At 47.0% G+C, this 275,894-nt stretch overlaps 2 protein-coding genes across 5 annotated transcripts; one reads left to right on the top strand and one right to left on the bottom strand.

Annotated features, from left to right (window-relative positions):
* Nucleotides 1-41,212: 41,212 nt before the first annotated feature.
* Nucleotides 41,213-184,227, bottom strand: LRRC4B (leucine rich repeat containing 4B). 3 transcript variants are annotated; one of them, XM_053361312.1, is made up of 2 exons: nucleotides 183,808-184,227; nucleotides 41,213-44,223 (listed from the first exon to the last, which is right to left on the bottom strand). In XM_053361312.1, the coding sequence occupies exon 2, from the start codon at nucleotides 44,167-44,169 to the stop codon at nucleotides 42,226-42,228; it is 1,944 nt and encodes a 647-aa protein (XP_053217287.1). In that variant the 5' UTR covers nucleotides 44,170-44,223; nucleotides 183,808-184,227; the 3' UTR covers nucleotides 41,213-42,225. The 3 variants fall into 3 exon arrangements, with proteins under 3 accessions (XP_053217287.1, XP_053217289.1, XP_053217288.1); XM_053361314.1 differs by lacking the exon at nucleotides 183,808-184,227 and adding an exon at nucleotides 180,385-180,539; XM_053361313.1 differs by lacking the exon at nucleotides 183,808-184,227 and adding an exon at nucleotides 107,601-107,831.
* A 71,047-nt stretch (nucleotides 184,228-255,274) lies between these two features.
* On the top strand, nucleotides 255,275-273,428 carry LOC128400516 (E3 SUMO-protein ligase ZBED1-like). Of its 2 annotated transcripts, none has more exons than XM_053362759.1 (6): nucleotides 255,275-255,538; nucleotides 256,490-256,559; nucleotides 257,965-258,227; nucleotides 268,277-268,341; nucleotides 268,687-268,844; nucleotides 270,873-273,428. In XM_053362759.1, the coding sequence occupies exons 1-6, from the start codon at nucleotides 255,290-255,292 to the stop codon at nucleotides 272,897-272,899; spliced, it is 2,832 nt and encodes a 943-aa protein (XP_053218734.1). In that variant the 5' UTR covers nucleotides 255,275-255,289; the 3' UTR covers nucleotides 272,900-273,428. The 2 variants fall into 2 exon arrangements, with proteins under 2 accessions (XP_053218734.1, XP_053218735.1); XM_053362760.1 differs by having other exon boundaries at nucleotides 255,275-255,487.
* The last annotated feature ends 2,466 nt before the right edge of the window (nucleotides 273,429-275,894 follow it).

Genomic DNA, 275,894 nt, shown 5'->3' on the forward strand with positions numbered 1-275,894 from the left:
ACGCATACAAGCGCTGGCAATTTCAATTTCAATCTCACCACCTCACATTCTTGGGCAACCTCCAGGGCTCCAGCACTACCCATTGCTGATATCTGCCCTGGGCTATCCCTTTGTTTTATTTTGCAGGGGGCTGGCACACCAAATACCACCAGACAACTAGGGTCAGGCCACCATTTTGACTTCCTATTGGGCCCTGATGTAACGCTTCTCTGGGGCATTATGGGAAATTAAAATGCTGGCTATACCTCGCCACATGGTAGTGCACAGAGGACTGCTGCTGCTGTCTCCATCACTGCCAGGTAAATCTTCCAGGGCTCACTGGTGGGGGGCACATTGCTCAGGGCTTCTTCTAACAGAGAACCAGCCCTCAATGACAATGTTCACCTATTTCCATCAACTTTTTAATTTTACTTTTTTGCTTAGCTCTGTCCATGCTTATAACCAGAGAATCTAAAATGCAGTGCCTTAAAGAGTACCATCTGTGACCAGAAATGACACATTCTGGGCTTAATACGCCTCTATATTGCTTTTTAAAGATTTGCCCCACCTGCCATCCCCTCCATGGAGAACTTGTGGCCCTATGCTGGTCCCGGGGGCTAACCGAGAGGCGAGGTCCGAGTCCAGTCCGAGGTCGAGGGTGCAATATGAAGGCAGTCTGTAGAAGTCAAAGCTAGGTGCAGGGCAGGGCGTTGGGTGAGGTCAAGAGCTCTGGCAGGGAAGCAGGTCAGGGATCAGGCTGGAACCAACAATGTTGCTCCCGCAACTTGGGACTGGGGCTGGCTGGCTTTTATCTGCCCCAAGGCATAGGGCGGACCCAATCCTCAGGTGACTTGCCTCTCCTGGCCTAGAGACGAGCACTCCTCCTGCACTAACTTAGTTCCCTCCGCCTCTCTGCCCTGAGCCTCTGAAGCTCAGGAGAGGCTGGAGGGTTACTAGACCCAGAGGCAACCTCCGCTTCCTCTGACGGGGCTGAGAGTGGAGCACCTGCAGGCAATGGGTCCTCCATCCCCTCAGGAGCCAGAGCAGACTCAGCTGGTGCCTGCACCTGAGGATCCAGCACAGGTGAGGACCCTTCAGGCTGAAGCCCCAGCCCCGGCTCAGCTGGTTCTGGAGGCGGGGAATCCTGTGCAGGCTGGGATTCCTCATGTTCAGCCTCCGAATCCGATTCCCAGGCCATCACAGGCCCAGTCAAAATGTTGTTTGATTCTAGCTCCCATCAGCCCAAGACAGCATGGCCCAATGGTAAGTTAAAATCTGCCCCAGAGGATCTCCCATCCCACCAGAGCAGATTGGAGGCAGGGGATGGCATAGGGAGCTGATGCAGAACAAAGAGGAAATCTGCCCTGCTGGAGGGCAAAGTACCATTCCGTGTCACCCACTGTGTTTTAAAGTTGACATTCAAATTTGATTGTTCTATTTTCGTAAGCCACCTTGAGAATTTTTAAATTATTCAAGCAGGATATGATTCTAAATAAATAACTGAGTCGCCTAGAATTTGCTCATTAAAGCAAAAGAGGGGGAAACAGACTTGGTTCCGTAAAAGTACTAGATTATGCAATCTGTGCAATGATGGCCGTATAGGGTGTGTGGTGTATGGGGGCCCACAGGATTTAGAGGCCCCACCCTATCCAGAAGTCTTCATCGGCGATAATTTCATTGTATGTGGCACTTACACAGTCATTTTGTTGCTTTTATTGTTTCCATTCTCATCCAGACTAGCCTTCACTATTTTGGCAAGATCTTTTATAGCAGCAGCAAGATTCCCCACTCCATCTTTTTTTTTAAAGGGGGGGGGGGGAATCGTTACGGTTTTCTAGCACTATTACACCCTTTCCCAGAAATGCTACTTTGCTACCTCTTAAATGACCTGTAGAGGCCTGTCAGTCTCCCACCTTATCAACATCTCACTGTTTTTTGAAGACACATCCGTTTACACGGGCATTTGGCACATGATGGCTGTTGCTATGTTTCTGTTTCTTTCCTTGCCTGCTGTTATTATTAGTTGATTTGGTGATATTTTATTGTGAAACTGTTTGCATTTTTTATGGGTTGTATACTTGCATTTTGGTGTATGCTGCCCTGGGCTGCTTTGGGAGGAAGAGTTGGGTGAAAATATTGTTAAAGGTAAAGGGTAAAGGGACACCTGACCATTAGGTCCAGCCGTGGCCGACTCTGGGGTTGCGGAGCTCATCTCGCTTTATTGGCCGAGGGAGCTGGCGTACAGCTTCCGGGTCATGCGGCCACCATGACTAAGCCGCTTCTGGCGAACCAGAGCAGCGCACGGAAACGCCGTTTACCTTCCCACCGGAGCGGTACCTATTTATCTACTTGCACTTTGAAGTGCTTTCAAACTGCTAGGTTGGCAGGAGCAGGGACCGAGCAACGGGAGCTCAGCCCGTCGCGGGGATTCGAACCGCCAACCTTCTGATCAGCAAGTCCTAGGCTCTGTGGTTTAACCCACAGCGCCACCCACGTCCCAAAAAATATTGTTATCATCATTATAATAATAATAATCAGTTAGTGCTAAAATGGTTCTCTCTCTCTCTCTCTCTCTCTCTCTCTCTCTCTCTCAACTCTTGTGTGTGTGTGTGTGTGTGTGTGTGTGTACTAAGACTGATGTAAAAAACCCCCACAGGAGTATAAAACAGCATAATTGCAAGAAGCAATAGTTAATGTGTGCAGCACTTCAAACAGCCACTTAGCTGAGCAGGACCTTTTTTGTTTCCACTTCAACCATGTCTCTTAGTGCAGACGGGCAAAGAGAAAACATGCGCTAACCCCCATAGTGTGGAAAAAAAACAGTTGTAGTTCTGCCTGCAGCTTACAGCAAAGTAATGATTGTTCCAGCAATCCTATGCATGGGGAGGTGCTATAAAGCAGGTCGGTGTAAGTTAACAGACCCTCCAAGTGTCCCTGTTTTCCACGGACGGTACCAGATTTACAGAAGCCGCTCCCATTCCTGATTTGCTCCCACAATGTCCCACTTTTCCTTAGGATGCCTCTATAAAATAAAATAACTATACAACCTTTAGAAGACATCTGAAGGCCACTTTGTATAGGGAAGTTTTTTAAAGTTTTATTATGTTTTTATATATGTTGAAAGCTGCCCAGAGTGGCTGGGGCAACCCATTCAGATGGGTGGGGTATTATTATTATTATTGAATTTGTTGTTGTTGTTTAGTCATGTCCGACTCTTCGTGACCCCATGGACCAGAGCACGCCAGGCACTCCTGTCTTCCACTGCCTCCCGCAGTTTGGTCAGACTCATGTTTGTAGCTTCGAGAACACTGTCCAACCATCTCGTCCGCTGTCGTCCCCTTCTCCTTGTCCCCTGCATCTTTCCCAACATCAGGGTCTTTTCCAGGGAGTCTTCTCTTCTCATGAGGTGGCCAAAGTATTGGAGCCTCAGCTTCAGGATCTGTCCTTCCAGTGAGCACTCAGGGCTGATTTCCTTCAGAATGGATTGGTTTGATCTTCTTGCAGTCCAGCACCATAGTTCAAAAGCATCAATTCTTCAGCAATCAGCCTTCTTTATGGTCCAGCTCTCACTTCCATACATCACTACTGGGAAAACCCATAGCTTTAACTATACAGACCTTTGTTGGCAAGGTGATGTCTCTGCTTTTTAAGATGCTGTCTAGGTTTGTCATTGCTTTTCTCCCAATAAGCAGGCGTCTTTTAATTTAGTGACTGCTGTCGCCATCTGCAGTGATCATGGAGCCCAAGAAAGTAAAATCTCTTACTGCCTCCATTTCTTCCCCTTCTATTTGCCAGGAGGTGATGGGACCAGTGGCCATGATCTTAGTTTTTTTGATGTTGAGCTTCACACCATATTTTGCGCTCTCCTCTTTCACCCTCATTAAAAGGTTCTTTAATTCCTCTATTATTGAATAGGGCATCCCTATATTCATCAGAGAAATGTTTGAGGGTATGAGTTCAGCTGGCGTAAAGTTACATCACATCCAAACTCCATTCAGCTGAGGTCTGTTGCTGCTCTGCCTAAGCCTAGCAGAGGGGAAACAAGCCTTTCAAATAATACTATTCACTGGGTTGCCAGGTCATGTGACCAAGTGGAATGGGCTTAGGATCCAACACCTAAGTCTACCACCCACCCTGGTCCTGCCTCCTCCACACCCCCAGAATGCCCCTTTTTGGGGACTTACCTGGTCTTTGGCTCAACTGGATGAACGCCAGGTGAACCAGGATGTGCAGATTCCACTGAGCTGGGGATGGAGACTTAACACAAGTTGAGCCAGGAATTAGCCAACAGAGCCAGAGATCCACTTAGTCTTAATCTGCCCATCCTGGTAGATCTTGCCATAGGCTTTCCCCTTATGGAACTGGAACGGGCTCCCCTAGAGCGCAGGGGTTGAGTTAGACTCAGAGATTGAACTAAGTGAATGAGGGACTAACTCTGCAGATGAGAACTGGCTGACAGAATTGAGAAAGGGCACCTTGACACCCCCCCTCCCAGAGAAGACTCTATTAGCTCTAAGAAGAGGAAGAGTTGGAAGGTGGCCAGAGCATTGCTAGGCAATCAGCAGATAAGCAGAGGTCTGAGTCTGTGTCAAGACGGGGGGGAGGTCAGTATCTCAGTCCCCGTTCTAGGCATTAGGATAAAATCAGAAGGCAACGGAAGGGCAAGAGGTGAAAGGCGGGAATCTGGCATCCTTCCTGCTGTGGAAGGGGCAAAACTTCAGACTGACCAACAAACATAAATGTGAGTAGGCGGGAAGCCATGCTCTGGATGTGTCTTTTTGTAAATAAATATACATAAAATTGCCGGAGAGTCATTACTTCTTATCGGGCCTTGCTTGCCTGCCAGAGATCATTACATTATGAATACTATCAGAACATTAACTACAGGAGACCCCTTGTTTTAGAGTTTGCTAACTCACTCCCCAGGCAGGTCAAATCCACACAGCGCTATTTCTGGTGGGATCAGAGGATGAGAGACCTTCTGAGCAGATGATTCCAGGACTCCTAGTCAGCATGAGAGAGGCTCCAGGGGCTGTGTCTCAAATGCACAGAGCTGGCCACAAGACAGTGATTCTCCCTTCTCTGGGGTTTGGCAAACCCCAGGCACAGTTCCTCCCCTGCCCTCACTCCTCCGAAGTTTCAAACAATTTGAAAATGTGAACATTTCCAGCAGGCAGAGGGAAATCCCATGCTCTGCAACATTTCACAAACAGAAACAGGGAGACGCTTGTGTACCTGTCACACCTCTGCTCCCACACTGAGGATCCCTGCCTTGGTAAACACACCCCTTACATACTGATGAAGCTTTCTCTCTCACTGCTGCATGATGTATTTGTTGACTCTGCAACAGCCTACCTTTGCAGTGGCTTCTGGAGCAGGGCGTGTAAACTTCAGAAGGTTTTTTAACGGAAGGTTTAATTAGCTCAGGGTGGATCTGGCAGTGACTATTCTAGAATTGTAGCAGCTCCAAAACAGAGCCTTCCAGGGCCAGACTAGGACGGGGGAGATACAGGTACAAATTATCCACAGTAGGGAATCGAGGAGAAATTTGATGCATCCAAAACAATACGCCTATCAAAGAACACCCGTGAAATCCACACTTCTCTGAGTTTTGCAGTGTCTACGTTGCCTTGGTCATGCCCACAGATTGGAAGATGACATGCTCTACGGGGAGCTGGCTTCGGGCACCAAGCCCATTTGCAGACCAACGCTGCACTACAAAGAAGTCTGCAAACACGACATGAAGGCTGGGAACATCAACCTTGCCATGTGGGAATCCCTTGCAGAAGACTGCAGTGCCTGGAGACAGACAGTCAAGTCATGTATCTATAGCGGTGACTAGGGGAGGAATGACTGCTGGGAGGAGCACAGGGAGAAGAAATGCCACGGTGCATCTGATGCCTGCATCTGCCCCAGCTGCAACGAAACATTTCTCTCCCGTATCGGTTTCTACAGCCACAGCAGGCGCTGCAACCTTCCAACAGTTTAACTTCGTCCTCAAAGGCACATTCCTCCATTGTCTCCCGAGACAAACGGATGCCAACAAAAAGAACTCCAGACGATTAATATCTACAATAATGCAAACACTGGCTTGCCTAAAAATGGATATGTTAGTGAGAATAACAAACAAAAATGCATTATATTAATCGGAAAGGGTTGTAAAATTGCATACAGAAATTGTGTTTATTGGAGAATTTTGCACTAAAATGCTGATGAATCTCCATGGGAATTTAAATACACAAATTCGCATACTGAATTTAGGATTGGAAAAGGGATTGGAGAGAAGCCAAAATTGACAGATTCTCCCATTCCTATTCATGGGTGACCTTGGACCAGTCACTTTCCCCCAACTTAATCTACCTGACAGGGTGAGGAAAAGATAGGAAGGAGAGAGAAATATATATGTTGCCTTAAGTTCCTTGGGGGAAAAACTGGAACAGAAACATAATAACAATAGCATTTCCCCGAAACGCAGACCTACACAAATAAATTTCTGTATTACATTGCCAATCAGACTTTCCAGTCCACCATATTGTCATTGATGAACGTTCTCAGTTTGGGGGCTGCGGCCGTGAATCTTGCAACTTTTTCTGTCACAAACTTATCGGAGCCAGACGGCAGATATGTGATCTTCACTTGATCATCCACATCAGGCATCTTACACAATAGTTCACAAATGTACTTAACTCTCAGTTCAGAATACATAGACGGAGCTTCAAATTTCCATTATACACTTGGCCTGCCTCTTACTCGGCATGTCTTCTGACTGTTTCCTCCGCCTTGCTTTCTTCACATTCCCCAAGGGATGCAAAAAGTGTCTTTCCATCAAAGTCTCCTTCTCTCCCTCTGGCTCTGGGGATCCTGGACTCCAAGAAAGCCCAGGGCCTCCTCATCCCCACCTCTCTCCTCCAGATGCTGAGGCCTGATCTAGCACAAGGCTGGGAGCCGGGAGGCTGCAGTAGGCCGAGCCGGTGCCTGAGGCTAAGAGGCAGGTGTCTCACATCACCTCTCTGCAGAGACAGCCTGGGTTTGTGCTGACATCTGCACCAGCAGGCGCTTGAGGCAAAAGAAAACATTGGAGCACAGTTCGCAGACAAGGAGTGAGGAGGCGAGTCAACGGGCAGCTTGAATTTTATAACACGTCTTGGACTCGGTGCTCCAGTTTTGAGGGGGGCAAAGAGAGCTGGTGGGAGGGAGGATCCTATAGAGGGGACCGACCTTCTTCAGCCCAAGCGCTGCATTCCCTTCTTCTAGAAGGGACCACATGCTATTGGTGGTTGTGGAGGGGCTGGCAGAGCAATGAAAGCGAATTTTGCCTTTCTGCAGTAGGCTAGTTTCCACACACACTCACGCATACCCAGGGATAGCTTGGTTGGTAGAGCATGAGACTCTTAATCTCAGGGGTCTAGGATTGAGCCCCACATTGGGCAAAAACTGTTAAATTGTGGGTGAACACATCAGACGACACAGCGATTCTTCAAACAGCTCTTGTTTATTCACAGGCCAGGACAGAACAGAACTGAAGGGTTCAGTCCGCCTGCTTATATAGAGCTCCAGTACAACGTTACTGTAACAACTTTCTAAAACTATCCAATCACTGAACGTCACTTTCGATCCCTTATTTGCATAACTATCTACAGTATCCCCCTGCTGGCCCAGGGTGAGAACTTCAGTACGTAACAAAAACATTCCTGCTTTGGGGGTTGGGCTAGATGACACTTGCGGTCCCTTCCAATTCTGGTTCTGATCCCTCTGTAGCCTTCATGCAAGCACACAAGCAAGAAGCATTTGCAGAGCTCAAGGACATATTCCAGCCAGGCAAAAACTCTTGAGGTAGGTGCAAAGCAGGGTTGGTGTCATGGACTGGCTGGATGCCAAGGAATAGTGGGAAGCACCTGCTGGGGGATCCCCAAGGGAAGAAGGCTCAGAGCCTGGGGATTGGTGGTGGGACGATGAGGAGTGGTCAGAGGGAGAAGAGGGAGCAGACTGGAAGGAGGAGGTGTCGGAAGCTGAAGAAGCAACAGGGTTTAGTGAGCAGGAAGAGGCTGGGGCAGAGAGCAGTTCAGAATCAGAAGCTGAGGCTGGAGAAGAGGGGGCCCAAGAGGCAACAGCAGAAGCCTGACTGGAAAGCTTAAAGCCTGCTACCGTTGCACGGGAGACAGATTGAAGAAAAGGAAATACAAATAGGCCCTGCCCCATAGCTTCACCAATCGTGGCTAGGAGCAGCTAGGAGCTCGGTGGAGTCAGAGATCTTTTTAAAAAGGGGGTAGACTCACACGCGCTGGCCAGCTTCACTTGAAATGTTTGTTTGGGGCTTCTCATGGGACGTGGGTGGTGCTGTGGGTTAAACCACAGAGCCTAGGACTTGCCGATCAGAAGGTCGGTGGTTCGAATCCCCGCAACGGGGTGAGCTCCCGTTGCTCGATCCCTGCTCCTGCCAACCTAGCAGTTCGAAAGCACAAAGTGCAAGTAGATAAATAGGTACCGCTCCGGTAGGAAGGTAAACGGTGTTTCCGTGTGCTGCTCTGGTTCGCCAGAAGTGGCTTAGTCATGCTGGCCACATGACCTGGAAGCTGTACGCCGGCTCCCTTGGCCAATAAAGCAAGATGAGCACCGCAACCCCAGAGTCGGTTATGACTGGACCTAGTGGTCAGGGGTCCCTTTACCTTTACCTTGGGGCTTCTCAGAAGTAAGCAAAGGCAAGAAACAAGCGGGGGGGGCGGCTCACAATGGCACCCACCTGAGAGGTGCCGGAACTGCACTCCAGCACTAAGCACAACCATTAATACCACTTCAGATTCCTCAAAGCAACACGGTGGATTTCCATAGCCTTTAGGCTGTTTCCAGTCTAGGTTGCCTCACAGCTCTCCTGCAATTTGTCTGTATTCAGATTGAGGCTGCCTCCAGCTATTTCTCTAGTCTACCTCCAAATCCCATTGAGTGTCACACTGCCAAGGCTGGAGAGAGTGATTCCAGACAATTAAGGACCGTTACAGCTCTTTGCTGATGTCCTAAGCATCCGTCAAACCGCTGAGGCCCATTCATATGCTGACTGAGACAGCCCCACCTGCACTGCAACCTCCTGTAAGCATTGCAAACTTCAGACAGGAGATGGCTGACAGAGAACTCTATTTCATATGGTACACAACATATCCATTTGCCTTGAAACCTCAAGATAAGGTGGGATGCAGACCTGCTTGGCTATTCATCCTTTCTTTGCAGATTTATAGGCAATATGATTCTCAGGATCCATGGTAGGCTACGTTAAACACTGTAACTAGAAACCGCACTGTATCCGCACAGCAGTATTGAGAACCAATGGGTGAGAAACAGCTTTCTTGAAGATGTTATTGGTTCCAAACTCTTCATATATACAGTGGTACCTCGGGTTACAAACACTTCAGGTTACAGACTCCGCTAACCCAGAAATATTACCTTGGGTTAAGAATTTTGCTTCAGGATGAGAACAGAAATCGTGCTCCAGCGGCGTGGCAGCAGCGGGAGGCCCATTAGCTAAAGTGGTACCTCAGGTTAAGAACGGTTTCAGGTTAAGAACAGACCTCCAGAACGAATTAAGTCCTTAACCCGAGGTACCACTGTATTGCATACAATATCATGGTGGAGTCGCTGCGGATACAGTTGTGTGTAGACCAGGGATAGAGATCTGGTGACACTGTTAGGACTACATCCCCCATTATCTCTGAACATTGGCTATGCAATCTGGGGCTGATGGGAGTTGGAGCCCAACCACATGAGGAGGATGCATCCCTGAGGCAAGTCACGCTCAGCTATGAAATTCTCAAGAAGGACAAAGCCATCCATATTCACCTTGGTTCTGAGGCACGCACAGGCCTCTCAGGAAGCCATGGCTGAGTGTTTGCTGCCTACTGGGAAAGGTCTGTGAGGTAGCGTCTGGGTCAGTAGCTTTGTCTGGCCTTGGTACAGCTGAATTATTTTGACCTTAAAACCGCCTCGGGGCCTCTCCTGTTCTTTTGCTCAGTCCAGAAGAAGAGAAAATGCAGCCAGAGTTTGAGGTATGGGTGAGGAAGAGAAGGGAAGGGGGAGAGTCGGAGAGAGCGAGAGCAGGGAGGGATGGGAGGTTGTGGCTGCTATTCTTTCAGAAGAACTGAGTGGTATTAGCAGACTCGAGGGAAATAAGGCAGGGGTGGAAGAATGGGGAAAGTGGTGGGCTGAGATTTTGGGACATCCACCAGCATAATTAAGAATAATAATTTTATCATTTATATCCCACCCATTTGAATGGGTTGCCCCAGCCACTCTGCGCAGCTTCCAACATACAGTGGTACCTTGGGTTAAGTACTTAATTCGTTCGGGAGGTCCGTTCTTAACCTGAAACTGTTCTTAACCTGAAGTACCACTTTAACTAATGGGGCCTCCCACTGCCCCTGCACTGCCGCTGTGCGATTTCTGTTCTCATCCTGAAGCAAAGTTCTTAACCCGAGGTACTATTTCTGGGTTAGTGGAGTCTGTAACCTGAAGCATCTGTAACCCGAAGCATCTGTAACCCAAGGTACCACTGTATATAAAAACATAATAAAAAGTTTCACATTAAAAGGCTTCCCTATACAGGGCTGCCGTCAGATGTCTTCTGAATGATGAGGAATGAAGTGAATCACTAACAATTGGGGAGCCAGGAGTCAGGAGGCACTTTGCCCCTGGCCCGGAAGGTTCCTTCTTAATCCTTTAAGGAGACAGGGTGTGAATACAGAGGCTGCTTCCAGACCAGTGGCGTAGCAAGGGGCGGGTGACCACAGGAGCGCAGAATTGTTAGGGGTGCAATATTTTGACATCCAGTGCTGCCTCAATACTGTTGTGTCTGGGCTCCACAGAAAACAGCTTCTCCATGTGAACCAGGAAGGGACCTCTCCAGACAACGGTACGGCTTTTCTTATCTCTGTGGCTGTGATTTCCGAGGTGATGCCGACACTGTAATGCAGTTGAATGTGCATGCCTACTCTGTCCATTTCCCTCCCCCCCACACCCTCTGTGTGGCCCCGGGTGCTAGTAACCCACGCTAGGCCACTGTTCCCGTCAACTTGTTCCTCGAACGTGCATCCCGACTTGTTTGCGGAAAGTTTGCAGGGCGGCTAGAGGACGGCACATCGAGAAAAATGTCGCCCCACACTTTCTGCGGCATTTTCCTTGTTGCAAGGTGTGTGGGGGGGAGTGGGGAAGTAGGTTTGTTGTAGAAAAGCTCCAAATCTGTGATTGGCGTGATTGGATCTCACCTGAAAATAGGGTGCGTACTTACCAGACATTTGAAGCATCTCACCTCCACCTAAGAATCCTGGGAGCTGTAGTTTGTTAAGGGTGCTGGGAACGGTAGCTTTGTGAGGGGTAAACTACGGTTTCTCGGGATTCTTTGGAGATGTGTGCTTTAAATAAGCAGCGTTGGTCCAGACGTACCCTTAGTAGAATAAAAGAACTAATTAAAGACTAACATTCCATAAGAGGGCGGCGCGGGTGGCACTGTGGGTTAAACCACAGAGCCTAGGACTTGCTGATCAAAAGGTCGGCGGTTCGAATCCCCGTGACGGGGTGAGCTCCCGTTGCTTGGTCCCTGCTCCTGCCAACCTAGCAGTTCGAAAGCACGTCAAAGTGCAAGTAGGTAAATAGGTAAATAGTTTACCTCCAGCAGGAAGGTAAACGGCATTTCCGTGCGCTGCTCTGGTTTGCCAGAAGCGGCTTAGTCATGCTGGCCACATGACCCGGAAGCTGTACACCGGCTCCCTCGGCCAATAAAGCGAGATAAGCGCCGCAACCCCAGAGTCGGTCACAACTGGACCTAATGGTCAGGGGTACATTTACCTTTTTACCTATTCCATAAGAGGAATTGAGTGGTATTAGCAAACTCATGGAAATAAGGCAGGGAAGAGTGGGGAGAGTGATGGGCTGGGATTAGCGGAATAAAGGAACTCCTTACATCAGGACTGAGGAATGGAGCCCTCTGACCCTCTCTCCTCTCTCTGGGCCAGGGGTAGGCAACCTAAGGCCTGGGGGCTGGATGTGGCCCAATCGCCTTCTCAATCCGGCCCGCAGACGGTCCAGGAATCAGCATGTTTTTGCAAGAGTAGAATGTGTCCTTTTATTTAAAATGCATCTCTGGGTTATTTGTGGGGCCTGCCTGGTGTTTTTACATGAGTAGAATGTGTGCTTTTATTTAAAATGCATCTCTGGGTTATTTGTGGGGCATAGGAATTTGTTCATTTATCCCCCCCAAAATATAGTCCGGCCCACCACATGGTGTGAGGGATGGTAGACCGGCCCACGGCTGAAAAAGGTTGCTGACCCCTGCTCTGGGCCATGCTCCATGCCCTCCTCGAGTCTCAAGCGCTTTTGTCGGGCTGGAATGCATCCTTGAACTGTGGCCATGCCTTTTGTTTGTGTAGCTGGAGGATGGAAAAGTGTCATGTGCCATGCACAAAGGTGAGAGTCGCATCTAGATCTCAGCGCCTGGGCTGACCGATGTGGGTGGAGATGCTCCTTCAGGCTCCCTGTATACCTAAATGAGCATCTCCTCTCCATCGTCTAGCCCAGACACTGAGGTCCAGCTCCAAGGGCCTTCTAGCGGTTCCCTCACTGTGAGAAATGAAGTTACAGAGGACCAGGCAGAGGGCCTTCTCCCGTCTGATGTCAAGGAAATAAACATTATAATGTTGTGGTTATGATTTGATAGATAGAAGATAGGGTGCAGCGGAAGGGGATAAACAACAACTCCATGGAAAAGTGGGTGGGAAGTCAGGAAAAATATAAGAGAAAAGACGAAGTTGTGTTTTGACTGTGAGTGTTAAAAATGTTGAAACTTAATGAAATATATTTTTTTAAAAAATAAATAGATGCCAAGGAAATAAACAATTATCTGATTTTTATCTGAAGGCAGCCATGTATAGGGAAGTTTTTAATGTTTGTTGTTTTACTGCAGTTTATAATTTGTTGGAAGCTGTCCAGAGTAGCTGGGGCAACCCAGTCAGATGGACGGAATAATAATAATACTACTACTACTACTACTAATAATAATAATATAATAATAATAATAATAATAATAATAATAATAATAATAATAATGGGGAATGTTGTCATCAGGCGGGAAAAAACGGTGCTGCATCTGTGCTATTGTGTCCCATATTTTAAGATCTGGTGATGAAAAATATGCTGAGTTCGAGGCTGGAATCCTAAACACAGTTTATTTACATGTACTTTGCTCTGCTCTTTCTAAGCACATCTCTGGGCTTACCAAGTCTGTGTCCAAATGGGGTGTTGTTTTTTCCCTGGTGCATTCCCTGAGGAAACCTGAATTTTATAGCTGAATCTGAGCAAACAGCAATCCATGCAAAACCCGACTGCAGGTTGCTCCGATTCAGTAGACAAAAACACACACACATCTGCTCAGACCTGGAAAGCCCAGACCTGTGCCTAGAAATTTGGTACTAAAGGAGGTTTGGGTGAGTTGCTTCTAGATAAACACGCATAGGGGTTTCATCCTTGGTTATGGCGAGCTATGGTAAGCCTCTTTGGCATGGAACAGAGGACAGTGGGAAGCATGACCTGAAACTGGGACTACAGGGGTACCTCGGGTTAAGAACTTTATTCGTTCTGAAGGTCAGTTCTTAACCTGAAACTGTTCTTAACCTGAGGTACCACTTTAAGCTAATTGGGCCTCCTGCTGCTGCTGCTGCCGCTGCCGCCACCACCGCACAATTTCTGTCCTCATCCTGAGGTAAAGTTCTTAACCTGAGGTACTACTTCTGGATTAGCAGAGTCTGTAACCTGAAGCGTCTGTAACCTGAAGCGTCTGTAAAGATGTTCCCTTCATGCTCATTTGGTTAGAGCAAGGTGCTGAAAACGCCAAGGTTGCAGGTTTCATCCCCGTATGGGACAGCTTCATACAGTCATACCTCATGTTACATCCACTTCATGTTATGTTCTTTCAGGTTATGTCCTGCGGCAACCCGGAAGTACCGGAAAGGGTTACTTGCGGGTTTCGCCGCATGCACAGAAGTGCAAAATGACGTCACAGGCATGCGCAGAAGTGGCAAATCGCAACCCACGCATGCGCACACGCGCTACTGCGGGTTGTGTTCTTTTCATGTTGCAAACGGGCCTCCGGAACGGATCCCATTTGCAATCAGAGGTACCACTGTATTCCTGCATTGCAGGGGGCTGGACTTGATTGATCCTCAGGGTCCCATCCAACTCTACAATTCTAGGATTCTATGTATTATTGTCACAGGTGCCCGAGCCCAGGCCTAAAGCAAATGAATTTCAAGACTATATAGCCAGATGAGTCCTCCCTCAATTTAAGGCTTACAGAGGTGGGGAGGCACTAAGTGCACCCCCAGAATTAGCTCTCTGGGAACCAGCTATTCTCTCTCTCTCTCCCTCTCTCTCTCTCTCTGTCTCTCTCTCTCTGTCTCTCTCTTACACACACACTTTTCTTCCTTACACTGCTCTGGCAGAGGCCTCTTTATGAATCCAACCCCCCCCCCCCTTCTCCCATCTCCTCCTCACTCACTCCCCCCCTCCCACCACCGCTGCACTGTTGCTGCCACCTGGAGCCTGCGGAGTTGCTATGGCAACTGGGAATCCGCAGCACTGGCGGAGCCGCCATGGCAACAAGGGATCCACAGTGCGGCTGCAAAGTTTCCATAGCGACCAGGTTTCAAGAGAGCCAACTGGGACTGGCACCAGGCTGGGGGGGGGCGGGTTGGAGAGAGAGAAGCGAGAATCAGTCAAGGTATTTCCATAATCTCAGGGTTACCCCTGCTTCCGCCAACACCCCCACCCCCACCGAACCTCAAGGGTCAGTCCAGAGTTCTCCATTTCAGAAGAGGCAGGAGCAGTTTGGATGCACCAAGCCTGACTCAAGTGAATATGGAGTCGAAGACCGATGCACCCCCGCCAAAAAACAAACAAACCACCAACGGTGGCCACATACAGTTCCCATAGGAAGGTTTACAATGGAACAGGTGCCTGGAACTCTCATTTTGTTTCATATTTTTTTAAAAAAGAATCAAGTATCTAGGCCTCATGGTGCAAAGTTTGGAAACCTGAGTGTTATGGTCAGCAAACACTCTGAGGCTTCCCCTTTCTGGCCCTGCTGCTGTTTTCCTGCCCCACTACCTTACCTGCTCAATATCCACCTTGCTTCCTATATATTTGGTACTGTCATGCTGGGAGAAGAGGAGGAGGAGGAGGAGGAGGAGGAGTTTGGACTTGATATCCCGCCTTTTACTCCCCTTAAGGAGTCTCAAAGCGGCTAACAATCTCCTTTTCCCTTCCTCCCCCACAACAAACACTCTGTGAGGTGAGCGAGGCTGAGAGACTTCAGAGAAGTGTGACTGGCCCAAGGTCACCCAGCAGCTGAATGTGGAGGAGCAGGGAATCAAACCCGGTTCACCAGATTATGAGTCTACCTCTCTTAACCACTACACCACGCTGGAGGACCTGGCTGGTTCTTCTGACACAGATCCCCTTCACCCGCACCCTTCCCCTGGTGAAAACCAGCAAGTGTACAGAGAAATCCATTTCACGGATGTGCTGGTTTCTTTCACTTTGCTCTCATCTGAAATCACAGGAAAGCCTTTCCCACTTCATGGATGCTCATTTCATTCACCGTCTCCCCTCTCCTGCGACCACTACAAGGCTGGAGGAAACTTCACTGACCTCTGCTTTCCTCTGCCTCCACCACTGCTTCTGCTCAGAAGAAGGGGGGCCAGTTCGAGATTTTTGTTTGCTCTTCCTTTACAAAGGATCTCCTACGATTTACAGATAGCTCAGTCGGTAGAGCACAAGACTCTAAATGTGAGGGTTGTGAGTTCAAGCCCCATGTTGGGCAAAAGATTCCTGCATTGCAGGGAGTTGATGACCCGTGTCTCATCCAACTCTATGATTCCATGAATGTTGGCTATCAGTACCGTACAACGCTAAATGCTACTGTCCTTCAGCTATCCGATACTGTCAAATTTGTTGTTGTTGTTTAGTCATTTAGTCGTGTCCGACTCTTCGTGACCCCATGGACCAGAGCACACCAGGCACTCCTGTCTTCCACTGCCTCCCGCAGTTTGGTCAAACTCATGCTAATAGCTTCGAGAACACTGTCCAACCATCTCGTCCTCTGTCGTCCCCTTCTCCTTGTGCCCTCCATCTTTCCCAACATCAGGGTCTTTTCCAGGGAGTCTTCTCTTCTCATGAGGTGGCCAAAGTATTGGAGTCTCAGCTTCACGATCTGTCCTTCCAGTGAGCACTCAGGGCTGATTTCCTTCAGAATGGATAGGTTTGATCTTCTTGCAGTCCATGGGACTCTCAAGAGTCTCCCCCAGCACTATAATTCAAAAGCATCAATTCTTCGGCGATCAGCCTTCTTTATGGTCCAGCTCTCACTTCCATACATCACTACTGGGAAAACCATAGCTTTAACTATACAGACCTTTGTTGGCAAGATGATGGATACTGTCAAATACCAATGGTCAAATAAGAAATAATGAAGTCAAAGGTTGTTGTGTGCCAAAGGCAGACATTCAGCCCAGCCATCTAAGGAGCTATGAGGCCCTCCTGAAGGTTGTGCCCCTCCATTTCTCTGATGACTTTCTTTGAAGAACTTTCTTATTTTGTGTCATGGGCTTTGAAGGTGCTTAAACTCAGGATGCAAGGGAGAAACGTGCTAAGAGGAAGGCACACTTGGCAAATCCACACCGTGATCAACTCCTGCCCGGAAACCTATGTTTCCACTGCGGAAGGACGTGTGGATCCAGAATTGGCCTCCACAATCACTTACGAACCCACTGTTAAAACCGTATTTATGGAAGACAATCTTACTCGGCTACAAGTGATCGCCAAAGAAGAAGAAGAAGGCAGTTGCTCCATTTTATGTCTTGCTGTTTTGACCCAGGGCTGGCCCAAGATATATTGCTGCCTGAGGCAAAGGACAAGATGGGCGCTCTCCACCTTCCCACACTTCTGTTTACAAAAGCCTATCAGACTGGCAGCTGAATCTTAGGCCACGTTTGCATTTAAAGAAATCTCATGCTGCTTTAAAGTCATGGCTTCCCTCAAAGTATCCTGGGAAGTGTCATTTGTTAAGGGGTGCTGAGAGAGAGACAGAGAGAGAAAGAGAGATTCTTAAGATGTCCAAATAAGGATATAAGATGAACAAACCACCATGGAATAACTCTAACAGAAAAAAAGGGTTATGGTGAAAATGAGAAAATGTAGATGCCCTTTTTTACGACTGCTCTGCAGATAAACCACATGCAGGAATCTAGGGTCATAAAAACACCAGACAAACATTGTTCATGCTTTGCAATGGACAGATGAAAAACAAAGTTTTACAGCGGGTGTTAGCAGGAGCAAAGAACGCACAGCTACTTGTGGAAGCAGAGGCCGTATGAGTGAAAATTTTCCAACAAGCCAAATAGCACAACAGCAAACACGAGTCAAGATTCATCTGGCAGCACATGCACACACAAAAACAATGCTTTCAGTTGGCTCATTAATTGTGTGTGGTACTGAATTCATTGTTTTGGCATTTAGCATTTTAAAAATCTTTGTCTTTGTGCTGTGTGTTTATAGTGCCCCTGACAAAAGATAACTGTCGAAACGCATTTGGGCTCGTCACATATTATAGTAATTTTTTATTCCTGAGCATTAGCCCTAGGCTTTGTCTTCCCTTTTTGTTTTGTTTTTGTGTTGCAGGAAGGGCACTCAAATGAAACGGATTGACGGTAAGTTCTTTCAGGACCACTAAATTACAATGTGCAGGATAAAGCTCACAGGCAGGAGCCAGGTGGGTGGGTGGCACAGATACCTCCATGGCTGCTGCTGGTGGGACAGGTTTAGTCCTTTGTTAGGGATTTTGTGGAGTTTCTATGTCTTGTTACGGAAAAATCTAGGTGTGAGGCTGCTCAGTCACCCAGCTCATCGGGCAGAGCCTGTGGGTCCCTGCAGAATAAAAGAAGGAGTCCAGCCACCAACCGGAGCAAATAGCTGTGGACCAAAGTTTATTGCTCAACAGGTTCAAAGAGGAATTTTGAACCCTGAGGATGGGGTGACAAGGACTTTTTAAAGTTTCTATCTTATCCCAGCACACAGTTCATTAAGCATCATCACTACATCATTGCTACATCAGAAAAGGGGAGGGTTATACATGATTAACAAAAGAGGAATGTGTTAGGGCAACAGGCATCAGATATGGGATATGTATTGGGAAGTACATTCTAAGCACCTACAGTGGTACCTCGGGTTAAGTACTTAATTCGTTCCGGAGGTCCGTTCTTAACCTGAAACTGTTCTTTTTTAAAAAAATAATAATATTTATTAAAGATTTTTTAAAAAAAATATAAAGAAGAAAAAACAGAAAAAAAGACAAAACAGAAAAATAGAAAGAAAAAATACATCCATCATTCTCAAACTTTTAACTTTCATTACCTTCTTTCTTTGACCTCCTCCTCCTCCCCTTTCTTGTATCCTGGTTAATAGTTATCACAGCAAATCCTTTCCATAGTTCATAATATTTTGTCCTTACATTATCTTAATCTATTTTCATCTTGTCTTATAGCAAACCTTAAAACTTAAAACTTAAATCTTATTTTTACCAGCTTCTCATAACCATATCATTAACCTAATTCTTTAAACATTTTTACTAGAACCAAGTAGTTCCATTTCAACATTTTTCTAACATTCATCAATTATTTTAAAACAGTCCTAATGATAAAAGAAAAAAAAGTAAAACAATCCAATCTTCATCCAGCGTCCCTTCCTCCTGGTCCCGGATTTTGTCAGTCCTTTTTGTCCCATTAATCTAGCGCATTAACCTGGTATCCCTATATCCGAGGCCCTCAAGTCTCTTCCATGTCCCTTCAGCGACTCTTCTTCATATTTTCCTTTGACTCGTGGGAACTCCAGCTTAGTAATGTTTTTGACCCTTTTCAGCAGATCAGCCCCATTTCCATAGTCCAGACTAAACTCCATGTGATATTTAAACACCTGTTTCAGATTCCCTCCAAAATTAAGAGCCCCCACAGCTCCAAACATCTGACGGCCCATTACCAGACTCAGAAAGTCCAAACATCCCTGCATGGGAGGGTCAGTCCAACCCCCCATTTCCAAACCAAACCAAACTTTATCTTTCCAAATCTAGTTTTTTCCAATTTCATTTATCAAATCCAAAGGCTCATGATCCTGCAGGGCCGCAACTCCCTCCATTTCTGGCACCCAGGATTCAGCAGTATCCTCTTCTCTCATCTGTGCTGTCATAGCACACTCCTGTTTTAGTTCCTGGGTAGGCTCCTTGTAGTTTCCTACTGCCTGTTCAAAATTTCTGGCCGCATTAGTCATCAAATCCGTCTTCTGGCTTAACTGATCCAATAGGGCATTTATTTTACAGAAAGCACCCAACAGAGCTTCTGAAAACATTGTCCTACAAGGTCACAAGTCCTTTCCCACGATTGTAATCTGTAACAGCTGCAAGCTCCTGAAGTTGGTTACAATTTCACAGTCTCCCTCTAGGGGGAAAACTTCTGTTTATTCTTTCTTTTAAAAACAATAGCAACAAAGTTTCTTTTTTAAGATATTCAGTCAATATTTGTTCCTTGGAAATGCGAAAGGAAACAATGGAGTCACTATGTTACTTTTCTTTTAGCTGTCTGTCAAAAACATTTGTCTCTGGTCAATGAGCTTCAAACGTCAGTCCTGACACTCCGCTCCAGGATCAGGACGGTGGAAAGTTACTTTACTTTAAACTCACTTCTGCAGGTTTAAACAGTCCAAAAAGAGATCCCCCTTCTTCTCCTGCTACCGAAGGGGGGTTCCACGATTTTAAATGATGAAAGCCAATCCTTTAAAAGTAATTTTCTAAGCTCTAGTTTACGTTGTCTTTGCTTTATTCTGACTACAAAGAAACGGAAGGCTGACTTCCTGTTTAGACCTTCCCGTTTCAGTACCAAATTGAAGTAAATTTTAAGTCCAATTCCTCTCTACTGGCCAGTCCTTATTTAAAGTCCAATTGTTCAAGTTTTAAGTACTCACGGGTGATTCTTTAGATGCCAAATTGTCCCAGGAAAAAAGGCAGCACTCTCCGGCAACGGCTATGCGGCTTCGCTCCATGGAAAAAGCAGTAGACTCACAGCACCGCGCCACTTCCCCCTCTTCGCTTCGGAGCCCGTTAATGGGTTCCTTTGCGGGTTGGGGGGGCGCTAAAGGTGCCCGCCGAGTCCCATGGTCACAGGCTTCATCCGCCTGTGATTTTTTAAAGGGTCCCCGCTTCACCGTAGCGGAAACGACCCGTTTCGCGCGGAGCTGGTCCCTCCAGTTCAGAGGGAGTCCGCCATTGCCGATGGCGCCACCCCGGAAGTTCCTTAACCTGAAACTGTTCTTAACCTGAAGCTAATGGGGCCTCCTGCTGCCACCGTGCCACCAGAGCCCGATTTCTGTTCTTATCATCCGTGAGACGTGGCCATCCAACCTCTGCTTGAAAACCTCCAAGGAAGGAGAGCCCACCACCTCCTGAGGGAGACCATTCCACTGCCAAACAGATCTTGCTGTCAGAAAGTTCTTCCTGATGTTGAGTTGGAATCTCCTTTCTAGTAACATGAATCCATTGGTTTGGGTCCTACCCACCGGAGCAGGAGGAAACAAGCTGGCTCCATCTTCCATGTGACAGCCCTTTAGATGTTTGGAGATGGCTATCAAATCTCCTCTTAGCCTCTTCTTTACCAGGTGAAACATACCCAACTCCCTCAACCGTTCCTCATAAGGCTTGGTTACCAGACCCTTTATCATCTTGGTCGCCCTCCTCTGCATGCGTTCCAGCTTGTCAATAACCTTCTTAAATTGTGGCACCCAGAACTGGACACGGGGCTCCAGGAGTGGTCTGATCAAGGCAGAATAGAGTGGAACTATTACTTTCCTTGATCGAGACACTATATTTTTGTTGATGCAGCCTAGAAAAGCATTAGCTTTTCTTTTCTTTTTCTTTCTTTTTTACTGCTGCATCACCCTGTTGACATGTTAAGTTTGTGGTCTACTAAAACCCCTAGATTCTTTTCACATGTACCACTGGCAATACAGGTGTCTCTCATCTTTTTCAGCTGGTTCTTCTTGCCTAAGTGAAATTCATTTTGTTAGTTTGGGCCCAGTTTTCCAATCTGTTAAGGTCATCTTGAATCCTGATTCCATCTTCAGTGGCATTGGCTACCTCTCTTCTTTTCACCCACATCCATGTTCTGAATTTTCTTTTCCACACCCCCAACACATGGCCTGGTCTAGGTGGAGGAACCAACAATGTGCCTGTCACACAATAACCAATGAACTTCACTGCCAGAAGGTGTGGTTAATTTTTTTGGTGTTTTTTTAAAGGAACAGACAGATCTGTGGAATGTTGGTGTTTGTTGCTGTAAAGTGGTACCTCAGGTTACATATGCTTCAGATTACATACACTTCATGTTATAAACTCCGCTAACCCAGAAATATTACCTCGGGTTAAGAACTTTGCTTCAGGATGAGAACAGAAATCGTGCAGTGGCGGTGCAGCGGCAGCAGGAGGCCCTATTAGCTAAAGTGGTGCTTCAGGTTAAGAACAATTTCAGGTTAAGAACAGACCTCCAGAACGAGTTAAGTTTTTAACCCAAGGTACCACTGTACTACTGCTGCTGTACTAATGAAGAACTGTAACAGAAAAGCAAATAAAAATAACAGTATAACATAAAAAAAGAAAGTTGGTGTTTGTTGCCAATTATGAGCTTTAAGTAACAAATCAAGCCTCCATATGCAGGGACAGTATACCTTGGATTATCAGGTGATGCTGGAGGCAAACAGCAGGTGTAGATTGTCGTCTTCCTCTCCTGTGATTAAACTTCCAAAGGAATGAGGCTGACAACAGCTGGAGCTTAATATACAGTATATGCCTGTTTCCACCTTTGATCTACTCCATTTTTATGTACAGTGGTGCCTCGCAAGCAAAAAGAATCCGTTCTGCGAGTCTCTTCATCTAGCGGTTTTTTCGTCTTGCGAAGCAAGCCCATTGACGGATTAGCGGATTAGCGCTATTAGCGGCTTTTAGCGGCTTTTAGCGGCTTATCGGATAAGCGGATAAGCGGATTAGCGGATTAGAAAAAGGGGGGAGGGGAAAAAACCCGCAGGAACTTGCAAGACATTTTCGTCTTGCAAAGCAAGCCCATAGGAGATTCGTTTTGCGAAGCACCTCCAAAACAGAAAACTCTTTCGTCTAGCGAGTTTTCCGTCTTGCGAGGCATTCGTCTTGTGGGGCACCACTGTACACTGCTTAGAAGCTTTTGTTAGACGTATATAAATCTTCTTAAAGATATAAAATAAGCTGCAGGCTGAGGACCAAACCAGACATGATGCAAAGTGTGTCACTCTGAAGTGGGTCACATTTTAAAAACTAATAATAATAATAGCTGTTGGGTAAAGGGGGCAATTTTCACTGGGATCCTTGCATGGTAGTGTCAGGGACTGGGCAAAGGAGGAATGGTAGAGGCTGCCTCCCCAGTCTGACCCTTCCAGAGAAGAAGAAGACTGTTCAGAATTCCAACAGGGATTTGAGGGAGGCCACAGCTCAGAGGCAGATGAGGGGGAAAGCTGGGAAATAATGGGAGAGGAGGAGGAAGAAGCACAGGGGGATGGACGGACGGCAGTTGACGGACACAGTGTCTTTAGAAAGCGTTCCAGACCAACCCCTCTCTCCTAGAACCCGGCAAGCATTGAAAGTCGGAGAGCAGAGAGCTCAGAGGCAGAGGGCACATCCCAGCACCCGTAGTGATGACACATGAGAGGGAGAGGGTGGAGACTCACTCGGGGCAACGCCATTATTCCAAGAGGCTGCATTTCCAAGCCTCTCTCTGTGAATATTGAATAAAAAGCAGTTGGTAAGAACTTTCCCTTGCCTTATCTGTTCCTGGCAACCTGCCGCGGGGGTTGGATCCACTGCCGTCTGACAGGCAGGGATGATCTCAGTGAAAAGTCAGCCTCCTGGTACTAAAAGTGACAATGGAAGCTTTTTTGAGGGGTGAGTAACTGATAGCAGAACAGGGATGACTTTCAGAAGGGCAACTGATAAGTTGCTCTCACCTCCATGCCTGTTCTATTTTTTTTTAAAAAAATCTTCTTCTTCTTCTTCTTCTTCTTCTTCTTCTTCTTCTTCTTCTTCTTCTTCTTCCTGTGCCTCCGAGTGGTGTTTTTAACATCTCACTAGCTTGGTTCTTCTGAGCCTGGTTGCTTCTAGGCTAGAGCCCTTTAGCACTGCTAGGGCTCCGCATCCCCATAATAATTAGCTGGAATTAAAGCTGGGGTTTTTTAATAGTGCTATCTCATCCAGCAGTGATTTTCCCCGGGGCCAAGAACCTTCTGTAAGGTTTGCTCACACTTAAGTCCTGTTCAGCAAAGGTACTTTTCAACGTTAATGAAAACTTTGCTCTTTGTAGGTGCTGCCCTTTGATCATGGCTTGGCAGGTCGATATTCGTTAATGGTTGCCCCTCTTGGATAACAACCTCTGACACTACACTCCTATACATGTCTACTCAGAAGTAGACCCCAGTGGGTTCAGCAGCACTTCCTCCCAGAGATAGGATTTCGGCCTTCATTGCCCCAGGATTCATTTCAGTTCACGTAATAAGATTTACTTAGGGGGAGGGAGAGAAGGGCAGGATGCAAGTTTGTCCTCTTGATGGTGCAACCATAAAATTGCTAGCACATTTGCAAAGCTCAACAGGGTCTGACCCTGTTATCTGAAGGAGCATCTCCCCCCTCCACATCGTTCAGCCTGGACACTGAGATCCAGCTCCAAGGGCCTTCAGGCAGTTCCCTCATTGCAAGAAGTAAAGTTACAGGGAACCAGGAAGAGGGCCTTCTCGGTGGTGGCGCCTGCCCTGTGGAACACCCTCCCATCAGATGTCAAGGACATAAACATCTCTCTGACTTTCAGGAGACATCTGAAGGCAGCCCTGAATAGGGAAGCTTCTAATGTTTGATGGTTGACTGTGTTTGATGTTTTAATTTGTTGGAAGCCGCCCAGAGTGGCTGGGGAAACCAAGTCAGATGGGCAGCATATACATTTATGATGGTGGTGTCTCAAACTGTATGGGGATGTTGTGCTGAGATTCCTGCATTGCGGGGGTTGGACTTGATGATCCTCAGGATCCCTTCCAACTCCACAATTCTATGGTTCTGTGAAAATCAACCAATAAATAAAAACAAAGAATTGTTCTCATCAGTCTCTCAGTGTCTGCCAGTCTTCATGAACTCTCTCCAAGCCTCCAGACACACCATGACCTCCCACTCCTGACCCTTCCTGCCACATGTTGCTGTGATCTTCTATCACCACCTGCCACTCCTCTATGCAGAAAAGGGGATGCAGAGGTGAGGTGCTGGAGGCAGATGCAGGGAGAGGATTCTCCATAGCAACCGAGCTCACCATAGTAATGGTGCATTGCTGCTTCCTGGTGACAATATACATATTATAGTGGAGGCAAGAGCATCGCTAAAGGGGATCAGCAGCAGCAGCAGCAGCAAACAGCAGCATTTGCACCCTGGAAGGAGGGATCCAAGACATAACAATAGCGGGCGTTGGGGGCGAGTGCCAGAGATGGAGACAGATTGACGGATCAGATGATACATCTGCGGAGTGTTTACCTGCGTGAAATGGAACAGTCCCAGTGCATTTGTTTCTGTGGGTTGGGTATATTGGAAGAGTCTCGTCCTCTGTTTGCAGCCTCTCCTTCTGTCGAGTTCACCTTTCTCCAGCGTGAGAAAAGGCAATGCACACCCACTTAGCCGGGATGCCGGCGCATGCAGCATTACGACAGTGATGTTCTTCAAGACAAGCACATCCGCTCACAGGTGGCATGGAAGGTTACAATGCGGACATAAAAACCCCTGCCTTCGGGGCCTTCGGCTGAATGGAAAGCTGTGTCCTCCTTTGAGCTGCCTGTCCATTTTGCATTTATATATATGGTATTTTTCGCTCCATAAGACACACTTTTTTCTTCCTAAAAAGTATGGGGAAATGTCTGTGCATCTTATGGAGCGAATGCGTGGTCCCTGGAGCCGAATTGCCCAGGGGTGAAAAGCAGATCATGCTTTTTTTTTTTTTTTTTTTTTGAAAGAGGGAAGTGGGTGTTGAAACAAAGCCACTGATTGCAAGCGATCGGAAGCAAGATAAGGGATGCTAGCAATAAAGGAGGCTGCCTGGGAGTGGGGAGGTAAAGACAGCAAACTTGCAAGGAGAGGAAACAGGAAGACTAAATCAACGAGGAGAGAAATTAGAAGAAAAGGAGGAGCAAAAAACTGCTCCAGCTAAGGAAAAGACACTAAGGCAAACAAGAGGGAAGGGAGTGTTGAAAGGAAGCAGCGGATCGGTGGGATCGGGAGAGTGATAAGGGACGCTATCGATAAAGGAGGCTGCCTGGGAGCGGGGAGGTAAAAGCCCATGGATCCTCAGGATTTTTACATTGGGTCACCCCAAATTCACCATCAGATCGCATAGCATGTCCGTGGCTACAGCCTGCACACAAAAAATTATGCACCCACTGTTGCGTGGGGCCACAATGGTGCAAAAACATGGTTACAAAGCAGGGATCCACATGGATTTTTGCATTGGGTCACCCCAAATTCACCGTCAAATCACATGTCTGTGGCCACAGCATGAACCATACATCCACCAAAAATCATACATCTACTGTTTTGTTCAGAATATTTTTTTTTCTTGTTTTCCTCCTCTAAAAACTAGGTGTGTCTTATGGTCAGGTGCATCTTATGGAAATAAACCACACACACACACACATATATACACAAACAGTCCTGCCACCATGGACAGCATCCCCACTGCAAAAAAAATAAAAAATAAAGCAGGAATGGGTGGCATTTGTGTGCATGTGAAGCCCAGCTAGTGACTTCCCTGCCAAGGTCTTTTTGAAATGCAGGCCACAATCTCCAATCTGTCAGCGGTGTTGCTGCCTGTTCCTTGCTCCGCTTTCCCCTGTCTGCGGATGTTGGTACCAGCTGTGGCTCATCCAAGTCCCTGCTGACTTTCAGTGTCGGGAGGCGTCAGTTTGATAGGATTGTCCCTAATCGCTTTAATGTTGCCCTCAGGGAGCCACCAAGCCCAGAAATGGAAGACATGCGTGTCGGGAGGGGTGGGAGAAGGAGAGAAGGAAGTGGGGAAGGAGGGACAAGACGGGGGAGGTACGTATCTCTGTGGTGGCGTGGGGAGTCACTGATGCCAACCTCCCCTGCAGAGACGACTTTCTCTCACATGCGCCTTCTGCAAACAGGAAGACCCGCCTCTTATGAAGCGAGGGCCTGCAAACCGTGCATTTGTTCCAAAGGACAGGAGTCAAGAGTTGGTCCCTCCACTGTCACCATTGCCACAAGAGCAATGATTATTTACTTTTTGGTTGCTACAGTATTTTGTTAATTCTGTTTCATAGATTATAAGTGCTGTATTGATTTGTTAATCATATAAGAGGGCTTTTGCTTTCATTGTAACGCTGAGCTTATTCTTTAGTTGTTGCTTTGTCAACTGTGCTTTATAGATTTCTAATTGAATCGCAGAGGATTTGTTAATTATTCTGTGTGTTTTGAGCCGTATTGGTGATGCTCTGTTCTGTTCTATCATGTTATTGTTAGTTATTGTTTGTAAGCCACTTTAGGATTCATTTGGATGAAAAGTGGCATAGAAATATAATACTGCTAATCAAATAAATTGAATCAAATACCAGACATTTAAAGCACATGTCTTCTCCCCCACCCCCTCAAAACAAAGAATATTGGGAACTGTAATTTATCCCCTCACAAAGCTACCATTCTCAGTCACCTTAAGACAGGGGTCAGCAAACTTTTCAGCAGGGGGCCGGTCCACTGTCCCTCAGACCTTGTGGGGCCAGACTATATTTTGGAAGAGGAAAAAAAACAAATTCCTATGCCCCACAAATAACCCAGAGATGCATTTTAAATAAAAGCACACATTCTACTCATGTAAAAACACCAGGCAGGCCCCACAAATAACCCAGAGATGCATTTTAAATAAAAGGACACATTCTACTCATGTAAAAACACGCTGATTCCCGGACCGTCTGTGGGTCAGATTTAGAAGGCGATTGAGCCGGATCCAGCCCCGGGCCTTCGTTTGCCTACCCATGCCTTAAGACATGCCAGTTCCTAGAGTGCTTTGTAGGGAAGGTATGTGCTTTACATGTGCTTTAAATGTACTGGTGTGCATTTGACCTTCGTTTAGAACAAAGTTACACATCTCAAATAACACTCAGGGCCACTTCTATGTTTTTAGTCATTCAAGAAGGCCGCATCACCGCACAAACAGCACTTGCTATTGTTATTAATGTGCTTTCGTCTTAGCCCATTCCTCAGAGCTACCCTGAGGTAATTTTAGTTGCGATTCTGGTCTTAGTGGGCTCCCGGGGCCTCTTCCGATAGCCATGTGTACGACTTCAATTACTTCCAAATGTGGCGAGCCAGAGTCCTGTTTCACCGAGGGCAAAGTTTGGCTTCCTGAACTTCTGCAAGAGTTTCTTTGCCCTAAAGTCCTACCCTGATGGCGGCGCTTTCTCTGACAGCCCTCATTTCTTCACTGCACCCCGCCTGTCATTTTGCAGCGCTACAAATCTGCACCCCCATAAGCGCACAAACGCACACACCTTTTTATCAGGCTCCACACAGAAGTATCTTCCTCCAGTGGGTGTTAATTTCTCTGCCGCACAGCATGCTCCGCTTTTAATATCAATTGTGATTAATTACGTTTTAAAACCACCCTTCCTCCAAGAAGCGCAAGGGAGTATGTAAGCCATATTCCACACTCCCTTGTTCCCCCATAACGCTGAGGAGGAAGCTGAAGAAATGACAGGCCGAAGGTCAGTCCTGGTTCTGCTGGGTCTCAGCTGGTGCATCTGTCCATTTTGATTTCTCTCAGGTACCTAGTATTATATTCAGCCCTCTACATTTCTGCATCAGCTGCTATATGTTGGATTTTCAAAGCCCTCCCCAAAACTGATTAGGGATTTTAGTACGAATTTCTCTCTCTACCCACCCGCCAAACCTCTCATTTTTTGGTATGCAATTTTGCCACATTTTTGCAAATCACTTCCCATAGCATAATGTTTATTGCTTTCCTTTTATGGATCAGTAGTCTTGTTAGATAGAAAAATTCATGTTAAATTGCTGTTTTAGGGGTTGTTTTTAAAAGTCTGGAACGGATTAATCCATTTTACATTACTTTCTATGGGAAAATGCGCCTTGGTTTTGGAACGCTTCGGTTTTGGAACGGACTTCCAGAACAGATTAAGTTTGAGAACCAAGGTACCACTGTATCCATTTAAACATTTTATAGTACCTTCTTAAAAAGTCAGTCTAAGGGGTTGGTTCTTTGTTTTGCTTTTAAAGACTTAAAACGTTGTTCCCTGACCAATGGAGTGGGAAGTAGTTTTGTGATTGCCATGAAAGCCAGACAATAATAATAATATAATAATAATAATAATAATTTATTATTTATACCCCGCCCATCTGGCTGGGCCTCCCCAGCCACTCTGGGCGGCTTCCATAAAAACCAAAAATACAGTAAAATATCACACGTTAAAAACTTCCCTGAACAGGGCTGCCTTAAGATGTCTTCTGAATGTCAGGTAGTTGTTTATCTCTTTGACATCAGCTGGAAGGGCGTTCCACAGGGCGGGCGCCACTACCGAGAAAGCCCTCTGCCTGGTTCCCTGTAGCTTTGCTTCTCGCAATGAGGGAACCGCCAGAAGGCCCTCGGCGCTGGACCTCAGCGTCCGGGCAGAATGATGGGGGTGGAGACGCTCCTTCAGGTATACTGGACCGAGGCCGTTTAGGGCTTTAAAGGTCAGCACCAACACTTTGAATTGTGCTCGGAAACGTACTGGGAGCCAATGTAGGTCTTTCAAGACCGGTGTTATATGGTCTCGGCGGCCGCCCCCAGTCACCAGTCTAGCTGCTGCATTCTGGATTAGTTGTAGTTTCCGAGTCACCTTCAAAGGTAGCCCCACGTAGAGCGCATTGCAGTAATCCAAGCGGGAGATAACCAGAGCATGCACCACTCTGGCGAGACAGTCCGCAGGCAGATAGGGTCTCAGCCTACGTACCAGATGGAGCTGGTAAACAGCTGCCCTGGACACAGATTTGACCTGTGCCTCCATGGACAGCTGTGAGTCCAAAATAACTCCCAGGCTGCGCACCTGGTCCTTCAGGGGCACAGTTACCCCATTCAGGACCAGGGAATCCTCCACACCTGCCCGCCTCCTGTCCCCCAAAAACAGTACTTCTGTCTTGTCAGGATTCAACCTCAATCTGTTAGCCGCCATCCATCCTCCAACCGCCTCCAGACACTCACACAGGACCTTCACCGCCCTCACTGGTTCTGATTTAAAAGAGAGGTAGAGCTGGGTATCATCCGCATACTGATGAACACCCAGCCCAAACCTCCTGATGATCTCTCCCAGCGGCTGCATGTAAATGTTGAAAAGCATGGGGGAGAGGACAGATCAACACTCTGCACAGCCAGATCCTCCAACCACACTAAAGGGTGCAATAGCACTGTGTGGATGGGGTATGAACAATTCACCCAGGCATGTCATTGTAACCATTTTATCCCTCTCTGCTTTTTTTTCCAAGTCATGTTTTGGAAAATGTGTACTTAACCTTTGACAATTTCACCACTATTATTTGAGTGCTTCAAATAATGTTAAAAGGTAGAAGCAAAAGTAATAAGCCCTTCCAAATACCGTATTTTTCGCCTCATAGGACGCACTTTTTCCCCTCCAAAAATGAAGGGGAAATGTGTGTGCATCCTATGGAGCGAATGGAGGCTTCAGGAAGCTATCCGCAAGCCTGTGGAGCCCGGCAGGAACTTCCTCTGGGCTCCACAGGCTTGCGGACAGCTGCCTGCAGCCCGAAGCCTGGGGAGCGCTGCATTGCACACCCCCCGGGTTTCGGGCAGCTCTCTGCAAGCCTGCCGAGCCCAGCGGCAGTTCCCGCCGGGCTCCGCAAGCTTGCGAACAGCTGCCTGCAGCCCGAAGCCCGGGGAGCAGCAATGAAATGCAGCAATGAAATATGCAAGTCACAAAGGCACCATGTATTTTTTTTAATGTTTTTCTGTTGTGAAGTGCCCTGGGATCTCTGGGTCAAAAGTGGTATACAAATTTTATTATTATTATTATTATTATTATTATTATTATTATTATTAAGCACAAAAATGCTTTTCCAGTTAGGCGCTATATTTTAATTTAGAAAAATATCATTGGGGGAAAAACATTTTTAAAAATTCTTTAAAACATATCTAAAATTACACTCATAGGATATAGATATGAAGATGATGTCCCATGCATCACCACACATGTCGAGAGCATGCCTCTTTAAAAAGATGGAAGAAATAAAGCGGTCTATGCTTTTGGAGAGTGTCGTATTGTTCTGTTCCTTCCAGCCCCCGCTTGCAAGAGAGAGAAAGAGATTCTGCAATCTGAAAAGATGGAAGAACCATAAAGAACAAACAGGGGGCTTGTGATTTGAGGATGACATCCTGCTGATTGCCTATAAAAGGGGAGTGAACCTAGGACGGCAATTCCACAGTAAATAGCCAGTTAGGGCGTCTCGATGTCCTATTTCATCAAACAGCTCCTGCTATTTCCAGCACTGCCTGAGATGGTGACCTCTTTCCTTATTCATCTTTTAAAATTCCAGGGAACCGGATATTCAGCAAAATGGGCTCCAAGGTAGCTGCTGGAAGGTGCGAATCCTCCGTTTTATTATTATTTTATTTATTTATTTCCTCCCTTCCCTTACTTGGAGCAGCTGCCTTGCAGTCAAAAATGACACAAAACGAAGCCTCAAATCTTGCAACTGGTAAAGGATTGGACATGTTCGCATCCTCCTGTTTCTGTTTGCAGACACATTGCATGGGGAGAGAATGGCTGCCCACATGGTGTTACTCGTAATGGCAGGCAGCGCCTTTTTAATTTCCCATACAGCATCCCTGGGGGGGGGGGGAGAAATGGCAAAACATCGTTTCTCACATCCCTTCAATTCCGGTGAAGGATCCATGGCTTCCCTTTGTGGCAGCAAGTCAGGAGTTTGCCCATTTATTGAGCTAAAACGTCAAATAAAACGGCCATCGCCCTCCAATCCAATCACCATCACATCTCAAAGTAAGTCCTCCCTACCTCAATGGAAATTGTGTGCCCCCCATTTATATTGAATTGTATTAGAAGGGGCGACAATGATTGAAGAACAGGAGTAATTATTAAAGGAAGGGAAATAGATTTGGAGCCGGGTTCATCTCAATGGGAAATTAACCGGAGACAAATTAATGTAAGATCAACCAACTGATTTGGGGATAGGATGCAAATAAACTGGAAGCAAATATTTGGAATGATTTGGATGGGAAACGAACTGGCTAGCCTGGGAAATTTAAATTCTGGCAATTGTTTTTACATCTGCACCTGCATGCATAAATTAGCACATGCAAATTTGTCTCCTTCTCAGTGGTGCAGTCCTTCATCTTGGCAACACGCAGCCAGCCTTCATCTTCTAGTGCAGAAGCACCGCAAATTCTCCATGCATTCACAACCAGCAGGAGAAGAACAGTAGCCGGGCCGACTGAAAAGCAGGTAAAACTTTTGTTGCCATCTTCCTGCTTTTCTTTGGTACTGCTCTCCCCTGAAGGGAGAGGAGAGATGCTGGACCATTCCTGGAGGACAATGGACTCACCTATCTCTGATTTGTAACAGCTGGCCTTGAGACTTCTCAGTGGGGAGGTTAAATAGGGAAAATTATGAGTTCAGTGTGAACGATTTTTGGATTAGAGGGAGGTTGAGGTTCTGTCAATTTGCTAATTAATGGGTTAGAGCAGGGGTCAGCAAACTTTTTCAGCAGGGGGCCAGTCCACTGTCCCTCAGACCTTGTGGGGGGGGACTATATTTTTTGGAGGGAAATGAACGAATTCCTATGCCCCACAAATAACCCAGAGATGCATTTTGAATAAAAGCACACATTCTACTCATGTAAAAACACACTGATTCCTGGACTGTCCTTGGGCTGGATTTAGGAGGTGATTGGGCCGGATCCGGCCCCTGGGCCTTAGTTTGCCTACCCATGGGTTAGAGTATTGATTTGTTTATTATCTGAGAATTGTTAATATTGTTTACAGTGGTACCTCGGGTTAAGAACTTAATTTGTTCTGGAGGTCCGTTCTTAATCTGAAAGTGTTCTTAACCTGAGGTACCACTTTAGCTAATGGGGCCTCCCGCTGCCACCGTGCCGCTGGCGCACGATTTCTGTTCTCATCCTGTAGCAAAGTTCTTAACCCGAGGTACTATTTCTGGGTTAGCGGAGTCTGTAACCTGAAGCGCCTGTAACCTGAAGCATCTGTAACCTGAGGTACCACTATACGGCTGGCATGGAGTTTTTCGGTTTTTCCATGGATTTTATGTTGTACGGAATATTAATGTATTACTTATTACCTGGAAGACTGGCAAGAACCAATATTCACAGATTGGACTTCAGCAAACTCTGGAAGGTAAACTCGAACCAATGCCTTCAAGCTCAAAGAAAGGACATTCCGACAAAACACCAGGAAAAAGCTTTCTGACAGTAAGAGATGTTCAACAGTATCCCTCAGGAGGTTGTGGACTCTCCTGCCTTGGAGGTTTTTAAGCAGAGATTGGGTGGCCATCTGTCATAGATGCTTTAGCCGAGATTCCTACACTGCAGAGGGTTGGACTAGATGACCCTTGGGGTCCCTTCCGACTCTAAAAATTCTATGACACTTAACTAGATTGGTCTGTCATTGAGTGGGGAGGGAGGCGAGCTGAGATTTTGTCTTTATCTTTTTTTTCCTTTTTTGCAATTGCTATATATAGGAAATTAATAAAACTATACTATTACGTATCATATATTTTTCTTTGCTGTAAGTCGCTTGGAGACCTTTGGGTGGCAGGCGGCTAATAAATTTAAACAATAATAATCAAAAACGTCACCATTCCCAGAAGTCTGCCATGAAAGGCTGTAAGAACCCCACCCTAATGGTAAGTGCAACAGGTCAGTCAAAGGCTGTTTTAGGGGCAGGTGAATTTAGGGGCACATCAAATGATCTTTCGAACAAACCAAAAACAAAAATATGTGTCTCACACGCTGTGTACACTGCCCTTTCCCCCATTTACTCAGCATCCAGTGTGCTCCCACTGCTGAATTCAGAAACAGTTTGTGCACATTAACCAAAATTCCTAACTATCCTGGTGTTTCTGAGGAAATAAAGTGGTACCTCGGGTTAAGAACTAAATTCGTTCCGCAGGTCCGTTCTTAACCTGAAACTGTTCTCAACCTGAGGTACCATTTTAGCTAATGGGGTCTCCTGATGCCGCCGTGCCGCCGCGCCACAATTTCTGTTCTCATCCTGAAGCAAAGTTCTTAACCTGAGGTACTATTTCTGGGTTAGTGGAGTCTGTAACCTGAAGCATCTGTAACCTGAAGCGTCTGTAACCTGAGGTACCACTGTACGGCGTTTTGATGCATTCCCCCTGCAAACCAGTAATGTCTACACAACCTTACTGTGCTGGGGGGGGGGGGGAGAGAATCACTAAGCAGCATTGTGCATTGATGTTAATCTGCTAAATTCATGGTTGCTGTTTTCCTCCTCGCCTTGCAACAACCTCTGTTTTTCAGGCAGAGAGGTTGGCTGCTCAATAACTTGCCTTCCGAAAGAAGCAACGGTTGCTTCGGCTTTCCTGTCAACACAACCAGCAGAAGCCGGAGAGGGATCCACCCCAAATGCCTGCGCTCAAGGTCAGGCGACGAGCCACATGCCAATGAAGCAAATAAGAGTGGAAAGGTCTCTCTGTGCACGCCGACTTCTGGAACCAAGTAGGAAAACAGCACCGCTGCACGCACACACACACACACACACACACACACACACACACAAGAGCCTGCCAACCCCTGACAATACAGAAGAGGAGCATTTTCCTCTTAGTTCTCACAGCTATGCCTGGGCTTTACCGCTTCAGGCTGCAGGTTGCAGGAGGGGCTCACATTATTGAATACTTTCCCAGACCCTCCAAGTGTCCCTATTTTCCAGGGACAGTCACAGTTTCTGATTACATCCCAGAATTCCTTGCTTTTCCTGAAAGGTAAAGGTACCCCTGACCAATAGGTCCAGTTGCGGACGACTCTGGGGTTGCGGCGCTCATCTCGCTTTACTGGCCGAGGGAGCCAACGATTGTCTCCAGACAGTTTTTCCGGGTCATGTAGCCAGCACGACTAAGCCACTTTCTGGTGAACCAGAGCAGTGCACGGAAACGCCGTTTACCTTCCCGCCGGAGCGTTTACGTCCCTTTGCTTTTCCTTAGAATGACCCTATTTTCACTGGAGAAATGTTGGAGGTTATGGTGTTATGCGACCTCCGAGCCAAGAATTAACTATACAACCTTTAGAAGACATCTGAAGGCAGCCCTGGATAGGGAAGTTTTTTTAACGTTTAAAATTTAATTTAATATTATGTTTCTATATCTATTGGAAGCCACCCAGAGTGGCTGCGGCAACCCAGTCAGATGGGTGAGGTATTGTTGTTGTTGAATAGGACATCCCTATTTTCATCGGAGAAATGTTGGAGGGTATGTTTTTCCATAAACAGGATTATGTACAGAAAACATGGGGAAATGCTTCTAGCTTAGCTATTTCCTTGCTAAGCTGGTTTTCTTTGTGCAGGGTATGTTCCACTTGACGTGATCAGAAGAAATGCCTGTCATATAATCAGAGGAAATCCAGACAATATATTTTAAAATATTGGGGTATTATAAAGTATTCTTGGGGATTACAGGCCTAACAAAAAAGCGGTGATAAAATTGTTGGCACCCATCTGTCTTGAGAGACAACGGAAGGCACCTCCGAGGGGGGGAGCCAAACTCTTACATTAGCAGCATCAAATTGACCCCACCCCCCGGGTACAAGCCTGGACACTGTATATGGGGGTCCTGGGCTGCCGAGACAACAAGACCCTCCCCCTCTCGACCTCGCTGACGTGGTCCCAAGGAAAGCAGAGCAATATGTTTGGCACCAGCTTCGTGGCAGGAGTTGCCGGAAGGAGGCGTATATGGCACCATCCAACTGCCTTATGGACTCTAATCTGGATTTGTGTAGGGCAGGGGTCAGCAAACTTTTTCAGCAGGGGGCTGGGCCTCTGTCCCTCAGACCTTGTGAGGGGCTAGACTATATTTTGGAAAGAAAAAAAATGAACGAATTTCCATGCCCCACAAATAACCCAGAGATGCATTTTAAATAAAAGCACACATTCTACTCATGTAAAAACACGCTGATTCCCGGACCATCCACGGGCTGCATTTAGAAGGCGATTGGGCCAGATCCAGTCCCCAGGCCTTAGTTTGCCTACCCATAGTGTAGGGTTTACTCCTCAGTCTTTTCTTCTCCCAAAGATATCCCGCAAGGCAGCGGAGGTTTAGGATCTGAGTTTTCCTTCTCCCAGATGGGCTACTTTCCCAACCTGACGAGCCCAATACTATTAACTTTCAGCTATGTAAATACACAGGTCCAATGAGGACTGAGCATGTTTGGTAGCTATAGAACGCTGAGAGTTAGCTGGGAAAGGAAAACAGACAAGTGAGCGGGGGAATGGCTGGTTGGAACTCTAAACAAGAACTTTATCGATGTGGGGAGGATCTACTGCAACGTTTTGTTGCAGATTCCACTGATAACGTTTCTACTGTCAAATCTTTCTGGAATGTTGGTGGCACCCATAACGGAACACAGTGTGCCAAGTGAGGTCTTAAGCTCTGTGATTTCCCAGGGCTTGGAAACAGAGCTGCAGTTGATGCGACCTGAAATTCCACTGGCTCATAGGGTCACATTGTTAACTCATATTCAGTTCATGGCAACTTTTGGCTCCCATGTTGCCCCTAAGCAAGTTATTTCCCATCTTGTATTCATATCTGGCTCTCTGTCTTTTTCCCCCTTCTTTTTTTTTAAACTCATACAAAAGAGTCTACACATGAAGAACAATTGAAATAGCAACATACACATTTTGAATAGCCTTTTTCTGTTTGGCTAGTCTACTCCGCACATCCTGGATTGACCAACATCTATAGAAAGCAGATCAAAAAAAGCAGGCCCAAATTGTGCAAAAGGTATGCAATCGTTCCACCACCACTTGATCACTTGTGATCTCCAATGAGCACAGCCGGGATTTCCATTTGGGAGATGTGGTGAATCCCAAATGTGCTGAGAGCCAATGTGGTGTAGTGGTTAAGAGCGGTTGTCTCGTAATCTGGGGAACTTGGTTGGCGTCTCTGCTCCTCCACCTGCAGCTGCTGGGTGACCTTGGGCCAGTCACACTTCTCTGAAGTCTCTCAGCCTCACTCACCTCACAGAGTGTTTGTTGTGGGGGAGGAAGGGAAAGGAGAATGTTAGCCGCTTTGAGACTCCTGAAGGGGAGTGAAAGGCGGGGTATCAAATCCAAACTCTTCTGTGGTTCTTAGCACTGGAGGCTGTGGAAAGTAGACCGGTGCAAATGATATCATACACTGGTGTCACTTCAAGGCAAATCGCTCATCACATGGGAGATCCACGATCAAATTGCCCTACATCAGCCTTCTCCAACCTGGTTCCATCCAGATGTTGTTGGACTACAACTCCCATCAACCCCAGCCACCAAGGTTAATGGTTGGGGATGATGGGAATTTTCTAATGCTTAAGAGCAGCCACAACTGGGCTTGGAATGACTTAGAGCAACAGTGTTGTCAGAAGGATGTCTTACCTTATGTACCATTTTCCTGACTGGAATCACCCTCCCTATAACTCTATAGGAAAAGGGGGAACAAACAGAAATGGGGAGATTTTGACTGGGGGAAAGGGGGCTGATGGACCGGCCCCACTGCCTTCTGAACTCAGCTATACAGCTGTAAATATAACGTTTTAAGTGTGTTTTAAGTGCATTATATAAATGTGACACTAGATGGCCGTGGTGAGCTTATGACAAATTCAATATATTTTTAAACCTTTTTAAAAAAAGCATTTTCACAGCATTTTTTTATATTTGTCTAGATTCCACCTTGTACAGTGGTACCTCGGGTTAAGTACTTAATTCGTTCCGGAGGTCGATTCTTAACCTGAAACTGTTCTTAACCTGAAGCACCACTTTAGCTAATGGGGCCTCCTGCTGCCGCTGCACCGCCGCTGCACGATTTCTGTTCTCATCCTGAAGCAAAGTTCTTAACCTTGAGGTACTATTTCTGGGTTAGCAGAGTCTGTTACCTGAAGCATTTGTAACCTGAAGCGTATGTAACCCGAGGTAAAGGTAAAGGGGACCCCTGACCATTAGGTCCAGTCGTGGCCGACTCTGGGGTTGCGGCGCTCATCTCGCTTTATTGGCCAAGGGAGCTTCTGGGTACAGCTTCTGGGTCATGTGGCCAGCATGACTAGGACGCTTCTGGCAAACTAGAGCAGTGCACGGAAAAGCCATTTACCTTCCCGCCGGAGTGGTACCTATTTATTTACTTGCACTTTGACGTGCTTTCGAACTGCTAGGTGGGCAGGAGCAGGGACCGAGCAATGGGAGCTCACCCCGTCGCGGGGATTCGAACCACCGACCTTCTAATTGGCAAGTCCTAGGCTCTGTGGTTTAACCCACAGCGCCACCCATGTCCCTTGTAACCCAAGGTACCACTGTACTAATTTGGGGGCCTCTGTGGGCTGCAGCTGCTTTTAAGATTATTATTTCTATAAACGATACCAGGATGTCCAATCATGTATCTTAAGTGTCATATCTGTTTTGGCCCTTAAAATTTAGGTGCACCTTGTCACCCACAAAAACTGTATTCCCTGGAACCATCCCCTATCTCAGGGTTATGGAACCTGTGCTTCTTTTGATCATGCTGGCTGATGGGAGATGGGAGTCCTAGAACATTTGAAGGCCATAGGTTCCCCACCCTTGAAATACCCCCACCACAAATCTCTGGAGTGCGTTCTGGTACTTCAGTATCAGCAGGAACCATACAGAGCAGCTGAAAAATAAAAGCGACCCTGAAAAGGTGGTGGGGCTGGAAGAGGCGAATTCTTTTCCATCTAGTGGGTGTGCAAAACCATTTCCAGTGGAGATTTCTGCTTTCCTGCATTCAAGTCCGTGCAGGTCCAAATCCTCATTGCACATGTGTGTTTTGAAAGAAAAGCAGGTTGCAGGTGCATGCGCCCATAGGATCAAAGCTGCATCAAGTCCCCCTTTGGGGAACATACTTCAAAGCAATATAAATCCCACTGGGGAATAACGATGCATTTATGCCCTCAAATGTAATGCTGAGAGGCCATGGGAAATACTTTGCACCTTTCATTTTCCAGCTAATGCATTTCAGCTGATGTACCCACTTGCATTTTACTCCCAGCCTCCCCAATAAAGTCACTTATAATATTCATAGGAGAGTCTCAGTGGATCGCCCACTGAATAGGAAACAGCTTGGATCCACTAGTTATAATAGTCACGTCATCTTCTAGCCAATAGCTCAATTGGATATTCCAGGCGTTTTTTTGGTGAAAGGGACTAGTATGCTGGGAGCAGAATCTGAGAATGTCTGAAAGCTCTTTTCAAGTTACAGGTAGGTAGCCGTGTTGGTCTGCCATAGTCGAAACAAAACAAAAAAAATTCCTTCCAGTAGCACCTTAGAGACCAACTAAGTTTGTTATTGGTATGAGCTTTCGTGTACATGCACACTTCTTCAGTGAGCCAGTGTGATGTGTGAGCCAGTGTGGTGTAGTTAAGAGCGGTAGTCTCATAATCTTGTGAACCGGGTTCGCTTCCCCACTCCTCCACATGCAGCTGCTGGGTGACTTTGGGCCAGTCACACTTCTCTGAAGTCTCTCAGCCTCACTCACCTCACAGAGTGTTTGTTGTGGGGGAGGAAGGGAAAGGAGAATGTTAGCTGCTTTGAGACTCCTTAGGGTAGTGATAAAGTGGGATATCAAATCCAAACTCCTCCTCCTCCTCTTCTTCTTCTTCTTCTTCAGATAGTTATCTGATGAAGGGTGCATGCACACAAAAGCTCATACCAATAACAAACTTAGTTGGCCTCTAAGGTGCTACTGAAAGCTCTTTTCAAGAATCTCTCAGGTTGCAGGAAATTAAATCTCCATTTGTTTCCGACAAACCAAGGTCGTAAACTGCAGCATTTTCCTGTGTATGTGCTCAGCCTGATGCATTAGACCCATCCCTTCAAGAAATGCTTGTATCTCACATACAAAAGTGTGCACATGGTCAAATCATGGCGCACATCCTCCACACTCCTCAGCCCTCGCCGCTGGTGGGCAGTCCTGCGCTAGATCTCTGGGGGGGGGGGGGCTAGCCTGGCTTGGTTGGGGATAAGGCATTGGGTAGGGGGTTTTAAGCCTCTTTGTTCCCTTTGCATTTTCATGCAGCCCTACCCAATTTGCCCTTCCTGAACCAACAGATGAGCTGAAACACAGCTGCCCTTCAAAATATTGTGATGCATGCCAAAACGGGCACGATGAGAACTATACTTCTCCAGCCTGCCTTTCAAAAGCCTTTCCCGCCAGCTATTTTGCACTATTCTAAATCATTGTTATCATTCATTATTAAATCCAATTTTGTTTTTAAGTATATATAGAGGGAGGGGGCAGAATTGTGGGGTCGGAAAAACCTTTTGGCATCACTCGAAGGAACTTGCAGGAGCAGTTGTTTTGAGGCGGGTGGAGGTGTGTCTCGCTCCAGTGAAGTAACAACTGGGAACCCGCTTCCAGCTCCCGATTTTCCCTTTGACGTTCTGCCGTTACCCACCCCACACCCGACGTCATGTGTATATGATGTCAAGTATAGGGCATCTGGTCACGGCTTCCCCCAAGCAACCAAGATTGGCCCATGAGCTGGAAATTCCCCACTCCAGGTATAGATGAAACTGAATTAGATGAACTAATAGCTCTGACTCAGTCTAAGTCTGTGGACCTTGTACAGCAAAAAGTAAAGGACCCCTGGACAGTTAAGTCCAGTCAAAGGCGACTATGGGGTGTGGCGCTCATCTTGTTTTCAGGCCAAGGGAGCCGGCGTTTGTCCACAGACAGCTTTCCGGGTCATGTGGCCAGCAGGACTAAACCGCTTCTGACACAATGAAACACTATGATGGAAACCAGAGAGCACAGAAACGCTGTTTACCTTCCCGCCACAGCGGTACCTGTTTATCTACTTGCAATGGTGTCTGCTAGGTTGGCAGGAGCTGGGACAGAGCAACGGGAGCTCACCCCATTGCAGGGATTCGAACTGCCGACCTTCCGATTGACAAGCCCAAGAGGCTCAGTGATTTAGACCACAGCGCCACCTGCGTCTCTGTACATTTAGAAGTAGAGAACTTCCCCACTAGCTTTCACCTCCAGCACAAATCCATGGCAGGGCCACACAGAGAAACAAATAATTTAGCAGGAATGAGGAACTTGGGCCCTTCCCAATGTTGTCAGACTCCCGTCAGCCCCAGCTAGGATAGTCAATGGTCAGGGATGGGTGAAAGGATCCATCAGGTCTCTCAGTTTCTCAGCCACTCTTTACCTTCCCGCCGCAGCGGTACCTATTTATCTACTTGCACCGGTGTGCTTTTGAACTGCTAGGTTGGCGGGAGCTGGGACCAAGCAACGGGAGCTCACCCCATTGCGGGGATTCAAACTGCCGACCTTCCAATCGGCAAGCCCAAGAGGCTCAGTGGTTTAGACCACAGCACCACCCGCGTCCCCACAAATAATAACAGCACCATACTCATCAATGGTGCTATATAAATTAGCAAACAACAGAACCACATGCTAGGGTTTTTTTTTAAATAAAAATAAAAAATAGCAGGCTCCGTTCTTGGGATTCCATGTAAAAAAAGGAGATACACCAGCAGAGGCCACATTTCTCTCCCTATGGAGCAACGATATCAGTGCCAACTCCTAGACTGCCCTCCCTGTCCAAGGTATGAGGTCCAGCCATGTATACAGTGTATGGTATAGCCACAGGGGTGTTCTTTGCGAGATAATGCATGTTGCAGCCTGCGTGCACATACCTCGCTGACGTCATCGCCATGGCGATCCCTCAAGAAACCTGGCGCACGTGAGACTCGGTTGGCCCTGAGCCACAGCGGCCTCACGACGCAAGCGGCACACTCATTTGCCCCCATCCCAAAAGAAGCACCCTAGGGAGGGTTGGAAACATCTTTATGGATTTTATTAAAATAGGAAACTCAGACCAGACCCCAAAATGCCAAGGGAATCGACAGGCCTTGTTTTTTTGTGTGTGTGGCCGGAAGTGCAGCCCCCCACCAAACCCCTCATTCCCACCCCCAGATTATTACAAATTAAAAAATACCTCCACGCCCCTGTGTCTCTGGGGGGCACACCGGCCATGCCTGCCATCCCATAGTAATAATACTAGTCATAAAAAATTCCCCCCAAACCCTGTGCGCCTGGCATCCCCGCGTGCTCCAAAGGTGGGGGGGGGGACCCTGGCACCACCATGACCTTTCGTCTCTTTACTTAATTTATTTAGTTTGTATATCCCATTTGGATGAAAATAGAATTTTGACGGAAAGCGGATCAAAATAAGATTTCTTTCTTCTTTCTTATCATCATCTTCTTCTTCTTCCCTCTCCCGTTTCCCTTGGGTTTTATTTTCCTTTCCTAAAGTTTATTCCCATGACGTCAAAAAGGAAAACAAATCGGATAGCGATCTTTCCTTATTTTGTTGTTGTTTGTTTTCTTCCTTCCTCTTTTTTTTTAAAAAAAAATTATTAAAGTAATACAGCAGGTAGTTGGATACAGAAACAGCCCCATCTGTATAAAAAGAAAGAAAAAGAAGAAGTCTCCAATGCAGAGGGAGATCGGTAGAAAAAAGAAGAAAAGTGAGGTGGGGGGTGGAGAAAGGAAAGGGGGGGAAATGGTCAGGCCGAGGGCGAGCGTAGTACCTTGTTCTGCAAAAGGAAAATAAGAGAACTGAAAAGGCTAAAGTGGTGAGAATCAAAGGTGTCCACTCGGGTGAGGGCTCAGCATCCAAGATCTGCCACGGGGGTGGAAAGATCTGCTGATGTTTGTTTGTTTGTTTGTTTGTGGTGGGGAGGGCATGGAGGAGCCGTTCCTCAACTCCCCCCCCACCGCATGTACGAATCCACTTGCACCCTCCCACCACACAAGAATTCCCCGCTGCCTGGGTCTGTTGGCTGTCATATCTGTGTCTCTTGGACATTCTCTTTCGAGCTGCTCTTGAACAAGAGAGGTTCGTGGATGGAATTGAGCATGGGGTTCTTGGAGCCGCAGGTGAGGGGTCCGCCGCCGCTGTTGTTGTTGTAGTGGGCCTTGAAAGCGGCGTAGTGGTTGAGGTGGTCGTGCTCGATGGCGGGCAGAGCCAGGTGGCTGTCGCCGGGCGCCCCGGCCGAGGCGGGCAGCTCGTCCTCGACGTTGATGATCTCGATGGTGCGCGTGGGGCCATGGTGCTTGTGAAGCTGGTGCTGCTTGCGGAGCTTGTAGAAGACGATGAGCATCACGGCAGCCATGAAGGTGATGGCCACGAAGCAGCCGATGATGATCTTGGTGGTCTTCATGACGTCGTCTAGGTCCTTCATGCCGCTCTCGGTGACGTCGGTGATGGGGATGGTGAATGGCTTCTCCGTGCTGCGGGTGCTGCGAGGGGTCAGCGAGGTGGTGGAATAAGTCATGCCCCAGCCCTGAGATGGCGTTGGCCCAGGTTCCTTCTTCGTGGGAACAGATTCTTCTTGGCCCGAGTCCATGGTCTCCACGGTCACCGTTGTGAAGTAGGTGTAACCTGTGGTGGCTGGGTCCACCGCTGAGACGTTGAGTGTGGCCGAAGCCGTGGTGTTGCCCGCCGAATTAGTCACCATGCAGGTGTACTGCCCTGTATCCTGGACGGTCACATTGGTGAAGTTGAGCGTGCCATCATGGAGGACTGAGATGCGCACCCGGTAGGAACCATGCGTCATCAGCGTGCCGTTGGGCGTCAGCCAGTTGACCGACGTCATGGAGGTCCCCGTCCGGCATTTCAGCTCAGCTGCCATCCCCTCAGTCACATTAAGGTCAGTGGGAGGCTCCACTATAACTGGGGCGTAGCAGGTGAAATGGCTTTGATCCAGCTCTCCGATGTAGCGCCCTTTGAGGTTGGGTGGGGCGTGGCACCGGGCGCAGCAGGTGGTGTTGTTGGGCACCGTCTCCTTGAGCCACCAGCTGAGCCACAACACGTCGCAGTTGCAGTGCCAAGGGTTGTGGTTGAGGTGGACGCGCTCCAGGCGGTGCAAGGGGGTGAAGAGATCGTGCGGCAACGACATCAAGTTATTGTGGGAGAGGTTGAGCTCCTCCAAGGACTTGAGGTCATCGAAGGCGTTGCGTTCGATGGTAGCTACCTGGGCGTGCATCAACCACAATTTGCGGAGGCTGGTCAGCCCCTGGAAGGAGCCTGGCCGGATCATGTCCAAGCGATTCCCAGAGAGTTCCAGTTCCTCCAGCCGCACTAAGGCTGTCAAGTTAGGGATGTCCTTGAGATTGCACATGCCCAGGTTCAGGTAGCGCAGGTTGACCAAGCCTTCGAAAGCTGCCTCTGAGATGTACTCCAGCTTCTTGAGCTCTCCGAGGTCCAGTCGGCGCAAGGAAGGGACTCGGTTGAAGGCATAGGAAGGGATGCTTTCGATGGGGTTGTTCCTCAGCCACAGCTCCCGCAACTTGGAGAGGTACTCAAAGGCTTGTGTGGGGACAGTGGTCAGCCGGTTGTCAAAAAGCTCCAGCGTGTTGAGGTTGGGCAAGCCATTGAAGGCTCCCACCTCAATCTTGCGGATGAGGTTCTTGCTGAGCTGCAAAATCTCGAGGTGACGGAGGTGCTTGAAAGTGTCCGTCTTTATGACCTGGATGTTGTTCTCCTGCAGGTTGAGGTACCGCGTGTTGATGGAGATGCTCTCGGGCACCTCCACCAGCTCCCGGCGCGTACAGATGACCCGGCTGGCCTGGTTGCTGCAAGAACAAGCGGCCGGGCAGGAGGTGGGGGAGGCTCCGCCCCAAACGAGCGATGGCAGCCAGAGGAAGAAGAGGACCAGGTGCTTCCAAACCATCCTAGAGACTCCAGGCACCAGCGAAGGCTTCCGAGTGCAGCGGCGGGTGGCCATGTCCAATGTTCATGCTTCAGTGAAGAGCAGGGTGGGTGCTCAGGTCTTTAGAAACTGGAGGTGAGAAACAAGAGAAAGAGAAATCAGCCAGGAATCTGATTACTGGGGTTTTGGGAGCACGATAGCAATCAGAAGAAACACTAATACTGGCCCCAGTAAAATGCATTTGCTGTTGGTTTAAGATAGGCGTAGGGAAGTTCTCCTTTGCACAATGTATTGTGGACACATGTAAATCACTAGCACAAGGACTGGTGACGGCTGCATACTTGTCATCATCATCATCATCATCAATTAATTATACCCCACCCATCTGGCTGGGTTTCCCCAGCCACTCTGGGCAGCTCCCAACATAATAATAATAATAATAATAATAATAATAATAATAATGGGATAGAACATCAAACATTAAAAACTTCCCTAAACAGGGCTGCCTTCAGATGTCTTCTAAAAGACAGAGAGTTGTTTATTTCCTTGACATCTGATAGGAGGGAGTTCATACTCCTTCTGCTCTGTCTCTACATTCTCTCTCAGGGAGAACTATTTCGGGTGAGAGAGAGGCATGGAAATATCTGCTCAAGTGAATCTAGTCAAAACAGAGGCATTCCAGAATTTGAGCTGCCAGAGGTTAAAGAGCGGTGTCTGTAAGTGATGGTATTGGTTGTTGGGTTTCAGAAAAAGTTGCCTTGGCTTCCATGCTATCAGTAATGGTCAAGTCTCTCTCTCTGGTCAAGTTGTTAGAGGCCTGAGATTTTACCACCCACGCCTATTATTATTATTATTATTATTATTATTATTATCATCATCGTCGTCGTCGTCGTCGTCATCACCACCACCACCACCATCATCTATGCTACCATTCATCTGAGAATCACAAGACTGTACTGCTTCAGAATACAGAGGGAGGGTTGTACAAAGCCACTTCCGACCTTGGGAGGAGGTGGTGTTGCGGGCATCACGCCCCAACATGCGCACGGAGGCTGGCTTCCAGCCCGGCACGATCTGGGAAATCCTCGGCCGCGTCATCCCCGGGCCAGCCAATCGGCTGGCCCAGGGGGTGTGGCTTGCCTCATTTAAGGCAAGCGCGGCCGGGAATCTCCCTCTTTGGCCGCTCAGCTCAACCCACCCACCCTTCAAGGTTCCTCTTTTGACCTTGCTATGGCCACTTGGCAAATTGGCACCAGCCATTTGGTTTTTCGCCTACCTTGTAGCAAATCGTCACAACTTTCTCGGCTTTGGCAGTTAGGCATTGGTATGGGTATTGTTATGTAGATGTATGGGGGGGGAGGAGTGCCATCACCTCCCCCAAATATTGAAGGGTAGTCCGGTAAAGGATTCCGGGGGGCATGGACTCGTCCGAAGCCTATGGAGGTCAGGGCCTAAAGCATGCCCCCGAGCGGTGACCCCGGGGGAGTCCCTAGTTGATGTGCAACCCTGCTGGTGTTAACCCTTCCCGGTCTTCAAGCAATCAGGCTGAAGCCGGATAGTCGATAGGACCAATGCCTAAGCCAATACCGCTCATCACCTGTAACCAATAAAGTTGTGGCCTAATTTTAGCCCATTCACCTAAATTACTGTGTCCTGTGTCTTTATTTCTACTGGTGGGAGGCGGGATCTGGCCACGCAAATGAATAGTTGTATGACTCCCTGCAGAATAAAAGCTAGCATGTTAGATGTCAAAGCTAATTTTCATGCTAGTTTTCTATGTTGAAGGATCTGGACACATGTGTTTGTGTGTTTCATATAATGGAAAAGTAAGGTCGCAGTCCCTCCTCTTCAGTTCTAAAGCACCACCATCCCAAGAATGCTGTGCCATGTGATTTATTTCTGGTGTTTTACACAAAAGCTGGTGCATGGCACAGAATTTGTGTTCATCTTTTTATCTTAGTACGGTTTTGAAAGCTTTCTCCTGTGATACTTTGCAAAAGCTTCATTCCTAAGGCTTAGTTTTCAAGATGTAAGTCCCATTGAACTCAGCGGAGCTTATTTCTAAGTAAACATGTTTCATATCAGGAAGAAAAACAGGGTAACATCACCTTCTGAAATGCAGCGTACTTTATAATTCCTTGCACACTGCAGGAGAGCATTGACTCCCCAAACACAACCACATTTGGATTGACATTGCCCTCAAGCAGTGAAAAAAAATGGATGCTCATATTCTTATTTCATTTAACACCAACAACTTGGCTAGTTGTCAGCTGTGGAAGAAAAATAATAACAGGCATCTATGTTTATGTCAATTTATTTCTACTCACTCTAGCGAAAGAGTGGCATTAGTAGATTATCTGTACTCTACTGGCTATGCCCAGGTACCAAGAGAATAGCCAGCCACATTGGCAAAGCTGTAAAGTGGACATTATGGCATCAGATACTGCAGCCCCAGACATAATTTCTTTCTCCGTTAACTCTGCAAGCTGCAATTTTTATTGGCTACGACTGATGCATTAAAGCAATGTTGTGTCATTCCGCAGCCTGGTTTCTGTGGGAGTTGTGGCCATATTTTCAACCTGAGTGAGAGTTAGGCTGTTTAGAGCATCTTAAACCACCACTTGGAGCAGTGGCTTAAATGGTCAGGGAACCCTCAGACACCTCCTCTATAAAGCCTAATAATAATAATAATAATAATAATAATAATAATAATAATAATAATTTATTTATACCCCGCCCATCTGGCTGGGCTTCCCCAGCCACTCTGGGCGGCTTCCAAGCAAATATTAAAATATATTCCTGCTTTTCCTTAGGACATCCCTATTTTCATCGGAAAAATGTCGGAGGGTATGGAGTCTCGTGACTCCCGAGCCAAGGAGATAAGTAACTAGACAACCTTTAGGAGACATCTGAAGGCAGACCTGTATTGGAAAGTTTTTTTTAATGTTTGATATTTTATTATGTTTTTACATCTGTTGGAAGCCGCCCAGAAAGGCTGGAGCAACCCAGACAGATGGGCGGGGTATAAATAATTAACTTTTTGTTATTATGGAGTAGGGCGTCCGTATTTTCATCGGAGAAATGTTGGAGAGTACGGTCCCTGCTTCCAAAAGTGCAGGTAAAAGCTCAAATCAAAGACTTCAGCCTAGCATTGCTTTAGACACCAAATAAAACCCCCATGATTTCACTAGGTTTTAAAAGGGTTTTAATGTGATTTGTGCTATTTTAATCTGCTGGCTGCTTTGGCTATATTTTATTGGTGATTGCTTTGTTTTATGGCAATGGATCCCACTATGTCATACTCCGAGTAGACTCAGTGAAATCAATAGACTTATGTTAGTCATGCCCATTAATTTACTGGATACAAACCTGTGTTACTCGCACTCAGTTCCCACTGTAATCAAGTCACTGCTAACTTGATTTTCAATGGGACCTTAGCTCAATCAACTTAACCGTCTGTATCCAGCCTGTTGCTCACCTTGTGGAGAGGCTGGATATAAATATTTTTAAACCGTTGAAAAACAAAGCTGACCGCCTGCCTTTTGATTGATTAATCAAGTAAATGTAAACACATGTGTATTAACAAAAACCCAGAATGGACATGATTCTGAAACACCGAAAGAAGTGTGAGATAAATGAAATGAGATGAAAATTATTTCAGTAATTTACAGCCCCCTTCCCCCATTTTCGATGAAAATGTGCAAACTGGCGTGCAGTTAAAAAGAAAGAAAGACTAAAACGTCAAATTAAAACGTGACAGCTCAATGCAGAGCAAAATTTAAAAGCAAACAGCTGCAGCAAAAATATTAAAATACTTAGAACGGCTAGCAGCCCATCCTATATATAAGATGTACTTAGAAGATTACATCAAAATCACACATGCACAGACAATAAATGAAGATATTGACCTTGTACTTAGAACTTAGCAAACAGGATGCCACACAGACCCCTTGCCACACCCCAGAAAGAGTGCTCCATCGATGGAACTGCACCTCTGACAATCCTCTCTCCCTAGTTACTTCTTCCCCCACCTCACTTCCTGCATTGCAGATGACCAACTCCACCCCCATCGTTCTGCCCGGACACTGAGGTCCAGCGTCGAGGGCCTTCTAGCGGTTCCCTTACTGCAAGAAGCCAAGTTACAGGGAACCAGGCAGAGGGCCTCCTCGGTGGTGGTGCCCGCCCTGCAGAATGCCCTCCCATCAGATGTCAAGGAAATAAACAACTATCTGACTTTTAGAAGACATCTGAAGGCAGCCCTGTTTAGGGAAGTTTTTAGTGACTGGGGTTTTAATGTATTTTTTATACTTTGTTGGAAGCCGCCCAGAGTGGCTGGGGAAACCCAGCTAGATGAGAGGGGTATAAATAATAAATTATTATTATTATTATTATTATTATTATTATTATTATTATTATTATTCTACAATCGTATGATTCTACCTCTGAAGGGGACTCTTAGGAAAAGGCCTCTGAAGAAGATGTTAGCGTTTGGGCATATTCTCATAGAAGCATCATACCCTCCAAATGTCCCCGATTTCCCAGGGACAGCCCCAGAATTAACAAAATCCATCCCGGCTTCTGATTTGATCCTGGAACGTCCTTATTTCCCCTGCCAGAAGAGGCCCGGCAGGGCTGAGGTTGGTGGAGCCCAGGACGGTGAAACAAGGCTAATATTCCGGAAATCCTTGTCTTAGACTCTGAGAAAGGATTCTGTGGAACTGTAACAACCTTTCGTGTGGATTGTTGGACTCTCTGAACTGACAGGTGGAATAGACATTTTCACATAATATGGACCTTATGCATAAACTCATTAGAGAATGAACTGATCCACTGGGTCTTCTACTTTTTTCGTTGAACTTTATAAGCTACTTCTGTTGAAATCTACAATTCTATACAATGAATAGTATATATTATTTTTTCAAACGTACAGCTGGTTACGTCTTGTGTGTTTGTTGAATATGTTTCATGTAACCAGAGGTTTGTTGTTGTTTTGTGCATCAGTTAGCAAGCATAAGTCGCCACTTGGAATAATTGTAGGTGTGCGGAATATGTCAAAAAAGAAAGAAGCCAAATTAGGTAATAAAACTAGTGGTAGCAGTACAACCTGCCTCCCCACTGCCCAATAAAGCTATGCCCTATCTTGAAAGGGTAAAAGGTTATCTTAAATTTTCAGTGTTAGAATGTAAGACACCTTTTCTATTTTTTGCTACCCGCTGGAACCGTGATATCCTGAAACACATTTTTTTTAATGTGTTCCTTTCACTTTCAGCCCCATACTTTAAAAAAATGACCTCCCACCAGTTAATCAACTCAGCTTCAGTTGATTAATCTACTGTCCAAAGCTTGCAGCTTTAGTTAACAGGGCTCTTGAGCAACAATTGCAATGAATAGCCATTCATCCATTAGATGTCGCCTGGAAAGGACATTAAAACTGGCTGGAGTGCGAGAAGAATTGGAGGGGCGGTGGGTCGAGTGGGGTGAAAATGAGGTTGTGCTGTCAACCTCAATAAGGCTACTCTGCAGTCCAGCAGTCCGGACAAGCAATTACATTCCTGGACACTGCTGGGCATTGGAGAAAAGGAAGGAGAGGGCAAAGTTGAAACATTCAAGAGCAGAGAATACATCTTTTGTTAATGAGACCTGGAGCAAGTACAGGAAGCCGAGGTTAGGTCAGGATCTGCAGAAAAAGCAAGAGGGGGGTGTTTTTGGATGAATAAACAAGGAGGGAGGGAACGAGGGAGGGAGGGTGGCAAGCAATTATGCTCCTTGGGACGGATGACTGGAATACTGGTGACCACTTTCTGTAAAGGCCATTGGAATGCAAGAGAAGGGATTATACCAGAGTGTTTAAGTAAGCCTCAGAGTTCACTGAGGCCCCTGACAAAGTATAATTAGCTAAAAATAGTGCTGAACCTAACTTGCTCCCAAACGTTTCTCCTCTATGGGTTTTGATGCAGCAGATCCTCCAGATCTTCTCCTGTCAACTAAGAGCTGACCTTGCTCTGATACCCAACCAGTATTTGATTCCAATCTTTGATATTTGATACATCAGAGTTCAAGACGGGATGCCTTGATGGCTGATATTTGACAGTAGTTGGCCACCGGCACGAAACAGCATTTAGCGATTCGCGGCACTCTATAATGAACGTTCGGCGACGCTCAGCACTTTATCTTTGACACACAATGGTAATTCTGCATTTGACTGCTGGAAGCTTTCCCCGATTTCAAATTTGCCATCTGTGCAAACCAAGGATGCCAGCAAGTCGAAAGGCTTCAACCCAACATGCACATACCTGGGAGTAACCCCACTGAACTCAGAGGGGTTAACTCCTGGGTAGACACACACACAAAGAACTGCACTGTTAAAACACTTAAATTTGAGAGGAAACCTCGCAGTCGAGTTTGGAACTCTGAATTTCAATTTTGAAACGGCTCTTGCAGAACTGGCCTGACCTACGAAGAAGACAGGTTTATTTATTTATTTGACTTGCAAATGATTGCAAGAAGGTCACGCTAAAGGTCACAACCATCGCTTAAGCACTGGCTAAAATGCAATTAAACCATGTTAACACCCATGCGCTTGATTATCATTTGGCTCAACGGGGATCTGACAACTCTCTTTTTTTTTATGAAACCTTGATCTGTGTTGATGGCAGATTATCTTTTTTAAGATTATGGCAGTGCCCTGTTTATGCTGGTCATTATCGATATTGCACCATCAATGTGCATTGCTCCTTAACAAACAGCACAGCATCCTGCCTTAAGGAACGTGCTATCTCAAATGAATTCATCGCAGGGGAGACGAAAGAGAAAAGAGGTGGAGGCTGAAGAAAACAGGAGGAAAATAAGCATTTTAGCATGGGTGGGGAACTGTGACCAACTGGAAGCTTTTTAACTCCCGTCTGCCCCAGCTAGCATGTAGTTCAGCAACAACTACAAGACCATAGGTTCACTGTCCCTGAATTTCAGCCTATGGCTGGAAAGAAAGGAATTCTGATGATGATGGTGATGATGATGACAAGAACAGGAGAAAAGCCTGCTGGACCAAAGGCACATCTAGTCCAGGTTCCAGAGCAGCATAATGATGATAAACCAACCGGAAACGTACTGGGAGCCAGGGTTCAAATCCCCACTCAGCCCTGAAGCCCACGGGGTGACCACCTCTCAGGGCTGTTGTGGGGGTTAAACGGGGAGGGGGAGAACAATGTACCCCACCTTAAGCCCCTTGTGGGAAAAGGCAGGGTATGAATGCAATAAATAACAAGTAACTTCAAGAAGTAACGATTCAGGGCCTGTCCACAATGTCACTCTGTCGATGCTCACCTGGTAACTTCACTCCTGCAGGGCTGACTACAACAGCTCAGTCAGGGTTTATCAATGCGAGCTCTTTAGCACTCTATCAGAACATTTGGGTTTTCTCTGGATTGCTGTTTGCTCTGATTTAAAGTCAAAGAGCGGGCTTTCCCTGGAATGGAGCAAGGGAGAAACCGTTCACACCCTTGCTTGACTTTTAATAGTTTTAAAAGTTGTGCATCCTTGTTTCTCAATTTGATCCTTTTACATGGTTTTGCATGTTTCGTGGTATTTTATGCATTGCGATTTTTCATTATTTTATAGATTGGTAATTCTTTATTGCGGTTGATAAGTGTAAATTGTTTAATTATTATTTGCTGATCTTTAATTTACTGTTGACTATGCTGATCTTTAATTTACTGTTGACTATGCTGATCTTTAATTTACTGTTGGTGGATTGTTGAACGTTGCTTTCTTTGATATAAGTTGTTTATTTTATAAAGTCACTGTGATTCTTTATATTGGGTCAGATTGCTACTATTAATGTCTGGTGTTTTTATGTGTTGGAAGCCGCCCAGAGTGGCTGGGGCAACCCAGCCAGATGGGCAGGGTATAAAAAAATATCATTATCATTGCCTAGAAAGCGTGGGTCAAACAGAAAACCACTCGGACCCATGGTTTCCAGGCATGACACAAATGGAAATATGGAAGAGCGCTCAGTTGCATCCCAGAACCTGACCTGCAGCTCAGCCTTAAGCCAGTGAGAAATGAGCGGTCCTCCTTTCAGAGATGCCAGAAGTTGAGCCAGGAACCTCATCACAGGTTGCAAATGGAATTCCAGCCTAGAGAGGCAGAAAGGGGAATAAGCAGCCACAACATTGGTCCCTATAACTGGCCAGCAGTATGATGTCCCTGGATTGACCAGGCCTAACTACTGAGACTCAGAACAGGACCTTTTAGCTTTAGCTTGTCAACAGAAGTTGTGTTCGTCTACATTGTGTGCTGGGGGCTGCAAAGAAGCAGGTTGCATTTTAAAGGAAAGGAATAGCAACACATTGTTGTACGCATTGTGGCACATCATAACAGCCCAAAAACAAAACACAAAAAAACCTCATACTAAAAGACATCCTGAACAAGAAAACAAATGATTGCATTTGAAAGATGCTGAAGTTCCGACCTCGGCAGATGACTAGGAGGAGAATGTTCCATAGCTCATAAGAACTATCTTTTATATGCCTATACAAAACTCCTCAATGTGTGAGCTTGTTAAGGGGAAGATTAAAACATACAACAGTGGACAGTGAAACCTTGGTTCCCAAACAGCTTAGCTGTCAAACAAATCGGCTCCTGAACACCGCAAACCTGGAAGTGAGTGTTCCAGTTTGCGAACGTTTTTCGGAAGCTGAACATCCCATGCGGTTTCTGATTGAGTGCAGTAAGCTCCTGCAGCCAATTGGAAGCTGTGCCTTGGATTTCGAACCATTCCAGGAGCACAATTCAAAGTGTTGGTGCTGACCTTTAAAGCCCTAAATGGCCTTGGTCCAGTATACCTGAAGGAGCATCTCCAACCGCATCATTCTGCCCGGATACTGAGGTCCAGCTCCGAGGGCCTTCTGACGGTTCCCTTACTGCAAGAAGCCAAGTTACAGGGAACCAGGCAGAGGGCCTTCTCGGTAGTGGCACCTGCCCTGTGGAACGCTCTCCCACCAGATGTCAAAGAGAAAAACAACTACCAGACTTTTAGAAGACATCTGAAGGCAGCCCTGTTTAGGATAGCTTTTAATGTTTAATAGATTACTGTATTTTAATATTCTGTTGGAAGCTGCTCAGAGTGGCTGGGGAAACCCAGCCAGATGGGTGGGGTATAAATAAATTATTATTATTATTATTATTATTATTATTATTATTATTATTATTATTATTATTATGAGAACCAAGGTAGCACTGTACTTGGATGGAGTGGGTACTTAAGCAGAAACGTACCATCCTTTTTTTTCCTTTCGAGGAGGGGGGAGTTCCCCCACAATACCGAGTTCTAGAAACTTGATCTTTTTAAAAAACAGAAACAAAACAAAAACCTGAATGGGAAGGTCCTAAGAAGGGGGGGGGCACATTTTTCACAGATCACATTCACGAAAATACCCAGCCCCTGGATTCTGAGCAACATAACAATCACAGTCCTTGCATGAGATGGGATACAACTGGATGCAGATCTGGGAAGCCTAGAGTGTGGCCAGGGGAAGGAGAGGGTAAAGAATGGAAGATGATTTCCCTCTGCAGGACTGATAGGATTAGGATGATCAAAATAGGATTAAAAAATATATATATCTGTTGAGTGTCCAGGCACTTAACGGGGATGAGCCAGGCAACTGAGATTATGGATTAGTGGTAAAAGGAGGGGGGGAGGGAGAGGGAGAGAGACAGAAATGCAATAGAGTGGACTTCACTTATAACTGTGTTTCATGAGTATTTGCACTTTATATTTGTATCAGTATATGTCTGGCCACTGGTCCCATCACCTCCTGGCAAATAGAAGGGGAAGGAATGGAGGCAGTGAGAGATTTTATTTTCTTGGGCTCCATGATCACTGCAGATGGTGACAGCAGCCACGAAATTAAAAGACACCTGCTTCTTGGGAGAAAAGCAATGACAAACCTAGACAGCATCTTAAAAAGCAGAGACATCACTTTGCCAACAAAGGTCCGTATAGTTAAAGCTATGATTTTCCCAGTAGTGATGTATGGAAGTGAGAGCTGGACCATAAAGAAAGCTGATTGCCGAAGAATTGATGCTTTTGAATTATGGTGCTGGAGGAGACTCTTGAGAGTCCCATGGACTGCAAGAAGATCAAACCTCTCCATTCTTAAGGAAATCAGCCCTGAGTGCTCACTGGAAGGACAGTTCCTGAAGCTGAGACTCCAATACTTTGGCCTCCTCATGAGAAGAGAAGATTCCCTGGAAAAGACCCTGATGTTGGGAAAGATGCAGGGGACAAGGAGAAGGGGAGGACAGAGGACGAGATAGTTGGACAGTGTTCTCGAAGCTACAAGCCTGAGTTTGACCAAACTGCGGGAGGCAGTGGAAGACAGGAGTGCCTGGCGTGCTCTGGTCCAGGGGGTCACGAAGAGTCAGATACGACTAAACAACAACAAAATGTCTGGCTGCTAGTGAAATGCGCACACACACAGCTGCTGAAAAGCAGAGATAATCAAGGACTGGGCTAGCAGACAGCTGCAGGGTCAAGCATGGAGGCAGATAAGGGCGCTAGGTCCAAATCACACAGCTCAGATGAAAGGGGGTAGATGGGAGAGGAATGATGAGACAGGCATTTGTGTGTCGGAGCAGAGTGTCCATGTGTCCTGTTTTACAGAGGGCAGCCCTCTTTTGAACAGCTGTCAGGGGACAGTCTCCCATTTGGAGAAGTCCTCTGTGTGAGGTGCTGTCAAGTCCAAATAGCATAAATAAAACCTGGGAGAAGAGAAAGCAGAGGCCACAAAGTTGTCCATCAGCAGTTAAAACTTGGGGGAGTAGGCTGAGCATCCATAGAAGTCACCTGTTCGCACAGAACTCCCTACTCATGTAAGATGCATTGTATTCCTTTTTAAATTACGGTGATACTTTGGTTCCCAAACACTTTGGTACTCAAACAACTTGGAACCTGAACATTGCAAACCCGGAAATAAGTGTTCCGGTTTGCGAACATTTTTCAGAAGCCGAACATGCTCTGGTTTGAGTGTTACGCTTCCGTTTTGAATGCCACTCTTCCGTTTTGAGTGTTACGCTGAGGTCTGTCTGTTTTTGCTGTTTATTTTGCATTTTTGTGGCTCTTTTCTTTTGTTTTTGTGTGGAACCCAGTTCAGCTACTGATCGATTGATTGTGTGACTGTGGTACATTGTTTATTGCTTTCATCTTATGGATCAATGGTCTCGTTAGATAGTAAAATTCATGTTACATTGCTGTTTTAGGGGTTGTTTTTAAAAGCCTGGAACAGATTAATCCATTTTGCATTGCTTTCTATGGCAAAGCGTGCCGTGGTTTTGGAACGGTCTTCTGGAACGGAGTAAGTTTGAGAACCAAGGTACCACTCTATAGCAATTTTGCATTGTTTTGCATCTATACATATGAATCAGCATGTGCACATTGGCAGTCTTTTTCTGTCTTTCGGTGCTCTGTGAGCACCCACCCTGCAGCGGAGACAGGGAAAAAGGGAAAGCAGGAGATGGAAAACAGGAAACGTAAGGAAAGAAAAAGCAAGATGGAGGCAGGCTTTCAGCTTTCCAGCCAGGCCCCTACCTTTGCACACACACGTTTGTGTCCAAGGACCCTTCTAAGCTGCCTTGCCATCTGCCTGAATCCAAGAGAACAAGGGAGGCAGGGGCGCATATGCAGTGGTACCTCAGGTCAAGTACTTAATTCGTTCTGGAGGTCCGTTCTTAACCTGAAACTGTTCTTAACCTGAAGCACCACTTTAGTTATGGGGCCTCCTGCTGCCGCCGCGCCACCAGAGCACGATTTCTGTTCTTATCCTGAAGCAAAGTTCTTAACCTGAAGCACTATTTCTGGGTTAGCGGAGTCTGTAACCTGAAGCGTATGTAACCTGAGGTACCACTGTATTTGATCTGCACCAGGACCAGGGGCAACCCCAAAACCAACTAGGGAGACAGATTGCCATAGTTTTTAGCACCTCCACAGGCAGCGAATGCAGCTGTTGTCAAACTGGCATCTGTTCTGGGCTGCCCCAGGTCGCCTGGTGACTTACTGTGATGACTTCATGGGGAGTTCTGGCACCACTTTTTCCTTGGAAAAAAAAACACGGAGGGCAACTAACGGCAATTTGGGTTTCCTTGGGGGGGGGGGAGGAACCCTGTCCATAGCCCAACAGGTACTTGTTCTGTTCTCGTGTACATTCTAAGAAGCTGTTACAGAAATTACTGGGGGGGGCACATCTTTAAAGTTGTTAAATGTTACAAATATTATGCATAAATGTATCCTTTCGACTTGACAGCTCAGGGAAGTTAAAAAGGTAAAGGGACCCCTGACCATTAGGTCCAGTCCTGGCCGACTCTGGGGTTGCGGCGCTCATCTTGCTTTATTGGCCGAGGGAGCCGGCGTACAGATTCTGGGTCATGTGGCCAGCATGACTAAGCCGCTTCTGGCAAACCAGAGCAGTGCACGGAAACGCCGTTTACCTTCCCGCCGGAGAGGTACCTATTTATCTACTTGCACTTTGATGTGCTTTTGAACTGCTAGGTTGGCAGGAGCAGGGACCGAGCAATGGGAGCTCAACCCATCGCGGGGATTCGAACCGCCGACCTTCTGATCGGCAAGTCCCAGGCTCTGTGGTTTAACCCACAACTTTAAAAATCATATAAAATCAACTCCTTTGCCAGTTTCCTTCATTCCAGCACCAATTTGCTTTATTGGCCAAGGACTTGGAAACCACTTGGTCTCAAGCGGGAGATCATGTATTCACAGGAACGTACTCATAGGTGTCAATCACTGGGCAAAGGCACTCCTCTGGACTTGCCCAGGTGCCAGACTATGCAAACCAAAGTTCTATTGTCCTCTTGTACTAGGTGCTTAGAATGTACTTCCCAACACACATCCTGTATCCACATTCCTCCTATGTTAATCATGTATAACCCTCCCCTTTTCTGATGTAGCAATGACGTAGCAATGATGTAGTGATGATGCTTAATGAATTGTATGCTGGGATAAGATAGAAACTTTAAAAAGTCCTTGTCACCCCATCCTCAAAATTCCTCTTTGAACCTGTTGCACAATAAACTTTGGTCTACAGCTATTTGCTCCGGTTGGGGACTTCACTCCTTCCTTTATTCCACAGGGACCCACGAGAAGATGGGTGACTGAGCAGCTTCACACCTAGCGAAGAAGGGAAGGTCAGTCGTGGAATGTGGAAAATAATGCGAAGAAAGGAAGGTCAGTCGTGGAATGTGGAAAATGATGGAAGATGTTGTGAGTGAAAAGGAAAGTTATCCTTCCTAGCAGAAAAAATATAAAACCGTTGCACTACACGCATAAGAGAGATAGGAAGATCTGCATGCTGCAAAGGAACCCAGAGGGTCAAAGGCCAATCAGACAAGGCTTGGGAGGGGTTGTTGGCTCAATGGGGGTGCCATACTGAGAGGTGAGGAGGGATAAATTTCAAATATAGCTGCAAACTACCCAGACAGATCATGGGCTTCATTTTTATTTATTGCCCTGCATATTACCAAGCCTTCAGAGAAGGTTAACAGCACTGTACATAAAAAAGAGAGACAATGTCCCCATCAGGAATCTAAATTAGACACCAGGCTGTTAGAATTGTGTAGGGAGAGAAGGAAAGGGGGTGGGGGTTGGAAAAACACAAGTTAATTCTCTTTTAAAATTCGTCAACAGTCCTCTGGTACTTTGCTTCTCTCTTGGGAAGACGTGCTTATTCCTTTCTCATACAAACCATCTTCACAGCATGGTTCATAATTAATCGTTAGTCAGTTTGATAGTATATTTAGAATGGTAATGTTAAGAAGAAAATGAAGAAGAGAAATAATATAGAGCTTCGCATTCATGATCTAACAACAGCCCTGCGAGGTCAGTCGGTCAGCTTTGTTATCTTTATATTGCAGATGGAAGGGGGAGGTTGTGTTATAATGGCTTAACTTAGGACATTCGGTGATTTCACGGCAAATCAGAGAGTCTAACCTTGAAAAGGAAGAGAAGCTTTCACAGAGAGCAGTGCAACCCCATACATGTCTACTCAGAAGTAAGCCTCCCAATGAGGTCAATGGGGCTTACGGGAAAGCAAGCAAGGGGTTTTTGCGGGCGCAAAACATACTCGTAAGAGTTGGAAGGGACCTCGAGGATCATCTAGTCCAACCCCCTGCAATGCAGGAATCTTTTGCCCAATGTGGGGCTCGAACTCACAACCTTGAGATTAAGAGTCTCACGCTCTACCCACTGAGCGGCACAGCCTTGTTCTTTTGACCACTATATAAGAGCGTAAGAAGAAATACAGAGATTAGGCCAGTGGAGCATCTAGACCACCATTCTGTTCTCATAGTGGCCAACCAGATGCCTATGAAAAGCCGCAAACCAGGATCTGAACACAGCACCCCTCTCTCCTCCTGTGATTCCCAGCGACTGGTGTTCAACACTGGAGGGAAAACACAGCCATTGGGGCTTATAGCCTGCCAAGTTGGTGGCCACCACTAGTTTAACTATGACCTGTGCAAAGTACTTTGTCTGTCCTGAAGCATTTAACTACGCTCCATTCCATTCCACTACACTGACTCTTATATTCTCCTAACAGCCCATATGCTAGGCTAGTAATAGTCTGATCTCACAGGTAAGGGGTTGAGGCTGGGGGTAATGGTTTATAAGGAAGGCACCATCACCCCACGCCTCTGATTACGATGGCAACACTTCTTAGCCCAGAAGCAATGCTTGTTTGAGCCTAGATTTGGTGCTTTTCATAGCTCTCTGCAGAAGTGTCCTTCACCTGTTCAGTGAATGCAGGGAGGAGGTATGGAGGCTGAGACTGCTGACACACACACACACACCCCTCCACAAAATTCAGTATCCTCACTGGTTCAAGCCCCTGAACTCTGCACATCCAGTAGAAAGTTGTGGATCTTTAGATTTCATTAGACTGTCCCCAACTAATTAAAAAGCTATCTAGTCTGTTGGAATGAAATAGTCTAGCTTCCTGCAGCCAATCAGAAGGCGCACTTTGGTTTCCGAATGCTTCGGAAGTAGAACGGATTTCCAGAACGGATTCCGTTCGACTACAAAGGTACGACTGTACGCAACTTTTACAAAACATCTGAAGGGGAGTTTTTAATGTTTGACGGTTTACTGTGGTTTTATAAATTGTTGGAAGCCACACAGAGTGGCTGGGCAACCAAGCCAGAGAGGCAGAATATAAATAATAAAATTATTATTATTATTATTATTATTATTATTATTATTATTATTATTCCCTGGGAGATGATGATGATGATGATAATGATGATGGTGATGATGATGATGATGATAATAATAATAATAATAATAATAATAATAATAACAATAATATATTATTATTTATACCCCACCCATCTGGCTGGGCTTCCCCAGCCACTCTGGGCTGCTTCCAACAAAATATTAAAATACAGTAATGCACCAAACATTAAAAGCTTCCCTAAACAGGGCTGTCTTCAGATGTCTTCTAAAAGTTGCCAGGGGCTGAACCTTCAATCTTTTGCATGCAAACCACACACTCTATCATTGAGCTGTGACTGAGCTGTAGACAGTCAGCTTTTGGCTAAAGTCTTACTAAACATTTTTTGTGGGGTTTTTTAGTCCTACTAAAACAAAAAACATACCATAATTACCATACAATAGATTACCAGCAGTTCAAACTACACCTTAGCAGTTGCAGTGTGTGAAATGGCCGGCAGTGCAACGCACGTGGTGTCTTAAGTGTTCGTTTCTGCGCATTTATAGGCACCTGAGACATTCGTTTCCTGCTCAGAGATTTTAAGTTCTAGAGAACCTGGGGAGGGAGCTAAACCCTAAAGAACGACAGCAGCTCCAGCAAGTGAGACACACAGAGAAGAAACACACACACACACACACCCAGGGAAAAACAGGGATAGCAATGCACCACAGCAGGTACCAGAAAATAAGGAAGTATACGGGAACAGTTGAAGCATACGCAATTCAAGAAAGAATAGTCAATATGAAAGCAAGTGTCTATCTTGTTGGTGCACAATGCAAGTGAAACAAGAAAAGTCTAGCAGGTGCAACAGAGCACAGGAGTTTGCAGCATCACTCAATTGAAGCTCAGGAAGAGAGAATGGGTTTCATTTGTTATCTCTAGGAAACCTGGGAAACTTCAGTTCCGGGGGCCACACAAAGCCTTCTAGGCCTCTCTGTCCTTCGACGGTGACAATGGCTCTTGTGTGCCTGGATGAATGATGGAGGGGTTTGTGCGTGTCACGTCAATCTCTTGAGTGACATGCGCGACTGGAATGTGGTCTACTGTACAGAGGTGAAAGACTCACCCATTCCTCCATCCACTTTTGGATCCATCGCTGGCCCCTGCCAAATTCCCCCATGAGTCTGGGGAATAAGTCTGGGGAAGGTGCTTCACCTTTGAGGTGCCACCAGAGACAAGGCCCCACCCACCGTTACTACCTGCTCTCCAACACATGGGGTCAGGGTTGGGGAAGCTGTGTCAGCCGCAGTCAGCATGGCCAATGGGCTGGGGTGATGGGAGGCGCAGTCCACCAACACTTGCAGGACCATAGGTCCCCTGCCCCTGTGCTAGAGCAGGGCCATGTCTACACACACAGCTCATTGAGGTTGCAGCAAACTGAGCAGGTAGAATGGACTTTACCACTCCAGGTTGTTAGTAGGAAAGAGCTTTAAAAATAATAATTAAAAAACACTACTTTGCTATCATACTCCTTCTCCGATGAAAATTGGGATGTCGTATTCCATCAGCAACATCATCATCATAGAGTTGGGGGGAAGAAGAACCATATGGAGTGTAGGGTGTCGTAGCGTGGCATTATGGATTTCTTTATGTTTGACTGGTGGCACTCTTGCCAAAAAGGCTGGCCACAAATGCCTTAATAGCATAAACCCAGTGGCGTAGCGTGGGGGGTGCAGGGGGGGCCGGCCGCATCGGGCGCAACATCTGGGGGTTAGGGGGCGCAAATCCACGGGTTAGGGGTGCAAATTACTTGCCTTGCCCCGGGTTCTGACAACCCACGCTACGCCACTGCATAAACCAGCTGTTCTCAAACATTTTCTTCCGCACACCACTTGACAAATGCGCCGACGTCGTCATCAAAACAATGCCATATTATGGAAATCGCAGGCCCTAGGCCAGGCCACCGCAAAGGACCCTTTTAAGTAGTAAGGGAAAACTAGTAAACTGAAGTTTTGTTAAGCCTTAGCCAAAACACCTTTAGCTTCCACTGTCAGGAAAAAAATAATCAGATGCAAGGTCAACTACAAATATTCGTCTTTATTGTTCTGCTGCATACCACATGAATGCAGTTTGTGTAACACAAATGTTTGACAAACCATAGTTTGGCACAAACATTGGTTTTTACTTTATTTTTTTCATCTTGCTCCCCAATAACCCCTACAAGGTAGATTAGTTTGATGCTGACTTGCCTAGCGAGCTTTGTAGCTAAGCAGGGTTCTGAACCTCAATTCCCCACCTCTAAACACCAGCTGCTATGTCACGCTGGCTGGCTGTTCTTAAGAGACTGGCAATGTCTTTTCCCTGAGGAGGTGCTATCTGTTAGTGATTTTTTAAATCAAGGAACTTAACAGTTGCATTCATAATGGGTTCACAGCATGCATTCTGCTGTGATGTCCCGTCCCCCTGCCACACACACACACACACACACAATAATAGCGACACAAGCGCTTGCCACTTGAGACGACTGCACCCCTCTGAGGGCTTTCCAGCCCTGCAGGCCGCCATGAGAGATGTTGTACAGCGTTTATAGTATTATTTCTCTGAACACGCTGGGGAAGTGAAAGAGCTCTTCCTCAGATGCAACCTAAATAATCCTTTCTGTTAAAATGAAATTTAAAAAAAACAACAACCCGTGTTTGCTTCTTCCTTTATCCTAAGTGGTTATACGCTGAATATCTTGCTCGATGGTTGTTATCACACCAACCCTCCCCGAGCGAGCCTTTCTTCAGGCTAAACCTGCCCGGGTCTTTCAACCTCTCTGCCGATTTTGCTCCCTAATCTTATTGTTCATCCTAAATTAATTCCCTTTCATTTCCTTTCTCGGCTCTCCACGCTGCACAAGGGGGCTCTCAAACTTCGTCAGTCATCTGAGGAGAGAAGGAGGAACAAGGTCTGAGCCTCTCCAAGCATCACAAGCGGAGTATCCATACCCAACATGGGGGTTTTAATCAGTTTTTAGCACTAACTGACACAACTTCTCCTGAGGGGGCCTGGGAGCTGCAGCTTTGGGAGCGCATGAATTCTGTTATCGTCAACCGCCGCTTCTAGATTCCTGAATGCGGGTTGCTAGTTGGAACCTAGGAAAATAGGGAGCTCCTTTATACAAGGGAAGATCGTTTGCCCATCTAACACAATACAGTGGTACCTCGGGTTAAGTACCGTATTTTTTGCTCTATAAGACTCACTTTTTCCCTCCTAAAAAGTAAGGGGAAATGTGTGTGTGTCTTATGGAGCAAATGCAGGCTGCGCAGCTATCCCAGAAGCCAGAACAGCAAGAGGGATCGCTGCTTTCGCTGCACAGTGATCCCTCTTGTTGTTCTGGCTTCTGAGATTCAGAATATATTTTTTCTTGTTTTCCTCCTCCAAAAACTAGGTGTGTCTTATGGTCTGGTGCATCTTATAAAGCGAAAAATACAGTACTTAATTCGTTCTGGAGGTCCGTTCTTAACCTGAAACTGTTCTTAACCTGAAGCACCACTTTAGCTAATGGGGTCTTCTGCTGTTGCTGCACCACCGGAGCACAATTTCTGTTCTCATCCTGAAGCAAAGTTCTTAATCCGAGGTAATATTTCTGGGTTAGCAGAGTCTGTAACCTGAAGCGTATGTACCCAGAGGTACCACTGTATTGTCTACTCCACAGACGAGGGACTTGTGATCCTACAGATGTTGCTAGAATACAATTCCCATTATCCCAGCCATGCTGTCAGGGACTGGTGAGAACGAGTCCCACAACGTCCGGTAGCCCACAGGTTCCCCATCCCTGGTTGTCATGGGCTGGCTGGATGCAAGGGAGTGGGGGGCAGGAACCAGCTGGGGAACCCCCCCCCCAGGGAACCCCCAGAGGAAGAAAGCTCAGAGTCAGAGGACTGGTGGTGGGACGACGGTGAGTGGTCAGATCGAGAAGACTGGGAAACGGAGGTGTTGGAAACTGAAGAGGCAGCAAAGTTTAGTGAGCAGGAAGAGGCTGGGACAGAGAGCAGTCCAGAATCAGAGGCAGGAGAGGAGTGGGGCCAGGAGGCAGAGGTGGGGCAGGCTGCTGAAGAAGCCAGGAAGTCTCGCCCTCCTGATGTGACCAGCTGCCTTCCTTGCTGGCACCCCAGAACCAGAAGAGGAATGAAGAGGGAGGAGCCAAGAGAGACAAGACGACCGAGCCTTGGGCTGCTGGGGAAAGAACCAGGTGAACAGCCCTAGGCTGGATCTAGACGCATCAAAGTAGCATTCCAGGAAAACGCATTGTAAACTACATATGGGAACTCGCGTTGGCAAAAATGGAACTCCACAGCGCCACCTGGTGTCACAGTGTTATAATGCATATACAACGCATATAAAACACCTTTTCTTTACCAATCTGGCTGGGTCTGTAGAGAGCGATGGAATGGCAGGGACCTTCATTCCTCGCAACTGCCTCATTGGGGCAAGACCTACTGGGACTGGGATGGTATGCATAGGCCTTAACTTTGCTTTCTCAAAGAGGTGGCAACAGACCTGTTTAAGAAAGGATAAAAGCGATGATTCAGAAGGCAGACCCTCCAAGTGTCCCTTTTTTCCAGGGACAGTCCCGGATTTACAGAAGCCATTCCAGTTTCTGATTTGATCCTGGAATGTCCCACTTCTCCTCAGGATGTCCCTATTTTCATCAGAGAAATGTATGGTAGGACATCCCTATTTTCATCAGACAAATGTGGAGGGTCCGATGGACAGGGTATAAATAGTAAAATTGTTGTTGTTGTCGTTGTTGGCTATTGAATAAAGGTAAAGGTAAAGGTACCCCTGCCCGTACGGGCCAGTCTTGACAGACTCTAGGGTTGTGCGCTCATCTCACTCTATAGGCCGGGAGCCAGCGCTGTCCGCAGACACTTCCGGGTCATGTGGCCAGTGTGACAAGCTGCATCTGGCGAGCCAGCGCAGCACACGGAACGCCGTTTACCTTCCCGCTGGTAAGCGGTCCCTATTTATCTACTTGCACCCGGGGGTGCTTTCGAACTGCTAGGTTGGCGGGCGTTGGGACCGAACGACGGGAGCGCACCCCGCCACGGGGATTCGAACCGCCGACCATGCGATCAGCAAGTCCTAGGCGCTGAGGATAACCCTATTTTCACCAGAGAAATGTTGGAGGGTATGAGAAGGCATTCTCATCCCCGTTCTATAAAGGGTTATTGGTTTTGCTTTTTGAGCTTACAAAGTAGGGACAGACAGGTGAGAAAATGATAGATATACCTCTAAATTCTCATTGGCATCTCTTGTTAAATGCCATTTCCCTGACATTGAGAAGTGTTGACAGGCGTAAGCCATGGCTCAGACCAAGCCCAGAGTAACTGCAGTTCTTTAAAACTACAAGTCTGGGCAAATTCCACACAGAGATAGCAGTAAAGGCAGGCATGTCTTGCCCCTGCCCTCTACAGATTCACACATTCACACAGAGGCACACGTTAACACAAAGGCAGAAGTGCATCACTGCTGAGAATGTGTGTGTGTGTGTGTGTGTGTGTGTGTGTGTGTCCATTAAGCAATGCCAGCAACAAGGTTGTGGTGGGAATATTCCTTGGCGATACACGATCCCTCTACAGCAGTTTTTAATACACTAGAGCATTTCAGTTCTTAGAGCTAACATGCTATTAGCTAACTTTAGCACATTAATTCTAATCGCCAAATTAAATGCCAGAGCACTGGATTGCTGTAACACTTTTTTACCTCTTGACTCATTCTCGGAGAAAGAGCTTTCCTCCCTCTCCGGCCCCTGAGAAGAACAAAACATGAACTGAATGTATTTTGGAACCTAAAGACAGACAGACAGACAGACAGACAGACAGACAGACAGACAGAGACACAGTTGCCGCAAGCAGGGGCAGGGAGGAGAATCTCCTTCTTCATGTGGCAGAAACTAGAGTTGCCATATTGCTGCCCAAGGTGAGGGACAAGATGGCGCCTCACCCCATTTTTTGTTCGAAAGCTTGGCAGTTGAATCTTACGTTGACACAGACAGCATCCTCCACTGTCTCTGAGGGCAGAAGACAAACTTTGAGGGAACAGGGCAAGCCGCGTGGCACACACAGCTCTGTTCATTCCCTGGCCTAAGGTGGCTGCCTCACCGCACCTCATGGTTGGGCCGTTCCTAGGTCACATATCTCAAAGGCTGATAGGGATCTTCCTGAGAAAGGTCCCAAGAAAGGCCTTCGTGTTGCCACCTCTACATACCCTCCCACATTTCTTTGATAAAAATAGGGACATGTTGTTGTTGTTGTTGTCGTCGTCGTCGTACCCCGTCCATCTGACTGGGTTGCTCCAGCCACTCTGGGAAGCTTCCAACATATATAAAAACATATATAAAACATTAAACTTTTTTTTAAACTTCCCTATACAAGATTGACTTCAGAAGTCTTCTAAGATTGGTACAGTTATCTATCTCCTTGGCTCAAAGGCTGCATAACTCCATACCCTCCAATATGTCTCTGATGAAAATAGGGATGTTCTACCATATTCTCCAGGGGACGCGGGTGGCACTGTGGGTAAAAGCCTCAGCGCCTAGGGCTTGCCAATCGAAAGGTCGGCGGTTCGAATCCCCGCGGCAGGGTGCGCTCCCGTTGTTCGGTCCCAGCGCCTGCCAACCTAGCAGTTCGAAAGCACTCCCGGGTGCAAGTAGATAAATAGGGACCGCTTACTAGCGGGAAGGTAAACGGCGTTTCCGTGTGCGGCTCTGGCTCGCCAGAGCAGCGATGTCACGCTGGCCACGTGACACGGAAGTGTCTCCGGACAGCGCTGGCCCCCGGCCTCTTGAGTGAGATGGGCGCACAACCCTAGAGTCTGTCAAGACTGGCCCGTACGGGCAGGGGTACCTTTACCTTCACCTTTACCATATTCTCCAACACTTCTCCAATGAAAATAGAGACGTTCTAAGAAAAAGCGGGGCATTCCAGGATCAAATCAGAAACCGGGACGGCTTCTGTAAATCTGTAAATTCTGGAAAATAGGGACACTTGGAGGGTCTGCAGGCTTCTAAATGCCATGCGCTTCTATATACCATGTGTATGCCTCGCTTAAATCCTGTTCAAAAATACTATGTCTGTATACAGATTGGTGCATAAATGTGTTCTTTATCAGTGATGTGGTTATTATTCTGCTTTCCGTTGCAAAGTTGGAAAAGTAGAGTTAGGCCACAAGTGGATCCCAAAGGGTTGTGATGCTGCACACAATAACCTAAGAGTAAGACCCGCTGAGGTAAATAAGATTTACATCTAAGATGACATGTATAGAATTGCAGAAGTAAGGCCCTACCTGGGACATACTCCTAGGTAGGCCTATAGGATCAGCAAACCAATCCTACACATGTTTACTCAGTAGCAAATCCCACTGTATTCTAAGGGCTTCCTCCATAGTGAGTGAGTGCAGGATCGCAGCCCAACTGTTGCAGTCCTGGATTTTATAAATACATATATAAATATATATAAATACATATATACTGTATTGGCCTGAATATAAGCCTCACTTTCTTTCCAAGTTCCGACTGCAAAAGTGCGTCTTAAATTCGCAACCTTACAGAAATTGGCTTTTAAGATATCACTGCTGAAACAAATGTACGGTAAAATGGAATGGGTGTGAGTGCCTGTGGAATTTTAAGGGGGTGGCTTATATTTGGGTATTGTCTTTTTTTCTTTTCCCCCCTTGAATTTTAAAGGTGTGGCTTATATTCGGGTGCGGCTTATATTCGGGCCAATACGGTGTGTGTGTGTGTGTGTGTGTGTGTGTGTGTGTGTGTGTGTGTGATGGTTTTCTAATGTCCTAGCTTGAGTATCCTCCAGAAACCATTGCAAGATCTTTTTGCTTTGGCCTGGCAATTGTTGACGGATGGTAGCAATTCATTATTTAAATGAATGCATTTTATATCTCCATAGTTTAAGCACATAATCCATCAGGAAGGGTTTCCTTCTTGTGCCCTCGCGGTGCTCCCATTCATCTCAAAGGGTCTCACAGGCAGAGAAAGGCCTTCCCGCCGCACGGCACTCAATATCTTTTATTTTAAATGATTCGAGCCTCAGAACAGGCTGTCTTCAAGACCCAAATGAAGTGTTCAACCCCTGTCAGGCAATTAAGTGGTTCTAGGAAAACATATTCAAGCCCCATTCCTGGCACTGCACAATGCCAGGTTCCCAGAGAAAGAAAGAAAGAAAGGAAGGAAAAAACTCCTCATATGTTTACTTAATGCCCCAGTAAAGAATTAATATTTCAAACACCATGAAAAATTAATTCCCTTTTTATTATTGGCAGGGAGATGAAGGAGGCTGCACTCCCAGGCACACTTATTTGCAAGCAGGTCCCAGTGATCACGCTTCTGGCAGAAGATGTATAAGCCAGGGTTCCAAATGTTGCTGCCTTAGCAGTTTGAGAGGCTGATAAAATGTGGAATGTTACGGCCATGGAAAAAATAGTTCCCCCAAATGCCCATTTCGGAGCAACCTTCCCTGCCCTGAAATGGAAGCCCTCCAGCAAAGGAACCCAAGTTCTTGTCTATAGAGTTTTTGAATATTAATACAGCTTTTGCATTCAACTGGCCCTAGGCGAGTAAGGCGAGTGGCTGGGGCGTCAGAGGCGTGCCAGACCATAAACACATATGAGGCCTGCTGGATCAGACCCAATGCCCATCTAGTCCAGCACTTATTGCGCACAGTGGCTAACCAGATGCCTTATGGGAAACCTGAGTCCTGCAGTTCCCAAAAACAGGTACAGTGGTACCTCTGGTTGCAAACGGGATCCATTCCGGAGCCCCATTCACAACATGAGCAGAACGCAACCCGCGTCTGCGCATGTGTGGGTCATGATTCACCACTTCTGAGCATGCACGTGACGTCATTTTGAGCGGCGAAACCCAGAAATAACCCTTTTCGGTACTTCCGGGTCACTGTGGGACGCAACCTGAAAACGCTCAACCTGAAGCAAACATAACATGAGGTATGACTGTATTCCCCAAGGGGCAACTGTGGATACAGTTCTAATACATTTCAATATGGTTTAAAGAGGTAAAGCAGACCCACCCACTGTCCCTATTTTCCAGGAACAGTCTCAGATTTACAGCAGCTGTCCCGGTTTCTGATTTGATCCCGGAATGTCCTGTTTTTTCTTAGGACGTCCCCATTTTCATTGGAGAAATGTTGGAGGGTATGGAGTTATGCGACCCCCGAGCCAAGGAGATAAGTAACTATACAGTCGTACCTTGGAAGTTGAATGGAATCCATTCCGGAAGTCCGTTTGACTTCCAAAACATTCAAAACCCCAAGCGCGGCTTCCAATTGGCTTCAGGAAGCTCCTGCAGCCAATCGGAAGCCGCAGAAGCCCCATCAGATGTTTGGCTTCCAAAAATAGTTCGCAAACCGGAACAGTTTGCAACGTTCAGGAGCCAAAATGTTCGTGAACTAAGCTGTTTGACTTCCAAGGGACGATTGTACAATCTTTAGAAGACATTTGAAGGCAGCTCCGTATAGGGAAGTTTTTCAATGTTTTATTGTGCTTTTAATATCATTATGGAATAGGACATGCCTGTTTTTATCGGAGAAAAATGGGAGGGAATGGAAAGCTCTTGGCTCCTACTCCTTCCAGTCCTCCTCTCTTGGTTCATTGCCTCCTTCACCCACTGCTGTCAACTAACAGTTGGGTCTCATTCAACATCAAGCGAGCCTTAGTTTATTGGGAAATAATTTCCTGGCATATTAAAAACAACAACAACAACAGCTTTTCTTTTCTTTTCTTTTCTGAGCTCCTCCTGAACTGTTAGAATTTGAGTCAATTCCCAGAGAATATCCTGCGAAATGTTCCCTCCTCCCCATTTTGCCACCTGCAAGTACCACCGAGAATTTTAGGAGTCCTTTTTTCACTCAGTCCTACTCACCACAATCCTGTGAGGCAGGTGAGCCTGAGAGATAATGCCGCCCACTGAGGCTGACTGGGGAGCTGAACATGGATCTACATAGTCCATTAGAAGATTCTACACAGATGATATGAAATGTTGGAGCTTCGGTGTGAGCTAATGTTCCTCGCCAAAGACCTTTTGTAAAATATACCGTATTTTTTGCTCTATAAGACTCACTTTTCCCCTCCTAAAAAGTAAGGGGAAACGTGTGTGCATCTTATGGAGCGAATGCAGGCTGCGCAGCTATTCCAGAAGCCAGAACAGCAAGAGGGATTGCTGCTTTCGCTGCGCGGTGATCCCTCTTGTTGTTCTGGCTTCTGAGTTTCAGAATATTTTTTTTCATGTTTTCCTCCTCCAAAAACTAGGTGCGTCTTATGGTCTGGTGCGTCATAGAGCGGAAAATACGGTAAATGCTCAACATGCAAGCAACGTGCCACAAATCTTCTATATTTGCCTCCTCTACTGCATTTCACCCATGAGGTTTCTATCCCTTAGGAATGATGATGATATGAAAAAAGGCGCTTCTTCCATTAAATTGGGCTGCATTTAATTTAGGGAGCATCCAGAGAGGTGAAGAATGAAGCTCACTGATGAGAGAAATGAATGCATGACCTCTCCAGCCCCACCCTGTGCAAGTTGAATGCAGGCAACGTATGGTAGGGCTGGCATATGTTCGAAATTCCCCAGGATTTGTCCATTCAAAATAGCATCCAGGCAGAATTTTCAAAAATTGGTAAAAATGTCTGGGGAAACCCGGACGTATGGCAACCCATCAGAAGTGTTGGGGGGTTTTTTGGCAGATTTCCTAAGAAATAGCTCTAAAACTTCCATCCCCACCTCCCGCAACTTTTGTATCCAGATTTTCACTTTTTGAAATATGGCAACCCTAACATAGGGTGGCCCACAAAAGGTTTAGTAGCCAACCTGGGTTTGCTACCCATCTGTGGCTACAACAGGAATAAAAGCAGAGGGTCAAGGACCTTGCAGGCCGCAGTACACAGCTCTGGGGCCGCCTTGCGGCTTGGCAGGCCACATGTTGCAAAGGTCCACGTTAATCAAAATGGGTTCAGAGGACGGCAGTGCAAAGAAGATGGTCAGGAGTAGAGAAAACAAGACCTACAAAGAAAGGTTGAAGGAACTCTGCATGCTTAGCCTGGAAAAGAGAAGACAAAGTGGTGGGGTGTGGCGAGACATGATGGGGCTCAGCATACCTAAGGACTTGCCCCATACAAGGGAACAAAGGCTTGCTCTCTTGCTGCCCCAGAGGGCTGGGCTAGAACAACTAGAACTAGATCTTCAGCATGACTGAAGATCTTGGATGAACAGTGTTTCCCATGCTTGGGCCTCCAGTTGTTTTTGGACTACAGTTCCCATCATCCCTGACCACTGGTCCTGCTAGCTGGGGATGATGGGAGTGGTAGTCCAAAAACAGCTGGCGATCAAAGTTTCAGAAACATTGAGCTAAAGGGATGGGTGGTGCTGGAGGTCTTCAAGCAGAGACTGAACAGCCATCTTTAGAGGATGTTCCAGCTATGGCTTACTTAGATAGAGCAGAGCGTTGGGAAAGGCCCAAATCAGCAAATGACCAAGGGGGTGGAGAAACTCCCCTATGAAGAATGAGTGCAACATCTGGGGCCTTTAGATTTAAAGAAAAGGCAAGTAGGAGGTGATATGGTACAAGTTCATACCATTTTGAATGGCATGGAGAACATGGCCTAGGACCCTCATGGTCTAGGACCTTGTACCTATGGGACCGCCTCTCCTGGTATGCCCCACGGAGGACCTTAAGGTCCATAAATAGCAACACCCTAGAGGTCCCGGGCCCTAAGGAAGTTAGATTAGCCTCAACCAGAGCCAGGGCCTTTTCAACGCCTGGTGGAACGCTCTGTCTCATGAGACCAGGGCCCTGAAGGATCTGATTTCTTTCCACAGGGCCTGTAAGACAGAGTTGTTCTGCCTGGCCTTTGGCTTGGAATCAATTTGATTCCCTCCCCCTCTTTCTTTTTTCCTTTCTCCTCCTGTGAAGAGGCTGCATTTTATTGTTTTAATGTATTTAATCTTGTTTTTTAAGTTGTATTTTAATCAACTTGTTTTTATTATTGGTGGTTAGCTGCCCTGAGCCCAGTCTTGGCTGGGGAGGGCAGGGTATAAATAAAATTTTTTATTATTATTATTATTATTATTATTATTATTATTATTATGAGAGAGAAATTCTCCTTTTCTCATAACACTAGAACTTGCAGACATCTAATGAAGTTGAATGTTGGAGGGTTCAGGACAGATAAAAGAAAGTTCTTCACAGAGAACATAGTTCAGCTATGGAACCTGGTCTCATGGGGACAGTGATGGCCACAGCTTTCAGAAGTCTATCACTAGCTGGCAGACATGATGGCTCGGCCCTGCCTCTATGGTTGGAGGCAGTAATCTTCTAAATATGGATGCTGGAAACCACGAGCATCTGCTTGGTCACTGTGAGAGTAGGATGCAGAACTAGATGGGCCATCGGCCTTATCCAACAGGCTCTTCTTATGTCCATAAGGCCTACTCCAATGCTGTGGTTCTATGAAAAAGTAAAGGTAAAGGTACCCCTGACCATTAGGTCCAGTCGTGACCAACTCTGGGGTTGTGGCGCTCATCTCACTTTATTGGCCAAGGAAGCCGGCGTACAGCTCAAGTGGCCAGCATGACTAAGCCACTTCTGGCACACCAGAGCAGCGCACGGAAACGCCTTTTACCTTCCCGCCGGAGCGGTACCTATTTATCTACTTGCACTTTGAGGTGCTTTCGAACTGCTAGGTGGGCAGGAGTAGGGACCGAGCAACGGGAGCTCAACCTCGTCACGGGGATTCGAACCACCGACCTTCTGATCGGCAAGTCCTAAGCTCTGTGGTTTAAGCCACAGCACCACCCGCGTCCCCTATGAAAAAGGACTGCTCCCTAAAAAGGAACAACTGAGCCCCCTCAGTGTACCACTTACAAACAAGTTTTCAGTATATCGTGGGTGGAGAAGCTGTTGCCTTTCCAATGTTGTTGGACTCCAACTCCCATCAGTGCTGCCTGGGGCTTGTTGGAGCTGAGAGGGCCATGGGTTCTCCATCACTGGTCAAGGTTCACCATGAAGGGAGCCCCCATTCACGCTCCTTAGATCCTACAGAAACTTTAACTCTCCCCTCCCACCCACCCCCTTCCTCTCACATCCTCACATTTTTGCAATTTCCTGCACATTTTTTAAGCGTGTCAGAAATCTGGGATGGAGAAGGAGGTTGACAAGTTGAGCAGTATTCAGCAGAGAGCCACAAAATATGAGAGCCTAAAAGACAAATCCTGTGAGGAAAGGCTAAAGCAATTGGATATGTAGAGGAAAGAAGATTAAGTGGGGATATCCTGACAGTTTTCAAATATTTAAAAGAATCTCAGAGAGGAGAGGAGGAGGGGCAGGAACAATTAATCATCCTATCCACCGCGGAGAGGGCAAGAGGAAATGGCTGAGAATTATACAGAGGCAGATCCGTGTTGAACATTATGAAGTTGACCAATGGAGCAAGTTTGTTGGGAAAGTTACATGAGCACTGTCTTTGGGGGCCTTCCAGAGAATGTTCGACAAGCATCTGAAGTTGGGCTTGCAGCCTGAGTCGTTCCTGTGGCTTAGTTTATTTCCTGTCTTACAGTATGCCATTAACGAATGATTAATTACACAGGGGTGTGTGAGGTGTTAGGGGAGGAGGAGTACCTCTGGTGGGGGGCACACCATGCTCCTTCTGGGGTGGAGTGTCCACTTTTTGGCTCCCACCCTGCACTCAGCTCTCACCTGTGGCTCCCAAGGTTGTCAGCATGAGACAGCGGTCACACCTTTGGAAGGGCTTCAACTAACCAGCTAAATTAGGTGAGGGTAGACGCGGGTGGCGCTGTGGTCTAAACCACTAAGCCACTTGGGCTTGCTGATCAGAACGTCAGCAGTTCGAATCCCTGCGATGGGGTGAGCTCCCGTTGCTTGGTCCCAGCTCCTGCCCACCTAGCAGTTCGAAAGCACACCGGTGCAGGTAGATAAATAGGTACCGCTCCGGTGGGAAGGTAAACGGTGTTTCCGTGCGCTGCTCTGGTTCACCAGAAGCGGCTTAGTCATGCTGGCCACATGACCCGGAAGCTGTCTGCGGACAAACGCTGGCTCCCTCGGCCATTAAAGCGAGATGAGCTCACAGCCCCTGAGTCGTCCACGACTGGACCTAACGGTCAGGGATACCTTTACCTTTAGCCGTTTGGTCTCAAAAGCTCAGTGAGTTAAGGACTTCCCCTGCATACGAAGACAGGCTCTGGCAGACTGAGTAGACAAGACCAAGAGTGGGTCCAATGGTCCAGAGGGCAGTTTCTGCATGTGCTGTAGAGGGAAGTGAGGGGCAAGTGTGGCTCATCGACCATGCTGGGCCCGGGGGGTAACCCGTGAAACGCGGTTCAGGACCGGTCCAGAACCTGAAGGTTCCGCTAGGAGTCAGTACGACAGGGCCGAGGCAGGACACAAGGCAGGAAACCAGGCAAGGCCAGGTACAGGATCTGGCATACAGCAATGTTGCTCCCGCAATCTGGGGCAGGGTCCGACAGCCTTTTATCTTTGTCAGGGTAATGGCTGGTCCTGATCTCCTGGCGACTCACCTCCCTGTTTCGCCTAAAGGCAAGCACTCCTCCTGCGAGTACTCAGGCCTCTCCTTCTCTCAGACCTTAGTCTCTGCAGCTCGGGAGACGTTGGTGGGTTACTAGACCCAGGGGCCGCCTCAGTGGAGCAGCTGTAATTGATGGCCCAGCTGGAGGCAACGAGGTAATCCCCGCATCTGGAGCCAGGGCAGGCTCAGACCCCTGACTCGGCCCAGCTGGTGTTTGTTGCAGGGGAACCTGTGCAGACTGGGACTCTTCAGGATCAGGCCCCAGACTTGGTTCAGATGATGCCTGAGGCAAAGGATCCAGTGCTGACTGGGATGACTCTGGTTCTGAGTCCGAGCCCAATTCCCTGGCCATCACATCGACCTGGGAAGGCAGCCCATCTAGGAAAAAGGAAAACTCTGGTCCTAAACCTCCGCTGCCTTGCGCGATACCTTCAAGAGAAGAAAAGGCTACGGAGGAAACCCTACACAAATCAAGAGTGGAGTCGCAAAGATGGTTGGAAGGTGTCTTGTATGCCTCCTTCCAGGAACTCCTACAGCCAAGCTGGTGATAAACATCTTGCTCTGCTTCCTGTTGGACCACGCCAGTGAGGTCGAGAGGGGGGTCTTGTCATCTGAGCAGCCCAGCACCTCCATACATACTGCCCAGGCTTGCACTGCCCTGGGGAGGTCACTTTGGTGTTGCTAACGCAGCAGTTTGACTTCACCCCGAGAGGCGCACTCCATTGTTCCTCAAGACAGATGGATGAACTCTGACATGGAAGTAGGGTATCCAGGGTCTCAGGCGGGGGGGTCCTTCCCTTCACCTCCTACCTGATTCTTTTAAATGGAGACGCACAGGACTGAAATTGGGCCTTTCTGCATGGCAAACCATAGGCTTGACCACCGAGTAGCGTTTCTTCCCTTAATTCCACTTTACCAGCCACTATCCAAGAGTGCCCTTCCGTAGTATTGTATTGGGAGATGGAGGACACCACAGAAAGAATGCTAAAACCTGGTGGTTTTATTTTGTGAGTAGACACATGAGGACATTGTGTCCGTTTTTGGCTTGTTAAACTAAGACAGTTTAGAGGCTCTGTTGGTAGCTAGCCAGAAGCCCGCAATCTCTGGGGTTTAGCTCCATGTGTACCCCTTTGATTTGAACAGACTGGGCAACAGACTGCACAAACACTGAACATGTGTTTACAGGTGAGTTGGAGCCTGATGAGAGGCAAGTATGGGTTCCAATATGCACCCAAGCTCCAAAGTGAATTCCTCCTGTGTGCATCTTTTGTCTGTCCTGGCATGTTCACACAACAACAAGAAGTCAAAACAAAACAAAACTGTTTTTGTTTCCCGTAGCAGTGAAATTGATTGAACCAGAAGCTGACTGCCGTCTGGTGTAGTGAATTCCAACAATCCGTCTGGAAGCAGCTGCAATTTGGAGGTTGAGGAATAGGAAAACAGAGCAAGGAGGTTTTCCTTCCAGACCCTACTATGTCCATGCAGCTTTGAAGCTACTGTATCAAAGGTAGGGTCACATGGCCAAAAAGCCATGGGGATCCTACAGCCCTCTAGATGTTGTTGGACTCCAGGACCCATCAGCCGCAGACAGCATGGGATGATGGGAGCTAGAGTCCAAAGCTAACCAAATAAATATCAATAGGGACAAATTTAAGGTTCTGAACTTAGGCAGGAAGAACCAGCGGCACAAATATAAAATTGGGGGCACCTGGCTTGCTAGCAGTACGTGTGAAAAGGATCTAGGGGTTTAACCAGTTTAACATGATTCAACAATGTGATGCGGCAGCAAAAAAAAGCAAATGCTATTCTAGGCTGCATCAAGAGAAATATAGTGTCCTGATCAAGTAATAGTCCCACTCTATCCTGCCTTGGTCACATCTCACCTGTGTCCAGTTCTGGCACCATAATTTAAGGAAGATCTTGAGAAGATGGAACGTGTGCAGATGAGGGCAACCAAGATGATCAAGGGTCTGGAAACCAAGCCTTATGAGGAACAATTGAGGGAGTTGGGTATGCTTAGCCTATGCAAGAGAAGACTGAGAGGAGATATGGTAGCCAACTTCAAATATCTAAAAGACTGTCCTTTAGATATCTGAGGAAGCTTGTTTCCTCCTGCCCTGGAGGGTAGGACCCAGACCAAGGGATTCAAGTGACAAGAAAAGTGATTCAGACTAAACATCACGAAGGACTTTCTGAAGGTAAGAGCTGTTTGACAGTGGAATGGATTCCCTCAGGAGATTGTAGACTCTCCTTCCTTGGAGGTTTTTAAGCAGATGTTGGATGGCCACCCGCCATGGATGCCTTAGCTGAGATTCCAGCAATTCCAGGGGGTTGGAGTAGATGACTCTTGGGGTCCCTTCCAACTCTACAATTCAATAATAATAATAATAATAATAATTATTATTATTATTATTATTATTATTATTATTATTATTATTTATATCCCACCCATCTGGCTGGGTTTCCCCAGCCACTCTGGGCAGCTTCCAACCAAATAAAGTGGTACCTCGGGTTAAGTACTTAATTCATTCCAGAGGTACGTTCTTAACCTGAAACTGTTCTTAACCTGAAGCACCACTTTAGCTAATGGGGCCTCCTGCTGCCACCGCACCGCCGGAGCACGATTTCTGTTCTCATCCTGAAGCAAAGTTCTTAACCTGAAGCACTATTTCTGGGTTAGCGGAGTCTGTAACCTGAAGCGTATGTAACCTGAAGCGTATGTAACCAGAGGTACCACTGTATTAAAAACAATACAGCATCAGACATCTGAAGGGCCATAGCTCCCCACCCTGGCTGAAAATCTAAGGGGATAAATCATTCCCCCAGCAACCCAGAAGTAATAATCATCCGTAATCTGGCCATGAAGGCAGGGAGCTGTTGTGCAGAGAGAAACTAACTTACCCTTCACACTGTAATATGATGTCATGGTGCACAAAAATAAAGCCCTCGCCCCATCTTCGGATGGTACTTTGTGGCCTAAACTACCGCAAGCCCAATTTAAATGGGGCCGGGAGAATTTTGGAGCCGACAGCCGCAAAGATGCACAAACTGGAAATGGGACAGAAACGGATTTCCTTCTCTTCACCCCCCTGCTGGCAAACCTTAAATCCTTCCCAGAGATCTTGCTTGCCAGGTTAAAGTACCTCTCTAATCTGATGTGGCCCGAATCATTTCTTTTCTTCTCTGGATTTCTCCACTGGGTAAACGTGATAAGAAAGAAGAACGGAACACAGACAAGAGAACAGAAAGGAAAAATGGGCGGCGGGGGGCGGGGGGGGGGAGAGAAAAATGAAGAAGCTGGCAACTTGCAAGCTGCAATTCCAGAGAGAGTTAAGTGTATTTACACCCACTGATTGTGGCATGAGATGGTTTTAGATAAGCCGCCACTCTCTCGGCTCTCCATCTTTAGCATTTCTGGATTATAATATTGGACTTCCTTATAGTAAAGGTAAATGGTCCCCTGAACATTAGGTCCAGTCGTGACCGACTCTGGGGTTGCGGCGCTCATCTCGCTTTATTGGCCGAGGGAGCTGGCGTACAGCTTTCGGGTCATGTGGCCAGCATGACTAAGCCGCTTCTGGCAAACCAGAGCAGTGCACAGAAATGCAGTTTACCTTCCCGCCGGAGCGGTACCTATTTATCTACTTGCACTTTGACGTGCTTTTGAACTGCTAGGTTGGCAGGGCAGGGACCAAGCAACAGAAGCTCACCCCGTCGCAGGGATTCGAACTGCCGACCTTCTGATCGGCAAGTCCTAGGCTCTGTGATTTAACCCTCAGCGCCACGTGCGTTCCTTATAGGACTGTTGTAATAATTACTCAAGGTGCTTTAAGCACTTAGGGCTGATAACACGCTATATGTCTAAAGCACATTTCCCATCTACCCCAAAGAATCGTGGGAGCTGTAGTTTATTAAGAGTGCTGGGAACTGTAGCTCTGTGAGAGGTAAACTACATCTCCCAGGATTCTGAAGTGCTTTAAATATACGTTGTATAGAAAACAGGTTATAAAAGAGGAGCGAGAGATCTAGGGGGAAATAAAGGAGCAGGGGGTGGGAAACATAATACAGGAGAGGAAGAGAAAATTATAAAAAGTAGTTGAAAATAATGCAGGCGTAATAGCTATACCCAAAAAAAATTGGAGAGAAATAATGTGGAAAAGGAGAAAAAAATAAAGGAGAAAATGGGGGTGAAAGCTGAAAAGGTACAAAATGATTAAAAAAGAGAGAAAACTACCAAAGTTTGAAAATCTAGATAAAATATTAATGCAAAGTCTGTTTGGTTTTTAAAAGAGAAATGACTATTTAAAAAAGCAATGGAAATAAGAAGGAAGGGGAGAGCGCAGCGTATCTTGCCTTGATTGTTAAACAGCGTAATTCCAGAAAGACACGCAGAAATCTTCTGAATGCACAATAACGTTGGCAAATGTCGCAGGCTGGTGGGAAACATGCCAGCCAACTGACACTGGGTGGACACGCCAGGGAGGGCAATCTGGCGGACACTGTATGGACAGAAGCAGATCCTTATAGAGTGTGGGAATGATTTGGGAGGGAGAGGAATAGGCAAGGACAAAGGGACATCTGTAGAGCCATTTCCACAAGCTCTCTGATTTGTGGCCGAGGATACAGGGCTGACACAGAGAGCCTGGATGGAGCCAATGCAGACTCTGCCTAGGGTTGCCTGGATGAAAAGAGACATTGACTCGCATAGCACCCAACATGGTGAGGCATTCCTGAGTCTACAAGAGCTAAAGCGTTTGTTGCTCTCTTCGCCAGCAGAGTGCAAGACTCGGGGGGCTTGCGAGATCTACTTTGCTTTTTACTAGAACGCCAAGATCAGGTGCAAAAGGCACCCAGTTAGAATGAAAGAAGAGCATATTCTGAGCTTTTTTTTCAGCCGCAGAAGCAAACAGAGCTCATAGCCCTTTCACACAAAAAAAGCCCAGTCCTGCTTGGCTTTATAATAATTTATTATTTATACCCCACCCATCTGGCTGGGTTTCCCCAGCTACTCTGGGCGACTCTCAACAGAAATTTCAGGCTAATTTCAGACCCTGCCAGTGTGGGGCAGTTCCAGATTTACAGAAGCCGTCCCAGTTTCTGATCTGATCCCAGAAGGTCCCACTTTTCCTTAGGATGTCCCTGTTTGCATTGGAGAAATATTGGAGGGTATGGTAGGACGTCCCTATTTCCATCAAAGAAATGTTGGAGGGTATGGAGTTATCTGACCACCAAACTGTCTGAAGACATTTTGATTTTATATATTTTGAAAGCTGCCCAGAATGGCTGGGGCAAACCAGGCAGATGGGCAGGATATTAATAATAATAATAATAATAATAATAATAATAATAATAATAATAATAATCACCATCATCATTGAATAGGATGTCCATATTTTCATTGGGGGAATGTTGTAGGGTATATTAGGTCAGTCATTTTGTTCATGTTACTATTAAAACAATACAGAGTCAGAAACACTTGTTGATCTCAGACCCTCCAAGTGTTCCTGTTTTCCAGGGACAGTCTTGGATTTACAGAAGCTGCCCTGGTTTCTGATTTGATCCTGGAATGTCCCACCTTTCCTTGTTGTTGTTTAGTCGTTTAGTCGTGTCCGACTCTTCGTGACCCCATGGACCAGAGCCCACCAGGCACTCCTGTCTTCCACTGCCTCCCGCACTTTGGTCAAACTCATGTTGGTAGCTTAGAGAACACTGTCCAACCATCTCGTCCTCTGTCGTCCCCTTCTCTTTGTGCCCTCCATCTTTCCCAACATCAGGGTCTTTTCCAGGGAATCTTCTCTTCTTATGAGGTGGCCAAAGTACTGGAGCCTCAGCTTCACGATCTGTCCTTCCAGTGAGCACTCAGGGCTGATTTCCTTAAGAATGGATAGGTTTGATCTTCTTGCAGTCCATGGGACTCTCAAGAGTCTCCTCCAGCACCATATTTCAAAAGCATCAATTCTTCAGCGATCAGCCTTCTTTATGGTCCAGCTTTCACTTCCATACATCACCTTTCCTCAAGACACCTCTATTTTCATTGGAGAAATGTTGGAGAACATGGAGTTATGCGACCCCCGAGCCAAAGAGATAAGTAACTATACAACTTTTAGAAGACAACTGGAGACAGCCTTGTATATGGAAGTTTTTTAAAATGTTCAATGTTTTATTATGTTTTTCTATATGTTGGTGGCTGCCCAGTATGGCTGGGGCAACCCAGTCAGATGGGCCGGGAATAAATAAATAAAATGTTGTTGTTATGGAATAGGAGATCCCTATTTTCATCACAGAAATGTTGGAGGGTATGTGATCTATTGCAGATCACCCAGAGATCTATCAGCAATTCCCAAATTGCCTTCCGCCCACTTCTACTCTACATCCACAAACTTTAGATGGGTCTTGTAGCAACATGAGGGCTATGGTTTGGTCCAAGAAATCTCTGGGGTTATAACTTGCTGTGGGGTTGAGAATTCTGTTAGAATTCCTGATTTATTTAGTTAAGTAACAAATATTATATACTGCTCAATTGTAATGACCATATAACACCGGTCTTGAAAGACCTACATTGGCTCCCAGTACGTTTCTGAGCACAATTCAAAGTGTTGGTGCTGACCTTTAAAGCCCTAAACGGCCTCGGTCCAGTATATCTGAAGGAGCGTCTCCTCCCCCATCGTTCTGCCCAGACACTGAGGTCCAGCTCCGAGGGCCTTCTGGCGGTTCCCTCACTGCGAGAGGCCAAGTTACAGGGAACCAGGCAGAGGGCCTTTTCGGTAGTGGCGCCCGCCCTGTGGAACACCCTCCCATCAGATGTCAAAGCGATAAACATCTACCTGACATTCAGAAGACATCTGAAGACAGCCCTGTTCAGGGAAGTTTTTAATATGTGACATTTTAGTGTATTTTTCATCTTTGTTGGAAGCCGCCCAGAGTGGCTGGGGAAACCCAGCCAGATGGGCGGGGTACAAATAATAAATTATTATTATTATTATTATTATTATTATTATTATTATTATTATTATGAAACCTCTGAGCGGGTTACGAGAAATAGTAAAATTATCAATAAAAACAGTTACAAACCAGTAATTAAAGACATTTAAAAGATAATTAAAATAAATGGTAAAATAGTAAAACAAATCCCTAGCGCCCCCACCCTGAATCCTTATGGGATGAGCCAGCCCTAGGATACTCTTAGAGAATCATCATAAAACCAGTTTAAAGTTTGCAGTGTGGATGTGCCCTCAGAGGAATCATTCCAGCCCATATCAGTGGGCAATTCACAATAAAAATGGGGTATTACATGTGGGACAAAAGGATGTGGTTTGTCTTCACCCACCAACCCTGTTCCAACCAGCAACACCCTCCTACAGAATATTACATATGATATATGAGGCTCAGACAAGCCAATCTACTCCACCTCCAGTTATGTTTTCCAATGGTCACTCAACATTCGCTGGCTTCTGGAAGCCACTGAACATGCTTAGTCCTCACTGGGCAGTTTTTAGGGCAGGGGTGTTTTTAAAATAACATTTTGTACTTTTGTATCCCTTGAGATTTATCTGAAGCTGTTGCTAGAACCTCCCTCCGGTCAATGGCGGAGCTTCATGCTCCAGCACCGGAGGGGAGGAGAGCAAGCGGGGGTGGGGCTGACACGCATCCTGGGGGTGTGGCAGTGCTGCCTGCGGGGGCGTGGCACCCAGCACGGGAGGGGGGGCAGCCACAATGGCACCCCACCAGGATCGCACCGCCGGAGGCAGTGCGCTCCCCCCGCACTCCTCTTTCTCCGTCAGTGCCTCTGGTTTCTCAGTGGTTCCATCTTTTGCTTTGATCCTGCCAAGCCTCTGATCATACTCCCCAAGATTTCTCCAATGAAAATAGGGATGTCCTAATTATTATTATTATTATTATTATTATTATTATTATTATTATACCCCACCCATCTAACTCTTGGCAGCTTCCAACATAATAAAACATTAAACATTAAAAAACTTCCCTGTGCAGGGCTACCTTCAGATGTCTTCTAAAAATTGTATAGCTACAGTACAGTCATATCTCGGGTTACAGGTTGCATTTTTTCGGGTTACGGACTGCTGAAACCCGGAAGGAACGGACCGGGTTACTTCCGGGTTTTGGCGGTCGCACATGCACAGAAGCACTAAACTGCACTTTGCGCATGCGCAGAAGCACCGTATCACAACCTGCACGTAAGCAGATGCGCCGCTGCGGGTTACGAACGTGCATCCTGCACAGATCATGTTCGCAACCCAAGCGTCCACTGTACTTATCTCCTTGGCTTGGGGGTCACATCACTTCATACCCTCCGATAAAAATAGGGACATCCTACCATACCCTCCATCATTTAACAAGAGATGCCGTTTAACAAGAGATGCCAATGAGAATTCAGAGATATATCTATCATTTTCTCACCTGTCTGTCCCTACTCCATAAGCTCAAAAAGCAAAACCAATAACCATTTATAGAGCGGGATGAGAATGCCTTCTCATGCCCACCAACATTTCTCTGGTGAAAATAAGGTTATCCTATTCAATAGCCAACAACGACAACAAAAACAATTTTACTATTTGTACCCTGTCCGTCTGACCCTCCACATTTGTCCGATGAAAATAGGGATGTCCTACCATACATTTCTCTGGTGAAAATAGGGACATCCTAAGGAGAAGCGGGACATTCCAGGATCAAATCAGAAACTGGGATGGCTTCTGTGAACGCGGGACTGTCCCCGGAAAATAGGGATTCTTGGGAGAGTCTGAAACCCATCTTTCCTCTGTGAAGCTTGGGATGTCAAGTGTGGAATTGCCAAGCACTGACCAGACCTAGATCTGTTTAGCTTCAGCAAAGTTGGTCATCTTGTACCTTTAGGTCATCTTGTATTATCCCATTACTCTCCACAGAGTGGAAGAATTATAAAGAGCTACCTCAGTCGGTGACTCGTACTTTTAAACTTTTAAACCCTGCAAACCGCAAAACCGCAGAAAACCCGAATTGCTGCCTGTTTCACTTCAGCGTTAAAGAGCGAAATTTCGCAAGGAAATCTCTGGAGCAACAACAAAAGTGATTGGAACATGGAGCTTCAAAGTGTGGGCTGTACCTGGAAAGCACAGACCAGAAGCTAAGGGTGGATAAGCCCTGAGTAAACTTGGAACAGGGCTGCGTCAGCAATAGAGGCGAAATTCAGGGCTGCACCTTTTAGCCAAGTAGTGGGTTAAAGGAATCCATAGAACATGTTGATGGGCTACAAAAAGGTGCCCCCAATTAACTGGCTGTCAAGTTCTAATTATTTTTCTTAAAAAAAATAGATTTAATGTAAGTACGTACTTATAAAAACCATTGATGTCAAGCACCATCTTAGAGGAAAACGTTTTTTTAAGGATGTGTCTTAAGAAAAATGTTTCCCTCCTCGTATGCACATTAATACACAATTAATTGGTTGTTAAATCAAGTAAAATATGATTAATCAGCTAATATTAAGTCAGGAGGCAGCCCTGTTAAACAAGAAACGATGCAACACACAAAGTGTATGATGGATACAGAGGTAAGCACTTTTTTCTCAGCCTGGTCCTAACCGTGAATGCGATTCAACCCTCCCAGTGTAGGGAAACAGAAGACTTCTCTTTGCGTTTGAGTGGTTCAAGGAGATACAGTGCCAAGTGTCCAGTCATTATCTGCAGTGGGAGACTTGTATGAATCACCCTGTCATATATGGACAGGAAATTCCCTCCCTATATTTCCTTCACCCTGGAATTTTCTGAATGCTACCTGACTCCACAAGATGCCTGTTCCCATACAATATTTCTATTTTTCTAGTTCAAAACAAGTCTGTTTCGCTATTGGCTAGAAATTTCACTCAAAGCATTAGGAAGCACTTCACCAACAATGTAGGGTGGTTCCAGGGTTAGGCATTGCTGCAAATGTACACAAGATTAATGTCCCAGTGATTAATGTCCCAGGGTTACAAGCAGCCGCGTGCAAACTACAATGGTACCTCAGGTTACAAACACCTCGGGTTAGAAAGACTTCGGGTTACAAACACTTCGGGTTTCAGACTCCGCTAACCTGGAAGTGTTGCCTCAGGTTAAGAACTTTGCCCCAGGATGAGAACAGAAATCGCACAACAGCGGCACGGCAGCAGCGGGAGGCTCCCTTAGTTAAAGTGGTACCTCAGGTTAAGAACGGTCCTCTGCAACGAATTAAGTTCGTAACCAGAGGTACCACTGTAATGTCTTTGAGAAAGTACTAGGCCAGAACTTGTTAGATCTTCAGATACCTTACATGTGACCCCACGAGCGTAGTCCCTGATGGACGGATGTAAGAGAGCACACATTTTGCCCTGGAGTACCACCGTACAAGGGACGCAAGTGGCGCTGTGGGTTAAACCACAGAGCCTAGGACTTGCCGATCAGAAGGTTGGCGGTTCGAATCCCCGCCACGGGGTGAGCTCCCGTTGCTCGGTCCCAGCTCCTGCCCACCTAGCAGTTCGAAAGCACGTCAAAGTGCAAGTAGATAAATAGGTACCATTCCAGTGGGAAGGTAAACGGCGTTTCCGTGCGCTGCTCTGGTTCGCCAGAAGCGGCTTAGTCATGCTGGCCACATGACCCATAAGCTGTATGCCGGCGCCCTCGGCCAATAAATAATAATAATAATAATAATAATAATAATAATAATATCTTTATTGTCATTGCCCCCTCTCAGGGACAACGAAATTACTTGACTGCTCCATAAAAACATGAGATGAGCAAGCGAGAAACAAGCGAGATGAGCGCCGCAACCTCAGAGTCGGTCACGACTGAACCTAATGGTCAGGGGTCCCTTTACCTTTACCTTACCACCGTACAATTGCTGCCTTCTGAACAGACTAATTTATACAAGCTGAAGGACCTCACCTAGCAGATGCATCCGAAGTGGCCAGAGATCAACACGCCACATTTAAGATCACTAACAAAGAAGTGCGAAGTTACGACAAGAAATCGAAATAGGATGCCAATGAGCCTAAGTTCAGTTCGTGTGATTGTTTAAGCATCATTTAAATCTAATTGAATGATCATGATTGTGAAACACTGGGCAGTTATCTAGCTAAATAGACTTGCTAGTGCAAGGATTACAGGAACAGGCCCTCCCTAAATCTGTTCTGGGTTCCCTACTCCAGACCAGATTTGGGGAGGGCATGCTGACACACAGGGAGATGAGATGTTCCACTGTGCAGCCTTAAGTCCCTGCACTAGCAGATGTATTTAGTTAGATCAGAGGTCAGTAAAGTTTTTGTGGCTTGGGCTGTGGTGAGGCAGAGTGCGCGCACACACACGTGCAAATGCTATTTCCGGCGCTCCTTCCAGCGCAGAGGAGGCGTGTGCAGCTTCCCATTGGCTGCAGGAGCTTCCTGCAGCCAATGGGAAGCCGGCCAGCATTGCAGAAAGTGGTCCCCACTCTGCTCCACGCTGGTTTAGCACAGCGCATGGGAGCAGACCGAGCAGGTGGCAGGGGTCCCTGAGCGGGCAGTGGGGGTCCATGGGCCTTAGGTTACCGACCCCTGAGTTAGATACTGCCTATTATTATTATTATTATTAGATGATGATGATGATGATGCCCTACATTCTCCCCCTTAGCCTTCACAGATATTGAAAACACACACAGGACAAACACTGCGATAGGTCCATCAGCCCTGTTCCTCCCTGGGCTGTGTACATCTGTTATCCCTGCTCAGATACCCTGTGCTGACTCAGGACTGCAAATAGCTTGGTAAACCTTATCCAGCAAACAAAGTTTGGAATGAAGCATCAATTCAAATTGGATCTGAAACTTAGCCGGAGAAATCTCATCTTGGTAATAATTCGGACTTGAGTAATGCATTACAAATTCCAATACAGCCTGGAACCGATTGTCACAGCACTGGGTAGCACATTGACAAGAACAAAACAGGCCAAGCCTTCCTTGATTCAATCTGGATATATTATCCAGTATTGTCAAGGCCTCCGATGAGTCAGTATCTCTGTTCCTGAATCCCATGCAAATGTGCCTGAGCCATTTCAAACGTGACTTATTCTGCCATGATAAACCCCCCTCCCAGGTGTCCCTATATTGCAGGGAGGGTATGGAGTTATCTGACCCCCAAACCATCTGAAGGCAGCCCTGTATAGGGAAGTTTTTTAATGTTTAATGTTTTGTTATGTTTTTATAACTGTTGGGAGCTGCCCAGAGTGGCTGGGGGAACCCAATCAGGTGGGTGGGTATAAATAATAAAGGTGTTGTTGTTGTTGTTTATGATGGAGGAATATGACGCCCCTATTTTCACCGGAGACACATTGGAGAGTGTGTGATCTATTGCAAATCACCCAGAGATCCACTAGCAGTTCCCAAACTGCCTTCTGCCCAGTTCAGGGCAAATGTTGCCTGCTCATTTCGCTACTTGCATACGAATTCTGAAGTTAGGGTTTCCATATTCCAAAATGTGAAAATCCGGACAGAAAAGTTGTTGAACTTTTTGTGGGGGCAAAGTAGTTGAGCTTTTTTAAAATTATTTTTGGTCAAATTTGAAACAGATGTTTAAAATAACGTTTGTAAAAACAAACAAACCTCAGAATCTTTCCTTTTGGGAATTATAGGGACAGAACTACCCAAACGGTACAGAAATTTATCCAGTACAGCAGACTACAGACTACAGCAGCAAGAATGTTACTTGCCCAAAAATGGAAAGAAGAAGAAGTAGTCCATGCAAAGGAAGAATGGATACAAAAAGTTATGGAATATTCAGAAATGGCGAAACTTACTGGAAAAATAAGAAATCAAGATAATAAACTTTTTATAAAAGAATGGAAACAGTTTATTGAATATTTACAAACTAATTGTAAGCAGATAAGAACACTGGCAGGATTGTTGTGATAACCTGCCGTTTCATAAGAATATATATTTAAAGTAGATGAATAAATTAACAAATTAATTTGGATATGTAGAAAATATTAAAAATAAATTTAAGGAACTGCAGAAAGAGGGGGAAGGAAGTCAAGTTTTGAAATGTTAAAGTGACTGTAAAATTCTTGAAATGTATAAACCTGAAAATCATAAATAAAATATTTTTAACAAGGTTGTTAAGCTTTTTTGCAAAACCTCATTTTTTTATATATACATAGTTTTTAGCTATTTTTAATCCGCACTTCCGACATGGGTTGCCATACGACCAAATTTTCCCAGACGTTTAAGCGATTTCTGCCCAGAAAGAAATCTGGGTCAAATCCTGGCTATGTCTGTGAAATTCCAGGCATATGGCAACCTTAGCACCTGAGGCTGGGAGCAGGAGCCCAGGGCTCTCTGAGGGCCACAAGTTCCCTATCCCTTCCCTCTAAGGGGTGGTCAGGGGGAAAAGAACACAGCTCTTGCCTAGGAATAATGCAGAATGCTTGGAGCTGCCAGCAATATGACATCACATTTGGCTGCTGAGCGCTAAGAAGAAAGGTGAGCAACTGCCACCTGCAGAAAACAAGCAGCACAGGGAACAGGTTTGCCAAGCGACTTTCAACCCAGCCTCACCCTTTGAAGTGACAGATCTGCTATTAACCACATTCAGGGGTCAAGGCTCTGCAAGATTTAAATGGGGAAGTGATGCAAACTTCCCCTTGTATCCTCATTTTGCAACTTTTAAATCTCAGCTTCCCTCTAAGACAGAGGTCAGCAAACTTTTTCAGCAGGAGGCCGGACCACTGTCCCTTAGATCTTGTGGGGGGCCAGACCATATTTTTTTGGGGGGGGGATGAACGAATTTCTATGCCCCACAAATAACCCAGAGATGCATTTTAAATAAAAGCAAACATTCTACTCATGTAAAAACACGCTGATTCCTGGTCTGTCTGCAGGCCGGATTTAGAAGGCGATTGGGCCGGATCCGGCCCCCAGGCCTTACTTTGCCTACCCATGTTCTAAGAAGCTCAGGCCAGCACTCAGGGACACATCTCCTGTTTCTTCCTCACAACAGTGAGTTAGATTAGGCTGGGAGGGAGGAATTGGCCCACAAACACCAGTGAGCTTCATGGTTGGTTTCAGGATCTGAACTTGGGACCCTCTCGCCTTAGTTCTGCACTTGAACCCAGCTATCCCCATCCTACTGCCCTAGTGATGTTGGCAGACAACGACTCCCATCATGGCTGCCCTGTGGTCCCAGTCCAGATTGAGAACCAGCAACCGCAACTGACATTTTGAAAAAGCCATTTTCACCACTGATAACTCTGGGAGAGGCTGCCAAGACCATATAACACCCGTCTTGAAAGACCTACATTGGCTCCCAGTACGTTTCCAAGCACAGTTCAAAGTGTTGGTGCTGACCTTTAAAGCCCTAAACAGCCTCGGCCCAGTATACCTGAAGGAGCGTCTCCACCCCCATTGTTCAGCTCGGACACTGAGGTCCAGCTCTGAGGGCCTTCTGGCGGTTCCCTCCCTGCGAGAAGTGAGGTCACAAGGAACCAGGCAGAGGGGCCTTCTCGGTAGTGGCTCCCACCCTGTAGAACGCCCTCCCATCAGATGTCAAGGAAACAAAGAACTGTCTGACTTTTGGAAGGCATCTGAAGGCAGCCCTGAATAGGGAAGCTTCTAATATTTGAAGTTTTATTTTGTTTTTAGTGTTCTATTGGGAGCCGTCCAGAGTGGCTGGGGAAACCCAGCCAGATGGGCGGGGTATAAATAATAAAATGATGATGATGATGAATGCCATCTCGTCCAGTTTGGCTGTCAGGTAAGAGAAGCAAGAAAATGCTACATACAAACCCTTCAAAATTTCTCTAATGAAAATAGGAACATCATATTCAATTATTATTATTATTATTTTACTATTTATACCGCACCCTCTGAGTTGCCCCAGCCACTCTGGGTAGCTTCCAACATACATGAAAACATAATAAAACATTAAATATTAAATTTAAAAAAACACCTTTTCCTATAGAGGGCTGCCTTCAGATGGCTCTGGGGTCGGATAACTCCACCCTCCAACATTTCTCTGATGATGATGATGATAATTTATTATTTATACCCCACCCATCTGTCTGGGTTTCCCCAGCCACTCTGGGTGGCTTCTAACAGAACACCAAAATACAATAAAATAGAGACGTCCTAAGGAAAAGCGGGACATTCTGGGATCAAATCAGAAACTGGGATGGCTTATGTAAATCTTCTGGCAAAGGGGGATACTTGGAGGGTCTGCACGTATATGGGGGAAAGGATTTGCAGAGGTATGTGATCATAGAATGAGGTGTGTGCACAAGCAGCGAAAGTGAGAGCAGCATGGTTTGAGAGGGAGACTGGAGAGAGGAGCTTGTGTGAGAGAGATATGAACTGCGTGTCTGAATTTGTAAGTGGGGTGACGGCTCAGGGAGATTCTAATGGGCTGGCATTTATGCAGAACCTCATTCACGGGCTCGTGAAGAGCTGATGAAAATTCCTTGGCATGGACGTACCCAGAGGTGTTCGTGCTGGGCAGATGAGCTGGGGAGGTCAAATGTGCAATTTGCCAGCAGCCTTTGCAGTGACAAGATACTGACGGTGAGAACAGGCCGCTCATTCAACACCGCAAGCTGTATGATATTTGGGAGGGAACGGTTGAACCGAATGTCTTAAGTCGCACATCATTAATCGGCCTTCCGTTTTCATTTCTGTGAGAATATGCCAGACAATCAGCACCGGTGTCGGCAGAAGGCATCCTTGCCTGGAACCCATATATATGACACACTAAGCAGCGCCTTGGCTACCATGAGTTTCCCATAATGCATCACTCTGTAGCATTGTGGGAAATTTAAAGGATGGTCCCCACAACCTGCTGCTGCTCAGGAGACTGTTACCTACTGCTGCTTCCCACTGCCAAGACACACTGGTTGTCATGGACTGGCTGGATAATAATAATATAATAATAATTTTTTATTTATACCCCGGCCTTCCCGGTTCAAAAACTGGGCTTAGGGCAGCTAGCAACAAATTTAAAACACTTAATTGATGCAACAAAAAACAGCATAAAATACAGTATAAAACGTGAATAATGATAAATTCAGAATTCAAAAATCAATTTAGAGGGGAAATCCATCCAATAAACATTAGATGATCACCAGGGATAGCTGGCTAAATTAGTCCTATTTGGGCCAGCGAGGAGACCAGGGGAGAATTAGCTGTGGGATCCCAGAGCGGGCAATCTTCATAAAAAGGGGAGGGGGAGGGGAGGAAGGGGAATAAAAGATCAGGCTAAGTTCAAGTTGAAAGCCAGGTGGAATAGCTCTGTCTTAAAGGCCCTGCAGAAGGAAGTTAAATCCTGCAGGGCCCTGGTCTCATGGGACAGAGCATTCCACCAGGTCGGGGCCATCACTGAGAAGGCCCTGGCCCTGATGGAGGATAAGCTTAACTTCCTTAGGATGAGGAAGAGTGGTGGACACTGCCTGCCCTAGAGGCCCCAAGGGAGGACACAGAAGATGACTTAGACCCTGGATCATGGTGGTGGGACACTGGACAGCAGGAAGGGACCAGCTGGGAGGTGCTAGAAGTAGGAAGTTTGAGAGATCAAGCGGGGATTGGAAGGAGCCCTTCCAGGACATAGTCTCAGTGTCAGCACAGAATCAGATGGAGAGGATTCAGAGAGTGCACCTGCTACCCAGCAATTGATTAATCCCAGTCCTGATGGCTCCCTTCCTCCTCTGACTCCCCGCTCGGGGAGAGTCCTGCACCCACCCCTATCGATGAAACCTTCTCCCGAGTGAGAGGCTAGAGGGGGGAAGTGGGGCCGGTGATCAGTTTCAGCAATGTGTCCGGCTAGATGATGATGATGATGATTTATTTATTTATACCCCTACAGGACCCCCTCTCCTGGTATGTCCCATGGAGGACCTTACGGTCTTCAAATAAAAACATCTTGGAGATCCCGGGCCACAGGGAGGTTAGGCTGGCCTCAACCAGAGCCAGGGCTTTTTCAGCCGTGGCCCCGATCTGGTGGAACGCTCTGTCACAAGAGACTAGGGCCCTGCGGGACTTGACATCTTTCCGCTGGGCCTGCAAGACAGAGCTGTTCCACCAGGCCTTTGGTCAGGGCGCAGCCTGACTCCCTCCTTCTGTAATCCTCATAGAACTCTAGCCCAATGGTTGCCATTAATTTGACTCTGAATTGTTTTCAGAATGAATTGATTTTGGAATGTATTTCAATTAATTGATTGTGATTTTGTGTAAACTGTGTTATTTTTACTGTTGTTAGCCGCTCTGAGCCCCGTCTGAGCCCCTCCTCCTCCTCCTCCCCCCCCCCCCGCTGAGTTCCACAAGGACAACACTGGGACCGAGGAAGAGGAAACAGACAGCGTCATGCCGTGGGCTGGCTTTAAGAAAGGAAGCCAACCAGATGCTCTCCAGGTGCCCAACTCTCAAGAGATTCAGGCAGCATGGCCAGGGGTATGGAAAGATGGGAGTTTAAAACATCTAGAAAAATTCCCCTTGAACTATAGACATTAAGAGAACCAGTGTATTGGGTCCATCCTAGGGAAACAGGTTCAGATCTCAGGTTCAGCCACAAAACTTTACTAGGTGACCTTGGTCCAGACACTCTCTCCTCCTTCCCTCTCGAACCTACTTCACAGGCTTGTTTTAAGGATAAATGGCAGGAACCCCACATGTCACTCCTTGATGGAAAGGCAGGATAAAAATGAGAGAGGTCAATGTAAAGGTGACGACGTTTAGCTCCATGCCACAAAAAGCTCCACCCAACTGAATACTGTTGTTCCGTTTGCTGATCTCCACATATTGCTGCCTCCGCGCACACAGACTTATGCATGTACAGCATATAAACACAAGCTCTGCATGTGTGATCTGAGCTCTTACATGCTGATAAGTTTTGCACACAGGTGGCTTAATGATATTAAAAATGTTAAATGGTTGTATATTCCCATTATACTGGCCATTTGAATATGAAAGATCAATTCTTGGCAAATTTGTCCATCAATCGTCTTCCTTCTTCACATCTTGCAGAGCTTCTGAGCTTCACAGCTGAAACTGTACCCAGCGTCCTCTTAAACCAATATAGCGTGACAATTTCCGAACGGCAATAATAATACTAATAATGTCAACCATCGAAATCAGATTAACCACGTATTTGAAAGCCGCCATGTCTCCTGCGCTATGCTGGTTTAAGAGCGCACCTTCTCAGCCTGCTTGGCAGTGAGGGAAAGCACGGCTGCAGCATCTGCTAAAGACCATTTCTTATAAATGATGTTTTTGATACAATTATGTTACGGTGGAACAGTGGGCTTCCTAAAGGCCTAATTTAGAGACTGAAGAGGTGAGATGATACCTCAGGAGCACTAAGGTCTCTGAACATTTTCTAGCACTGAGAAATGGCTGCTGTCGGAAATTATGTGGAAGCATGTGAAATGTAACCGATATGCCTTTGTGCCTAATTGAACCATTACGTGTAGTGCTGTATATAACGAAACCATTACGATTGTAACTAACGCCTTATCTCGGTGGGGAGGGGTGTTATGTACTGAAGTTCTCACCCTGAGCCAGCAGGGGGATACTGTAGATAGTTATGCAAATAAGGGATCAAAAGTGACGTTCAGTGATTGGATAGTTTTAGAAAGTTGTTACAGTAACGTTGTACTGGAGCTCTATATAAGCAGGCTGACTGAGCTCTTCAGTTCAGTTCTGTTCTGGCCTGTGAATAAACAAGAGCGGTTTGAAGAATCGCTGTGTCGTCTGATATGTTCACCCACAACTTAACACTTATAATAACAATTTACTAATATTAATATGCTGCCCATCTGACTGGGTTGCCTCAGCTATTCTGGGAAGCTTCCAACAAATTATAAAACCACAGTAAAACATCAAACATTTAAAACTTCCCTATACTGCCTTCAGATGTCTTCTAAAAGTCAGATAGTCACTTCTTTCCTTGATAACTGATGGGAGGGTGTTCCACAGGGGGGCGACTGACTGCAAACTAGACTCTCAATTAAGCCGGATGTGAAAAAATAATTACTTTTCCTTTAAAAATTGTGTGCATGCACACAAAGATTGCCTGAGCACTGCCCTGTGCCTCTGCTATCTGCTTATCCACATATTGGTGCATTTCAGACATAATAACCACGGTTTATCATGACAGAAATGAGAATGTCTTCCCTGCATGCTACGACCACAAGCAGGTATTTTGAAAACATTTACTTTTTCCCCAAACCGCAGGTCCAAAAACAACAAATTATGGGTAATCTTGTTCCAAGCAAGGTAACTGCAAACCATAGGTTATAAAGCTGGCTTGTTTAAACAAACCATGGTTTGTTTTTACATTTATAGCCCACCTTTTCTCCAAGAAGCGTACATGCGGTTCTGACTCGTCCCATTCTATCCTCACAACACTCTATCCTGAGAGGTAGGCTGAGAGGCGGTGACTGGCCCAAGGTCACCCAATGAGTTTCATGGCTTAATGGGGATCTGAACCTAGGTTTCCCAAGTCCTAGTCCGACGCTCTAACCACTACACAACAGTGACACTCGAGAAATTAGGCACAATTAAGATGAAGCACAGTTTAGGGTTTGGACATTGCACTAAAATGTGCCTACCATGTGCTGATTTTGCTGTGGGATGCGGGGAAGACTAAGGAGTCACAGTCATTTTATTCAAGTGCCTCTCTTATCTTTTGAGATTTCAGACTATCTTACACTCAAGCATATACCGTATTTTTCGCTCTATAAGACGCACCAGACCACAAGACGCACCTAGTTTTTGGAGGAGGAAAACAAGGAAAAAAATATTCTGAATCTCAGAAGCCAGAACAGCAAGAGGGATCGCTGCGCAGCCTGCATTCGCTCCATAAGACGCACACACATTTCCCCTTACTTTTTAGGAGGGAAAAAGTGAGTCTTCTAGAGCAAAAAATACGGTATTTGCAAATCATGAGGTCCAGAAATGTCCGAAACAATTAAAATCAAGCTCCTCAGAATCCTAAAATTGTGTATCCAGGGCCATAATATTTTGCCCCTTGTCTGCATTTTCACAAGAGCGCTGAACAGCTCTGAGGAATCAGAATTCTGCATGCACAAGCTCTCAAGATTCACGGGTCTGAATCCCTGGAAAACTTCTGTCAGTCAGTGCAGACAGCAACAAGCTTGATGGGCAAATGTCAGTGTGGCATGACGTACTTATACCACAGGGGACAAAGGTCTCTCGGGGCAAATCCTCCAAACAAAATGTGCATGCTGAGCCCTGTGGTCTGTGCATGTTAACCAAGGAGCCTTTTGCTCATGGCCCACATTGTGTCCATGTTCCGTATGGTGCCAAGCACACACGTGCAAACTGCAGCCTATATATGCATAACCCTTCAACATTTTTCTGATGAAAATAATTAAAACAGAGATAGAGGATATGCAGCATAATGAGGAGGAATTCGAAAGCCATGGAAAGGTGGGGTGGGAAGTCTAGGGGTGTTAAGACAGATAAAGGTAATTAAAATATGTATGTATTAAAATTTTGGAAAACTCCTAAAGAAAAAAGAAGAAAAGAAAATATGGATGTCCTATTATTATTATTATTATTATTATCATCATCATCATCATCATCATCATCATCATCTCACCCATCTGCCTGGGTGGCTACTCTGAGTGGCTTCCAACATTTATAAAAACATAAGAAAACATTAAACATTTTAAATAAAGACCTTCCTTATACAGGGCTGCCTTCAGATGTCTGCTAAAGTAGTAGTAGTAGTAGTAGTAGTAGTAATAATAATAATAATAATAATAATAATAAAAATTATGCCTTCCCCCAGCCACTCTGGATGGCTCCCAACGGAACTCCAAAAACACGATAAAACATCAGACATTACAAACTTCCCTAAGCAGGGCTGTCTGTATAGTTACTGGTACTTATCTCCTTGGCTCGGAGGTCACCTAACTCCATACCCTTCGACTTTCTCCAATGGAAATAAGGGTGTCCTACCATACCCTCCAACATTTCTCTGGTGAAAATAGGGACATCCTAAGGGAAAGTGTGACATTCTGGGACCACATCAGAAACCAGGGCGGCTTCTGTAAATCCGGGACTGTCCCTGGAAAAGAGGGACACTTGGAGTGTCTGTATATTGTTCAGCTCATAAACTCATTGCATTGCTCCGTCGACTTGCCTGCAAGCGGAAAGTTGACGAGCTGAAGAGCTTTCAAAAGAAAAAGAGGCCTTCCAGCCAGGCGTATCCGGCCCGAGCGTGCCGTAATCGGATTTATAACCTTGTTGCAGTATCAGTTTTTAATCTCAACCAATGCTGGCAAAAGCGACGCGAGTCCCCTCCCTGCTACTAAAGGGATTGTGCCGGCACACACAGCTTTCTGACGGTTTAACTAAATCAGATTAAAGTTAAACCAAGGTAGTTGTGGGTGTCCGCGAGGCGTCATCTGCTTCTAATGCTGCTCATTCAAAGTCTAGCCGTCCGTCTGCCTCCCTCCCCACCACCCTGCTCTGCTTTCGCGAGTGCTGTTCCAGCGCCGAGATGGGGAGCCACACTGAGCTGGAAGCCAAACAGACAAAGAGCAGGGGCCTCGTCACAAGGAGCAATTCAGAGGCAAGCAGTACGTTTCTGAGCACAATTCAAAGTGTTGGTGCTGACCTTTAAAGCCCTAAATGGCCTCGGTCCAGTATACCTGAAGGAGCGGCCCCACCCCATCGTTCAGCCTGGACACTGAGGTCCAGTGCCAAGGGCCTTCTGGCGGTTCCCTCACTGCGAGAAGTGAAGCTACAGGGAACCAGGCAGAGGGCCTTCTCGGTAGTGGCGCCCTCTCTGTGGAACGCCCTCCCACCAGATGTCAAAGAGAACAACAACTACCAGACCTTTCAGAAGACATCTGAAGGCAGCCCTGTTTAGGGAAGCTTTTAATGTTTGATGTATTACAGTATTTTAATATTTTGTTGGAAGCCGCCCAGAGTGACTGGGGAAGCCCAGCCAGATGGGCAGGTATAAATAATATATTATTATTATTATTATTATTATTATTATTATTATTATTATTAGCAGCAGCAGCAGCTGAGTGTGAGATGGGCCAGTCGCTGCCTAGAAGGCCTTCGTGAGAGTGGGAATTCTTCTTATACAAGGGATATATAGCTCAGCACGTGCAGAAGATTCGTCTGCTTAAAAAAAGACCTCTAACAGAGTCGTAGAATTGTAGAGTTGGACTGGGACCCCTAAGAGTCATTTAGCGCAACCCCCTGTCACGCAAGAATCGCAACTAAAGCAACCCCGACAGATGGCCCTCCGAAATGGGGAGCCACTGCAGAAAAGGCCTGTTCTCATGTTGCCACTCCCTCCCGACCTTTCATGGACACACAAAGAAGGGCCTTTGATGATGTTCACAGGGTCTGGGTCGGTTCCTATGAGAGGCGGTCCTTGAGCTATGGCGGTCCGGAGCTGTTTATGGCTTTATAGGTCAAAACCAACACTTTGAATCGGGCCCAGAAACTAATCGGCAGCCAGTGAAGTCAGGCCAGGATCAGGGTACAGTGGAACCTTGGTTTTTGAACGTAATCTGTTCCGGAAGACCGTACGACTTCCGAAACGTTCGAAAACCTGAATACTGAAAGCAGAAGCCTCAATACAATAGGGAAACTCAAAACGGAAGCTGCGTGGCATGTTTGGCTTCCGAAAAGCGTTCGGAAACCGAAGCAGTTACTTCCAGGTTTTTGGCATTTGATAGCCGAAACATTTGTCAACGTAGACGTTCAAAAAGCGAGGTACCACTGTAATAAGTTCAAACCGTCTGGCCCCAGTGAGTAACCAAGCTGCCAAATTCTGTACCACTTGACATTTCTTAACCATCTTCAGAGGTAGCCCTATGTTTAACAGGTTGCAGTAATTGAACCTTAAAAAGGTAAAGGTAAAGGACCCCTGACAGTTAAGTCCAGTTCTGAACGACTCTGGGGTTGAGGCGCTCATCTTGCTTTACTGGCCAAGGGAGCCGAAATTTGTCCGCAGTTTTTCCAGGTTATGTGGCCAGCATGACTAAGCCGCTTCTGGCGAAACCAGAGCAGCGCATGGAAACGCCATTTACCTTCCCGCTGGAGCGGTACCTATTTATCTACTTGCACTTTGACGTGCTTTCAAACTGCTAGGTTGACAGGAGCTGGGCCCGAGCAACGGGAACTCACCCCGTCGCGGGGATTCGAACCGCCGACCTTCTGATCAGCAAGCCCAAGGCTCAGTGGTTTACACCACAGTGCCACCCACGTCACTAGAGATTACCAAAGCATAGGCAAAAGAAGAACAGGCTTTCCCTATTCAGATAGCGGAACAGTTGGGCTACCAGCCAAAGCTGATGGAAGGCACTCAACACCACTGAGGTCACCTGAGCCTCAAGCAACAGCAATGGCTCTACAAGGAAACCCAAGCTGCATTCCTACTCCTTCAAAGAAGCATGACCCCATTCAGAACAGGCAACCTCCCATCCATCCCGCCTAGGGAACCACCCCCGAAAAGGCCCCGCCCACTGAGAGTACCAATAAACGTACACCGAGAGCTGCCCATTTCTAATTCCTGCTCCAGCCACGATCCTTGGGCCGGATGCCCAATCTTAGCCTAACCTCCTTAGCCTTAACTTCCTTTGTTGTGGAAGATAAAATGGTGGAAACTCAATGAGCTCCTTGGGAGGCAGAGAAAAGATGTCAAAGTCACAATGCTGCCTTATGGATAGAAGGGTTGCCTATAATTCTTTCCTCTTTGGATACTCTATAACAACCACAATCACATCATCAACACAGGTCAATGGTAAATGGATTTGTAACTCTGGCCAGTGCTGAGAATAAACAGTTCCTTGGTATCTACTACCAATAAACTGGTAAGAGATCTATGGGCGCTCCTGAGGAATAATCACCTATGATCTATCTCAGTGGTTCCCCAAACTTTTTCTCCTCCTGGACCACTTGAAAATTGCTGAGGGTCTTGGTGAACTACTTAATGACCTCTCTCCTAGCTTCTTCCCCCTCTTTCTTGCGGCTTCCTTCATTCCCAAAAGGAGAGATTGAAACTGCACTCGTATACATGCATCACACGCACTAAATGGCATCCCTGCTTTGCCCATGTGTGAAAGCCCCCTGTGGCATTCAAAACCTTGGCGGAATAATAATAATAATATTAATTAAATAATAATAATAATAATAATAATAATAATAATAATAATAATAATATATTTATATTTATTGGCGGTTTCCAACAAAACACTAAAATACAATAATCTATTAAACATTAAAAGCTTCCCTCAACAGGGCTGCCTTTAGATGTCTTCTAAAAGTTTGGTAGTTATTTTTCTCTTTGACATCTGGTGGGAAGACGTTCTACAGGGCGGGTGCCACTACTGAGAAGGCCCTCTGCCTGGTTCCCTGTAACTTGGCTTCTCGCAGCGAGGGAACCGCCAGAAGGCCCTCGGCGCTGGACCTCAGTGTCCAGGCAGAACGATGGAGGTGGAGATGCTCCTTCAGGTATACTGGACCAAGGCCGTTTAGGGCTTTAAAGGTCAGCACCAACCCTTTGAATTGTGTTCAGAAACGTACTGGGAGCCAGTGTAGGTCTTTCAAGACCAGTGTTATATGGTCTCGGCAGCCGCTCCCAGTCATCAGTCTAGCTGCCGCATTTTGGATTAGTTGTAGTTTCCGGGTCACCTTCAAAGGTAGCCCCACACAGAGCGCATTGCAGTAGTCCAAGCGAGAGATAACCAGAGCATGTACCACTCTGGCAAGACAGTCCGCGGGCAGGTAGGGTCTCAGCCTGCATACCAGATGGAGCTGATAAACAGCTGCCCTGGACACAGAATTGACCTGTGCCTCCATGGACAGCTGCGAGTCCGAAATTTTCTAATGGCAAGATGGGTTCTCATTTGTGGGAGGGTTTAAGCAAAGGCTGTGTGGCTGTGTGTGGCGTATACTACAGTCCCATCCCACATTGCAGTTCATGCACTGAGCAGGGGGTGCAATGGATGACCCACAAACCCCTTCAAACTCTACGATGCTACAAAACAAGAGAGTCCGGTGGGAGATTGGCAAGATCACATTTGCTCCCAGATGCATAAAATGCAGGAAATGACAAAACAACGACCCCAAGAGTTCCCTGGGGAGAGGGGCTGATTGTTAAACCAGCCTGGGAATTGTAGATCTTGTGAGGGGAACAGGGGTCTGCTAGTAACCCCCAGCACCCTTTGTTGTTGTTGTTTAGTCGTTTAGTCGTATCCGACTCTTTGTGACCCCATGGACCAGAGCACGCCAGGCCCTCCTGTCTTCCACTGCCTCCCACAGTTTGGTCAAACTCATGTTGGTAGCTTCGAGAACACTGTCCAACCATCTCGTCCTCCGTCGTCCCCTTCTCCTTGTGCCCTCCATCTTTCCCAACATCAGGGTCTTTTCCAGGGAGTCTTCTCTTCTCATGAGGTGGCCAAAGTATTGGAGCCTCAGCTTCACGATCTGTCCTTCCAGTGAGCACTCAGGGGTGATTTCCTTAAGAATGGATGCGTTTGATCTTCTTGCAGTCCATGGGACTCTCAAGAGTCTCCTCCAGCACCATAATTCAGCGCCCTTAACGAACTACAGCTCCCAGGATTCTTTGGTAGGAGGAAAGCAATACACGTTTGAAGTGGTACGATACTGATTTTCATGTATGGTGAGGCTATGTATGGCCTGTGTGTGCTTTCCTGCCCTACACACTTTTGGGGAGTGCTTTAATCATTTGCTTGCTAGCTCAGTTGGTTAGAACATGGTGTTGATAACGCCAAGGTTGCAGGTTCGATCCCCGTCTGAGACAGCTGCATATTCCTGCATTGCAGGGGCGATGGTCCTCAGGGCACCTTTCGACTCTTAAAATTCTACGATTCCCATAAGGACTTGCACAGCAGAAGGTGCTCAGAATAATTCTGAGAATTGTCCAAGAGAAACAGAAGGCAAAGGATGATCCTTTTCCTATGAAGACCCCCCCCCCCACAGTACAAAATGAAGTATCAGTTCCTTCGCCTTGGGGCTGCCTAGAAAAATGCTAAATCATTTATGCTGCAAAAATGAGGGAAATGCCCATTTTTTCCTCTCTTTCTCTCAAATATCCCAAGATCGTGAAATGCTTTCATTATTTTTTTCCAAAGTCCTTTCAACCCTCCCACAGGTATTTATATAGATATATAAAGTAGGTTTAATTATATTCTTCATACAGAGCAGACACGCTCCCTCCCTCCGCCAAGCCAACTGGATTCTTAATATTGTATTTTAGGCTCCACGCGGCTCCAGGGCTTACCTAGACTACAAGAGTGTATCTATTTATTAGCAAACTCAAATAACGCTTTCACCAAGTCAATGGATGGCTTTTGGGAAAACGTGACAACATTTAACCTCTAATACTCGTACAAGTGATTGTAGACTAGGACTGCGTAATGATTGTCGGCTGACCTGCGTGATGATTGTTCACTGTCTCTGATGCCTTAATTGGTGCTAATGTTTTTAAGGGTTGTTGTTTTTATGTGCAATGAAGGATCTAAATGTTGCTCAGTTTCTTAAGGTTAGGGCCCACAGCCAATACAAAATAAACTGTTGAGTTGAATTAAAACTGTTTTATACCACTATAATATACACTCCAAAGAATCCTGAGATTTCTGATCAGGTATTATCACAGGCTCATAGCTTAGGACTCTCCAAGGTTAGCCTTCCCCAACCTGATGACCTCTTGGACTGCAAATCCCATCTTCCTAGCCCATGGGAATACAGGCTGAGGCTGATGGGACTCAGAATCCATCATAATCTGGAGGAATTCAGGTTGGGGACCGTGTTAAAAACTCAGATATATAAGCTAATCACCAAATGGTACCTTAAATCTAGGTTGCAGTCACCACAACAGAATGTCTAGACGCCTTTTTTACAGTGGAGTATGATTGCTGTTGCTGTTGTTAATTTCATTTCTATACCTCTTTATATTTTAAAGGGGGGAAATCTCAAAGTAGTTTACTACGAATTAAAACATCCAGTCAAATAATCCAGAATAAAACAAATTCAAGCTTCAGATCCTTCTCTAAGTGACATTTTGCTTTCACCATATTTTTCGCTCTATAAGACGCACCAGACGATAAGACGCACCTAGTTTTTGGAGGAGGAAAACAAGGGAAAAAATATTCTGAATCTCAGAAGCCAGAACAGCAAGAGGGATCGCTGCGCAGTGAAAGCAGCGATCCCTCTTGCTGTTCTGGCTTCTGGGATAGCTGCGCAGCCTGCATTCGCTCCATAAGACGCACACACATTTCCCCTTACTTTTTAGGAGGGGAAAAGTGAGTCTTATAGAGCAAAAAATACGGTATTTACCTACTTAATTTATAGAGCTGCCCCACAGCAGAAGTACTCTAGGAAGGCAGTGTGGTGTATTGGTTAGAGTGGCAGACTAGGACCTGGGAGGTCAGGGTTCAAATCCCTACTGAGCCATGAAGCTCACAGGGTGGCCTTGGAGTCAGTCACAGCCTCTTAGCCTACCTCACAGGGTCATTGTAGGGCTTAGCAGGGTTAGGGGGGGAGCTGTGAACCATGTACGTATTCCTTGGAGAAAAAGATGGGCTGTAAATGCAACAATAAGCCCTTCTGCTTACCTGTTTAAGAAAGCCGGAGGGGCCAGCCAGATGGAGATGTCAGGCACCAATCTGGGATCCAGAGATCCCCATGTGGTCACAACTGGACCCGTGCTAGTCACAAAATGCGCCTAGCGCCTGGCTAATTTCTAACACTAGTTGGGGAAGTATCAATGCAGCACTTCCCATTCAGAAGAGGCAATATGCTGGGTCAGGCCAAAAGCTCAAGAAGCGGCCTTCTCCTGAGTCAGATGACTGGTCCATCTCGCTCAGTGTTGTCTACACTGACTGATGGTGGCTCTCCAGGGTTTCCGGCAGAAGTCTCCTTTAGCCCTATCTCAGGATGCCGGGAATCAAACGTGGGATCTTCTCCATGCAAAGTAGATGCTCTAGCACTGAGCTATGGCCTTCCTCTATCTAGGCCACCATCCTGCCTCCCACAGTATCAAAGCAGATGTTTGCCACTGCTGCTTTTCCCAAGCAGCTACAGTGAAGGGGGAAAGTATTTGATCCCTGCTAAATTTGCCCGTTTGCCCTCTGACGAAGAAACACACGGCCAAGGCAACCATGGAGTGGTTCAAGAAGAAGCACATTAAGGTCCTGGAGTGGCCTAGCCAGTCTCCAGACCTTAATCCCATCGAAAAATCTGTGGAGGGAGCTGAAGGTTCGAGTAGCTACACATCAGCCTCGAAATCTTACTGACTTGGAGAGGATCTGCAAAGAGGAGTGGGACAAAATACCTCCCGAGATGTGTGCAATCCTGGTGGCCACCTACAAGAAAGTCTGACCGCTCTAATTGCCAACAAGGGTTTTGCCACCAAGTACTAAGTCATCTTTTGCAAAGGGATCAAATACTTATTTCGCTCATTATAATGCACATCAATCTCTGACTTTTGTCTTCTGGGTTTCTGGGGGTTTTCCTGTTGTTATTCTGTCTCTCACAGCTACAGTAAACCTACCATTAAAATTATGGACTGGTCATTTCTTCGTCAGAGGGCAAACGGGCAGATTTAGCAAGGGATCAAATACTTTCCCCCCGCACTGTAGTATTGAGAGCTATTATTGACCTTAGAAGAGGGATGGGGAATGTGTGGCCCTCCAGGTGTTGCCAAACTACAACTCCCATCATCCTTTGGCCGTCTCAGGCTGTAGCTCTCAACCAAAGGTGTAGCAGCAGTGTTCAAAAGCAGCCAGGTGCCAGGCACATTTTGCACCTGGCTATCAGCCACTTGCGACCAAGTGAAGATGCCTGGGCGCCAAGATGGTGCCCAACATCTCCATCATCTGGAGATGCATGCCTGGGGATCATCAGATCTGTACTGTTTTCACACGCCAATACCCCATCCTATAGAATTCCATCAGTTATATTTTATCTGCACAATCAGAATGAATCTCAAGAGCCAACATGCTTTTTCTGTGCAGCCTGAGCAGGAGCAGTGAACAACGTTACAGCTAATTCTTGTTGCTTGTCTTCACTTACCCCACCCCACTGCCAGGCTCACAGCTGTGAAGAATAGCCCTACATAATGAGTGGTCTGTGTCACCATTAAGAAAAAGAGATAGGAATAGGCCAATATATATGTGGATTGCCCCTGGGTCAAGTGACTTTTCTTCTTTAACTTCTCAGAGTTCTTAACCTAGCTCAGGGTTGTCGTCTAAACTAGCCAGATCTTTAACTGACAATCCAGTAGCAGTCAGTCCATCATTTGAAAAACAGGACTTTAGAGCTGTCTTGCCCCAAAATGGCAACTAGACATTCCATTTTGGCAGCTGTAGCCTTGGTTTAAGGAGCCATTTGGCGCCTAGCTTATATACCTGAGTTTCTAGCACTGTGTTTCTAGCTGGGTACCTGAGAAGCGACTTTTCACCCCTGAGGGCATCAGAATGCAAGACCTCTTGGGATCTTCCTTGAAGACCTCTTTGGCTCTTCCTGCTACATTGATAAGGAACTTGTGGCCCTACAAATGTTGACGGAACGCAGCATCCATCAACCCCAGCCGGCAAGTCCAATGGGGAGAGATGATAAGAGCCATAGCCCAACACCATCTGCAGGGAAACAGATTTATCATCCTTTTGGGTTATGACTGGGCTCCATTCTTTCGAGGCGAGCTTTTGCAGGACTCTACTTTCCCGGAAAGCATGGAGTAAGGTGTTGGGAGTCCCTTTATTTTGCAGCCGCTATATACTTTTCTATATACTGCTAACATGCTGAAAGAGCTTCTAAGCAGTTCAAAAGTTTGAAATCAATTATAAAATCCATACATAATTAAAACACACAATAAAACAATTCCATCAAGTCATTAAAAGCATCCACAATTAAAACATTTTAAGTATTCCTATTTTTCAGGGGGGGGAATGATTTACATGGATTACTTGCTCCCCCTGAACCCTTAAATAATTAGAATGAGTGGGTGGTGAAAGCACCTTAACTCTTCAAAGTTATGTAAGCTTTTTTAAAAAAAAAATAATGCTCATTGTTCAATTTCCCAGCCCCTAAGTGTGGGGGGTGGAGGGTTGGTAGGTGCATCTAATCTTCCAGCTTGTGGAGTCTTTCTGTTAGCCGTCCTGGGTTGCTGACATTCATCGTTTTGTTTACTGTTGCATTTTATCGCCTATTCTTGTTTTAATATGTTGTTCATACTTTGGGAGCTTTGACCATTGGTCATGCTGGCTAGGGCTGATGGGAGCTGGAGCTCAACAACATCTGCAGGGGCCACAGGTTCCCCATCTCTTGACCTACATATTTCAAACAGCCAACGCGACTAGTAGCCTGACCCTCCCGGTAACTTGCCTTATTGTATTTAAAATCCATCTAAGCTAGCGGCTATCGCTACATCTTCTGGCAACCAATTCTATAAATCAATTACGAGTTGTGTGAAGAAGCGCTTCCTTTTGTCTGCTCTCTGCATCTCCTGCCAATCAATTTCGTTGGATGACCCCTGGATGGCTCAGTTGGTTAGAGCGTGGAGCAGCTTTGATCCCCGTTTGGGACATCTGCATATTCCTATAATTCTATGACCCCAAATTCTAGTATTATTATGAGAGGTAGGGCTGAGGGCACTTATCTCTATGCTCTTTTTTCCACGTGGAGACTTATTTTACAAACTTCATCCCTCGCCTGTGAACTACGGTCACAGCTGCAAATTCAAATGGTTGTTGAGGAGGACAATCCCAGGGAATGGGGTCTAGGACAGAGCGCATCATGCTCACACATTGCTATGGTAAAGCAGGTCACAGTCCAGACAGGATACGACCGGGTAGCCTCTTGTTCCACCACTCTGCGCAGGAAATATGTCTGATAAATAAACCAGTTCTGCTCCAGCTCAGGAGTTACTCTGGCCTGGCGTTCATGCCCGAATACACCCCTTGTCGCTTTATCAAGGACTGGGTGTTGTAACCTGAGTTCCATTCCTTGACCACTGATACCTCCATCCAAGGGTGACCACAGAGGAGTTTCCTCCAGCTCTTTTCAACATAGGAAGTTCCGACTATTTGTCCACCTGAGCTAGTGTTATCCACTCTGGCTGGCAGCAGAACTCTCCAGCTGAACTGTTCCCCAGCACGTGACCTTTTGTAGCTGGAGTCTGAGCCCAGGAACTTCTCTACTGGATTACACTTCAAAGACAGGTATGGGACCCAATGTTGAAGATGTGTGTGTGTGTGTGATGGCCTGGAACTCGGAACCAGAGGAGTCTCAGTTTGCATCATTTGCCTCAGGCATCATCTGAACCAAGTCTGGGGCCTGATCCTGAAGAGTCCCAGTCTGCACAGGTTCCCCTGCAACAAACACCAGCTGGGCCGAGTCAGGGGCCTGAGCCTGCCCTGGCTCCAGATGCAGGAATTACCTCGTTGCCTTACAGCTGGGCCACCACTTACAGCTGATTCACTACTGGTTGGGTCAGGGGAGGCTGAGGTGGCCCCTGGGTCTAGTAACCCACCGACGTCTCCCAAGCTGTAGAGACTAAGGTCTGAGAGAAGGAGAGACCTGAGTACTCGCAGGAGGAGTGCTCGCCTTCGGGCGAAACAGGGAGGTGAGTCGCCAGGGGATCAGGACCGGCCATTACCCCAGCAAAGATAAAAGGCTGTTGGACCCCACCCCAGGTTGCGGGAGCATGGTGTATGCTAGATCCTGCCTGAGATCCTGTACCTGTCCTTGCCTGGTTTCCTGCCTTGTGTCCTGTCTTGGCCCTGTTGGACTGACTCCTAGCGGAACCTCCGGATTCTGGTCCGGTCCTGGACTGCGTTTCATGGGTTACCCCTGGGCCCAGCACAGTGTGTGTATACAAGAGAGGTCAAAAACTGAAGGCATGGCAAAGGGCCCCAAAGGCAGAATAAGCTGAGAGTATCATAGAATCAGAGTTGGAAGAGACTCTGAGAATCATCTAATCCAACCCCCTGAAATGCAGGACTATGCAGATGTCCCAGATGGGGATCGAACCTGCAGCCTTGGCGTTATCAGCACAACACTCTAACCAGCTGAGCTATCCAGGCGAATAGCTTTGTAAAAGTTACTTGCCCTGTGTCAGTCACCAGTCTGCTGCAGGCTGGCAGAAGAAGGGCAGAGAGCGCCATCCTTATTACAGCAGCCTGATGTGTTTCTATGGTGGGTGCAGATTCTCTTCTCTTGAAGCTGGCTTTTGGCTTCCAGGCCGAGGTGGGACACAGCAATCTGCCCCTCCTCCACCAGTCTGCTTGCTTGCTGACTCGCCTGCATGCAAGTCCTTGTCCTCTACAGAGACCAGGCGAGTGCTTATTTACAAGGCTGAGATCAGAGACTGGGAAAGAGGGAGAACTGGGGGGTGTGCTGCAAAGATGGTCTGGGGAGATGGACAGGGAAATTGGGCTAGTCCCTCATATCCCTTGTTACTGTTGCTACTAATCATAGAATTGTAGAATCAGAAGGCACAATTCCCCACTCTATTTTCACACAGCAAGTTTCATGGCCAAGGAGGGATTCGAACTCAGGACTCCCAGGCACTAGGCCGGCGCTCTAGCCACTACACCACTGGCTCCCCATAGAGTCAGGAGAGGCCCAAAGGCCACTTAGAGCAACTTCCACCCACCAGGCAACAGAACCATCCATTCCCCAGGCAAAACCAGACCACAATGGACAAACAGAAAGGGTTTGCACTGCAGAGGATGGGGAGCAGGAGACACAGAATCATGGAATTGCAGAGTTGGAAGGGACCTCAAGAGGCATCTAGTCCAATCCCCCACAATGCAGGAATCCCTGGGTGGGCTCGAACCACCAAACTTCTGGTTAACAGCAAGATACACTGGCCCATTGTGCCACTGGGCTATACATCTCATCAAGGTAACTCATGCCACACTACATTTTCTTAGTGCTCAGTTTGCCACGCCATCTGATCATTTCGATGCATGCAATATATCACTCTAGTAAGCAAGCCAAGCCATATTCACAATGCCTTCCCCTCCATCCTGTGTCACAAGTCAGTGGGATGGGAAATCGAGTGGGGGGCAGGCAGGGAGAGGCAGGATTCCTTTTAAAGCCCATAGGTCTCCATTCTGCCAGGACCAGAATAGCAACCCAACTGAACCACTGAATTTCACTGATGGAAATGTTTCCTAGGAGCGGGTTGGTGAGATGCAAAAGAGGGCAGGAGGCGGAGGAGGACTTTAAGGATTTGGAGGAAGCAGGGTGAAGGAAGCAGAGGGGACTGAGAGGCAACTAGGCCCAATGTGTGTGGAGGGAAGAGGGGCTTGGCCGACGACAGAAGAGGCTGGGGAGAGGGCATAATAAGGTGGGACGTGAAAGGGTTGGAGGGGAGGGGAGGGGGAGCTGCAGATATCCACCAGTGTAGGGTTGGGAGTTCAAGGGGGTACGCTGGGGAAGGGATGCATGAGGAAGAAGCAAGTAATATACCCTGAACCGTGGGGTGTGTGTGTGTGTGTGTGTGTGTGTGTGTGCAATGCTTGGATGGCGATGGAGGAGGCAAGGGGCGAAGAAGGAGGTGAGCCGAGAAGCGAGCCTCGCTGGTTCTGCTGCATCCTCTCCATCCCTGGTCCATCCATTCCTGCATCCCTGGTACCCAACTCTCTCTTCTCTCCCCCCCCCCGCCTCTTCCACCCGCGCCGCATCCCCATGGCAACCGCTCACCATCTCCTCCCTTCGCCTTTCCTCCTTCGCCACGGCTGTCGCGCGCTCTCCACCGCCACCCCCCCGCTCCGTCTCTTTCGCCGCGGCAGTGCAAAGGGGGAGGCGGGCGGGGGGAGGAATCCGCCTTCGCCCCCTCGACGAGCGGAGCCGAGAGAAAGGGGAAGGGACTCGGCATGCAGGAGCTGCCGCGGATGGATGGATGGATGGAGGCGGGGAGGGAAGGAAGAAGGGAGGGAGGGGGGCAGAGGCGGAAGCACGGCGCATCCTCCCAGCGGCAGCGCGGCCAGGGGAGGGGAGATGGGGATGAAGGGAGGGTGGGCTTCTCTACCCTTCTTCCCCCAAGCCTTTCCGCCGCCTCCCTTTCTCTCCTCCAATTCTCCTTCCGCCTTCCCTCCTTCCTCTCCCCCTTGTATGACTCGCTTCAGCTTTTCATCCCTCCCCACCCCACCCCCCACTCGCCACCTCTATCCTTTCCTTCCTGCCCCTTCTCCAGTTCTTCTTTCTCCTCGCCCACCCCCTCCATCCGTAAAAAATCTGCAAGCCCTACAACCGCCACCACCCACCCCGCACTCCTTCCGAAAATGGGCATCCTTATCTCCCTCTCTCCCCAACCCCACGAATATCCCAGACGGGAAAAACCCTGCAGAAAGCAATTTGCATGTGCGATAATATTCTGGATGCAGGTTTCAGAATTGCCGGGTGCTTACTTGGCAGAGGGATTGAGCTAGGGCCCATCGACCCTCTCCTCCAGCTTCCTGCCTTAAAACCACCCAGGTAACTTCTGGGCCTTCATATTTTACATCTCTTCTATGCACATATGTACATTGCTATGTGCACCTCCCATTCTGCCTGCCAACCAAAAACCTGCCCCTTCCACAGGGATGCACCTCAATCAGGGGCGTACCTGGGGCTTGGATAGGTTGGCCCTTGGCAAGGGTGCAAGCCCAGGGTGGGGCACAAAAATCTCGCCTCTCCACTCTGTCTTGAGTGACCAGGAGCCCGCCCACCTGCTCTCCTGGCTAAGGGCTCAAAGGATCCTTGGTACACCTCTGAACCTCACCTGCCCTACCAGTAGTGATGTCCACATTCACTTCAAATACAGTGGTACCTTCAGGTTACAGATGCTTCAGGTTACAGACTCCGCTAACCCAAAAACAGTACCTCGGGTTAAGAACTTTGCTTCCGGATGAGAACACAAATCGCGCGGCGGCAGCGGGAGGCCCCATTAGCTAAAGTGGTACCTCAGGTTAAGAACAGTTTTGGGTTAAGAATGGACCTCCAGAACGAATAAAGTTCTTAACCCGAGATACCACTGTAATAATATTATAATTATTATTATTTATACCCCGCCCATCTGGCTGGGTTTCCCCAGCCACTTTGGGCAGCTCCCAAAAGGATATTAAAAGCACAATAAAACACCAAACGTTGCAAACTTCCCAATACAGAGCTGGACCTCAGTGTCTGGGCTGAATGATGGAGATGGAGACGCTCCTTCAGGTATACTGCCCTACCCTCCTATTCCCCCCACCCCCATACAGGAGTGGCACAGAGGTCAGGCCTATTGCCCCTTGAGCCACCTCCTTATTCCCAGATGATCTCTCACGCCCCACCATCGTCCTCCTTCACTGCTCTTCTCCCCAGTCATCCTTTCTACCCCCCCTCCTCCCCATTTGTCGCACCCACTTTCCCCTTCATTCTCTGGTCACCTGCCAGAAGAGCAGCTGTTTTAGTCTGTTTTAGCAAATATAACAAAGAGTTCTGGCTGCGAAAGCTAAGAAACCGATACATCTATTGCAGCTTGAGTTTCTGAAGGCAAAAGTCTAGTCTGTCAGATGCACAACGTACTGACTATGTATCTGGCCACCTGATGTCACAAAATGTCTTATCCTCCACCCAAGCAGTTAAAGAATACCAGCTCACTCTTTAACCAACATCCAAAAATTAATTCATATTTGATATCTGTTGAATTTGTATTTAACTGGCTTGTATTATGATGCATTTTTTCTAAGTTTGTAAGATCTTTCAGCGAAGGTAACAAAATAATTTGAGTTAATTTGGGCACTCAAGATCACACTCTTAGCCCACATGAATTAATCCAGAATAATCGCCACCCCGTGTGGTTCTCTTCTTGCAAAAATTACATCCACTCAGTCACATGAAACGAGTTAACACGCAGGGGAAGAGCGTCACCCCATGTTTCTTTAACCACAAATTATGTTGACAAAGGGGTGGTTTAAATCCACATTTGGAGACGGGGGAAATTACAGTGAGTGTCTGGAAATCATACCACATTCACATTCACATACACACACACAGCCTTGCTGTTCTTGGTGAAACGTTTCTCTTAGAACCTAGCAAAAAAAACCTTTAAAAAAAATGTCCCCAGAAATGAAAATTTAAAAATCCAGTGCTCTATCTCTCCAATATATTTCTACAGATGCAGGGTCATTCAGATCCCACTTTAGGGTTCTCGCTCTCACTTCAGGGCAAATTGATCTTACAAACTTACACTGGTCTCCAACACATTTAACTGGCTTTCCCTCAAAGGTTCCTGGAAACCGGAATTTAGTGGAGAAATTGATAACTCAATAATCAGAGGAGAGGGGATAGAATGGCTGTCAAGTCACCTGTAGAATAGATTTGCAGAAGGGGGACTTGCTACAAAACATTGCAGCCTGGAATGCTCATGCTGAGAGTGCCAGCCAGCCACGCTCCCCCCCCCGCCCCATTCTATTCCCCCTCACCACCAATTTTTTCTTCCATCCCTCCCAACACTCAGTCAGCATTCTGTGCCCACTGAGCACACTCAGTCCCTCACTGGGATGCTCTGGGGTTATGTGGAGCGTAGTGGTGAATCAAGAAAACTGCTACCATATTTGCAAAGCTAAGCAGGGTCTGGTGTGGTTTCTAATTGGATGGGAGACCACTGCATTGCAGGGGGTTGGACTAGATGACCCTTGGGAAGCTGTCCTACAATTCTGTGATTCTATTCTATGAAATGGGGGGTTCCCCCACCAAGCCTGCTGATACCTCCCCTTCGGTGCATAGGTGGCACCATTTTGGTAGCAGTAGGCCTGCCGTATGTCAGGAAAATTCCCGATACGCCCTGGCTTTCGGGTGTAAAAATGGTGCCAGGGTCACGATGGAGTCACAATGCCCCTGTGACTCTGGACAAATAGAAGCAACAGAGCATGTGCTTCTCCAATGTCTTTATTAGAGAGACATTCGAACTGGCCTCATCTTACCATGAATGTAGAATGTATTTCAATTAATTATGATTTTACGTAAACTGTGTTATTTTTACCGTTGTTAGCCGCTCTGAGCCAGGCTTAGGCTGGGGAGGGTGGGATATAAATAAAAATTTATTATTATTATTATTACTGTGTATGTACCCAGGGCACACAGGACAATTCTATACCTCCCTGCTGCTTTCAGATACCAACCCTGCTACAACATGCAACGTTGCCAGATTCTGCATAGCAGTGCTCAAAATCCGTCGGATGATGACCTGTGCCACAAACTAGATACAATGAGCACTCGTATTGGAGTGCTCTGTAGGCTGATAGCTACAGTCTTATATATATATTAACTTTTTGTGAACTTTCACTCTTGTCTAATGTTCCTAACCCTTCTTTTAGACTCACTTAGCTTCTTTTATATAGATAGATGATGACAGATAAGATAGATAGATAGATAGATAGATAGATAGAGGTAGAGAGATTTTCCATTTTTAACATTCACATAACATCTTATTCCTTTTTACATAACTTTTAGCTCCGCAGAGCCACTCGACTTCCCTCCGTCTTGTCATCTGGTTTTCACATGCTTACGTCGTATTTCTGCACATTTATATCATCACAATTCTACATTTATTCCAATATATTTTAAAACTTTAATCAAATGTAACAAAATTCTTCTAATAAACGTTGCAAGATTTATTGCAGTCCTGCTAGTGTTTTTATATGTTTACAATAATTGTCTATATATTGAATGAATTTACTCCAATCTCTCTGGAACGTTTGGCCGCTCTGGTTTCAGATTTCCCCCATCAGCTTTGCTAATTCTGCATAGTCCATCATCTTCGTTTGCCATTCTTCTAGACTCACTTAGCTTCTTTAGGATTCTTATAAACTTTTACATATACTTTCTGTTTTAACTCCTTTTAGGATTCTTATAGACTTTTGCATATACTTTCTGTTTTAACTCCTTTTAGTTTTTAGAACTTTTTTAAAAAAAGATTTTAAATAATTGTACCCCTCCTTCCTTATGCTGATCTACGACCATAATAAAGATTTGGTGGTGGTGCCCACGGAGGGATTTTGCAGAAGCGGCAAAATGTCAGGGGAAAACCCGGATGTATGGCAACACAATGGAAAAAGCAGCAGAAACAGCTCCAAAGGCTTAAAATTACTATTTTGGGGGAGGTTTCCCAAACATCTTGGGTTTGTTCCCAAAGAAAGCTCAACAATATTGGTGAGTTTCTTTTTTAAAAAATTACTTTTTGAAATATGGCAACTCTAGGCAGCAGTGTGGAAGCCATTTTGGTATGTCTGCTCTTGAGCAGTTGCAAATAACATCTGAAGGAAGCAAAACAAACCAAGCAACCCCCCCCCCCCAAGAAAAAAAAAACCATGGAAGGAAATGAACCACATTAATTTATTCTTTCTCCCACCCATCCACATAATTTGCTTCCTTCAGATATGTGTGGCGGGGGCGAGGAGAGAGATGGTTGTGTGTTGCTCCAGGTGGAAAGTGGGACAGGAAATATTTCTTCTGAGTCCCTAAACTGCATGATTTGGGGAGGGTCTGGCCAGCTGCCTCTCCTGTACAAAGTGAGCAGGTTGGGATTTTGGATGGGCGCATGAACACAGGTACAGTGGTACCTCGGGTTAAGTACTTAATTCGTTCCGGAGGTCTGTTCTTAACCTGAAACTGTTCTTAACCTGAAGCACCACTTTAGCTAATAGGGCCTTCCGCTGCTGCCGCAAAGCCGGAGCACAATTTCTGTTCTCATCCTGAAGCAAAGTTCTTAACCTGAAGCACTATGTCTGGGTTAACAGAGTCTGTAACCTGAACCGTATGTAACCCGAGGTACCACTGTATTTAGTATACTGTTAATTTAATATGGCTTTTGAAATGTTTCATATTAATGTCACTGTATTGATTCCTATTTGGCGCATGGTTCTGAGATGCTTTGGAATGCAAAGCAATGAGGGGGCACTTTCTAAATAAATAAATGTCAGTGGCCCCCAGCCAAAGTTTCCTCCATCGGTGAGGCATGGCAGGCTTACCTGGCTGGTGAGGCAATGCTTCAACTTTGCACTGGGCACCTGCATCCCAGCCACCTTTTCAGTTTTCCACAATGCCTTGGAGAAATGTTATGCAAGGGGCATTGTGTGATACAACAATAATAGAAAAAGTAGCTAGAGGTGGCTGCCTGGTGCTGCTCAGAGTGCTGGGTCAGGAAAATGGGGGGGGGGCGCCTGCCAGGTGGTTGGGGCTGTGGCAATTCATTGACCAAGGCTGCTAGGTGCTGGCACCAGGGTCTGGGAGCTGCCATGCTGCTACTGACAAGGTGTGAATATATACACCCACGGTTTAAAGATCTATTGACCCCAAACACAGCTGGTGATTTGGTCTGCCCAACCAATGCTTACCAGCGTGCATCTATCTTATTAACACTGAATGAGTGCTGTCCTCTCGCTTTCAGGTTGGATTTCACAACCCATCAGAACTTTCCGGAGCCAAACCTATCTCTACCCTGGTAACAGCTCTAAACTACGTTGATTGGCTGAAGGACAGTCCATGGCTCTGGGGCCATGTGACTTTGCTGTGAGGGGAAGAAAAACCATTATCAGCTGCCTGAATTACGTGGTTAATACCTCTTTGCAGACAGAGCAGAACCGTAGCTGTCAACGTTTCCCTTTTTTTAAGGGAAATTCCCTTATTCCGAATAGGATTCCTCGCAAGAAAAGGGAAAAGTTGACAGCTATGAGCAGAACAAGAGCCAAACACAGGAAGAAGCGAGGCCACCAGCCGTTGCCAAGGTGGTGCCCTTGAGATGTTTTGGACCACAGCTAAGGCTAGTCCTCCAGTGGCGGAGGCTGCTCTAGCAACACTCGCCAATTTTCACGACAGCCGACCTCATGGTGTCGGCGGGAGAGGAATGTTCAACACCCAGAAAAATGACACAGGAGATAATGATGCAAAGATGTCTAGCTAGCGACTCTCCGCTGGGAACTGATGATGGACAGCAAAGAGGAGAGGGCTGGAAAGAGGTTAATCATCTGAGGTTAAAACCTTCCACTAATTTGTCTATCACTTCCCGTTCCCAAGCCATATAATTTCCTTCTTTGCTAGGATTAAACAAAATATGAGGAAGGGGGAGAGGATAAGGGACGGGAAGCATTTCTATGATAAATAAAAGCACCCACATAGTTCATTTCTACCCTGTGGGTATTTAGGTCCTCCTAGACTGATTACGTACGACGCGGGTGGCGCTGTGGGTAAAACCTCAGTGCCTAGGACTTGCCGATCGTATGGTCGGCGGTTCGAATCCCCTCGGCGGGGTGAGCTCCTGTCGTTCGGTCCCAGCTCCTGCCCACCTAGCAGTTCGAAAGCACTCTTAAGTGCAAGTAGATAAATAGGGACCGCTTTATAGCGGGAAGGTAACGGCGTTTCCATGCGCTGCGCTGGTGCTGGCTCGCCAGCTGCAGCTTCATCACGCTGGCCACGTGACCCGGAAGTGTCTTCAGACGGCGCCGGCTCACAGCCTCTAGAGCGAGATGAGCACGCAACCCTAGAGTCGGACACGACTGGCCCGTACGGGCAGGGGTACCTTTACCTTTACCTTAGACTGATTACAGTGTGGCGGGTGGGTGTCTTGCAACATGTCATTGATGCAGTAACAGCACATTTGTGGTGGATTTATTCTGGATCATCCACACATCATTTTGCTTTAGTAATTGCCCTGTGATGCTTCCCCAACGTTACTGCCTCACTGGCGGGGCACAACAAATGCAAAACAACAGCAACAAACATTTGTGGTATGAAAACTTGCAGGATTTCAGGAGGAGCTTAAAGGACATGCACTGAAAGGCAACAAAGCACTACGTCCACTCAAAAAGTTTCTGCAAGCGCAGGAGTGCCAGCTGTGTCCCGCAACCATGGCTGCCTGGAGCCGTGGGTGCCATTGCAGCATGGACCGAAATTTGTGGGCTCCCAGCCCCTTGGTGGGGAATTTTGTGGGTGCTTGGGCCCCCAGGGTCCCGGGGAGTTGGCACGTATGTGCAGGTGCGAACAGTAATCACAGAGAGATGGCATATAACCGCCGCAATATCATCATGGGCACCTATCATCATGAATGCACATTGAAAAGGAGGGTTTTATATCGCTCACTGGCAGGGCTGTTAACACAGGCCTGCAGCAGGGAGGTTTTCCCCCTTTGTTCCCCCCCCCCTAAACAAAGGGAAGACAGGGAGGAGCGGGATGGGGGTTGCATTATGCACAGTGCGCTGTTAATTCACAGCACCGGAACACACTGCAAAGGTATGGCCCTACTACAAACCACAAACGCCATTCTCCTGGCCATTTGTTGCTGCCCTCAGGTTAATGGTTAGTGTCTGAATCAAGTATGAGCACTTGGCCTCTTCCCAAGGTGATGTGAGACCAGGCAACCTCTTACACCTGGAATGAGAGCAAGAGAAGCTGGTGAAAGTGAAATGCAATGCTCTGGGCTTTATTTGTTTGTTCTGGTACCCATTATGGTGAACTCCTTCCCTTAGGAGACACATTAGGTTGCCTCCCTCCCAGTTTTTATAAAAGCAGCTTTCATCCCACAGGACATTTGAAGGTGGTTAAAAGCAATTGTTGGGTTTTCATCTGGTTGGTCTTAAGGCTGCCTAATATTATTACGATTTTGACCTCGTCTGCTGTCTGGTGCTAATTTTGTGTTTTGTTGCCTTTGTCGCTTGCATCACGGAGCCGGTTTTAATCTTGCATGTATTTTATATCTGAACGGTGAACTACCTTGGGAAATCCTTATGGGGGAGGAAAGATGATCCATGGATTTAATTAATAAACATATGAATAATAAAGGAGTGCATCTTTAATTGATATGAAATGGGGCGTGGGGCCAAATTGCACCTCGCGTGCGCAGAATGTGGCTTTTGTGCAGACAAGTGTGGCTTGTGACAATGGGACAAATGAAAATAATTACTAAGCTACCATAGGGTGCAAAGAGGATTGGCCGGTGAATTGTCAGTCTGTTCCGTGACTGTGGTGAAATATTGCCAAACATTACATGAAGCTAAGAATGCCACTGGGAATGTCCAGATAATTGTATCCTCTTCTTATTGATTTATTTAATTTAACAGGATTTATTCATCAACAAAACCTATAAGAAGATTACATAAAATATTAAAGATACATTAAAATTGCCCATAAAATCTGACAAGCTGACCTAAAAAATGTTTAAAAATATAAATAAAATCAGCAATTAAAAAAAATACATTATAAAATAAATTAACATTTTAAAATACATCTCAAATTTACTTTTGGCTTTATAAGTCAGGATTTGAACAAGCCTTTCACGGAAGCATAGAAGCATAGAATTGTAGAGTTGGAAGGAACCACAAGGGTCATCTAGTATAATTCCCTGCAATGCAAGAATCTTTTGCCCAACATGGGGCTCAAACCCACGACCCATGCGATTAAGAGCCTCACGCTCTGCCAACCAAGCTCCTCTTTCAATTGCTTATGCAGTCCCTTTGATTCTCTCTTCACAGCGGAAGCCAACAACCAAGAGGCCTTCCACTAGATATCGTTTGCAGTTTCGTTTCAACTGGGAAACTGTGGTTAACAGTTTCAAACAGCTTCTCCTGCTCTGGAGGGTAGGACTCGAACCAATGGCAAGTCAGCAATTATGGCATAAGCTTTTATGGGCTAGAGTCCACTTCAGCAGATGTATCTAATGAAGTGGACTGTAATCTATGAACATTCATTCCAGAACAAATCCATTTGTCTTCAAGGCGCCTCAAGAGTCTTCATTGTCTATGCCAATGCAATGTTGAGGACAACATCTGGAGGGTCACAGCTACCTAATCCGAAAAAGCAATGTTTTGTGGCAAGTCCCCACTTGTTCTCTCTCTAATACCAAACTTTAGTGATGCTGTTCGGAAATGAAACGGGGCCAAATATATATATATAGTAGTTTCTGCATACTTAGGGGACTCCCTAGGTGGGCAGAAGTACAGTGGTACCTCGGGTTAAGTACTTAATTCGTTCCAGAGGTCCGTACTTAACCTGAAACTGTTCTTAACCTGAAGCACCACTTTAGCTAATGGGGCCTCCCGCTGCTGCCACGCCGCCGGAGTACGATTTCTGTTCTCATCCTGAAGCAAAGTTCTTAACCTGAAGCACTATTTCTGGGTTAGCGGAGTCTGTAACCTGAAGCGTATGTAACCCGAGGTACCACTGTATATTCATTTGTACATTTAAATAATAACAATTAAAAAAGAAAGCATGAGTTCGAATGGCCCAGAAGGACCCATGAACAATAAGATTCTGACATCAGGAAGAACTTTCTGACAGTAAGAGCTGTTCAGCAGTCCAGTGGTCTTCCTTAGGAGGTTGTGGACACTCCTTCCTTAGATGTTTTAAAGCAGAGGCTGGATGGCTACCTGTCTTGTATGATCAATCTAGCTGAGATTCCTGCATTGCAGGGGGTTGGACTATTTTCTGAGAATCCTCCAGAAAAATAATCTCTCAAAGGACCTGTTGATGGCATTTTACCATTGTACTGTTGAGTGTGTATTAACTTATGGTCTGTGTGTGTGGTTTGGGAGCTGCACAGTCAGGGGAAAACCAATGCTGTCCAGGGTTGCAAAGACTGCGGAGAGAATAATTGGGTGCACTCTCCCCACCTTAGATCAAATCTATGCTTCCAGGTGCCATAAGAAAGCTGCCGAGATAGTGCAGGATAGTGCGCACCCCAGAAATGATCTCTTTCAGCTTCTGCCTTCTGGAAGAAGGTGTAGGGTTATAAAGGCCAGGACTAGCCGCCTGAGAAACAGTTTCTATCCAAATGCGATTTTGGTTTTAAATGCAGTGTAAGGTAGTCTTTTTGGGGACGTGGGTGACGCTGTGGGTTAAACCACAGAGCCTAGGACTTGCTGATCAGAAGGTGGACGGTTCGAATCTGTGCGACAGGGTGAGCTCCCGTTGCTCGGTCCCTGCTCCTCCCAACCTAGCAGTTCGAAAGCACGTCAAAGCGCAAGTAGATAAATAGGTACCGCTCCGGCGGGAAGGTAAACGGTGTTTCCATGCGCTGCTCTGGTTCGCCAGAAGCGGCTTAGTCATGCTGGCCACATGACCCGGAAGCTGTACACCGGCTCCCTCGGCCAATAAAGCGAGATGAGCGCCGCAACCCCAGAGTCGGCCACGACTGGACCTAATGGTCAGGGGTCCCTTTACCTTTAAGGTAGTCTTTATACCTTGAGTATATTGTATACAATTATGAGGTATCAGAGTTTTTAGGGGCTAACTAGGCTGGGATAGCTGGGATAGCAGGCTTGTGGGTTTTTGAATGTCTGATGTAGATTTTTTTCAATTTCGTTGTTCTGTATGGGAAAATAACAATAAAGAGTATCGTATCGTATCGTATTTATGTACTTGCATTGGGATGCTTTCGAACTGCTAGGTTCAATTCTACAATTTTATGAAACTATGACTTCATATGCTGGCTTTTTCAAAGCTGTTCACCATCGTTTTCTGGTTCAGGAAAGACACGGGAAACTGAAGGTAATGGATGGTTTGTTCCAGACTTCCCGGTTTGTTCACTTGCTTTGTGAAACAGAGGAGCAAATGGGTTGCATTTGTAACCAAAGGCCTTGCTCATACCTCGACTCTTTAAGTCAAGATATGACCATCCAAATATGGTCAATGTATACGTGGCAGCACACTCTTTTTATCTCATTGTGATGTCATTTGTTAGAAAAGGCTGCTTCTCTCCGCTGCCCCCCAGCCTTGCAACAGTCAGGGGCACAGCTAGCAGTTTAGCAAAGCTCCTCCTACTGGTCAACTGCTATAACTGCAGGCAACTCCAAACAGAAAGAGGAACACAAAGGGTGGCAGTTCCTGCCCAGGGCCGCCATCTTGCTTTCTGCAAGAACCAAGGAGTAAATCTGCCATGTAATCCGGCTGGCTTCCTTTATATAGTCCCTTCGAGGGACTGGACTTGGGCCTTGAAACTTCTTTGCCGCCGAAAAGGTTGTTTTCATTATTTTGCAGTAATGGTGGACTAATTTGTTTCTGTAATTTGCATAGCTGTCAAACCTGTCCGTGATCAAAGTTCTTATTTTGCAGCTGTTCTTATCATGTTAGAACTTCAACAACAACAACAAAAGGCAATCACCGGACAACCTTTGCCCAACCAGTTGAATAAAAAAGTTTCCAACTGGTCAGATGAACAGCAATCAATGCCTGTGCTTCCAGGGAGCACAGCAGACAACTTGATATCGTTCAGTAAGTGAGGAGGTGAGTTTAGTAGAAGGGAGTACTGCAGGTCCCAAATAGGATCTTTATGGAAAGGATTTTGGCATGGCTGTCAACTTACAGATTTGAAAATAAGGGACCAGCAGCCTCGAAAATAAGGGATCAGCAGCCAAAATAAGGGGCACAGGTATGTTCAACTTCTGAGCCCCTCCGAGCCAAAGGCAGAAAGCCCAGCCAGCAGCCAAAACGAAGCCTCAAGCGGTGGTTCCCACAGCGCAGCAACCCGGCGAAGGGGATGCAGCAAGGAAAACCACCGTCACCTCTCCGCTGGGAAGCGCTGAGCAAAGGCAAGTCCCCAGGCAACGCGGCCGATTTGATCAGCACAAGGCATGCAGGCTTCACCCCCCCCCAGTCATTCTTAGACTCCTTATTGGGTGAGCAACGCAGCCAAGCAACACAGTTGGAGCCTCCCTCCTCCCTGCCTGGAGGGAGTGAGGGAGGGAGATGAGCTGCTTCCTTTGAAACCCAGGAAATTTAAGGGACATCATCAATAAGGGACAGCAGTGGGACACAGCGCTGGGATAAGGGAGTTTCCCGCCAAATAAGGGACAGTTGACAGCTATGGATTTTGGTTGAGTCTGGAGTAGTAGTAGGTTGGCCACATGTCATAGAGGGGGAAGTGGTAGCTATTGCAGGATGTCAGTAGTAGCAGTAATTGTCTGTCTGTCTGTCTGTCTGTCTGTCTGCCTGTCTGTTTGTTTGATTGTTCATTCGCCACCCATCTGAGTGAGTTGCCCAGCCACTCTGCGCAACTTCCAACAAACTAAAATCATTAAGCACAGTAAAAGATCAATCATTTCCCTATATAGTTGTACCTCGGAAGTTGAATGGAATCAGTTCCGGAAGTCCTTTTGACTTCCAAAATGTTCGGAAGCCAAGGCGCGGCTTCCGATTGGCTGCAGGAAGCTCCTGCAGCCAATCAGGAGCTGTGGAAGCCCTGTCAGGTGTTTGGCTTCCAAAAAATGTTTGCAAACTGGAACACACACTTCCGGGTCTGCAGCGTTCAGGAGCTAAAACGTTCAAGTCGCAAGGCATTTAACCTCTGAGGTACAACTGTATTATTATTATTATTATTATTATTATTATTATTATTATTATTATTATTCCCTCCAACATTTCTCCATGGTTTCCAATACTGTAGATTCCCATGGATTGGGAACTCCAGATTTTACTGAACTCTGTTTCCCATCAGCCCCAGCCAGCATTTCCAACAATATCTGCAAGACTACAAATTCCCTATCCCTCGATTTGATCTTGCACTGAAAGGATTGGGTGTGGATGATTTTTCTCTGCACACCCTGGCTGTGTGGGGGTGACCTCTGCATCGAGTGATCTCGAGAGCAAGAATCCTGGGTAAAACACAAAGGTCTCTTGCCTCTTGACAGCTAGCCTGAGGTATCGTGGGTGATGAATCCTTCCTAACCACAGAGGCTATAATGATTGTGGTGAAGCTGTAAGTTGATGACACAGGCAAAATCCAAGAATAGGACTATGTAATAGGGTTCGCCAATTGTCTTGATTTTTGTCAAGGCAGTCCAAATAAAAATTCAACGTTCATGGGTTCATTAGTAAGTTCTCTCCTCACCCTATTTTGCAACTCAAGGCAATGTCTGGTAGTATTAAGGTCCATACAGAAAAGAAAAACAGACTAGGACTGAACAGTGGATAAAAAAGCAATAAAATAAAAAGATTATACATTCTGCTCGTGATCTGTTTGCCAGGACCAGCTCAGCAAAATGCTATCTGATAGGCTCCCCCTGGTATCAGCACGTCCCTGCCATCAGTATCCTCTTTCCATGGACTTACTAGTGGTGGCACCACAACAATTTTTGCAGCAGACAACTGTGAGGCATTTCCCCACAATGGCCCAGAATAACTTAGAATCATAGAGTTGGAAGAGACCACAAGGGCCATCGAGTCCAACCCCCTGCCAAGCAGGAAACAAACTTGGCTCTGGCTTGATGCGATTGGCCACAGCATCTGTAGAGCAGGGGGTGGAAGAGGGACACTTGATGTGGAATATGTCCCTATTTTCATCTGAGGAATGTTGGCAACCAGCTAGGCTGTGGCCTCGTTAAACTACTAAGCCGGGATTCAATGGGCTAACAACAACTTCACACGGACGCTCTGCTATAAGGGAATGAACAAAGCATGGCAATTCCAGGGCGTAGGAGCGACCACTGAGTAACAAAAACTGTGGCAGAATGAGGGGGCCACCTCAGGCAGCTGGTTTTAGAGGTCATGAAAGGGCAGCAAAGTGTTGACTTTATTTCACAGAATCACAGAACGGTGGAGTTGGAAGAGACCCCAAAAATAATCTAATCCAGGGTTTCCAAACTTGGGTCTCCAGCTGTTTTTGGACTACAACTCCCATCATCCCTAGCCAGCAGGACCAATTGTCAGGACTTGTAGTCCAAAAACAATTGGAGAAACACTGATCCCTGCAACGCAGGAATCTGTTTGCCCAATGTGGGGCTCCAACCCACGATTCTGAGATTAAAAATCTCATGCTGTAACAACTGAGCTATTTAATTTTATTATTGTTGTGTTTTCATCCCAAAGAAGGAGAGGGGCTTGTGAGATTTTGTGCTGTAACTTGGCCCCCCTTAGGTGCTATGCCCCTTGTCTTGGAGCGTGAGGGGGGCACATCTCATCCCAGGCCACAGAGAGGTTAGGCTGGCCTCAACTAGAGCCAGGGCTTTTTCGGCTGCGGCTCCAACCTGGTGGAACGCTCTGTCACAAGAGACTAGGGCCCTGTGGGACTTGACATCTTTCAGCAGGGCCTGCAAAACAGAGCTGTTCCACCAGGCCTTTGGTCAGGGCGCAGCCTGACTCCCTCCTTTGGCAATCTTCACAGAACTTCAGCTTAAAGGTTGCCATCAATTTGATTTTCATTAATTTTTATAATGAAATGTTTTTAGAATGTTGCACTATTTTATTGTTGTTAGCCGCCCTGAGCCCGGCTTCGGCTGGGGAGGGCGGGATATAAATAAAATTTATTTTTATATTATTATTATTATTATTATTATTATTATTATTATTATTATTATCTGCTGTTACCCAACAGGCTGGCCCTGCTCAGCATCACCAGTGAACATAACGTCCCCCCTGCCCAAGCCCCATTTGCTTCTCAATTTTGGGGGGGAACAAATGCAGTTAGGCAAACAGGTGCCACAGAAGACCAGTCTCCTCTGCCTTTAAAAGCCGTGGTGTCTGTGCCACCCTCACAGCCTTCCTAAGCGAATTGTTCCCCAGCTCAACTTCTGCGCATGGAAGTCTCAGGCCACGCATATCGCTGGTTGCCGAGTGAGAAGCAAAGAACTTGGCAGCTGCTTACAAACCCAGAATGTTCCCCAACCGCCACCCCTGCGCTGCAGTCCTCACAACCATCTCCAAGGATATGCAAATCGATCCAGTAACACATTGAGAACTATATTGAGATGCCCGGAATTGGGGCCATATGGAAGTCTGCATTTGAATTCCTCAGCTTGGCACGGCCTTCGCCAGCCTGGAGCGATCACGTCGGGAGTTGTAGTTTAAAACATCTGGAAAGCAGCACGTTCCTGAAAGCTGGGTTAGCAGGGGCCCAGAGATGTGGAACGCCAGGTCCCTCTTAACTGGAAGTGCTGCGGGGGTTATTGGTCTGTTTGTTTCGTTCCTGTTTTTTATCATGTATTTGCGCTTTTACGTTGCATTTTTATGTTGTGAACGACCCTGAGATCTGCAGATGAAGGGCAGGGTAATAATAATAATAATAATAATAATAATAATAATAATAATAATAATATTTTATTTATACCCCGCCCTCCCCAGCCAAGGCCAGGCTCAGGGCGGCTAACAAGCAATAATAAAAACAAGTTGAATGAATACAACTTAAAAACAAGATTAAAATACAACATTAAAATACTGAAACATTAAAATATTAAAATGCAGCCTCATCACAGGAGGAGAAAGGAAAAGAAAGAAGAAAGAGGGGGAGGGAATCAAATTGGCTCCAAGCCAAAGGCCAGGCGGAACAACTCTGTCTTACAGGCCCTGCGGAAAGAAATCAGATCCTGCAGGGCCCTGGTCTCATGAGGCAGAGCGTTCCGCCAGTGTTGAAAAGGCCCTGGCTCTGGTTGAAGCTAATCTAACTTCCTCAGGACCCGGGACCACTAGGGTGTTGCTATTTATGGACCATGAGGCTCTCCGTGGGGCATACCGGGAGAGGCAGTCCCATAGCTACGAGGGTACAAATGTAATAAATAAATAAATGGACCCGGGACATTCTGTATTCAAAGCACATGTTCTGTATTCAAAGCACATCCCATTATGGATGAAGAGGGGGGGGATATCAATTTGGTTCATCTTTAAAGTCAAACCTACCAGATTTGCACTTTCTGACATGATCTGCAAAACCTTCAAATTTTGCACTTTTCCAAAGATTTCAATGCAATTCTCCAGCCAAGTTATGGTAATGTGTGTGTGGATGCGTATGCTGGAGCAGGCATAGGCAAACTTGGCTCTCCAGATGGTTTTTTGGGACTACAATTCCCATCATCCCTGACCACTGGTCCTGTTAGCTAGGGATAATGGGAGTTGTAGTCCCAAAAAATCTGGAGGGGGGCCAAGTTTGCCTATGCCTGTGCTAGAGTATAGTGCGCATGGAAACACATCTGTTAGTGAAAGGAACTTTTTTTAAAAAAAACCCAAACCATTATATTAGGAGGAATTGCTTTGAAGAAATGTGCACTCTAGACCAGAGTTGCATACAAAAAATGTGTATATCAGGAGAAATTTGCCCTAAAATGCCAAAGGATTTTAAATAGGAGGAGGTTTTTTTGCGGGGAGAATTCACAAACAGATGTGGAAATGTGTTGAACTCAACTTAAGACTGGAAAAATGAGAAATGGGGAAACCGAAATCGACTAGATTTGCCCCTCCCTATCTACCCCTGAGTGATTTCAATATCAGGCTGTATCGTTTGCCCTCTGCCCTTTAACCTTTTAGGTTACGTTCAGATCCAACTGCTAAGTTTTACACAGCCGTACGAGTGCGCTTTAGACAATTCCTTTCCTTAAAAAAACACACACACACAAGATAATACACATAACCCCAGGAGGTAGGGAAATAAAAAAATAGAACCTTTTGGGAAACAGAGAATGAAAATTGCGAGTCTGGTTAACGATGAGCAGTGCTTCCTAAGTAACAAGCTTAAGACGGCCGGTTCCTCCCACAAGTCTCTTCTGTACCTTAAAGACGTCTTGTTGGAACAATCAGTAAGTGCAATTATCCCCATGTGAGAGGTAAGGCGGAGTGGGGGGGGGATTGTCGTGTTGGCAGAGAGCACTCCTTTCATGTAGGAGGCCCCAGATTCCATCCGCAGCATCTCATGTAAAAAGAAACAACCAACCAACTAAAAAAAAAGGATTTCAGGAAGCTGCTCCTTTGTACCTGAGACGCAGACACAGAATGCACCTGTCATTTATGAGAACAAGTGCTGAAAATCACAGAACGGCCTCACAGAAGCAGGGAACACCCCCCAAGAACCAGCTGGTGTCCATTGTCCATGGTACTTAACATGAAACACTGTGTCCTGAGAAAAGATGCTTTTCTGAGAATCAGAGGGTGGTAAACAAACAACATGGATGCCCATCATGCACACCCTTCCGAGTGCCTCTATTTTCCAGGGACAGTTCGGGAATTACAGAAGCCGCCCCAGTTTCTAATTTGATCCCGGAAAAGCCCGGTTTTTCCTCCCCTCCACATGTCGGAGAAAGATTTAAAGTGGTGGCCTGTGGGGGTGCAAAAACAGAGCCCTGTTTGTACTGAAAATAAAATTTCCCTGCACCAAATGAAGGAAATGGTGAAGCTTCCTATAATTTTGAAGGAAAATGTCACCAATCCACTCTAAACTCTTTCATGCCTCAGCAGCCAGATGCTTTTTAAAAGAAACACAGGGAGTGCTTACTCCTTTACTGTAAATGGTGCCGTACGCCGTCTACTCAGAAGTAAGTCCCACTGTATTCAATGAAGCTTACTCCCAGATAACAGGGACTGTGCAGCCTGACACTGCCATCCTAAGCATTTTTACTCAGAACTAAGTCCCGCTGAGCTCAACAGGATTTACTCTGATATTCTCCTGATTGTCCTCACAGTTTCTGTTGTTGTTGTTGTTGTTGTTGTTGTTGTTGTTGTTGTTGTTGTTGTTATTTCCCACCTTTTTTTCCTGACAGAAACTCAAGGCAGCTTACAGCAAAAAAATTATTTCATCCCATTGATCTGCTGAAGGTGTTGTATATGATCCCTTCCCTTGCACACTTTCTCGTTGAAACAATCCTGTGAGGTAGGTTAGGCCAAGAGGTTGCCTCAAGGTGACAGGTGTATATGTGCATACAACATATACATTTGCAGCAAGATCAAACACGAGAGAAGCTTCCTGATGTAGAACAGAATGTCCCCATTTTCATTGGGGAAATGTTGGGAGGGCACGCATCATGTTCATGTCCAGGAGGTGAGCTTCCACAGCAGTCAACTGGACAGCTGCTGTCGGAAAGAGAATGATGGGCTGGAAAAGGGGTGGGCTACCTTTCTGCCCTCCCCTCCCACCCAAAGGCCAAATTATTTATCTGATTTATTTATTTAGTGAATTTATATGCCACCCTATACCCGGAGGTCTCAGGGTGGTTCACAGAAAAGCTCACAATATATAAAATAAAAATAAAAGCAATAACCCAATTGTTATGCACTGAAGTTCTCACCCTGGGCCAGCAGGGGGATACTGTAGATAGTTCAGGTCCACATATGCAAATAAGGGATCAAAAGTGACATTCAGTGATTGGATAGTTACAGAAAATGGTTACTATTGCGTTCTAGTGGAGCTCTATATAAGCAGGCTGGCTGAACCCTTCAGTTCAGTTCTGTTCTGGCCTGTGAATAAACAAGAGCTGTTTGAAGAATCGCTGTGTCGTCTGATATGTTCACCCACAACTTAACACACACACACAAAGAACCATATTTTAAAAGGGCATAGGATGTCAACCAGGTCAACCAAAAGCCTGGTTCAAAAGGAACATTTTTGCCTGGTGCCTAAAGGTGTATAATGAAGGCGCCGGTTGAACTTCCCTGGAGAGAGCATTCCACAGACGGGGAACCACTGCAGAGAAGGCCCCGTTCTCGTGTTGCCACCCTCTGCACCTCTCGAGGAGGAGGCACATGAAGGAGGGCCTCAGAAGATGATCTCAGGGTCCAGGTAGGTTCATAAGGAAAGAGGTGGCCCTTGAGGTACTGCGGTCCTGAGTAGTAATGCAGCAATCAGCAAATGGTCAAGGTCTATCTACATGGCTGGAAGCAGAGATGGCTGGGGCCTTGACAGGCGTCAAAAGAGGGCAGGGCAAATTGATGGAGGGAAGGCTATTAGCCATGATGGCTATGCCTCTGCTGCCACAAAATGCTTCCCAGTATCAGTTGCTGGAAACCAGTGGCCCATCTAATCCAGAATCCTGTTCTCACAGTGGCCAACCAGAGGCCAGTGGGAAACCTAAAAGGATGTGAGCACAAGACCACTCTTCCCTTCTGTAGTTTCCAGCAACTGGTATTCAGAAACATTCCTGTATCCAGCTGTGGAGGCAAAGAACAGCCATCACAGCTAGTCGCCTCCAATAGCCTTTTCCTCTATCTAGGTAAAGGTAAAGGGACCCCTGACCATTAGGTCCAGTTGTGGCCAACTCTGGGGTTGCGGCACTCATCTCACTTTACTGGCCGAGGGAGCCGGCGTACAGCTTCCGGGTCATGTGCCCAACATGACTAAGCCGCATCTGGCGAACCAGAGCAGCGCACGAAAACGCCGTTTACCTTCCCGCCAGAGCGGTACCTATTTATCTGCTTGCACTTTGACGTGCTTTCAAACTGCTAGGTTGGCAGGAGCAGGGACCGAGCAATGGGAGCTCACCCCGTCACCACCAACCTTCTGATCGGCAAGTCCTAGGCTTTGTGGTTTAACCCACAGTGCCACCCGCAACCCTAGATTTCCTCTATCTATCTATCTATCTTTTAAAGCTGCCTAGATTGGTGGCCATCACTGCCTCCCATGGGAGCCAGTTCCGTATTTTAACCAGGAGCTGCGTAAACAATGCCTGCAAAGGATGCGGGAGGACATCCTTGGCGTTGGGTTTCCGAGCGTCGCGCTATTCCATACTTCGCAGCCTTGCCTCCTGCCTCCTACAATGTCACAGCAAGAAGCGTAGGCAATGCCTTACACAAGCGTGTTCAAGGGATTTGCAGCCCGGCTGTGTCCCCCCGAGGCAGAAGGCGTGAGACAGAAATGCTGAAGGACAGTGGGAGCAGGAAAGGAAAGAAAGGCTATGAAACACAGAACTGGCAAACCCCAAAGCTGTAAATATTAAGCGCTGGCAGATCAGAGTTTGAAATGTTATTTTCTAGCTTATGTGGGCAGATGCAAGTGAAACCACAGACGATGTGGGATTGGAGTGGGGGGGGATCTCATCTCAAAGTGAGTTAATTAGGCAGCAAATTAATTATCCAGCCAATCGGCTCCCGTTGAGAGCTAAATGACCAGGGGGTGATCAGCTGGTGGGTGTGATCGATACTGAGCAAAGAGATGGTTGGGAAGGAGGCCAAGAGAGAGAGAGAACATGGAGAGAGAGGAAGATGGAGAGACAGAGAGAGAAATGTTGAGAGTAAGGCCCCATTACATGTGGAAGGTGCGCTGTGACCCCCCACTGTGATGCCCCCCTTTAAGAATCTGCTCAGCTATGCTCAATCAGCATGTGCTCAATTAATCTGTGCGCAGATCAGCCTCCTGTCAGAATCCCAACTCCAGACGTCACGTCCCCCCGATGGTGTGCAATCGAATGTGCATGCTAAAAGGCATATTCATACGCATGCCTCCCCATCCTATATTTAGGAAGGGTAGAGAAGAAAACATGCCTGGCAATGGGATTCAGCCTGTGTCCCAATGGCTTAGTCATCACGAGAACTCGAGACCCTTCCTAGCTGAGGCTGACCTATCTGCAGCATCAGCCAGCCAGTCAGAGAAGCCAGGCTGACGGCCAGCCTCGCGATTGGCCGCTGGTGCCTCTTAGGGGAATGAAATCCTGAGGTGTGGGTTGACACTTCCACAGCCCTGCAAGGCCAAGGAAGCGGTGGAGCATCCCCGGGCTGCTTTTTCTCAGGTCCCGTCGCTCTCGGACGATCTGACATTTCACAGGCGAAACCAGGAGGGCGTGTTTGTAGCACAGCTCTTCTCATGCCAAGCGGCCGTCGCCGGAGTCGCGCAGCCAAACGCTCTACTCCGTCTGTTGTAACGGTGTGTTTATTTACTCTGCAGCAATATGTCACCTGCCAGTTCAAGAGCCAAGGCGGTACAAAGCATACCTGAGCACCTGTAGGGTATGAAATGGCAAGCTGTGTGCATCACATATTGCCTTAATGCCCATTAAGAGTCATTGACTTGCCTATGGGCCTTGGAGACAAGGTGGTCCCAGGGTATGGAGTGAAGAACACATGAGGCCACCACATTGCTGAAGATAAGCAGGTCAGGGTCTGATTAGCTCAGGCATCCCCCAACTCGGCCCTCCAGATGTTTTGAGAGCCAGTGTGGTGTAGTGGTTAAGAGCAGTGGACTCGTAATCTGGTGAACCGGGTTCGCGTCTCCGCTCCTCCACATGCAGCTGCTGGGTGACCTTGGGCCAGTCACACTTCTCTGAAGTCTCGCAGCCTCACTCACCTCACAGAGTGTTTGTTGTGGGGGAAGAAGGGAAAGGAGAATGTTAGCTGCTTTGAGACTCCTTAGGGTAGTGATAAAGCGGGTTATCAAATCCAAACTCTTCTATAATTCCCACCATCCCTCACCACTGGTCCTGTTAGCTAGAAGAAGAGTTTGGATTTGATATCCCGCTTTATCACTAACAATCTCTTTTCCCTTCCACCAAGTCGGGGCCAGTACTGAAAAGGCCCTGGCCCTCGTTGAGACCAATCTAACTACCTTGCGACTTGGGACCTCCAAAGTGTTGTTATTTGTGGACCTTAAGGTCCTCTGCGGGGCATACCAGGAGAGGCGGTCCCGTAGGTACGTGGGTCCTAGGCCACATAGGGCTTTAAAGGTCAAAACCAGCACCTTAAACCTGACCCTGTACTCCACCGGGAGCCAGTGCAGTTGGTAAAGCACTGGATGAATGTGATCCCGATGAGCAGAAGCTTCCTGGGCTTTAGGAAGGAGGGGCCAGGCTTTAATACTTTAATACTCTAATTCACTAGGAACATTTAGGGGACTAGCCTAGTTCCCCTAGTCCACAGACCACATGCCGTTGCTCTATTAGAAAGTGTTCTCTATTTGCAGCCTTTCAAGCAGCCAAGTTAAAGGGGCGGGGAATCATAAAGAGAGCAAGAGCAGGGGCATTGAAGTTGCCCATCAAAAGTTGGCATCTCGACAACAGACTGAGCAGGTACAGAGGCTGCTCAGCACTATGGCGAGATGGACTGAATTTCTATTTAAAAACAGATTTGAAATTCACGGCATGTTGTACGCTGAAAGAGAATTATATGAAAACGATGTACCGGCGGTATTTGACTCCTAGTAAGCTAGCAAAAATGTATAAAACAAGTACAAATACCTGCTGGAAATGTAAAGAAAAAGAAGGTACCTTTTATATGTGGTGGTCATGTAAGGTAATAAAAGCTTTCTGGGAAATGATATATAATGAATAAAAAAAATGTTTTAAATAACTTTTCTTAAAAAAACAACAACCAGAAGCTTTTTTTATTAGGAATTGTAGGCACCAATATCCCAAAGGAGCAGAAAAAAATCTCTATGTATGCAACAACAGCCGCATGGATGTTGCTAGCCCAAAGATGGAAAGAAGACAAGGTCCCGACCAGAGACGAATGGCAAACCAAGCTGACAGACTATGCTGAAATGGCAAAACTGACTGGCAAAGCTCAGAAACCAAGAAGACAAAAACTTTAAGAAAAAATGGGGGAAATTTACCATTTATTTAGGAGACCACTGATGAAAACAATGGCAGGGTTTTAATGACACTTGTAATGTAACAATTATTATGGACAATATGGACAGATATAAAATACGGGCTATGAAACAATATGCAGTTGAAAACGTTGACAATAAGACCCATGTAGGGGATTCAGAGATTCAGAGAAATCACTAAATGTGGGTGTTGATTTGGTATTGTTATAACTCTACGCTTGTAAAAATCAAATAAAAATTATCTTTAAAAAATGAATTTCTATTTAAAAGTATAGTAATTGTTTCTTAAATTTGCATCTATATATATAAGGACACACAAATGTTATGCAAATCTGTACCTTTTTGGGGGGGGGAGTGATGCATCTTCTCTTTTTTAACAATGCATACATGGACACCCTAAGTAAGTGAAGGAGAACCAGGGCCGGATTTAGGTTTGATGAGGCTCTAAGCTACTGAAGGTAATGGGCCCCTTTATACGTCCAGCTGTCCTTCATCAACAACAAATTGTCACTGGTTTTTGCATTGAATATATGCTATATGGTAATTTATGGACCTAATAGGTATCTAAAGCTATTAGCACATGTTGCCATGCAACCAGACCATGCAGAATGTAGGCACCCTATATATAGAAAGGAGTAAAGCAGTGATATTTTAGGGAGCAGGCTAGCAGGCGGGGCCCATGACTTACATCATAGGAGCCTACACAACTCAAAACACTGTTGCTCTATGTAGGTTTTATTTTATTTGTTTTCTATCATATATTTTGGAAATGTACATCCAGGTTTTTTCCCTTTAACTTTTTTTGGGGCCCCCAAGAGAGAGGGGCCCTAAGCTATAGCTTGTTTAGCTTATACAGTCATACCTCTTGTTATGTTTGCTTCAGGTTAAATCCTTTCAGGTTGCGTCCCGCGGCGACCCGGAAGTACCGGAAAGGGTTACTTCCTGGTTTCGCCGCTCGCCCATGCGCACTCAAAATAACGTCACGCGCATGCGCAGAAGCGGCGAATTGCGACCAGTGCACGCGCAGACGCGGGTTGCGTTCTGCTCGTGTTGCGAACAGGGCTCCAGAACGGATCCCGTTCGCAACCAGAGGTACCACTGTATGTAAATCCGGCACTGAGCAGGGCACATCACCATCTATAAAGGACATGGAGAGCTTAAGATCATGGAGCCCAGATGGGCTAAAATTACCAAACTGCATCACTCCCCCCCCCCCCGGTCTGAAATAGTCGAGCGCAGGAATAGCTTTGCCACATGACAAGCTGTTTACTTAGGCTGCTTCTGACTTGCACTTGCCATAGGATTCCCTCTGCTATTTATTCATCTAGGCAGCCTCTGCATTGCTGCCCTTCAGGTCCATGTTTGCTTACCCCTGACCGTTGGTCTCTCAGGACACTGAACTCAGCTTTGGCCATCCTGTCGCCTGGCAACTGGCAACTGGCAAAACCCAGACCACCACCAGAAGATGACAGAATGGACCACTGCAAGCCAACAGTGAAACCAGCCATGGACCCTCGCCTGGGTATAGCTTCTGCCCAAGAGCTAGGCTGCTCCGTAGCTGAATAATCTGGCCAGGAACATGGGTTTTTCAGCAGTTCTGGCCACTGAGGCTTCAAGGATACCCTGCCAATTTTGGAAAGGATCAGATCTGGTTTTAAAATGCCATTATCCCATCCAGAGAAGAAAATCCATCAGGTTTAGTATCTGAGCAAGCAAAACAAAACAAAACAAAACGAGAGAGAGAGAGAGCGCATTCCCCAGCAAATCTTATCACTGTGGCAATTCCGTCAAAATCCAACCTTCTAATTGTAGGTGGTGCCCTTCCACCTGTGATTATCCGTAATTACAGTTATCCCTGTTTAAATTTTACTGATGATATTAAACCATGAGTTGCCAGCTTCTTCACCACAGGTGGGTTGTGAAAAGCACCCTCCGGCTGCATGTAGCCCCGAGGCAGCTTTCTGCAAACTCCTGTGAGAATCGCAGCTTTCTTTTTTAAGAAGGCTAAATTTTTAGTCCCTGTTGTTGCTGGGATAAGCTGGGAAATGTATTGGCAAAACGCGCTGAAGGCTTAGATAGCAAGACAGCGAGCAAAAGGAGACATAAATTCAGTTTTATCTCCCCTCAGACTCAGGTTCTCAGAGGCTGTCAGATTCTCTTTTTTTCCTTGTTCTTCATATGTTTGGAGACAGAACAAGAATATTTCCAATTAAGCATATTTAGTCAGCCACCTGTGGCTTGGCATCTAGCAAAAGGCCCAGCATATTCAGGCAACAGAACAGATTTAAGTGCTGCTCAGGGCTATTTGGCTTGCAATGCTAGACTTCAAACCTGGGTGGACAGTTTGCTGGCATGGAGAAGGGAAGAAGCATTTTTTAAATATATATATATTTTTAAATGATTGTAAAATATTATTTGAAACGTTTTAAACCCACCTTCCATCTCAGAGCAATTTCAGAGCAGGGTACAATTAAAAAACATTTGAAATTGTACAACATGCGCACTTAAAATGGCAGCGTATTAAAAGCAAGTAACATTATTATTACTACTACAGTAGTAGTAGTAGTACTATATGCCACCCTATACCTGGGGGTCTCAGGGCAGTTCACAGAATAAAATCAAAATATAAGATATATCACAATGTTGAAAACTAGATATCGCCCAGCCCTACTTACAACCATATCAACCAAACCTGGCACTGAAATTCCAACAAAGGCTTGGTGCGAGCAACCGGTCCTTTAACTGGTGTCGGAAATTTAATGGTGCTGGTACAATTTGTATCTCAGCAGGAATTTCCAAGGCTGGGGAGCTACCACCTAGAAGGCTCTCACACATGTATTGAGCCTCAGGGAATGGTAGCACCACCAAGAGAGCGCCTGCAGCTGATCTTAACATAAGAGTTGGCCCACACGGCAGACAGTCTCTCGAGTAGCCATGACCCAGGTTGTTTATGGCTGTGTACACCAGTACCAAAACTTGAAAAACAAAGACTTGAAATAGCTGTTTTTAAACTGTTTTTGCTGATAAATTTATTGTATGTTCTTTCCGTAAACCACTTTGAAGGTTTCTATTAAATAATCAAGCTGTATATAAATGTTATGATAGGAAAAAATGCATGGGGGGGGGGAGAAAGCCTGTGGGGTTGAGCAGACAATGCTAATCTCCTACCCCCAGGTAGGAGTAGATAAACTGCAATATAATGCCACTGAATTCGAACCAACCAAGTCACTTCAGTAGGATTCCATGGCCAATGGAATTGTTGACACTCAAATGTGAAAGTTTGTTCCTCAACTCCTTTATAATAATAAGAATAAGAATTTATTATTTATACCCCACCCATCCAGCTGGGCTTCCCTAGCCAAGTCTGGGAGGCTTCCAACCAAATATTAAAAACAATACAGCATCAAACATTAAAAACTTCCCAAAACAGGGCCACCATCAGTTGTCTTTTGAAAGTAAAATAGTTGCTTATTGCCTTGACATCTGGTGGGAGGGCGTTCCACAGTGTCAGGGCAGAACGATGGGGGTGGAGATGCTCCTTCAGGTATACTGGACCAAGGCCATTTAGGACTTTAAAGGTCAGCACCAACACTTTGAATTGTGCTCAGAAACGTACTGGGAGCCAATGAAGATCTTTCAGGACTAGTGTTATATGGTCTCGGTGGCCACTCCCAGTCACCAGTCTAGCTGCTGCGTTCTGGATTAACTGCAGTTTCCAAGTCACCTTCAAAGGTAGCCCCACGTAGAGCGCATTGCAGTAGTCCAAGCGGGAGATAACCAGAGCATGCACCACTCTGGCGAGACAGTCCATGGGCAGGTAGTGTCTTAGCCTGCGTACCAGATGGAGCTGGTAGACAGCTGCCCTGGACGCAGAATTAACCTGTGCCTCCATGGACAGCTGTGAGTCCAGAATGACTCCCAAGCTGCGCACCTGGTCCTTCGGGGCACAGTTACCCCATTCAGGACCAGGGAGTCCTCCACATCAGTCCGACCCCTGTCCCCCAAGAACAGTACTTCTGTCTTGTCAGGATTCAACCTCAGTCCGTTAGCCGCCATCCATCCTCCAACTGCTAGGTACTTTTTCCTTCCAGCAAAAGTGCTTTTTCCTTCCAGCAAGAGAGTATTCGGGCATTGAAACCAGTTATCTTGGCCAAAAGGCACCAGTGAGCACCTCACTTTCAAACGAAGGATATGAACGATTTAAGGCAGACATAGAGAACATGTGTTCCTCCAGATGTTGCTGGATTTCACCTGACCTCCAGCCTTGTTAACTGGGGCTGGTGGGAGTCAGAATCTAGCAACATCTCTGGGCATAGCTGTCAACTGTCCCTTATTTGGTGGGAAAGTCCCTTATCCCAGTGCTGTGTCCCGCTGCTGTCCCTTATTGATGATTTCCCGTAAATTTACCGGGTTTCAAAGGAAGCCAGGGAGGAGGGAGGCTCCAACTGTGTTGCTTGGCTGCGTTGCTCACCCAGTAAGAAGTCTAAGAACGACTGGGGGGTGGAGCTTGCATGCCTTGTGCCGATCAAATCAGCCATGTTGCCTGGGGACTCGCCTTTGCTCAGCGCTTCCCAGTGGAGAGGTGACGGTGGTTTTCCTTGCTGCATCCCCTTTGCCGGGTTGCTGCGCTGTGGGAACCACCGCCTGAGGCTTCGTTTGGCTGCTCGCTGGGTTTTCTGCCGTTGGCTCAGAGGGGCTCAGAAGTTGAACATACCTGTGTTCGGAAAATCCCTTATTTTGGCTGCTGGTCCCTTATTTTCGAGGCTGCTGGTCCCTTATTTTCAAATCTGTAAGTTGCCAGCTATGTCTCTGGGACCACAAGTTCCTCATCCCTAGGCCAGGAGTTAAGGAGACGCAGAACCTCAACTGGAATAGTGGAGGACAAGGAGGCAGGTCCCCTCCACAACAGTGGCCAGGCATCTATGACCATCTCTGCCACCACGCTGCAGAATTATGACACTTTAGGACCTCCAAGATAATTTGCTCAGCTATATACCAGCCTTCCCTCTTGGCAGATGCAAAGTTCCCAAAGAAGTTCCATTGTAGCGAGCAGGTTGCTCGAGCCTGATTTATAGCGCCACCGTCCAAATCCCCAAACATGCCAGCTGCACCATTCCTCCCCACTGAATGCCATCTGTACAGCAGGCTCATTAGACATCATCAAAGAGAGGCGTCCTCGGTGCACCAACTGCATTAAATGTGCAGCCCCAGAGGTTTTTATAGGAAGTCACAGGGACAAAGGGGATGTTTCTGTTGGTTCTAGAGAGAATGTCACAGTTGGGTATCTTCTCTCTCTACACACACACACACACACACCTCCATTCTTCTCCAGAGACAGGATTTAAGGCCTCAAGAGCCTATCACTGCAGGACCTGCCAAGAGGGGCTGGGACGATACATTGCAATGCAAACTCGGGCTGGAACTAAACCAAGCAGACACCAAGTTCCCCTGCCTGTGTTTGCCTGGTAACAGTGTTAGAAATGCAGGTGGACAAGCTAGGCGCCAAATGGCTCCTTAAACCAAGGTTACAGTCACCAAAACAGAATGTCTATTTGCCATTTTGGGGGGCCAAACGGCTCTAAAGTCTTGTTGTGATGGACTAACTGTAATTGATTCCCAGTCAAACATCTGGCTGGTTCAGGTAACAACCCTGAGCTAGGTTAAGAGCTTTGCGAACTCGAAAAGTCACTGGATCCAGGGACAGTCCTATTCCAACCTCTTTTTCTTAACGGGGATGGCTCCTGCTCAGGCTGCACAGGGGAAAAAAAACACAATTTGTTTCCAGAAATTCATTCTGATTGTGCAGATAAAATATACCGTATTTTTTGCACCATAACACTCACTTTTTTCCTCCTAAAAAGTAAGGGGAAATGTCTGTGCGTGTTATGAAGGGAATGCCTACGGGTGGCATGCCTACGGATTTTCCTCCTCTAAAAACTACGTGCGTGTTATGGTCGGGTGCGTGTTATAGAGCGAAAAATACGGTAACTGATGTAATTCTACGGGGTGTGTTGCTAGTGTGTGAAAACAGTCCAGATTCAATGATCCCCAGGCATCCACCTCCAGAGGGTGGAGGTGTCAGGCGTCATTCTGGTGCCCAGGCATCTGGTGCCCATCCTGTGGAATGCCCTCCCATCAGATGTCAAGGAAGTAAACTACTACAGTACAGTGGTACCTCAGGTTAAGCATTTAATTCGTTCCGGAGGTCCGTTCTTAACCTGAAACTGTTCTTAACCTGAGGTACCACTTTAGCTAATGGGGCCTCCCGCTGCCGCCGCGCGATTTCTGTTCCCATCCTGAAGCAAAGTTCTTAACCTGAGGTACTATTTCTGGGTTAGCGGAACCTGTAACCTGAAGTGTCTGTAACCCGAGGTACCACTGTATCTGACTTTTAGAAGACATCTGAAAACAGCCCTGTTTAGGGAAGTTTTTAGTGTTTGATGTTTTACTGTACTTTTAATATTTTGTTTGAAGCCACCCAGAGTGGCTGGGGAAACTCAACCAGATGGGCAGGGTATTATTATTATTATTATTATTATTATTATTATTATTATTATTATTATTATTTGGTTGCAAGTGGCCAATAGTCATGTGCAAAATGTGCCATTTGCTTGCTTTGTCCTTTGAGCCCAATCCACCCCATTGCCTGCATGACTATTAGTGTGTTAAAATACTCCAGGGGCACCAATTTTAACACTAAATTGCTGTGGGGAGGCTCATTTTCAGAGATGGGGGAGTGTTGCAGCATGCAGGGAGGGCAGGATTTACCTTCCTAGCTGGGACTCCCCCACTGAATATAACTCTTGCAATCAGGGTGGTTTGTGGGGTTTTTTTTAATAAAAAGCCTCCTAATTTCATTGTGGGACAGGGGAGGGGCAGGGCCAAGAGGGGACCCTTTTCTTCCTAATGTAACACTAATGTCTCAATAAATGAAACTGATCTGTAGAAAATGTAACTCGAAAAAAAGAGACATTGCACATACTTTTGTAAATCAAGAAATCTTTAATAAAAAATATGTTGTGGTTTTTTTAATAAATAAAAAAACGCCACAACAGGAGACCTACAGCCCATCAAGGGGAAATCTGTCTCAGCTAAATTAAAGTTTTCCTCCTCCAATCTCACCACTTTTCCCTTCCTGTCATTGTTTTTCTTTAAAAAAAAATTATAAGCATCTTAAGAAACTCTTGAAAATGGGTGGATTTTTATGGGCGAAGAGCAGGAACGATATGCTTCAAATAAAATGAATATATAGAATAAAAAAATAAAAAATAAAAGATGGGGAGGGCCCTCTTGAAGGCTGCATGTAACCCATGAACTCGACATTCATACCCGGCTCCTCTACATGTTCACACATCCATCACTTGACGCTGCAATCTATGAGTGATAAACTAGCACCGAGGGACTGGGGCTGGGGTGAGTAACAGAACGCATTGCTGACACAACATCACAATTCAGGGTGTAGCACCAACACCACAAGGTGCGATGTCGCTGATGCCCTGGCAGCAGAACATGTGCGCCTCTCCCAATTTGTGAAAGCCTAAAAGAGAGAAATTCAGACCATGTTAAAGTCCTCGCCCCTGCTGCCTGACCCACAAGACTAAAGGAGAACTAGGACAGATGCCATACCTACTAACAGCAAACTAAGTACTGGTTGGTCCCTAGGCCTGGCCACCAACATTTCTTTGATGAAAATAGGGGTAAAGGTAAAGGGACCCCTGACCATTAGGTCCAGTCGTGACCGACTCTGGGGTTGCGTGCTCATCCTGCTTTATTGGCAGGTCATATGGCCAGCATGACTAAGCCGCTTCTGGCGAACCAGAGCAGCGCACGGAAACGCCGTTTACCTTCCCGCCAGATTAGCACCTTTTTATCTACTTGCACTTTGGCATGCTTTTAAACTGCTAGGTTGGCAGGAGCAGGAACCAAGCAACGGGAGCTCACCCCGTCGCGGGGATTTGAACCGCCGACCTTCTGATCGGCAAGTCCTAGGCTCTGTGGTTTAACCCACAGTGCCACCCGCGTCCTTGAAAATAGGGGTGCCCTGGTCCAAAATAATAACAACAATGATTTTATTATTTATACCCTGCCCGTCTGACTAGGTGGCCCCAGCCACTCTGGGCAGCTTCCAACATATATAAAAGCATAATAAAACATTAAACATTTTTAAAAAACACTTCTCAATACAGGGCTGCCTTCAGAGGTCTTCTAAAGGTTGAATAGTTACTTATCTCTTTGGCTCGGGGGTGGCATAACTCTGTACGTTCCAACATTTCTCCAATGAAAATAGGAACGTTCTAAGGAAAAGTGGGGCATTCTGGGATCAAATCAGAAACCGGGACAGCTTCTGTAATTCCGGGATTGTTCCTGGAAAATAGGGACACTTGGAGGTTCTGCTTATGTAGTAAAAATGGTACCATCTGTACACTAGAGCAGTGTTTCCCAACCTTGGGCCTCCAGCTGTTTTTGAACTACAATTCCCATCATCCCTGACCACTGGTCTTGCTAGCTAGGGATGATGGGAGTTGTAGTCCAAAAACAGCTGGAGGCCCAAGGTTGGGAAACACTGCACTAGAGGGTGTCGCCAGTAGGCCTAGGGGGCCCTCAAGGTTTTCCAAAGAACAAAAAAACAGAGAAATCCTTTGGGGGAATCCCTGAAACAGCCCGGTGAACGTGCTTAGTGAGCATTGAATGCTGATTGACTATTGGAGGAGAGGAAATGGAAAACCAGTGAGGAGCAGAAATGGAAGGCAGTGTCACAGAAGGGAGTACGTTGGCTGGAACCCCAAAGAAATGAATTTTGCACCGGAACATTTTGTTCAAGATCCCACTTGTATTTTAACATTTGTATTTATATTGACTACATATATGTTCAGTGCTTAATGTTACTATCTTTACGGCCCAACAGGAAACCTTTGCCACACTCTGCTTGTAAACAAAAATGGATTTTAAGCATCATCCACTTAACCTGCTGCAAAAGCAGCTAAGTTCTGCCTGTCGTCACATTTGAGATACCCAGCAAATCTGTCTCAGCAAAGTGCCTCTTAAATTAACTTTCAGAAGAGCCAGTGTCTTGCATGGGAGCTTGTTTTTGCTTTTAACAAACCTGCAAATGAGCCAGCACACAAAGCATTTTGCTTGACCCGCGAACCTAGTTGTCTCTGGACATCTTGCATTCCAAATGGGCAAGAAAGAATTTTCGGGAATCTCGCTCAAAAGCAAGGCTGATCTTGAATGCACAGAAGAAGAGAAGAAGAAGAGTTTGGATTTGATACCCCACCTTTCACTCCCCTTCAGGAGTCTCAAAACGGCTAACATTCCCTTCCTCCCCCACAACAAACACTCTGTGAGGTGAGTGGGGCTGAGAGACTTCAAAGAAGTGTGACTGGCCCAAGGTCACCCAGCAGCTGCATGTGGAGGAGCGGAGACGCGAACCCGGTTCCCCAGATTACGAGACTACCGCTCTTAACCACTACACCACACTGGCTCTTAGTTCCAAGTGAGTTGGAAAACCGGCCATAGACACACCTGGAATACTGTGTCCAATTCTGGTCACCACAATTTAAGAAGGATGTCGACAAGCTGGAACGTGCGCAGAGGAGGGAGACCAAGATGACCAAGGGTCTGGAAACCGAGCCTTACGAGGAACGGTTGAGGGAGTTGCGTATGTTTACCTTGGAAAAGAGGAGACCGAGAGGAGATATGATAACCATCTTCAGATATTTGAAGGGCTGTGACATGGAAGATGGAGCAAGCTTGTTTTCTCCTGCTCTGGAGGGTAGGACATGAACCAATGGCCTCAGGTTACAAGAAAGGAGATTTCTACTAAACACCATGAAGAACTTTTGGACAGTAAGAGCTGTTTGACAGTGGACTCTCCTTCCTTGGAAGTTTTTATGCAGAGGTTGGGCGGCCATCTGTCATGGATGCTTTAGCTGAGATTCCTGCATTGCAGGGGTTGGACTAGATGACCCTCAGGGTCCCTTCCAACTATACAATTCTATGATTCTATGAACTATTTTTTCACTTTAGAAAAATGCTTCAAAAATCAGTGTGGGAACCATCAGTTTGCCATTCTTGGCACGACACGGCCTGTGGGCAGTCATAGATAAATGCAGACCATATGCATTTTGTGGTCCAGGTTCCCTGAGGTCACTTTCTGAAGCTGGAATTGCCACCGGTGAAACATTCTGCTCCATTGACCAGGTGTGGAGAGACAGCTAGAGTCCTAGTTATGTTTATATCGGGAGTAACCAATCCAAAGGCTTTATGTTGCCTGCCAGTCACAGGAGTTGCCAATCACAGTCTTAATTCTGCTTATGCCTGCTTATCAAAGGGGCTGTTGTTCCATGCCTTCTGTTCCCAGAGGGGACCAAACATAGACAGCCTGGAAAAACTGACTCAGCAATATCCCACCTTCAGGAAACAAAATTTCTGGTTCAGGCCCTGGCATCTCTGTCAAGGGATGTCTAATGATCTCACATGTCCTAAGAATATCCTTATTAGTAGATACACTGTCCGGTTCCAGGCTCCTGTTACATTGTCCAGCTCTTTGCCTTGATCCCAGAAACTTGTTCAGTGACCACACCACATAATGCTCAGAGTTGTTGTTTAGTCGTTTAGTCGTGTCCGACTCTTTGTGACCCCATGGACCAGAGCACGCCAGGCACTCCTGTCTTCCACTGTCTCCCGCACTTTGGTCAAACTCATGTTAGTAACTTTGAGAACACTGTCCAGCCATCTCGTCCTCTGTCGTCCCCTTCTCCTTGTGCCCTCCATCTTTCCCAACATCAGGGTCTTTTCCAGGGAGTCTTCTCTTCTCACGAGGTGGCCAAAGTATTGGAGCCTCAGCTTCAGGATCTGTCCTTCCAGTGAGCACTCAGGGCTGATTTCCTTCAGAATGGATAGGTATTTTCAGAGTACTTGAAAACAAATGTTAAGTATCATTATTAATGACGTTGTCATGCCCGGCCATCAATCCGAGTGCTTCCTCCCAACTTGCAGAGCAACTGAGTCAGCCGAGGCCATTCTGTGCCCGCTTTGAAGCTCCGGGAAACTGTAAGACACCACAGAACTCCTTTCCGACATGACCCTATTTAGAGACTTAAACTATGCCGCTATGACCTCAAACAGCAATAAAGATGCACCAGAGTATATCAGTTATCAAAGAGGGTGTGACCCCACCACAACCCCACTAGTGGGTCAGAGACTCAGCATTCGCGGAAATATTGGCATCAAGCAGGCTTTGGAACAGATAAAGGGGAGAATGAGTAAAATGGTAAATGTTCAGGGAAGTGAGCAGAAGAGATGGGAAAAGATGATCCACAACTATATCACTTTTCGGGGTGTTTTCAGGTAGGGCGACCACATGCAAAAGAGGGCGTGGCTCCTGCGTCTTTAACAGATGTGGAAGAAAAGAGTTTTTTGAGGAGATTCTGTCTTGGCTGAAATTGCCTCTCCTTAAAAGAAGCCCAGAAGCCCCATCCTCCTTTGAATCTGACATCCTATTTTCTAGGCCATTTGGCCAAATCAGGTTAAACTGTACCTGCACACATAAATACACCGCTGCGAAAATGTTAATGGCAAGAAACCCACAAAATTAGGATCACACTCTTGAAAATAAGCCCTAGGCTCTGCAATCTCTGTGGCAACCTGCCAGCAACTGCTTGCTGGCGTTTCGTCCACATATCAAATGGTTAAAAATGCAGGTGGCCGCAGACTTTGAAACTGTCTCTCTCTCTCTCTCACACACACACACACACACACACGTTTACTCATTCACTCTCAATCCTCGCCCCACTCCCAGAAAAAGTGTAGGCATAAAAATGAGTGCATGTGTGTTCTGCACACCCACGAACTCGCTGAGTGGAGAGACAGTCATCTGCTTTAGACTTCAGCATAATAAGAACCACAGCTGTATAAGAAAATAGTAAAATGAAATGAAACGCAATGAAAAAGTGCAAGTTTCTAGAATTTGCTGTTGCTGGGAAAATCTACCACCATGTTTACAGTTTAATTAATCTCTGCAAAGCGTTGTTTCATAGAATCATAGAATTGTTTAAAGGGGCCGTGAGGGACATCTAGTTCAGCCCCCTGCAATGCAGGACGCTTTTGCTCAACATGGGGCTCAAAACCAGGACCCTGAGATGAAGAGTCTCCTGTTCCACAGCAAGGAAGCAAAAGTCCACCCTATTGCTAATAGTAAAGAGGTAGCCAGGCGACTTGGGAAATTCGCAGAGTATAATGGTGGCAGCCATCCCTTCAAATCTGTTTTTCATTTAGAGGTATACTGCCCTTGAACTTGGAGGTTCTATCAAAGCTACTAGACCCCAGTAGTCCTTGTCCTCCATAAAATTGCCCAAGCCTTTAACCTTGCCAGTTAATAATACTAATACTAATATTATTACTAATACTACTACCACTAATAATAATAATGTATTTATACCCCGCCCATCTGGCTGGGTTTCCCCAGCCACTCTGGGTGGCTCCCAACAGAATAGTAAAAACACGATGAAACATCAAACATTAAAAAATTCCCCAAAACAGGCCTGCTTTCAGATATCTCCTAAAAGTCAGGTAGTTTATTTCCTTGACATCTGCTGGGAGGGCGTTCCATTGGGCGGGCGCCACCACCAAGAAGGCCCTCTGCCTAGTTCTCTGTTACCTCACTTCTCGCAGTGAGGGAACTGCCAGAATTGTTGTCTCAAAACATCTGGAGGGCCGAGTTTGCCTATGCCTGGTTTCGGGCTTTAAAGGTCAGCACCAACACTTTGAATTGTGCTCGGAAACAATCTGGGAGCCAATGTAGGTCTTCCAGTACCGGTGTTCTATGGCCTTGGTGAAGCAGGAGAGGTCAGTGGGGGGGGGGGATGCCTTCCTCAACCTGACTGCAAACGCTCCGCTGGTTGTAGCGTGGGATGCATGCCAGGAGATGCTTCCTTTGACAAGTGGAAGCTCCCCCTACCCCACCCCCACCCCACTCGTTCCTGGGTTGCTGGTAGCAGCAAGGACTGCTGCCAACACATTTGCAAAGCTTTCAACTGCTACCATCAGTGCAAGACAGTTGGGCTGTGACATTCGGAGAGGGGGAGAAGAAAAGAAGGAAGGAAAGCCGAGATTTTTGATTTTGGTAAGATGATTCAAAATCACTGTGCCGTCCTGCGCTTGGAAGATCAGTCTCGTGAAGACTTGCAGTGCTAGCACTCACCACCCAGGTTCCTAGACTGAGATATAGCCTTAGCAGGAACGACATATCTAGGTCTGGCGTCAGCACTTGGCAGACCCGCCAAGTGTACCTATTTTCTATGGACAGTCCCGGATTTACAGAAGCTGTTTCAGTTTCTGATTTGATCCCGGAATGTCCCTCTTTTCCTTAAAGGTAAAGGGACCCCTGACCATTAAGTCCAGTCGTTGCCGACTCTGAGGTTGTGGCGCTCATCTCGCTTTATTGGCCGAGGGAGCCGGCGTACAGCTTCCGGGTCATGTGGCCAGCAGGACTAAGCCGCTTCTGGCGAACCAGAGCAGCGCACGGAAACGCCGTTTACCTTCCGCCGGAGCGGTACCTATTTATCTACTTGCACTTCGTGCTTTCGAACTGCTAGGTTGGCAGGAGGAGGGACTGAGCAACGGGAGCTCACCCCGTCGCTGTGGTTTAACCCACAGCGCCACCCACGTCCCTTCTCTTTGCCTTAGAACGCCCCTATTTTCATTGGAGAAATGTTGCGAGGGTATGGAGTTAGGAGATAAGTAATGATACAACCTTTAGAAGACATCTGAAGGCAGCCCTGTATAGGGAAGTTTTTTTAAAAAAAAAAGGTTTAATGTTTATTATGTTTTTATATATGTTGTAAGCCGCCCAGTGTGCCTGGGGCCACCTAGTCAGATGGGCAGGGTATAAATAATAAAATTATTGTTCTTATTATTTTAGACTGGGGCAACCAGTGGCAGCTAGACTGGTGGCTGGGAGTGGCCGCAGGGACCATATAACACAGGTCCTAAAGGATCTTCACTGGCTCCCAGTACATTTCTCGGGGTCCCTTCCAACTCTACAATTCTATGATTCTAGGAATCCTATGCGTATTAACTCTGAAGCAAGTCTGGCTGCATTCAGTGGGGTTTACTCACCAGTATGTGAACATATACTGATATGCCCGCTGCAACAGAGTCCCCTTCTAACCTGGTCCTCCTTTCCACTCTGCGGTCCATGGATTTTAAGACGTCAACAGTCCATTGGGAACCTGAAGTCAGGGGCACTGAATAAATTCCCTCCAGTTATTACCTGATTGATCCCACATGCACACTGTCGCTTTTTCCGAAGGACGTCTTGCCTTTCTCAGACGGTGAATCTGCCTGCCTCTCTCAGCTTATTCCAGCCTGACAGTTAATCATCCTTTAACACCCCCAAAAAATTATGCATTATACAAATTGCTAGTTGGCTGGCCTTCAGACCCAGCTGCTGGGTTCTGAAGGTTCTTGTTCTGGAAAGTTCAAGGCTTGGGGAAAACAGGCAACAAGAGCGACAAAACCTTCCTAGTGTTGGGCCCCTGAAACCCCCTCGAAAGAAGAGCCCAGCACCCTAAGTCCCATTCAGATGCCTCCGTGAAGCCCAGAACCAGGCAGTGAAGTCAACAGTCTTCTCCTGCCGTTGGCCTCTCTTCAACTGATATTCAGAGGTATACTGCCCCTGAACACATAGGCTCCATGAAGATGGAGGCCACCAACAGGCCTCTTTTCCACTAATTTGCCTGGTTTCCTTTAAAAACCATTTTAGCCCATGGTCAGAACTGGATCTGGTGGCAGGAAGTTCCATAGGCATGTGTTGTGTGAGGAAGCCGGCCCTTTTGCCTGTCTTGAGTCTCCTGCCAATGAGTTTCCTTCCTGGATCTCTGCAGGAATAAATACAGCAGGGCAACGTGGGTAGCGCTGTGGGTTAAACCACAGAGCCTAGGACTTGCCGATCAGAAGGGCAGCAGTTCAAATCCCCGCGACGGGGTGAGCTCCCGTTCCTCGGCCCCTGCTCCTGCCAACCTAGCAGTTCAAAAGCACGTCAAGGTGCAAGTAGATAAATAGGTACCGCTCCGGCAGGAAGGTAAATGGCGTTTCCGTGCGCTGCTCTGGTTCGCCAGAAGCAGCTTAGTCATGCTGGCCACATGACCCGGAAGCTGTACGCCGGCTCCCTCGGCCAATAAAACGAGATGAGCGCCGCAACCCCAGAGTCGGCCACGACTGGACCTAATGGTCAGGGGTCCCTTTACCTTTACTTAACTGCTTACACGTGTAAAATTGCAGCTTCAGGCCTTATCCCCGGGAAAGACTGCCGTTTACTGCAGAGCAAGAACAATTGTCAACTGGGTTTTCTGCAGGCCAATATTTGTTCCGATTCAAAAACAGGTTTTCCTGAGGAAAGTGGCAGGATGCAAAAAGAACCTCATGGACTCATGACTAGAAATCACAGGACGAATGGAAGAAATCATGGGTCAAACAGAGGTGTGGGTGAACCCTCAGCCTACTGCTATATAGCACCAGAACAACAACGGCCGTTTCTGTTTCTTTTTTCCCCTAAGGCCACCACCGAGTACTAGAACACAGTATTCAGAGGCTAGGAAGAACAGACCAAGGCACAAACAGATGGGAGGCCAGTGTTGGGAATTGGGCCCACTGGCTTTCAGCCTTGAAAATGTGAAGAGCAGAAAATCTAATTTCGGCCCCAGATTGTTGTCTTCTGGTTTATGCAGCCAACAGGAATCCAGAATGGGACCGGCGCAAGCGACACAAGCGGGACATGGCCCAGTACTCTCCAGGACATGTCACACTTTCTATAATGTTAGGGTTAAGGATCCCTCCAGACCGTGGGGGTTGTGCAGGTATATCCTGCAGCAGGTGTTGGCACAAAATATAAAGCAATTGTGATGGGTTATTACCGGGCCATCCACACAGCACTGTGCTTTGTTAGTTGCTCTGTGATGCTTCTCCGGTGTCACTGCAATACTTACATCTGGCAGAGAATGCTTGCACTATAGGGCTATAAAAGAGGGACCAACATGAAGTGTACAAAATTAGCCAGGCGCCAAGTGCGTTTTGTTACTGGCACAGGTCCAATGGCGACTGTTATGTACTGAAGTTCTCACCCTGGGCCAGCAGGGGGATACTGTAGATAGTTATGCAAATGAAGGATCGAAAAGTGACATTCAGTGATTGGATAGTTTTAGAACGTTGCAACAGTTACAATTGTTCTGTAGCTCTATATAAGCAGGCTGACTGAGCTCCTCAGCTTAGTTCTGTTCCAGCTTACAAAATAAAGAGCTGCTTTGGAGTAATCGCTGTGTCGTCTGCTATGTCAACCCACAACTTAACAGCGACTACGTGGAGATTTCTGGGCACCAGGATGGCGACCACACTTAGAAAACCTCTGTCTTACTCGATAGTTAATACCATTTCATTTTCACTGCGAGTGTTTCTCCTTCTTGCATTCTGGGACAAGTGAATTGTTTTAAGAGTAAGCTACAGTCAAGCAATGTAGTTGAGATCATAGAATCATAGAATTGTAGCATTAGAAGGCATCCCCAGGGTATTATTATTATTATTATTATTATTATTATTATTATTATTATTTATACCCCGCCCATCTGGCTGGGTTTCCCAAGCCACTCCGAGTGGCTCCCAACAGAATATTATTATTATTAATAATAATAAGTGATAAAACATCAAACATTAAAAACTTCCCTAAACAGGGCTGCCTTCAGATGTCTTCTAAAAGTCAGGTAGTTGTTTATTTCCTTGACATCTGATGGGAGGACGTTCCACAGGGCGGGCAACACTACCGAGAAGGCCCTCTGCCTGGTTCCCTGTAACTTCACTTCTGGCAGTGAGGGAACCGCCAGAAGGCCCTCAGAGCTGGACCTCAATGTCCGGGCTGAACAATGTGGGTGGAGATGCTCCTTCAGGTATACAGGTATACATCTAGTCCCCCTGGAGAATAGTCATTCTGTTGTGGCGACTGCAAACCTAGATTCAAGGTGCCCTTTGGCACCTAAATTATATACCTGAGTTTTTAACAGTGGAAACTCCCCCCCCAAAAAACAAAAATTTTGCATAAAAAGTTGCCAGATTTCTTTAGCAGGGCAATAAGGAACATGCCCTGATTGGAAACAAAACAGTGTGTCCACCCCAAAATGTCTGCAGGCACAATCAGCATCCAGAACAGGTTCGTGTATAACCACCGCATTACCATCGCAAGCGCGAATCATCATAAAAGTGCAGTAAAAAGGACATCTCAAAGGCTTGTTTCCAGACAGTAAGTGGTGCCTAGTAAGGAGTGGGGTTGGGGGGCGGGGAACAGCGACAACCCTGAACTCCTGAATTATTTTACCAATCTGGATCACACCCTCGGCCTGTCTGTTTCTCAGTTTCACCACCGTGCTGGACAGAACAGTGCCCTCATTTTTGCTACAGCGGAGTGCAATGATCACCGCGGAGAGTAGGATCAGGGGGTTAAGAGGAGAGGGGATCTTTTTTTACTGCATCCCTCATCACTTGCAGGCAGGAGATTTCGAGAGAGACAGGAAGGGCATTGGGGTGACAGGCCATCGATAGGGGTCGGGGAGAGAAGATGAATCCAGCCCCGGGAATCAATTTCCAATCTCTTCTTCTCGTCAGCACTAATTCCTGCCAGATACACAGCAGCACCTCTGGGAGGAAGGCGCAGAGCAGGAAAGGGGACGTCTTATGTCATGGATAGGATGCAGAGGCAGAATCAGCATTTGGCAATGTCACTCCTTCCTGAGAGTTCTCCCCGCCATTGTGCTTCTGATCATCCCACTTTCAAAGAATCCAGGAACCTTGGCACCTGGCAGCATTAGATTGCAAGCTGCAGCTCAGATATAGACACACCGAACTAATTATACATGGGGCTGCCTCTGAAGATGGCGGGGAAACTTCAGCTGGTGCAGAATTCGGCAGCCAGTTTGCTCACCAGGGTAAGATGGTTAGAGCATTTAATGCCAATCCTGGCCCGACTACACTGGCTGCCAATTAGTTTCCGGGCCCAATTCAGAGTGCTGCCTTAATAATAATAATAATAATTTATTTATACCCTGCCCATCTGGCTGGGTTACCCCAGCCACTCTGGGCGGCTTCCAAGAAAGTATTAAAATACAGTAGTACATTAAACATTAAAAGCTTCCCTAAAGAGGGCTGCCTTCAGATGTCTTCTAAAAGTCTGGTAGTTGTTCTTCTCTTTGACATCTGGTGGGTGGGCGTTCCACAGGGTGGGTGCCACTACCGAGAAGGACCTCTGCCTGGTTCCCTATAGTGTTAAGTTGTGGGTGAACATACCAGATGACACAGCGATTCTTCAAACAGCTATTGTTTATTCACAGGCCAGAACAGAACTGAACTGAAGGGTTCAGTCAGCCTGCTTATATAGAGCTCCAGTACAACTTAACTGTAACAATTTTCTAAAACTATCCAATTACTGAACGTCACTTTCGATCCCTTATTTGCATAACTATCTACAGTATCCCCCTGCTGGCCCAGAGTGAGAACTTCAGTACATAACACCTATAACTTGGCTTCTTGCAGTGAGGGAATTGCCAGAAGGCCCTCGGAGCTGGACCTCAGTGTCTGGGCTGAATGATGGAGGTGGAGACGCTCCTTCAGGTATACTGGACCTTTGACCTATAAAGCCTAAAACGGCTCAGGACCACAATACCCCAAGGACCACCTCTCCCCATATGAACCATTCCAGACCTTGCAATCATCATCCCCAGCCCTTATTTGTGTACCTCCTCCACAAGAGGTCCAGAGGGCGGCAACAGATGAACAGGGGCTTTTCTGTGGTGGTTCCATTTCTGAAACACTCTCCGCAGGGAGGTTTGTTTGCTGCCTTCATTACGTATCTTTAGGCGCTGGGCAAAAATATTCCGCTTCATGCAGGCCTTTGGCTGACGAAACAATCTATGGCCTTTTAGACTGTGTGAGGGGAGAATGTTTTGTTTGTTATTATGTTATATATTTTTGTGCTTTTATACAAAAACCACCCTGTGATTATCAGATGATGTGTTGTGTTTAGATGATGATGATGATGATGATGATGATGATGATGATGGAATGGCCCCTTGAATCCTGGCTTTCGTAACTTTATACCTTCTTGGTTTCCAGATTCGCACACACACAAACTGAAGATCCAACTTTTCTCTCCTCCACCAGTCCTGATTCTTAATGTCTCATCGATCCCATCCACCCCACTGCAAAACCATCCATCGGAACCCATTCCTTTGAACGTCCAAGTTGATGGGCTATCAACCCCTCCGACTCAACAGACCCCAGTCCATTGACCAGAAACCACGGGGACCTAGAGGGGTCCTTGCTTTCCAAATATGAACTTATCTACACATATTGCAGAAAGAAGTAGCAGCGATGGCCCATTAAAAAAAACACCAAACCCATCCCTGTAGCGAATCAGCACATTGAACAGAATGGTTTGGCATAGCAGTCCTCTCCCTGATCGGCTAATTCATGTGGGGCCACATTGAAAAGTATGAGCCTGCCCTTAGAAGTAGTTCAATCTGTAACTCTGCCACCTCAATTTCAATAAAGCAGTGGTTCTCAAACTTTTCTCCTCTGGGCCACACTCTCGGAATAAGAATTTGCTCGCGCTGCACTGAATATTTTTTTTATTGATAAGAAATCCATCAGGAAACAGAAAGAACTCCTATCAGTGCTTGGTTTATAACACAGAACACAACTACTTTATAATATGATCATGGGACATCCAGAAAATATAAAACAAGGCAGCCACATAGGAACAGGAATCATTCCCAAAATATAATTATAAACAAGCCCCTTACATGCATACCTTGTATGCATACAAACTCCCTGAGAGGTTTGAGCTTACTTTTGCTGGGCAATCTCATTTCTATTAGCTCTAATTTGAGACCAAAAAAAACTCCCAACTCCTCATCCACACAAAGAAGCCTTTCTCTTTCCTCATCTTTCATATTCATCAGAGTTGAAAATCCCAGTTTGCCAATACGTCGTGGAGAACGGTAGAATAATAGCTAATGCTCTTGAAGAGAGGCATGGGTACTGTTTCTCTCTGTCTGTCTCTCTCTCTCTGTGTGTGTATCTGCAATATTTAAATTTTTCATCGTCCTCGAATCTTCCCGCTACACTTGCCACCACAGAATCATAGAACTGTAGAGTTGGAAGGGACAGCAAGAGTCATCTAGCAGTCCCCCGCCCCACTGCAATGCAGGAATCTTTTCCCCAATGTTGGGCTCAAACTCACAACCCTGAGATTAAGAGTCTCATGCTCTACTTGGCTAAATTATTGTCATTTTGCACTCATGAATATTTGTGCACATGACTGTATTGGAGCAATTGTACACAATCTGTTTCAATACCTTTTGCACCTGCAAAAGTTTGAGGCTGGACATACAGCTTTGTTTCAAATCAGTGCCTGTCCTGCAGCTTCCTTCTCAAACCCTGTAGTTTTCTTGTACCACAAAATCGTGAGGGTGGGGTAGGGATGAGACAAGGATATTGTCCTGCTTTTCTTGCATTTATATCACATGAGTGCCACTTCAGACGGCAATAACTCAATAACAATGGAGAAGTATCATAGAACAGCTGATAAAGTGGAAAGATATCTGGACAGCTGGACAGTCCAGTGTAAATCCACCCCTGGTGCACTCTTATTGTGTCCGTGACATGTTGCAGGCTATGTTAACAGAAGGGTGTTGACAAGCTGGAAGGTGCGCAGGGGAGGGCAACCAAGATGATCAGCGGTCTGGAAACCAAGCCTTATGAGGAGCTGGGTGTGTTTAGCCTGGAAAAGAGGAGACTGAGAGGAGATGTGATAGCCATCTTCAAAGGCTGCCAAATGGAGGGTGGAGAAAGCTTGTTTTCTCCTGCTCTGGAGGGTGGGACTTGAACCCATGGCTTCAAGTTTAGAAGAAAGGAGATTCCGACTAAACAGCTGGAAGAACTTTCTGGCAGTAAGAGCTGTTCAGCAGTGGGATGGACTCCCTCAGGAGGTTGTATACTGACCTGCCTTGGAGGTTTTTAAACAGAGGTTTAATGGCGACCTGTCATGATGCTTTAGCTGAGATTTCTGAATTGCAGGCAGTTGGACTAGGTGGCCCTTGGGGTCCATTCCAACTCTATACAGTGGTACCTCGGGTTAAGAACTTAATTCGTTCTGGAGGTCCATTCTTAACCTGAAACTGTTCTTAACCTGAGGTACCACTTTAGCTAATGGGGCCTCCCGCTGCCGCTGCCACACAATTTCTGTTCTCATCCTGAAGCAAAGTTCTTAACTGGAGGTACTATTTCTGGGTTAGCGGAGTCTGTAACCTGAAGTGTCTGTAACCCGAGGTACCACTGTAATTCTATTATTCTATACCAGCAGGAAGAGAGGAGGTAGTCTGGAGGGGCCCTCTGTCCTAGAAAGGGCAAGCCTTGCTTTGAACTCCATCTTGTCTCTTGCACGAATATGACCTCATCCTGTGAAGAAACCTAGGATCCAGTTCTTCTGCTTCCCTCCACAATCTCTCCCTAGAGATTCCTGTCCTCCAAGCTCTGTTCCACCAGATCTCTAATGCCTCAGAGCCGATTTCTTAAGCCAGATGCCAGGGCTGACGTTTGCCTGCAAGTCACACTCTTTGACCTTGAAGCCCTCCTTTCCAATCAAGTGGTGCAAGTTAGACCATTTTAGATGCTGGACTCTTCCCTTGGCAGTGGCGTGGGGGGTGGGAAGACACTTTAAATGACAGAAAGTGTGCCCCCTCCCTTCCTTCAAAATGGACCAAGCCAGCCCTGCTGCTTTGCAGAGCCTATCCCCACACATCTTGCTATGCAGAGCCCTGGGGTATTTGCCCCCAAAATCCTTCCCCCACATTGCCACTGTTTCTAATCCCAGATGCTTGGGGAAGAACTCTGCACCTGCTCAGAGACATGCCCATCTTTCTGCGATACTTCACACCAGGCATCCCAGGGTCGATTCCTCAAAAAAACGCTTTCCTAGAAAGCTCAGCAAGAGTCTTGCTAAATTCTCCTCCAGGTAACCTGGCTGAGGCAGGGTGGGGGCTGCGGCCCTACAACCCACCCCCTTCATTCAGCCCCTGCTGTTGTGCTGACACACACCCCTCCTACCCCAGCTTCAATCCTTACTGCCTGCCTCAATGTCAGTGGCTGGAGGCTTCTGAAGGCTGCTGGCTGGGCTGGGCAAGCAGAGATATGTGAGGCGCATGGCAATGAACTGATGCAAAAGGAGGAGCCCACCGCAGAGGTCTGCCCAGTCCCCTCCAACTGTGCAGAGAAAGAGAGAGAGGGAGAGAGGGAGGGAGGCTGGAAGCGACGGGAGGGGGCCGTCGCTGCCAGCCAGAAAACATTTTCCACTGCTGATATTCTCCCCACGTTCCTTTGCCCCCACACAGAAAGAGAGAGAGATTTCAGGATGGTGGCAAGGGACTGCGCCTCTCCCCTAACATATGGGACAAGGACACCAGAACCACCTGACCCTGGGGCTCAGGAATTTGTGGGTGGGGGGCTAATAAACCCCCGAGAACAATATTTTCAGGTTGCACAGTGTGTGCATGCGCACACGTGTGTAAAAGGAAGACAGAGGGTTGGAGGGTTGATACATTCCTCCCTTTTGGGTCCCACCATCCGTTGTAATATGTGGCCACAGCCCTCCCTGCTTCAAGCTGAACTTCTTCCTGTCTTTTCTGGGTCCTTTCCTGAAACGAGTAGACATCTTTAAAGGCTCCGAATGGAGCATTAAATTAGACGCCTGCAGCAGCTGCCGCTTCCCCTCTTTGGCACGCTGGCTCCCCTTGCCTTCAAAATCAGCTTCCTCCACAAGTCCTTGCCTAGACCACTAAAAATCATTTCTTTCTGCTCTCGCTCTCTCTCTCTCTCTCTCTCTCTCTCTCTCTCTCTCTCTCTCTCTCTCTCATAGACACACACACGTACCCAACCCCCAGTGCTCCCTTATCCTCACTTATTTATCAAGCCCTGTTTCGCCCATTAATTCCTCTTCGGTCCCTTCCAAAGGTCAGTTTGCACAACCAATGCATGGGTGAAGCTGCAACCCAGGACAAAAATTAATCCTCAGATTGCATTGCCTGCAATCTCTCTCCGTTAGGAACTGGGAATTCCTCCCTCAGTCTCCCCACCCCTTATAGTAACTTTTGCTCCAGCTTAAACGAGGTTGTTTCAGAATATTTTGGAAACCCTGGCTCACGGACTGTCATTTTTATCTAAAGCGACTTTTCTCAGCAACTGGTGGCCTGCTGGAAAGGGTGCCATTCTCTCAAGACGTGGCGACCAACTCCCTTGGCGCTGGGAGCGCATTCCCACAGCAGTCTGGCAGTCTTGGCAACCAGAGGAGGGAGATGCAATCATCCCAGGGAAAGGTAGATGAAGGAGTTTGCAATGTACAGCGAGACATCCGTGGACCTCAGGGATGCGAGGCACTGCCAGAGGGTCCCTCCAGTCCCTGAAATTAAAAACTGCTCAGGTATAATGTCATACCCTCCAACATTTCTCCAATGAAAACAGGGACACCCTATTCCATGGTGACGGTGATGGTGACGCTTTTATTATTTCTACCCCAGTCATCTGACTGGGTTGGCGGCTTCCAATATATATAAAAACATTATAAAATGTTAAACATTTTTTAAAAGCTTCCCTATATATGGCTACCTTCAGTTGTCTCCTTAGGTTGTATAGCGAATTATCTCCTTGGCTCGGGGGGGTCACATAACTCCATACCCTCCAACATTTCTCCAATGAAAACAGGGATGTCCTAAGGAAATGCAGGGCATTCCACGATCAACTCAGAAACCGGGATGGATTCTGTAAATCCGGAACAGCCCCGGGAAAATAGGGACACTTGGAGGGTCTGTAATGCCGATCGTCATCACTTTGCACACCTCCTGCAATGGGGGGCCAGCATATTGGGGTCAGCGTGGCTTCCCAAAAGACTTGCATGGTGGCATAATGCTTCAAAACCAGCAAAGAAGATTTCTAAGAGGTGTGGATCCAAAAGATACATGAAACAGAAGCTGTGCTGAAGCTAAGCAAGTCTAGATCTGGTGACTGCTTAGATGAAAAATGGTCTGGGAACCCTAGATCCATCTACACAAGCTCCAGAGCAGGAAGATGGAGCTATACACATAATAAAAACTACAAGGACTGCAGGACTATATAACCCAAAAGGTCCTCCCTGGTTCAGTTCCTGCTCTTGCCTCTTTTTGAAAATGATCTCCAGGAACAAGACAGGACCCAAAACTTTGGAGAGGGTGTAGCCCTGGCCTTCATAAATTTATTTATTTTTGGGTGGGAGGAACATTTATACAATTAATCAGCCCAATGATATGACTCTGGGAACATAATAAGCTGGTTTATAACATCGTTATGGGTGCACAAGTCTCAGCATTCTCTTCCAAAGACTGGCAGCAGCCAAGTTCTGTTTGGAGATGCCAGGGACTGAATCAGAGACCTTCTGCCTGCTCTACCACTCGGCTATGGTTCCAAACCTCCATAGAGAGGTCTGGCCCAAGGAATTTTGCAACCCACCCGTTGCTTGTAAGATCGCAGGGAATGCAGGGCCACGGCTGCATGTGGTTGCATCCAAGCACCCTCTGCATCGCTGCAACAGATGCAGAGGCATGCCTCTCAGCTCGCATGCTGCTCTGCAGACGTCTTTAAAACCATGCGCCTCTTTGGCCCCGAACAGCTGCTTTCCTGACCTCGCAGCTTCTGTTTTTCTTAGCCATCTTCCCCGATCTAAATCTATCTCCGTGGCATTTAGAACACAATTCTCATCCTGCTTTCCTCGGTGGAGATGAACCCTCCTCTAGCTGCCCAGCTCCTCTAGCTTTTAAATATCACAAGTCCCTTAGTCTTCTTTTTCTGCAGGCTAAATCAGGGGTCTTCGACCATAGCTCACTGGTTAAAGCGCACGGTTAGCATACAGAAGGTCACAGGTTCGGTTCCCCAGCATCTCCAGTTATATACAATCAAACAGCGGGGGGTGGAAGAGGAGGACTTGGCTGCCAGTCAAGGCAGCAGACCACCTGGTCTGACTCAGTGTTAAAGCAGCTTCCCATGTTCCTAACTTGTGGTTTGGGCTAAAAACAAAATGCTCTCTCCAACTCGGCCACCCGATTCGTAGGATTAAAACTCAGGGAGGGTTCTGGTAATTTGAGGCACAGGAGTATGAAACAGGGATCACTTCCAGATGACCTGTTTATTGAACATTCGTTCTAATTTGCTCTCAGGGAGGTGAGGCTACACTGACTATTTACTGAGCATTTATTTTTCTTTCTTTTTTGCTGTTGTTTACAGGGAGGTTAGGCAGAATTGCATCAAGCAACCATTATTCCGCCCTTTCCGGTGCATTTTTCTATTACCCCAACTAAAGGCACTGCCTGAATTCAATTTCTGTTTGAATCCAAGGCTGCTCTGCCTCATTCCCAGAGGGAAACGCAAACCCTAGGCGAGTGCCTGGGACCTCTGAAATCTTGCACAGCTCAGAGATTGGGGTGGCATGCCACAATATGCTTTAAATGCATGTTGGATGTGCTTTCAATGTACCTTCCTCCTTGAACTAGTCCACCCTTCTTCCCAAGTCGTCCCTAAATCTGGGTGTGTTGGAGTTGTGCCCCCTCCCCCCTCTTTTCCCCAAAACAAACATTTCTCAAGCATCAGAAGAGTAACAGGATGGTAGGCTGCTTGCTCCCTTGTTAGCAGGGGGCTGGGGAAATCAGACAAACAGGTTCACAGGCTATGAAGGGCTTGCTCACAAATTTATTGACAGCTGCATGAATTGTGATAGCTAGGAAGTGGAAGGGGCAAGCAGAATATAAAATGGAAGAATAGTACAAAAAGGTATGGGGTATAGCTATTAATGATAAATTAACACGTGCCATTAAGGTAAGACGGGGAATATGCAGGAGAAACGATTTTGAAAAGATATGGAAGGTGTTTGTAGAATTACGAAAAGGGGTCAAACCATCGCAAGAGGCGTTGAAATTTTGGGAGGTTGGATAGTTACAATGGAATGTTATTGGTGGTGGGGTGCACATTTTTATTCTTATTTATTATTATTACTTTGCCAAAATAAAATAATAATAATAATAATAATAGCAGCAGCAGCCCCTTGGATTTACATAAACTTGTAATCTCACAACATTTCAGATTTCAACATTTCAAATCAATCAGCATGCCATGATCATGCTTCCCCCCCCAGTTCCCAGTGTTTCTCAGGACCTGCAAGAACATAAAAATAACTCTCTGCTCAGTTGTCCCCATCCTGTCCACCCATCTCACATTGTGGCCAAAGCTGCTGATAAAAACGCTCAAGTTTCAGTTTGGGTTTTGAGCCTATGGTGGAGGGCTTCACAGCCTGGAAGCGGCGAGGGAAGAAAGTATGGCATCGTCTTACCAGCAGCGATGATCAAGCAAACTGAGCGCTGGTGGGTGCCGTTCCCCACCCTCTCCCAACAAGGCACCAGAGCACAAGATACCGTCCTCGTATTGGGGAGCAAGACCACCACGACTGCCCACTCCATGAAACCTGACAGCGCGTCTCAAAAGAAGCGAAGTGGGCGCAAACCTTTGTACCCTCCCTGGAACGAACCCCAACTTCTGACCATATATATATATACTGCTCAGAACTTCCAGCTCAACTCCAGTTGGGACCCGTAATCCTTCCAGAGATATTGCAGCCATTTTCTGTTTGTTTGGCTTTCTTTTTAAAGAGAAGGATACTAGCATGGAGAGAAAAGGGTGACAGATGGAAAAGAGCACAGAGTTCCTGTTTCTTTTTAACATTTGTGTAGGAGAAGATATTTTGGTAGGTGTGTGGTTTTTTTCACCCTTGCAGGATAAGATGCACCTGACACATTTTCACCCCTCTTCTAAGCAACTATTAAAAATATTAAGAGCCCTGCACTCATTTGCATCTGGTCATCCTGAAGAGAGAAGGGGGGAAAACCTGATTTTATTTAACCAATTTTTTTAATAAAAAAACCCTAATTGAAAAGCGGTCTCCTGTTGCAGCTAGAGATTAAAAGGTGGGTCCTCCTGGAACTGTAAAGGTTGTTGACTGCTAGGCTGGACAATAACCAGGTTCCCCCATCTGTCCTCTCAAGGCTGGGCTTCCCAGCTGCTTGTCATCATTACAGCTCTCCTGCAAATTCATAGGACGCATTTATCATTGTCCAGTTATGGTGAGGTGCAACTCGATCAGTCACTCGCTTCCAGTGTCCACGCTTGATTTGTCCCATTCTCTTCTGAACTCGGTTAAGCCGGGCAGAGGAAAGGGAAGGCCTAGATTTCTGTGCTTCCACGTGTGGGATATTTACAACGCGATCAAGCCAACGACGCATGTTTGCTAAATAGGAACACGCTAGGAGCTGAAGCTAAGAGTCCTCTATGTCCCACTCCCACCGTGCCCTGTTAGCAGGAGGGAATAGTTCAAGCTATGGTTTTCCCAGTAGTGATGTATGGAAGTGAGAGCCGGACCATAAAGAAGGCTGATCACTGAAGAATTGATGCTTTTGAATTATGGTGCTGGAGGAGACTCTTGAGAGTCCCACGGACTGCAAAAAGATCAAACCTCTCCATTCTGAAGGAAATCAGCCCTGAGTGCTCAATGGAAGGACAGATCCTGAAGCTGAGGCTCCAATACTTTGGCCACCTCATGAGAAGAGAAGACTCCCTGGAAAAGACCCTGATGCTGGGAAAGATGGAGGGCACAAGGAGAAGGGGATGACAGAGGACGTGATGGTTGGACAGTGTTCTCGAAGCTACCAGCATGAGTTTGACGAAACTGCAGGAGGCAGTGGAAGACAGGAGTGCCTGGCATGCTCTGGTCCATGGGGTCACGAAGAGTCGGACACGACTAAACGCCTAAACAACAACAACATATCCACACATGTAATCTCATCGCTTCCTCTTTGCTCTTTCAGCTTATTCTGGCAATGTGGGAATCATCTGCATGTCTGAGCTCCACTGCTCGGATGCCATTTTGAACCAGACCAAAGTATGTCTTTGTAACTGGATTGCCATTTTAGGCCCGCCTGAACACAGCTGCTGTACCTGTTGCTCCTCGACAAGTATTCTGAGTAAGCAAATGCTGTTTTCACCCTTTACAAGACTATTTTTTGTGGTTATTGTTTTAAAGGGTAGAAAAGACCAGGAGAACTCAGTCTGCCTTAAAGGGTCCTAGGTTGCACACATCACTACACCACAAGCCTTCTGTTGTCTCGCTTTGGTCCCCTCGCCTCAGTCCTTTCCTGTTGCCCTCATCACAAGACGCCCCCTCCTCAATTCCCTACAATGGCTTCCTGTCCACTCCCAGATCCTTCTTGTCCATAGGGAAAGGGTCGCAACTCAGCGGTAGAGCATCTGAATTCCACGCAGAACATCCCAGGTTGAAACTCCTGCACTTCCAAGTCGGGCTGGAATAGACTCCTGCCTAAAATCAAGGAGAGCAATTTCTCGACAGTGTAGACCAGTGTTTCCCAAACTTGGGTCTCCGGCTGTTGTTGGACTACAACTCCCATCATCCCTAGCTCGCAGGACCAGTGGTCAGGGATGATGGGAATTGTAGTCCAAAACAGCTAGTTTGCAAAACATGGGTGTAGACAATACTGCCATTTGCAAATCTGTATAAGGCAACTTCCTGTGTCCCTTCGACACCCTTCACAATTTACCTGGATAATTTTACAGCCTGGATTTAATGCTCTTTGAGCAGGGGGTGGGATATTTAGGCAGACAATGTGCATCCCGTCAGTTGGGAACCACACAGTTAACCTTTATTTTATCCCCACCTCTCCCCACCAATGTTCCAGCACTGTTCTCTCCATCTTCAAGTTATTTTCTTTATTTTAAATATTTATCGCCTGCCCTTCTTTGCTAAAAGCAGGTCAGCTCCCAACAACAGCTCCCAAATTAAAACAATATGAAAGATTTAAAAGGAGAAATAATTAAACAAAAAATAATGAGTAATAATAAATAAAACGAGAGTTAAAGCATTACGATTTCAACACGTCAAGGCAGAGCCGATCACATCTAACTCTTCGGGTTTAAAAAGCTTGCTTTAAACAAAAAGGAACTAAGGAGTCTCCTAAAAGGAAGCAAGGGTGAGCCATGACAAGCTTCTGGCGGAAATTTCACAAAACTGGGGCCACCATTATAAAGGCCCTGTAACTTGCTCTGGCAGATGATACTTTGAGTGGTTTTGGCACCAAGAGCAGGGCCTAGCTTGATTGTCTCAGGGGGGGGGCGTACTAAAAAAAGGAGAAGAATGGATTATGATGCTTCTTCCTCTGATCAGTCTCTGTAAAAGTGATGGGGATGCAACAAATTGTTGCAGCATATCCCCAGATCATAACAGGAGGTCTCCAGCGTGCCAGGGCCAGGAGCCTGTCTGGGGCTTGCAGGGGAGGAAAGATGTTTCAGGAGAAGGGATACCCTCTATGAACTGTGGCTCAGCTGCCCTAATCTTTATGTATGCCCTAGGGAGGTGCCCCCTGCAATGCAGAAATCTCAACTACATGACAGGTAGCCATCCAACCCCTGCTTAAAAACCTCCAAGGAAGGAGACTCCACAACCTTTCGTGGGTGCCTGTCCCACTATCGAACAGCTCTTACTGTCAGAAAGTTCTTCCTAATATTTGCTCAGAATCTTATTGTTCCTGGGTTCTTCCGGGCCATCATGCTTTCTTTTTTAATTGTTATTATTTTAATGCACAAACGAATATACTTCTGCCCACCTCTAAGTATGCAGAAACCACTATATATATTTTTGGCCCCATTTCATTACCAAACAGCATCACTAAAGTTTGGTATAGTCGTACCTCGGAAGCCGAACGGAATCTGTTTTGGAAGTCCATTCGACTTCCAAAACATTCAGAAACCAAGGCACGGCTTCCGATTGGCTGCAGGAAGCTCCTTCAGCCAATCGGAAGCTGCGCCAGACGTTCGGGTTCCAAAAGAACATTCGCAAACCGGAACAGTCACTTCCGAGTTTGCGGCGTTTGGGAGCCAAAACGTTCAAATGCCAAGGCGTTTGGCTTCCAAAGGTATGACTGTATTAGAGACAGAACAAGTGGGGACTTGCAACAAGATGTTTCTTTTTCGGATTAGGAAGCTGTGACCCCCTAAAGATGTTGCCCTCAACATTTCGTTGGCATAGTCCATGAAGACTCTTGAGGCGCCTTGAAGACAAATGGATTTGTTCTGGAATGAATGTTCATAGACTACAGTCCACTTCATTAGATACATCTGTTGAAGTGGACTCTAGCCCACAAAAGCTTATGCCATAATTACTGACTTCACTCGCTAAGGTGACACAAGACACTTTGTTGATTTTGCTGCAACAGACTAACATGGCAACCCATTTGGAAAATGACGGTTTTCAGATATGTCCTCCCCCTGTTGTTTGCAAAAACCAGCGAACGAGGAGTTTCATGCTGCTTGACTCATGGGGCAGTTTGCTGTCTTAGTTCATTAGTTCCCAATCTGTAAAATGAAATCTTACCTCCCAGAATTGCTAGGAGGACGAACGTGATGAGGGCATAGCGAATTTGGGAGAAGTCACGATGCTACATCTGATGTGACGATTTCGCTAGGCACTAGCAAATAAAATCACAACCAATCACTATTTGGCAAAACGGCTTTGTCACTAAAGGCCACTGAGAGCAAGGACAAGAGAGGGCAATTAAACCAAACAAACAAACAAACAAAAACATTTAGTTGTTGCAAGGAGTGCCAAACATTTGCTGGAAGAGGGTGACATTTTTCGGCGCGATCAAAAACGTTCACGGAAAAAACGGTGAATATTTTCTGCTGAATGTCCAGCTTGCAACCAAATGCAATGAGCAAGCGGTAAAACTATACAGTACCAACTATTGTCCAAGATGGGACAAATATACAGATTTCCTTAAAAGACATTATGACTAAAATAAGACCAAATGCATAATAATAATAATAATAATAATAATAATAATAATAATAATAATAAATTTTATAGGAGGCATGTTAAAAACATAAAACTACACATACGAAAATGCAACCCCATTTCTTACATTCTTGACAGGGGCAGGTATACAAGTCATTTCCATTCCACTGTGCATTAAAAAGAAGAATTCATCTTTGCTTTTCACTTACTGAATATGGCGTGTGGGAGATCCTACATCTTTGGCTGCAACTAGGGACACTGAGCCAACATGATTCACCTGTTTTCAGGAACATTTTTGACAGTGCAGAAGACACCTCACTGTTTCAGCCATTTTTCAGCATGCCTCGGAAAAATATATAAATTACTCACTTATTCACTTAAATCGCCATCGCTTGCCCTGCTCTCAGTGATGTCTTCCCATGTTTGGTTGCCATTTTGTTTAGGAATATCGGGCGGTATCAAACAAAGTGCCATTACTTCATACTACTCACTACGTGATTCCTGGTGAGATAGGAAGACCCATATGACGAACCCAGAGAAAAGCAGCCACCAGGGGAAGAAATGGGGCTGAGCATTGTGAAAGAAAATGGATGAATATCCAAAACACACACACACCTCACTCACACACGAAAACAAAGATCACCACAGCCAATCACAAGCAAACAATCACACCCTAGGCCAACCCCAACCTCTCTCACCACCAAAGGAACACAAGTGAACAACACAAGCAACGCTGACACCAAACTCCACATACATTAAACATAATAGAAACACCGCCACCCGACCCCACCCCCATCCATCTTCCCTCTCTCCACCCCCCTTTCTTTTTTCTTTCTTTTTTCTTCTCCCCCTAATGCCTCAACAAATGAAACGGATTTGTAAAAATGTTACATGGAAGAAGAAGAAAAAATACGAGGCACTACACTTCTGTAAAACAAGAAAATCCTTAATAAAAAATATTTTAAAAAAAATATCCACCAACCTGCACCTACTTTTTCTAACCCTCTGAAATCACCAGCTTTGACCCCAAAATAAATAAATAAAAATGTCTTATATTGAGACATGGAAATTGTGGTGGTCCAATGGAAGAGGACCAAGGAAAGAATCTTTTACTTAATCTTCCAATTCACCCCATCACATTCAGCACGGGCTCCCTTCTCTCCTTTGCTCCCCGTATTCAGTTCCTCTTCAAGGCATGTTGATTTCCCACTGATATCCCTTCTTCTCTGCCCCTTTGGAGAAAATTATTACCAGTCGCTGCAAGTCACCAAGTGGGAAGAGTGCTACTGCACTCCTGTCCTGGGAGATAGCTCAGTCGGTAGAGCATGAGACTCTCAATCTCAGGGTCCTGCGTTCAAGCCCCACGTTGGGCAAAAGATTCCTGCATTGCAAAGGGTTGGACTAGATGACCCTCATGGTCCCTTCCAACCCTATAATTCTATGTCCTGGTTTGTGGGCTTCCCAAGGCATCTGGCTGATCACTGTGTGAACAGGATGCTGGACAAGATAGGCCTTTGGCTGGACCTGGAAGCGCTTTTCCTCATGTTCTTAATCCTGGTATATGTCCCAGCCTGTCACTTGCCTTGACTACTGCAACCACAACTTCCCTGGTTTTCCATTGTCACAAATGAGCCGTCACTTCTCCTCTTCACTTGGCTGTGAAAGCCACTCACCTTCCCATTACTGTGATCACGCGATGTCCCCTCCTTCAAATCCTACGCTGACTTCCTGTCCCTTCCTGAGTCCAGCGCCCAAACTTAGGTCAACAACCTAAGGCCTATGGGCCACAAGAGGCCCGCGGGGGTCATTTAAGTGGCCCAGGAGCCACCCCTGAACCGAATTCCCCCGCGCTGCGCTAAACCAGCACAGCGCAGTGCGGGGACTTGCTTCCGCGGCACCAGAAATCGTGTCTGCGCATGCGCCGGCACTGGAAATAGCATCTGAACAGACGCAGAGGCCAGAAATTGCATCTGCAGAGGTGCAGGCGCCGGAAATCGTGGGGGGAGGCACTCTGGCCCACGGAGGGATCTCCGCTGGAGTGAATCAGCCCAGGCGAGGTAAACCTTGCCAACCCCTGCAATAGGTAAAGGTAAAGGCACCCCTGCCCGTACGGGCCAGTCGTGTCCGACTCTAGGGTTGTGCGCCCATCTCACTTAAGAGGCCGGGGGCCAGCGCTGTCCGAAGACACTTCCGGGTCACGTGGCCAGCGTGACAAAGCTGCTCTGGCGAGCCAGCACCAGCGCAGCACACGGAAACGCCGTTTACCTTCCCGCTATAAAGCGGTACCTATTTATCTACTTGCACTTAAGAGTGCTTTCGAACTGCTAGGTGGGCAGGAGCTGGGACCGAACGACGGGAGCTCACCCCGCCGCGGGGATTCGAACCGCCGACCATACGATCGGCAAGTCCTAGGCGCTGAGGTTTTACCCACAGCGCCACCCGCGTCCCTTAACCCCTGCAATCCTCACCTCTTATTAGTGACTCTCCACACCTGTATACTTCCCTGCTTCCTCTGTGACATTCCCTCCTGCAGCTCCATCACCCTTGGCAACTTAAAGGTCTCTTGATCTCCACACAAAGAGCCTAAACGTCCTCCTTTTTCTGTCCTTTGCATAGGGCGGTCATTTACGCATCTCTCAAAGAGTGGTAACGCATCATCAGAAAAAGAAACGGGGTGGGGTGGGGTGTGTTAAAAGAAGACACAGATTTGCATAAAATTTGCAAGTGCTAATTTATATGTAGAGATCACAGATTTAGAAATAATGACTATAATTTAAGCAGAAATTCAGCACGCCTCACCCTAGTGGGGATGAAGACTGAGAAGATGAGTTGTGTGGGTCCATTCAGCCTGCTGTCCAGGTCTAACCATCAATGGGCAGCTCCAAGGTCCCAGAACCTCTTTCGCGTGGTTCTTCCTGTTTAAACCAAACTGGGCAGACCTTCAAACGTAGGGCTGCTTCAAGCAAAAGCCTGTCCTCTAACAGCCCTTCAAAGAAAGGACTGTCCTCCCCGAAGCGGTTGGGTCACCCTATTAGTAGGGCTGGGCAATGATACCTGGTTTTGAACACTGTGATATATCACCAGCTAAACATCACAATATGCTAATGTATCACGATTATTCAATATACCTGAAGGAGCGTCTCCACCCCCGTTGTTCAGCCCAGACACTCACGTCCAGCTCCAAGGGCCTTCTGGCGGTTCCCTCCCTGCGAGAAGTGAGATTACAGGGAACCAGGCAGAAGGCCTTCTCGGTGGTGGCGCCCACCCTCTGGAACACCCTCCCACCAGATGTCCTAAGATCTGATTTATATATTTTAGTTGCTGCTATATCTGTACTGTGCCTGTTAAATCGAACTGCTAATTCAAATGTATCTCTATCATGTTCTATGACTTCCCTGATTTTGTATGTGAGCTGGAACTGGTCTGTGACCAATTCCCATCAGATGTCAAGGAAATAAATAACTACCTGGCTTTTAGAAGACATCTGAAGGCAGTTTAGGGAAGTTTTTAATGTCTGATGTTTTATCGTGTTTTTAATATTCTGTTGGGAGCTGCCCAGGGTGGCTGAGGAAACCCAACCAGATGGGCGGGGTATAAATAATAAATTATTATTATTATTATTATTAAAGGATGGTGCTACGCAGAGGCATTGCCTGGCTTCATGGTTTTCTCTGTATTGTGATTTTTTTGCATAGAACACACACACACACACACCATGATTTGCAATATATTGCCAGGTCAAACTTATGAAACTGATATCGTTATACAGACTTCAAACCAGTTTGGGACAATATATCAATACATCGCCCAGCTCTACCTACGAGGCCTGGAACTGACAGCAAGAACAATGTACAATGCCACTTTTCTCGTTTCTCGAAACACACCTTTTAGCACAGCCCCAGCCTGGTGCCCTCCAGGACTACAACTGATGGGAGTTGTAGTCCAGAACATCAGCATGGGGGAAGGCTGCTTTAGCACAGCTCCTTAGTCCCCATATCCCACTATAATTAAGCCTAAGTATGTGCAACTGAAATAAACGCACATCCCCGCTCTCTCTCCTTCCTCTGTTGTCTCCCTGGTGTGTTGAATTTCAGACTGCAGGTTCCTTAAAACCTCACTGATGGAGCTAGAGAAATAAATATTGGAAAAACCCAAGCCGTGAAGTTATCACAGTTTGCAAATCATGAGTACCTTTTTGGACATCTTCCACCATGATTACACAATCTATTTGCTGCGTATGTTCATTGAGTAGTTGGGGAAAGCCTGCCCTAGCTTTACACAGTTTGCTAATTTGAGGTAGTCTGCCAGAGAAATAGACTTTTGGTAGAAATCTCTTGCCATCCAGGCTGTTGCAAGCTTTGATTTGTATTTCCCAAGTCTTTGTCTATAGCTAGTCTTTTTAATTGTTCGCCGAGCAATTTGAACTTCAGTTATGGATCTGATGATTGCTCTGCTTGGTTAGGGGTTGCTACACCCCTGCAGAGATGTAGATTGCATTTGGGAGCTTTTGGGATAATAGCTACTAATCGAGCTAGCTTATATTACCGTGACTAATGCAACTTTTTCAAAGAAATAAAATAGGAGTTATACTTGTCAAGCCGCCCACTTCAAGACAGGGCCTTCATGTGCTATATGCATAGAATCCTAGGGCAGTAAGTTCCGCAGGACAATCAAACTTTGCAAACAGAAAAAATAAATAAATCCCACAAGTATTTCTAAACCGGCTGCTGTCCTGTTATCTTCAGAACCGGGCACATTCTAGATGACCTTGCAGATCAACCAACACACGGTTCTAGAAGCTGCACTGACTCTGGCTTGCTGCAAATGGAAATTTCCCTTTCAAACAGGAAGGTTTCTAGACCTCATGGTCGCAAAGCAAAAAGGCTGGGATAAGTGCAAGATATATCTGTTGGAGGCTGCAGTCTTGTTGGAGCCTGCACCCACTTCCTCGTCATTCCTCACCTTCCCTGCCAAAGATTTCAGATCCTGCCAAAAACAATCAATCAAAATGTATCATGAGGCTTCCATCATATAAACACACTTCGCTGTGCGTGGTGTTTAGGATAAAGAATCTGATGTTCCTTGGCATCAAATCCCAGCCGAGACTTCCCCAAGATTTCCTCTCCTCTCATTACCTTTACCCGATCTTTATAACTTCCTTTGCCACAGAAACCATCAGAGAGAGAGAGAGACTCAGATTTTTCTTCTTGTTCTATTTGCCCTTGCCTGTGTCGCTTTTGCAGAGCTCTCTCTCGCTATCACCAGGAGAGCGTACGTTTTCAGCGCCAGCTCCACTCACTCAAATCCATTCCCCATCGTTCCCTGGTCTTCTTCACAGGCGCTACACACCCTGAACCTCTTCCCACAACCGCCTGCTGTCTCTCTTTTTTAGACACTTCCTGCCCCCACCCCAGTTTTGTCTCTTCCGCATTAGCCAGAAGGGGTGGCAAGAGGGGACGGCACAGCCTTTTGATCACTGGGTACGAATCAGATTATCCCTTCCGCCACTTTGGAGTGGTGGGCATCACGGCATCGCAACTGCCTCTCTTTCTCGCCAAATTGCCGCTTGTAATTAACACTCTGAAAACCTTAACCTGGCAGTGCAACAGTATCAGCATCTATGGAAATTACTCCCTGATAGAATCTGGTGTTCAGCTAACAATCAAACATTCAGTACACACCCAAGGGATTCCCACCCCATCCCCCCATCGCCTCTTGTTCTTGTTTTAAAATCATGGAAGCTGTGAGTTTTTTTAGAAAGGCAGTCCACATAGGCCATAGGTGGCCCCAACCTCATTTTATGCAGCTCCTGGCACTAAGTTGTCCCCTTCTTCCATCCCATCAGAGTTCCTTCCTCCCTGTTCATTTCCTCCTTATTTTTCATTTTTGTCTACAGAAGCTGCTTTCATATGGCCTGGTGGGATTTTGTGTGTGTGTGGTTGTACATTCATCTTGATATGTTCTGCACAAAGTTTCTGGGGAGATGAGATGACAGTAACTGCTTGCTGGGCATTCATTCTGATTTGTTTGTGGAGTGGGGAGGGATATGATAGTTTATATGTATTATTTTGCAATAAGTTAGCTAAATCATAGTTACTATGGACCAAATTTTCTCAACGCATTCAGCTATAGTACAATATATGCTCTCCCGGCCCCCCGTCAAAAAAAAATGTAGCTGGTATAATCTTAGCCGCGGTTATAAGGTTCAACACTATTTCTTGATCATTTTCCGGAATAACATCTTTTAGAAAGCCAAGCAGAAATATTTTCGGTTCCAAGGGTATATCATGTCCTAACATATCAGATATATTAGCCTGAAAAGGTTTCCGCAATGCTTCTTTAGACAGCAATGTGCATTAATTCACTGTCTTCAAAAACTGATAGGCCATCCCTGTTGCATTTGGGCTACTCTTGCTTATTCTGCTAAATAGGGTAACATCCAGACCATACACGAAATAATAATCATCATCATCTCTCATCAATACTTTAGCTGAGATTCCTGCATTGCAGGGGGTTGAACTAGATGACCCTCCAAGCCCTTTCCAACACTACAATTCTATAAATCAGGGTGTCACAGTCCTGATTATGGGCAATCAAAGTCCCGGCTGGGGACGTCAGGACCGGGGGCAAGATGGCGGGGTGGGAGCAGGAACGTGAGTCCAGAAGCCAGGAAGTCAAGAGTCCGAGGGTCAGAGAGCCGGGGGTCACGAAGTCAATGGTCTGAGGATCAAGAAGCAAGGAATCACGAAGTCAGGGGTCCGAGGGTCAGGAAGCAAGGGGTCAAGGAACCAACCACACAAGGCAGGGAACGTGTTGCTGTGGCAAAGAGCCCTAGGGAAATGCTGACCTTATATCCCTTCCCGGCTCTTTGCCACCAGGTGCTGAGAGTTACCAACCAGCCTCGCCTGTGTGGCCACGCCTTGCCTCTTCACAACAAACTTAGGAAGGCCCCAGTCCTGCAAAGTCCTACTGGTCACAGGGCCTGGCTCCTGCACGCACTCCTGACACAGGGCTTTTTTCCAGCCGGAACTCAGGCACCTCTCAGGTGGGCGCCATTGCCATTATAAGAAAACAAGGGAGTCGTTCATAGTGAGTTCTGGCACCTCTTTTTGACAGAAAAACAGCACTGATGGTAATCATTTCATTATGTGTAATTAAATCAGTTGCCCCAGCCACTCTGGGCAGCTCCCACGAAAAATGTTAAAAACACAAGAAAACATCAAACATTGAAAATTTTAAAAACACAAGGAGCTCTTACGCCATCGACAGTCATGGCTACTGCATCCCACACAGTCCTGGGAACTTTCACTTCTTAAGGGTGCCGGGAACTGTAGTTCGTCAAGGGGTCTCCTAAGCACCCTCTGTACCCTAACAGATTACAGCCCTGGGCTTATGCCCCAGTATCCTGTCCTGACAGCACTGTGATAAGAATTTTAAGGTATTAGATATATAATAAATGTACCAACCAAGCACGTACATAGATCAGCACAGGAAGACCGACCAGAAACCATTTTTGATTCCCAAACTGTCCCAAACTGACAAAATGTTTTCTCTGCAAGGTCAAAGGAAAATGGAAAATCCTCCCCATTGTCTTTTCCTTCACAAATCCTGTCTTAAGGGTAAGTCTGTGTTTGAATAGGGTGAGCCTGTGACCTGGACTCAGGAACTACCCTAAGTATTTATCATTACAAAACACTGGCCAGGCTCCCCAGGCAATGCAATCAAGTGACCATTAAACAGGTAACCTGTCAGGCGAAATAAACAAGTCACTCAGATTTCTACTGTAGACCACACTTTCTGTGATGTTGGTATGATGTATCTGGGGAGGTGGTCTTGAGCTACACCCCTTCTGTGATGTAGGTGTTAAGTTGTGGGTGAACATATCAGACGACACAGCGATTCTTCAAACAGCTCTTGTTTATTCACAGGCCAGAACAGAACTGAACTGAAGGGTTCAGCCAGCCGGCTTATATAGAGCTCCACTAGAACGCAACAGTAACCATTTTCTGTAACTATCCAATCACTGAACGTCACTTTCGATCCCTTCTTTGCATACGTGGGCCTGAGTGAAAACTATCTACAGTATCCCCCTGCTGGCCCAGGGTGAGAACTTCAGTACATAACAGTATGTATGGTGTTTCTGGGCAATTTCAAAAGTCTATATAAGGGCTTGCACACCATTGTGCTGGGTTCCTCCTCCCTCCTGCGTGTGGTGAGCAAGGACCCTGTTGCAACAGATCAATAAAGATCAGGCTTACTAGCTGCTTTGCTTCTCAATATTCTCTGGTTGGCCTCTGTTATTTTCTCCTACCAATAGGGAACCTATGTAAGGACTCTATATGGGCTCTTGGATACCCCATAAGGGGGAAAGGGCAGGTTTTTGTTTACAACAGCACCACTGCCAGGTATCAGCACCATCACTCGCACCCTGGGTCGCAGAAAGATTTCTCCTGCCCCCGGAAGGGTGTGAGAGACCTCGTTTCATTCCACACTGGGAGACAGAGGCTCGCCAATCCGTATCACACAACCCGTCCACGTGCACCCAGGAAAGGAGAGCTTTCTTGCTGGGGCCCTAATCGTGTCAGCCTCACGGTGGTACGCCTCTCTGGATTTCTTCACTGGCAGCACAAATTGTAGGAGCGTGGATCGGAGTAAATTGGTTCCCCTCTCTTGTGACACTTGAACTCCAGGTCACAAACTGAAGTTTGAGTGGTGGAAGATTCAGGACTGGCAAAAAAGAAGCTCTTTTGTCACACATGCTGAATAACTGATTTATGGAATCGTGCCTCAAGATGATGGCTAGCTTAGATGGCTTTAAAAAGAAAAAAAGGATTAGACGGATCCACAGAAACAGGTTATTGGAATCACAGGCTTGGAAGATACCTTAAAGGTCCCAACCTTTCTAACGGTCTCGCAATCCCCTTTCTTGCAATCTTAGCCTATCAACTTGGTTCCTGCCCTGTCAAGCAGCAGATGGAGATTTGTTCCATCTTCTGTGCAACAGAGCTAAGTGGAGCCTTCATGTCCAGATGCACTCTACCTTTGAGCGCAGAGGTGAGTGGGTTGGGGCAAGGCCACTGCTGTCATGCCCCACCTGCTTTGCTTCCCAGGGGTATATTATTGGCCACTGCAGGACAGATCCAGCACAAGCAGCGGCCCCCGCAAAGCAACAATAAAAACGTGTCCGGCAAACTTTAGAAAAGTGGAGGCACGCAAAATTGCAGTTGGCATTTCTGAACAAAAATTCAGAACAGCTCTTCACCATGGAGCGAGGGAAGGGGACAGAACTCAGTAATTTGGGCCCGTGTTTCGCATGCAAAAAATATCAGGATCAAACCCTGGCATCTCCGGAGTCTTTTTTCTAGGATCCAGTAGCAAGTGAGGGGGAAGGTTTACACCTAGAGAGCCGCTGCCTGCAGGACTTGAAAGACAAACAGTTTGACACGGTGTGAGGTGTTGGTGGGGGACGCGGGTGGCGCTGTGGGTTAAACCACAGAGCCCAGGGCTTGGCGATCAGAAGGTTGGTGGTTCGAATCCCCGTGACGGGGTGAGCTCCCGTTGCTCGGTCCCTGCTCCTGCCAACCTAGCAGTTCGAAAGCACATCAAAGTGCAAGTAGATAAATAGGTACCACTCCGGCGGGAAGGTAAACGGTGTTTCCGTGCACTGCACTGGTTCGCCAGAAACGGCTTAGTCATGCTGGCCACATGACCTGGAAGCTGTACGCCGGCTTCCTCGGCTAGTAAAGCGAGATGAGCGCCGCAACCCCAGAGTCGGCCACAACTGGACCTAATGGTCAGGGGTCCCCTTACCCTTAAGGTGTTGGTGGACTACAACTCCTATCATCCTTGACTATTGGCCACACTGGCTGGGGCTGATGGGTGTTGGAGTTCAAGGATATCTGAAGGACAGCATAGGATTTCCCTAATGCAGCAAATAGCTGCTAGAGGGTGCTTTTCATCAGAAACATGGCACAGAGGAGGAAAAGTCCTGCCCCCCTCCCCATGATCCCAAGCCAGATCATAGAATTGTAGGGTTCAAAGGGACCCTCTGCAATGCAGGAACCTTTCATCCAAAGTGGGATTTGAACCCATGACCCTGATCTTAAGAGTCTCATGCTCTACCCACCAACCACCAGCAACGCTGGATTTAGGTAGGTGCCCAGGGCACAGAGTGGAGGGGGTGCAAAATAATAATAAATAAATAAGGAATTATAGTGAAAATAATAAATTGGGGGGAGCAAATTTTGTCCATGGTCAGGACAGCATATTACCAACAACTGTCTTAACAACTGTTATTCTTTCCATGCCTTATTTTAACCTTGTGCACTTAAAATTTTATACTGGTATAAAAACCTATTTTTTATTTTTTTGTTATATACACACACACACAAACACACCAAAGCTTGCCCCTGCCATCACCCTCCTGTTTTGCAAAAGTTTAAAGGAAGAGCAGGTGCCTTCAGTTATCTCTATTATCTAGTTTGGTCCTCAAATGATGGCTGTGTTTGGTTTCCTTTCTAGCCTGGGCTTTTATTTTGAAATAGCGTTTCAAAATACAATGAGAAGGAAGAACTCACATGCCAACACAACCTCCCTAATTAAGGAGGGGGAAGGAAGCTCACTGATAACACTCCTTATTATATCATGAATAAATCTGCAAGGGCAATTAGAGTCAAACAGCCTAAGGCTGAAAATCCTAACCCAGTTTACAAGAAGGGAGGGGAGCCACGCTGAATTCAATAGGATTTACACCTGAGTAGGCATGGTTAGGACTGCGCTGTACGAATACACTGCAGAGATGTTAACTCTGAAACTTAAGATCCAAACTTTTCTTTTAAGAGCCAAGTTACACTGATGAAGGTCCACAGCATTTACACAAGTCCTGTGGTGTCAATCCTTGCTCTCTGTTCTACCCTTCTCTGCCCCGCTAATCTAGGCCTACGACTCTCGATTCTGCCATTTGGATGCCATAAACCAGACTTGTAAACAGGAAACTCAGGCGAGGAGAGAGGCTAAGAATCAACTTGAGAGTGACTACTACCAGGTACAGAAACCATGGTAAATGGAAACGAGCTTACTCTTTTTCTCCATTTCAGCCTAGAATGACTACGACTGCACACCCACCACGATCATTTAAAGCACACCCCGCTCACCAAAGAACCCTTGGGAGCTGTAGTTTGTTAAAGGTGCTGGGAGTTATAGTTATGGGGGGACAAACTAAGGTTCCCCAGGATTCTTTGAGTCAAAAAATGTGCTTTACAGCCAAAAGCCATGGTATCATTGTCTTTATATATACAGTGGTACCTCGGGTTACATACGCTTCAGGTTACATATGCTTCAGGTTACACACTCTGCTAACCCAGAAATAGTGCTTCAGGTTAAGAACTTTGCTTCAGGATAAGAACAGAAATCAGACTCCAGCGGCGCGGTGGCAGCAGGAGGCCCCATTAGCTAAAGTGGTCTTCAGGTTAAGAACAGTTTCAGGTTAAGAACAGACCTCTGGAACGAATTAAGTACTTAACCCGAGGTACCACTGTATATAAAACTTGGGAAGACATGCGAACTAATATCAGTGTACTGGAAGGAGCAAAGATCACCAGTGTTGAAGCAATAATTTTTCAACATCAACTTCGTTGGACTGGTCATGTTGTGCGGTTGCCTGATGATCGTCTTCCAAAACAACTACTCTATTCGGAACTTAAAAATGGAAAGCGTAATGCTGGTGGTCAACAAAAGAGGTTTAAAGACTGTCTTAAGGCAAATCTTAAAAAATGTAGTATAAACACTGACAACTGGGAAACACTGGCCTCCTGCGAGCACTCCAGTTAGAGAACAGCCTTTACCAAAGGTGTCGTGGGCTTTGTAGACACTCGAACTCAGGACGCAAGGGAGAAACGTGCTAAGAGGAAGGCACGCTTGGCAAATCCACACCGTGATCAACTCCCGCCCGGAAACCAAAGTCCCCACTGTGGAAGGACATGTGGATCCAGAATTGGCCTCCACAGTCACTTACGGACTCACTGTTAAAACTGTGTTTATGGAAGACAATCTTACTCAGCTACGAGTGATTGCCAAAGAAGAAGAGATATATATATAATTTTTATTAAATTTTCTGTTTTACAATTTAAACTACTCATTTTTACAACCTGAAGATATCAATGACTTCTCTTTCCATGGTTCATTTTACATATCATAAATCCCCGCTTATTTTACAGAAACTAAACCATTCAGTATTCCATTATTACATCCAACATAACTTATTTACACTGTTGAATTTATCTTAACGCTGCCAGCGTTTTCAGCTGTACACAGTAATTTCCCATATATTCAATAAACCTTTTCCAATCTTCTCTAAACGTATGTTCTTCTTGTTCTCTTATTCTATATGTTAAGTCTGCAAGCTGCGCAGTTTATTCTGTCAGTTTAAGCTGCCATTCTTCTTTGATTGGGAGCTCGCTCGTTTTCCATTTTTGGGCTAACAAAACACAGGCCGCAGTAGTGGCATACATAAATAACCTTTTTTAACACCTGGTCGCATTGTCAATTCCTTTGGAGTAAAGACCACCAAACTCATTTGGACTCATTTTTCTGAGTAAATATGCACGGGGTCAGGTTTCATCATAGGTGGGCTCATTAAGAAAATATTGGCTAGGGGGGACTTTGCCCCCTAAGATCTCGACTTTCGTTTTTCGCAATCTAACGTCCATTCACATTTCTCATCACACATACGAACCCTTTTTCTTACTCATCCTTTTCTCCAGAAAGGCTTTAGCTAAGGGGTAGATCATCTGCTCTGCACGCAGAAGGACTCAAGTTCATTCTCTCAACATCCGAATGTCCCCTGTCTAACCCTGGAAAGCCACTGCTGCTCAGGGCAAATGATGCTCAGCTAAATGGACCAAAGATATTTAAGGCAGCTTCCTCCTGGTCTCTTGCCACACCCAGTTTCCTGCAGAATTTCCTCTATTATAGTTCTTTCCTCCCCCTTCCTGCCCCCCTCCATATTTAACCCTCACACATCTACCTCACCCAAATCCTCTGAAACCCAAACACATTTGAGGAGAAATATCCCCATCCTACTTGCACAAATATGAACTGACGCCTTCCGATTCAAACATATATTTGCAACTATCCGTACTACAGAAGCTGCTGGCATTAGATTGCTTTGTTATTTTTAAGCCTGCAAAACACTGACCCTGACCCTCAAACCTGAGTTTCTGAAAATCAATGTTTCCACACACAAACTCCAACATTTCCCCAAAGATTCTATTGCTGCAAAATTTACTTCTGCCTCTACTGTCTTTTATCATATGAAGCGGACTTTCAATAACCTGTAGAACATGAGGCAGGGCCCCCCCACCCTGTTTCTGCCCCCCCAAAAAAATCTCTACTCCATTTTCTGCTTCATTCAGGGCTACCTGCAAATGGCATTGTCCCCCAGTTCCTTTTTTTGTCAAATAATATTTATTAGTTTTCCAAATTTTTAACGAATCAATGTTACATCAAATTTAATACAATTTTTCCCAGAAGTTGACTTCCCACTCTTCATCCTAGCATAGCTGTCAACTTTTCCCTTTTCTTGCGAGGAATCCTATTCAGAATAAGGGAATTTCCCTTTAAAAAGGGAAACGTTGACAGCTATGCATCCTAGATGTGTCCCTACTTTCCCCCATTGTTGCTTGATATTACACATTTATCTGTGCTTCACGGTTCATTCCTTATATTCAATTTACAATTTTTAAATTTTAAATCCCCCCCTTGCCCCTTATCCACTAGCTACCAATTTATCAATTCCCGCTCATACTTTTGCATAACAATATAATATTCCTTTAGAAAGCAAAAGAGGTTTTGCATGCATTGGCCCCCCAGTTCCTTCCTCGCCCCCCCCCGCCCCCGTCCCAGATAGCTGTTGCACTTGTTTTACAAAAAAAAAAAGCAGCAGAGGCCAAGACAGAGAGGGATTTGTTTGAGGGCAGTCTATGACATGGCATGAGCTAGGATCTGAATTCAGGTCTCTGCTAAAACTGCCACTCCACAGCTCAGTTCCCCTCTCCAATACATATCCTCCAGTTTCCCTAAAGGTAAAGGTAAAGGGACCCCTGACCATTAGGTCCAGTTGTGACTGACTCTGGGGTTGCAGCGCTCATCTCGCTTTATTGGCCGAGGGATCCGGCGTACAGCTTCCAAGTCATGTGGCCAGCATGACTAAGCCACTTCTGGCGAACCAGAGCAGCGCACGGAAACGCCGTTTACCTTCCCACCGCAGCGGTACCTATTTATCTACTTGCACTTTGACGTGGTTTTGAACTGCTAGGTTGGCAGGAGCAGGGACCGAGCAACGGGCGCTCACCCTGTCGCGGGGATTCGAACCGCCGACCTTCTGATTGGCAAGTCCCAGGCTCTGTGATTTAACCCACAGTGCCACCTGCTCCCTACTGCCATTCGATTTCCTGTCCTTTAATCTATGTCTGGGATGGGTAACCTGTGGCCCTCCAGAATGTTATTGGACAGACACCAGCTCCATTCGGTCCCAGTCAGCATGGCCAATGGTCAGAGACAATGGAAGCTGTAGTCCATCATTAACATCTGGAAGTCCACAAGCTTCCCCATTCATCTTCTTCCCTGTCCCTTCTCAACAGCTGTGTGCCACCCTTCCTTCTGCCACCCACCTCACTATCTCTAACCAAACTTGGGTTTCCAGCTGTTCTTGAACTACAACTCCCATCTTCCCTTGCTAGCAGAACCAGTGGTCAGGGGTGATGGGAACTGTAGTCCAAAAACGGCTGGAGACCCAAGTTTGGGAAACCCTGCTTTAACCCCTTTCACCACTGGAGCTCTTTCGCAATGCCAAGCAAGTTGCCACGCCAAGGCAATTGCTCAGGATCCCTGCTACAGCCAACGTATTCCTATGCCACTTGAGAGGGTATTTCGATTTCTTGGGACAAAGTGGAAACTCCTAGATTTATTTTCTGGGGAGAGGGAAGGGGCCCCTGATGTTCTCTAAAGGCAACTGTGCAGGATCCAAGCAGATCCTAATGATCTGATTACTTTTGGTTTAATAGATTGCAATGACCACTTGCAAATCCTGTGACCTCTTGTGGCCACTGAGAAGGAAAGGAGTGTATTTCACTGGCCACGTGGTATCATTCTGTTTACTATGCTTTTTTCAGGGCACTTGCTCAAGGCTCAGGTGGCCTCAGTGGCCCGGAGTGCCTTCCATCAGCTTCGGCTGGTGGCCCAGCTACGCCCCTACCTGGACAGGGATAGCCTAACTACTGTTGTCTATGCTCTGGTAACTTCAAGGTTAGATTACTGCAATGCGTTATACGTGGGGCTGCCTCTGAAGACGGTTCAGAAACATCAGCTAGTGCAGAATTCAGCATCCAGGTTGCTCACTGGAACAAGACAGTTTGAGTATATTACACCGATCCTGGTCCAACAGCACTGGCTACCAATTAGTTTCTGGGCCCAATTCAAAGTGCTGGTTTTGACCTATAAAGCCTTAAACAGCCCAGGACCGCAATACCTCAAGGACCGCCTCTCCTCATATGAACCTACCCGGACCCTGAGATCATCTTCTAAAACCCATCCTCAAGAGGAGGCAACACAAGAACGGGGCCTTCTCTGCTGTGGCTCCCCGTCTGTGGAATGCTCTCCCCAGGGAAGTTCACCTGGCACCTTCATTATACACCTTAAGGTGCCAGGCAAGAACTTTCCTTTTTAATCAGGTCTTTGGTTGACCTGATGGGCATCCTATACCCTTTTATAATGTGGCTCTTTTCGGGGGGGGGCGGTTATTGGGTTGTTGTTTTTATTCTGATTATATATGTTGTGATCTTTTCTGTGAACCGCCTGAGACCTCTGGTTATAGGGCAGTATATGAACTCAAATAATAAAAATAATAGTAATAATGATGATGATGATGATACATGTATGCACATGTACACACACACACATCCCAAAAAACCAGTGCTACAAAATGACTAACCCATTAGGGACCCGAGTCAGGCCCAAATTCCACGTGGTGATCTTGCCATAAAGTTGATCCACAGCTCCCCATCGCAGGAAGGGATGATAATTTATAATGTATTCTAAATTCCTATGGGGTTGTATCCAACCAAGTTCGGCTCAAGGTAGACCCACTGAACTGTATGACCCCAGTTAGCTACGCCCATTAATTTCAATGGGCCTACTTCTGAGTATGACTAACATTGAATACAACCAGTTACAAATTGCTTAAGTGGCAGTCTTGCTGTGAATAACAATCAGACCTGCGAAACGTTTCCAATTCCCAGGAGCCAGTTCTGCACGGTCCAAGGAATAAAAAACAGGTCACTTTCGTAGGCAACTGGCGTCCTGATAGCAACCGTTATCATTTCAGTTCAGAATGATTTCCATGATATAATACGTCCTTGCCATGATGGCACAAATGCTACACACACATCTGGGAAGAACATACAGTGGTACCTCGGGTTACATACGCTTCAGGTTACACACGCTTCAGGTTACACACTCCGCTAACCCAGAAATATTGCTTCAGGTTAAGAACTTTGCTTCAGGATAAGAACAGAAATTGTGCTCCGGCGGCATGGCAGCAGCGGGAGGCCCCATTAGCTAAAGTGGTGCTTCAGGTTAAGAACAGTTTCAGGTTAAGAACGGACCTCTGGAACGAATTAAGTACTTAACCTGAGGTACCACTGTATAAGAACAGCCCTGCCAGATCAGGCCAGGAGTCCCTCTAGTCATAAAATCATAGAGCCCTAAGGGCCCTCAAGTCCAACCCCTCACAAACCAGGAATCTCAAAAAAGCAACCTCTGCTTAAGAACCTCCAGGGAAGGAGAGTCCTCAACTTCCCAAGGGAAGACCGCTCCACTGTGAAACAGCTCTTACTGTCGGAAAATTTTCCCATACGTTTAGCCGGAACGCCCTTTCTTGTAACTTGAAGCCATGGGTTCGAGTCCTACCCTCCAGAGCAGCCCTGGGGATATTGGAAGATGGCTACCAGCCTCCTCTTTTCCAGGCTAAACCTACCCAGCTCCCTGATCATCACAGCAGCCTGGCATGCAGAAATAAAGGAGGGCAAGCTTTTCCAACTGCTTCCAGAAATATAATAATAAATAATAATAATATAGGGACGCGGGTGGCGCTGTGGGTTAAACCACAGAGCCTAGGGCTTGCCGAACAGAAGGTCGGCAGTTCGAATCCCCACGACGGGGTGAGCTCCCGTTGCTCAGTCCCTGCTCCTGCCAACCTAGCAGTTCGAAAGCACATCAAAGTGCAAGTAGATAAATAGGTACCGCTCTGACGGGAAGGTAAACGGCGTTTCCGTGCGCTGCTCTGGTTCGCCAGAAGCGGCTTAGTCATGCTGGCCACGTGACCCGGAAGCTGTACGCCGGCTCCCTCGGCCAATAAAGCAAGATGAGCGCCACAACCCCAGAGTCAGTCACGACTAGACCTAATGGTCAGGGGTCCTTTTACCCTTTACCTTTAATAATAATATAGCCCAACCCAGCCCTCCCTCTTATATTTTCATGTGCTAGGCTGTTGTGAAAGTCACTGTTTGTTTGGCTTTTTAGGACATTGCATATATCCTCCTGCTTTTCCTGCAAGGAGCACAAGTATGGCGTTCTAACCCCCTTCACTTCATACTTACAGCAACCCTGAGAGGTAAGTTAGGCTGACAGATCACGTGGGTGCTCCCAGACTGTCGCCTTTTTCCAGACCCTCCAAGTGGTCCCTATTTTCCAGGGATAAAATTGCAGTGCTCAGAATTGGACACAGTCCATCGTCCTGTTCTCACAGTGGGCAGCTAGGTGCCTGCGGAAAGCCCCAAACAAAGCTCCCAAACACACCAGCACTTTTCCTTCTTGCAGCATCCAGCAACTGGAGTCAGAAGGATAATAGCCTGTGGCAGCGGAGGCAGAAAGCCATCGGGGTTAGTAGCCACAGATAGCCTCCCACATTCCCTAAGGGGAGATTTGCTTAGCTAGGGGTCTCAGTAACTGCAGGTGGGTGGCTAGATTCCAAATCCTCACAGTCTACTACAAGTCACACCTCTTGGAGAAGGGGCTCCAGCTTAGTGATAAGAGAGCAAAAACTTGGCATTCTGAAGATCCCAGAATCACTCCCTGCCATTTCCAGTTAAAGAGGATCAGGGAGCAGATGATGGGAAACAGCCTCTGCCTTAGAGAGTGGCTGTCAGTCAATGTGGGCAGTCCTGCCCCCGATGGACATGTGGCCTGACCTACCACAGACCCTCCAAGTGTCCCTGTTTTCCAGGGACAGTCCCAGATTTACAGAAGCCATCCCAGTTTCCGATTTGATCCCGGAATGTCCCATTTTTCTTTCGGGCGTCCCTATTTACATAGGAGAAATGTTGGAGGGTTATGCGTGTCGTCCCCCCCCCCCCGCCCCCGAGCCAAAGACATAAGTAACTATACAACTTTTAGAAGACATCTGAAGGCAGTATGGGGAAGTTTTTTTAAAAAATGTTCAATGTTTTATTATGTTTCTATATGTGGTGGAAACCACCCAGAGTGGCTAGGGCAACCCAGTCAGATGGCTGGGGTAGAAATAATAAAATTATTATCATGGAACGGGACGTCCCTATTTTTTCATTGGAGAAAGGTTGGAGGGCACCTTCCTGCATTCCTATACGGCTGCCACTGCTTAACACACCACACTTTCTCCCTGTTTCTGCACCGAATAAATACAACATGGTTCCTTCCACTTCCGTCCTTTTCGCACACACTCACGCAGCGGCAGATTGTTTCCTCCGCACACCTTCTACGAGAAGGAAATTCACATCGCCCTCCCTCTTCCCCTAGTCCCACCATGGAGACTAATGCGAACTGTTTTGTACATCGGAGCAGAATTTTGGGAGGGGGGTGGGCAGCGAAGGCAGCACAATTCTGGGGCAGAAACTAAAGGGGGTTCTCATTCCTTTTCCTTCCATCCCCATTCTCCTCCTTCCCATTGCCATGGTAACTGTTTCTATCAGAGCTTCTTGGCCACCTTTTCTGGCAGCTGTAGCCATGTAGAGTTTATATATGTATATAATTCTTACTCTGAATATATATTATACGCGCTCTCACACACACACACACACCCCAAAGCTGAGGGATGTAATTAAATTTACAAGTACAGGCCTAAGCTCATGGTATAAATTCGCAGTTAACAAGTCAGCTGTTTGCACTACAGATTAATCCCCAAAGCTTCATGATACCTCCCCAACTGCCTGTCCCCAACATTCTCCTGTCAACAATGAACTTACCGGAAATTAAGGAGCGAAAGCAACATCTGCCTAGGCCTCTTTCCCCACCTGTCTTCAGCAGCAACTGATGTGTGCTCTGCACAAATGCACCGCGCCGGCATCCCTCTCAAATGTGACCTTTGCCAAACAGCTTCCTTGATCTTCCATTGCCATATTTGCACATGCACAAAGGCACAAACACGGAGCTCCCTGTTCCCTTCTGCCGAAGAGGAAGGAGGGTCGCCGTGTGCAATCATGACCCTCTTTTCCCCATCCCCGACCCCCCCAGAAATCCCAGGGAACAGGAGTATGGAAGACCTGCCAGTCACATCAGACTGTACTGCGTAAGATACACCACCTGCCTAATTAAGTCCTAGCCTGCTTCTCGTGTCTTTATTTCCCAAAATGTCCCTTGTGTTAGCCTCTTTCACAGTCAACTCACACAGAAGCACATACAAAATTTCGCCGCACCCCATGCTTGCAAAACATAGCCATCCCCAAGCAATCAATTATGGGATTCTACTTCGGCAGCTTCATTCTTACCTACACCTGTAGGATCCTCTAATCTGTTATCATAATCTCATTGGTACTGCAGTCACTCAAAACCAATCTCAGAGTCCACACTACAATTAACCCTCCACTGCTTCCGGGTTATTTGTTTGCGGGGACAATTGCACATGGAATGGGCCACATCGCCAACATGCTAACTGAGCACAGAAAAGGAAGGCATCAAAGGAGCATTGCGCTGCCAGAAAGACTCAGAGGGTGTGACGCTTCCCCCAAATGAACCCCTCAAATCCTAGCACCCGCAGCTCCTCACAAACCAGAACAGCACCTCCATATCCGCTCCTCAGTCCAAGCATCTACAGCAACCTTAAAACCCCTGCAGAGGCTCCCCCACCCACAATGTTAATGGCATCGGTTTGCAATTCCACTATCTCCAGTCCCCTCAAATTCCCTTGCACCAATATCCCACTCGCAGTCTGTAAGGTAACCATGACAACAAACAGCTTGTTCTGAGGCTTCTAGACACGTAGGCCTAGTTCCCACAAATGTGGAGGTAAACCTGTGTCTTGACTGTACCACTTCAGACTGCAGGTACAGGCCCATGTGAGTGGGTGCTCCTCCATACAAATTAGTAAGTCCCTTCATGTAGAAAACTATGGTGTCAGGGCGAAGGGTTCAGGCCTAGCTTTCTCCATTAATTTTACATACAGAAGAACTTGGGTTTATTATTATTATTTTCAGTATGGAGGAGCATTCAGCTCCTACCTGCACTTTGAAGTAGCACAGGTGACCTTCCTCACCTCCTGTTTGTAAGACAGAGGTTTCACTGCGGAAGGGGGTTGGCCACCCATACAACAACACCATGTCTCAGCAAACTTAAATAGTTTAAGGCGAAAGGTGGATTGGTACAATGTGGGAATGCAACCCAAGAAGGCTAGGACTAGCAGGGACCGGATTGTAGATTGTGGGGTATAGGAACAGAATCGTAGGGTTTGCTGATGGGGTGGGAGCAGGGGTAGATTTCAAGGGGGGTGAGGCAGGCCCAGAGAACCTATTTTAAAAGGATAAAGGCCTACATCATTACGATTTGAGAGGCTCAGTATTTACCCTTTCGTATTTTTTATCTTTCACTCCTTCGATAAACAGAAAACAACAGAAATGTCTGGAAAATTAACTTGCTTTAAACATTGCTTTAATCAAAAGATTGCATCGCACAGCTGCCATTAAAGAGACTATGGAACCACAGATTATTATTTTTTTCCACATGTCTGTTTGACTTGCCTCGTGGCCTGAGTGCTTAATGCCGAACGGCAGGACACGAGGAGCCACAATTTGACGGAACGTGGTTGAGTGCGAGGGGGGAAGCCTACATTTTTTTCTTGGGTCAGAATCCCACCCCCCTGGACAAGAGAAGCAGAAAGCCCACTTGCACTCCTGGAAGAGGGAAGAGGAAGAAGCACAAATAAAGGAATGGGGATAGCTGGGCTTACAAGCCAATATGCTCCCTTCCATTGGGGTACAGAGGGGTGTTGACAGAGCCCTCCGGGGAGAGGGGTTTAGGATCCTTGAAATAATTTGCACCCAGATAAGTGCATGAGGTGGGGTGGGAAGGGGTGAGGGGACACAGAAGCCAGTGGGGACCGAGATGGGAGGGGAACCAAATAACTCAGACTAGCATGTTAAGAGTTATGCAAAAGAAGTATTTAAGGGTCATCAATGGAGAAGAGGAGGAAACTCAGCAGGTGTTAAACCCAACAGTGCAGGGAAACCAGGTAGTGTTATAAGAAGGGGAGCTCAGCCCCCCCTGGAACAGGGAAGCAGGTAGGCCTCGTTTGGGGTATATAGTCACTATGTGGGTGAGGTCATGGGTTCAAGATGCTTAAACCTCATGGCAGGATTGGGGAAGGCCTAGTCTGTCAAGGTGGGAGGGCAGGTCATTAGGAATATGTTGGCACAGAATATTCTTGTGGGAATCTGTGGGTCTTGTGAATCTTGGGCGTGGGTAAGTTTAAGGGGGGAACGGAGGACCAGGAATGACTTCAAGTAGTCCCCTGTGACACATAAGTGAAGAGGGGTTTGGCCCTGAAACAGAGGGGGGGTTGCTTCTAGGAGAGAAAAGAAATGAGTTGGGTCTATTGACAGTAGGGAGGAAATTCCAGAGAAAGCCAGAGGATAAGGTGAGAGGGAACCTGACTGTGGGGAGGCCTGAGGTAATGGAGGCAAGAGCGGAAAGACGCATTTATTGGAACCAGGCCTGGATGGGGATATATGGGGCTCATCAGGAGAGGAACACACACAACACACACACCCTACCCATTGTGGAGGTGTGGCATCGGGCCTGAGTAATAAGCACAGCTTGAGGGGAAAGCAAAGTGTGTTGCTATGGGAGCAGGCAATGAAGGGGAGGGGGCTAAACCTGAGAGGGGGGCTCTTTAGAGGACATAGTAAGTGAAAGCTTGCGAGACATATTTTTGGCGACGACAACGTTAGATTAAATGGGGGCTAGCTGGACCTGGGAGAGCAGGGTACAGTGGGAGGAGGGTTAGGCTACCAGGCCAATGGGGGGGGGAGGTAGCAAAGCAGCATCTTTCTGGCGGCGGGGGGGGGGGGTTTAAGATGGTGCCGTTTCCATAGCAACTTCCATCCATCATCCCCCTTACCTTTGCTCCTGTCCTATCAGTCCCACCTACCCCCCCCCGCACTGAATCACTGTCCCAATCTCACCCCTTACTCCTCCTAAGAATCATTTGCGCGCCCCTTCCTCCTCCCATATCGTGTATGAACCGCAATGAATCCCTGCCCCAATCTAGCCTTTTCCCATCCTTCGATAGATGAGAGCGCCCTTTCATTCGGGCTGCATATTTCCACCCCACCCCACCACCCAAAAACCCCACCACCACCCAGCCATCCTCATCACCCCTTTACCCACACACTCACCAGAGTGGGGGTCGTCGTGGAGGCAGCATCCCCTGCGCGCTTTTCTCCGGCAACGTTGGCGCAGCTGGTTGTTCTCTCTCCTCCGCGTGCCCAGTTGGGGGGGCAAAGGCGCGCGGGGGGAGGCTGCAGGCTCTCCCCCAGTCCCCTTAATGTTTGGGCTCCATACAGATCCCGGATCAGACCCAACGGGAGCCCCGCCAAGGCCTTGGGGAGGGGGCGAAGATGGAGCGGCAGCAAGCGAAGACCCACACGCAAAGCGAGCAAGCAAGCGAGCACACCCCAACCCCTCGTCCTGGCTCCGACCCGACCCGGCTGCCAAGGAAGAAGCCGACCCAACCAGCCAGCCAGCCAACCAACGGCGTCGGGAGCGCTGCAGCAAAAGCGCTCCTGCGAGGAGCAGGGACGCGAGTGGAATACTAATAGTGGGAAGGAGGGGTGGGGGGGGAGGAAGCGGGGAGGGGGAGGGGGAGGGGAGAGCAAGTGAGACCGGGGGGGGAGAAAAGGAGGGTAACGCGGGGAGCGACTTAGGGAAGGAGCGAAAGCGATGGAGCGAGCAAAAGAGAGAAAGAGAGAGCGTGCGTAAAAAGGGTGATGGTGGTCAAGGCGCAGCGAGCGAGAGAAGACGGTGGCAGAGAACTGGGGCGGGAGGGGGCAGGTGGGAGGATTAGGCGTGGTGGGCAGAATATTGATGTGGGGAAGACCCCGGAGCTGGTCCCCGTGTCTTAGAAGCAGGTGGTCTCCCTGCCTGCGCCCCTGGTTGGTTTTTACCAAAAATGCAGCGGGGAAAGGAATGGCTACGTTGCTTTGGTTGGGCCACTTATTGGAAAGCGAGCTCCTCGCGACGCCACCCCGCGCCTTCGTTCAGATCGACGTAGCGGTCATTATTCTGGAGAGGAAGACGGATCGGGCCGCTCTGGAGAGGCTTGTGGTTTGGTTTGGCTTGGCTTGGCTTGTCTGCTCCAGGCCTTCTTCACAGCTCTCTGGCTCTCGCTCTCTTTCCCCCCGCTGCCCAATTATGGAGATTGCAAGTGTGTGTGTGTCTCGGGTTGGTTGGTTGGTTGGTTGGTTGGTTGTTTTGGGTCGGGAATCCGAGGGACAGGAGGATGTCGAGGGAGCGCAGCTCTGGATAGATCCCAGGACCTGCGGCGAAAGGGGCACTGAGATGGTGCGGGGTGACCAGATAGGAGGAGAAGAGCAGGTCATCCGCCGCCCCTTTCATCACTGAGCAGACAGAGTCGCATCATCATCATGCCAGCCAAATAATAATAATAATAATAATAATAATAATAATAATAATAATAATAATAATAATAAAAAATGTACTCAAGTGTCATTTGCGTTAAGAGATGAATGAACTTGATTAGGAACTGTTCATACACCACAGACAGGGAACCTGTAGCCTGCCAGATATTTTTTTTTACAACTCCCATGATCCCTGACTACTGAACACAAGGTCTGGAGGTGATGGAAGTTGGAGTCCAATAAGATCTGGGAAGGTCACAGGTCCCCCCATTGCTGCTTTCTAGTTAATCTCACCGCTCCTTGGGCTGTCTTGGGACTACGTATGGCTGTCATTTGGAGTCAGGAAAACAAAAAGCTGAGTTCCTTAAATTTGAACTCTTGTGGTTTCTGTAAGGAAACCTGTGGCCCTTCAGATGTTGTAGGGCTACATTTCCCATCATCACTGACCACTGGCCATGGAAGTTGGAGTCCAAGAATAGCCAGAGGGCCATGCAAGTTGTCCACCTCCGCCAGAAAGTCATGTCAGAGTCTGCTTTGGAATGAACAAGGTGCCAGTGCAGTGGGGTGGAGAAGGAGTGAGAGTTTGAGACAAAAGGAGTAAGTATTGTTTACAATAAAAAGATGTACAGTAACGCTGCAACAACTCATCTTTGCGGCTACAATCTCCTGGGTGACGCGGACGTCATTGTGCAGTTGAATGCAAATGTACTCCATCCATTTCCCTCCCTCCCCCCTCCATGCAGCCCCGGGCACTGGCAACCCACACTATGCCACTGTGTGGCCTTCCAGATATTGTTGGACTTACTAATTCCCATCAGCCCGAGCCAGTGTGTTCAAGGTGAGGGGTGATGGGAGTTGTAGTCCAGCAACATCTGGAAGGCCATAAATTCCCTATCTCTGGCCTAACCAGTATGAAACTGACAGCCACCCCTCCAAAAGTGTCATTCTATGGGTGATATGACTTCTTTGTATCGCTGCAACAACAGCAACCTACAACCATAATTCCTCCATGGGCTCAGCTTGTCTTTTCCAATTTCACACTTGATCCTATGTTGATCTCACTTGTGGTCCATTAACAAGTTACTATCAGCCACAAGCCAGGACACCCTCAGCCCCATATGGTGGTAACTCAGAATTCCCACTCAGCATCCCTTTCAGCAGAGGAAAATTTTAAATTCATATCTTCCTACCTACCTCAGCACCAAGAGGGGATATTAAATCCCACTCTGCAGATATTTGCTTAACAACATCTTCAAATATCTCAAGGGATATTTGAGGGAACAAGCTTGGTTTCTCCTGCTTTGGTGGGTAGGACTTGAACCCATGGCTTCGAGTTACAAGAAAGGAGATTCCAACTCAACATCTGGCACTTTCTGATGGTAAGAGCTGTTCAGTGAAAAGGTCTCCCTTGGGAGGTTGTGGAGTCTCTTTCCTTGGAGGTTTTTAAGCAGAGGTTGGATGGCCAGCTGCCGTGGATCCTTTAGCTGAGATTCCTGCATTGCAGGGGGTTGGACTAGATGACCCTCGGGGTTCCCTCCCAGCTATACAATTCTATGATTCTATGAACTATTTGTTCATTTTAGAAAAATGCTTCAAAAATCGGTGTGGGAACCATCAGTTTGCCATTCTTGGCAAGACAGGGCCTGCGGTCAGTCATAAATAAATGCAGACCATATGCGTTTTGTGATCCAGGTTTCCTGAGGTCACTTTCTGAAATATACTCGGAGTCGAGTGTGGATTTCATGCTCTTTATTCAGCTCATAGTAGTGAGGAATGCAAGTTCCCCCAAAGTGTCTGCTTTATATACATTATTGTCACAATGGGCCCCACATGATTGGCTAATTCCGGGATTCTCCTGTAGGCCAATCAGGTTGCGGATTCACTTCCACCTGGAGCTGGATTGGGTGGCTCCTGCGGACCAATCAGACTGCTGCATTTTGGATCCTATTCAACTCAGTACATAACACTTTCTGAAGCTGGAATTGCCACCGGTGAAACATTCTGCTCTATTGACCAGGTGTGGAGAGACAGCTAGACTCCTAGTTCTGTTTATATCGGGAGTAACCAATCCAAAGGCTTTATGTTGCCTGCCAGTCACAGGAGCTGCCAATCAGTCTTAATTCTGCTTATGCCTGCTTCTCAAAGGGGCTGTTGTTCCATGCCTTCGGTTCCCAGAGGGGAGTGAACATAGACAGTCCGGAAAAACTGACTCAGCGACGTCCCACCTTCAGGAAACAAAATTTCTGGTTCAGGACCTGGCATCTCTGTCAAGGGATGTCTAATGATCTCACATGTCCTAAGAATGTCCTTATTAGTAGATACATTGTCCAGTTCCAGGCTCCTGTTATATTGTCCAGCTCTTTGCCTCGATCCCAGAAACTTGTTCAGTGACCGCCACACCAAGCGCTGGTTTTTCGGGGTCACCCCTCCCCTGGCTGTTCTCGATATAACCACCTCCACACACCAGCTGTAAAACTGGTACCCACGCAGAGCGAGGTGTGAGTGGTAGCTGCTGCTGCTTACGCATGGCATAAATTAGCACCCAGAGCTAAGGCCAAGCAAAAATGGGTCAGAAATCCAGACAACCTGAGGCTCCCCGGTGTTAGTTGTTGCTGACAAAATATTAAAAATGTTTAAGGCCACCCAAAATTTAAATCCCCCCTTCTCCCTCTGACCCCTACTCACCGGAAGCTACATGCACACATTTTTCCATGCCTCCACCAGAAATCATACATCTCTAAACAGTGTGACACGCTGTTAGGTGGAGAGAAAAAAATGTGTGACATTTGTGGATAAAGGAAAGGCAGTCCTATCGTCAGAAAAGGTGCTGAGCTGCCTTCTGAAAGGTGCTGAAAGGAGCTGCAACAGATTTTGGGAAGCAAGCAAACATGTGCAGTTGTGCAATAAGCCAGGAGCCTCGACAAATTATGGACCAGCCACGACAGGTACGATGAGCTCGCTTGGGTGGCATCCCTATCTTCACGAAGTAGCCATATAATCCCATTATGGCACTCTGACATGACAAAATGCGTTCCAAAGAGCTTGTGGCTCCACGGCCTGGATTGATCACCTAGGGGAGGACCATAGCTCAGCAGCCTCATGATTTGCACGACAACAGTCCAGTATCAATCCCTTTCGTCTCCTGGCAGGACTGGGAAAGACCCCTGGAGTCCTGCTGTCGATCGAAAGCAAAGTAAGTGTAGTACACAACCGGGAAGGGAAACCTTTTCATCCCACATTCTGTCATGGATAGCTTTCTGGGGATCACATGTCAGTGGTGATTCGAGTCAAAGGAAGAAGTAGATGGAGCAATGAGTTGTTGTTGTTTATTGAATTTATATACCACCCTATACCTGGGAGTCTCAGGGCAGTTCACAGAATAAAATCAAGTTATAAAAGCACAAAATAACTAATAAAAATAAAAACAACAATCCAATAGCCCCCCCCAAAAAAAAATTTAAAAGGGCATAGGATGTAAAACCAGATCAACCAAAGGCCTGGTTAAAAAGGAAGGTTTTTGCCTGGCACCTAAAGGTGTATAATGAAGGCGCCAGGCAAACTTCCCTGGGGAGAGCATTCCACAGACAGGGAGCCACTGCAGAGAAGGCCCTGTTCCCGTGTTGCCACCCTCCGGACCTCTCGAGTTGACTCTGGCCTCTGTGCAGCTGGTTAAATTACAGCCACAGATACGTCAGAGATTCACACATACAGAGGCATTATCACCACTCAGAAGCACATTCCAGCCTGGCGAAACCATTGCACAGAGCAGAGCTTTCCTGTGGCTTGGAAAGAGTCTTGGGGGCTGGGTAGAAGGATATGGAGGGCCACATTGGATCCCCACCCCTGGTCAACGCCATAGTAGACACTACTGAGATAGATTTTGTTTATTGGCTTGCTCATTTACTCTGTTTATCATTCCCCCTGCAACAGCCAAAGTTCTTGAGTGACGTCCGGATTAAAACAATAAAATCACAGTTTAGAACACTGGTCGATAACAGCACAAAACACCCCATAAAACAGAACAGCCTCCAAATCGCGAGTCATCTTCATTCTCTGTGCAGCAGACAGGTGGAGGAGAAGATCAGAATAAGGTGGACTCTTCCAGCTCCTTGACGTCCATGCATTCTCCCAAGGGTCTAAGTCAGTGTTTCCCAAACACTCCAGCTGTTTTTAGACTACAGTTCCCATCATCCCTGACTACTAGTCTTGCTAGCTAGGGATGATGGGAGTTGTACTCCCTAAAACAGCTGGAGAGGAGACCCAAGTCTGGGAAACAGTCATCTAAGTTGAGCTTATGCACGTCCAAGTTGTATGTGGGAAGGTGGTGGTTTTACATCAAGGAGCCCTGAAAAGAATGTGATTCTCCCATCTACAGTTTGAAATGGTACAATCCGTTCTAGCGCTTTAGGATATTTCCCCCTTATTCCGCTGCACATGTAGGCCAGGCCTTGGTCTAATCCTCTTTTAAAGTCACCTGAGGCCTGATCTTCTCATGCAATGAAATGAGAGGGTAGATGTCTGAGTCAGTAGAATGGACTGAACTATTTCAGACTGGCAGGGGAGGGTGATCATATTTCTGAATGCTTCCTATGTAGTAATAAAAATAAAAATCACCATCATCATCCACTGATGATCCACCACATCATCTTCTGGGTCCATCTAACCCACCAGCCTTGTTTCCTTGCTCCTTTACATTGTCCCACCCACTTTGGAACCCAGGAAAGCACAGCAACTGAAGTGTGAAGTCAAAATCTGGAAATGTCACATGTGAAATGGCTCATCTTTTAACTCAGATATGTATCACCACCAGAAATCGTCCTTCCCGTTTTTTGAACCAGAGGATTGGAAGATGGCCAATGGAATCGATGTTAGAGAGGGTGCCCAAACGTTTGTGTGCAGTGTTTGACATTTGCCAGGGGGCAGGTGAATTTTGCACCTGGCTTTCAATCACTTTTGACCAAGTGAAGATGCCTAGGCACTAGGATGGCGCCCGATATCTCCACCATATGGAGGTGCAGGCCTGGAGATCATTGGATCTGAATTGTTTCCATACACTAATACCCCATCCTGTAGAATTCTATCAATTATATTTTATCTGCACAACTGCAATGAATGCAGCCTGAGCAGAAGCAGTCACTATTAAGAAAAAGATTCATTTTTTTCCAATGAAAATAGGAACATCCTAAGGAAAAGCAGGGAACACGGGTGGCGCTGTGGTCTAAACCACAGAGCCTAGGACTTGCCGATCAGAAGGTCGGCGGTTTGAATCCCCGCAACGGGGTGAGCTCCCGTTGCTCGATCCCTGCTCCTGCCAACCTAGCAGTTCAAAAGCACGTCAAAGTGCAAGTAGATAAATAGGTACCGCTCCGGCGGGAAGGTAAACAGCGTTTCCGTGTGCTGCTCTGGTTTGCCAGAAGCGGCTTAGTCATGCTGGCCACATGACCCCCTTGGCCAATAAAGCGAGATGAGCGCTGCAACCCCAGAGTCGGTCACGACCGGACCTAATGGTCAGGGGTCCATTATCTTTACCTTAAGCCCAAACCACAGAGCCTAGGACTTGCCGATCAGAAGGTCGGCGGTTTGAATCCCCACGACGGGGTGAACTCCCATTGCTTGGTCCCTGCTCCTGCCAACCTAGCAGTTCAAAAGCACGTCAAAGTGCAAGTAGATAAATAGGTACCACTCTGGTGGGAAGGTAAATGGCGTTTCCGTGTGCTGCTCTGGTTCGCCAGAAGCAGCTTAGTCATGCTGGCCACATGACCAGGAAGCTGTACGCCGGATCCCTCGGCCAATAAAGCGAGATGAACGCCGCAACCCCAGAGTCGGCCAAGACTGGACCTAATGGTCAGGGGTCCCTTTACCTTTATCTTTTAAGGAAAAGTGGACATTCCAGGATCAAATCAGAAACTGGGATGGCTTCTGTAAATCTAGAACTGTCCCTGGAAAATAGGGACACTTGGTGGGTCTGTTGTTGTTTTATAACTGGTGTCACCTGTTTAAATACATACCTGTCTCAACCTGTCCAAATATTCTGATCATTGTTGATTTATTTTTTTTATGGGACATTTGTTTCACTTCAGTTGTAACTCACTTTGTGAACAATTGTCTGCCAAATAAGTCTGCCAAATAAACCAACATATAGTACATGAAAGTCTGCAGGGCCAGATATCACACGCCGAGCATGGATGTTTCAGTTGCAAAGTTCATGAGCTGCTGAGAATCGAGCGTTTCATTGTCGTCATAAAGAGGGGCAAGATCTTGATCAGTATTGTGCTGGAAAAAAAATATGAAAATCTTCATTGAATCCTATTTATATTCTCCACAAATGACGGCCCTGCGCTAAAATATTGGGAAGAAGTCATAAAGGTAATCAAAGAGACAGTAAGAGATTTAATTTCCCCAGACCCTCGAATCGTTCTATTAGGGTAGTTAAAAAGAAACAGTGAGAAGACAGGACATGGAATTAATTTCAAATCCATTGACAGCAGCTTGAATTGAAGCTGCTCGCGAATGGAAAAGATCTAAACTGCTATCAGTTGATGAATAGCCGAAAACTCTTGGAATGATAAAGTTAAACATATAGAGTCATGGTTCATGAAGCAAAGTGGGTGATGAATAATTTCCAGGGAAATGGTCATGATTAGGTTTTGGAACATCAAGTGTACACAACATATAAATTTTAATGTTTTCGCAGCAATATGGCTGTTTATTTGGACCTGCCTTGTCTGCAAAATTTGGCTTCATGTAGAACCAAATAGTTCTTCATATATTTTTAGGCTCCAGCACCATTCAGCCCCCTACGCGGGTGGTGCTGTGGGTTAAACCACAGAGCCTCGGACTTGCCGATCAGAAGGTCGGCGGTTTGAATCCCCAAGACGGGATGAGCTCCCGTTGCTCAGTCCCTGCTCTTGCCAACCTAGCAGTTCGAAAGCATGTCAAAGTGCAAGTAGATAAATAGGTACCCCTCCAGCAGGAAGGTAAACGGCGTTTCCATGCGCTACTCTGGTTCGCCAGAAGCGGCTTAGTCATGCTGGCCGCATGACCTGGAAGCTGTACGCCGGCTTCCTCGGCCAATAAAGCGCGATGAACGCCGCAACCCCAGAGTCGGCCATGACTGGACCTAATGGTCAGGGGTCCCTTTACAATTCAGCCCCAGCCAGCATGTCCAATGGTCAGGGAACTGTATTCTCGCAACATCTGGAGGACCACAGAAACCCATCTCTAGTTCCACACCGTATATTTAAAGCACATTCAACACACATTTAAAGCACCCGACTTCCCCAAAAGAATTCTGGGATCTGTAGTTCACCCCTCACAGCTCATTTGGTGCTGATTCTGGGCAAGATCTCGCCGAAATAACGTGAGATTTCTTTCTTTCTTTGGTATTCATATTTTATTGAAAATGTTTCGATTATAAAGAAATAAAGTGATGCAAGGAAAAAGAGAAAAAGAAAAGAAAAGGCACAAAAATGTGTAGAAGGAAGAAGAAAAGATTTCATAAGAACCATGTGCGATTTCAGTGAGATCTCACATGAAATCAGCACCAGTACCAACACCACTTCTGTGCTGCCAGTGGAGATGGCAGAGCAGACAGGGTGCTCGTGGGCTGCCTTGGAGGTTTCTACCGCCTGAGGCGCCAGCCTCACCCTGCCAAATGGCTGGGTCGGCCCTGCCCTGCACTTCCCAGTGCATTTCCCTATCACATTCCACCTTGTGAAGAGTTCAATCCTTTGGGGGAAACGGATTTGTTGGGAAGGACATCCCAATCAACTATAATAGCGCAACCTTCATTTGCTTGTGTGTGACTGAATCGCATCTGGAAATAGCCACAGTCTGGGAGCACCCATGTGATCTCTCAGCCTAACCTACCTCACAGGGTTGTTTGTAAGGATGAAATGAAGTGGGTTGGAATGCCACCTTGCGCTCCTTGCTGGAAAAGCAGGAGGATATGTGCAATGTCCTAAAAAGCCAAACAAACACTGACTTTCCCAGCAGCTTAAAGGTAAAGGTAAAGGGACCCCTGACCATTAGGTCCAGTCGTGACCGACTCTGAGGTTGCGCTCATCTCGCATTATTGGCTGAGGAAGCCGGCATACAGCTTCTGGGTCATGTGGCCAGCATGACTAAGCCACTTCTGGCGAACCAGGGCAGCACACGGAAACGCCGTTTACCTTCTCGCCAGAGCGGTACCTATTTATCTACTTGCACTTTGACGTGCTTTCGAACTGCTAGGTTGGCAGGAGCAGGACCGAGCAACGGGAGCTCACCCCGTTGCAGGGATTCAAACTGCTGACCTTCTTATCGGCAAGCCCTAGGCCCTGCTTTATTTCTGCATGCCGGGCTGCTGTGAAAGGCACATGACGAAAGCCGAGCAAACTCAATTTGTTGAGGATCTGCTGGGCAACTCCAGATAAGCCAGGAGAGAGAACAGCCAGGCAAATTAAGGCCCCTGCTGCGGAGCAAATTATCTGGGAGTGTCTCAGTGTAGGGAACTGACTTCCCCTATTCCATGCACAGAGCTCCTTTTGAAATCCCCAAGCAGTTGGGTATGTGCCGGCTGACGATGATGGCTTCCTCAGCAGCCTGCATGCTCCTCTGCTGCTACGGGAATGTTCACCGCGCCACAGACTTCGTGGCCAGCAGGAAGGACCTTCTCAGGGACGACACCAGGCAGATTGGTGGGCGCTGGTCCCAGAGAACTGGGTCCGAGAAGGAACCGGGGGGGGGGTTGAGTTGGCAGGAATCAGCCATCAGGCGAACAAGCCCCTCTTGCACAGCCTGGCCTGGCTTTGCTCCACGGAAACTGACCTGGTTGTTGCCAATTGTCTCTTCCTTTCACAGAGGCTGCTAGGAGGAGGCCGGCCAATGGGACCTGGCAGGTTTGGGGAAGGGCCAGCCATGTTGGAAATCCTCCTGCGCCTTGCAGGATCCAAGTTCCACAGGAGGACACTCATCCTCTGGCATGGTTCTCTACCACCACCACCACAAGAGATTTGACTCTCCAGAGGTGGAACAGGGAGGGAGGGAGAGGCGCCTGGCAGCCCTCTTTGACAACCAGCAGAAATGTGATCTCGCTGACAGACCATCAGAAACTGAGCCAGGGGAGAATGCATTCTGTTATTCTAGCTGTTTTCTGAAGCTGGGAATGTTTATCTAGGCTGCAGCATGAGACAGGGATTGGGGACTCTGCCATTTTGGGATGCAGGCAGACGAAGCTGTTGTGGGAGCAGGAGAGGCACAGGATGAATTCGCATGGGGCGGGCCCTCACAGGGCCGGCCCTCCTATTAGCTTCAGGCAGCAAATGTTGTGTGCAGGTAGCAGCAGCAGCCCCTTCAGCTGTTCCTCCCAAGCCCCTGAATCAGCGTGTGCTGGTTTGCTAGGGCACAGCCCCAATGACCCCAGCTTGCCCCCAGGCAGTTTCACCCTTCTTACAACCAGTCAGTGGCGTAGCATGGAGGGGGGGCAGGGGGCGGTTGCCCTCAGCACAAAAAATTTAGGAGCACAAAATGTAAACACCCGGTGCTGCCTCAGTAAAGATGTGCACTTCTGTTGTTTAGCTCCATTGAAAATGGATACACTGGCCGTTTCCCTCTTTCCCACCCAACCCTCCGCAAGGCCCCGGGCACTAGCAACCCATGCTACACCACTGCAGCCAATTCAGTGGTTGGTTAAGGCTGTCAGCTTTCTCCTCCTTAGTCCAAGGCATTGCGTTTGCAGAGCTCAGTCGGGAGGAGGAATGGAACACAGCTAGAATTACCGGTAGTTGCCTCTACCTGTCATTGGCTCTGGCGCCACCTACTGTTGGCCTCCCTGCCTTCCAGCCAATGGGCACCAGCCGGCACTGCCTCTGTTAGAAATAAACTTGTGCATGCCGTGTGGGCTGCCATGCACCTTCTTGCATTACAGGGGCAGTGTCGGTGGTGCTATCCTGTCATCAGTGCCAAAGCAAGTTTCAGCTGTCAGTCCAGGTGTTTTCTGAGCATGGACTCAGCCCGGGGTGTGCATGCACCATCTTGTATTTGCCTCAGGAAGCGCAATAGATCTTGAACCACATCTTTCTCCCAGGATCCACCGCCTGAACCTGCCTCCTCCTGCTGCTTAATGGTAGAGCCGGCCCTGCAGGTCATTTTGCACGGACCTGTGTAAAATGGGGAGCATTCAGGGATGCGGGTGGCGCTGTGGTCTAAACTACTGAGCCTCTTGGGCTTGCCAATCAGAAGGTTGGCGGTTCGAATCCCCATGATGGGGTGAGCTCCCATTGCTCTCTCCCAGCTCCTGCCAACCTAGCAGTTCGAAAGCAGGCCAGTGCAAATAGATAAATAGGTACCACTGTGGCGGGAAGGTAAACAGCACTTCTGTGCACTCTGGTTTCCGTCACAGTGTCCCGTTGCACCAGAAGCGGTTCAGTCATGCTGGCCACATTACCCGGAAACCTGTCTGTGGACAATCGCCGGCTCCCCCAGCCTGAAAGCGAGATGAGAGCTGCACCCCATAGTCGCCTTTGACTGGACTTAACCGTCCAGGGGTCCTTTACCTTTAAAAAAATAAAAATAAATTTTAAAAAAGGCTCGCCTGTAGTGCTGGAAAAGGGTAGAGTTTGGAAACACCCACACACCAGCAGAGTGTTTTAATAAAGGGAAATGCCTCATTTTTGCGTCCGCTCTTGCCAGATAGCTCTGTATTTTTGCTGTGAGGCAAGATCAGCGCTTCCTCCGCCCCTGGGATGGCGTGATAGCATAGTACTTTTCAGCAGTGTATTAATAAAGTACCATATCTAGGAGTACCAAGAGTAATGCTGCAATCCGGCGCACCCTTGGGAACAATCCTAATAAGACGTCATGTAGAGACTGCTAGACAGCCTTGGAGTGCCTGTGAGATCCTGCGAAGATTCTCTCTGAGGGAGCATGTGTGAATCAGGGGAGTTTCTGCAACACCAGAGCAGGGGCTGTCAACATGGTGCACTCCAGATGTTGTTGAACTACAACTTCCATTATCCCTGATGACTGGCTAATGGGAGGTGGAGTCCAAAAGCTACAATTTCCCCTTCCCTGGATTATTCCAAATGTTTCCTAAGCGCTGGGTGTAGCCAAAGCAGGGCAGATGATAGCCGGTTCATGAAAGTTTGGTGTGCTCAGGAATCAGCCTTCATTTGTGTTATGTACTGAGTTGAACAGGATCCAAAATGCAGCAGTCTGATTGGTCCTAGAACAATAGGATTCAGAATGCAGCAGTCTGATTGGTCCTAGAACAATAGGATTCAGAATGCAGCAGTCTGATTGGTCCTAGAACAATGCAGCAGTATGATTGGTCTGCAGGAGCCACCCAATCCAGCTCCAGGTGGAAGTGAATCCACAGCCTGATTGGCCTACAGGAGAATTCCGGAAGTGGCCAATCACGTGCAGCCCATTGTGTAAATAATGTATATAAAGCAGATACTTTGGGGAAACTTTCATTCTTCCTCACCACTATGAGCTGAATAAAGAGCATGAAATCCATTCTCGACTCTGAGTATATTTCAATTTGCTAGAAGGGTACAGAACAGAGGTGCTGAATCTTCTCAGAAGCTGTTGTCACTTGAGGATGGTCACCAACGATATCCGCATTCTCAGCAAACAATCATTCTTTGGAAAAAGGCAGGACAATTAAGCTGGTATAAAAGTGGTGCAGGTTTTTAGCACAGATATGTCCGCAGAAGCACAAAACACATGTCGTTTATTGTACCATCTGTCGTTGGAGAAGTTTGTTTGCTTGTTATTTATCTGTAAATGTATTTATATACCACCCTTCTGCAAAACCTTTAAAAGCACTATGGAACAATAGTTAAAATGACTGGCTACCCAGGACAGGTGGCGGAGATACTTTTGCCTTCCAGGTGCTGCTGAACTACAACTCCCATCATCCTTTGCAACTGGTCATGATGGCTGCAGCTGATGGGAGCTGTAGTTTGGCAACATCTGAAGGGCCGGCCCAGGAGAATCCCTGCTACAGGCCTCTGTTAAGACCCCTTCTGAGCAGTGCTATTTTTCTAGAAAAAGAGGTGCCAGAACTCACAATGAACTCCTGCCTTGTTCTCTTATAATGGCAATGGCACACACTTGAGAAGGGCTGGAACTGAGTTCCAGTGAGTTCTGGCTTTTAAAAAGCCCTGCTTCCAAGGGAGCTGAATATATAGCTCTATTTAATAACTAACACCTGTATGGAACCTGAATGTAGTAGAAACAGCCAACACAACTCAAGACAACTGGGGCACTAACCTGCCAGATTTGTGCACATTCAGATCCTACAACCAGAAGGCACGCACTGACATTTCTCCCAATGTAAGGTGCTAAACAGGATATGGCTCCTTCTACACTGCTAATGGGACGCGGGTGGCGCTGTGGGTTAAACCACAGAGCCTAGGACTTGCCAATCAGAAGGTCGGTGGTTCGAATCCCCGCAACGGGGTGAGCTCCCGTTGCTTGGTCCCAGCTCCTGCCAACCTAGCAGTTCGAAAGCACGTCAAAGTGCAAGTAGATAAATAGGTACCGCTCCGGCGGGAAGGTAAATGGCGTTTCCGTGCACTTCTCTGGTTCACCAGAAGCGGGTTAGTCATGCTGGCCACATGACCCAGAAGCTGTACGCCGGCTCCCTTGGCCAATAAAGCGAGATGAGCGCTGCAACCCCAGAGTCGGTCACGACTGGACCTAATGGTCAGGGGTCCCTTTAGCTTTACCTTTTACACTGATAATAAGTGCCTAGAAGGGGGAATCATTTCTCATGCAAACTGCTGAAATGTAAGTAAAGGACAGTGGTTTTTTTCTAGGGGGACGCAGGGGTACTCATACCCCTAAACATTTTGTAAATCTTTGTACTTTTGTCCATATATTGTATTTCTTTTTCCCGATTTGAACTATAAAATTGTGATTTTTATGAGTCAAAATGAGAGTACCCCTCTCCTCCTCCTCCTCCTCCTTTGGCAATCACTTGTAGCCGAGTAAGATTGTCTTCCAGAAACAAAGTTTTAACAATGAGTCCGTAAGTGACTGTGGAGGCCGATTCTGGATCCACACATCCTTCCACAGTGGGGACATTGGTTTCCGGGCAGGAGTTGATCATGGTGTGGATTTGCCAAGCGTGCCTTCCTCTTAGCACATTTCTCCCTTGCGTCCTGAGTTCGAGTGCCTTCAAAGCCGATGACACCTTTGGTAAAGGCTGTTCTCCAATTTGACTATGGAGTGCAGCACTCATCTGCCAAGGGTCTTTCCAGGTCATGCAGCCAGCATGACTAAACCCCTTCTGGTGCAACAGGACACATGACAGAAGCCAGAGCATACAGAAACGCTGTCTACTTTCATGCCGCAGTGGTACCTGTTTATCTACTTGCATTGGTTTGCTTTCAAACTGCTAAGTTGGCAGGACCTGGGAATGAGAAACAGGAGCTCACTTTGTCACGGAGATTTGAACCACCGACCTTCCGATCGGCAAGCCCAAGAGGCTCAGTGGTTTAGCCCACAGCGCCACCCGCGTCCTTCCAAATGCTGAAATGTACTCTTCTACATCAGCTATAAAAGGTGCAGGAGATCTCTTGCACCTCTCGCAAGGGGACTTGGAAGTGTTTAACTTTGGCTGTGTCTATGCCCTTGGATAGAATCAAGTGGGAAATGCAAATGTATGTTTGGTCAGCCGTGCAGGTCTGAATGTATTTGCTGCTTTGAGATTTGCATGTTATTCATTTTGGATGAATGCGACAGTGGCTAGGAATCACAAGCGAGGAAGGTATTGCGGTGCTCAGATCCTTCTTCCAGGGGTATCTGTGAGAACAGGGTGGATCTGCAGGGCTCTTCTTAGGTTTTCAGGTTCCTAAAAGGGCTGCGGAAGGATAGCAGAAATCTGGCAAGTTGCATGAATGAAGAAAAACCCTGCTCACAAAGGGTGCAGTTTAAACATCAAACATAGGACCTGAATGTAGAATATAGGCATTCTCTCTGTCTATAAATGAATAAAACTGGATCAATGGCTCTCTTTTTAAAAAAAATATATACTTTTCAGATATATACATTTCACTGATTTTACCATCATTTATTTTTGACATTTAAAAACTTGACCTCCTTCCCCCTCTTTCTGCGGTTCCTTAAATTTATTTTTAATATCTTCTGCATATCCAAATTCACTTAACTTGCTCATTTATTCATCTTCTTAAAATATATACTCTTATGTAACTGCAGGTTATTACAATAATCCTGCCAGTGTTCTTATCTGTTTACAATTTATCTATAAATAGTCAACAAACGATTTCCACTCTTTTATAAAAAGTTTGTTATCTTGATTTCTTATTCTTCCAGTAAGTTTTGCCATTTCTGCGTATTCCATAACTTTTTGTATCCATTCTTCCTTTGCTGGGACTTCTGCTTCTTTCCATTTTGGGGCAAGTAACATTCTTGCCGCTGTAGTCGCCTACATGAATAAGTTTCTATACAATTTAGGTACTTCTGTCCCTATAATTCCCAAGAGAAAGGCTTCTGTTGTTGTTTTTTACAAATGTTATTTTGAACATCTTTTTCATTTCATTGTATATCATTTCCCACTAAGCCTTAACCTTACTGCAAGACCACCACATATGATAAAAGGAACCTTCTTTCTCCTTACATTTCCAACACTTATTTGATTTAGTTTTATACATTTTTGCCAGTTTACTCAGTGTTAGATACCATCGATACATCATTTTCATATAATTTTCTCTTAAACCAAATCATGCTGTAAATTTTATATCCATGTTCCGGATCAACGGCTCTCCAAGATTTCAGACAGGGTTCTCTGCCAGCCCAATCTGGAGATGCCAGGGACTGAACATGGAACCTTCTTAGACAAAAGGAAATACTTCTTCGCTCAGGCCATAACAGTTAAAGTATGGAATGAGGATAACACTATCTGTGGCTGCTGACCATAATGGCTGTGCTGTTCTTTCACTGTCAGTGACAGTATACCAGGGCCAGATTTAGGTTTGAGGAGGCCCTAAGCTGCTGAAGGTAATGGGGCCCTTTAATGTCCAGCTGTCTTTGTCTTGAGAGTCCCATAGACTGCAAGAATATCAAACCTATCCATTCTGAAGGAAATCAGCCCTGAGTGCTCACTGGAAGGACAGATCCTGAAGCTGAAGCTCCAATACTTTGGCCACCTCATGAGAAGAGAAGACTCCCTGGAAAAGACCCTGATGTTGGGAAAGATTGAGGGCACAAGGAGAAGGGGACGACAGAGGATGAGATGGTTGGACGGTGTTCTCAAAGCTACAAACATGAGTTTGACCAAACTGCGGGAGGCAGTGGAAGACAGAAGTGCCTGGCGTGCTCTGGTCCATGGAGTCACGAATAGTCGGACACGACTTAACGACTAAACAACAACAACAACATATATAGAAAGGAGCAAACCAGTGATATTTTAGGGTGCAGGCTAGCAGGCAGGGCCCATGACTTACATCATAGGAGCCAACACAACACAAAACAAAACACTGTTGCTGTATGTCGGTTTTATTTTATTTGTTTTTTATCTTATATTTTGGAAATGTACCGTACATCCAGTTTTTTCCTCTTTAATTTTTTGTTGGGGCCCCCAAGAGAGTGGGGCCCTAAGCTATAGCTTGTTTAGCTTATACGTAAATCCAGCACTGCACTAAACCTCTGAATGTGGGTTCCTGGGAATCTCAAGTGGGAAGAGTGCTGTTGTGCTTGCCTCCTTATTGCAATCTTGCTATCGGCCTCTGGTTGGCCGCTGTGCGAACAGGATGCTGGGCTAGATAAGAGCTTTCACCTGATCCAGAAGAGTTCTTCTCGCGTTCTTATGATGGGGCAATGCAAAAATTCCTCTTTAGTAAGGTAAAGGTAAAGTGACCCCTGACCATTAGGTCCAGTTCTGGCTTACTCTGGGGTTGCGGCGCTCATCTCGCTTTATTGGCTGAGGGAGCCGGCGTACAGCTTCCGGGTCATGTGGCCAGCATGACTAAGCCACTTCTGGCGAACCAGAGCAGCGCACGGAAACACCGTTTACCTTCCCGCTGGAGTGGTACCTATTTATCTACTTGCACTTTGACGTGCTTTCGAACTGCTAGGTTGGTAGGAGCAGGGACCGAGCAACTGGAGCTCACCTCATCGCGGGGATTCGAACCGCTGACCTTCTGATCGGCAAGTCCCAGGCTCTGTGGTTTAACCCACAGCGCCACCCGTGTCCCCTCTTTAGTAACAACAACAAAAAAAACCAACCCACCCTCTTCAATCTCCCTCCCCAACCCCCCTCTGCTTTTCACTTTACAACACATGAATGAAGAAAATGTTCAGGCTATTTTCTTTGTTCTCTGAAGTGTAACAAGGCAACAAATTGACCCAGGAGGTTTGGGGAGGGTGGAGGGAGGATCACAATTTGTTTCTTCTGCCTTGGTTTCTCCAGCTTCTCTTCTCGCTTCACACACGCACAAAGCCTGCCTTCTCATTCCTCCAGCTTCTGCGCAAACTAAGATTGGCAGCTGCCACTCAGGAGAGGCAAATGCATCATGCCTTTCAGCCTGTGACTGATGTCCCAAGAGGCAGCTGCTCTGACTAGGCATCTGTGAAAGAACGGAGAAAGGGCCATAGTACACAGGGTCCCTGGATGTTTCACCGTCTATTGATCCCTCTGCCACCACTTTATTTCTCGCTGCCACCACCCAGGCCCTACCTGGTACAATACTGAGTCCAGTCAGGGTTAAATTGGAACATAAACTTCTGTTTATTTATTGCAGTTTAACAAGCGTGTGGTTTCACAAACAGTATCAATTACAATCATGGGGTGCCTATCCAGACCTATAACTTCCGCTACCTGCTCTCCCTCACTAAACCACCTCTCAGATATTTACTTGTCTTCCTAGCCCCTAACTGTTCCTGACTCAGCTTATTTCGCTACACTAACTCAACCTACCCACAGACTCTAACCCGATTCACTCCCACTCCAACCACCCACCCAACGAACTCCTTCCTTCACACACCCCCAGAGCTGGTTTTATAGTCCCTCTGACTCCACCCCCCGGGTTCTGATTGGGTAACCTGTTTAACTATTTCACCTCCAGCACTCTCATATGTTAACGTCACAGGCATCTCTAGGTAGGGACAGGAATATCCCCTGCATAAAAACCTTAGAGAGCTGCTGCCAGACAGTGTCAGTACTACTAGGGGTACCATTGCTCTGACTCAGTATGAGGCAGCTCCCTGCATTGCTATGCTCATAACTTTAAAAGCAATGATTAGCCTCCGTGCTGGAATGGAATAACTGTGCAACAACAACAACAATAATAATAATAATAATAATAATAATAATAATAATAATAATAATTTATTTATACTCCACCCATCTGGCTGAGTTTTCCCAGCCACTCTGAGCAGCTTCCAACAGAATATTAAAAACAATATAGCATTAAATATTAAAAACTTCCCTAAACAGGGCTGCCTTCAGATGTCTTTTAAAAGTAGGATAGCTGCTTATTTACTTGACATCTGGTGGGAGGGCATTCCACAGGGCAGGCGCCACTACCGAGAAGGCTCGCTGTCTGGTTCCCTGTAACCTCACTTCTCACAATGAGGGAACCGCCAGAAGGCCCTCGGTGCTGGACCTCAGTGTCCAGGCTGAACGATGCGGGTGGAGAAGCTCATTCAGGTATACTGGGCTGAGGCCGTTTAGGGCTTTAAAGGTCAGCACCAACACTTTGAATTGTGCTTGGAAACGTACTGGGAGCCAATGCAGATCTTTCAGGACCAGTGTTATATGGTCCCGGCGGCCACTCCCAGTCACCAGTCTAGCTGTCGCATTCTGGATTAATTGTAGTTTCCAGGTCATCTTCAAAGGTAGCCCCACGTAGAGCGCATTGCAGTAGTCCAAGCGGGAGATAACTAGAGCATGCACCACTCCAGCAAGACAGTCACACACAGCCTCCAGAATCGCACTCCCTCTGGCTTAGGGCAAGAATGGGGAACTTCACAGCCCAATTAATTGAATTGATTTGTATCCCAAGAGCTCAAGGTGCTATACATGGTTTCCCCCTCCCCATCTTACCCTCAAACAACCCTGCGAGGTAGGCTAAGAGACAGTGGCAGGCCCAAGGTCACCCAGCGAGAATTATGGCTTGAGTGGGGATTTGAACCCTGGTCTCCCAGGTCCTAGTCCAACACCTTAACCACACAAACCACAGTGACCTGCCAGACCTCCCTTACTTGGCTTGTGAGACCATTTAGGTCAAACCAGACACCGCTGTCCTATACCTCTGATGTTGTATATGTCACCCAGTGTGTGGCAGATAAAGACACTTTCAGATGAAAAGGGATCAGTTGATCATCAGGACTTACAAGTGCCTTTTCCTGCGAGGTTTGATTTCAGAACATGTCAGTGGGAAAGGGCTGCCTGATGTTACTGCGATCGCAGGTGATTGGCAGGTGGAACCGCTCTGGCCTGCAACAAACCTTGCTGCAGGCCTGTGTTAAGAGCCCTGCAAGGGAGTTGTATACAATCCTGTTTGATAAACCCATTATACAGACATTGCTAGCACCTGCCTGGAAGCTCAATGAGTAATCACGATTCAACACAGACGTAAGCTGCCCTGGACTTGGGACCAGTGCTGGATTTACGTATAAGCTAAACAAGCTATAGCTTAGGGCCGCACTCTGTTGGAAGGCCCCAAAAAAATTAAAGGGGAGAAAACTGGATATACATTTCCAAAATATAAGATAAAAAACAACTTCTTCATAATTGTATTTGTTCAACAATGACTTTGATAAAATACATCTTTTGTTATGTGCAAATGGCTTTAGATACCTATTAGGTCCATAAATTACCATATAGCATATATTCAACACAAAAAAGCAGCGACAATTTGTTGTTGACAAAGGACAGCTGGCCATATAAAGGGCCCCATTACCTTCAGTAGCTTAGGGCCTCATCAAACCTAAATCCAGCCCTCCTTGGGACCCAGCAACCAAATATGGATCACCAGTGAGAAACAGCAGCCACTCAGGGCTTTGAGAAACCTCCCTTTGGGCTGCGGTTTTCTCTGATAATTTGATTTAGGAACCTCAGGGTGGAGGAAGCCGTGTGGCTGTCCAAATATTCCCACTTCAGATCGTTGCGGAAGAGATTATCCGCCGTTCCTGTGTTCTTGGGTACCACTTGGATTGTTTCGCCATGGCAGGGGAGAACGTATCTTCTCAAATGGGGAGACTGAAATGGAGGAACAGGGTTCTTCCACTCAAGCCATGGAAAATGCGCAGGAAGTTCTTCTGCAGTGAATAGCTGATTTCTACAGATACTTGCAGATTCGTCAGGGCTGCCGCTGGGATCCCGTGAGGGCTGGGCAAACTGGGACCCAGGTGCAGCATTTTGGAACTTGCCCCTTTCCCTGATCTGGGGCTGGGAAATCCATCTGCCAAGGGTTCCAGGCAGTGCCACCAAGGACCCCTGCAGGGTTTAGCGCACCTGCTCCTCGGCTTCCCTGTTGCTCAGTTGGGGAGCAGCACCACCTTCTGGAAGACTTGTTACCTGCAGGGGAGATAACAGGACATTTTAAGTAAATCAAAGTTCTGCTAGACACCTCTCGCTGCTGCTGCAGCAAGTATGAAATCTATCATGTCAGATGAATTTCTTTTAGAGTGCAGGTCAGGAAACGTGAGCAGACAAAGTGTGAATGTTAACAGCTTCTCTGTTTATTATATAGGATGTAGGTACTGATGCAAAAGGGACGTGGGTAGCGTTGTGGGTTAAACCACAGAGCCTAGGACTTGCTGATCGGAAGGTCTGCGGTTCGAATCCCGGCGACGGGGTGAGCTCCCGTTGCTCAGTCCCTGCTGCTGCCAACCTAGCAGTTTGAAAGCACGTCAAAGTGCAAGTAGATAAATAGGTACCGCTCCGGCAGGAAGGTCAACAGCATTTCCGTGCGCTGCTCTGGTTCGCCAGAAACGGCTTAGCCATGCTGGCCACATGACCTGGAAGCTGTACACCGGCTTCCTCAGCCAATAAAGTGAGATGAGCGCTGCAACCCCAGAGTCTGCCATGACTGGACCTAATAGTAAGGGATCCCTTTACCTTTACCTATTGATGCAAAATAAATGGGAAAGTTGATATAAAATTATTGTGGTTGTTATTGTTATTATTATATTATTAGCTTCGGTGGCTCTTGTCTGGTTCTTCCAAGGACTTAGGAGATTATTGGGTTGTTCTTGTTTTTATTATGCATTTCATTATGTATTTTATGCTTTTATATTGTGATTTTATCTTGCGAACCGCCCTATATAGGGTGGTATACAAATAATAATAATAATAATAATAATAATAATAATAATATAGATTTGAGAAAGAGATAGCACCACCTATTCTAGAAGAGCAAGGGAAAATCAAGGAAGAATGAGCAGAATAAATTGACACACCCAGAATGTTTAAACCATTTCCCCAAAAGCATAACCCTCTTAGTCTGTTGCAGCAGAAACAAATATTCTTGTGGCACCTTAAAGACTAACAAATTATGGAATAAGTTTTCCTGGACCTGAGTTCAGTTCACCAGATGCATGGAGTGTTATGCTAAATCGGCTAGTTTCTTTTGTACTGGTTTTTCCTCCGTTGGTGAATGGGGCAGGGAATACTAGCAGTGAGCTCAGATGGAAAGGAGATACACAAAATACAGACTGTCATGACTGCATTAAAACTTTAGGCTTCTATCCAGTGCTAGTCACAGAGCAGACCTGTTGAAGTTAATGTGGTTGTTGTTTAGTCGTGTCCAACTCTTCGTGACCCCATGGACCAGAGCATGCCAGGCACTCCTGTCTTCCACTGCCTCCCGCAGTTTGGTCAAACTCATGCTGGTAGCTTCGAGAACACTGTCCAAACATCTCGTCCTCTATTGTCCCCTTCTCCTTGTGCCCTCCATCTTTCCCAACATCAGGGTCTTTTCCAGGGAGTCTTCTCTTAGATCTTGCTTCTCCACTAGGTTTCAAGAGAAGACCCAAAGTCCAGCTTGGGTTCAACCAAGGGCAAGACATGTCTCTGGTTCTGCTGATTCCAGCATCTGCCTCCTGCAGCAACTCTGCAACTCCATCCGCTATTCATATTGCACATTAGAAGTCAGAGCCCAAATCTCATTTAAGCATCAGCTAGGTCACGGGTGTCAAACACAAGGCCCGCGGGCCGAATCCGGCCCGCCAGACCTCGTCATGTGGCCCGTGTAGCCGCCGGCGGCCGCCAGCCTTCACCTTTTATTCTCGCTTTTTTTTTTGACACAAGAAAGCCGCCTCTTCAGCGCATGCGCGGCAGCCTACAAGCCAGAGAACGTCTGCCCTCTAGCGGCGCCAGCCGTTCTACACAGGAAACCTCCACTTTACATGCATTCAGGAAACCTCCACTTGTTTTTATATTGAGCGCATGCAGATACAACCGGCCCTTTGAGGGTGACCAAACTGCTGATGCGGCCCCCGATGAATTTGAGTTTGACACCCCTGAGCTAGGTGCTCAGTTACACACAGTGACACTCCACTGAACTTGCAGCATTAATAATAATAATAATAATAACTCGCTTTATCTTGCCCAAGGCAACCCAAAGCAACTTTCAGCCAAACAACCACTTCCATGAAGCACTCTTACATTCTTATCCAGTACTGTCCTTACCATGTCTACTCGGAAGTAAGCCTAATTGAATTCACTGAGGCTTCCTGGAGAAAAGCAGCCTTTACACGCCCTTTAAAAAAAGAAAAAGATTTTGCATGTGATTGGACCATGGGCGTAGCCAAGGGGGGCAGCTGCCGTCCCCTAGATCAAGTAAAACAATAGAAATACTTAACTGACCAATCACGTCGGTTCTGCCCCACCCCCAACAAAAATCCTGGCTACGCCCATGCTCCTGCCCCACTGACAACTCTGGCTACTTTTCTTCTGATTTGCATACATTAGTAACTTGGTATTAATTTAACATTTTGAGATGTGTATTTTTGTAGCATTTTGTTTAAGCTGTCTATGGTTGCTTCTGGTTTTTTATACACCTTTTTAATAATATTAAGCGGTAAAGAAATTAAATAACCAAATCGAAACCAGCAGACATTCCCCTCTATTGGCGGACTACATTCTGGTCAGCGTGCAAAATAAATCGATTCAATTGCAGGACAGAGCGGTGTTCGCCATGTGGGCTGCCTGCAACCCTCTAAGTCCACCTGCTGCCCTCAGGTGTGTTGGGGGACATGCTCTGTTGGCAGTCTTGAAGTAAGATTTGTCGCTGCCAGTCCCCAGTCGGTTTCTGTGCTGAAAATGGTGAAGGGCACCATCTTTGCCTCAGGTGGCAAAATGTCTTGGGCCGGCCCTGTCACTGAGAAAGGGAAAATGTATCTTTGAGCTATAATCAGTCCTCTGTTGCCTCAGTTCCTTTATTATTTTTATGAAAAAAACAAATAAATGATACAATACAGTCACAGCAAAGAAAAGAACATGGCATTAGGTTTATGGCGCCATTTTACATGGGCTTAAAACACTGGAAGCCCAGATAGGTTCTCCACAGACAGGTTTGTGAGGCGGGTGGAGGAGCTTTGACTTTTGTTTCTCCTTGCGTATGAAAAAAAGAGAGACCAGGTTATAAAGGAAAATATCTTTAATGGACCCTGGTCTCCCTGATTCCTCTTATGCTCACTTCTCCTCCTTAGTACAGGGATAGGCAAACTTGGCCCTCCAGATATTTTGGGACTACAACTCCCATCATCCCTAGCTAGCAGGACCAGTGGTCAGGGATGATGGGAATTGTAGTCTCCAAACATCTGGAGGGCCGAATTTGTCTATGCCTGTCTTAGTACCTCTCAGTATCTCAGTATCATTTACGTATACCAAAGATGGAGAACCCCAGTGTGGCGTTTGCCCTCCTATGTGTGTGGCATCATACTGGCTTCATAGGGAAAGGGTTAACTAATTGTAAAATGACTAAACAATGGGAACCCAAGGGGCAGAGTTAACTGTGTATAAGGTTTAAGCACAGAGAGAATTTGTTAAGAGGAATTAGAGTTAGAGTGGTTGAGAAGACAGTCTGGAGATAGACGAGACAGAGAAGATAAGTCTGTGGGTTGGGCTAGTCTGGTGTGAGAGAGGGAGAGAATTTGTTAAGAGGAGTCAGTCAAACAGTTGAGATAATCAGTCAGAAGGTATTAGGAAGGTATGGGCTGGTAAAGAAACTAAAGTTAAGATACTGACAGGAATATTATCTGAGAAACCATAAACTTGTTAATGTTTGTAAAATAAACTTGTTTTTGTGGTTCACTTTTAACAACTGTGTTTTACCAGAGAGTAACTGGTTGGTGGCAGCAGGGAAGCGCGCACAGTGGTGGCACAGGGATCCATAGACCGTTAAACGTCCGGGGAACCTGTGTGATTGTCACACCCAGGCTGTGTCCAAATATGGTCCCTCTATCTGGCCTGTGTCCTGCCAACCTAGCAGTTCGAAAGCACGTCAAAGTGCAAGTAGATAAATAGGTACCGCTCCAGCAGGAAGGTAAACGGCATTTCCGTGCGCTGCTCTGGTTCACCAGAAGCGGCTTAGTCATGCTGGCCACATGACCCGGAAGCTGTCTGCGGACAAATGCCGGCTCCCTCGGCCTATAGAGCGAGATGAGCGCGCAACCCCAGAGACGTCCACGACTGGACCTAATGGACAGGGGTACCTTAACCTTTACTATCTGGCCTGTGAGACTCTTCTCAGGCCACATCCTTCTCCTCTGGCCACGTCTCTCACCAACTCTACTTCATTCATGTCCTCCGTGTGTGTGTGTGTGTGTTTGCCTGGGTCTCCCTGAACTCTAACCATGACTCTTCCTTGCCTGGATGGAGGACAGAGAGAGAGAGAGATGAGTTTCTGTGTGGAAAGTAACCTACTGTGAACAAAGATAAAATTCACCTCCATTGCTCCACCCACTTTTGCCTCTGGCCCCGCCCACCACCACTATGTGGCCCCCTGGCAGTTTGCCCCAGTGGAAATTCGGCCCTCAGCCTGGAAAAGGTCCCTTGCCCCTGTTTTTCGCCCTTTGGTTTCACCCATGATAAACATTCCTTCTTGGATAACTCAGCTGGCAGAGCAGGTGACTCTAAACCTCAGGGTCATGGGTTTGGGCCCCACGTCGGGCAAAAGATTCCTGCATTGCCTGGGGTTGGACTAGATGACCCTTGAAGTCCCTTCTAACTATGAGTCTAGGATTCTATTATTCTTTCCGCCTTCGCCCCCAGGTTTCCCGGGTTCAGGGGCTGCTCTTGACTAAAACAGCAGTGTAGTTTGCGATTGTGAAACCAGAACTGTATGGTGTTGGTTATTCCAAAGCAATTTATCCAGATTTGAATACTCGCCATGCGCCTTGTCACAGTGAGAATAAGTGCGGGAAGGATCCCTGGTGGCTAATGGTGATACGCTTGAGAGGTCTGCCCACATTCTTGCTGCAATGTTAGTTCATTAAACTCAGAGGGGGGAGTTTTATTGCGGCTACAATTAATCCCAAAGAGAAGCAGCAAATATTGCCCCCAGTTGCTGGGAATCGCAAGCCGAGATAATGTGGGCTTCACATACATAGGCGTAGCCAGGGGGACAAGGTGGGGGGGGGAGACAACCCCCTCCCCCAAATCAAGTAAATAAATAAAAAATACTTAACCAAAAGTAGAAATAATCAGAATATTTGAAAAGCTCAATGGGCTATCCATGGGCTCTGCTTACTGACTGCGTACAGAGAAACTGCATTGGAAGAAAAGGAGGAATTTGAGAAGGAAGTGCTGGAAAGGTTTTCAGCAAATCCAAGAAACCTTGTTTTGGTTCAGATTTTTTAAAAACAAGAAGAAGAAAAGGCGCGTTCTTTGTAATTTTGCAAAATATATTCATTTACTACACCAAACCCTGGTATTCAGGGTTGCCAACTACAATAAAATACAGTGGTACCTCGGGTTAAGGACTTAATTCGTTCTGGAGGTCTGTTCTTAACCTGAAACTGTTCTGAACCTGAAGCACCACTTTAGCTAATGGGGCCTCCTGCTGCTGCCGTGCCGCCGGAGCACGATTTCTGTTCTCATCCTGAAGCAAAGTTCTTAACCCGAGGTACTATTTCTGGGTTAGTGGAGTATGTAACCTGAAGTGTCTGTAACCTGAGGTACCACTGTATTGGGGGGCATGTAAGCCCCAAGCAGCATAATTGATCACATGACACAGTGCACACACACCATTTGAATGGCAATGCCTATCAATTTGGGGGGGGGCAGCCCCCTAAAATATATTATTGGGAGGTAGATTCCTCAGACCCTAGGAGTCAGCTCCTATGCTGGTGTTAATTTTTTAAATTTAACTTCCTAGTTTTCAAATGACTGAAGAGCACTTGGGGTTCAAAAGAAAGTAATTCAAAACAACTACTGTTGAGACATTAAGTTCCAAATCTGCTAGACAGAGCCAGACAGAGGATGATAACAGGTGGGTGTCCGGCCTCCCCCCCCCAACCCCAACCCCCCATAAATCCTGGTTACACCAATGTTCCCATAGCCACCTTGTTGGCGAATGTGAGAACAGGATGCGGGACTAGATAGGCCATTGGCCTGATCCAGAAGGGCTCTTAGGTTTTTATAACCTAGGGTGGATCTGCACACTGGGGGGGGGGGCACACACTATAAATAAATCAGAAATGAAATCATTATAACAAAAGGGGGAAAACACTATGGAAAATCACGTAGAATTTTTTTTTACTCTCCAGCTCCATCTGGTGTTGCATGTTTATAACCCATTCAAAACACTGTTTTTTGACTAATGTAACTGACTCCCTAGAGACGCTGCTGGAACAATTGTGAGAACCGAGTTACAATCAGCCCCTGGAAGAGCAGGGTTCAAATCCCCACTCAGGCATGAAGCTCCCTGGGTGACCTTGAGCAAAGGTAAAGGACCCCTGGACAGTTAAGTCCAGTCAAAGGCGACTATGGGGTTGCAGCACTCATCTCGCTTTCAGGCCAAGGGAGCCGGCGTTTGTCCGCAGACAGCTTTCTGGGTCGTGTGGCCAGCAGGACTAAACCACTTCTGGTGCAACAGGACATCATGACAGAAACTGGAGCGCACGGAAACGTCGTTTAGCTTTCTGCCACAGTGGTACCTACTTATCTACTTGCACTGGCCTGCTTTCAAACTGCTAGGTTGGCAGGAGCTGGGACAGAGCAACGGGAGCTCACCACATTGCAGGGATTCAAACCACAGACCTTCTGATCGGCAAGCCCAAGAGGCTCAGTGGTTAGACCACAGCACCACCCACATCCCAAGGGTGACCTTGGACCAGTCACCATCTCTTAGCCTAACCTGCCCCTGTAAATTCTCTCTTATTTAGGAACCTTCACCTATGAGGGTGAAATGGGGAGGAGAGGAACCATATGCACCACCTTGAGATCCTTGCAAGATAATGTTGGAATAATAATAATAATAATAAGAAGAAGAAGAAGAAGAAGAAGAAGAAGAAGAAGAAGAGTTTCCCATTGTTTCTTCACGGCTCTGCAGTGACCTAAGCCTGCCTGGCTGGCTTGCATAAGCTAACCCATGAATTCCATGTCTGGCACAGTTCTGCAGCTTGTGTTTTCCTTTCATATCCCAAATACTATCTAAATACTACCATCTATTAGTTTCTAATATCCGCTAACAGACTCCGGTACCCCAGCTATTAATACCAGTATTGCTGTCATTCCAAGACTCAACGTGCAGTTCCTCCTTGCCGCCACCAGAGGCTGCTCTGAGGCTATGTTATTAGAAGCCAGGGGTCTATAAAGTAGAGTTATAAGGGGTGATGCTGAGAATTTCAGATAATGGTTAATTGGCAAACTCGGCGTGTGTTTATATTTATCTCTTCCTCTGTGAGTACCTCCAAATGCTGTGCACACACTTCAGATCCATCGAAACAAGCTATTTTGTGCAGGTTAATGGCACAAATTTGCAAATGGTTAATACAAATATCCAGGGAGAGGACAAGTGTGTGTCTGACGTTACAGAAAACAGTCTGCACCTTGTTTGTCACGGTTGCAAAGGAGAGGCCTTTGAACAGCAGCACCGGGCTGAAAAAATGTACCTCCTGGTTTGTATTTAACAGGAAACTATGGGTAGGTGCCGAATCTTGGACTGCCACCTAATCATACCAAGGGTTGAGCAAAGTCGCTGCAAAGGAATTCTAAAAGCAGCTTGTGGATATCCTGGCTTGGCACTGCATGCACCCAGGGCCAAATTGGTCAAAAGATCTCAGAGAACAATTTTAGATACCCATAGCAATCGGGGAAACATGGGTGCTGTAGCTGAGGGTCCTGCATTGCAGAGGGTTTTACTAGATTAGTGGTTCCTAACCCTTTTGTTTGGCCATGCCCCATCTAAGTATGTCTAGAATCCTGATTCCCGCCACCCATGACATATAATTCTCAGAGATTTACAACCTTTCCTAGACAAAGACAGTTCTGTTTCCCAAGCTCTAGGAGGAAGACCTTTCATTGCCTACAGACAGCCACCCAATCTTAAACAACTCCTCACCCACAATAATACAGCAAGCAGACTTAACATGGACGCTGGTGCCAGAGTCTGCAATAAACCCAGATGCCTCAGAGCTGGACCTCAGTGTCTGGGTTGAACAATGTGGGTGGAGATGCTCCTTCAGGTATCCTGGGCCGAGGCCATTTAGGGCTTTAAAGGTCAGCACCAACACTTTGAATTGTGCTTGGAAATGTACTGGGAGCCAAAGTAGGTCTTTCAGGACTGGTGTTATGTGGTCTCGGTGGCCACTCCCAGTCACCAGTCTCTCTGCTGCATTCTGGATTAGTTGTAATTTCTGGGTCACCTTCAAAGGTGGCCCCACATAGAGGGCATTGCAGTAGTCCAAGCAGAAGATAACTAGAGCATGCGCCACTCTGGCAAGACAGTCTGCGGGCAGGTAATATAATAATTATAATAATAATTTATTATGTATACCCTGCCCATCTGGCTGGGTTTCCCCAGCCACTCTGGGCAGCTTCCAACAGAACAGGGTTGAACAGGTAGGGTTTCAGCAAAGACATCTGCCCCCAAAACAAAACGCTCATGATTGATTTCGATTAATTCCAGCTGTCACTGCTTCCCTGAAAGAATTCTGGAAACTGCAGTTTCATGAGGGTGCTGAATATTCAGTTAGGAAGCCCTCTTCTCCCATCACTCTCAGAGGACTATAGTTCCCAGTGTTCTTTGAGCAGAGGGAATCAGCAACAAGGGAAGGGTGAAATCTGTGACTCTCCACGTACTGTTTGGACTACAACCGGGGGCGCGTTTTCCAGCCGGAACTCACCAGAACTCAGTTCCAGCACCACTCAGGTGGGCGCCTTTGCCATTCTAAGAGAATGAGGGAGGCGTTCATGGTGAGTTCCGGCACCTTTTTTTCTGGAAAAATAGCACTGACTTCAACACCTGTCATCACTGGCCATACTGGCTGGGGCAAATGGGAATTGGAGGAGCTCTCAGCAACACCTGGAGGACAACAGGATACCCCAAGACGAATACAATAACTTGATTTTATCTGTCATTTCATTTTCTGTTTCTGTTTCTCTTTTTCTTCTCCCTTTTCTTTGCTCCTGTTTCCTTTTAGATTAGATTTTTTTCTTTTATTGTGGTATATTTGATACTTTGCCCTGGGTATAAACTTTTGCGTATCTTTTGATGAGTGTCAACAGTCCTTTTTTTAAAAAAAAAAAAGTGCCGGTAGTCACCAAGAAGTCATTACACTAAGTGCCACACTTTTAACATTGGAGGGAGGATGGGACTCACAGTGTCCGCAGAAAAAAAGCCCTGAGTATCATATATATGGGACACGGGTGGCGCTGTGGGTTAAACCACAGAGCCTAGGACTTGCTGATCGGAAGGTCTGCGGTTCGAATCCCGGCGACGGGGTGAGCTCCCGTTGCTCAGTCCCTGCTGCTGCCAACCTAGCAGTTTGAAAGCACGTCAAAGTGCAAGTAGATAAATAGGTACCGCTCCGGCAGGAAGGTAAACGGCGTTTCCGTGCGCTGCTCTGGTTCGCTAGAAACGGCTTAGTCATGCTGGCCACATGACCTGGAAGCTGTACGCCAGCTCCCTCGGCCAATAAAGCGAGATGAGCACCGCAACCCCAAAGTCGGCCACGACTGGACCTAATGGTCAGGGGTCCCTTTACCTTTACCTATCATACACACACACACACACACACACAGTGTGTGGGGAGGAATTGTATACTGGACTTCCTCCCAAAGGAGCCTAGGGTGGCAAACACGAAGTGAAAAAACAATTTTAAACAATTCCACCACATGCAAGCTGCCCTTAAGACTGACCCAGAAACTCCAGCGGGTGCAGAATGCTGCAGCGAGACTCCTTACGGGGTCTTCGCTGCGAGATCACATTCATCCGGTGCTATATCAACTACACTGGCTCCCGGTGGAGTACAGGATCAGGTTTAAGGTGCTGGTTTTAACCTTTAAAGCCCTATACGGCCTAGGACCCTCGTACCTACGGGACCGCCTCTCCTGGTATGCCCCACAGAGAAACTTACGGTCTGCAAATAAAAACATCCTGAAGGTCCCAGGTCACAGAGAAGTTAGGCTGGCCTGAACTAGAGCCAGGGCCTTTTCGGCTGTGGCTCCGACCTGGTGGAACACTCTGTCACAAGAGGCTAGGGCCCTGCGGGACTTGACATCTTTCCGCAGGGCCTGCAAGACAGAGCTGTTCCGCCAGGCCTTTGGCCAGGGCGCAGCCTGACTCCCTCCTTTGGCAATCTTCGCGGAGCTCTGGCCCAGTGGTGGCCAGTGGCTTGAATTTAATTAATTTTATAATGAATGATTTTAGAGTGTTGTTTGTGTTGTATTTTTGTATTGTTTTATTGTTGTTAGCCGCCCTGAGCCCGGCTTCGGCTGGGGAGGGCGGGATATAAATAAAATTTATTATTATTATTATTCCACTAAATTCAACTTAGATGCAAGCTTAACAAATAGGATGAGACAAATTCATGGCAATATGCCTCTAAATCCTAGGAGCCAACTCCTAGGGGCCGTTCCCCCAGTTGATAAGCACTCCCATTCAAATTGGGATCGATTCCAGCCGTACCTTGGTTTTCGAACAGCTTAGTTCTCAAATGTTTTGGCTCCCAAATGATTGAAACCCGGAAGTGAGTGTTCCCGTTTGAGAACTATTTTTGGAAGCTGAACATCTCACGGGGTTTCCACAGCTTCCGATTGGCTGCAGGAGCTTCCTGCAGCCAATCAGAAGCCGTGCTTTGGTTTTTAAACATCTTGGAAGGCGAACGGACTTCCAGACAAGGGCGTAGCTAGCTGCTCTGGCACCTGGAGCGGCAGGGGCGGGGCAAGCCACCCACGGGGGCACCGTGGCAATCTGCCGGGGGGTGGCGGAGCAAGCTGCCCATGGAGTCTGCCTGGTGGAGACAAGCCCCACACTGCTGTTTAGGGCAGGACGGGGCCCCGAGCCACTGTGTCACTCCCAGGAAATACTCGTGGCTCGGGCACACTGCAAGCCAGGCCCTCTGGTAAGTGCCACTCCCGCGGTGTGCCATTTTGTCACCCCTCAGGGATGACACCCAGGGCGACCCGCACCCACCAAACCCCCCTGCTTCCAGAACGGATTCTGTTCTACTTCCAAAGTACAGTGGTACCTCGGGTTAAGTACTTAATTCGTTCCAGAGGTCCGTTCTTAACCTGAAACTGTTCTTAACCTGAAGCACCACTTTAGCTAATGGGGCCTCCTGCTGCTGCCGCGCCTCTGGAGCACGATTTCTGTTCTCATCCTGAAGCAAAGTTCTTAACCCGAGGTAATATTTCTGGGTTAGCGGAGTCTGTAACCTGAAGAGTCTGTAACCTGAAGTGTATGTAACCCGAGGTACCACTGTATGACTGTATTTGGGGTGGGACTTCCCTGTCTCCCTCCCTGCCCCCCAAATATTAAATCCAAGTTGGCACCCCTGCTCTGAATCCCATTTGCTGGGCATCCAAAGTAGGGAGAGTGATGCCAGGCTCATGTCCTTATCCCAGGGTTCGGAGAAGCATCTGGGTTGACCACAGTAAGACCAGAATGCTGGACTGCAAGGGCCACCAGCCTGATCCTTCTGTTCTTAGAAATGAATGGTGGCGATTTCGTTTGAGGACATTTCAGCTGGCTGCCATTTGTCTTCTACACTCACTGGGAGGAGAAAAAGGTGCATGGCCTCAGATCCCCTCTTTTGCAGGAAGATGCAGAGAGACGAGGCCTGCACGGATCACCCCACACGGGAGGGAGCAGCAGCTCTCATGGCATGTGAAATATTTTTAGATGCTTGCAGGCCCCCTCCTCCCCAGTCACCGGGAGCGGGGGCTGGGATGTTTTATTTTTAGCTCCCACGTGTGCCTCCACTCTCTGCCTCGGGCTCCCGCTGTATGCACTGATACAGGCTGGTCACGTTTTTGGCTGCTGATGCTGATGCTGCCTTCTCCTTCTTTTCCCTTCCTCCCTCTCACACATCCACACACTGATGCTGCTTATCAGTCCCCATCCATTCACACACACACACAGAGAGGGGGGGGCCTTAAAAGGGAGTGTTGTGTAATTCTAGGGGGTACCAGGGCCTAATGCCACGGGCAACTCCATCGTCTCTCTCTCACACACACACACAGACGCACACCAACGCCCCTCCTCATTGCTATGCTGGCTTTAATTCCTACACATGGCACATTCCGCACAGCTTATCCAGGCTGTTCCTGTGGGTGGGGTGAGCAGAGCCCAAAAGGGAATGAATGAAAAACGTGATGCGGAGGGAGAGAGAGAGAGAGGATGGAGGAGTGAATGAAGAGAGAAAGAGGGAAAGCATGAATGAGACACATGAGGAAGAAGGAGGCAGAATGAAAGCCAGGATTGTCTCAATGGATGGAGAGATGTGGGGTGTTTTGTGTTGTTTTTGTTTTAAAAAAGGAAGTGTGTGTGTGTGTGTGTGTGTGTGTGTAAAATCAGAGGGGATTTCTTGTTCCTTTTTTAATTTTTTTGCCAAAGCAGGAACAAAATCCATAAGGGCATTTCCCTCACCAACTCAAAGGGCTCAGAAATACTTGAACAGATTATAAGAATAACAAAAGTGAATGACAGGCAGAGAGAGAGAGAGAGAAAGGAAGGAAGGAAGGAAGGAAGGAAGGAAGGAGAGCAAAGATGAGAAATGCATTTATTTATTTATTTATTTATTTATTTATTTATTTATTTATTTTAAGGGAACATCTTGCTAATTACAAAATGGAATAAAATCTCCATCTGTAAATTCTCTCTTATTTAGGAACTTGCAGTTGCCTGGCTTGTTTGTTTGTTTGTTTGTTTGTTTATAAGGATAAACTTCTCCAAATGTTTTCTAAAAAAGAGAAGTATTGTTTCATCTCCTCTCTTCTCCAAGCAGCAAGTTGATTCTGGCCTTATCAAAGCAGGCTTCGTTTTCCCACCTGTTCCATCAAACACTGCTACTTTGGGGTTTCCCAGAATTTGACCCAACCAGGTGGCATCTTCTATGTGTTGTCACACACACACACACACACCAGGAATAATTCCACTTCCAGGAGTAACGTGTAGTTTCAGCTGGTTCTGGTTCTTTCTGACATGTTTTGCTACATTTAGGGCAGCTGTGAGGCCTTATTTATCTTGCAATGCTTCTTCCCCCATCATTTCCAAGGAAATCATTTTAGGTCCCAGTGACACTGCTGAGCATCCTCCCTGCCAGAGCACCCCCTCTCCCGACTGACATTTCCAGTGCCACTGTGCGATGCCATGTGCTTTCCCTCCCCCAATGCAAAAAGTGTCAACGTCTTCGGCCATTTTGTCTTAGATGAAGCTACTCGCTGCATCTAGCAGAGACAGCTAAACAGAGTCAGCTCAGTTGGTTAGAACATGGTGGGAGGGTTAGGGGAGGAGTGTTAAAGGAGGGGTAGTACCTCTGGTGGGGGACATATTGTGCTCCTTCTGGGGTAGTTTGTCTACCTTTGGCCCCCACCTTGCACCCAGCCATTTCCTGTGGCTTCCAGAAGCTGTCAGCATGCGACAACAGCCACACCCCGGGAAACGGCTTCGACAGGCTGGCTAAACCAGGTAAGGGTAGACGGTGGGCCTCAAACCCTCAGTGAGTTAAGAACAGGCTCCAGCAGATGGAGCAGACAAGACCAAGAGTGGTTCCAACAGTCAATATGGTGGTTTCTGCACCTGATGTAGAGGGAAGTGGGGGCAGACAGGGCTCGTCCACCTGGGAAGATGGCCCATCTAGGATAGGGTTACCAGATGTCCCCGGTTCCCAGGGAAAGTCCCTGGATTTGTAAATCTGTCCCCGGACAAATTCCATCCCCGGAATGTCCCCTGATTTGCAAATCTGTCCCCAGGAAACGTGGCAGCGGCAGCCTCAGCAGCCCGGAGCCAGCCTGTTAGCGCAGTTGGCTCTGGCTGGCTTCAGGAGCTGCTCACTGCCATGGTGCCCATCATTTTTCCTGCGCCACGGCAACGAGCAGTGAGCAGCTCCTGAACCAAGTGCACTACCAGGCTGGCCCCTCCTGGGCAACAGCCGCCCGCCCATGACTCACAAGCCTCCCCTGATCTGTCAAAACAAAGGGGGAAGGAGATCAGGGAAGGCTCAGAAGTCATGGGTGGGCGGCACGCCGTTGCCCAGTTTTTAAAAAAATTCTGCGCATTTATGTTTCACAGGGCTTTGCACCTTTATACAATATGCATGTGTGCTTGGGCCCAGGGTCTTTTGCTTCACCATCCCCTCTACTGACACCCTGTTGCTACTCAGCTTTAAAAAATTAAAAAATTAAAAGTGTCCCCGGATTCATTGAAAAAAATCTGGTAACCATAATCTAGGAGAAGGAAAACTCTGATGCTAAACCTCCACTGCCTTGCGGGACATCTTAGGGAGAAGAAAGGGCCGATGAGTAAACCCCACACAAATCCAGAGTAGAGTCCCTAGGATGGTTGGATGGGGACTTGCATGCCACCTCCCAGCAACTCCTGCAGCCAAGCCGTATTCAGCTGCCTCATTCTACCTAGTGGTAAAAACATGGGTGGTGCTGTGGTCTGAACCACAGAGCCTCTTGGGCTTGCCAATCAGAAGGTTAGCGGTTCAAATCCCTGCGACGGGGTGAGCTCCTGTTGCTCTGTCCCAGCTCCTGCCAACCTAGCAGTTTGAAAGCATGACAGTGCAAGTAGATAAATAGGTACCACTGCGGTGGGAAGGTAAACAGCATTTCTGTGCGCTCTGGTTTCTGTCAAGGTGTCCCGTTGCACCAGAAGCGGTTTAGTCATGCTGGCCACATGACCCGGAAAGGTGTCTGTGGACAAACGCCAGCTCCCTCGGCCTGAAAGCGAGATGAGCGCCGCAACCCCATAGTCGCCTTTGACTGGACTTAACCATCCAGGGGTCCTTTACCTTTTTACCTTAAGGGCAGTCCTGATTTGTGTATAATTACTTCTTGGTACTCTTTGTTGATGAGCATCCTGCTTTATCAATACAAATAGATCCCTCAATATAAGTCTCTATACGGCACAAGACCATGTAACTTAAGAGACTGCCTTGTCCCTTATCCATGCAGTAGATCACTGTGATTTGCAGGAGAGTTCCCCTTGCAAGTTCCAAAGATCTCAGAAGTGCAGTAACTCAGAAGAGGACTTTTAGCATGGCTGCCCCTGTTCTGTGTCAAGATACAACAAGCACCTACTCTCTGCACATATCTGAAACATTTGAAGACATTCTTGTTCCAACAGGCTTTCCTAGCTGGATAAATGGGACTTCGCCATGAGCATCTATTTGGTATGGTGCTGATTTAATAATAATAATAATAATAATAATAATAATAATTCATTATTTATTCTCCACCCATCTGGCTGAGTATTCCCAGCCACTCTGGGCAGCTCCCAACGGAATATTAAAAACACGATAAAACATCAAGCATTAAAAACTTCCCTAAACAGGGCGGCCTTCAGATGTCTTCTAAAAGTCAGATAGTTCTTTATCTCCTTGACATCTGATGGGAGGGCATTCCACAGGGAGGGCGCCACTACCAAGAAGGCCCTCTGCCTGGTTCCCGGCAACCTCTCTTCTTGTAGTGAGGGAACTGCCAGAAGGCCTTCGGAGCTGGACCTCAGTGTCTGGGCTGAACATTGGGGGTGGAGATGTTCCTTCAGGTATACTGGCCTGAGGCTGTTTAAGGCTTTAAAGGTTAGGACAAACACTTTGAATTGCGCTCGGAAATGTACTGGGAGCCAATGTAGGTCTTTCAGGACCAGTGTTATATAGTCTCAGTAGCCACTCCCAGTCACCAGTCTCGCTGCCGCATTCTGGATTAGTTGTAATTTCTGGGTCACCTTCAAAGGTAGCCCCACATAGAGCGCATTGCAGTAGTCCAAACGGGAGATAACCAGAGCATGCACCACTCTGCTGAGACAGCGGGCAGGTAGGGTCTCAGCCTGAGTACCAGATGACTCCCAGGCTGCGCACCTGGTCCTTCAGGGGCACAGTTACCCCATTCAGGACCAGGGAGTCCTCCACACCAACCTGCCCCCTGTCCCCCCAAAACAGTACTTCTGTTTTGTCAGGATTCAACCTCAATCTGTTAGCTGCCATCCATCCTCCAACTGCTTCCAGACACTCACACAGGACCTTCACCACCTTCGCTTCGTTTGCTATTTTTGTATTTTTAATTAATTTTGGTGTACATCACCTTGAGATGGTTGTTTAGATGGTACTCAATAAATAAATGAGCTATGATAATTATATGAATGTGATAAATGGGGTTAAACGTAAGAGATATGACATTGTGTGTTGAAGGTGTTGTGCTTTGTGTGACATGTTTCTGTGATGAGTTCAGGGTGAATAACTTTCGGTGAAACTCACAGCCTCCTCCTATGCAATGCTTATTAAAAAGTAGGCCGTAGTGTCTTCAGTAGGGTTGACCTCCATGCGAGAGTGCAAAAGATTGTAGCCTAAAATAAGAGTGTTTTCTCCATTGCAAGAAATCCCATTGCTTCATGGATACCAATGGCTACAAGCCATGAGGACTGCATTCAATGTTCTTTGTCTTGTATTTCTATGTTGTGAACCACCCTGAGATCTATGGATGAAGGGCAGTATACACATTTAAATAATAATATAATATTGCCCTGAATTACAGTCGTTGGGAGTCACAAGCTGCCATGTGGATACGTAGATCTAGAGAAATATTTTGGGGGATAAACATCCTTCTACTTGATTTGTATTGTAGTCTCACTCTGCACCTGCCACACCCCGTTAATGAACTTGGAGGCCAGGCCTGCCCTCCTGGTCCCAATAATTTCCCTGATTTCCACATGGAATGAGATTATATTTAAACCTCTGCTGACAGCCAGTAGCTGTTGTGTCCCAGAGTGTTGCCTGAAAGTGCACACTATATCAGCTGTTCTGAAGCTAAGCCCATCTGGGGCTGGGCAGTACTGGAGGGAAACACCATCTTGGAACCATACAGATGTCTCATTGAGTTATTTGGTGTCAGGGACCATGCTGACGAGGGCTGCACTGAGGAGGAATGGTGGGAGCCTCCCCCTCTCCCTCCCCCTGCTCCTGCTCCAGATCCTGAATCTTCCCCAGAGCAGGAGGACAGTATAGATTTGGAACAGTGGTTTGCAGAGGGACATAGTTCAGAAGGCAGAAGCTGGGAAATACTGAATAAGGAGCAGCTAGGAGAAGAAACACTGGAAGAGAGAGACTCAACAGATTCAGTCTCTGGAAAACATTCACCCCCCCCCCCTTCTCCAAAATTACAGAGAGCTCAGAAAGTGGCAGAACCAGAAAGCATGGAGGGTAGAAGCTCAGATCACAAGACATAGAAGTGACATAGATTAATAGGAACAGAAGGGGGTGGAATCCTTAATTGAGAGCACCGCCATTCTAGATGTGTTCTTTGTTCTCTTGCTGTGATTATTAAAGTTTCTAACTGGTAAGAAGACTCCTTTTCCTTTGTTCAGCTTATCTACTACCATGTGGGGAGGAAGCCAATTCCCTGAAGCCTGATGTTTGGAGGTATGAGTGTAATAAATAATTATAGTAGCCCACCCCAGAGTTGATGGGCATTGCCATTCAAATGGTGTGTGTGCCGTGTCATGTGATTGATTGTGTGGGGTGGGGCTAACCTCCCCCCATATTTTATTCAAGGTGCCCCCCCCCCCCAGTAGCAGGGCTAGAGTGACTTGCCTGATTACATTCATGGTCCTTCCACTCAAAGAGGAGTGTACTGGAATTTCAAGGCAGAGTTGGTGGTAGTAGCAACCATGTGATCCCTTGGATAGAGCATCCTTTGCTCTCTGGACATGGGATGCGGGTGTTTTGAGTTTTACACTGTGCAGAGAAAGTACCACGCTGGGTCCATGAGGGATGGAGGTATTGGAATAGGCAGAACTAAATGGACACAGAAAATGACCCAGACATGGAAACACTGGAGAGAGCAGACGGAGGTTAAAAGCCAAGCTACACAACGAGCAGAACCATGTTGTTGTGTGTGTGTGTGTCTACTGCTGGACTGTACCATTTGGGGGGAAACAAATGTTTGAATACTTCCCCACTTTAAAATGAAAACAATGCCCTGCACTTCTCCCTAACATATTTGATTTCAGTGTGCAGGGATCTGGGGCAGGTGGTATGTGCAGGAACATTCAAACATACAACCTCCTGCCTGCAGTCTGAAGTGGTGGAACACAGCAATCGATGCAAGGTGTCTGATGCCGCTGACCATGCATCTCAGAGCACAGTCCTGTGCAAAATGGGAATAAGCCCCATTGAACGTGTTCGCACTATACTTTAAAACACATGTGAAGCCCATTTCCCCCTCAAAGAATTCTGGGCATTGGAGTTTAAGGGTTACTGGGAATAAACTACAGTGGGGGGATAAACTAGAGTGTCCAGAAATCTTTGAGGGGGGGAATGTGCTTTGAAAATGTAGTGTGCGCACACCCGTAGTGAGACTAAGGGCCAAACAAGCCAATCCCCTAAATATGCAAAGAAGTACCTTGAATAAAATAGGGACGAGGGTGGCGCTGTGGGTTAAACCACAGAGCCTAGGACTTGCTGATCAGAAGGTCGGCGGTTCGAATCCCAGCAATGGGGTGAGCTCCCGATGCTCGGTCCCTGCTCCTGCCAACCTAGCAGTTCAAAAGCACATCAAAGTGCAAGTAGATAAATAGGTACCACTCCGGCGGGAAGGTAAACGGCGTTTCCGTGCGCTGCTCTGGTTCGCCAGAAGTGGCTTAGTCATGCTGGCCACGTGACCTGGAAGCTGTATGCCGGCTCCCTCGGCCAATAAAGCGAGATGAGCGCCGCAACCCCAGAGTCGGCCACGACTGGACCTAATGGTCAGGGGTCCCTTTACCTTTACCTTGAAAAAAATATTGGGGGGCCCAGGTAAGCCCCACTCCACACAATCGATCACATGACATAGCGCACGCACACACCATTTGAATGGCAATGTCCATCAACTGGGGGGGGGGGGGGTCGGCCCCTAGGAGTTGGCTCCTATGATATGCAGCAGGTATCTCTGTATCTTGTTTGCCCATAACTAATTGCAGGCTCAGGGGACCATGATTATCACTGTGCAGACGGTATGCAAGCAACAGGGACTTATCTCTTCATTCCACCAAGACTGAAGTGGCGATCAGTTGATGCTGCATCTTAGTTATGAATCAGGAAGAGGTCCCTGGTTCAAATGGCACCTCCGCCCTGAATGTGTGTGTGACTTGGCTAAAAAAAACCCTTTCAATCTCAGCCCCCCCCCCCCCGATATACAGGAAAATCCTATCTACCTCACAGGGTTGCTGTTTGAAAAATAATGCGTGCGAATCACTTTGAACACAGAAGTGCAAAAACAGATGCTAAGGATTTTTAAATGATTCTATCCATATGTTGTTCTGAACACTCATGATAAACCTTGCTTCATTGATCCTGTATTTTTTGTTCTGTCGGTGCAGGGCACATACCTGATCTCTTATCTCTAAGCACCGACAGGAGAAAATTCACTGGAGGGAAATGAGAACAGATCATCTATCTGCGGGTGAGCACAGCCAATTTCTGCCTCAAGCTTAACATGGCATGCATGCATGCATAAGCATAAACACACACACACACACACACACACACACAGGCATTACCAGCCTCTCAAAGTTCATGTCTTTTCCAGAGGACTCAAATTATGAATTAAAAAAAATCTTGCCGGCCTCGGGATTTGAACAGAGTGTAACCAAGATCAGAATGATCATAGCAAGATTGTTAGAATCATCTGCCCGCCCCCCTCCTTGTGCTCCAAAACTTGGCTTCTAACTTCAAAACATGTATTGCGCATTGGTTGGGGAAGGCCACTTTGCACATGCTCAAATGAACATCGTTTTCAGCAATGCTACTGTAATGTCAGGTAATATGTGGGAGTTTGGGGCTGGAGGGAGGGGAAACAATGTGCAATCTGGTGCTCGAAAGAAGGCCTGATTCACAACCTCCAATAGAAAACACTTGGGTTGGATTCTTTTGTTGTTGTTTTTAATGTTCAAAAGGGACCTTTCTTTAGTGGTGTTCAAGAGGTCTTCCTACTTGGTGCACTTCCATGCAAATCTCCCACACATTCAGTTAGATGCACCTGCAGAACCCACCGCAAAGGAAATCATAGAATTGTAGCCCCCCTCCCTGTGGACTATCTGTTCAACCCACTGAAACGCAGGAATCGCAGCTAATTTGGTACATTGAGACAAATAAAAAGGTAAAGGTAAAGGTACCCCTGCCCGTACGGGCCAGTCTTGACAGACTCTGGGGTTGTGCACCCATCTCACTCTATAGGCCGGGAGCCAGCGCTGTCTGGAGACACTTCCGGGTCACGTGGCCAGCGTGACATCGCTGCTCTGGCGAGCCAGAGCCACACACGGAAACGCCGTTTACCTTCCCGCAAGTAAGCGGTCCCTATTTATCTACTTGCACCCGGGGGTGCTTTCGAACTGCTAGGTTGGCAGGCGCTGGGACCGAGCAGCGGGAGCGCACCCCGCCGCGGGGATTCGAACCGCCGACCTTTCGATCGGCAAGCCCTAGGCGCTGAGGCTTTTACCCATAGCGCCACCCGTGTCCCGACTTTGAGACAAATAGCAATGGCTAAATAGCATTCTTGCCCAACAATTCAGGTGTTTAATCATCATCATCATCTTTTTGTGATATGAAAAGTGACAAAAAAGACAGCTTGGGAATTGTGCAAATGTGCAAAAGTTGTGAAAACATATCAAGACAATTGTTCCATCAGTTCTCTGCCTGGAAGTGACCCAAGGAGTCAAAACATCTTCTAGTGTCAATTCAGCTCAGCTGTTCCATTAAGGCTGCACTGGTATCCAGCAGGCAAAAATGGACACACCTAGATTTTGCCTCTAGGGAGACAGCAACAATGCCAGTAGACGTTCATCAACCTGAAAACTTCACGCCCAAGTTTTTATGGCCCTTGCGTCCAAATGGTCACACAGCTCCACACTCTCTTGTGGTTCCTCTGCTTCTCCCTTCTCCTGTTGCCTGTGCTTCTCTCCTGCCTCCATTCATAAAGTGCCCACCATCGATGCCCAAGAACTGAACTAGCCACCCGAGCTTTCGCTTAAGTGTATCAAAAGAGCCATGATCCAAAATGTCCGCCCCAGGACCCCTTGCTCTGATGCAGATATAGTGGGGTGCAAACCACAAACAGCACAACAGCCAAGATTTGTGTCCATCATTCTGTTTTTTATTTATTTCCAGTATTTCTTTGCCACCTTTCACGGCAAGGTCTCCCACGGTGGCTCACATGCATCATCACAATTATTTTTAAAATGAAATACAACCAAAAAAACCATATCATTTATGCTATAGTTGCCATTCAGACATGATGAATACTGTAGGGGCACTGGTGGCACTGTGGTCTAAACCACTGAGCCTCTTGGGCTTGCAGATCAGAAGCTTGGCAGTTCAAATCCCCACAACAGAGTGAGCTCCCGTTGCTCTGTCTCAGCTCCTGCCAACCTAGCAGTTCAAAAGCTGCCAACCTAGCAGTTCGAAAGCACGCCAGTGCAAGTAGATAAATAGGTACCACTGTAGCAGGAAGGTAAATGCATTTTCTGTGCACCCTGGCACTCGTCATGCTGTTTCCATGCACTCTGGCACCAGCAGTTTCGTCATGCTGGCCACATGACCTGGAAAAGCTGTCTGCAGACAAACACCAGTCGGAAAGTGAGATGAGTGCTGCACCCCCTAGTCGCCTTTGACTGGACTTAACTGCCCAGGGTTCCTTTACCTTTTACCTTAACACTGTACAATAACATCTGAAGAGAGATGGTTATTTACTGTAATAAATGAGCCACTCTAAGTCTCAGTTGCACCCCACTCTGATGATTTCAAATTTCCAAATAAATTTTGTACTAGTTAGAAGCTAGAACAGACTATACTGCCTTGAGTTTAGTGAGACAATAGGCCAGAGGTAGAGAACCTTTGGTCTTCCAGATGTTGCTGGACCACAAGTCCCATCATTCCTGACCAGTGGCCCTGCTAGCTGAGGCTGAGGGGAGTTGGTCCAGCAATATCTTGAGAGCCAGCAGTTCTCCAGCCCTGTCCTATCATGCACTACAGGCATCCTGGGATGCTCCTCTCAAACTGCATGTCGTAAGTGCTTAGGGGTAGCAACAACACTGCAAAGCTGTCCTAGAAGTACTGATCAATAGGAGCCTCTAGGAGACACTCTTATTTCATCCTAGAGAAAGTGAAGGAACACCCACAAACATTTAGAGAAACATGTAAAACCTTCCTTAAACAGGCATTTAATTGGTGTGTTTTTTTCAATGAACATCTCCATCAGGATATTTCAGAGAACAGGTGGATCACCTTCAGTCTGCGAGGGGAATCATCTTATGCACCTCTCCTAGAGAACCTTTCTTCCTGTAGGTGTGTGAGTGTGAATAGCCTATTGCACAAAGTGTTCATTTATTGCTCCACCTACATGTGCCTCTGGACCCACCAACCTCTGACATGTGGCCCCTGGAAAGTTACCCTCAAGGGAATATGGGCCCCGGGCTGAAAAACATTCCCAGCCCCTGCCCAGTAGGAACATGGGAAGCTTCCTCTTAGTGAGTCAAACCATCAGAAGGTTGGCGGTTCGAATCCCCATGACAGGGTGAGCTCCCGTTGCTCTGTCCCAGCTCCCGCCAACCTAGCAGTTCGAAAGCACACCAAAAGTGCAAGTAGATAAATAGGTACCACTCTGGTGGAAAGGTAAATGCACTGCTCTGGTTGTACCAGAAGCGGCTTAGTCATGCTGGCCACATGACCCTGAAAAAGTGTCTGTGGACAAATGCCGGCTCCCTCGGCCTGTAAAGCAAGATGAGCGCCACATCCCTAGAGTCTTCCACGACTGGACTTAACTGTCTGGGATCCTTTACTCTTTTCTCAGCCTTGGTTCCCCAGATGTTGCTGGACTACAACTCCCACCATCCCTGACCACTGGTCCTGTTAGCTAAGGATGATGGGAGTTGTAGTCCAGCAACATCTGGGGAACCAAGGTTGAGAAAGGCTGTTTTAAACTGCCCAGGCTATCAGACCTGGGAGTCTTTCCCGGCTCAACCTGGAGCTGCCGCGGATTGAACCTGAGACCTTCTGCCTGCAATGCATGTGCACTGAGTGACACAGCAGTCCTTTCTCTTCTTTGGATGGTTTTAACATGGCTGCTGGGAGGACAGGGGCAAAGGAGACCCCAAAGCAACATCACCGCCAGCATTGCAAATTAGCAATTTCTCTAAAGCAATGTTTCTCAAACTTTGGTCCCCAGCTGTTTTCGGCTTAGAGCTCCCATCATCCCTAGCTAGCAGGACCAGTGGTCAGGAATGATGAGAACTGTAGCCCCAAAACAGCTGGAGACCCACGTTTGGGAAACACTGCTCTAAACTCTGTTTAATGCAGCAGTAAAGGTAAAGGTAAAGGGACCCCTGACCATTAGGTCCAGTCGTGACCGACTCTGGGGTTGCAGCGCTCATCTCGCTTTATTGGCCAAGGGAGCCGGCATACAGCTTCCGGGTCATGTGGCCAGCATGATAAGCCACTTCTGGCAAACCAGAGCAGCGCACAGAAACGTCGTTTACTTTCCCACCGGAGTGGTACCTATTTATCTACGTGCATTTTGACGTGCTTTTGAACTGCTAGGTTGGCAGGAGCAGGGACCGAGCAACGGGAGATCACCCCGTCACGGGGATTCAAACCGTCGACCTTCTGATCGGCAAGTCCTAGGCTCTGTGGTTTAACCCACAGCGCCACCCGTGCCCCTTTTAATGCAGCAAGGACTTTGCAATAATTGCCTCATTCATCCAGACAGAAATGCGGTGAAGCAGGTCACTAACTGCAGGTGGTGCAACAGAGAGGAGAGAATGGTTTGTCCAAGATTGTCCAGAGAATTCCTGCCTGTCTGAACGATCTTGTCAGTCCACAATATCCAATACAAGCCATGGCCCTATGGTTGTGGATGTACTGAAAAGCCTGGAAGGAAGTGTCAATGTGTCCATTTGCCCACTCCCCAAACCAGCCATCTACTGCACTCAATGGCCTGCTAGGCCCAGGTCCTTCCCCCTCTACTGCCTGCCAGTTGCCATACGTGCATCCATGTCATTCCCAATGCCTTCTTTGGACTGGGATTGCGGGGATTGGATGTGCACATGAAAACCCAAAGTAAGGGAAGGTTTGCTTCCATCATGGGCTGAGCGAGCCCCGTTCCCTCAGAAGGCTTAGCATCACCAGTGGAGAACAAGGATGAAGTCAGGAATGATCCCAGCACCATTCGGATAACCGTGCTATTTCTGTTCCAGGTATTGCCCCAGGACAATAATTTAATAATAATAATTTATTATTTGTATCCTGACCCATCTGACTGGGTTGCCCCAGCCACTCTGGGCAGCTCCCAACATATACAAAAACATAATAAAAGATTACACATTAAACCCTATGCAAGGCTGCCTTCAGATGTCTTCTAAAAGTTACTCATCTCCTTGACGTCTGATGGGAGGGCATTCCACAGGGTGGGTGCCACTACCGAAAAGGCCCTCTGTTGGTTCCCTGTACTGCGCAAAACTTTTGCTAGGATGCTTCAAGAGCCTTGTGGGACTGTATAGAAGTATTTTAAATAAATTTAAATCATGCGCTGAACTTCCTTGGTTCCACATGTATCTATTGGTTCTACAGTGGTACCTCAGGTTAAGTACTTAATTTGTTCCGGAGGTCCGTTCTTAACCTGAAACTATTCTTAACCTGAAGCACCACTTTAGCTAATGGGGCCTCCTGCTGCCGCCGTAGAACGATTTCTGAAGCAAAGTTCTTAACCCGAGGTACTATTTCTGGGTTAGCGGAGTCTGTAACCTGAAGAGTCTGTAACCTGAAGTGTATGTAACCCGAGGTACCACTGTATTTCTGCCACACTCTTTTCCCAAGGAACTTGGACCAGCACACCTGGATCCTGAGGATACAGGGAGAGAACCCTGCCAGATACCTTGAACAGCCACTGCCAGGCGACATAGACAATACTGAGTGAGATGAATAGTTGATCTGTCTCGGTAAAAAGCAGATTCCTGAGTGAATGCTTTGTAGGCAAAAAGTCTCAGGTTCAATCAATCCCTGTCACCACCGGGAAGGGCTGGGGAAAGTCTGGAAGTCGGGGGAAGCAAGATCCTGCTTTATATAACAGTGTAATCAAATGGAAATAAGTTGTCAAATTCTTTTAATCCTGCAGAGCGGCTGCCAGTCAGTGTATGATGTAGATCACACGGAGGTAAACAGACTATTGCGATCTGGTTCAGCAAAAGGCAGAATGCTCTGTCCTTACAGCCGTCTGCCCCCAACACCCCATTTTTATCCTCACAACAACCTTGTGAGGCAGGTCAGGCTGCAAGATGGTGACTTGCAGGACGCTGCAGGGCTAAGTAGAGATCAGAGCCAGCACTCTAGCCACAACAACAAGCCATCTGCTGCAGGAGAGCGGATGCATGGCTGGGTGTTGCCAGTGCCCATACAGAGAGGACTGCTCCCGGCTGCATTTCTGCCTCATACTCACCCACAGACATACAGAAAACACCACTGCGGATGGCACCTGGTGGATAGAGAGGGAGCAGAGGGAGGTGATGATGGAAAGAAGTGAATATGACAAAGGAGTGTAGAAGTCATAGAATCATAGACTTGTAGAGTTGGAAGGGACCCGAGGGTCATCTAGTCCTACCCGCTGCAATGCAGGAATCTTATGCCCAACACAAGGCTCGAACCCGCAACCCTGAGAGCCTCATGCTCTACCTATTGAGCTATCCCTGAGATTCTGCCCAGCAAGTGGTGGATATCTGAAATCTCCTGAAGCACTGGGGGGGGGGGGCGTCTGGGACTATGTGACCTTCCAGCTCCCTTTGGATGAAGCAAGCCGGATGAGCAAGCAATGACTTTCTGCAACTGGGAGGGTGTTCTGCCGCCATGAACACCTCTGCGGATGGCACCTGCTGTAGATAGAAAGGGAGGAGACAGAGCAGAGGAAGGGTGGCGATGGAAAGAAGGGAAGGCGACGGAGGGGTGCAGAAGTCAAAAGAAGGAAATGCAGAGAGGCAAGCAAACTGTTACATGCATGGGGCAGGTGGGTTCTAGATTCACTGAAGATGATCAGTGGAGCAACTTGGCACTGGGAGTGTCAAAACCAGGAGAAGCCAAACTTCCTTCCATGAGATGGTCTCACTTCCCAGAGTGGAGCATGGGGTGCAGAGAGGGGCTGTGCCTCCCTCTGACGTCAATCAGCCTCTCCCTAGACGAGGCAAGCGAAGCGGGGTTTCACTACTGCGTTGCGCGGCCGGCTCCTCCTGTGGACGCGAGCAGGAGAGAGAGAGACAGAGAGAGAGAAAGGCGGGGAGCCCGCCAGGATGGGCGACAGAGAGCAAGCCTTTCTGGGCGTCCGGTGAAGGAGCCTCCTCCGAGCCCATTGCAGTGGGAATGACCTCTCAAGGGTGCCCCCTGGTGGCGGTCCAGCGATGCCATCGTACAACCCCGGATGCTTTTTGGGGTAAGGGCTTTCTGATACGGGGGTTGGACAGACCCAGAAAGCCCAGACCGCAAAAAGACCCAGGGAAGACCTTTTCCTTTCCTTTTCCTCCACGGTAGGGAAGAGCAGCTTCTGCCTGATGGTCTCTCCAGCCTCGGATCTCCGGCATCCACCTGTTGCTCTTGGAATGCCATCTCCGCCTATATGGGACTGCCTGCTGCCTCCCTCTTTTCTGCTGACCTCGCTGGTGGCTCGGACACTCCCTTAGCGCTGCCTGCGCCCCGACTGCAGCGCTCCCTCTCTCTCGCTTCTCCTGCCTCAGCCTTGGCTCCGCAGGCTAGGAAGATTCTCGCTTCCTCCCTACAGTTCTTCCGAAGCCTCTCTCGCGGGGCTGGCAGCCGGGGCTTGCACACACCGTCCCTGGCTCCCACCCAGACTCCCCGCCCCTTTCTCTAGGAGATGCCCCCACCCCCCGCCGCCTTCCTCCCATCCTTCCTTCCTGGGGAGCTCCCTGCTTCTGCCACCCACGCAGCCAGCCACCGTCTATCTGCTGTAGGTGGGGGAATCTCTCGCCATCGAGTCTCTCTCGCCCCACCCGCCCAAAACAAAAAGGGGGGGGCCGCTTTCAAGCTCAGCTCCTTACCCTGCCCCGCCCCCAGCCTCTGCAGAAGCCCAGGGCCAAGCCCTTTTCAAAAGCTTCCGATTAACCTCTTCCCAGTCTCCTCTCTTAAGATTTTAGGATGTCTTCCTTTTCCTCAACGCAGCCAAAACCTCATCGGATGGATGGATCACCCCTCCCATAGTTCCCGTTCAACGCTGACTTTTCTACCTTCTCCAAGTGGGGGTGTGCCAGGTAAGGAGATGGGTTCCTTGAGTGAGTGCCCTTCCATCCCACCACTGGATGGGGCTGAGACTTTCCAGGAAAGGCTAGATTCTACCTGGTAAAACTCCTAACTGACTAGCAGCGGCTGCGCATAGATGTAAAATAAAAACGATTTAGAAAACACTGAAATGAGCCACACATCTAGAAATGGGCACCAGTGTCCAGCATTTGTGGGCATGTTTGTGCAAGCACACGCATGCACCCAGAGCCCCAAACATACCATCCTCTTTACAGAACCCTACATTGTCACACACCCAGACTATGTACTGTGTGTATATATATATATATATATATATATATATATATATATATCTTCCCCTGCTCTCCCTCCCTCCCTCTCTCTCTCTCTCTTTCTCTCTCTCATGTATACACCATACCTTTCATTCACATACATACAGGCCAGGGCACACATCCAGACATGCACACATATTTTCATACCACAGGCACACACGTGCAACTCTTCATCAGAGTGAATATAGAAACATATTCCATGCTGACAAGCCTTTCTGCAAGAAGCTTGTGACTTTCACTCACACACACACAACACACACACTTTTATACTTAAGGCTGCTTCGGATTAGACAGTTTTTCTACATAGAAAGCACATGCGCAGGAAAGAGTGTGCAAACTGTGTGTTGCTTATTGCGTGCGATGATTGCACACATGCCTGTTGTAGGGTACAAACAGTGGGAAGCCACAGCCAACTGTGGCTTCTGAGCCTACAGATAAAACAAAAAACTGGTGAACGAGCAATCCCCACATGCAGGGTGATCTATACATGGTTTGCATGTTCTTTCTGACATGTGTTTTCCATACAAGAAATCTGTCAAGTCAGAAGTTGACCCTCAAAGGGTGACACACACCTAGGCATACATCCTGCGCATTTTGCTCAAATGCACACGTTCACACAACCAAACATCCTGGGATGTTTGCATGCGTTAACACTCATGCACAGTTCCACACATCTCTACCCCAACATGCAAATACAGAGGAGCATATATTATTGGCTAGACAGGGAATCAAGCTCTCCACCCCAACAGCATACAGTCGTGTAAATAATGTCAAAACATGCACACACCCAAATCAGAGCTCTTAGAATGTTGAAACAAAAACAAAAAAAAAGGAGAGGGCTCGCACACTGGGCACAGGGGAACAAAAATGTACAGAAACAACTGTGGACAACGATGCATATCATGCCTGCCTCCCCCCTTCCGGAACCAGCCATTGCCTCTCTCTCTCCTTCTCCTGCAAAACCAAAACACTAACACACTCTTTGTTTTTTTCCTGACACAGTCCTCCCTCCTTCTGCCTCCTTTTATCTCTGTGTTATATGTATGCACACATAAACACAACTGTCATGTTTCAGCCCCAGTCCAGCGTGTCCAAAAAAACCATCACATCCCTGTGCCACCCAGTACTCTCTGATCTCCTCTGGTACATTTCCAGTTTCCCACTACCATTCCCCAATTCCTCTTCTTCCTCCTCCACCACCACCGCCCCATCATTCCCAGCCCCCTAACCTTGTCTAGATATCCCTAGAAGGGCAGGTCTACGGTGATACTCCAAAGATCCCTTTCCACCCCGACCTCCGTCTCCGTCTTTCCCTGTCTATTCCCCGTTGGGCAGAAGCTCACCTTCTCCATCGGGGCGCCCCAGAGGGTAGGAAGGCAGAAGCTGTCAATTGGGGAGAGAAGGGTAGGGGAACTGTCCAGATCGCGGAGCTGCAGAGACTGCCGAGTCCCGCCCGAGACTCCGGCAGGCGAGTCACGAATCGGGGAAGGGAACTCCGGGCCCGAGCGTGACGCATCTGCCAGGCAGTCACGAAGCGCCGCTGATTGGGGAGGGAAGAGGAGCCCTGGGGGGAGCGCAGGGCGCACTGGCGCTAGAGAAGGGAGGGCCGGCAGGTGGTGCTGGGAGGGACAGCGCCTTAGGTACCATCAGCACCATGGACAGTTCCTCGTGGATGCAAAAGCTGCTTCAGCACCTGGGACAGCTGCCCTGGCGGATGAGAAAGGACAGGCAAACTCCAGGGTCATGCCAATCGGAGTCCCTTTGTCGGAGAAGGGGCGGTGGAGGCATCGAGGGGTGCATATGAAAAATGTCATGAGCTGGTGGACTGCAGCTAATCTGCATGATATTAGCATAATGTGCATATCATTTTTATGATCCTGGACGATACCAATCAACTACTGGTGGACACGCTGCACACATTCCTACTGTATCCTTTATCTGAAATTCTTTCCTGCTTTTTAAAAAAGATTCAGTCCTTGGAAAATGCTGACAAGATTGGGGGGGGGGGTTGTTTTACAATGCAATGAATCTGGCTTCTTTACTAGTGTTATTTCCCCCGACTAAGATACTGCAGCTGTTTATTTTTTATTTTTTAAATCCTGTTTTCAGCTGCATCTCAGTGACCACAGAACTGGAAACTTACTTTTGTTGTTTTTGGTTTTAAATAAAACAAGGGTTTTAAAGCATTTAGGGCTGCAATCCTATGTGCACTTACCAGGGAGTAAACACCATTGAACCCAATGTGACTTACCTCTGAGTAAAAATGCATAGGACATACAATCCTTCTTAGAAATAAACCACATTGAGTTCAACACGACTTGCTCCCAAGTAAATGTGTGTATAGGATTGATGCCTAAGTGATTAAACAAATGATTTGCAGAGAACTGTGAGGCACATGACACATATTTTGGCATTCCAGCTTGGCATTGGTTCATGGGACAGTGCAGTGTTTTATCCTCAACCCCAGGACAATAAGGGCTCAGTTTATCAATGAGAGGTGCTGGGAACCATTCCCACTTGGAAACAAGTATACTTAGTGACATACAGATGTCACCAAAGTCCTTAATCCTTTATATCTCCTATTGAGGTATGCAGCACTGTTTCCTCTTGCTCCTGTGAATATAGTTATAGAATAATAGTAGAATTGGAAGGGACCACGAGGGTCATCTAGTTCACCCCCTGATATGGAAGAATGTTTTGCCCAACATGGGGCTTGAAACCAGGACCCTGAGATTAAGAGTCTCATGCTCTACTGCTGAACTATCTCAGGATTTCTAGGCATTACAAAAAGCAACAGAACAACTCAACACTATACAAAATGCTCTATGTTCTGATTCTTAATATACTCATACCTTCACTCAGTGAGATGTGCAGACTTTGTTGCCTCATCTTTAATGAGTTATGGAACAAGAAGAATGATTTAGTCATTGGAACTGTGGTGGTGGGGAGGGGGGAGAATTGGATCCTCTTTGCTTCAAAACCAAAATTTCCACAAAGCATGTTTGTTAAAGATAACTTGTTCAGAGATGCCACTTTCACAAGATAACTTACATCTTGCTAAGGTTGAGTCAAAGTTACTAACTGAGCTACAAGATTGACTTAAAACTTGAATCCACATCTCTCTCCAAAGTTCTATTTCAACACATCATCCACTAAGTCACACCATCATGCCAAATATAACTTCAGCATGGATTTCTCAGTCACTGTCTCTGAAGAGCACTCCAGATTCCTGCTGGCTATATCTATATGATTTTCCTTTAGATTTGTATTTCATCCCAAAAAACCTCAAGGTGATCTATGAAAGTTATGCCATTCTCTCCTCACAACAGCTGGGCACCCTTAGGAACTGAGACACTGACTTGCCCAGAATAATCCAATGAATGCCATTGCTATGTCAGGATCTGAACCCAGGCTTCCCCAGTCCAACATAACCACTACACCATTCTAACCCTCCTTTACAGATTTGTCCCTTGCAAAATCCACTCGGATCTTCATTGCACATGTGCACCTTCATTTCCAGAGCAACACTAGAATTAAGATAGTATTTCTGTGGGAATTGGCTGTTGTGGTAGGTCCAGGTCAGCTAAAATCACTCTGTCACAGGATCCAAGAAATGCTCTTTAAAAGACTTCCCAAGATAACCAAGAAGTCTAGGTCATCATTCTTGACTTTCCCAACTCTCCAAAGTCACTATGACACCGAAAGAGGCATGTTTATCGAGCTACCATTGCCATCCCTAAAACTATTGCTCTGTATTTTGCTTGCTTCTGATCTAATACTGCTGGGATACTTACAACCAGCCTTGTTTCACATTTCTACCTACAGTATTTTGCTTGATTTAGGGGAGTAAGCTCTGCTGGGAGTATGTCCATCAGAGTAAAAATGTATAGGATTGCATTGTTAATCTACTTATTTTAAGGAGTTACATATTGTCTGTTTTAGGCAGGGTCAGCCCAATTGTGAGTCATACTGAGGCACTTATCTCAAGCAGAAGATTGGGAGAGGCAGCAGAATGAGCCCCACTTGCTTGCCACCTGCCCAAGCCCTCACAGACATTAAAATTAATGTGCAACCTTACCAGTTACTGTCATACTGCTCAAGGTCCTGTTGCAGACAGCTGTCTGGCAAAACACTTTGGTGAAGCCTCACTAGACTTGTCGCTGTCTGGCAAAACACTTTGGTGAAGCCTCACTAGACTTGTAGCAGCTTCCCTGTGATATCTAAGGTGCCTGTGATAAGGTTCCCTGTGATATCTAAGGTGCGGCTGCTGGTACTGTAGGTTGCTCCCACCTCATCTCAGTCGGCAAAAGGGTTTGGGGTCAGCCCTGGCCTTGGGGCAGAGTCCTGCTTATTTTTGCCTGGGTAACTACAATTCGTTTGTTGATTTGTGAAACTTGTATCCTGCCCTTTATTGTCCAGCAATCTTAGGGCAGGAGAATACATAACAGGACACACACATGCAAACAATAATATTACAGCAATTCAAACTTACCAGAGCTTTTGTCTCCTAGACTAAATACAAGCCAGTGCCACTAGATGACCACCTCCCCCAAAAAGAAAGTTAGAGAAGCAGAAGTGGAAAGTTTTCAGTTGGCATTGAAACATAAGGTAGCGCCAGTGTGGTGTAATGCTTAGGGTGCTGGACTATGACCTGGGAGACCAGATATTCGAACCCCAATTCAGTCACTGGGTGACCTTGGGCCAGTCACCATCTCTTAGCCTAAGCTACCACAAGATCGCCATGAGGATGAAACAGGGAGGAGGAGAACCATGTACCACCACCTTCTTGGAAGATAGAGATGCTATGCAAATGTAATAAATAAATAAACAACAATAGCACTGCCTTCATATTTCATATGTCACTGCTTCCTGCCCTTTACACCTGTCACTCCCTTTACACCTGTCACTTCCCTTCCACAAGTTTTTGTGTCCCTTCTCAAACTCAGGACAGCTTTTTGGGGGAACTTTCAAGCTTAACCCAGGGGTGGGGTTGGATTACAAATCCCATCATCCCTTTAGGTCTTCATTCAAAAGGAAAGTGATGCCCAACCTGGTGATAACAGAATAAATGATGTAAGGAGCGAGCTGCAGCCCAAGATAAGATAAGAAAAGAGGTGGTACATTAAATGAATTCAAATCTCCAGGCTCTGATGAGCTGCATCCAAGGGTACTAAAGAAGCTTCCTGGTGTAATCTCAGAGCCTTTGTCTATGATCTTTGAGAATTCTTGGAGAACAAGTGAGGTCCCTGCAGACTGGAGGCAGGCAAATGTTATCCCCAGCTTCGAAGGGGAGGAGGGGAGACCGGGGTAACTACCGACTGGTGAGCTTGACATTGACACCAGGAAAGGTTCTAGAACAGATAATTCAACAGTCAGTCTGTGAGCACTTAGAAAAAAAGATGCTATGATTACCAAGGCCCAGCAAGGGTTTCTCAAAAAGAAGTCATGTCAGATCAATCTCATATTATTATTATTATTTTTGATGGAGTTACAACCATTGTGGATCAGAGGAATGCTGTGGATATAGTGTATCTTGATTTCAGTAAGGTTTCACAACTTGCACTCATCAGGCCAAAACATGAGATTCTCTCTTAGCTAGAAAAGACTAGAAAAGCATTTGCTAAATAAATACATTTATGTGTCTATGTGATCGAATTATGTCTCACTCTATTTTTGGTGCCTTTTTCCTTGGTTTTGTCGTTTTAATTTTTATTATGGTCTGGGGTCTTCAAAAGCTGGAAATGGCCTCTCTTGACCTCTGAGAGGGCTTGCTTGGGGCTGATTTCCTGGAAGCAGGCAAATTAGGGGGTGCATCTTCCCTCATTATTGGAAATCTAAACCATTGAGTACTGGGACCCTGACATTTGTGGGAAGCAGGAGGCCAATTTGGGGCCTTGAAAACACTTCTCATAAGTTGCACTCCACCATCTACGATGCTGAAACAACCATTAGCCACTGGAAGCACCATCTGACAATTCGAAAGAACCAATTTTCGGAATTGAGGATCATTTGCTGTGAGGATCATTCAGGCCAGCTCTTGTTTCAGATATCATGCTCAAGCCGTAGAGTTATTTGAGGGGGGAAAGGAGCATCTGAAAATAATGTCCCCACCCTACAGCTATTATTCAGAATCTTTAACTGCAGCCAAAACAATTGTACCCTTAAGACACAGATATAGATGCATTTAATTCCATGTTGGGCAGAAGGTGCCCATACTGGAAAATATAATACATTTACTTGCGGATGAATGGATGGGGTGGGTAAGCAGGTCTAAAATGCAGGATCTTACTGAGACTACAGGCTTGGATTTGGGTGGGATACTGCAAGAACATCCCCTCCCCCTCTTCTGCTTATTCTCCCTCCCTCCCTCTCTCTCTCTTCTCTGCGGTGGGTTATTAGGATGTGAGTCGGGTGCTGCTGCTGAGAGCTGGTTACTATAAATAGCCCGGCTGCTCCACACGATCCCTTTTGCACCAGGCTGCAGTGAGCTATAAATAGCACTTGGCCACGTGTAGCAGCCTCCCCTCCCCTCCCCCCACCCGGCTCCCCTCCCCCGACATGGCCAGAGACGGCTGCTCCTCTTTCGACACAAGGGAGGCACATGTGCTCCCCTCAGCTGGAGACAGTGCCTCCCATGAATAAAGACACACAGTTTCATTCATGTTCTTTCATAACATCAGCTGGGGCACCCTTGGAGAGGGAGGGGCCGCTTCACCTGGGCAGCACACAGCGACATATGAATGGGAGAACCCGTTTGCTCCCAGCCCTTGGGAACACAGGAAGCTGACTTATACAGAGGGCTCCCATTGAGTGTTTCAAAAGGCACAGACTGGTATTGGGACAGTTATACACCATTCACACTTGAAAACATTTTGGGGCAGACTGAGTTCTTCATATCCTATCCATGATGCCCTATGGCTTCCTGCTGAAATCCTGCTATTTTATTTCTACCACAAAGCACACACCCCCCCCCCAACTGCAGGAGAAAGGAAAGAAAGAAAAATAAAAGGGAGCATTTGTGGTATGATAGGTTACAGGATTTGAGTAGGAAGCAACGGGTCGTGGAAACCAAGCAACTTTTGCAGACGCAAATAATATTGGAAACGGATTCGCATGTCGCTGCCCTGATGCCATGATGCACACCAGTATTCATGAATACACAATAAAAAGGGTGTCTGGAGGAGCTAAGATCTTCCGGACGGTGAGGGTTGACCTGTTTTGGTTGCACTATAGGTTGCACAAGAGTGCCCCTCCAGGATGGCAATGATGAGGTAACACTGGGGAAGCATCGCTGAACAAGCGGGATGACAGTCCAGTATACTGTAAATCCATCCCTAATGCACTATTGTTGTATCAATGACAAGTTGCAGAGTCTACCTACAAACTACAACAATACCCATCTAGAGAAACACTGCACCAGACCATTGAGTCTAGCTCAGTACAGACTACAAAGACTCACAGCAACGTTGTAGGGTTTCAGACAAGAGACTTTCCCACCCTCCTGGCACCCTTTGCATGCAAAAACCGTGCTCTGCCACTGACTGACAGCTGTTCCTTAAATAAAGGGATCAGCCCTCTGCTACCCACTTGCATGGGCTTGCCTGGGATACAAACTCAACCCAAGTTTGTGGCATGCTTCTTTGATACCTGGCAACAACAGAGAGTGGAGGAAGGGTCAGAGGACAAGGAGAGGTCAGGAAGGAACGCGAGGAAGTTAAATGTGTTTGGGTCATGGCTATGGGAGTATCTCAATGCCATAAGGTGAGCCAGGAAGTCAAGAGCCAAGAGATATACAGCCAGGAGCTACAGGTAGATCTGTGACTAATTTACACTAGAGCCGTAAAGATTCTGACTCCAAATTGTTTAGCAGTAGAAAGAACAAAAAGAGCTTCCTCACCACACTTCTAAATTAGGCTGCTAAGATTCAGAAAACTTGCTGGTAAAATCAGGGATGGAAGCTTGTGTGGTAGGACAATGAGACCAGTTCTGATCATGAAAACAATTTCCTGGGTTCAGCAGGTGCCTCCAATACATGCTGCTCCTTAATTCTAACTGGATATCTTTTGTACCTGCCTCTGGTTGGTAGATCTTGGTGTTCTAACAGGAAGAAGAGGAAGAGGAAGAGGAAGAGGAAGAGGAGGAAGAAGAAGAAGAAGAAGAAGAAGAAGAAGAAGAAGAAGAAGAAGAAGAAGAAGAAAGAAAGAAACAAACCTGAGGTCTGCCCATTCCTGGGCCTTGTTGTTCAGGCAAGAAGAGTTTGGATTTGATATCCCGTTTTATCACTACCTGAAGGAGTCTCAAAGTGGCTAACATTCTCCTTTCCCTTCCTCCCCCACAACAAACACTCTGTGAGGTGAGTGGGGCTGAGAGACTTCAGAGAAGCATGACTGGCCCAAGGTCACCCAGTAGCTGCATGTGGAGGAGCGGAGATGCGAACCCGGTTCCCCAGATTACGAGTCTACCGCTCTTAACCACTACACCACACTGACTCCACCACACAAGGCCAGCCCTAATCTTAGACAAAGTGAGGTGGCCACCTCAGGCAGGAGACGCTGGAGGGCAGAAGAGACAGCGCCCTGGCTGTTCCTCAGGAGTCCCTTGGCTGTACCCTTTTGTCAAAGGACAGAGCTGTGTATGCCATGTGGTTTGTTCTGCACCCCCAGATTCAGTCTACTTCATTCAAGTGCAGAAGAGGACACTATCTTATATTGCCAGTACAAGAACAAGCTTTGACTTGTCAGTCTAGTTGGCTTGTGTGCATGGAACAATGAGGGCATCATCTTGCCATTTGCCTCAGGCTAGCCCTCGGTGAGATCTGGGTTCAAACAGGAAGTCTTTGTGACCCTTCTTATCCAAAAGGGTCCAATGGTCAAGGCCAATCCAGAGGCTCTGGGTGCTTCACTGCTTGGAAAATGCTTCAAGCTCCCTTTCTGATCATTCTTCACCACAAGGGGCAGCTGCTCATGGTCCCTGAAACAACCTGTTGCTGTTGTTGTTAGTTTTTTTACACAAAATTTGACATTGTTCAATTCGCATTCAATATAATAATTTCTTACATTTTGACTTCCCATCCTTACATCCACGATGCCCCTATTGTAATCCTTTATCTGCTGCCATAACTACCATTTATTTTCTATTATATTGTAACTTATATTACAGTCATTTATTTATTCCCTTGCCTATAGTTCAAATCCTGCTCACAATGTCATTTGACTGTAACCTTTTCACAGATAGTCTGGAAAGAATCCCCACTCTTTGACAAAATTTCCAACTTTTTGATCTCTTATTTCTGCAATCAGTTTCATTATATATGCATATTTTTGTTTGTTTGTTTATATATTGCCCGTCTGACTAGGTTGCCCCAGCTACTCTGGGCAGCTTTCAGCAATTAATCTTCCAGGTTCTAGCCCTGGTAGGTCTTGACAACAGTCAATAGAACAACGTGGACTACTGGCTTGTTGTGAGAAACACCCCCACACCCCCACACACTGCAACACACACAAGATACAGCAAAGAAAAGTGGGTGACGGAAAAGAAGCAGAGGAGACCCAGTAACACTCAAAGAAAGTCCCAGACCAAGAGTCCCAAGCAGGGTATTGACAGCACCAAGGACTCAGCTCTCTATGCCTCTGTTGTCAAACCTAAGATTCAGCCTCAAAATATGATCACAAGCCAGATGTGTCACAGTCTACACATCAGAATAAGATGCCTGAGTGGTCCATACCAGTTGATTCAGAATCAAAATAATCACTGGTTTCCAAGCTTCTATGACCTCTTGATGGTTTTTTTTGGTGGTGTATCAATACCCATCAGTTTAACCCAGGCTAGTGTTTCCAAAGCTTACTAAGCCATTCTCTTTTCTAGGTCTCATGCCTCACCTTCAACAGAATACAAATTCTTGCTGAAAGCTACTTCCCAGCCATTCAGCCTCCATGCCCGCACATGAATTATGGCTGCATTCAGGCAGCCCCCTATACTCCTTCTCCCTTCCCTTATTCCTGTCATATGCAGAGCTTAATTCGTTGTATTCCTTCTGAAAACCACAGTTTACCATGACATCCAAACCAGGAAACTGCTGTTTGAGCAACCTCCCCTAAACCAGGATTGCAATTTACAAACCTGGATCAAACTGAAGTTTGCAACCCTGCTTTCAAGGGACTACTTAAACCACAGCTTGCTGGTTTGGATGTTAAAAGATGTCGTAAGACTGTCTGAATGCAGCCTACAAAAGAAAGCCCCTCCCAACAATAAAATGGTCACAGCATCTGTTATGGAGGTGCATGCACAGAATAAAGGCAGATTAGTTCTGAATGGGAGATTATGATTGTAAAGCAGAGATGGATGTAGGAAGCCTGGGGCTGTGGGGGAGGGGGGAAAGGAATCCAAAGACTGATACAAACCAGGTCAGCCTGGCTGCTTTGTCAGCTGTGGCAACAAATATCTTGCTGCAACAAAATGGGACAAGAGAAACACCCATCTTTCATCCTTACCCTCCCTTGATATATAGGAGCTTCTGCTGACAGAGATTTGAGATAAGATGTGGATGGTGACTCCTTCTCTAGCACACATTCATTCACTCATATCAAGCACATCCAACTAATCACCGGCTTGTATCAGGCTCTGGGCAAGAGCATGAGTATTTGGCATTAAATACATCAACAATCTGAACCAAGATATCTCAAAGGTCATCTATCCCCATCCCTGTGCAGCAGACCTCGCGCTAATGGGTTGTTGATCTTGCATCCACTCGGCCTTAGTTCTTCTGCAGCGATTATTCTGCAAGGAGTAACATTCACTCTCCAGTTATTCATTCTGCAGTATATTTTGTCTGCAATTTTTGCACTAACTTTAGATGCATGATTCTCCGAGTCAGAGTGTGACTCTGGATTGTGGGCTGTAGTTTTGTTTTAAAAAAAAAAGATATAGTCAATAAGCAAATTTGGGTGTGAGAATGAATTCAGGATATATTTGGTGCTTTGATCAGCAGTGGGGATGCTGCTTTGTCCTAATCATTCACAGTGTTTAAAAAAAGGGTGGCGGTTTCAGACCTTGGGTGGAATCCTTTAGTCTATCTTCCTAAATTGGGGGGGGGGCGTGAAGCAGTGACCCACGCCCCCCTTGCATCTAGTCCAGCATCCTGTTCTTCTAATGACCAACTAGAGACCTGTGGGGTACCTGCTGAGCACAATGACCTCTCCCCATATCAAATAGGGGTGCCTTTTACGTGGTTGCACGCACCCACACACACCCCACGATCCCAGTACGACTCCTGGTAGTTCTGGCTGGCTTCCTCCTCAGGCTGGATACCTGGTGGTCTCCGCCTACCTCAGCCAATCGCTCAATCCCGCCTGGGGAGGCGTTGCCAGGGGATCGGCCAGGTAAGGGGAGGGACCTTCCTGCCAGGTGGCGGTTTCAGGCCTTGGGTGGAATCCTTTAGTCTATCTTCCTAAATGGGGGGGGCGTGAAGCGTTGACCCACGCCCCCCTTGCAGCAGTGATACCAGGGTTCCCCGTTAAAGGGGTCTTGCGGGGAGGCATTGGCCATACACCGAGAGGTTGTCATTGCTCTCCCCTCCAATGGCGACGAAGGGGGGGGGCTCTCTGCTTGAACATATGTTCTCCAGAGCCAGCCCAACCCCCACACATTCTGGATAGCCCTGAAGTCTCCCAGATCCCCGGCTGGGGACTGGGAAGGATAAACGCCCAATGTCTGAGCCAAGGTGTCCCTACATCTGAAACTTAATAAAGTTGTGGCCAATTTTAATCCCATAGCACATTGCCTTCAGTCATTATTCCACTTGGGGGTCACCTGGGGTTCATAGAATCATAGAATCATAGAGTTGGAAGAGACCACAAGGGCCATCGAGTCCAACCCCCTGCCAAGCAGGAAACACCATCAGAGCACTCCTGACATATGGTTGTCCAGCCTCTGCTTAAAGACCTCCAAAGAAGGAGACTCCACCACACTCCTTGGCAGCAAATTCCACTGTCGAACAGCTCTTACTGTCAGGAAGTTCTTCCTAATGTTTAGGTGGAATCTTCTTTCTTGTAGTTTGGATCCATTGCTCCGTGTCCGCTTCTCTGGAGCAGCAGAAAACAACCTTTCTCCCTCCTCTACGTGACATCCTTTTATATATTTGAACATGGCTATCATATCACCCCTTAACCTCCTCTTCTCCAGGCTAAACATGCCCAGCTCCCTTAGCCGTTCCTCATAAGGCATCGTTTCCAGGCCTTTGACCATTTTGGTTGCCCTCCTCTGGACACGTTCCAGTTTGTCAGTGTCCTTCTTGAACTGTGGTGCCCAGAACTGGACACAGTACTCCAGGTGAGGTCTGACCAGAGCAGAATACAGTGGCACTATTACTTCCCTTGATCTAGATGCTATACTCCTATTGATGCAGCCCAGAATTGCATTGGCTTTTTTAGCTGCCGCGTCACACTGTTGGCTCATGTCAAGTTTGTGGTCAACCAAGACTCCTAGATCCTTTTCACATGTACTGCTCTCAAGCCAGGTGTCACCCATCTTGTATTTGTGCCTCTCATTATTATTTTTTTGCCCAAGTGCAATACTTTACATTTCTCCCTGTTAAAATTCATCTTGCTTGTTTTGGCCCAGTTCTCTAATCTGTCAAGGTCGTTTTGAAGTGTGATCCTGTCCTATGGGGTGTTAGCCACCCCTCCCAGTTTGGTGTCATCTGCAAATTTGATCAGGATGCCCTTGAGTCCATCATCCAAGTCGTTGATAAAGATGTTGAATAAGACCGGGCCCAAGACAGAACCCTGTGGCACCCCACTAGTCACTCTTCTCCAGGATGAAGAGGAACCATTGATGAGCACCCTTTGGGTTCGGTCAGTCAGCCAGTTACAAATCCACTGAGTGGTAGCATAGTCAAGACCGCATTTTACCAGCTTCTTTACAAGAATATCATGGGGCACCTTGTCAAATGCCTTGCTGAAATCAAGGTAGGCTACATCCACTGCATTCCCTTCATCTACCAGGCTTGTAATTCTGTCAAAAAACGAGATCAGGTTAGTCTGACATGACTTATTTTTCAGAAATCCATGCTGACTATTGGTGATCACAGCATTCCTTTCTAGGTGCTCACAGACTGTTTGCTTAATGATCTGCTCCAGAATCTTCCCTGGTATTGATGTCAGACTGACTGGGCGGTAATTATTTGGGTCCTCTCTTTTCCCCTTTTTGAAAATAGGGACAACATTTGCCCTCCTCCAGTCTGCCGGGACTTCGCCTGTTCTCCAGGAATTCTCAAAGATGACTGCCAGTGGTTCTGAGATCACATCTGCCAGTTCTTTTAATACTCTTGGATGCAGTTCATCTGGCCCTGGAGACTTGAATACATCTAGACTAGCCAAGTATTCTTGTACTATCTCCTTAGTTATTCTGGGCTGTGTTTCCTCTGCTGAATCATTTGCTCCAAATTCTTCAGGTCGGGCATTGTTTTCTTTATCGGAGAAGACTGAGGCAAAGAAGGCATTAAGGAGTTCAGCCCTTTCTGTGTCCCCTGTTTGCATTTCACCATCTTCTCCTCTGAGTGACCCCACTGTTTCTTTGTTCTTCCTTTTGCTACGAACATACCCATAAAAGCCTTTTTTGTTGCTTTTAACCTCTCTAGCAAGCCTGAGTTCATTCTGTGCTTTAGCTTTTCTGACTTTGTGTCTACACGTGCTGGCTATTTGTTTGAATTCCTCTTTGGTGGTTTCCCCCCTTTTCCATTTTTTGTACACATCCTTTTTTAATCTTAACTCAGTTAAAAGTTCTTTAGATAGCCACCCTGGCTTCTTTAGGCACCTTCCATGTTTCCGTCTCATTTGTATTGCCTGAAGTTGTGCTTTTACTATCTCCCTCTTAACAAACTCCCAGCCATCATGAACTCCCTTTCCTTTTAGTATTACTGTCCATGGGATCTCACCCAGCACTTCCCTAAGTTTTATGAAGTCGGCTTTCTTAAAGTCAAGAAATTGAGTCCTAGTATGCTTGGCTGCTCCTTTCCGCTGTATAGTAAACTTCAGAAGAGCATGATCACTTGCGCCTAATGATCCTTCCACTTCTACCCCACTAACCAGGTCATCAACATTGGTTAGGACCAGATCTAAAATGGCTGTTCCTCTTGTTGCTTCTCCCACTTTCTGGACAATGAAGTTGTCTGCAAGGCCAGTGAGGAATCTGTTTGACCTTATGCTCTTGGCTGAGTTGGGGGGACTCTGCCTGTCCACACAATAGCATTCTCCTCTGCAGTGGTTTCTAGCAACTGGTATTCAGAAGTATTACTGCCTCGGACCAGGGAGGCAGAGCATATCCTCCATCGTGGCTTGAAACCATTGATAAACTTATCCTCCATGGATTTGTTGAATCGTCTTTTAAAGCCATCCAAGTTGGTGACTCTTCGTTGACCACCCCTTACATTTTGACTCCAGGAAAGCAAAGAATTGGGACACTTGCAACCGCTGCCGAATGTTCCATCTTTTTCAATGAAAACACCACTTTGCCTCTGGGTCTCCTTATGTCATCATGCCTCCTTTCCCTCCCTCCCTCCCTTCCACAGTCACATGCTCAAAAAGGCAAACAAACCAAGAGGGGAAATGAAAATCCTAGGGAGAAGAAAGCAGAGTCTAAAACATACAAACCTGAAAAGTATTTATTCTAGCTTATCCCAAACTCTTCCTTTGTGTTCAAGGCTCAGTCCTCGGGGCAAGTGGAGCTAGGCTAGAGCAGCAGGATGGAGGCTACTTGGAAAATCCCTTGTGTGGCACCATTGTAACTGCCCCACAGCTTGGTGAACGAACAAGGGTTGTTGTGTCGCACCTGGGTGGTTTGGCTCGAGACTAATCCCACTGATTAGCAGGGGAAGAAAAGGGAAGTGGAATGCGAGCTGTGATCCTCCCATAGCTCAGGACATTCAGTTTTCTACATTGGTTTCCACTGCCCCAGCCTCCTTCTGTGCCTTTTAACACCTGCCTGAAACATAGTGAGGTTTTTCACACTCCTTCTCTCCAGGCTAGGAAATATTGCATCTGTTTACTTTCTGGGTGTGAGACTGACTTTAAAGGTACAGGAGAAGAAGCCATTTAAGAAAGCAGCTGATCACTGCTGAGCTAGGACTGGAATCCACATCTGTCCTGTAGCTTATTGAGAAATACTGAGTTTTGGTGTGTTTCCCCCCATGTCAGCTTCAATCTGATTTGAAAATATAAGCTATCCACACATATCCTCTGTGCCCAATGCTGTGGTGCCAGGCGCCAGGTGATTTGGAAATGCATCTAACTGCACTGATTCATGCAACGATGTACAACTGCAGTTTGAATGACAGCGTGGAGGTAATGATCTCACTACATTTTAAGCTGGTAATGTGTGTGCAGCCAATGTTTTTTGGGAGATCGGCCTCATTAGTGCATCCGTTGCTATTGTGATGGCTCTACAGAACACGGTTGCGCGACTGTCAAGGGCATCTACTGGACATTGTTGGTGATGTGATTCTAGACAAGCTACACAACTGAAGCCAGCCAAAGCTATTCCATTTGGCGAAGTCTGCGTCAATGGGGCATAGAGATGGCAGTGACAATGTCCATGCAGTTACAGATAGGTAGCCGTGTTGGTCTGCCATAGTCAAAACAAAAAATTTTTTTCCTTCCAGTAGCACCTTAAAGACCAACTAAGTTAGTTCTTGGTATGAGCTTTCGTGTGCATGTGTATCTGAAGAAGTGTGCATGCACACGAAAGCTCATACCAATGTCCATGCAGTGCCTTACAGGTTTCCAAATTCTGAGATGGCTCAACGAAATGTTTGGATGGTATGCAATTGGACCTGTCTTCTGTTCCCCCCGCCCATTGTTAAGAAGACCCCACTTGAATCATGCCAAAGGTCCATATAATCTAGCGTCACGTTGGCCATCTGGGTGCCTCCAGTGAGCTCACAAGCATCAAGGCATGAGGGCAATAATGCTGTTCGACTGTTGCTCCTTGACAACCAGTATTCAGAGGGCACCCTCACTCTTGGCTGCTAATCCTGGTGGGTATATCCACTATCACAGGCAGGATGCTTCTGAATGCCATTTGCTGGAAGCCATTGAAAGGTGCAAGGGTTGTTGCACTCAAATGCTGCTTGATCTGGGGTTTCCATATTTGCTGAGCTCTTTTGGAGCTGTTTCCGCTGCTTTTTCCATCGCGTTGCCATACATCTGGGTTTCCCCTGACATTTTGCCCCAACGCCATTTTTACACCAGAAAACGTCAGGAATTTTCCTGACATATGGCAAGCCTAGGTTGATCATTCTGAGAACAGGATGCTGCCCTAGATGGGCTACTGGCCTGAACAGCTACTGGCTGTCCTTATGTTCTTGTGTTACACTTGGAAGAGGGAAATGACTCTTCCAAGAGAGTATCTGCTGAATCATATACAAGCAACACCGAAAAACAAAGAATTTCCCCCCAACCTTAAACTATTGTTTTCATTGTATGCAGATTTAACAGGTCAATTCACAGAAAACTACTTTGGTTAAGTGGCTAGGATTTCTTGAATTGGATAACAGCTGTAAAAAGTTGCTTTTTCATTCATATTTGAAGCACTGTTCCGTGAACCTGGAAATAGCATCTTTTTGTTCTCTGTTCTTCGTTTGTTTGTTTTGGTCCTCTGCTGCAGCAGACAGTCACTCTTCAGGAGATGATGTTGAGAGAGTTCTGGTCACCTCTCTCAAGAGAAAAGGAGAGCGAGGAGAGAGAAACGGGACAGCTTTGCCATCTGGTGGAAGAAACGACAAACTACAAATATACATATGTACCCCCCACACCTGCTAATTGCTTTTGTAGCCAAAACAGCAGCACACAGGGTCCACTGAATGACAGCTGGAAAAAAAAGATATGGAAACAAGATGCAGTGATAAGGGGGCTGAAATGAATGTTCATTGAGCACCTGGGAATCTTGAAGTCTTCAATCCAGCATGAGAGGAATGCAATAACCTGTAATTATAGTGAAAGTAAAGGGACCCCTGACTGTTAGGTCCAGTTGCGGATGACTCTGGGGTTGCGGCGCTCATCTCGCTTTATTGGCCAAGGGAGCCGGTGTACAGCATCCGGGTCATGTGGCCAGCATGACTAAGCCGCTTCTGGCGAACCAGAGCAGTGCACGGAAACGCCGTTTACCTTCCCACAGGAACGGTACCGATTTATCTACTTGCACTTTGACATGCTTTTGAACTGCTACGTTGGCAGTACCTTCCATTTATTATTCACATATGCATGTGTGTGTATACATACATATAGTTTGTTAGGGCATCTTTTCATTTATTTAAAATATTCTCTCTGCCTTTCAACTCTGGGAGTCCTCAGGGTGCACACAAAATCAAACAAAGCACAATTTCCATTAAAGAATAAATGATAATATAATCAGAATTAAAGCAGCATGGGCAGAATCACATTTTTTCCAACCACTAAAAAACAACCAGGAACCAAATTCACCCCTTTTGTCCACTAGATGTCAGATTTGTCCCATCATTTTAGCTTTAATGTTGCCACTTCAGATGTTTCCGAGCTGATGGCAAGAGTTGCAAAGCAAGGAATCGTAAGGGGTGTGGCTCAGGAGGGGGTGTGACCTGTGGAGAGTGCCAAGGACCAGACAGAGAGTCCCAGAGGGCCACATTTGCTCCCCACGAAGGCGCAAGTTCTCCATCCCTGTTTTAGTACATGCTCCAGTCCTCCAGTCCAGGGCTGCCAACGCAAGTACCAGACCCTGAGTCAGCAGGGGCCCCAGACTCTAACTTACTTTCTTAAAACAATAATAATAATAAAGCTAAATCAGACATTTCTGAAGAAAGTTAGAGCACAAACACAGAAGCAACTCTGAGGCTGTAGCACTTGGCAGGCAGTTAAGGAGCTTAATCAGTTAATCACTGTTGCTAAAGGATTAGCTTCCGGCAGCGGTTCTCAACCTGTGGGTCCCCAGAGGTTGTTGGACTACAACTCCCATCATCCCTGAACTATGGCCTTGCTAGCTAGGGGTAATGGGAGTTGTAGTTCAACAACATCTGGGAACCCACAGGTTGAGAAAGGCTGGTTAGAGGAGAAAGGCTGGTTAAATGCTGACCATCCTCATCTGGGACTTGGGAGGGAGCCCTCTGAGAGCAGCAGAAAAAGCAGGAGTGGTTCATTACTGCTAGCCCGACCCTGGACAGAGGTGGATACTAGGCTATGTTTGTTGAAGCACTTTCCTCCTTGTCCCAATTATTTCATTCACTCCCCAAGCGTGCTGCCTTTACAGAATAAAACTTAAGTGGCTGGCTTTGGCATGTTTTACTCAAGAGTAATTCCCTCAAAATAAATGAGGCTTCCTTCCTACTTAGGAAAAAAACCCCTTGCTTTTCCATGTCCCCCACCCAGTCACTAACAGTATGCTTGTATCATTGGGCTGGTTATTTTTTAATATGTTGTAACTGCATCTGTTTGTTAAATTTATGTCTGAATCTGTAATTCTGTTGAATAGTTGTAGTCGTGAGACGGCAGAAACACAAGACTACTTTGCTATAAAGCAAGCACAGAAAGGCAAGCTATATAAATCCATCCATCGCCTCCTCCTTCTTGTAAACAATGAAGCTCCATCTTCCAGCTTTTGAGTCTTTAGATGGATCAGGAACCTGAGCCCTCCAGGCGCTGTTGGACTCCATTTCCCATCAGCCCCCACCAGCATGGCCAATGGTCTCAAACAGGAGCTGTACTCCGACAATTGGAGGGCCACATGTTATCTACTCTTGCCTTAGCTAATCCCTGCCCATACTTCTCCGAGAATATACAGTGGTGCCTTGGGTTACATACGCTTCAGGTTACATACGCTTCAGGTTACAGACTCCGCTAACCCAGAAATAGTTCTTCAGGTTAAGAACTTTGCTTCAGGATAAGAACAGAAATCGTGTTCTGGCGGTGCGGCGGCAGCAGGAGGCCCCATTAGCTAAAGTGGTGCTTCAGGCTAAGAACAGTTTCAGGTTAAGAACGGACCTCCGGAACGAATTAAGTTCTTAACCTGAGGTACCACTGTATATCTGTAATCACGAAGCCTAGATGCCAATCTACTGAAGAATGAGCACATTCCATCAGCTGTGAAAATATCTAGACCACCTTGGAACAAAAAATTCACACCCTTTATTTTCTGCAACCAATTTAAATGGGTGGTTATGCCCTCTCTACTGTTACCAGTGTAATAAATGATTCCCCCACCTTTTTTTCCTGCAGTCACAACGTATTCCTCATCACATTTGTGCTATAATTCGTTTAATCTCTCATTATAATGGGGAGGCCGGGAGAAAAACCATTCAAGTAAATGGGTGAACATTTATTGGAGAGATTGTGTTAAAGACAATTACATTGATTATGGGGGAGAGAGGGAAAGGGAGGAGGAAACTAATGGAACAAACACCTCTTCGCTTTCATAGTCCATAGTCAGCACATTCGAAACCACCACTATAATCAGTGTAATAAAATATCACCTTCATTAGAAGTCAATGTTTAAAAACTGTGCAACTAAGATTGTGCTATGCAATCTTCCACCATCTTTTCCTTCCCCAGTTGATGCACCGCATATACACACTCCTATTCCACAGGAATTACTGTAAACAGGAAGGGACAAAACAGAAAGACAAGTCACAAGTGTCAGAAAGACTGGCAAGCCATTTTCTGCTCCAATAAATGTCCCAAATGCACCAATGGGTAGGGAAAAGTCCTTTATCTCAGCACATAGCTTCCTGTCAAAATCAGATGAGGAGAAACAGCGACAGATTGAGGGAATAGATCTCGCTTTGACAAATAGGAACCAGTATGGTTACAGTACTGTGTGCCCTTTCTCTCAATATATCTGCAATAGATTGGCAAATAGTTAAGTTGCTGGCTAAAGTGTTTTGCATTGATTGGTTGTCTTTTTTCAGAAGTGTTTTTTATTATTTTGAGGAATTGTAAAAAAAAAGGGGGTGGGCTGTTGGAAATCACTTTATGGATCTTTATATACATTCATCACAGCTAGTTCAAGACTTTTTGCTGCCTGAGTTGTAGGACAAAGTTTTTATTTAAAGCAGTGTTTCTCAAAACTTGGGTCTCAGCTGCTTTTGAACTACAGTTCCCTTCATCCCTGACCACTGGTCCTGCTAGCTAGGGATGATGGGAGCGGTAGTCCAAAACAGCCAGAGACCTAAGTCATAGAAACCCTGATTTAAAGCATTTTTATCCTGCTCTTCAGCTAGAAAGACTCCCATTGCAGCTTACATAGAATCAATTATAAGACAGTCCCACTCCAAGACAGGTTTATAGTCTGAAAAGACTCAATTCAAAAGAACAAAGCAATGAAGAGGAAAGTGGAGAAGAAGCTTAGTCACACACCTGTTCTTAGAGCTGAATAGCTGATCTTTCATCAGAGGAGATGTAATGTACCCTGCTTCCCCCATCTCTCCCACTGCTGCAGCCTCATGGGATGGGATGTGTCTGCATGATCTTTTAGAACTACCCTGGCTCCTTTGGAATAAGCAGAATAAATACACTTAGGATCGTATCTTCCAAAAGTTGCCACTGCTTTATTTTGTAAGCATCAACAGGAATTTCCAGGTTTTTCCCCTCTCCCCCAACATCAAGTACAAAAAACTTGCAGTCACACTGAGAAAGATCCCTTCCCTTGTTAATGCTATCAGCTTCATTTATATCAGCTCTGGAATGACAAATAAACACCTAATCAGTGCACCCTGCATAGAGATGGCATCTCCCCATCCACACTCTAAGGGCAGAAATGTTTGTTTTCAAATGCATCTCAGTATGTATGAAAGCTAGTTTTTAAAAAATGTTAAAGCTGATACAGCTTTTTAATTAATGGATTCAAGTTTCTAATCAATACTTTTAACCACTATTGTTTTAGTTGGTTGCCTCAGTTTTTATGCTTTTTTTTACTGAAATTTTATTGCATCGTATTCCTTTTTCAGCCACTCTGGAAACAGATATTTATGCTGAAGGGAAGGGGGTTATAAATACTGTAAAAGAAATAAACATTGCAGCCTTCAGAAAAATCAAACATTGTGTAACATCATCAGTTCTTGGATTCCTTTGTATTCAAGGCTCTGCACTTACCCTCAAATAAGAATTATTTAACACATATTTTAAATGCATTTCAGGTTTGCATCCCATGTTAGTAATAATCAGAGCAGACCCACTGAAATTAATGGGCATGATAATAACTCAGGTCCCTTAATTTAAATGGGTTTACTCTGAGTAGAACTTAATTGGCTCCAACACCAGGTCTCAGCTTCCTCCCATCACAATAGCTCCTTTTCCCCAGCTGATAGAGCCATTTTTACTCCAGCAGGATTTTGCCTTCTATAGCTGATCTGCGAAAGGCATTGTTATCAATAATCTCAGCCAATGTTGTGCTCTCTCTCGCTCTGTGTGTGTGTGTGTGTGTGTTGCTCAGAGTGCCTTTTTCTGCCCTGGCTGGTTTACCAGCCACAACCCCTTTTTAACATAGATGACTTGGCCACTGTGTTCCAGGTTCTGGTACCTTCCAAACTGGTTCACTGCAACGCACTCTCCCTGAGGCTGCCTTTGGAAGATGACTCAGAAACTTCAGTTGGTCCAAAACGGAGCAGCCAGACTGCTGGCTGGGGTTCTATTTAGAGCTCATGTAACCCGTTTTGAAACAGCTGCACTGGTTGCCAGTTCGGTTCCAGGCCCAATTCAAAGTGTTCACGTTGGTGTTTAAAGCCCTACGACTTGGGGACCCAAACATCTGAAAGACCCGCTTCCTTCCCTACAGACCTTCCTAAGCTGGATACCAAGGGGGGCCCTCTTGGTAGTTCCTCCACCCTCAGAGGCTGAGGGCCTTCTCTGTGGTGGCCCCTAAGCTGCGGAACACCTGCAAGAACAAGAGCTGCGTCTGGCATCTTCATTGTACAGCTTTCGGAGAATGCCGAAGAGGAACCTCTTTAGCCTAGCTTTTAATACTTGAGGTGTATGTTTTCAGGGCCCACCTCGCTTTTATGATTGAAAGTTGTTTTTAAATGTTGCTTCTAATGCTGCAGCCTGCCCTGAGACATTAGGGTGAAGAGCAAGTAAAAAATTCATTATTATTAAATTATATATTACAGTATTATTATTAAATGCATTTTATTATTCAATGCATTTTTCCTGTGCATATTTTACATATTTTTATTATGTATGTATAAATATTATACATATTTTTATTATGAGGTTGTTGCCTGTATTAATATAATTTTACTTCAGTGTGATTATTTTAATTGCTGTAAGCCGCCTTGAATAATGCATGGGCACTAGAATGGAGAGGGAGTTTTATATAAAAAATAAAATATTCATTAATTCATTTCATAATATATATATATACAGATATATACACACCACTTGCTTGTAGGGAGAGTGAAACCTCAAAGCAGTTTACAATAAAATAAAATAAAATAATCACTTAAAATGTTAAATTTAAAACGCTGATACTCGTCGTCCCAACCTTTCTCCCTCACCCCTCATAACCCATTTCAAAGCTAACTGAACTGCCAACCGAGAACCTTCACTCGAGGAACACCATTGGCCGCTTTATTCACTATGACCAACCCCATTGGCCGGGAGAGCTCTGAACCCGCCTCCCCCAATTTAACGGAATCCCATCCTCTGAAGCGCGGCTCTTTTTTGTGGTTCCTCCCCCCACCCCCACCCCTCCTTCCTCTCCTATTGGTTCTCAACGGGTTCCCCAGGCGCCCGCCCCTAGAAAGGGAGGAGCGTCTCTCATTCCCCACCCCTCCCGCTCCTCGTGCCCCTCTTCTCATTGGCCGCCAACTCGGCGGAGGGGGGGGGGAAAGCCCGCCTCTTCTTGCCTTCCGCGCCGATGGAAGGCGCTTCATAGGCTGCGGCGGCGGAACTCTGGGCCGCGCTCTCATTGGCCGCGGACCGCCCAGCCGGTGGGAAGGGATTGGCGAGGCCGAGCGTTCCATAAGGAAAAAAGCGAGGGGAGAGAGGGGCGGGGGAGCTCAGATGAGGCTGCGAGCGGCGGCCGGTGTCGCGCTGCGGGCAAGTTTGCAGAACCGGAAGCGGGAGGGAGGAGAGAGGGCGGGAAGGAAGGAGGGCGAAGGGCCGCCTCCCCGCTCCGCCCGCGCGCTCCTCGACCCTCCCTCCCACGAGGGCGCCCGCCTGGAGGAGCTGCCGCAGCGGCATCGATCCAGCTCCGCCCAGGCAGGGCGAGACTTGGCCGGCTTCTCGGGGTTCCTTCCTTTGAGGAGGGAGGTGGGGCAGGCTGAGAATAAGTGGGGGGTCCTTTTATTTATGCGATAAGGGTTGGGGGCGTGCAGGTGAGAGGGGAGCTGCTGTTGCTGCTGTTGCAGTGACTTGCGAGGGGACGAGCATTGATTTGCAAGAGCGGGGCTTGGTGTGGCAGGTGGACGGGTGTCCGGGGGGGACTCTGCGTGCAGACGGGCTGGGGGGGGGAGATAAGGCGGAGAAGCACTATAGGGGAGCCTGGGTGGGGGGTCGACGTCAGGTTTAGGGGCGGTGGGGAGCTGGATTTGGGGCTGAGCCCATCCAAAGTGATCGCCTCGTTGTTTGATTGGAGCTGTTCTCCAGCGTGGTTCTGAACGGGGTAGGGGAGGCAGCCAGTATTGGGATCACAGAAGCCCCATCTAGTTGTAAAACTGCATGGGGCCACGAGGGTCATCCAGTCCAACCCCCTGCGAGGCAGGAATTTGGAGCCCAACGTGAGGCTCGAACCCACAGCCCTGAGACTAAGAATCTCATGCTTTACTGACGGAGCTATTTGTGGGGGGCTAGTGAGGGGAAGGTGACAGTGATCCACAGGGAAGGTGATGGGCTCCTTCTGAAGAAAGGAGGTGTTGGAGTATGATATCAGCATGGCCAATGTTCTAGGTTAGATCCAGGGTTGGGGAGGGGTCTGCTGGAAGTTCTTGTTTGTGTGAAGAAGGTGGCCATTGGTGTGGTTTGGGCAGAAGTTGATGTGGGGGGTCAGTGTTGCTCTGAGATGGGAATGGGGAACCTGTGGCAGCGCTAGATGTTGTGGGACCATCGGTCGTGCTGGCTGAGGCTCATAGGAGTTGGATTCCAGCAGCATTTGGAAGGCTACTGATTCCCCTTCCCTGCTCTTTGGGAAAGGATTTAAGGTGACATGGATTTCGGGTGTGAGAAGTACCAACTCTAAACACTTCCTCCCTGTTAACATTGTAGGCTTCACGATTGTACCACACCATGCAAGTAGCTGAGGATGCCTGCACCAATTTTGAGGATGAGCTGCTCTGTAAGTAAAAGTAAAACCTTTGTTTCTGCCCCATCCCAAACATGTATGATCCCTTTTCTCTTTTGTAAAGGAGCTCCTAGCCCACTTAGTCACAAATAATAAATTATTATTGTAAGTGGCTGTGTTAAGCCATTTGTCGTCTTACCCCGGGAGGGAGAGGAAGAACCACCAAATTCTCTGAAGCTTCCCTGACTGGCCACCTTCAGATATTTCTTACTCGCCACAGGTGATCAGTTGAGTGGCACTTTCGCAGCCTGCCTTTGCTTCATTTCCAATCTGTGATATAAGATATACGGTATTTGATTGCCAAATGCTCAAAGAGATTGTTCTCGCATACACTCTTTTTAAACTAACCTAGCTGTCTACTGAAGGATGATGCTTAGGTGACAGCAAGTGACACAAGCAGTGCAGGCTAGGAATCTCCATTGACCTGCCTGTGTCAGTGGTTGACAAATTTTGACGGTCCTTTAGGACCAAACCAAATTTCTCATCTCTCATGCTCTAAATCCCTGCAGAAAGTCTAGCACAACTCTAGACAGGCAGTTTTCCCCAACTGTAGTTTAAAAACAATTGAGAGTTTTTCAGTCAGCTTTGCCATCTCAGCATAATCCATCAACTTGGTTTGCCATTCTTCTCTGGTAAGGACTTCCAACTCTGGGCCAATAACATTATGTTATTCTATACATAAAAGGTCTTTTCTGCTCCTTAGGAATGTCGGTACCTGTAATTCCTAATTAAAAAAACTTCTGTTTTTTTAACAAAAGTTATTTTAAACATTTTTTTCATTTCATTATATATCATCTCCCAAAAAGCTTTTCTTACCTTACAAGTCTACCACACATGATAAAAGATACCTTCTTTTTCTTTACATTTACAGCACGTATTTGAACTTGTCTTGTACATTTTTGCTAACTTTGTAGGAGTCAAATACCACCAGTACATCATTTTCATATAATTTTCTTTCAATGTGGAACACACCATAAATTTCAAATCTGATTTCCATAACCTTTCCTGGAAAACTCAGAAACCAAGAGGATGAAAAATTTATAAAATAATGGGGGAAAATTATAAGTTATCTAGGAGACCACTGTAAGCAGATGGAAACAAAAGCAGGATTCTGACTCACTTGTAGTGTAAAAAACATACGGTCTGATATAAAAATTGGAGTATGCAGTTGTAGACGTTTAAGATAAAACTCCATGGGTGGCATGCGGGGAAGTTGTGAGATTCGGAGAATCTCTACATACAGTATGATTTTATTGATGTGTGTTTATTTGTAAAATTAATAAAATGTGTTCGGAAAAATAAAAGAATTGTGAGTAGCAGAACCTGTTGACATACCGAAGGTCAGCCTGCGATCTGTTGGTGAAGCCAGATCTGCTTCCATTTCTCTTTCCTCCCACAGTCTGTGAAGACTGCCGCCTTTACTTCCGGGACTCCTGCCCGCAGCATGGACCCCCTACCTTTGTGGCTGACAGACCTGTTCCAGAAAGGGCTCAGTCACGAGCCCTACTCTCCTTGCCGGAGGGACTTCTAGTCAAGGAGCGTTCCCAGGGGGGCCTCGGAGTCTGGAGCGCCCTCCCAGCCCTGCCTCGTGGCTGCATCTTTGGCCCCTACGAAGGGGAAGTGGTACGGGAACATGGCGACTGCACCCGGTATTCCTGGGCGGTAAGACACACAATTCTCCCATCGTTTCCCCCAACTTAAAACGTGTAGCCTGGCCTCCCAGCTCCACCAGGCACAATAACACACCGGGCGGATCTCTCCTAGGGCAAAGCACACTCGTCTCCTCCATGCTGCCTTGTTTGCTAACAGAATTTCACTTATGTACCATAGAATTATTCTTTGAGGTTAAACACAGTAAGGAAATACGAAAGCTTTCTATGCATTAACAACGCAGCACTTCAAATTGGATCCAAACTAAGTTAGCTATGCTTTAGTTCAGGAATAGGGGACCTTTCTTCAAGCAGAGGGCCACCTCCCCCCTCTTCCCCCCTCTTGCCTTCCTAATTGTTTAAACCAATTCAGGAACCAAGAACTTATAAATCGACCACTAATAATGAACCATATGTTGTCGATATTACTCCGCATTTATTATGCTATTTTTGTGATACACAAATGACATGAGAAAACTTGGTACAGTGGTACCTCGGGTTACAGACGCTTCAGGTTACAGACTCCGCTAATCCAGAAATAGTACCTCTGGTTAAGAACTTTGCTTCAGGATGAGAACAGAAATCGCACGGCGGCAGCGGGAGGCCCCATTAGCTAAAATGGTGCTTCAGGTTAAGAACAGTTTCTGGTTAAGAACAGACCTCCGGAACGAATTAAGTTCTTAACCCGAGGTACCACTGCATACTTATTTGTATAACATTATTCTTGTTTATAAAACCCAATAATAAGATTAGCAGAGGAATTCTCCCCAAAATATAAACACTGGATATGGAAACAGGCATCAATATTTGTATAATATTTGTTGCGATCGGTATATTTAAAATAAAAACCCACAATTTAAAAGAAAAGCAGAGGGCCACATTTCCTTCGTGAGCATCCTCCCAAGGGCCGCATTCTAGTGGTGGCAGAGAAAGAGATGTCACCATTTGTACAACGAGCTACGTTCAAGCCGTGCACAGTTCAGAGAATTCCATGTTCACATATCTCCATCTGGGCAAGAGGCGTCTTCAAAGACTCATTCCGTTCCGGCAAAAGCCCTGGGGGAGCAGGGTGGAACAGGGCTGGTAAGGGAGAGATGTGGCCTGGCAGGCAGGATGAGCCTAGAGGGCCACATTGGGACCCTCAGACCTGAGGTTCCCCGCCCCTGCTTGGGTCTCAAATCAATCACTAACTTGTCCTGTCGATTTCCATGGGACCAGAGCATGCCTAGCTTTATCAGGATCCAACCCAACTAGGGGAAACTGGCGAAGAGGGTTGCCTGCTTCAGCTGAGTAATAGGAAAATCTCCCTACCAGAAACTTCTTCCCAGTTCTTCTTCAAAGTCAATCCTAAGGAAATTGCCATCACTGACGTGTACAGTGGTACCTCGGGTTACATATGCTTCAGGTTACAGACTCCGCTAACCCAGAAATAGTGATTCAGCTTAAGAACTACCTTTCAGGATGACAACAGAAATCGTGCTCCGGCGGCAGCGGGAGGCTCCATTAGCTAAAGAGGTGCTTCAGGTTAAGAACAGTTTCAGGTTAAGAACGGACCTCTGGAAGGAATTAAGTACATAACCAGAGGTACCACTGTACCTTGGGTTAAGAACTTTGCTTCAGGATGAGAACAGAAATCGCACGGCGGCAGCAGGAGGCCCCATTAACTAAAGTGGTGCTTCAGGTTAAGAATAGTTTCAGGTTAAGAACAGACCTCCGGAACAAATTAAGTACGTAACCAGAGGTACCACTGTATTTGCAGTGTGAGAGCATATTTTTTCCCCTTCCTTTTTGCAAATCTGGGATATTTTTGGCAAGGTTTGTTTTGCGACAAAGGGTAACGGTGCACTAACTGGAACAGGATGAGATCCAGAGGGGGGGGGAAATCGAGCTGTGGTGCCAGAAAATAAAAGCCTTATCTTCAGCCAAGTAAGAAATGCAGGATGGCTTGTGTAGTCATACAGGCACTGCCAGGTTTTATTTCTTTGAAAAGTTTCTATCCCTTGTGGCATCACAAGCAAGCTTGCAAATATAACAGTGATGTGTCGCAGCTACATTTGTTATTAAATAACTCTTAACGTTGCGGTATGTGGTGGATTACATAAACATAAAGCCTGAAAACTGAAAATATAGGGTATGGGCATTTTGTTATGTTTTGTTTCAAAATGCCTGGCTGCTGTGGGAAGATATATACAGTGGTACCTCAGGTTAAGTACTTAATTCGTTCCAGAGGTCTGTACTTAACCTGAAACTGTTCTTAACCTGAACACCACTTTAGCTAATGGGGCCTCCTGCTGCCGCCGCGCCGCCAGAACACGATTTCTGTTCTCATCCTGAAGCAAAGTTCTTAACATGAAGCACTATTTCTGGGTTAGCGGAGTCTGTAACCTGAAGCGTATGTAACCTGAGGTACCACTGTATGTGTGTTTCATTGTGTCAAAGGCCCAATTCAGAACAGAAAAGGGGAGAGTGCACCAATCCAAAAAGAAAGGAAACTTCAGGGTGTGCAAAATATTGTTTCTTTTTCACAATGCCTTTTGAGGAAAATTTTACTCTGGGCCACCATAAAACTTAGCACTGTTCTCTATCCCCCCCCCAAGACAGCTCCCCCCACCCCCTGAAATGCAGCGGGCCAAATAAGAGTATTTGTGTCCCTGGAAGTTATTTGGCTGTTTGTTCTAAAGCCCAGTTCATTCATCTCTAGAGTGAAATACATCTTTGCAAAGTTGTGCACACGAAACACTAGACTCATATGGGCATGTGTTTGCCTTCTTCACGTGGGTTTAGCATCTGCATTATTTTGCAAACAATAAGTAGTTAAGAGGACCCGTGTTTTTCAGCTTTTAGAGGGAGCGCTGACAAAGAAATTCCTTACAATTCCAGTGTAAATAATTGTGTTACAGTGTGCGTTAGCCAGCTTCCGCGTCCAAGCAAATTAAATGCAGAAATGTTTATTTCAGGCCCTGTCTGCACTGTGCGTTTAAAGCAGTATCATACCGCTTTAAACAGTTGTGACTTCCCACAGAGAACCCTGCCGTTTGTTAAGAGTGCTGAGAAAAGTTGTTAGGAAATCCCTATTCCCCTTACGGAGATACAATTCCCAGAGTGGTTTAACAACCAGTCCCCCTTTCCAGTGAACTCTGGGAGCTGTAGTTTTGTGAGGGGAAGAGGGCTCTCCAAACAGCACCCTTAACAAACTACCATTCCCAGGATTCTTTGCGAGAAGCCATGGTTGTTTGAAGTGGTATAACACTGCCTTCAATTTAAGTGCAGAGATGGGGCCATACATTCTTTAACGTGTCTAATAATGTGTGCGCCTCTTTATTCCATTTTTGAGATTTGGGGGTGTTGGAGAAATTGGGGCTTCTATAAATATGTGAGGCGGGTAAGAAAGAAAGGAGGGGCGTTTGTGTTAAAGCCCTAAACGGCCACAGTCCTGTATGCCTGAAGGAGTGTCTCCACCCCCATCATCCAGCCTGGACACTGAGGTCCAGCACCGAGGGCCTTCTGGCGCTTCCCTCGCTGCAAGACGTGAGGTTACAGGGAACCAGGCAGAGGGCCTTCTTGGTAGTGGCGCCCGCCCTGTGGAACGCCCTCCCAGCAGATGTCAAGGCAATAAACAACTGTTTTACTTTTAAAAGACAACTGAAGGCAGCCCTGTTTAGGGAAGTTTTTAACGTCTGACACTGTTTTTTTTAAATATTTGGTTGGAAGCTGCCCAGAGTGGCTGGGGAAACCCAGCCAGATGGGCGGGGTATAAATTATTATTATTATTATTATTATTATTATTATTATTATTATTATTATTATTTATTTATTACCAAGCATCCTTTGGCATTTGCAAGGGCTGATGGGTGCTCAGGCCTATTCCAGTTAGGCCCAACCATCTTTCCCCCCGGTTTGATTATTCCTTGCAGTGTGTGGCTTCCAGCCACCCACCATTTTACCTTTCTACTGTGTAGAGGCATTTAGGAAACTGAAAATGGCAGATGGCTTTTTTGCTGCTGGCTCCCACTACCACCAGTAAGCAGGCAGTACTGGGTGGGGTGGGGGCATTAGGATTTGTGGGAGGGTCCTTCGTGTCAAGGTGCACAAAATGGCACTTTGCCAAGGCTCCCTCAACCCAGCTACTGGCCCTGGCAGGAGGCCATGAAAATACTGTGATGGGTAAAGGACAACAGGAAGCTATCATGTCCTGGCTTACCTGGGCCTAGCCAGGATTTATGTTAGGAGGGCAGGCTTTAGGTTGGCAGAGGCAGAGACAGAACCGAGCTATCTGCAACACAAGTGGTCAGTTAGTTAAGCATTTTTATTTACTTACTTGATTTGGGGGGAGGCAACTTCTCCCCTGCCCTGCCCATGCAGTGGCTTATTTCTGGTTTTTTATCTGCATATCTGATAATGACGGTCACCTTTTTAAATTTTATCCCACAACCATGAGGACCACAGACTTGCTAAAAAAGTAAAGCTGAGTTTCTCAGAAAGTTTTGCTTTTCACACCATGCCGTGTCTTAGCCATGCAATACCATAGGTGACTACAGTCATACCTCAGAAGTCGAACAGAATCCATTCAGCTTCCAAAATGTTTGGAAACCAAGGTACGGCTTCCAATTGGCTGCAGGAGCATTGGACTTTCGGGTTCCAAAGAATGTTCACAAACCGGAACATTCACTTCCAGGTTTGGGGCGTTTAGGAGCCAAAATGTTCGGCTCGTAAGGCGTTCGGAATCCAAGGTACAATTGTAAAGGTAAAGGTAAAGGGACCCCTGGGGTGACCATTAGGTCCAGTCGTGGCCAACTCTGGTGTTGCGGCGCTCATCTTGCTTTATTGGCCGAGAGAGCCAGCGTATAGCTTCCGGGTCATGTGGCCAGCATGACTAAGCCGCTTCTAGCGAACCAGAGCAGCGCACGGAAATGCCGTTTACCTTCCCGCCAGACGTGCTTTCGAACTGCTAGGTTGGCAGGAGCAGGGACTGAGCAACGGGAGCTCACCCCGTCGCGGGGATTCAAACCGCCGACCTTCTGATCGGCAAGTCCTAGGCTCTGTACTTGATCACTATAATGGCCTTTGTGGTCCACTCCAAATCTAGTAGAGAATCTAGTTGTGCAGCAGTTAGAGCCTGTACCCCCATTTGGAGGGCCACAACTCCCCATCATCCCCCACTATTGGCCATACTGACCAGAACTGGAGTCTCAAGAACATCTGTAGGGCCACCAGTTCCCCATTCCTGGTTGTCAGACTCAGGGAGACTCCGGCTTAAATTTCCAACTTGGCCACCAAGCTGACTTGGGCCAGTTGCCGTCTCTCAGCCCAACCTACTGTGTTGTGACGATAAAGGGAGTGGCAGCAGGGGTAATATCACCCTCAGCTCCTCAAGTAGAGTGGGATAAAAATGTGACAAAATCCCAAACCAATTTCCTTTGGCCACCAAGGGTTGAGTTGTTTGTGCCCCAAAAGGTCCCTGAAGAAAGATTTATGTTTTGACACAATGTGGGGCTCCAAAAATGTACCTCTGTGTACCCTGAGGCTTCCTCCCTTTTTCCACAGATGCCATCAGTTTGCCACAAATTATAGCATTATGAAACAAAACAACAACAAGAGAAATGCCCTTGACTAAATGGTGGCTGTATTTGTGGGCACAATGATGTCATCCTTCAAAGGCATCTGTGGTTATTTGAGCACCCGATTCTGCAGAGGATCGAGCTGTAAATATGCAGAGATCAGCCTTAGATTGAGGTGCCAGCTTTCAGTTTGTAGTCCCCTGTGCTTTTATGCTAACTTTGACTTGTAGTAGCTGTTCAAAGCTCTGACCAAGCTACATGCAGCAATGTATGTACAGTGGTACCTCAGGTTAAGTACTTAATTCGTTCCAGAGGTCCGTTCTTAACCTGAAACTGTTCTTAACATGAAGCAACACTTTAGCTAATGGGGCCTCCGCGCCGCCAGAGCACGATTTCTGTTCTCATCCTGAAGCAAAGTTCTTAACCTGAAGCACTATTTCTGGGTTAGAGGAGTCTGTAACCTGAAGCATATGTAACCTGAAGCGTATGTAACCTGAGGTACCACTGTATCTTTGAATTAAAGATGCCAGTTTGTTTCAAATTTTGCATAAGTTGGGGTGGGGGAGAGATTTGGAGGAGGGAAATTAACACTTTCCTCTCCTGTGGCAGTCCTGAGGAAAAAAATCTTTAAAGGAGGCAAATCTCTCATTTATGTCAATGGGGAATTTCCCTCCAATGTAAATACTGGCTTCAGGGAAGGGATTTTCTCAGAATGGCAGCAGGGAAGGAGATGGTTAAACTCCCTCTCTGTGCTTGCTTTGATGCTATAGATTTATCACCACCCCAACTAATACCTATGCATATCTTTATTTATTACAAGTTAAATGCAAAGGCATTCAAGTCTAGTTTTGGCTCCAGGGGAAATCTTTCCTAGCTGTGCTGAAGATCTTTTGCTCATTCAAAACTGTGGCAATACAAAAAAAAATCTCCACAATTGGATCTCCTGCTGCGATTTCCATTTAATTTGCTTATGTTCATCATTTAGGCCATATTTCTGACCAAAGTGCTCTCTCTTCAGGAGTTGGACAACAATATAAACTGCAGAAAGCGAATTTTCCTAAAACTTTATAAATTACGAAAATTCGAAGGGAAGCAAGAACATTTGGAAAACGCAAAACTGCCAGCGTTAAATTAATCACAGACGGCAACAACGAAGCAGAAAATCAGCAGCATATCCAATAAAACCTCATTAGTCAAAGGAAACTTGAAATAGATAGGTCTGCAAATCCAGATTAAGCTATTGTTAATGATTATGAAGGATAATGGCATGGGAGGAAGGCAGCTGAATAAAAGCTCCCTGGGGAAAGGGATTGATTGTTAAACTACTCTGCGACTTGTAGTTCTGTGATAGGGGTCTCTTAGCAACGCATGGCCCCCTTTGCAAACTACAGCTCCCAGAATTCAGTGGGGGAAGCCATGGCTGCTTAAAGTGGTATGAGGCTGATGGTAGGGTTGCCATATTTCAAGAGGTAAAAAAACTGAACACAAAATGTTGAGATTTTTTAGGGCAGTCGCCCAATACCCCACTACTGCTGCCACACCAGAGCCTGAACCAGAGCCACCCGTGTGTGTGCGCGCACACACACACACACACACACAAATTAAACCCCAAATCCAGGACATTTGCTTTAAAATGTAAAATTCCCCCGCAGATGGGCATGTAGGCTCCCCGAAAGAGGACATGTCAGGGAATTCCAGGACATATGGCAAGCCTACTCATGGGAATTGGAGTCTTAACAAATATCCAGAAGGCCGCAGCTTCCCCAGACCTGCTCTAATCCTTATAAAGGCTGGTTGTGGGCTGTGGATCTTTCCGCACGTGCCATAAAAGGTTTAGTTCGGATGATCCTCAAACCCAAGCACCTTTACCCCAAGACTAGCACAAGTCCTTATTCAATGGCAGTCAATTCTCTTCTGTCCACACTGATGAGGTGGTCGAGAGAGTTGTTTCTGTTTTTAAATATGGTTTTTCTGCTACATTTTTAACATTATTTTTAAACCACAGAATTGTAAAGTTGGAAGAGACCTCAAGGATCATATAGCCCAACACCCTGCATTGCAGGAATATGCAGGTGTCCCCATACGGGGATCGAACCTGCAGCCTTGGTGTTATCAGCACCACGCTCTTAACCAACTGAGCTATCCAGGCTGATAGAACCTGACCAAGGCCACAGAACTTGCACCAGACTCTCTGTCCATCTCACTCAGTATTGTCTACTCTTGATAGGCAGAGAGGTCTTTCCCAGCCTGGCCAGGTAATATCAGTCATTGGACCTCGGATCTTCCGAAAGCAAAGTGCATGCATGCTCTAGCAATGAGCTATTTCATCTTCCCTCTGTGTTGCCCTTTCCCTCAGTTTTGACATCTCAGCAATCCCAGGAGATTGAGAGCTAGGTAAGGCTGGGAAAAATTGCAGCATGCCCTAGCCACCCAAAAGGTTCCTGGCTGAGTGAGGATTTGAACTCTGGACTCTCCAATCTAAGCACAACACTCACCGCATTGCAACAGCCACTTGCGTGCAATTAATCCTTCCTTTGCTTCTTCAGGTGCAATCCCAAGAGAGAGGAAGAAGATAAAGCTCTCGTTTTTAAAAATAAAATAAAATGCAGATGTGGGGAAAAGGTTATTTGTCACAAACTGCCTTCAGTATCAGAGACCTCTGAGTATCAGTCACTAGGCAGTAACAGCAAGAAGAGGGTTATTGTTGCCCTATCAAGAGACATCTGGTTGGCCACTGTAGGAACACAGTGATGGACTAAACAGGCCTCTGGTGTGATCCAGCATGCTCTTTTCATGTTCACCTGAGCCAACATTTGCAAAATGGCAGCTTTGCTGCTGTTCGGTACATGGAAAGGCTCAAGTGGAATATTTTTCCAGGTGGGTTTTGGGTGATCAGGATACACAGTCTCCCTGCACCCCTAAAGGAGGGCAGGAAACCGGAATCCAAACCTGCTCAGCAAACTGGTCCATGTGGAAGGATGGACAGAAGGTTGGTTGGGAATACAGTGGTACCTTGGTTCCCAAACGCCTTGGCTCCCGAACAAATCAGCTTCCGAATGCTGCAAACCCGGAAGTAAGTATTCCAGTTTGTGAATGTTTTTCGGAAGCCGAACATCCTCCGTAGCTTCCAATTGAGTGCAGGAAGCTCCTGCAGCCAGTCGAAAGCCGCGCCTTGGTTTTCGAACAGTTTGGTGAATCGAACAGACTCTCAGAATGGATTAAGTTTGAGAACCAAGATTCCACTGTAACTGATAAGTCCTTGGGTGACTTGCAGTTGATCTGCTTGGGTTTCTGGCTCCCAGTTGATCAACAAAGGCAGTTTCAAAAAGGCTGTTGGCCCTACACACACACAAAATTGACTGGAGTAGATATTGATTTGTATTATCTACCTGTAAATTATCTCTGTGTTTGACTTTATGGGCTGAAGGGAGCAATTGGCTCATTTTCCTGAGCTTTTCTGGATTGAGATCTCTGGGTCACTATTTTGTACCCGGCTTCAGTTAGTAGGCCCTGGGGGTAGTCTAGATAATAATATTTTTTTTAAAATCTGAAAACTTGCTCACACCTACTTTAAGGCATTTGACGCTTTTTAGATCCACTGTAGATGGCGCTCTATTCCCTTTCGAAATGCTTTCTGGCTTGGCTCTGGCTTGCAGACCTGAAATCCACCTTAGGCTGCTGAAAGTGATGGGTTAGTGTACAGTGAGAGTGACACACACACCTGGGCCCAGATCGTGGCACACTTTTAAGCCATCCACTTGGAAGCCCAGCCCTGTCCCTTGGGGCTGGGGTGCCTGCGATATCAGGCAAATTCTTAAGGGTGCATCGAGAACTATTTTGCAGGAGGGTTTCACATTCCTACTGGGAAATTCAGATTTGCACATTTGGAGTGCAGTAAAAGCACCCGATATCACCCTAGTGCAACAAATCCACTTTAGGGGAAAAGAAATAAGACTTTTTTGTGGTTGGGAAAGTACCAGGAAAATGCACCGGGAGGTGTGGAATGAATGAATGATTAAAGTGCGGGTGGGGGGAGATATAAAGAGCCTGTTGGGAATTCAGGATGACCGCTCACTGTCATGTAACCTCCCCATAAGCAGATCAGAATGGGTGATCAATTAAGACAGGATATAATATCTAACCTTTGCACAAGTTTTGCGCAAGCAAATCTAGGATGGATGCTCTGTAAATACAGTGGTACCTCGGGTTACATACACTTCAGGTTACAGACTCCGCTAACCCAGAAATAGTGCTTCAGGTTAAGAACTTTGCTTCAGGATAAGTACAGAAATTGGGCGTGGCAGCAGCAGGAGGCCCCATTAGCTAAAGTGGTGCTTCAGGTTAAGAACAGTTTCAGGTTAAGAACGGACCTCCAGAACGAATTAAGTACTTAACCCGAGGTACCACTATACATACAGAGGAGCCTTAAGGTATGGGTTGGGTGAGAGTGGAGCTTTCGTTTCATTCTTCTTCTCCTTCCCTGATCTTTCCATCCCTCCTTCAGGTGCAGGACAACGGCTCCTACTTCTTTGTCGACGCGTCGGATGATTCTAGATCCAACTGGATGAGGTGAGCCCCTTGGGAGAGAGGCCCAGCGGAAGGAAGGAAGGGAATATACACCCATCCCAGCTTAGTTGCGTACATTATATCCATGGAGCTACACAGACACACACCCCGTGATGAATTAGGTTTGGCAGCTTTTCAGCCCCCAAAGGATGCTGGAGTGATCCCCGTGGTGAATGCTTGTTTAGTCATAGGGGAGTGCTTCCAGCCTCCTTGCAGACTGTGGGCTGGCTTTACCCTGGAGTCGTACTGCTGCGGCTACCGCTCGGTGCATCCACCAGCGAGTAAAGCATGACGCATGCCCCCCCAAAAAAAACCACAGTGTGACTCATCCCCGCTTCCTCCCTGCAGATATGTGGCGTGCGCCTCCACCGAGGAGGAGCAGAACCTGACTGTTTTCCAGTACCGGGGCTATATCTACTACCGGGTCTGCCAGACCATACCTGCCGACACAGAGCTGCTGGTGTGGATAGGGGAGGAGTATGCACGCACGCTGGGATTACGCTTAGGTAGGCAAAAAGAAGAAGAAGAAGAAGAGGGGGAGTGAGACATGTTGCAAGGCCTCCTGTGTTCCCTTCTCCCTGCAGTCTTGTAATCACCTAAGGAAGCTGCTGAGCACTAGGTCTGACAATTGGGATACTCTTGACCAGTGGCGGTTTTTCCGGGATCTCCTGCAAACGTCCTTCCCACTCCCTGCTGCCTGGTCATTTTTAAACTAGAGGTGTCAGGAATCAAACCTGGGATCTTCACAGCAACGTGCCGTGAGCCCAGTTAGGGACAAAATGCACCCAAGAGCCAAATGATCGGGGTTATCCTCTTTTTAAACATACCCCATGACCCTCCCCAATGCTAACAGCAGCCACAAAACATTACCCCATTGAGGAAATAGTTCCTGAGTTTCATTCCTCGCATATGACCTAGAAACAGGAGATAATTTCGGCTCTGGATTTAATAGTTCTATTGTGTGGAGTTGGGGTTGGGGGTCCTCTTTGCATTGCAGTGTGCATTCCTTCACTGAATTCAAAATGGGGCAAGCCAGCCTCACTGCTTTAAGGGCTCTTCTCATTTTCCTGAGTGGTGCCACTGTAAGGAATACTGTGGCATCTTGGCTTGTGGTCATATTCCTAGGCTCCCAGATTACCCATTAAAGGGTCTCTCTGGAAGAATATATTTACCCCACAACTAGCCTTCATTTCCCATTATTGCCAAGTTTCTGTTGATGTGAACGCAACAGTTATTTATTTTTAAGTTTTTTCCTGCAACAGAATCAAACCAAAGCAATTCACAGTACATTCGTACCTTGGATCCTGAACGCCTTGGTACTCAGATGTTTTTGCTTTCGAACGCTGCAAACCTGGAAGTGAATGTTCCGGTTTGCGAACGTTCTTTGGAACCCGAATGTCCAGCGGGGCTCCTGGAGCTTCCTGCGCTTTGGTTTCCAAACGTTTTGGAAGTCAAATGGACTTCCGGAACAGATTCTGTTCAACTTCCAAGGTACGACTGTACAATGTTGCTTAAATGTAGACCCAGCCTAGCACACTGTTTGAAGAGCTGGTGTACACAGCTTTGGGATGGAGTGGCAAGGGGTCATTGACTTGCCATGTTCACCTTTGCAGCCCCCTTTTCCCCCTGCACTTGGGTGGGTAAGAAAGAAAACGCCCTCCCTGTTCTCCCAAGCTTGGAGCCAAGGAAGGCATTCTCCCTAAGCCTTGTGCTGTGCTCAGAACAGTTCCAAAGCTCAGCATGGCACCAGGTACAAAAACAGGAGAAGTATAGGGTCATGGCAACTGCACATGTGAAGTGGCTGTCACAGTTCAAAGTTTGTGGGTCCCTACTGACCAGCCACTGGGAATAAGGAGGTACTTTGGAATTCGGATCCGTAAGAACATAGAAAAAGCCTGCTGGATCAGGCCAAAGGCCCATCTGGTGCAGCATCCTTTTCTCACAGTGGCCAACTGGATGCTTGTGGGAAACCCATAAGCAGGATCTGAGCACAAGAGCACTCTTCTCCTGCGGTTTCCAACAACTGGTACCAAGAAGCATTGCCGCCTCTTGACACTACGGCTTGGTGGGTCTGATGCCAGTTGTGGTTCATCCACATCTAGGAGGTGCAAAGGTCCCCCACACATAGAATCACAGAATTGTAGAGTTGGAAGGGACCCTGAGGATCATCCTTGCAAAGCAGGAATATGCAGCTGTCCCATACGGGGATCGAACCTGCAACCTTGGTGCTATCAGCACTGTGCTGTAACCAACTGAGCTATCCAGTTTGGTCTATTTTTCCAGCAGCAGAGATGGAGGTCTCTTTAGCCGTGGCCAGATGGTTGAACAGACTTAACAGGGCCCTAACCTGGGGTGTTGGGGGGGGGCATGAAGGACTGTGCTGCTAAATAGTATGTGGGGAGTGGTGGTAGGGAACTCCCATGCCACAATTTGCTCACCCCACAACAGCAGAGGGACTGTTGCAGGGTTGGTTGCCTTGCACCTCGGTAGATTTAGCGGACCCTCACCTTTGCACTGTTATCTCTCCCTTCCAGGCGAGCATTTTAAGTACGAATTTGGCGAGAAGGAGCTGCTGATGAAACTCTTCCAGGAGCTGCATCTCAAGACCCCGCCGCTGCCTCCCACTCCCCACGCCCCTTCTTCCCGCACCCAGTACCTGTGCGGAGACGCCGCCGCCACTCCCCTGCTGCCCCTCCACAAGCCAGGCCTCCCCCCGGGAGGGAGCCCTTTCCCGCTGCTGGAAGGGACGCAGAACCTGGTGGGGCTGGGGAGGGCGCAGAGCCGCTACTGGACTTTCTTTGGGTTCCAGGGGGACGCCTACGGCCGCATCCTGGACAAGAGCAAGATCATCTGCAAGCTGTGCGGAGTCCGCCTCAGCTACAGTGGCAACACCACCAACCTACGCCAGCACCTCATCTACAAGCACCGCTGCGAGTACAACCAGCTGGTTGGGACCCAGACGGCCGCTCTGGACAAAGGCGTCCTGGGGACGGCGAGCGAGTTTGGAGCCCCCCGGCCTCCCGCCCCGGGCAGGACCACGCGAGCGGTGGCCGACTTCATCGTGCTCGACCTGATGCCCGTGGAGGTGGTGGAAGGAGAAGGGTTTGGGCAGATGTTGGGAGTCCTGGATCCCAACTACAAGCCCCCAGATGCCGCCTCCCTGGCCCACACGGTGCTGAGGGACATGCACACCCACATGAAAGGGAAAATCTGGGAGCTGGTGCGGACCCTGCCCCAGTGCTCGCTCAGCTTGGACATCTGGCGCCACAGCAACACCCTCACCTACCTCACTCTCACCGTGCACTACGTGGACGACTGCTTCGAAGCCCGGGCGAGGGTGCTCTCGAGCCGCCCCATCCCCGAAGAGCCCAGCACCGACAGCCTGGCAGAGGCCCTCAGCGAGGCGGCCAAGGAGTGGGGGGTCCGTGAGAGCACCTTGTACACCGTCGGGGGCCTTGGGCTCACTACCCAGCAGGCCGCGGCGGCGCTCGGTTGGACCGCCCTGCCTTGCATTGGGCAGGCCTTGCGAGCCGCCATGGAGGCTGTGCTGAGCCAGCCGGCAGCGCAGGGTGCCTTCGAGCGGCTGCGGCGCCTGGCGTCCTGGGCGCTGGCCGGGGCAGGCCGTGGCGAGAAACTGTGGGCCCAGGAGCCCCTCCTGCAAGCGCACCTCGGCCGCTTCCTGCGGGACGGGGGCAAGTGGCACAGCGCCTATGCCGTCCTGCAAGGCCTGCTGGAGCACAGCGACCCTCTGGCGGGGCTCGGCCCCGACGGGGAGGCGACGCTGCGCCCCCAGGACTGGGCTGCCCTTCGGGACGCGGCCAAGGTCCTCAAGCCCATGGCCATTGCTACCTCGACATTCACCAAAGACCCCTTTTCCAGCCTGTCCCTCGTCAAGCCTGTGCTCACCAGCCTTCTCTATAAACACCTGGTGGGCAGCGAGTGGGACTCCGCCTTGGCGCTGGAAGCCAAGGCCGCGGCCCAGAAGGAACTGAACCAGCACTTCTCCAGCCCAGACGTCAACCAAGCCCTCAACCTGGCTTGCGCCCTGGACCCGCGCTTCCGCGGCCTCGACTTCCTGAGCCACTCGGACCGCGTGGAAACTCTCCACTTGCTCAAGGCGGAAGCGTCGCGGTTGGCAGAGTCACCGGCAGTGCAGGCCTCTGGCCCGCCGGGCATGGCCTTGCCCCCATCACCGCCGGCCAAGGTGCCAAAGCAGGACGCAGGCATCGAGTTCCTGCTGGGGGACCTGTGCAGCATGCGCGCCGCCTCGGGCGCCAGCTCGGCACATCAGCAGGTGGAGCAGGAGGCCAGCAGCTTTCAGTCCAGCAAGGCCTCCGCCCTCGGCCAGGACCCTCTGCAATGGTGGAAGACGCACCACACACAGTACCCGCTGCTGGCCCGGGCGGCCCGCAAGCTGCTTGGCGTGCCTGCCACCTCGGTGCCCGCGGGCTGGCTATTCAGCAGCGCCGGCGACGCCATGCACACCAAGCGGCAGGCCCTGACGCCAGAGCACGTCGATATGCTGGTGTTCCTCCACGGCAACCGAGCCATGCTCTATTAGGACACAGGGAAAGGAAGTCGGTGGCTTGGGTGAGCAGGGCACCCTTCTTTGCCTGCCCCCCGATGGTGCGAGGGTGGCAAAAATGCTTCCGGAGAACCCTCTTCCCTTCCTTCTTTCCTCCCTTCTTTCTTTCCCTGTGGGACAGGCTTAATGCTCTGTGTGGTTTTGAGAGAGAAGAGGGTGAAGAGGAGCAGAACAAACCATTTGGGCGCTTTTTTGGAGAGGGGTGGTGGTGCCTGTCCATCATTCAGAAACAGCCTGGTACGAAAAGATAATAGATATGGCCATAGTAGTCATTTTGAAGAACAGGAATGGTCCATTTTAAGGTTGGGGGGGGAGGAGGCTGAGGACAGAAGTGGTCCATCAAAGGGGTGGGAGGCCTGATGTGAAGGAATAGTCCACGTGCCACAAGGGAAAAGGGGTGTGTGAACATGAGGGAGGAGGTGCGTCTGGCTTGCACAGCGCGTCTCTCGCTTGCATTGCAGCCCCATTTTTCTCTCCTGCTTGGTAGAAGATGCGCAGCAGCAAAGGACAGGGATGTTCCATGAAAGGAAAGGAGAGGGAGCATCTGAGGACAGGAATGGCCCACAAACAAAGTTGGGGGGGGGAGTAGAGGTGGGGCTGGAATATTCCATGTGTGTAGGGGGGGAGAGGTGGAGCTCTGACTGAGAGCGGGGAGGATTTTGGGGAGTTGGATTTGTCAGGGACTCCGATAGAGGAAACCACAGGAATTGAAAAGCAGGGGGAATACAGAAGGAGCTCACATAGGAAGGTGGAGGAAGTGGGACAAAATAGCAGAGTGGAATATTCCAAGTGGGCTGGATTGTAATTAGCCATATATTGCAAGGGGGGTGGGGTGGAGGATTGCAATTGGGGGAGGGGAAAGAGGCAGTTTTTCCACAGTAGGTATTGTGGATTTCCAATTCCCTCCCCTTAAAAAAAAATTATATATAGAATATTTATGTATATTGTTGTTCAGGTGTTCTTTGAGCGTAAAGGCAGGGGATGTTGATGGTTTAATATCCCAAGCAGCAGTTTGAGGAGGGATCTAATCAGAAAACAAACATCTGCCCCCTTTCATTTCCTTTTTCTAGGGTACTGGGCAGGGTGGGGGCATGGAGAAAATTGTGTCTGGGAAATCCCTTCAGGCCCCGAGCTGTCTCCCTTTGCACCTGAAATCATGTGATTGCCTTCTTTTCTCCTCTGGCGTGGGGTGGGGGTCCCAGGCACAGATTAGAAAGACTCAAAAACAGAGTAAAGAAAAAAGAGGGTGTTTAGAGGACACTGGCCCTCCCCTCTTTGGGATCAGAGGTGCCCCCCCTCTGGTCTACCACCCACCCTTCTGGGGCAAGCAGTCAGTTAGCATAATAAACCAAAGAAAGTATTAACCCATTCCTTTCTACTCTCCCCCCCCCAAAACTTCCTTTACATACACCCCTAGTCCGGTTTGCATGTGGCTGAAATGTGTCTCTCCAGAACATGGAGGAACAAAGCTGAAAACATGAATGCATGTCTTTTCTCTTTCCTGTCCCCTCCCCTTAATGTCACCCCCACATTTGGGGGGGGGTGGAGGCAGCTTGGATTTCATTTTTTTAACCTCCCCCCCCCCCCCCCCGCTCCCCGTTCAGTATTGGAGCCTGTTTTCTTTTGTGTGTGTTTTTCAAAAATTGAAATTGGTGCTTCAACAAGAAAATAAAAGTATGCTTTATTTTAAAAGGGTGCTTCTGGTTTTCTTAAGAAGGGTGAACAGGGGGGGGGGGGGGAGAAGCAGCTGAAGAGATTTACCCCAAGGCAGCAGGTTCATGCCCTACGACAGCGGCAGCCTTCACCAGCTGGGACCCTCCAGATATTTTGGATTAGCACTGCTCCCTGGAGCTGATTGGAGTTGTAGTGATTGAATCATTGATTTTAGAGCTGGAAAGGACCCTGAGGATCATCTAGTCCAACCCTGTCTGGGTAGCTCAGTTGTTAAGAGTGTGGTGCTGATGACACCAGGGCTGCAGCTTCGATCTCCGTATAGGACAGCTGCCTATTCCTGCATTGTAGGGGGTTGGAAAAAATGATCCTCAGGGTCCCTTCCAACTCTACGATTCTATAATCCCCTGCAATGCAAGAATATTCAGCTGTCCCATGGGGGGATCGAACTTGCAACCTTGACGTTCTGTCAGCACCACGCTCTAACCAACTGAGCTAACCAGTGATCATCTCAAAGCACCTTATGGTGGAGGCCGCCCTAGAAAGTGGGACAGTATAAGGGAGCTGAAGGGAGCCACAAACAAGAGAAAAACTCCACTGGCAACGGTGAAATTAAATTGCCATCTGACTCCACAGTTCAGCCTATAACTTCTCTCATGTGGCGTCTCTGCTTTCCCCTCATCTGCCCACACTTTGCAGGTGCCAGAGCCCTCAGATTTTTAGCATTCCCCTCTTTGAGCTCCTAAAGTGCATTCAGCGACAGCTTATAGGCCCTGGTGAGGAAAGAGGCACACTGTGAGGAATTTCACCTTCGTGTCTTGGTAAACGTCCTTCAGTGGGGGGAGAAAGGAAGGCCCAGCTCCCTCAGAGAGCTGGCCAGCAACATAGGGCGATAAGACACTTGAGCCTAAACTCACTTAGGCCTAAAACTCACTTGCTAGGCACTATGTCCCGTTGAACTTGGTGGGGCTTGCTTCTGAGTAAATGTCCTTAGGATGGTGCTGTACAAAAGATCTGGGGTGCAGAGGAAAGCAGAGAATTTAAAAGCAAGTTTGTCACCCGTCAGTATTTTTGCCTATATAGGGTAGGTATGCTGTCCCTGATGCTTTAAATATATGAATATAATTGCTTCAGAATAAAGGTTTGCCCTGCTGAGGAATTTATGAGGGGGCACGAAAAGGGGCTGATGCACAGGAGCCGTCAAGACAAGCTGTGAATGAATTTGTGCATGTCTGTTTAATTCTGAAGCAGCCATTTTGTATCCAAAGTTCCCACTCCTCATTGTAGCTTGAAGGAATGC

The sequence above is a fragment of the Podarcis raffonei genome, chromosome 13, assembly GCF_027172205.1.
Source record: "Podarcis raffonei isolate rPodRaf1 chromosome 13, rPodRaf1.pri, whole genome shotgun sequence".
Classification (NCBI taxonomy): domain Eukaryota; kingdom Metazoa; phylum Chordata; class Lepidosauria; order Squamata; family Lacertidae; genus Podarcis; species Podarcis raffonei.

What these genes read in the sequence shown, in the direction of transcription:
- LRRC4B (XM_053361312.1), bottom strand. Translation starts at nt 44,169, where the DNA reads ATGGCCACCCGCCGCTGCACTCGGAAGCCTTCGCTGGTGCCTGGAGTC.
- LOC128400516 (XM_053362759.1), top strand. Translation starts at nt 255,290, where the DNA reads ATGAGGCTGCGAGCGGCGGCCGGTGTCGCGCTGCGGGCAAGTTTGCAG. An exon ending in TTTTGAGGATGAGCTGCTCT is followed by an intron (nt 256,560 to 257,964) that starts GTAAGTAAAAGT and finishes TTCCTCCCACAG; the next exon opens with TCTGTGAAGACTGCCGCCTT. An exon ending in CACGCTGGGATTACGCTTAG is followed by an intron (nt 268,845 to 270,872) that starts GTAGGCAAAAAG and finishes TCTCCCTTCCAG; the next exon opens with GCGAGCATTTTAAGTACGAA.